The 282,602-nt window shown below is 35.8% G+C and overlaps 1 long non-coding RNA gene and 3 pseudogenes across 2 annotated transcripts; 3 read left to right on the top strand and 1 right to left on the bottom strand.

Moving 5' to 3' along the window:
* Positions 1–43,080: 43,080 nt before the first annotated feature.
* On the top strand, positions 43,081–255,414 carry LOC113623138 (uncharacterized). Of its 2 annotated transcripts, XR_003433793.1 has the most exons (5): positions 43,081–43,151; positions 111,826–111,917; positions 166,539–166,704; positions 240,200–240,451; positions 253,321–255,414. It is a non-coding gene; the product is annotated as an uncharacterized LOC113623138 (long non-coding RNA). The 2 variants fall into 2 exon arrangements; XR_003433792.1 differs by lacking the exon at positions 253,321–255,414 and having other exon boundaries at positions 240,200–241,675.
* On the top strand, positions 46,970–47,093 carry LOC113623689 (uncharacterized; annotated as a pseudogene).
* Positions 109,763–110,020, top strand: LOC113623137 (40S ribosomal protein S27-like; annotated as a pseudogene).
* Positions 230,679–231,515, bottom strand: LOC113623135 (PEST proteolytic signal-containing nuclear protein pseudogene; annotated as a pseudogene).
* Positions 255,415–282,602: the final 27,188 nt, after the last annotated feature.

The raw sequence follows: 282,602 nt of genomic DNA, 5'->3' as shown, positions 1-282,602 counted from the left end.
TCTCCCGTTGCGGAGCACAGGCTCCAGACGCGCAGGCTCAGCGGCCATGGCTCATGGGCCCAGCCGCTCCGTGGCATGTGGGATCTTCCCGGACCGGGGCACGAACCTGTGTCCCCTGCACCGGCAGGCGGACTCTCAACCACTGACCTGCAATAATTCCTATCTCCCTTTCCTGTTTTTGTGGTTATACTATTTATAACCAGGTAACATACTATACATTGTATTTACTTACCTTGTTTATCATCTGTCTTTCCCTGCTACAGCTACAGTGTTAACTCCATGAAGGTTGAGATGTTTTCTGTTTTCTGTATTATGTACTACTAGCACCTAGAATATGTCTGGATCATAGTAGGCAGTCAGTAATCATTTGATGAAAGACTGGATTTTGAGGACTATTTAAGTTCTTATGTAAATTAATTAATCCCACCCCACCCCCAAATGCCTGAGGTCTGTTCAGCTGATAGCCACAGGGATCTGCAAACATGTGATCTTGACTTATTTATTAGCTTTATAAGGGGTTTGCTTTGTGGCCTTGAAGAAACAACACCTTCAAAGTCATTGATAAATAATTTAAATTATGTTTAAATATCTTTTAAATCATTTAATCAATGTGAAATACCAAATTGAATCTGTTAGAATATGACTAAATTATAGCAGGCTTATAAATGGGATAACTATGGTTGTCCTTTTTAATAAGAGACAGCACTGTTGAGCAGAACAACAAGGGACACTAAGGATTCAGTAATATTAGTCTCTTTTGCCACTGACTTTCTGTGTAATCTGAGTTGACGCACTTAACCTCTCTTTGTCCCGCATTTTCTTGTCAGCAAAATGAAGAATAATAAGACTAGCCTACAGTTATTTTAAAAAGGTGATGGTCAAAAACAGTATAAATGTTAAGGGCTAATGCAATAGTATATTTTCCTACTTACAATATCACGTTAATTTAAATTAAGTCAATTTCTTTTCACATGATAAGATAAAAAATAATTTAAAAGGGTGGATGTCCGTCTATTAGTTGTACATAAAGCTCCTAGAAATATTTCAATAATAGACAATGTGGTCTGGTTTATAATTTAGTAATGTCTGTTCTGTAGGAATTTCACACAATGATATCCCAAGCTTTATAACTATAGCATAGTCAGATATATGCAGTATTGTTTCTGATAATAGACTTGCCTTATCATTGAATTAATTGAAGTAAAGAAAGATATTAAAACTCAATTTCCAAAACAGTCTTGCTATTAGCTTTCTTTTTTTTTCCACGATGGGTTGAGGAATCCTATAGAAACCACTAGATTCACTGGGACCAAAGACTAGTCCTCCAGAAAAAAATACCTCTAATTCATAAATTAATAAGGGCTACCATTTACCGTGTATCCCCCCCAAAAAGGTGTATCCGCTAAAGCAGGAACTTGCTGGGAGGAGGACTTGATGTAGAGATTGTGAAAAAGGGTCGAAAGAGAGCAACAATTTTGAGTACAATCTTGTGTGTGTTACTCAGGTTGTCTTCTGGCCCAGTTATAATGACTCGTAACACAGTCCTAGGTGTAAGAAGATAGAGGAAAGAGGTATCAAAGAACTGTGTCTTTAGTTCTCTATAAAATGGTAGAAAAAGGACATGGAGGAACACACATGTTAGGGGAATATACTTCCCTTTTTAACAACATCATGTTTAAAACTGGGGCAAAAGAATTGTTCTTCCAAACTCAGAAACAGCAAAGCCTTATATTGCCCTAATAGTGGAGTCAACATGAGTGATGCCAACATTACATCTATAGAAATTTCTTGCCAGACAATGAGTGAATAATGGTCTGAGTACAGGGAAGAAGTGGTAAACAATGAACAGAGAAAAAATGAGTCAATCTTTATTCCTGTCCTGCCCCTAGGTTCTTCAGAACCTTTTTTTGTTTGTTTTTTTAGATTCCATATATATGTGTTAGCATATGATATTTGTTTTTCTCTTTCTGACTTAGTTCATTCTGTATGACAGACTCTAGGTCCATCCACCTCATTACAAATAACTCAATTTCATTTCTTTTTATGGCTGAGTAATATTCCATTGTATATATGTGGCACATCTTCTTTATCCATTCATCTGTCGATGGACACTTAGGTTGCTTCCATGTCCTGGCTATTGTAAATAGAGCTGCAATGAACATTGTGGTACATGACTCTTTTTGAATTACAGTTTTCTCAGGGTATATGCCCAGTAGTGGGACTGCTGGGTAGTATGGTAGTTCTATTTGTAGTTTTTTAAGGAACCTCCATACTGTTCTCCATAGTGGCTGTATCAATTTACATTCCCACCAACAGTGCAAGAGACTTCTCTTTCCTCCACACCCTCTCCAGCATTTATTGTTTGTAGATTTTTTGATGATGGCCATTCTGACTGGGGCTAGGTGATACCTCATTGTAGTTTTGATTTGCATTTCTCTAATGATTAGTGCTGTAGAGCATACTTTCATGTGTTTGTTGGCAATCTATATCTTCTTTGGAGAAATGTCTGTTGGGGGAAGGGTAAGCTGGGACGAAGTGAGAGAGTGGCATGGACATATATACACTACCAAATGTAAAATAGATAGCTAGTGGGAAGCAGCCACATAGCATAGGGAGATCAGCTCAGTGCTTTGTGACCACGTAGAAGGGTGGGATAGAGAGGGTGGGAGGGAGACGCAAGAGGGAGGGGATATGGGGATATAGGTATATGTGTAGCTGATTCAGTTTGTTATAAAGCATAAACTAACACACCATTGTAAAGCAATTACACTCCAATAAACATGTTAAAAAATTAATTAATTAATTTAAAAAATGAGTCAAAGCCATTTGCAAGTACACATGAGGTACTTCAGTTACTGTCTTGAATTTGGAAGGATGAATGTGATTCTGATATTTCTAGCTGATTTTGTTTGAGAATGGTGAGTTGGGGGCTTACAATATTACAAACTATTATTCTAACCCTCTTGTAAGGAGCATCCAGGGGACAGAAAAATGGCATGGAATCACATGGAAATATGACGATGACCAGGAAAGGGAGCAGGAGAAAAACAAAAGCAAACTTCTCTTAGCTTGTTTGCTGAGTAATTTGTTTATCTTCTAGGTGGCATATCAATTCACACTGTGATTCTGAGGCTCCATAACTTAAAAACAAGGATTTTACAACAAGGTTTTAATAAATCTAGCTGATTTTTTTTTTTTGAGCATCTGCCTTGGCTGCTGAATCTGAAAATAAAATGAACTTAGTTCTAAGTTCTTGTCACAGATCTATTTAGTTATACCCTCCAGTCCTCCAAACTAATTATCATGAACCGTAAAGTTCAGCTTTTATCATGTATGATGATTTAGCATGTATTATGATTAATTTGTTTGCATTTAGTAAATTATCTCATCCTTTGAGAAGAAACAATTTAGTATAAGAGACAGAGACTTTTCTCCAGTGGCTTTTTTTTTTTTTTTTTTTTTTTGCGGTACGCAGGCCTCTCACCGTTGTGGCCTCTCCCGTTGCGGAGCACAGGCTCCGGACGCGCAGGCTCAGCAGCCATGGCTCACGGGCCCAGCCGCTCCACGGCATGTTGGATCTTCCCGGACCAGGGCATGAACCCATGTCCCCTGCATCGGCAGGTGGACTCTCAACCACTGTGCCACCAGGGAAGCCCTCCAGTGGCTCTTTCAATACCTGTGTCTGGATGACCTGTACTTATAATTTCCACTAGAATAGTCAAATATCTGCAGAAATCTGGTTTATTTTATGCATTTTACATGGGTAGAGACTGAAAAATAAATCAGTTTGACATATGTATCTTTACTGAATATTGTGATGGTATCTATTACTATTTAGGAGACACTCTTCAGGAGATAGGTGAAGTAAGCAAAGGATAAATATACAGTAAATTTCAAAGTGCTGGATTTTGAGTAAATGTAAGTTGTGAAGTAGAATGATAGGAGTGAAAAGACAAGAAAATATTTGTGATCTTTTTTTTAAACTTAATGAAAAAAACAAGAATTTAGAAAATTATGGTTATAGATGTTTAAAGTTCTTTTTTTTTTCCTCCCGTACTGTTTTCTGATTTAAATTAAGTGAAATAAGAATGGGTTACCTTATACTTTTATCCTTAAACTCAAAACTAATGGAGAATGATATTTAAAGAGATGATAAAAAATATATGCATTAAGTATAGTTAGGCTTGTAAGGCACTTCAAAGTTCAAAGAAGAAATATGGACAATATATATATGAATAGTCACGGTCCAATACTATGGAGAACATCTTCTATTCCTGGCCGTAGACTTGCCTTACCATTGGATTAGTCAGTAAATGGAAGAAAAGAATCTTCAAATTTGCCCTCTATTTCCCTAGCGCCATTAATTTTTAAAAGTCCCACCTCACATGTTTACATGAGTTGAAACTCCCTGATTTCTACATCATCACCCCTAGCTCCTTCAGTTTAAATTTTATTTTACAACCACTATATTAACTTCCTTAAAATTATGAGACTACACACAACCTTTAAGTCAGATAACCTGAAGAATGTGTACTCTAAATTTATAAAAATCCTCTGTCCATTTGACCTTATAGAACAGTTTTAAAAATCTCTGAAAAGCAAATTTTACATTGATGCTATCACAGACTGACTGTTGAACTTCCTGTTCATTTCTCAGTGTTTAATCCCACTTGGAAAGAGACAATAGATAAATCTGAATAATTACTTAAATATTTATGGAAAATACACATTTTTATTCTTACTTTAGTTTTAACAAGTTTGTGTTTTTAAGTAACCTTCAGTCAATAAATAAGTTAATAATATTTTCAAGTATAAATCATCTCTCCATTATACAGAAACATATATACAACCTCTAAACTAATTTATTTTGGTTTAATTTAAAAAAATAACTATTTGGCAGTGTGGTAAATATACAAGTTAGCAGAAAGCAAGTCTGAATTTCTGACATATCAAGTGTTAACTCATGTGCTAATAATAGACTTCTGGAAAAGAGAAAAATGGAGCAATTGTTAGACTCCTTCACATTTGAATGCTGTCACTTCTTAACAGCCAGTGCACCCTTTCAGAAGCAGAACTTGCATCTATAGGGTTATAGTTGTCATCACAGTCCAAACTCTGATCAAATTCTGATTTTAAATTTCTCTTGCTCTGACCAACAGCTGCTGCTTCCTGGTGGTCTTGGGACCGCTGGATAACTGAGCATTGTCACTTCTGCATCAGGATTTTCTCTTGCAAGCTGATGAGAAATAATCCTTTTAAGTAGAAAAGATTTTGCTTTTAACTAAGCTTTAAACCATCTCTGTCCCTGCTGGGATTTACAAGGTGGCTGTCAGACAGTTCTTATGATTCTCTAGCACACATGAATTTCATTTGTATCCAATATCCCATCATACAGTCTCCTTGAGAACTTGGCCCCATGTTATTTAATTTAATGAACTAATTTTTCTATGTTAATGCATATTTCAAGATTGTAAATCAGTATGCAAAATGGACAATTATTACTGCTATGTCTAGTTCCTTTTCTGTAGCAGGATTTTATTCTATAGTTTTCTAGGAACCTGATATACAGTCAAAGGAAAAAAAAATTCACTCCTTTGAAAGTTGGTAGGCAAACTTTTAGCTTTACTGTCTAAAGTTGCAGAAAGCAGGCCAATTCTCTTTGAGCTAATTGGCTAAAAGCCAATTATTCCAGTGGCTAGATTATCAAGAAGAGAATTTTCTGAGTGAACTCTCCTTAGTTTTTCCTCCAGATGAAAGCTTTCTCTCTCCTTCCTCCAGCTACCACTGGATTTAGCTGTAAGGACATGGTGGAGAAACATGTTGAAAAAATCTTTAAAATCTATTTGTAAGCCAACATGAAAGTTAGACAACTAAAACGTAATAGAAATCTCAAAAGTTGTTAAAACCATATGATCTAATTTGAATTTCTGTAAATCATATGAATAACCGACAAAATAAGCATATTTAGCTAATTTGGCCTTTTGGAAAATTTGTCTAAATAGTGAAGTGGATTTTGTTGGAATGAATTTGGTTAATAAAACTAGATAGAGTCTGAGTCGCAAGGAATAATGAGAGAAAGTCGAGGAGTTGGAAAAGGGAGGTGGTAGTGGGCTGGCAGTGGGGTAAATTGGAAAGTTTCAGGAGTAGTAAAAGTGAAGACAAAGTTAAATTAAGTAGCATTTCAATATAACAGTCAGATATCTCCCAGATTTCCTGATACACAGTCGACAAACTTATAAACTCTTCTTTGCCTCTGGAAAAGGGCTCCTCTAAGATCAAGTGGAATGAGATAGAAGCACAGACTCCTCACATGTGAAGCAGAAAACCTCAGAATCAATTGCACAACTTAGTTCCTTTACCCTGAGCTATGAGCCTCCTCTTAACTGTACCTGACTCTGTTTATTTCCCAATTCCCATCTTCACACTTCATTTCTATTTATCCTACTGTCAGAATATTATCATTGTTGATTGTATATTAATCAACAATATGATTTACAGGGCCCTTACTACTGTGAATCTTACCACCTGTTGCCCTTGATTTTGCATAACTCACCATAGCTTCCCAACCTGAACTCTTCCCATGCTTTCAGTTTGAGTCAACTGGGAGCACATGGCTCTTATTTATATGCCATGGTTCCCAGATTACTAATTCATAATATAAGAGAAAACACGGATAAAAAAAGAGCAATTACTATGATGGATTAGATAGGAGGAGGTGGCAATTTAAATATATATATATATCTTTCTGATTATCTCAAGTGAGCATATGACTCATGGGAATGTGTGGCTTCTGCACCCTCTCATACGGGATTAGGATTGTTACCCTCCCAGCACATCAATGTGTTTATCAACCAGGAAGTTCTACTAAACTTTGATATCCAGAGTTTTTATTGGGATTTCATTACATAGGTGAGATGAATTGATTAAATCATTGGCCACATGATTTAACTCAATCTCCAGCTCCTTATCCTCCGAGGAGGCTGGCCTGGCTCAAAATCCAAGCCCTATAATCATACAGTTGGTCTTTCTGGTCACCAGCCCTCACTGCAAAGCTCTCTAGGGATCTACAGTGAGTCATTCATTAATATAACGTGAAGATTCTCCTATCACTTAAGAAATTCCAAGGATTTTAGAAGCAACATGCCAGGAACCCAGGACAAAAACCAGACAAATTCTTTATTGTACAATAGATTATATTTGTTGTTTTTAGTTAAATATTTTTGCTTTCTCAGTCAGACCACCTATTCACATCCTTTCCCTACTTTTATTCTCCTGGATAAATTGATAGAAATATGGGAACAGTCAGAAGTATTGGGAGATTTACATGTATTAGCTAGCAGTTTTTATTATAGTCTTATGAGATAGGCATTTTTTTAAGTTAATTAATTTTATTTTTGGCTGTGTTGGGTCTTCGTTGCTGCACGTGGGCTTTCTCTAGTTGCGGCGAGTGGGGGCTACTCTTTGTTGTGGTGTGCGGGCTTCTCATTGCTGTGGCTTCTCTTGTTGCACAGCACAGGCTCTAGGTGCATGAGCTTCAGTAGTTGTGGCTTGTGGGCTCTAGAGAGCTGGCTCAGTAGTTGTGGTTTGTGGGCTGTAGAGTGCAGGCTCAGTAGTTGTGGCATAAGGGCTTAGTTGCTCCATGGCATGTGGGATCTTCCGGGACCAAGGCTCGAACCCGTGTCCCCTGCCTCAGCAGACAGATTCTTAACCACTGCGCCACCAGGGAATTTCTGAGATAGGCATTTTATCCTTATTTTTCAGGGACAAAAATTAAAGCATTGGAAGCATGGGTAACTTGCCCAAGTCATACATTGAGTAAGCGGCAGACTTGTTGAAATGAGGACTAGCTGAGCCCAAATCCTAGACAGAGTAAGGGCTAGGATTAGTGTGGTCCATGCCTCCCTGGACTCTTAATGGGAGGCTGCTTTAGTATTTACATAAAAACTGAAAACAAAAAGTTTTCAAAACAAAATTTTCCAATTGGAATATAATTTATTTTTTTTAACAGCCATCCACCTCCAGCTAAAGGTCAGTGGTCCAGTGTATGCTGTTGCCTAGAGACACAGCCAGTGGTCAAAGATGGGTTGCATCCAAGTATTTTAGTTTCCCGGGAAACAAAAGTAATTACCTAATGGCTGCAACTGTGCTTATGATAGGGACACTGTTTTGATGCTCAGAGACTGTCCCTTAGCTCCTTTGTTGCTACAAAACAATAGAACATAATGCGGAGCACAATGGCCCAGAAAGAAAAAGTGCTTATTTGACTTAAATCTATGTCAAGAAGGTGGCAGACTCAGAGATAGTGCATTTAAAGCGTATATTATTTTCTGATATGTTCCCCGGCATGTCTAAAATGGAATTCTATTAAAACTTTCAATTTTTTCCATGTCTATACATTTCAAAATTGCCATGTACTTTCTGAGACAATAATCTGAAATGTTACGGAGGTGCTATATGTTTTGAGCCATTAAAACACATTCAAATCTCAGAGTCTCAGTTTCAGGTTATTACTGAGTGAATTCTGGTCTTTTAATAACCTGTGCTCTTGAAAGGACAATAGTCTATGACCTGTATTATTTCTGCTCTCTTCAAACAGTGATGATGCTAGTTGGAGTCAATAGCTGTTATTTAACAAGTATCAAAATGCTGCCCACATACATTTATACTTACTCTGTCCAACTGGGAACCTGATTATCCTTGTTAGTGGTGTTAAGTGACAGTGAGGTTAGCAAGCCGCGGCATCAGCACTACCCAGAAATCTGCTAGAAATGAGACTACTTGAGGCTCACCCCAGACTAACTGAAACAGAATCTCTAGGGTTGGAGCTCAAAAATCAGTGTTTTCTGCAAATGTTTCTGATGTAAGCTAAAGTTTGAGCACCATTGCCTTAGTTTATTTTTTGAGATCAAACACTGAATACAACTTCTAAGCCACAAACTTACCTGGTTTAAACATCAGTAACATCACCAATCATGAACACAGTCATACCGACAATATCACATCAGCAGGAATACCTTTCTGATAGTCATGGTCATCTTGCAAATACCTACAACAGCAAAGCAAGAAACTGGTAAATTCTTATGCTAAAAGGAAACCAAAAAATGTACAGAGAATAAAGAAAATCTTTACTTGTCAGGTGTGGAAGGTACACAGCTGAATAGAAATACCGAAAGAAAAAGAAGATGGAAAATGTGTGGATAAGAGAGAGAATGATCTTGTTTCAGAATTTTTTTTTAATGGGCTTTTTATATACAGAAGAGTAAAAGAACTGTTCCAGAAGCTTTTTGAGGAAGAGAAGAACTGTCTTACTTGTATTCTTTACAAAGCTGGTTATATCTGTGATAAGACAGCAAACTAAGTTTAATATTAGTAATTAAGAAAAACCTCCTCTTTTATAAATTTATCTTCTCCACCACCTTCTTATCTTAGCTGATAGACTTTACTTAAATGTTTCCATTAAAAAATAAATGCAACTAAACAAATCACTTTTTTCCACTGTGATATCTCTTCCAGTTACTAGCTCTCTGACCCTCCCATCAACTAAGCATCTTGAAAAATACAAGACTTCACTCACATTCCCAGACCCTCACCTCCTGCCCTCCTCCTCCCAGCTACTGCTATCTGCTTCCTTTCCATTATATTCTACTGACCCTGCATTCTCCAAGGAGATTTTATTTGCCAAATCCAGTGACTACTTTTGACCATTATCTTCTTTACCTTCTCCAAAGAGTTTCACATTTTGGAATACTTCTTCCTTCTTTAAACTCTATTCCTTTGGCTTCTCCTTAATTCCACTTTATTATAGATTTGTGATGGGTTTTTTTATGGTTTTCAATAAATATGTTTCCCTCTATTCACTTCTTAATTTTTTAGGTTTCTTGGATTTTTTTCCCCTTGACTTATTATTTTCTCATTGATTGAGTGAACTTATTCATTTTTCAATTACCATTATGTACTCAGAATTTCTCAGTTGCTCTCTCTGGCCCAGACCTGCCTTTCTAGTTATAAACCCTTGTCTTCAGTTGCTTACTGTAGAAATTCTGATTTTCAGGTATAATTCATTGTATTCCAGAATTGTCTTATTGTCTACCCTCTACCCAACAAATCCACTTCTCCCTCATGTATACCTGTCTTGTATTTTCTGCTTTTACAATTAAGAAATCTAAGAGCCTTACTAGATTCTACTCTTTTCATCGTCACTTACTTGCAATGAATCATTGAATCCATCCATCTTCTATGTAATACATACTTCAATTTTTTGTACTTCATTATGCCCCATCTCAACTACCTTCATGTATTTTGGGTCCCCATCACAGACAGCTTATATTATTACTTTACCTTCCTCACTGGCTGTTTCACAAGGGTATTTGACACAACCTTATCATATTTTCCTCTGCTAAAGATACTTCAATAGCTTGCTATTGTTCAAAGTATTATTATTCAGACTTTTAACTAAACATACATATATCTTCATAACTCAACATCAAACTATTTTCTGTCCTAAACTTTGCCATTATCCCTCAGATGCTACTCTTTGCCTTTAAAAAACTGCATTTCCCCATGTATACAATGCCTTCTTTCTGTGCTTTTACCAATGACATCTTTTTTTCAAATTTCTCACCCTTACTTCCTTTTTTTCCTGATTAATTTTAACATTTTTAACACACAGCTCAAAAGTAATTCTATTGCTGAGATTCTTTTAAATCTTCTTAGACAGTGGGAAAATGTTCTTTTATTGGAAATTACAAAACATTTTTTATATACTTTCACTTGAAACACATCCCTGAGTTCAAATTTCTTATTTACATTTCTGCCTCCTTCAGATTCTGAACTGTTCAGGATCTGTGACCATGTCTTATTCATCATTGTGTCTCTATCACAGTACATAATTCCTAACATAAAACAAGCACTCGCAGTGTAGTAGAAGAGGTACACCCGTAAGTAAGAAACCACTACAGAAAGCATAAGTGCTGTAATATAGGTGTATACAAGATTCATTAGTGGCAAAAAGAAGAAAATAATCCACTAGTCTTGAGAAGGTCAAGTTCAGCCCTATAGAGAATAAGAAAGTTGAGACTGTATTGAGGGATACATAGGATTTAAGCTGGCAAAAGAAACATGGAAAAGCTTTCCAAGAAGAAATAGCAGACACAGGGACATGGAGTCATGAAACCATACCATAAATTAGAAACATTTATGCGTTTTGTACGGTTGGAACAAAGGCTACGAGGAAGAGAGGAGCAAGAGAAAAGTCTGGCGAGGTAAATAAGACCAAGATTTCTGACATCGCACTAGGGGGTGAGAGATTCATCCAAGAGGCAGTAAGGAGTTACTGAGGGCCTTTAAGCTGGATGGAATCATGAGCTTGGGTTTGGAGTTTGGAAGGATCATTCTGGTAGCAGTGTGGGGAATGAAGCTAAGATGGGTAAGACTAGAGGTAGAAATATCGGAAGATTATAGCCTGATAAAGTCTTGAACCAAGGCACTAGAAGAGTAAATAATAGTAATGAAAAGAAAAATAGATAAGATTCTAGATGTTTTACATGCATAATCTCAATTAATTAACAGCTACACTAACCCACCAAGGGAGGTGGCAGTGTTATCCTCATTTAACAGGTTGGGAATCAGGGAACATGGAGAAGTTTAAGTAAGTTTTCTAACATCAGACAGTTAATAACTCACGTAATCTGGAGTCATATCTAGTCCAATTCCAGATCGAGATATTGCTAAAATCAAGGAGTGTTAGTACTTAATAAGATTCAGAGAGTAATCAATGGAAAAAGTCCAAGATGCCTCCTAGGTTTCTGATTTGTGTGAATGGTAGTGGCATTAATTCAGATAGGAAACATAGGATAAAGGATAGCTGTGTGTGTGTATGCATGTGTGTGTGCATGTCCATGAACACTTGGTCATAGTGGTGGTAGGGGTCATGTAGTGGTAAAACATGATTAATACCTTTGGTTTTAATTAAATCAAACTTAAAATATTTGTGTGCTATCCTGATGAACATTTCAACGTAGGCAGTTGTATATATGATTCATACTGAAGAGAAAGTAATTGATTAAATAGATATATGTGGGCATTATCAGGATAGAGGTACATAACTGAAAGCTATGCATATGGATGCTATGAATTTAATTTGGGCTCCCACATCTCTGAAATTGCTCTTCTCAAGGAGAGTAATAACTTTATAATTGCCAAATCAAATGATCACTTCTCATACCTTATAATGTTTGACTTATTTGTAAACTGTATTTTCTGATTAATCAAATTCATTCAGATTCAGACAATGTTTTCTAGAGAAGTTGAAATGCAGATTAAAGTAATAATAACCAGTTACAGCCTTATACAAAGCTAGCTATCTTGGAATAATCTGCCATGTCTAGGTACCTTCACAAGTAAAGAGATAGGTAAAGGAATTCAAAACAGGAGTTTGGTGTCTATTCTATGGCAAGCCTGAGGACTAGTCTGTCAGAAGTCATGTAAGGGTTACAGTAGAAAACAAAGAGTTAAGCAATAGCTGGGACTGAGTAGGAAAAAGACTGGAAAAACTGAATGAAGTGTAGCACTGAACCTCCAACAACAATCATCCAAAGAGATGGTAAATACAGATTTGGTGCAAATAAATATAGATATCTGAAGAGACATAGTCCAGGAAATGCAGGGGTCTGGGTGGCAAAACTTAAATTATTTAGTCACTCCTCAGTTTTATTTACTGCCAGGTGTATTGCAGATACAATACTAGCCTTAGCAATAAAATGGTAAGCAAGAAAGACTTTTTCCCAGACTCCATCAAATTTATTATCTTTGAAGGAGATGAAATTAATCAAATAATTATCAAAATTACTTAATAACATCCTGATTCATACTATAAAGGAAAAGAAGAGGGTACTGTGAGACAATATAATAGAATAGCCTAATCTGTGTGTGTGTGTGTGTGTGTGTGTGTAAGAGAGAAAGAGAGAGATTGAAAATCAGTGTGCTTGAGAAGGAGGTGTTGCATAAAAGCTTCACTAAGTAAGAGACGTATAATCTGGAACCTGAAGAATGATATGTTAGATAGCTAAAGGATAGGAAAAGTCAATTCAAGGGAAAATATATAAAAATGGAATACAGCACTAAATTACATGTGGTCTTTGTACTGAAGCTATCTAAGTTCTCTGTACTATCACTTTTTTTTTTATCATGGTTGCTGCTAGGTCAGTTTTCTGACACCACCACCGCAGGTTGGTTGTACTTAGATAAATACAATAAACTATTATGGGAATGAGTGCTGTCAGGAACTAGTATAAGAGCCAAGGATACAGAGCCAGGCTCCAGTACCCAACAGAAAATGCTAAGCTCTGAAATTAAGACAGAAGCTCAGGTTTTTGGACTGGTAATAGTAATCATCCTAAACTAATCCTTGTCTTGATGAGAACCACCTCAATATTTGGTATATCCAAGCTAAAGCTTAGAGGCATCAGTGACTCTCGATAAGAGGTTCTAGAGACCCAGGAATTGACCACTGAGATGTGATCTAAAATTATTTTGAAGAACTAGCTGAGGAAGCAGAAAAAGTTCCTCTCATATGCTTACATAAAGAAGAAAAAAATTAGAGCCAATAAATCTTTTATCTCATTCTAACTATCTTAATAAGAGAATCTAATCTGTTTAAGACTTTGGGATTTATGACTAGACCTTTCCTGATTTCTTTCATTATTTTTAGGCTAAGTTGTTCTGCTCAGCCTTTTTTGTTTTTATTCTATACTCTTCCATAGTAGATCTTTGAAATGAGATTTGAACCCTTAAAAATGTCCTCTCAAACAAAAAATAAAACAAAAAGAACTTCAAATGGCCTGTAAAGTACTCTTTAAAGGAATACATTTGGAAAAATCTCATGTTACTTATTAATTGTTGAAAGTTCTGTTTCCATTGCTTTATGAGATTGGAAGATAGACTTTGTCTTACTGGATTATCTGACATAAACGAGAATGTAGCTTTGAAAGAAGGAATGAAGAATGGGTTCCACAAACCTTCCATGTTAGGAGTGCCCAGGTCCACCTTCCTGTTCAATTAAATTTTTTTAATTGCACATTTATGATTTCATCAACCTAAGTCTTTCCAAATACCTAAATGACTATGTACAATTCCTGCTATATTGCCATGCCTTATTGCTAATGCTCCTTTGATGTGTAAGTTGGGTTCAGGTAAGAGGATTTCGTCTTAAGCAGCTTATATAGAAAAGAACAGAGGGATTCTATTGATTCTGTGTGAGGGAGGAAAACACACCATTTACACAGGTTTTAATTTTAGGTAGACCTGAGTTTTATTCCCTGCATTCCCTCTTTTTGTGTGAGTGACCTGAAAAAGTTGCTTTAAGTTCGTTTTCTTTTCTTTTTTTTTAACTGGTAAAATGGGAATAATTATATACTGCAAGAAGTTGTAGTAAGAATTAATGAAATAATGCACATAGATTCAAGATGGCGGAAGAGTAAGATGTGGAGATCACCTTCCTCCCCACAAATACATCAGGAATACATCTACATGTGGAACAACTCCTACAGAACACCTACTGAATGCTGGCAGAAGACCTCAGACTTCCCAAAAGGCAAGAAACTCCCCATGTACCTGGGTAGGGCAAAAGAAAAAATAAAAAATAGAGACAAAAGAATAGGGACGGGACCTGCACCAGTGGGAGGGAGCTGTGAAGGAGGAAAGGTTTCCACACACTAGGAAGCCCCTTCACAGGCGGAGACTGCGGGTGCCGGAGGGGGGAACATTCGGAACCACGGAGGAGAGCACAGCAACAGGGGTGCAGAGGGCAAAGCAGAGAGATTACCGCACAGAGGATCGGTGCTGACCAGCACTCACCAGCCTGAGAGGCTTGTCTGATCACCCGCCGTGATGGGTGGAGGCTGGGAGCTGAGGCTCGGGCATCGGAGGTCGGATCCCAGGGAGAGGACTGGGGTTGGCTGCGTGAACACAGCCTGAAGGGGGCTAGTGTGCCACCGCTAGCTGGGAGGGGTGAGCAGATAAGCCTTTTCTTGCCTGTTTGTTTCCTGGTGCATGAGTAGAGAGGATTAAGAGCATTGCTTAAAGGAACTTCAGAGACGGGCGCGAGCCACGGCTATCAGCACGGACCCCAGAGACGGGCATGAGATGCTAAGGCTGCTGCTGCAGCCACCAGGAGACCTGTGTGCAAGCACAGGTCACGATCCACACCTCCCATCCCGGAAGCCTGTGCAGCCCGTCACTGCCAAGGTCCAGTGATCCAGGGACAACTTCCCCAGGAGAACACACGGTGCCTCAGGCTGCTGCAATGGTGCCCTCTGCTGCCGCAGGCTCACCCTGCATTCCGTATGCCCTCCTCCCCTCGGCCTGAGTGAGCCAGAGCCCAACAATGAGCTGCTCCTTTAACACTGTCCTGTCTGAGCAAAGAACAGACGCCCTCAGGCGACCTACACTCAGAGGTGGGGCCAAATTCAAAGCTGAACCCCAGGAGCTGTGTGAACAAAGAAGAGAAAGGGAAATCTCTCCCAGCAGCCTCAGGAACAAAGGATTAAATCTCCACAGTCAACTTGATGTACCCTGCATCTGTGGAATACCTGAACAGACAAAGAATCACCGCAAATTGAGAAGGTGGACTTTGGGAGCAACGATATATATATTTCTTTCCCTTTTTCTCTTTTTGTGAGTGTGTATGTGTATGCTTCCATGTGTCATTTTGTCTGTATAGCTTTGCTTTTACCATTTGTCCTAGGGTTCTGTCTGTCCGTTTTTTCTTTTTCTTTTTTTTTTTTTTTTTTGTCTAGTTTTCATTACTTTTTTTTTTTTCTTTTTTTTTTTTTTTTTTTTTTTAGTATAGTTTTCATCACTTATTATCATTGGTTGATTTGTTTTTTGATTTGGTTGTTCTTTCTTTCTTTCCTTTTTTTAAATTACTTTAAAAATTTTTTAACAATTATTTTTTCGTTTTTATTTTAATAACTTTTTAATTTTATTTTATCTTTTTCTTTTTTACTTTCTTTTTTTCTCACGTTTAATCTGAGCCATGTGGATGACAGGCTCTTGGTGCTCCAGCCAGGCTTCAGGGCTGTGCCTCTGAGGTGGAGGAGCCAAGTTCAGGAAATTGGTCCAGCAGAGAAGTCCCAGCTCCACGTAATATCAAACGGCGAAAATCTTCCAGAGATCTCCATCTCAACACCAAGACCCAGTTCCACTCAACAGCCAGCAAGCTACAGTGCTCCACACCCTATGCCAAACAACAAGCAAGACAGGAACACAACCCCACCCATTAGTAGAGAGGCTGCCTACAATCATAATAGGGCCACAGACACCCCAAAACACACGACCAGACGTGAACCTGCCCACGAGAAAGACAAGATCCAGCCTCATCCACCAGAACACAGGCACTAGTCCCCTCCACCAGGAGCCTACACAACCCACTGAACCAACCTTAGCCACTAGGGACAGACACCAAAAACAACGGGAACTACGAACCTGCAGCCTGAAAAAAGGAGACCCCAAACACAGTAAGCTAAGCAAAATGAGAAGACAAAGAAACACACAGCAGATGAAGGAGCAAGGTAAAAACCTACCAGCCCTAAAAAATGAAGAGGAAATAGGTACTCTACCTGAAAAAGAATTCAGAATAATGATAGTGAAGATGATCCAAAATCTTGGAAATACAATGGAGAAAATACAAGAAACGTTTAACAAGGAACTAGAAGAACTAAAGAGCAAACAAACAGTCATGAACAACACAATAAATGAAATTAAAAATTCTCTAGGAGGGATCAAAAGCAGGATAACTGAGGCAGAAGAACAGATAAGTGACCTGGAAGATAAAAGAGTAGAAGTAACTACTGCAGAGCAGAATAAAGAAAAAAGAATGAAAACAATTGAGGACAGTCTCAGAGACCTCTGGGACAATATTAAACACATCAACATTCGAATTATAGGGGTCCCAGAAGAAGAAGAGAAAAAGAAAGGGACTGAGAAATATTTGAAGAGATTATAGTTGAAAACTTCCCTATTATGGGAAAGGAAATAGTTAATCAAGTCCAGGAAGCACAGAGTCCCATACAGGATAAATCCAAGGAAAAACACTCCAAGACACATATTAATCAAACTCTCAATAATTAAACAAAAACAAAAAAATATTGGGGCTTCCCTGGTGGCGCAGTGGTTGGGAGTCCGCCTGCCGATGCGGGGGACACGGGTTCGTGCCCCAATCTGGGAGGATCCCACATGCCACGGAGCAGCTGGGCCCGTTAGCCGTGGCCGCTGAGCCTGCGCATCCGGAGCCTGTGCTCTGCAATGGGAGAGGCCATGGCGGTGGGAGGCCCGCGTACCGCAAAAAAAAAAAAAAAAGATAATTGAAATCTTATCAAGTATCTTTTCTAATCACAATGCTATGAGACTACATATCAATTGCAGGAAAAAATCTGTATAAAATACAAACACATGAAGGCTAAACAATACACTACTTAATAACCAAGAGATCACTGAAGAAATCAAAGAGGACATGAAAAAATAACTAGAAACAAATGACAATGAAAACACGATGACCCAAAACCTATAGGATGCAGCAAAAGCACTTCTAAGAGGGAAGTTTATAGCAATACAATCCTACTTCAAGAAACAGGAAACATCTGAAATAAACAACCTAACCTTACACCTAAAGCAATTAGAGAAAGAAGAACAAAAAAACCCTAAAGTTAGCAGAAGGAAGGAAATCATAAAGATCAGATCAGAAATAAATGGAAAAGAAATGAAGGAAACAATAGCAAAGATCAATAAAACTAAAAGCTAGTTCTTTGCGAAGATAAACAAAATTGATAAACCATTAGCCAGACTCATCAAGAAAAAAAGGGAAAAGACTCAAATCAATAGAATTAGAAATGAAAAAGGAGAAGTAACAACGGACACTGCAGAAATACAAAGGATCATGAGAGATTACTACAAGCAACTATATGCCAATAAAATGGACAACCTGGAAGAAATGGACAAATTCTTAGAAATGCAGAACCTTCCGAGACTGAACCAGGATGAATTAGAAAGTATGAACAGATGAGTCACAAGCCCGGAAATTGCAAGTGTGATTAAAAATCTTCCAACAAACAAAAGCCCAGGACCAGATGGCTTCACAGGCGAATTCTATCAAACATTTAGAGAAGAGCTAACACCTATCCTTCTCAAACTCTTCCAAAATATAGCAGAGGGAGGAACACTCCCAAACTCATTCTACGAGGCCACCATCACCCTGATACCAAAACCAGACAAAGATGTCACAAAGAAAGAAACCTGCAGGCCAATATCACTGATGGACATAGATGCAAAAATCCTCAACAAAATACTTGCAAACAGAATCCAACAGCACATTGGAAGGATAATACACCAGGATCAAGTGGGGTTTATCCCAGGAATGCAAGGATTCTTCAATATATGCAAATCAATCAATGTGATACACCATATTAACAAATTGAAGGAGAAAAACCATAGGATCATCTCAATAGATGCAGAGAAAGCTTTTGACAAAATTCAACACCCATTTATGATAAAAACCCTGCAGAAAGTAGACATAGAGGGAACTTACCTCAACATAATAAAAGCCATATATGACAAACCCACAGCCTACATTGTCCTCAATGGTGAAAAATTGAAACCATTTCCACTAAGATCAGGAACAAGACAAGGTTGCCCACTCTCACCACTATTATTCAACATAGTTTTGGATATTTTAGCCACAGCAATCAGAGAAGAAAAAGAAATAGAAGGAATCCAAATCAGAAAAGAAGAGGTGAAACTGTCACTGTTTCCAGATGACATGATACTATACATAGAGAATCCTAAAGAGGCTACCAGAAAACTACTAGAGCTAATCAATAAATTTGGTAAAATAGCAGGATACAAAAATTAATGCACAGAAATCTCTTGCATTCCTATACACTAATGATGAAAAATGTGAGAGAGAAATTAAGAAAACACTCCCATTTACCACTGCAACCAAAAGAATATAATACCCAGGAATAAACCTACCTAAGGAGACAAAAGACCTCTATGCAGAAAATTATAAGACACTGATGAAAGAAATTAAAGGTGATACAAACAGATGGAGAGATATACCATGTTTTTGGATTGGAAGAAACAAATTGTGAAAATGATTATACTACCCAAAGCAATCTACAGATTCAATGCAATCCCTATAAAACTACCAATGGCATTGACTTGATTATTGTCACTTTATACTAAGTCTTGAAGTTGGGTAGTGTCTGTCCTTGGACTTTGTTCTTCAGTATTGTGTTGTCTGTTCCCTGTCTTTTGCCTTCCATATAAATTTTAGAATGTTTGTCAATAACCATAAAATAAATTGCATTGAATTTATAAAGCTGGAAAGAACTGATATCTTGATGAAAGATAGATCAATAGATCAATGGAACAGAATAAAGGGTTTAGAGATAGATTCATACAACTGTAGTCAGCTGATCTTTGACAAACCAACAAAGGCAGTTGAGTGGAGGAAGGATAGTCTTTTCAACAAGTGGTACTGGAACAAATGGACATCCACATGCAAAAAAAAAAAAAAAAAAAGGAATCTAGACAATTGTCATTACACTGTTGACATTATTTCAAAATTGATTATATACCTAAATGTAAAATGCAAAACTATGAAACTCCCAGAAGATAACACTGAAAAATTTGGTTAACCTTGGGATTCATGATGACTTTTTAGATAAAAATAATAAACCATGATTCATGAAAGAAAAAATGAATAAGTTGGATATCATTAAAATGAAATCTTCTGTTATGCAAAATACATTGTTAAGAGAATGAAAAGTCAAGCACCCAGACTGTGAAAAAGTCTTTGCCAAACATATATCTGATAAAGAACGGTTATCCAAAATGTATGAAAACTCTGAAAAATCAACAATAAGAAAAGAAACAAAAACATTTATAAATGGGCAAAAGACTATACTTTGGTTTAAAAAATAGCATTAAAAAATTGGCAAAAGATATGAACAGGAATGTTCAGGTAGAGTTCAGGAATGTTCAGGTAGAGTTAATCAGAGTGTGGTCTAATAAAAACTATTTTCTGCAGTGATATTAGAGGCAAGATAAGCCTCTTAAAACTTGATACTATAATGATAGCAAGTCGAGTTTGGGTAATTTAATTCTTAGTAGTATTTTACATGCCTTTTCTTTCCATTTTTCAAATTTAGTTTTAAGTTGCATAACCAAAATGATTAAGATTCAACTGAAAAGAATAAAATTATAATCAGAATTTTTTTTAAGCTAAAGCGTTTAGATACTCAAATGTGCTTGAAGAAAGAAACTGTATTCATGAATCTGTTTTTTCTAATGTCTTGAAAAAAGGTTTTCAGAAAAAACTTGAAATTGGTTTCCAACGGCGGTAAAGTAGGTAACATTTATCCAGTGACAAGGAGAATAGTTCTCTGAACGTTTTCAAACCCATTTTTCCAAACAATTTTAGTGTTCTGCTTTGTTCATGGTTATAGTTACATTGTTTTGCTATCTCCAGGTAGAGGAAAGTTATAACATTCTAAACGCCAGAATTGCATCATCTTTGAAGATGAAAGATTCTTATGAAAGAATGTTGTTTAAAGATATCTTTTGGTTATGTGATACTGAAGGGAGAAGCCAACAAAGTATTAAACATAATCTAATTTTTCAACAAAGCTGTTTTAGAAATGAACAGATTATAATATGCTGTATCTTTTAGCTAATCAGATATATTACAAGAAATAACCTTCCCCAATAGAAATTCTACAACTTCTATGTGAACAATAGGAACATTTTATACATATATACTGTATATATATTATATATATATTCATATCTCTTTTAGCAAGTACATTCATTAACTTGGACATGCAGGGTTGAAATTTAAAGATCTTTCTTTGCTACACCAGAGAGTCTGTTCATAAATTTTCATATTTTGGTAGATCTTTGATCAAATTCACTAATGAATGACATCTTTTATCATGTTAGATAATTTCAGAAGGATTATTAACTCATCTAAAAATCTAAATAATGCGCTAAATAATAATGCTCTAAATAATAAAATATCAGAATATGAAAAAAATAGTATTTGAGGGGAACTAGAGAACACCTACTTTAACTTCTAGTTAAACTTCTGGTTGAGCATATCTCTATGAACAGGTCATCTACTGGCTCCATTTAATAACAAGAAATTCATGGCACTGCAATAGCCCCATTCCACATTTAGTTACTTCCAATTATGAGTTTTCTTTTACACTGAGGCAAACTCTGCATCTTGTAGCTTTCACCTATTGTTCCTAATGTTAATTTCAGATTGAACTGAAATAAGTCTCTGGAAAATCCTGGCAAAATGGCTAAAACTTTTCCATAAGGGTGTTTCTGTGTCTTAGAGTCCTAGAAAATGGACCTGCTATCCAGGTCCATTTCTTTGCCTTCCTTAGAGACTGAGTTTTCCAGGATAAAATTGTTTCTTTGTGCATTTTAAACTTAGCTGATGAGCTTTGCAGTAGATAATTGAACAGAAAAATTGTTGAAGTGTATAAATAAATGTATCTACTTGAGCATTGTGCCAACATGGTTGTTTGAGGCTATCTTTTTTTCCATTTAAAAATAATAATTAAAAATAATTTTAATGATGTCTCACAGCAATTTTATTTTGCAAAGCATACATGTACAGTTTAATTCATGATTATGTAACAAATGCTTATGTTACGGACACACAGGTCATAAACTTGAACATTGACAGCATCTGAAAACATTTAGAGCTTTGCTGTTTAAAGCATCTGCTTTGGAGTAAGAGTGGAGTAATTGTTTATCTCCTCTACAATATGTTATAGTGACCATATTTCTAGATTTAGCCTTTCATAGGGCCTAGTATACTCTACCTTGTACATGTAGGCTCTTGATATATATGGCTGAATCAATGTTTTTTGTTTTGCTTTAAATACTCTGAGACCCTATTTGATTTAAATTTTTGTACCCTCAATATCCCTTTCTTTAAAACATCAGTTTTATGATTAAATGCCAGATACGGTACATCTCTAAGAGTGCAGTCTCTAGAATTTTGGCAAATTTAAATCTAAAGACAATTTATCAAACATTTTTTAGTATAAGAATTATCTGCAGAGCTCTTTCAGGATGTGCAAATCTGAATACTATCCTCAGTAGATTTAAAGCTGGTCCTACAAATAGGCATTTTGAAAAAGCACCTCAGGTGATTTGGGTGTTCGTGCCAGCAGAATACAGTTTGAGAAACAATTTCTGAAGGTTTTCTAATGCCTTTCAGGATATAGTAAAAAATTAAAGCTATTTCTTTTAAAATTTCACAATAAACTAATTAGAAAATTAATGATTAATTAAATACAGAGCTGAGTAATTTTTAATCATTAAACATACATATGGTCTATATTTGTTCAGATTCTTTGGAAATGAGTACCTTTTAAATTAATATTTTATTATTATTTAAAATTAGGAATTGTAAATATTTTAAAATGAGAACAACAAATACTCTAAATTGACAACTTAAATGTGCTATTTTACAGAGGTTAAAGAAATAAGTGAAAATCTAAACAATGGCATAGTTCTCACATATTAGACTTTGTCTTTATTTCTCCCTTTAATGACTTTGAAAACGATTGGATGCTTCCTATCCTATCAATCCCAAAAAGAGTTTCTACTGCTAAGTAAGTTTTAGAGAGTTAGTTTCAAAAGGCCTATGTGTGCCATAGACATTTGAGATAAATAAATTTCCTATTGATGCTCTCTTGTTTCTCGTTTGGGTCCTGAAAATGTTGAAGACTGGAGTGCCCCCACACTCCAAGGGTTCAAAAAGTTTTCAAAACCTTGAACCATTCAAATTTTTCTAGCACTCTTGGAATTTGGCATTGGCAGTTTCCTGTCTGAACTCCACGTCAACCACTAATTAGCTATGTCCTCAAGCATATAATTTAACTGACTAATCCTCAGTTTTGTCAAGTGTAGAAAGCTGATGATAATAGCTCCTGTTTCTTGCGGTCACAGTGATAATATACTTAAGTGCCCAATAGAGCATATGGAGCACATGAGACATTTATTATTAAATGTCTTATTGTTACCCACATACTCTCTGGATCTGTTGCTGAATGGGGCATGAGTACAATGGCAAGGGTGAAGTTATGGTATGGAAATTTAATGGAGAAAGTCTGTCATTCTTCCTGTACTAGGTTTTAATAACTTTCTCTTTTCAATCTGTGCCACTAATTTGTATTTTATGGAAGGTTTTTGATCTTCACATTTGTTTTTACAGTTTCCTTGATTTTTTGGAGGTTTAGTTCCCTAGGAATTTTAAATATGAATGGTAGCATACAGAATCTATTTTTTCCTAAATCCTACAGTACACACCAGTATTTTAAAATCGTGTTCTGGTAACCCTTGGGTAAATGCATATGTACTTCATATATTCCTTATTGATTTAACAATATTTCTTGTAGGGACCATAAATTGTTTGGCCTTAAAAACCATTTTCACATGAAAAGTTGGGACTACTAGATGAGCCATAATAATAACTGCTTTTTTCCCCTTAACTCTGTGATATAATATAACCCAGATGGAAGTAGTAACCAGATTTTATGCATGTCTTTTCCCAATCTCATTACCATCATGTTCCTCACAGGATCCCTCTTAGTACAATGACATTCAGATTCTGAAATCAGTTTTTGTGATAGCTTCACTTCTTGCTGTTGTTCTGGCACAGAAACATGCTATAGTGGCCTCCCAACACTCTGTTGTTACATCTTTCTTTCCTGCACTAGGGCTCCAGGAACTTTGTGTTTCAGCCTGTCTGCCTTGATATTTATGAATTCACAGGTACTTGGGATGGGTGATAGTTGACTCATTTGACTGAGAAGTAAACTAGATATAGATTTAAAATCTTCAGAAAAAAAAATAGTACAATAGAAAATGCATGAGAGATTTACATGCTTAGTCTCTTCTACTTTAATTGTGAAAATTAGAAAAAAGTCATTATGTCTTTGGACCTCTGTTTTTTTATTCTTTAAATTAGAAGTTAAAAAGGGTTTCTTCAAGGGTTAATTCAGTTCAGCCTCTTCAGTGGAAACCGCTAAAAATTACTGAGAGTTTGTTATATGCCATGTGCCATTCTAAGTATTCATTGTTCATTTTCTCTTTGAGGCTAACAAATCGCATAATTTGCCCAAAGTCACCCAATTAGTATGTCCTGAAGCTTGGGTTTGAAAGTAGGCTTGTTTAACTCTAAAGCAATTATCTAATGTGTTTATGCCATTATGCCACGCAGTGGAGTTTGGAGAATGATATTTAGAGATGGAACAAAAACTGTCTCTGGTTGCTCAACACTCACAATTGAGTAAAGTACCTTCTGACTTCAAAATCTATTGGCTAGGGCTTCCCTGGTGGCGCAGTGGTTGAGAGTCCGCCTGCCGATGCGGGGAACATGGGTTCGTGCCCCGGTCCGGGAAGATCCCACATGCCGTGGAGCGGCTGGGCCCGTGAGCCATGGCCTCTGAGCCTGCGCGTCCGGAGCCTGTGCTCTGCAACAGGAGAGGCCACAACAGTGAGAGGCCCGCATACCACAAAAAAAAAAAAAAAAAAAAAAAATCTATTGGCTAGACAACTTTTCTCTTATAGTTAAGATGTGATATTTTTAAATCAGAAGAAAAGAAGTAATTTTCAAAATTACAAGAGAAAATGGAAGCTTTAGGAAGTCTTTTGAAAAATTAAAATCAGTTACAAAGAAAACACTTTACAGAAACTTTTAATGGGCTAATTCATTCAGTGTTTACTCTATCACATAATTATACTGCATAACAATACATAATGTATAAAGTACACCATCCGAAAGCTTTCCAAATCTTATTAGTTCACTTAGTTCTTAATATGTGAGCTCACAATTACCTCAGACCCCAAAAAAGTTAAATACTCTTAAAAACCCCAATGTGTAACTATTTAAAAAATCTTCCACCAAATCTATTTAAAATTCAAAATAATTTAAAATAATTTTCCCATACTTAGAGTTGTAGTTTTCTAGAGTTCTGTACTCTAGCCAATAATTCTGCCATACAAACTTTAGTTATGACCACAGAAGAAAAAAAATGTGTACAAATGTTTTCAAAATAATTGCCCAAAGTCACCCAATTAGTATGCCCAAAATAAAAATGTAAAAAAGTTACGTATAATGCATTATAGCATTATTTCTAATAATAAAATAAGAACCACAGCTATAACTACAACATCAACAAAAACAAACAAAAAATCAACCTGTAAGCACTGCAAAAATACAGCAATATAGGAATACTTAAGTAATTATGATACCACAACAATATCCAACAATGGGATATTGTGTAGCCACTAAAAATGGTTTCAGATTGCACTGTCTGATAGAAATTTCTGCAACGATGGAATGTTCTATATCTGCACTGTCCATTACAATGGACACAATAGTCACATACCTACTGAATCTTTGAAATGTCACTAGTGTAACTATTTAATTGTATATAATTCTAATGAATTTAAATTTGAATTTAAGTATATATTTTTCAAAGTTTATATGAAAACATGTATCATGTTTGTACTTACAAAATAAAAAATAAACAAAAAGTGGAGAAAACATTTATTGATGTAGGAAAATTAAACAAAATCAGTGCACCTGTAGTAAAACACATTAGATGTATTAACACACACATACAACACATGCAAACATGTAGGCTCTTTTTTCTTTTAGTACCACATGTTTTTATTTAAAATATTGAGAAAGCAAATGGAAATCATACTATTTTCCATTATTTCAGCAATGGAAAATTATCATTTGAAAAGTATTTAAATTAATTTTAAAAAGTATATTTTTTTGTTATAACAAAATTATACTCATACTGTTTTATTTCTTCTGTTTCAAATAATAGCAAAATTAACTCAGATTAGTATTCATGTACACCTCGTTTGACTCATTAGTTATAATATGATCATACATTAAGTTAATCGTGTCTCCTAGTGATAATGACCATGTATAAAATAATGTTTTCAGAAATATTTGCATGATGGTACAGGACCTTCTAGCAGATCAGCTGTGACAAGAAGTGAAGACATATTTGTGGAAAACCAAAATCCATTTCAGTTCCCCTGATGATGAATTTGTTTATTCTATTATATTGTACTTCCAATCATTTCTAATTTCCAGTCCTTGGTGAAAGATTACTTTTGTAGAGAATAGCCATCTCCTAGTGCAGACAATGAACCAATACAATGAAATATAATAAAACAAATATTCAATTACAAAACAGAATGGGGCTTTTCTCTATATTAAAATCTTTCCAGTGATTGAATAACATCAGAGACTTGCTATGTTTGATAGTCTATGAATAATTTATAGCCTGTTCTGTGATTTGACAACAACATTTTTTTCCTTTGTATAAGACTCCCCTTGATTGCAATGTTTTCCATCTCTGATGCTGCTTTGGGTATAGGTTTTCAGTAATGTCCATATTTGTAGACTTATGAATAAACTTTTTGATAAACAGCTGGGCTATAAAGAGTTGTTGTGAGTTATTTTTGACATTGTTTATTGAGAGTTAAAATTTTAGGCCCAAATCATTATCATGTTTTCCTAAAGCAACAGAGAATAGCCTGTGACCAGGCTGTTTTAAGGAGAAGTTGAATATAAGATAATCCACAGGATTTCCATCTCCTTTTGCACACTTTCAAGGCCACAGAAATGAAAAATTACATTCTTTGGAGAGAGCTAAGTATCTTCAGAATTTCCCAGAACATATATTCTTTTTTTTTTTTTTTTTTTTTGCAGTACGCGGGCCCCTCACCGTTGTGGCCTCTCCCCTTGCGGAGCACAGGCTCTGGACGCGCAGGCTTAGCGGCCATGGCTCATGGGCCCAGCCGCTCCACGGCATGTGGGATCCTCCCGGACCGGGGCATGAACCCGCGTCCCCTGCATCGTCAGGCGGACTCCCAACCACTGCGACACCAGGGAAGCCCCAGAACCTATATTCTTAAAAAATATATACAAAATTCTATCCTTCCATCAACTTTATGTACCTTAACTGGCTAAATAATGTTCACTAGCCAAAAGTATCTTACTTTAAAAAACTGAAGCAAAGGAAAATCATTGCAAGTTATGTGAAAAAAAAATATTTTTAAGTATTACCTGGTGTATTTCAACATGCTCATTCTTTGTACATATGCTTTTCCTCCGGCTCAAGGAGCAAAATCCACCCACCTACCTTCAGTGCCTCAAGAAAAAAGTGACAAAGAAAAACACTAAAAACTTTTGAGATTCAAAACAAAATTTTGAAGAACATGGCAACACTTTTGAGAGAAAACACATTTCAAAGTCTGAGCATCATGGGCTAATTTTCTATCTTAATAACTAGAAGGAGAATAATATATGATCTGATTCTTTTCACCTTCCTCCCTCTAAAGCATAAATATGTGAAATTAAGTAAAAATTCTATAAGCCTGGGAAAGTGAAAAAAAGAGTATAAAGGAAGCAAAGAGATAAATTAGGACCCTGAGGTATGTCTCTGTAGAGGAAATCTTCACCCTGCCCACTGCTCAGATTATGTCCTGGTGAGGGGATATAATACAACTCCCACACAGTTTAAAGATTCTGACATATTAGTTAGAACCCTGCCCTGATTCCCAAGTAGTTTCACAGGCATTCACTGGAGACATTTATGGAATGAACTGTATCTAAACTGAGATTAACAGAGGCAGCCAACAAAGTTTCTCTTGTTTCCAGAAATGCATGAGGGAACAGCTGAATTTTCCTAGGCTTCCAGGATGTTTACAGATATTAGAAAAGACCAAAGTCAGCAGACCTGAACATATTATAGAGCTGTGACAAGAAGGCAGTTGGTTTATATAGATCAATATTTAGATCTTTCAGAGGATAGCAATGTGAAGGGTGGCAAGAGGACCAGACTGGAAGATGTACACATCTCAGGAAATAATGCCACTGACAGACACCAACAGTTGGTCAGACATGCAGCTAATACTATGACAGTATAGATGCCACCCAAGCAACAATGAATGAGGAGGAAAGGAAAAGCCTTTAAGAAGTGCATTTAAACTTAACCTAAAATATTTGACCTGGCATAAACCTAGATTAGTCATATCAGGCAGAAAAGTCGTAAAATACTAAATTTAATACTGAATTTATTTTTGAGGTTACGTTTTTTTAAGGTTACATTTTTTTTTGTATACTTAAATACAAAGTTTGAAAATTTCCTAGAGTAATCATGTGTTAACTTTATTCTTACTAGAAGTGGCCTTAGAAATTAATCCAGCCTTCTCATTTAACCTATCAGGAGACCTGGAGAGGTTGTCTCCCAAAGTACATACCCAAGTAATAAGGGGCAGAGCTAGAGCCAGAATCTTTTGTCCTGCTTTCCTGTTCTTCCTGCTATATCTCACTGCCTCTCCATTACTATTAAAGTATCATTTATGAATGTACTGTGTGTTATGACAGATGACGGTCAATAATATGTCATTCTTGTCTTTAAGGGATATTCAAAAGTTGCAATGTGTTAGGAGTAACTTTTGCCCCTGGGTTTGCTGGAGGCAAATAAAGGCCATTTTTATTATTAACTCAACTCAAAGCAATTATTCCTTTAAAAATCACCTTTGAAGATCTTATTGCCAACCTGTTTATTATATGTTAAAATTAGGTAGGAAAATCACTGCCTTCAACTCAAATTTATGTGGAGCTCATCTGACTTTTAAGTTTATCTTGTGAAGTATGACATTTTTATAAGAGAAATATACTGCAATTAGAAAGAAATTGTATACTACATATTTTTCTTCTTTATTTGTAATGTAAATGATTTATAAAGCATCTACTTCAAAACTTGGCTTTCAAATGATTGCTCCAAGCAAGAGGTAATAAAAGCCGTTTTTTATTTCCTCTGAATTTTTGTAACAATATTGTCTTCTTTGTTATAAAAGCATAGACATAGAAATATACAAAATATCTTTTGAGTTCTGCTTTTTGTTTTGTGTTTGAACTTTATATCATTCTAATTTTGGTAATGCTACTGAAGTTTTCTGTTTATGAAACTTTATATATTTGTAGGTTGAGAGACTACTTCAAGCCATTTTTCCTACCACTTTTAATGTGTATTAAAGGAAAAAAATCATAAAATTGGTTAAAACATACCATGAAATTGACTGTATGCAGTTTATAACAGACATGTTTTAAATATCAAGACCCTAATTTCAACCTAGTTGGTTGAAATTAAAAAGATGCAAAAGTATATACAATGTAAAAACAAAACAAAACAAAGCTGATGTGGTTAAAGTAAATGGATTCCAAAGGCCAGCTCTTTTCTATGTAATGTTGGCAAGAGCTACAGCAAAATATAAAGCAAAATTTCATAAGTGGAGGGAAAAGGTATCAGGACTTCTGTAGTGTTCATAGATATCATTTTTTTGTAGTGGTTAACTGAAATTTAAAATGAGTTTGGAGCATGTGTAGATCATTTAAATTCTTGGTCGTTTTGAAATGTCTTTACAAGTGTAAGATTGGTGCACATGCAGCTGCATGAAAGATAAGGACATAGGGGTTACATTTTTGTGTGTGCCTATGTTAACTACCTGAAAATTTAATTTATATGGATTTTACTTCACATTAAAAGTATGCTACTAAACATTGTTTCTTAGCATTGAAATAAACACTTGTAGCTTATATGATGTTGGAATGGTTTAAAAGTTAGTTTTATAAACTACTTTTAAAATAAAGTATGCTAAAACAAAATAAAACAGGGCAAAACAAAACAAAATTGCCACAGAGAAAACTCCAGAACAAGATGATTTTACTAATGAATACTGCCAATTATTTAAGGAAGAAATAATTCATTACAAAAACAGAGTAGAGAAAGTGGGAGAACATCTCAACTTATTTAATGACACCAACATTACCTTGATGTTATAATCTGAAATGAACATTACAAGAAAGTAAAATCACAAGTCAGTACATTTCATCAGCATAGATGCAAATAAACATGTAAATTAAGCATTAGCAAATCAAAACACAGTATACACAAAGGAAAATACATCATGGTTCTGGAATTCATTCTGTAAATGTAAAATTAGATTAATGTTTGAAAATTATTTTGCATAAGTTACCACATTAATTAAAGGAGAGAAACCCTAGGATCATCTCAACAAATTAATTTGATAAAATTCACCATCATTTCATGATAAAAACTGTCAACAAACTATCAATTGAAAAAAACTTACCTGAACTTCCCTGGTGGAGCAGTGGTTAAGAATCCGCCTGCCAATATGGGGAACATGGGTTCGATCCCTGGTCCAGGAAGATCCCACATGCTGCAGAGCAACTAAGCCCATGTGCTACATCTACTGAGCCTGCACTCTAGAGCCAGCAAGCCACACTACTGAGCCTGTGTGCTGCAACTAGTGAAGCCCACATGCCTAGAACCCGTGTGCCACAATAAGAGAAGCCCCTGCAATGAGAAGCCTGTGCACTGCAACGAAGAGTAGCCCCCACTCACCGCTACTAGAGAAAGCCCGAGCGCAGAAACGAAGACCCAACGCAGTCAAAAATAAATAAATAAATAAATAAATTTATTTAAAAAAAGAAAAAAACTTACCTAATCTTAAAAAGTATATATAAAATAAAAAGTACAGCTAAAATCATTCTGAATGGTGAAATATTGAATACTCTTCCCTTAAGTTACAAGATAAGGGTGTCCAATATCTCCGCTTCTCTTCAACAGTGTCATGGAAGTGTTAACGCTAGAGCAACAAGGCAAAAAAAAGAAATAAAAGATAAAGATTGAAAGGAAAAAATGAAAACTGCCGTTAATTGTAGGTCAACATTATGGCATATGTAAAATATATCAAAGGATGTATAAACCATCTACTGGAATGAATAAGTCAACTTAGCAGTAATGCTGGATGCAAGGTCATCATTAAAAAGAGTGTGTTTCTCTATATTAGCATCGGGAAATTAGAAAATAAAATTTAAAAATAAAATACTTAAACATAGAATGTATATGAACAAATCAATCAAAAGTTATACAGAATCATATCCATTGCTAAAACTCTATTCTTCTGCCTTGAGTAGGGCAATAAGTTTTGAGATGATCAGTAGGCTTTGCTCTCCTTTTTACAGTTTTTGTCTGTGTGGCTCTTTTAAAAAGTTGTATTAGCTTCCAATAGCCGCTGTAACAAATAACTGAAAATTTGGTGGCTTTAAACAGACACATTTATTCTCCTTTGGTTCTGGAGGTAAAAAGTTTAACATCAGTTTCACTGGGTCCAAATTAAAGTATCAGCAGGACTGAACCTTCTCCAGAGGCTCTAGCGGAGAATGTTTCTTTGCTTTTCCCACTTGGAAAGCTGCATTTCTTGCATTCCTTGGCTCAGGGTCTCTTCTTCATCTTTAAAACCAGCCACAGAGCATCTTGCTTTAGTGGTTACATTGACTTATTTTTCTGTGGCAACTCTCCCTCTGTCTCCCTTGTCACAACCGTAGTATTCTCTCTGCCTGGAAGAATTTTCTCATTTGATTCCTTCACTTCATTCAGTTCTCTATTCAAATGTCACATCAATAGGGAATCAGTATAGTAATAGGTTTTACCCCTTTCTATAACCTTATATTGCTAAAATTTCTTTCATAGAATTCATCAGTATACCTGGTATTATATAAGACACACTAATCTGAAATTCCTACAGGATATATACTTTACACCTGGGACATTCAATAAGGTTTAGGATAGCAACCACTAAATCAAACATATTAACACTTCTTAGTGATATATATGAATAGACACACTAAGGTTGACAAAGATTATAAAGAGGTTTGTATCAGCTCAGACAGATACAGTTCAGTTTTGCCAGACAGTAAGTTATGAGAAGATTTTCAGTTTTCAGAGATTTTTTATTTGAGAAATTTGGATATGGGATTTTAGAATTATATCATGTATTTATTTGTTTGTTTATTCTCTGTCTGCCTTCACCAAAATGTAAACCACATGACAGAAGGAGTTTCCTGTTTTGCTTCTGTTATATCCCCAGTCTGGAACAGTACCTGGAGCAGTAGGCATTCAATAGATATGTTGAGAATTAGGTTCTGTGCCCACCTTGGTGCTGGGGTCTGGGTTGGAGCAGCAGCTGAGGGTGAGGCCGCTGGACGGGCATTACTCATGGAAATATTTATGGTTCCCAATTTATATAATTACAAAAACAAACAACAAGAAAAATCTGAGAACTGTTTAATTTCTTTATATATGTATTGGATCATAAATAGCTAAGGTCTTGGTTTACCCAGGCTCAGTGGTATGAATATCTCAAGCAATCACAAGCACCCATATATTTGTAAAGAAAAGATTTTTTAAAATTGCAAATATTCCACGAAGCCTGGAAAATATAATTTCTTCACTTATATGATAACATTCACGTGATAACAAGAAAATAAAACTGCATTCTTGTGAATAGGAATTCCAGAATAGTTATGCATTTAAAATACATTCGGGGAATGATGATTTTTTTTAATTAAATTTTTTTTTTTTAATTTTTGGCTGTGTTAGGTCTTCATGGCTGCACACAGGCTTTCTCTAGTTGCAGAGAGCGGGGTTTACTCTTCACTGCGGTGCGCGGGTTTCTCATTGTGGTGGCTTCTCTTGTTGTGGAGCATGGGCTCTAGGCGCGGGCTTCAGTAATTGTGGCTCGTGGGCTCTAGAGTGCAGGCTCAGTAGTTGTGGCACACGGGCTTAGTTGCTCCACAGCATGTGGGATCTTTCTGGACCAGGACTCAAGCCTGTGTCCCCTGCATTGGCAGGTGGATTCCTAACCACAGTGCCACCAGAGAAGCCCTGGAATGATGATCTTTGAAGAGAAGACTGTGTCCAGTTTATGTGGGGAAAAAAGAGAAAAGGCAACTTAATAAGGGACAACTACAACCTCTCAGTGTAAAAAAATATGAGAAACAGAGATCAAGCTAATATACACATAAACCATAGTGGCCTATTTGGCAATAGAAAATAGTAAAGATATAATAAAAAACATTTGCTTATAGCCCATTTAAAAGATACTTCATAAAAGGGAAAGTCTCTGTTTTCATGATAGTGTTTTGAATGAGGTCTTATTGAAATTCTTCTAGATAGGAATTATAGCTAAATCATCCTGGAATATAAAAGCTATTTGGAAGTCATTTTCTTAAATTGTGGCAATTTATATATAATAAAATTCATCCCTTTTAGGGGTATAATTTGGTGAATTTTAAGAAATTTGTATAGTCATAAATCAAGATTTATAATATTTTTAACACAGCAAAAAATTTCCATGTGTCTCTTTGTAATCCTCTCCCCTGCTCCTATCCTCAGGTCCTGACAATGGTTAATCTGTTTTTATACCTGTAATTTTGCTTTTCAGGAATGCAAAATACAGTATGCTATTTCTATCTTCTTTCACTTAACATAAATGCATCCATATTGGTTCACTTATCCTTTTTATTGCTGAAAAGTGTCCCATTGTATGAATACACCACAATTGTCTATGTATTCAACAGGTGACGGACACTGGGTTTTTTGCCAGATTTTGGCCATTACAAATGAAGATATGAATAGTCATGGCAGGTCTTTGTGCTGACTTAAGTTTTTCATTTCTTTTGAATAATGCTTAGAAATGAAAATTCTGAGTCATATGGTAAATATATATATAACTTTATTTGAAGAAGAAAAGAAAACCTGCCAAACTGATTGCCAGAAAAGCTGTATCATTTTTCATTCCCACCATTAAGTCATAAAATATCCAGTTGGTCCATGTGATCTCAGTACATGGTATTGGCAGTCTTTTTATGGCAATTCTTGAATACTATTCAGCAGTAAAAAGGAACTATTGACACAATGCAAGAAAGTGAGCGGAAAAATCTCTAGAACATTATACTGAGTGAGAGAAGCTAGTATCAAAACGTTACGTACTATGTGATGTAACATACATTTATTTGACATTCCTGAAAGATGAAAAGTGACAGAAATATCAGTGACAGAAGATCAGTGGTTGTAGGGATTGTGAGTAGAAGTGTGACAAAAGCATGGGGGAAGTTTCACAATTATGGAGCTGTTCTGCATCCTCAATGTGGTGGTGGTTACACAACTCTATACATATCAAAATACATGGAACTGAGCATGAAAAGAAAAAAAAGCAATATTACTATATGAAAAAATTAAAAGTAAAAACAATTTAAAAACCCTCTAAATTGTTGCAGTTTCAGTGAGCATGCAGGTATTTCATTGTGGTTTAATTTTCATTTCTCTGACGTTTAATTATATTGAATATTATTCATGTTCTTAATTGACATTGGTACTTTTTTTTCTTTTTTGGTAAGTGCCCATTCAAATCTTTTGCCCAGTTTTTTAAATTGGGTTGTTTGTCTTTTTGTTATTAAGTTAGAAGTGTTATATATTCTGGATAATAGGATTTTATCAGCTATCCATTTTGAGAATATTTCTCCCAGTCTATGGCTGTGTTTACATTCTGTTAAAAATGTCCTACAAAGAGCACAATTTTGTAATTTTGATAAACTCCATTTTTTTTTCATTTTTAGTTCATACTATTTTGGCCTATTAAAATTTTTAGCCCAAAGCCCCAAATATAGTCTCAATTTTTCTTTTAAAAGTATTATCATTTTAGTTCTTATATTGAGGTCTATGACTTTTTTGAGTTTTTTGTTTTGTTTTGTTTTTGTATACAGTGTTAGATTTTCTATATGGTGTTAGGTTTCATTTTTTATAGAGATGTTCAGTTTTTGCATCATCTTTTTTTGGTAAGGCTATTCTTGCCTATTTAATTATCTTGATACCTCTTTTGAAAACTCAGGTGAACACACAGAGATATTTTTCTGATGACTTTAATCTATTGATTTAATGTGGATTCTTAAGCCATTTCCACATTCTCTGATCACTGTAGTTTTTACAGTAAGTCCTAAAATGGGATAACGTAAGTTGACCAGCTTTATACTTTTATTTCAAAATGTTTAGATTCTCAACATATATTAGACCATTAGCTTCCTGAATTTCTTTGAGTCTATAAAGCAATTTAAGGGGAATTGCTATGTTAACAATACTGAGTCTTCTAGTCCATGAACATTTTATATCTCTAAATTGATTTAGATACTGTTTTTTAAAAATTCTCTCAGAAATATTTATTTTTTTGCATAGGGTTTACAAATAGTTTTTATACATCTATCCCTACATGTTTTACAGTTCTAAAAGGTAATATAGCTTTCTTGAAGTATGATATATTCACAATAAATTTCACCTATTTTAAGTGAGTATATAATCTGATGATATTTGATAAATATTTGCAAATGTGCAACCATCAACACAATTAAGTTTTAGAATATATATGCATACTCCAAAAATGTTCCCAAGTATCCCTTTGCAGTCAGTTCCTGCCCTGACCCATGTCCCTTGACAACAACTGATTTTCTTTCTGTTGCTATAATTTTTCATTTGATTAAATGTTAAATGAATATTAAATTGTTTGGGTTTTCTGTCTAGTTTTTTTTAATTTAGCATACTATCTTGAGATTTAATCACATTGTTTCATGTATCACTAGTTTCTTTCATTTTATTTCTACATAATATACCAGTATGTGGAATATTCTGCCTTTTATCCATTCAGTTCTTGATATTATACATTTACCTCTTGATATCAACTTTCCTCATATTGCTTGTTACAAATGTTGCTGCTACGAACATTTGTGTGTAAGTCTTTGTGGGCACAAACTTTCATTTTCCTTCAGAATAGAATAACTTAGTCATGTTGGAATGAAACGTTAATCTTAATAAATACAACCGAATACAGCTAACGTTGCTCTATCATTTTTCTTTCCCATTAGCCATATCTTAGTGTTCAACTTCCTCCATATCCTTGCCTACTCTTAGCATTTGCAGTCTTTTTATTTCTAACTATTCTTGTGCATGCATATTGGTATCTCATTTTGTTTTTAATTTGCTTTTACCTCATACCAAATGGTTGATGTTGAGCATGTTTTTTGTGAAATTACTGTACAAATAATTTCCCCTTTAAAAAACAATTAGATGTTTGTCTTCTTAATTTTTTCTTTGCAATATTTTGTAGGTATTAGAGTACAGCATTCCTATATCTTTCAGTAAATGTACTATTAATAGATTAATTTAATTATAATATAAAATATTTAATATTTTAATATTCATTGTTATGTAGAAATAGAATTTTTTTATGTTGACCTTGTGTTCTATAAACTTGCTAAATGTGCATATAGTTCTGATTGCTCTTTTTAAAGATTTCTTATGACTTACTACTTACAAGTTTTGTTTGTCTGCCTATAAAGACAGTACTTTTTCCCTTCCAATAATTAATGTCTTTTTTGTTGTTGTTGTTACTTTACTTCACTTGATAGGACAGTACAATTTTGGTTAGAGTGGTGTGGGTGGAAATTTTTGTTTTGTTTCCAATCATAGGATGAAAGAATTTCATCTTTCTATGTTAAATGTTAGCTAATTGATGGGTTTTTGTAAAGGTACTTTATTAAGTTGAGGAAGTTATTTTTTTGTAAAGGTACTTTATTAAGTTGAGGAAGTTATTTTTTTGTAAAGGTACTTTATTAAGTTTAGGAAGTTATTTTTTTGTAAAGGTACTTTATTAAGTTGAGGAAGTTCTATTTTTAGTTCACTGCTAAATTTAACTTGGATGGATATTTAATTTTCTTAAATGTTTTTCCTGTACCTATTGACATGATTATATATTTTCTTATCTAGTCTGTTGATGTGGACAATTATAATGTTTGCTTTTTAAAGATTGAACAATTCTTGGTTTCTTTAAATAAGCCTACTTGGCAATGACGTACTACTATTTTTATACATTATTTTTAGATATTGCTGGATTCAAGTTGTTACTATTATGTAAGAATTTTTGAGTCTATATTTGTAAACATTATAGTTTTGTAATTTTATTTAGTTATTGTACTGTCTTTCCTGAATTTGGTGTCAGCTTAAAATTGTTTTTATGAAATGTGTTGATATATAGTTCCTCCTTTTCCACTTGTGGAGGAGTCTGTATAAAATTGGTATTTTTTATTTCTTTAAATTTGGTGGAATTCACTAATGTAGAATTAATTTAGGCTTGGAATATATATATATATGGGCTATAACTGATGTGAATTTCATTTAATTTCAGCGTATCTAATTCTTCTTTAGTTATTGTCTTTCAGGAAATTTACTCATGTTATCACGTTTGTAGGATGCATGACATTGAATATTCATATTATTACCTTTTTTCTTTTTAATGTTTGTTGGTTTTGTAGGATGTTTCTTCTTTCATTTCTCTAATTATTTTAGTCTGGTATTGTTTTTAATTGATCAACTGGACTAGATTATTAATTTTAATAATTTTTCAACAAACCAGCTTTTACTTACATTCATTTTCTATAATGTTTTCTGTTTCCTAATTCATTGATTCCTTTTGTCATTGTTATTTCCTTCCTCCTACTTACTTTGGGTTAAATTTTAGACTTTTTTTCTTTTCTAATAAAAGAATGTAGTGTTATGAATTTCCCTCTAAAATTAGCTTTAGCTACTTTTAGAATCCAAGAGTCCACATATTTACAAGGATGATGAATAAATAAGGAGACTGGTTTTGAATTCTAATCCTTCACAATGAAGAAACTGGTAAAATCTCAAACCACGTGTGGAAAATAATATTTTCTCTGTTCCATCTGATGTGGATATCTCTTCTCTTTTACTTGAATAAGGTTTTCTGATTGCTTTTGTGTTTCACCCTTTTCCTGGCCTACTGCAGTCACCAGTGGAAAGAAGCTTCTTTAAGAAAGGGTCTTAATTATGAATTACAGTCTCTATCTGCTGCTCAAAACTCAGGTGTTAAATACATATCCTGAACCACTATTTTACTTTCAGGGTCCCAATCTCCCAGTAGCATCTCTGAAATTTCTGTCACAAGTGTATATGTGACAGGGTCCTTGTGCTATGTTGATAAGCTTTCTGCTAACTAGCATCTCTGCTATAGATACTGCTATCTCAGGTTTTCTGATTTTCTGCTGCATGCCATAAAAATGAGAAAAAAAAATTTAATAATGGGGAATAGTGATTTATAGATTGTGTCAGAGGGTGAAGAGCTTCCTCCCTGGGCAGAACGTGTATACTATTTTATTTTCTCTATAAGAGGAAAAATATTCCTCTGTATATGCTGTTGATCTATTATATAAACACTCTCATGTGAGCTATGTGATTTTTTATTAAGACTAAATGTGGTCTACTGTTAGGGCTCAAAATGAATTGTCAATTGTATTAGGTTCCTATTGATGCTATAAAAAGTTGCCTCAAATGCAGTGGCTTAAAGCAGGACAAATTTATTGTTTTTTATCATTCTGAAGGTCAAGTGTGAAATGAGTATTATGGGGCTAAAATCAACATGCTGGCTCGACTACGTTTTTTCTGGAGGCTGTGGAGGAGAAACCATTCCTTGCCTGTTCAGCTTCCAGAAGTTGCCCCCATTCCTTGGCTCCTGGCCCTCTTCCAGCAATCATATCGATCCAACCAACCTCTGTTTTGTTGTCACATCTTCTCTAACACTCCTGTCACTCTCTTTTCCTTATAAGGACTTTTGTGATTATATATTGGATTATCTCTGGATAATCGAGAATAATCTCCCCAGCACAAGGTCTTTAATCATATCTGCAAAGCCTTTTTTGCCATAACTTATTCATTTTATGGATTAGAATATTTGAGAGCTATTATTTTTGCCTACCTCATCAATAAAACCCAAATCAAAAGATTTCCTCAAAATAGAGTAAAAGGAAACATAAAAAACATCATTGGAATAGATGCTATGCATGTCACTTTAAAAAATTCTGCAAAATGATTATTTTTTTGTTTAGTGCTTTCAGTTTAGCAAACACTGAATTTTGTGAAGAATAAGAAGAAAGAAGAAGGAGGAGGTGGGGGATGAGGAGGGGGAGGGGAGGAGGGGGAGGGGAGGAGGAGACAACGACAATGAGGAGGAGTAGGAAAAACGAACAAAAATGACAACAACAAAAACAAGAAAGTATATGAACTGTAGATAAGCAAACATAAATAAACCTTTTACCTTTACTTTGGAATGATTTTAAAGTTCGCCCATACACAATGTTCTTTCACTTTTAAATTGCACACGTTCCTATATCAGCATGTCCCTGAAGGATCTGAAATGGATTTACTAGTATTGTAACCTATTTGATCCAATTAAAATATGTCTCTGTCTAAACTTCTGAAATTCAACTACAGAAATTTCTGACTTATATCCTCCTTCTGACCTTTAGCAGAATGTTCTATACTCACAACATCATTCTCAGTTGTTAAGAAGCGAGTTCATATATTTCACCACTGGAGAAACTGAAGCACATTTAAGGGGGGAAAATAGCTTATTTTGGTTACTGGCAGAGTCAGAAATATACCAGTGTAACATTTTATTGAGTTTATTGAAGTGAATGTTGCCTACAACATACAGATGGTAGGTGCAAAACATCCTCATCTAAAGTGACAGGAATAAAGTTAAGAAATGCAAAAATAAACTCTCAAAATACATCACTGTATTGAGGCAGGCAGCCCCAGCAGTCATTTTTTCCTGTGCCTCCTGTAAAAGATCAGATGTTCTGGAGTCAAACAGCTATGCATTTTTAGCTTTCTTATATATGAAGTAAATAAATTTGGTATTGTGTTATTTCTCTCTCCTGTAACTAAAGTGATTATTTTCTAAAATAAATAAGGCAGGATGGGAAGGGAGTGCAGGATCTAAGCTGTCACTGACATCCTGACCACAAAGCCACCTGCCTGTCTGTTTCCTGTTCACAATGTCCAGCATGAAAATATATACTACCTATTGATGTCAGGATATAATTCAGAGTAGTAGATAGACCATTGTAAGAGAGATTGGCTATTTTCTCTTCAGTATTAAGATTAAGAAGCAGTTTTCTCTGCCTTGCATGCTGTGGAAGTTTCTGAGTTTTCCAAGTGATTTTTTTTCATTTCAACACTTCTGTTTTCTCTTTCCTTCTCGGCTATCTCCCATTCTACATTAAAAAAACAATGATGCTTTACTGCTTTCTAATTACTTAATTTACATCTTCTCGCCTGATAGTCAGATTTTCTAGACACTCCATGATATTTCCCTGCCTAATTTACATGAGATACGAATAAACCAGACTGAAATCTGCGTGTTTGCTTTTCTTACGTTAATCGTTCTTAGTTGTTAGCAGTATTAACACCTTGATCATTTACAATTAAATTTACTTACTAAATTTATTGCTTCAAATAACAATGTCTCTTTTTAATATTTAATTGGATTGAATTTTAAAGATGTTGATTTAAATGCTATCATGCCCAAGACATCATGCTTTTAACCTGAGATGCTACCTTTCGTGCAACTTAATTGAATACTTCCTATCTGCTATGAAATATGAGAGGATGAAGAATATAGAAGAAAAATAAATTAGCCTTTGACTTCAAATATAAATGCAAATTTATAATATATTTACATGAGAAACTTGAAATTCTTTTAACAGTTCTGGACATCCATAATCTATGGAATTTGGGGCATTTCAAGCATTTTTTACTCAGATCTCAAGAAGCAGTGAGGGTCCTGGATGATACCTGGGTTATTTTAATAATTACTAATATTTAGCATTTACTTTGAACTGATTTCTATACTATCCATATGTTTGATACTAACTCATTTATTTATGAAATGAAAATTTATATTTTGATTGCTTTTCCTGCGCTTGGTCATCTACTTTCTTCTATGTCCATCCTTCCTCCATGAATAGGAAAGTAATATAGAAAGTATGGTGCTAGTTCCTAATCTCAGTAGTTGCTATGAAAATGAATAATCTTTGATGAAAAGCAAGTTGAATGTGTCACAATCGAGTGTGTGCACCATCAGATTTTAATGGAAAAATGGAAAAGGAGTGTAGTTATCAAGGAACATAATACAAAGACACTTTTCTCTCAAGTTTCCAATTTCACAACGATATTTGTGAATATACTTATGTTTAGGAATGCTGAAATATTCAGTCATTTCTCTCAATTCTACAGTTCAAATTTACATTTACATCCCGCTTGATGGGAAAATTTTAAAAGCAGTCAAATGTATCATGCCTAAAGAAAGCCTATTTCCTTCATTTATAGAAACCTTTTCTCCAACCTAGACAGCTTCTTTTCAAAACCATTTTTCTGTATATGTTTGCATGTGTGTGTGTTTATCTGAATTCAAGTGCAGCATAAGTTTTGCTGCTCAGTTCTGTGCCAAATACAGATGCCAGAATTTCCCCAAGCCAATAATTACTGGGATTTCCCTCTACTGAATCTATCAAAACAATATCTCATGAGTTTTCAAATAGTTTGCACCTGTCTTTTGTTAAGTTTTGTTGTATGTTGATTCGAGAAACAAACAAACAAAAATAGCCTAATGAGAAGGAACTGAGAAGCCTGTAAAACTGGCCAAGCCAGACAAGGTAGAGAAATATTTTGCAGGAAAAAAAATTACTTAGGAATAATCTATAATTTACATATTTATAGCACTAGAACTGGAAGAGAGTGTTCAGTAAATTTACCTTGTTATTCAGGGGTGTGTCACTTGGCTCATCACTATCCCCACGGATAAAATGTACTGAGAAAGAGGTACATCCTGTTCTCCCTCTCTATAACACCTTACCCAAGGAAGTTTGTGATATTTTGGTCTAACCCAAATAATGCTTTAATTATTAAATCTAATGCAGTAAGGTAACAGGGCCGGCCAAGATTTTTGTATATCAAACACTTTGCACACATCTTGAGTTCAGTAAGTGCTCAGTGTCTGTATAATATGACAAATAATGAAAGAGGCCAGTGCTGGAGAATTTCAAGGCTACAAATGTAGTCAAAAGAGAGATATTTGAGATATCAAATATGGTTTATAAACTCATTATTAAAATGGCTTTTTAAAAACCACTATATTCTGGCCTATTAAAAGCCAGCATATGCTGGCAACAGTGCTTTACCTACATTATCTCATTAATTCCTCCAAACTACCCCATGCACACATACTTTCATGGATGTTTCAGAGATATGAAAACAGAGTCATAACACAGTTATGAATTTGTTGCCAACACACATGCTGTAATCACAAGGGCATACTGAATCAGGATGGGAACAAAAGCTAAGTGAATAACAAGGTAGACTTAAAATTACAACAAAACTTGCCATCTCATTATTCAGTTATAGTTTGTGTAAATAACTGAGAAAATTGCCTGAGGTCTATTTTTAAAATTATTTACATTTGGCTGAATTTCATTTGGAGTAGACTATAATCCTGGGATAATATATATGAAAACAATAAATAAATAAATATTTAATATAGATTTTTATTTGCATTGGTTGAAATATAAATAAAATTATTTCCATTCAAAGATATTTTCAAGAAATCCAAATATAATAAGAGTAAAAATGTAGAGCATCATCTTTTAAAATAAGTATCAGAGGACATTTTATAACATAACTTAATATTTTCCTAGGACAATAATAGTTACTCAATAAGTAATTATTACATGACTTAGTGACAAGAAGTATTGTATTATATTTTTAGTTTTTTACGTGGTTATCATGTTTGAGAGAAATATGTCAATCTGTGGTATACTCACAGTCAGTGTAACATAGTGGTTAAGATCACTGGCTCTGTAAGGTTCAGATATGTTCCATATAAAGTTATAACCTAAAACTCTCAGGACACCAGGTTCTATAAAGTGAAGATAATAATAGTATTTATTACATGGCTGGTATGAGAGAATTATGAGTTTCAATAGGTAAGGTTCTTAGAAGAGCATCTGGCATTTAGTAAGTATTGAATAAGTATTAGCTATTATATAATTTGTGCCCCTTTTCAAGTAAAAGTAAGATACACTATGATGGAGTTCTATGCCATCATTCAATGCTAAACAGTAAAGATTTCAAATGGTTGAGGTTTGATATATCCACAAAATACTTTCTCAATAAATAAGTGCTGATATCTTTTTTCTTTAGATTTTAAACTAATGAAGATGAAGAAGGACGAGGAGGAGGAAGAAGAGAAACTATTACAGATTGGTCTTAGTAAGTAGTTCCAGGAATTCAGAGTATAATCTATATTTTGTGTTCTTTTCTTTCCCCCATTTTATTAATGTGTTTCTTTTAATTCTTTGCTATTTTTTTGCACCAACTTCAAACCCTTTTAAGAATAAGGGAGGTATACTTCAAGTAATTATTTATTAAAATATGCTTGATATATGACAGCAAATATATTGATTATAATATCAATATGCTTATGCTTTTGATATTATATATCAAAATATGCTTGATATATAATATCAACTATTTGAACAAATTTATCAGGCAGATTCGGAGTATACCTTCCCTATATTCCCCATAGAGCGTCTGAACGGTTTTTAGCACATATCTTCATCTGATCCATTTAGTTTATGACAGCACTTTTTAACAATTAAAATATGCTCACTGGTTTACCAAAACATCATAGGGAAGCCCTGCTAGTGAGTCAAACCAAATATTTTGTGATAGACATAGCTATATATTGACTATATATATGTTTATGAATGCATATATGTATGTACTTCATAGATCTGTTATAGTATATGTAAGTGACATTTTTAAAACTTTTCAGTTTTCCATGGATTTTAGTTAGTTGACCTCTCTTCACCTTGGAGATATTCAAGTTAACAATTGTTATTAATTGTTGTAATTGTTCAGTTAATAACTAGTTATGACTTCTTCAGCCATTACATTAGCCATGAAGTAGAGATGCAAGTGAGCCGGGGGTGGGGAGTGGGAAAAGCAGAAGTCAGTACTTTACAAAGAATGTGGGTACCAGTCGTACATGTCCATAAACACCAGAAAGTACCACAGCATCACATTTGCAGTTATGAGTATCCACATTTCCAATGCCTTCTTCCACTAACGCTGTTCTCGCTACGCTCTATGTGATGCTACTTCAAAATTTCTAACATAGGCCATGCTAAAATTGAAATAAAATCTCAAATCAAGTGTTATTCAAACTTTTTTTAATTTTCAGATATGACAAAGGCCACTGCTCTTGTTTAGACAGATAGTTTTGATTTCATGTTAATCACCTTGCAAACTTTAATTTTGAGAAAATTTCATGTGCTTATGGAATCATTCTATCTGTTGTTCTTTGATTGATAACATCAATATTTATTTTATCCAGTAGTCTGTTAACTTTCCAAGCTATTTTTAGTCTCTACTATTCTAGATTTACTTGCAATCTTCTCAGTAACTGAGGAAAATGTTTCTATCATATCATGTGCAGGCTCAATTATTTTGCATAAGGTCACTTCTATTCCCCTCTCATTTACTTTTCTCCCCTCCCCCTTTTTCATATTCCTCTGTACACATTTTTGTTTTTTTGGTAACAATTTTGTATCAAATTTTTTCCCATTTTTGTTCTTTATTTCCTATTTTTTAAATTTACTGAGATATAATTGACATATTGTGTAAGTTTAAGATGTCGAGGGTATTGATTTGATCCATTTATATATTGCAATATGATTACCACCATAGCATTAGTTAACACCTGAATCATGTCACATAATTATCATTTCTTTTTTGTGTGAGAACATTTAAGGTCTACTCTATTAGCCACTTTCAAATATATAACACAATATTGTTAACTATAATCACTATGTCATGTTTTAGATTTGGAAACTCTATTCCTCTTCTAACAAAGTAAAAGCTTTGTAGATGCAGACAGTAAAATGGTGGTTACCAGGGGCTGGGGGGTAGGAGAATTGGGTGATATTGGTCAAAGGGTAAAAACTTTGTGCTTTTTGATTGGATAATTCAATAAATTTGTGTTTAGAGTGATTATTGCTATGTAAGGACTTATTAATGCCATTGTATTAATTGCTTTCTGGTTCTTTTATAATTCCATTGCTGTTTTTCCCTCTCTTTATGCCTTTCTTTGTGAATTGATTATTTTTTTGTGGGGGTATGCTCTGATTTCCTTCTCTTTATCTTTTGCGAATCTAATATAGGTTTTTGCTCTGTGGTCACCATGTGAGGCTGACATCTTACAGATTTAAAATGTCTATTTTATGGTGATAGCAACTTAACTTTGATTAAATACAAAAAAATCTACCCTTTTACTCCTTCCCATTTACTTTTTTAATGTCACAATTTATCTCTTTTTATATTGTATGTTTTCTAGACTATATATTATCAAATTATAGTTATTTTTAATGCTATTTTCCTTTAACCTTTATACTATAGTTCAGTGGTAACTTGCCATCATATTACAGAATGAGATTTCTGAATTTGACTATACATTTAACTTTCCCAATGTGTTCTATATTTTTGTATATTTTCACTTAACTAATTAGCTTCTTTTCATTTCACTTGAAGAAATCCTTTCATCATTTTTTATAAGGCAGACCCAGTGGAGACAAACTCCCTCAGCTTTTGTGTTTCAGGGAAAGTCTTTATTTTTCCTTCATACCTGAAGGATAATTTTGCCATGCAGAGTATTCTTGGTTGGCGATTTTTTTCTTTCAGAACTTTGAATATATAATCCCACTCTCTACTGGCCTGTAAGTGTCTGCTGAGAAACTTGCTGATAGCTTAATGAAGATTCTTTTGTAGGTTACAGTCTTTTCTTCTTGCTGCTTTTAGGATTCTTTGTCTTTGATTTTTGACAATTTCATTATAGTGTGTCTTGCAGAAGATCTTTTTGTAATGAAATAATGGGGTAATTTGTTAGCTTCATGAACTAGAAGTCCAGTCTCCCCCGCAAGGTTGGGAAATTCTCAGTCATTGTTTCTTTAAATAATCTTTCTGCCTCCTTCTCTCCTCCTTATGGAGCTCCAATGATCCTGATTTTGGCTCTTTCAATGGTATTCCATAGCTCATGTAGATTTTCTTTGGTCTTTTTCATTCTTTTTTCTTTGTTTTCCTCTTACTGGGTTATTTCAAAGTTTGTATCCTCTAATTCACTGACTGTTTCTTCTCCTTGATCTATTCTAATGTTGATGTTCTCTATTGCATTTTTCATTTCATTCACTGCATTTTCAATTTTAGAATTTCTGTTGTTGTTTTTTTAACGATTCCTAGCTCTTTGTTGAATTTCTCATTTTATTTGTGTTTTGTTTTCCTGATTTCATTGAATTGTTACAGTGTTTTTTTTGTAGCTCATTGAGTTTCCTCAAAATAGCTATTTTGAATTCTCTATCAGGTAAACTGCAGGTCTCTGTGTACTTTAGGTTTGGTTACAGGATGATTATTGTGATCTTTTGTTGATATGTTTTCTTGATTCCTCACTTTTTTTTTGGAGTTTGCATTGTTGTTTTTGAAGTAACAGTCGCCTCTCCAATCTTTATTAGCTGCCTTCACATGAGGGATACTTTTTTTATATACATCTTTATTGGAGTATAATTGCTTCACAATGCTATGTTAGTTTCTGTTGTACAACAAAGTGAATCAGCCATATGCATACATATATCCCCATATCCCCTCCCTCTTGAGCCTCCCTCCCACCCTCCCTAGCCCACCCCTGTAGGTCATCACAAAGCACTGAGCTGATCTCCCTGTGCTATGCTGCTGCTTCCCACTAGCTATCTATTTTACATGTGGTAGTATATATATGTCAATGCTTCTCTCACTTTGCCCCAGCTTCCCCTTCCCACCCCATGTCCTCAAGTCCATCTCTACATCTGCATCTTAATTCCTGCCCTGCCACTAGGTTCATCAGTCCCTTTTTTTTAGATCCCACATATATGTGTTAGCATATGGTATTTGTTTCTCTTTCTGACTTACTTCACTCTGTATGACAGACTCTAGGTCCATCCACCTCACTACAAATAACTCAATTTCGTTCCTTTTTATGGCTGAGTAATATTCCATTGTATATCACTTCTCAGCCTTTTGGCTAAGATCAAGTGTAGTATCTGTCCTTATCAGTGAGGGATAGTTTTCACTGGTCTTGTTGCAATATTCTGAGACTTTCTCTGACCTTGTATGGATATACCTACTCCACACTTCTTGCTCCCTCTTGTGGCAGAATTCTTGTATGTCTTCTCTCAATCTTAAAATGCACCAGGCTGGCAGCTGCTAACCTCTCTTTTGTTTTCCCAAAGGTGGTGGTACTACAGCTCAAGATTGTGGTTTCTCCCTTGCCCACAGACACTGGCCTGTTTTCTGCACATGCTCCCTCTCTATCCAAGCTCACTCTTGCCACCGCCCACAGAACATGTACTAGGAGCCAGCTGCAGAGTTGGGGGAGGTGTGAGTTTGGAATTCAGGTCATTGTGGGTGTTCAAAGGCTACTTGGGGGATCTTGGGGTGAGATTTTCCCTGCAGCTCATGGGTGGGCTCTCTGCTGGAGTCCAGGATACAGTCAGCTGAAACTGTGTCCCGTTAATGCCCTTGGATATTCCTATCTACCTCTTTCCTTAACTTCCCCTCCACTCCCCAATCTTGGAGTTCTTGATTAATACTCTGGCTGCTGTGAGTGAGAAATGGGTTTCTGTAACAGCTTCTTTCACTGCTTGGGAAGCCAGATGCTCACTCACTGCTCTCCCTTTCCCCTGCAGAAGAGATGGTTTTTTGCTCCAAAGGAGTCCTGAAACTTCTTCTCTGGAAGCCTGGACTTCTACAAAGGCTCTCTCCTCTGTGTGTGTCCACATAAGTCAGTGTTTTTCAGGTGCTCCCATTCTGTGGCTGAGCAGGGCTGGAGCCAGTGCTCATGCCCATGCTGGTTCCACAGCTTGTACTAAAGTCTGTCTTCCTATTACCTGATGCATATGGGGGCAGAACCTCTCTGGGGTCCCTTGGTGTATGTTGCTGGATTCCACAACTCCCACAGAGACACTTTAGTTCATGGATGAATGCCAAATTTTAATTGTGAAGGAGGGTCAAAACCAAGGTCATCTTATGCTGCCATGAAGCTGTTATCATTCTTTTATCAAAGCTTTTATCTAAGAAGGAAGAGAAAATGTCATTTTTGAATAGTTTTGAGTGGGATTCTGAAAATAACTTATCTAAGAAGGCTTCCATTTTTAGAAAGATAAAAACAATGGATAGTGGAGAAAACAATGAAGTAGCAGCAAGTGTCCCTGGTACCTTAAACACAAACACTATATCAAAGTCAATAGAGAATTAAACTTTTATGCACATCTGTACATTGTAAAACTTACATATTTTTGCTCATTTAGATGTTTTAGCTTCTAATTGTCCTTTATTCAGGAAAATTTATTTGACTTTTTTCTTTTTTTTTTTTTGTTTGGCTCTGTTGGGTCTTCGTTGCTGCACTCAGGTTTTCTCTAGTTGCCACGAGCGGGGGCTACTCTTTGTTGCGGTGCATGGGCTTCTCATTGCAGTGGCTTCTCTTGTTGTGGAACATGGGCTGTAAGTGCGTGGGCTTCAGTAGTTGTGGCACACAGGCTTCAGTAGTTGTAGCTTGCAGGCTCTAGAGCGCAGGCTCAGCAGTTGTGGCACACAGGCTTAGTTGTTCCGCAGCATGTGGGATCTTCACAGACCAGGGCTCGAATTCATGTCCCCTATATTGGCAGGCAGACTCTTAACCAATGCGTCACCAGGGAAGTCCCTAACTTATTTTTTAAAATAAGTTTATATATTTTATATATACTTCCATTTTCTCGTACTATCTTAAATATGTACTGATGTATGCATATTATCTGTGTATGTGTCCTTTTCACAAATGAACTGAACTTGCCAATGGTTTTTATCATTTGCCTATCATGGAGGCAAATATATATTTTAAAAATTTCAGCTCTTATTATTACCTCCACTCTCCAGTTTCCCAGTGATCTTCCAGTATCTGTCTTAGCTGCCCACCACAAATACCCTTCTTAGAAAATGACAACAACCCCTTGTATAGAATTTATTTTATGCTAAACACTATTCTAAGTGCCTGAGTATCATATGAAACTGATGTTGTTATTGCCCCCATTTTACGGATGGCACAATGAAACAAAGAGAAATTAAATAACTCACCCACAGTCATACAACTTATGGTGGCAGAACCAATATCCAAATCAAGGCAGCCTGTCTCCAGAGCCCATTTTTTTTAACTTCTATAAACCCCTGAAACTTGGCCATTCATTTCAGTTATTAACCCAGCAGTTATCAGTTTAGTTCATAATATTTATTTCCATTAAAATTGTATTTCTTTCCTATCCACAGTCTATTCACTCTGAAAAGTTTTTCTTCAGTTAGATAAATGCATGGAGTACAAACTTTAATATTATGAGTTTTTTTCTGATATTAATATGTCTTCTTTCCTTGCAAATGAAAAATTAATCACATTATAAATCACCTGAAAATTTCTTTAAAGAGATACCATCCTTAGATGCAACTCATATAATGCAAATACATCATATTTAGTACTTTGTGTGGTTGTAGCTTTCCTGATATTTGTCTTTGTGATTAAGTAGATAATCAAAAAACTTTTTCTAAAAAAAGTACTAAAAATCTTATAATGTTCCTGACAAGAAAATGATTAAGAAATTAAGATCACAGAGAAACATGGCACATGAATTTAATCCATATTAATGTTATATATTAGCTTTGATTTATTTTCCTGATGCAAACTCTGAGATATTTAGAATATTTTTCTTTCTGTGAAGTCTCAACAATATATCCCTTTAAAAGAATCCCTTAGGAAGTCACTTCTTGTATAGTTTGTGCCTTAGGGCACAGCAATTTCTTAACAAGTGTTAAAGAGCAAAAGATAACCCCTTTCTCCATTACCACCAAACACTCCCTTTTTTACTTACTATGCCATATTCACTTGAGTCCCCATAAAACCAACAGCAGAAAAAATTTTGTCCATAGTTCTTGTATTGTATTTTAAGCTTTTAGTCCTTTTTGCTTCCTTCACTGTCCTGCCCTTGACCCACCTCAGTAAGGTTTTTAAGAAACTTTTAATGTTAATAACTGTTAACTGTTGTTTAAGGGTTTCATAGTTCCCATATTATTTTATGAACACTACTAAGTCTGGAAAGTACATAAAGACTATTAGCAGAACACATTCACTTATGACACCTTTATTGCCAATAGTTGACTTCCTCAGTCACTGTTGTTATAGACAGGCAGATCCTTTTGAATTGACAGGCAAACGTCCATTGAACATCTTTTATATGAACAAATTATGAAAGTGGGCTTAGGCAAGTAAACATATAACAAGAAAATATCAGAACATGCTCTATCGTTTACTTGGTATATGCTTTTAAGAAAGTTTCATGACTTCTTTAAAAATTAATTTATTTATTTATGGCTGCATTGGGTCTTTGTTGCTGCACACGGGTTTTCTCTAGTTGCAGCGAGCAGGGGCTACTCCTCATTGTATTGCGCGGGCTTCTCGTCGCGGTGGCTTCTCTTGTTGCAGAGCACGGGCTCTAGGCGTGTGAGCTTCAGTAGTTGTGGCGCACAGGCTTAGTTGCTCTGAAGCTTGTGGGATCTTCACAGACCAGGGCTTGAACCCGTGTCCCCTGCATTGGCAGATGGATTCTTAACCACTGCGCTACCAGGGAAGTCCAGTTTCATGACTTTATAAACTCTTCTTTTATACAAGATTATATAATACCTGGCTCATAGACTGTGAGTATATTTTACCTCACTTTCTTTCCTCTAGCAGGCACCCAGTAAAAGTTTATGAAATTAATAAATATAAATAGTTAGCATAATTACTGAGAAATCTGTCATCCAGATTCTCTCTGTCACATTTTCCAAAGCAAAGATTTAGGGTAACATCAAGGAGAGAACTGTATTTGTGAACACTTAGGGAGACTTGTCTTATAAATGAGTGAAACTATCTTCAAAGAGCCATTTTTACATCTTTCCTATATACTTCTCTATTCCTCTGCCTTTTCTTTTTACTTGGTTTTTCCTTTCTCTCACTATAAGAGTTCATATAGTGGTTTTACTGCAGTAATGATTGTGGGAATGAGTGGAAAACTTTTCTTAATGTCTGGTCTTAATTGTGAAGGAATCTGATATCCAAAAGAATTATTTGCAAATATATCCAGACTTTACAAGTATTTTACTCTTAAGTAGAAACTATTTCTAGAAAGTAAAGGTCTCAAACCCTCCAAATTATCTCAGATAGTGGGCACAGTTATCATGGATGTATTAAACCTAGGATGACATTTGAAACTGTTTTCCACTCTGAAAAACAGTGGCTTTGCTCTATATCTTTGATAAAATAAATATCTTCAAGGTACAATGAGGTTTGGAGCAAAACAAATCCCAAACGCGGGTCATGTTGAAGATCCTTTCTTGAAAACTCTAAAATTTGTGTTGAAAATTAAAACAATAAATCATAGTATGACAGGAAAAATGTGAAACAGGCAGTTTTAGCTCTGGAAATGACTTGAGCACTTGGAACTGTTTGTTCTAAATCTAAATCTAAATCTTTGTTCTAAATTGAGAAATTTAACAAAACAATACTGGAGGTAAACTATCAGAGACAAAAATCTGAAAATATTTCTATTTTAATCCCATGGTTGATTAGTTTTGTTTTTGTTTTTGTTTTCTCTCCAGTGCCACAGTCCTAGCCTAATTAAATGAACATGTAATTCTAATTTTAATTGTATCAAAAATAGAAATCAAAAACAAGTCAGAAAACCCTCTAAACTAAATAACTCCAAAATGATGTTTCAGGAAACTACTCTTTTCATCTTTGCATGATTTCTTCTGAAACCTTTTTAGTTCATATGCAAAAATCATCAGTTAAGTCTGTGACAGCTTTTTGAGTAAGAGCAAACTTTGCCTTGACTCCTAGGCAAGTTCAGAATTGATCCCTTAATCTCTCCCTCCCCCTGCTCTGTCTTTCCTTCCATCTCTCTCTCCGTCTCCCTCCCCTTCCCTTCTTCAGAGGCAGCATAAAATTTTGGATGACCATTGGATTTTTCAGAGGAAATAGACACAATTTCAAGTCCAGGTTCTACTATTTTCCACCTGTGAAAACTTAAGCACCTTATTTATCCTATTCAAACCTCAATGGTCTTACCTATAAAATGGAGCTAATAAAACTCACACAGAATGATTAATATGATGAAATTAGAAAATAAAGTACTTGACATATAAAAAGCATTCAATAAATGTAAGACATTATTTTAAAATACTATTTCTCTTTTGCTTTCTATGATCTTCCCTTCCTTCTTTTGTCCTGACTTAAATATAGCATGCTAGGCACTTGCTAAGTTCTGTGGTATCATAGTGAAAGAAACCTCATTTTTCCATTCCAGGAGCTCACAGTCTATTAGAGAAGTCTATTAGAGAAGCTCACAGTCTATTAGGGAGAGGGGTAAATGAGGCCAAAAGTGGCCAGTTCTTTAAAAGAGTTTTAGACAAATATTTGTTTGAGACAAAGGACTATGCTGGCTATATACAGTTTAGGACAAAGGTATGCCGCTGCTAAAGAATGACTATTTCTATATCTGTTCTCTTCCCTAATACCAGTAATAGCTAACATTTTGGGGGTACTTGCTCTATATTTTACTTTTGTGGAGCTGCTTCATGTGCAAACTGATTAGTCAAAGTTCTTCCTTGGAATTTCTTGAGTCTCAAGATGCTCTTTACATAACTCCTCCACCTTGTGATAAAATATTTCAGTTTCTTGGACATTCTGGATAAATTGGATAAGCAGTTGTTAATTCCAGTTGAGTCCAATTCAAAATGTTGATCTCTTGCATTGCAGAACTGCAGGAAAATATAATGGTCCCAAAAGCAACTTTCAATCACAGTGGAGTAGGAGTCAGTGGATAAATGTCCCAGCCTCTAAATCCTGGATGGGTGCTGGGAACACTTTTAGATGTTCTAAGCTTCACAGAGGGTCCTGAGAAGGACTAAGATTAGAATGGTAACCACTCATTAACACATGCTGTTGGCCCTTTTCCCTTCTTTGTATCACTTTCTCTTATCCATCACTTGTGCTTCCTTGATCAACTCCCAAATAAAATACTTGCACCCAAGTCCTTTTCTTTGCTTCTGATGATGGGAAAATTCAATGTCAGATATGTTCCAACAGTATCTGATAATAGAAGTTGTTGAGTAAATGTACTGTCATCATCATCATTATCACTAATAAATTAATCATTATCATTAATCATAATTAATCACCATCATTATCATTAATAAATTAATGATAAAGCTTGAAGTTCAGCCAGTACAACACAACAGTTATTAAATAATTTGATATCACTCCTCATAATTGTTAATTATTTAGTACTTAATATGTAACAAGTACAGTTCCTAAAGACCTTAAGGTTTTAACTTATTTAATCCTCACTACTGTGACAAGAAGCAATTTTCATGCCACATTTTACAGATAAGAAAACTGAGGCATGTAGCTTTAATTAACTTGATTGTAGCCACAGAGCTAGTCAGAGGTTAGTAGAATTAGGTTTCAAAACCAGACAGCCTGTCTCTGGAGCCATCACACTTAACCACTGCAGATAAACTGACTTAGTCATAGTCATCATCATGAAGACCAAAATTAGAGGGTTTTTTTGGTTGGTTTGTTTTTAGTACTTTGCCTTTATTTGGAAGAGTATAGCCTTCAACTTAGGAGAAGATTATCCAAGTCATTTTAGCCAGTCTTTTGCGTAAAGGTTTTGATATGCATTCTGGTCGATTCTTTTCCTGAATCTTAACTACAGGGCTATGATTCTGCTGTATCATGGCACCATTTGATATCAGGAAGGGATTCAGTAGAATATTAGAAAGATTTTTTTAACTGAAACTGACATGATCACTGGAGCAAATCGCGAAAACAGCTTTGCTATCTCCAGACTTAGTAACTTTAAAACTTGAACACACAATATTTGTTTTCATTATTTAGAATGCCTTCTTTTTGGCCAGTTTTTACTTATCTTTAATTATAATAGGGGTTATCTTCTCTAGAAATCTGTCCTTTGCCTCTGCAATTGAGATTATTTGCTTTCCTCTCAGTTTCCATGGTATATTATTTTTACCTCTTTTCTGACTTATGGAATTATGGTGTGTGTGTGTGCGCGCACGCACGTGTGTTTTACCTACTTCATGAGTGCCTTAAGGCAGGGATTGAACTTGTTCAGAATTGGATCCCCAATCATTGGCAAAATTAAATGACAAACTTTTTTTTTTTTTTTACGGTACGCGGGCCTCTCACTGTTGTGGCCTCTCCCGTTGCGGAGCACAGGCTCCGGACGCGCAGGCTCAGCGGCCATGGCTCACGGGCCCAGAGGCTCCGCGGCATGTGGGATCTTCGTGGACAGGGGCATGAACCCGTGTCCCCTGTATTGGCAGGGGGACTCTCAACCACTGCGCCACCAGGGAAGCCCATCCGGAAGACATTCTAAATGAAGAAATATGTGTGTGTGTGTATGCGTGTGAGGGGTAAAAGAGCAACACATTAGATATGGTATGGGTTATTCATTAGACAAGGTGATTTTTCCAGGGTTCTGAATCTTTCACTCAAAGTAAAAAATCAAATGAATAAATTGCCTAATGTTGTACAATGTATGGGTAGGTTCTAAAACACGCTGGTCCTGCTCTGTGGGAAAAGTCATGATTACGTACCTAAATTGTATTAGCCCAGGGTGCCATAACAAAATACCATAGACTGAGTGGCTTAAATGACAGACTTTTTTTTTTCCTTAACTGTTCTGGAGGTTGAAGTCTAAGATCAGAGTGCCAACAAGGGTAGGTTCTGGTAAAGGCTCTCTTCCTGGTTTGCAGAAGGCCACTTCTCACTGGGTCCTCACATGGAGGAAAAAAAACAAACTCCCTAGTTTCTCTTACAAAGCCACTAATCCCATCATAGGCCAGACTCTCATGATGTCATCAAAACCTAATTACCTCCCAAAGGCCCCGTCTCCAAATGGCATCACATTGAAGGTTAAGGCTTCAACATATGAATTTGGGGTGGACAATTCAGTTCATAGCATAAGATAACCAAAGGTGAAAATTGGCCTTGACACTGGGAAAAGTATGATTGGTTCTCATCTTTGTCCCATGTAGGAGGACATCTCACTTTCCATCCATTTGTCCAATTATTAATCATTTCTTGAAACTTATATGAGAACCCAGCTTCTAATTTAATCCTCTTTTAATTACCACATTCTACAACATATTTCTCCCATCTATGAGGCTTTTTGTTTTAGTTAAAATCAATCTCACACATAACTGGCCTCTAACTGGCTCATTAACAGGGTTATAAATGAATTTACACTTAAAGGAATAATTACAGATGCACTTTATATAGTATAATTATTTTCTTGTTAATATTATATAAATAACACATGTGCAGAATGTAAAGTAAATCTGCTGCAACAGTGTGTTCTTCTTCATATTGCCAGCACTTAGACTGGGGATTATTTATACTGGAATCTCTGTTAAAGTGATAGCATAGTAAAATATCTATTAATTATAGACTGTCTATTAACGGGTTGGATAGAATAATTGATAGATGTAATTTATTGTTCATTTTGTGGTAATTGACTGCTCTCCAAACAAGTGTCCTATTGTTTTTGAAAATAGTTTAAGTCACAATTTATTTACTTGATATTATTATAGAATCTCTGACTCCCTAGAAACCTGGATCCCTGATTTTAGAGTTTACCTCTTTACTCAAAAGAAAATATAGGGCTTCCCTGGTGGCGCAGTGGTTGAGAGTCCGCCTGCCGATGCAGGGGATGCGGGTTCGTGCCCCGGTCCGGGAAGATCCCACATGCCGCGGAGTGGCTGGGTCTGTGAGCCATGGCCATTGAGCCTGCGTGTCCAGAGCCTGTGCTCCACAACGGGAGAGGCCACAACAGTGAGAGGCCCGCGTACTGCAAAAAAGAAAAAAAAAAAGAAAAAAAAAATATTCAGAAGAAAATGTAGCAACTCTACACAAATATTAATTTTTCTTAGAATGAGGAAAAAGAAATAAGAAAAAAAAATTGGATAATGCTAACCTTGGAAAAAGAGGAAGAAAAAGGTACTGTTGAGAAAGAAATTTTGGCCTTTGATAAAAGAATACAAAATAGACTAATTTAAGGTAATTATTTGGTTGAGAGAGTGGAGGGAAATAAAAGGATCAACTTAATTGGGGCTGTTTGTGGGACAAGATGGCACCAGTTTGTTGGTTGGCTTTGGGTGAACTAACTTTCTAATATTTTACCTTTAATTGGTCTATCAAAAGTTAACCAAATGTACAACATTTCTATGACTCTGTACAGGACCCAGTGTAGTTGCTGGGAAGTTTACTGCCAATCCTAGCGACAACAATCATATTCCAAGGAGAGTGACTATACTGTCTTTTTCTTTTATATAAGAGGACTCAATAAGAAAGTGTTGATTAATGAATACCTGTAGATATATCTGCTCCTCTGGATCTCTGTGATCTTCCTTGAGGTTAATAGAGCAATAGGTGCATGTTGAACAACAGAGGAAATTCCTTTGCTCCCTTGCTGCCATTCATAGAGACAAGCATATAAAGTCAATCCACAGAGATGTGGGGGAAAGGTAGGGCCCACCTTACGCTAGAACTTGTACACTAGATTTTGTGTTTTACACTAGACACAAAAGGGAAATAACCTAATTTGTTTGGGGATCATGAGATCCCCCAAATAAAACATAAGGTATAACATATACAGAATAATAGATAATCCTCACTGTGGCCTAGACAACACCACGTGACCTGTCTCTGCCCCAGTCTCATCTCCTGCTCTCCCCATTTCTCTCTGCTTCAGTTCCTGGTGGTTTGTCAGTTTTTGTTAGTTATAGTTCCCATGGGGTTTGGCTGTACTGTGACTCCTATCTTTTGGTGTCTAAAATAGTCACATAAGTGAAAAAGCCTGAGTGACTATCTGTTCCTTACAACTAAAAGAGAGAACTAAAATGGCCTCAAACACTCTCTACTAGATTAATTATTGCAGTTAAAAAATAGAAGCTTTTGTGCTTGTGTTCTTTACCATAAGCTTCTGGAAAATAGTGTTTATTTCTTATTTACTTTTTATCACTATAGTAACTACCAATGTTTCATGTATATTAAATGCTGAATAAGTGAACGATGGCAGGAAACTAAGCAGCTTATCAAGTCAGCAGGTATCTTCTTCTGCCCTTTCCCCACCAAAATTTCAAGAGATCACAAAAGTCACTAGAAATTTTTCTGGTCGCAGGATTTAACTTCTGGCCATATTTCTCTGGGGGCCTCTCTTTTAACAATGAATTTGTCCTAAATCTCTGTGGTGCATCATTTGTTGACCTTTTATTAAATGTTGTCTGAGGTTCACTGGGAAGTTAGAAAGATTTGGAAAAGCTCCTTTTTATACCATGGACAAAACAGAGGCCCTCTTGAAGACTTTGACCTCTGTAAACAGGCGAGTAGAGTCTGGGATCATACCATTCAATGTAGGTTCAGAAAAGAGAACTGCAGTGGACACTCAGACAAAAAAGAAATCGTAAACAGAACCCTGAAGGTGAAGTTCAGAAACTGCTTAGAGAGTGTATCAGAGACCATGTAGAGTTCTAAATGGAAACCTAGAATAGTGAAGTGAGAAACTAGCAGTTTTAGGTGTTGTAACTGTCACTAAATATATCAGTGAACCAAAATCCCCTGGGAACTATTTTCAGATTCAAATGTCTGGTTATCCCTACTAAGGGCAGATCAGAACCTGCCTGCTAACTGTAACAACTAGGATAATCAGGTTCTGTTTCTATTTCCTGCTTATTCACATATGGGCCATATCTATTTTCTTGCATGCTCAGTGTATTTTATGTTGAACATTATGGAGGATACATTGTAGAAGTTCTAGTTAATCTTTCTCTGAATGGTGTTGACTTTTATCCTTGGAGGCAATGAAATTAATTAATTAACTTATTAAATACTGGAGGCTTAGATTTATACATTGTTAGGATAGACCTATTTCAATTTAGTTTTTCCCTTAGTTCAAGGCTTATACATACATAATGTGCATCTCTTCTGGACTTGGGGTGGAAAACCTAAAGTGTTTACTGTGTCCCTATTAATTGCACTTAAATTCCATACTCCTATCTCCATTAAAATAGCACGGAAATGAGACATCCTTTTAGGTCATTCAATCTTCCGACACCATTTTCCATTAAAGAAAGGCAAATAAAAACTACATTGAGATACAACTTCATATACATTAGGATGGAAACATTAATTAATTAAAATATTTTAAATTGGAAAATAACAAGTGTTTGTGAGGATGTGCAGAAACTGGTACCTTTATACATTGCTAATGGTAAAATTATTGAACTACTATGGAAAATATGTTCAAGGTTCCTGTCTTAGTCCATTTGGGCTGCTATAACAAAACTACCATAGACTGGGTGGCTTATAAACAACAAACATTTATTTCTTACAGTTCATGAGGCTGAGAAGTCCAAGATCAAAGCATTGGCAGATTCGGTGTCTGGTGAGAGCCAGATCTCACGTGGCAGAAGAGCTAAGAGAGCTCTCTCAGTCCTCCTTTATAAGAGCACTAATTCCATTTTTCAGGGCTCAGTCCTTATAACCTAACCACCTCCCAATGGATCTAATTTCTAATACCTGGTGGGTAGGTTTCAACATATGAATTTTGGGGGGGACACAAACATGCATACCATAACAGTTCCTCACAAATTAAACATAGATGGCATATGGCTCATCAATTCAACTCCTACATATATACTATAAAGAAAAACAGGCACTCAAACAAATTCTTGTACACAAATGTTCATAGCAGCATTATTCACCATAACCAAAAGGTGGAAACAACCCAAACGTCCATTATCAGACCAATGGATAAATAAACTGTGGTATATAAATAAAGTGGAATATTACACAGCCATAAAAAGAGATTAAGTGCTATTGCATACTATAGCATGTATTATCCTTGTAAACATTAGGCAAAAAGTGAAATAAGTCAGACAAAAAAGTTTGCATTTTGTGAGATTTTATTTATATGATATATCCAGAATAGATAAATTCATAGCCACAGAAGGGAGATTGGTGATTGCCAGGGGCTGGAAGAAGAGGGAAGTGGTTAGTAACTGCTTATGTACTAGTTTTTTTTAAAGTGGTGAAAATGTTTTGGATCTATACTGTATAGAAGTGTTGGTTACACTACACTATGAATGTACTAAATGTCACTGAATTGCTTAGTTTAAAATGGTTAATTTTATATTGTGTGAATTGTACCCAATTTTAAAAATTACAAAAACAATCAAACAAAAAAAGAAAGAAGGCATAGAGAATACCACCGTATACAGACAAATTCCTTCTCCATGACTTCCACATTTTTCTATGCAGCAAAAAAACCCCAAATCATTTAAAAAATATTTTTCTGGTAAGAAAAATTATAATTTCAAGATCAAACAAATAATAATGCCAAATGAATGAATAAGGTGATATTTTATTGTGTTCCTAGATTTTATTTCTTCTGTTTTCATCATATACTCATATGCCATCAAATATTAAATAAGATACATATTTCAAGAATTTTTTTCAGCATTCACTAATTGAATAATACAGTCTCAGGCACCAGCAGGGTAGGGTTAATGAGGTACAAAGATAAGTAAGGTAAATTTCCTGTTTTTAAGATGCACACTATATAGTAAGCAAGTTGTAAATAAACTCTTTCCATCATTGTACAAAGTAGAAAAAGTAAAGTGTCAAAAGAGAGGTGTATATATTTGCCCTATTTGAGAGCATATTTGCAGCTAAGGAAACCAAAAGCGAATTCTGAAAGCAGGCTGATCTTTACCCTTGAGGACAGGTAAGACTTTGGCATGCAAGGATTGGGAAAGATGTTCTGTTTTTTGTTTTTTTTTTTTTCTTGGCTGCGCTGCGCGGCTTGTGGATCTTAGTTCCCCAATCAGGGATCAGCCGGCAGTGAAAGCAGAGTCCTAACCACTGGACCCCCGGGGAATTCCCGGGAAAGATATTCTAAACAGAAAATATTAACAGGAAAATCAGACAGGGAAGAAAGTACGAAACACATTTTAAAAAGTAGTTGATTCGGGAGTTGTATAGTGTGGGGAAAGTAAAGGTTAATTAAGCAAGTGAAAATCTGAGCTCAGTGAAGAGAGGGACTGTATGGGCCTCATTTGTAATTTATCTCAATGAACAAGCAAAGTTTCCCAGAGATCCCAAGCAGTCAATACATGAATATAATTGAAAGAACAAATAAGTAAACTGAGGTATGATAAAGAATGTGAAAAAGTTCTATAACCTGCAAAGTACTCTATAATTAAAGACAACTTAGAGCTGGGGCACAAATACTTTGAAGATTACTGCAGTGGAGTCTACTGGAGATTATTCCTAATAGGAACATCATGTGAAGAGATTTACTCAGTTAACTTCAAAGACTGCACAGAAGAAGCAAATGGATTAGATGCTTTATGTTCTCAAACTTCACACTAGAGACTGTCTAATTAATCTGTAATTACAAAACTAGAATGATTCTTCCTTAAATGTTCCAGGAAGGAGATTATGCTTCTTGCAAGTTTTGCTGCTAATATCTTGGCAATTAGGAGATACTTCTTAGTAAACAGTCAAACTTAACCATAGGCACAGGAGGACCTTGAAATTTGCTTATGAGATCTCCATCCTTCCTCATCTTAACATCACTCCTGTCTTCAGTAAAGCCCACTGGAGGTGGAGAAAGCTAAATCTTCACTGTGGCTTAACTTTTCTTACTCTCCATGAGATAATGAGTTTGAAATTAGGTGACAGTGCTCTGCCTAAAAACAATTTTTGTAATAATCCAGGGTGGAATTAGGAAAACCACTTAGAAATCTACCACCTAATGGATGTGAGGAATATGACATTTCCTTGTACCAAAGATAGAAAAGTGAAGATAGTAAGAAGATGTCAAATCCTAGGTATATTTTGAAAATAAAACAAAGAATTCACTAATGAATTGGCTATGAGGGTGAGAAAGGGAGAAGTTAAGGGTGTTACCAAGGTTTCTTTGGTTTGAACTACTAGAAGATTAGAATTGCTGTTTATTAGATGGTATGAGTTCCCATATGACCAGGTTTGAGAGTGGGAATCAAGAATTCTGTTTTAGTATGTTCAGTTAGAGAGTCCATTTAGATATCAAAGGAGAGAGTCCAATTCGTGGTATTTGTCAATCTAGAGTTCAGTGGACATATCAGGTCTGGAGACATTAATTTGGGAGAAATCATTCTACAAATGACGTTTAAGGGCAAGAAACTGAATGACATTACCTAAAGAATGAATTTAGATCAAGGAGAGAAGTGACATAAGAACTTGAAGCCAGAATTGACTCAATATTTACTCCAAAATTTATAGGCTAGGAAGAAATGGATAAAATGATCTGAAATGGAAAACCTGATGAGGTTGAAGAAAAACTAAAGGAAGAGTGTTCTAGAAGCCAAGTATAAAAATTACATAATAAAAAAATGTCCTGTACTGAATTAAGCAAAACCAAAGTGACAAAGTTTGCATGATATAAAACTATCTATATAATAACTGGTATTATATAGACATAAAAGTGTGTATGAGTGAATATTTCTGTATATGTTTACATGTACATAATTTTTTTAGAAAACTTCACAGAAGTGAATAACTCTGGTTACCTCCAGAGAGTAGCAGAGAAAAGGATGGAGGAATGGGAAGTAAATCCTGTTTCTTTTTCACTCTTGATTAAAATTTTCACATCTATCACTTTTTAATAAATATTCTTAAAATCAATTTTAATAAAGATGTAATATGAAATATATTTGCAAAATATACATTAATCAATGTTCTGTTTTTACTCAGGTTTTTTTTTAGGTTATAGTTCCCAATTTAAAAAATGTTTGAAATGTCATGAAATGCCATATTTACTTTTGATTAATAAAAATGTTTCTAAACAATAGGGTCAAAAGCAAGAGAATTTTGAAACTAATTTCTTTTACCTGACTCAAACAACATGTCAATCTCATTAGATTTTCTTAAACAAATGAGCAAAGAGCAGCATGATATAGCAGCAAAAGAGCACAGCTAAAAGGCAGATTTAGGATTGTGACGTGAACTGTACCATTTTTGTGACTTCAGGTAAATCACATAATCTTTCTGTGCTTAAATTTTTTAGTCTAGGTAATTAAGATGATGATGATGCCAGCAAATTCATCCTGGATGGATACACAAAGTTTCAGTGATTATTAGATGAGATAATGCAAGTCAAATTGGTTTGGAAAAAGGAAAGCCTATTAGATCCCATTAAATGCATAAAGTATTAAGATCATTGCCTTGCACATAAATTAAATCTCTGATCATTTGATTCCAAAACTTTGATTACAGAAGTTGTGATCCCACAGGTACTTTTTAGAACTTAATATTTATCAAGACTTTTTATATCCCTAATATTTGGAAAGACAATTATGTTACATATGGTGCATTTACTCCATCAGCACTGCAGACCCTAAGGCTATTTCATATGCAGCATCATTTCAAAGTCTCATTCTCTTTCACTGCCTCAAGTGAAAAACTGATTATGATTTTAATCAATTCATTCAAAAATAAAGGCTAACTTCCTTAATAGCTCTCATGGTTCAGACAATATTTCCATCTGAGTCAGCTTACATTTTGTTCTTTATTCATTTCATCCCATTTACTTTTAGTTCTTTGTCCATGTAACTATTATTTTTTCAGTGTTTATGTCTCAAAATAAATAATTGCTCTAATAGGAACTTCTTTATATCAACAAAAAAATAAATAGTGAAGCTTTAAAATATGGTTACCATATTCCCCCCAGAATTCTATTTGGTTACATAAAGTTTATTGCCTGTAAGATATGTTCTAACTAGCCTATGAACAGTGAACACTGCAGGTTAACTCTTTTTTATCTTTTCTGGCCAACTGACATATTAATATTCAGTAACAAATGGAATCTAAAATATTAAGGAGTTAGGAGAAAATAATTTGCCCCCAGTGAGTTATCATACACTCCTATTTAGGTTTGGTGTAGGAAAAAAATGGTGGGTTTATATGCCTGTTAGATTTCTTTAAGGTGGTTATCATTGTCACAAATGACCCTGGATAAACAGTATAGGTTCAAGAACCATAATGGATTCACCAATTCATCTATAGAAGAGACCACCCTTAGGACAACTCAGTATCACCAGACATCCCATCAATAACAGCTTCAAGGAAGAAGGAACATAAGCTTGTTCCACAGTGGAAAAACAATGCTATGAATATTGTTTTTGTAAAATATAGACATTGAGGAAAATATATCAGGACAGGTGTTGAAGAGGCTTCTTTAGAACACATTTCTCTGCTACCATCCTTGACTCAGTTCCAGTTTTTGGCTTCTCAGTGTGAGGAGGCAAGCTGACAGGAAAATGTTTCTTTTAACTCCAGTCCTCTCCCATGTTAACCTCTACTTTTTCAGTGTTCTTGTAGTTTATACCTTGCTTTGAAAGCTCAGAGATAATTGTAAGTGCTTCATGAATTCTTCCTGCAGAGGTGCTGATTGATTTATATTTAATTTTTTTCTAGTATATTGTCCCCCAAATTTTCTGTTTTTGAGTTACTGTATAAGATCTTACTTTGCTGATTTGAATTCTAACTTTAAAATGAGATAGAAATTTCTAACTATTAAGGAGCTTCATATTTTTTTTCAAGATTATTTTTCTCTTTAAATATATTTGGGCACTCTTTTATCCATTTTGTTAGCTTTAATCAGTGTCTTTGGAGCTGACTTTATACTGTCCTTATCAATCTAATGCCATGCGGTCCTAAGAGTATCCAGTAATTCAAAACTGCCATGGACTACTAAAGCCACAGGGAAGTTCATTCATTCATCTTCCTACTACTATTTCTCCTGAAATGGAGTTCATCAATTTCTGTCCTGAGGGGTGTGAAAATTAGCTGTGTGTAGAAACAGTGGACTCTGCAAAATACTTGTAGTACAGTTGCATGTAAGTTATTGACTCTAGATTTAGTTCCTTCTTTTTTGCCACCCTTTGAGAATAAGAATTTTATGCTTCATGCACCATTATATGGATATCCAGATATAGGTCTAGCTATACATAGACCTAGTATATGGATATGTATATCTATATCATTCTATCTACCCATCCATTATCTATAATTTTCCTACAGGCAAAATTTTAATAGATGTTTTCTTGAACATTTTATGTGTTCAATATTTTTGTAAATTTATGCCTAAATTTAACTCCATATTGAAACTGATTAGCTGAACATACATTTAAACATTATTAGCATTCTTTCAACAAGAAAAATTTTGTTAGCAACATATAAAACACAAATGAAAACAAAAAATGAGTAAATAAAACATATGATATACATTAACATCTTGTTTAGGACACATTTTTATTCAGGTGTGAAAGCACATTTATCAAGATTGCTTTCTGTTGCAGTATCTAGGAATATATACTATTATTATATATTATTAAATATTATATACATGTAAAATGTTTTACAAGCAGATGCAAATCAAAATATTCAGAATCCAACTGTGGTAGAATTTCAGTTCCCTTCATAATAAAATAAGTAAAGAACTAATAGAACTAGAGAGAATCTTAGAGAGTTTCCAGTTAGATCTACTTTCTTTATGTGGTTGGTACACAAGAAATATATTAAGAAAAGTATTTGTGATATTTGCTCATACCCTTGAAAATTCTCCAAAAGAGAGGAATGTATTCTTAATATAAGAAAATTCATTTCTCAGTTATTTTTCTCAATATTCTCTGTATAAATGATGATTGAAGACCAAAAACAATGTTTTTTAATTTTGTCCTCCAACCAAAAATTGTTTCTAAATCACAGTATTACTGTTAAAATTTCTCCTAACTTCCTACCTTTCCTTCTTCCTCTGTTCATCTTTTACTTAAATTTATATTTTTCTGACATATGTAAATTCCTCATCTTCACTTATTCAGTTCTGCATTTTTATTGTTAAAGCAATTTTATTTTATTTTGAAACAATCTAAAACTCACAGAAACATTGGAAGTTCAATACAGAGAACTTTTATTTTCCTTCATAGAACCATTTCAGATTAAGTGGTCAGCATCATGCCACATCAGTCAATCTAAAATGTTTGTTAATTTGGTTTTATTTGAGGTTTTCCTGTGATCATATTCAGGTTACACATCTTTAGTAAAAATGTCATTGAAAGGATGATGTATTCTTCACCTTGGATCCCATCAACACCCAATTTTAATTTGTCTCATAACTGATGATATTCACATTGATAATTTAATTAAGATAAATAGTATTTTATTCTACTTTGCTTCACTGTAGATAAGTATTTTGTAATGAAGTGCTTGGTATTGTGGAAATATAACGCATCAAACTTGCTATTTATTTATTTATTTCAATTAGGACTCATAGTGTCACACTTTATTCAATATCACTTATGTATTTTTGCATTTGGCTAAAGCCAGTGAAAGTTCCTTCAAACAAGATCCTGTGTCCATATCCTTATCATCCTTTGAGGACTTCTTTTATGGTTCAAAAAGATATTCTAAGCTTGTCTGCCTCAACCCTGGACTCAGCCATTTCCCCCAAGAGCCCTAAAGCACTCATTCCTTTGAGTGGAGAATAATATTTAGAAACAAAGACACCAAGATAGGAGTGTTCATTTATTTTGAGGTATTGAGCTGTCAGTGCTCTGAGTCCTTCTGAGGACATGGAACTATGAAGTGTATCTATCTATCTATCTATCTATGTGTGTGTGTGTGTGTGTGTGTGTGTGTTTGTATGTATATACACACACACACTAACATTTATAAATATATATATACTAACATTTAATCTCAATATCTATGTATCTATGTTTCTATCTAATCTATTGAAAATCATGAGTTAATCCTAACATTTCCAATTTTAATATAAAAATCATTGGTTTCATTATAGTTTTCTTTCTTTCTGTATATGTACATCCCTTCTCTGACAGTGAGAAATGGGGCTTCCACTATCTTTATTATATTTACTTATTTCATCACATCTCCTGTATGTAGGCAATCTCCCATGGGTGCTGCCACATCCTCTTTCATGGATATATCCTCTTTACTATCACTGGGCTGGGTTGTTACCACTGCTCTCACTTCCTACATGGATATTCCTTCATCCTGCATGTGCTTTGAACCTCTGTCCTAGGCCGTCCTCACCTCTGCATCAGCACCCTCCATGCTCTGCTTGAGATTCAATGCTCTGAGCCAGACAGCTCTTCTACATGATGGCTGCTTTTCCCTCCTTGAACTTTAAAACAACGCTCGAGGCTCTGTCTCTGCATGGGTGCCATCCTTACTTGTTCAGGCTCTAACTTTCCTCTCCGATCCCTGCGCTCACCTATCTTGGTTGGCCCTACCCAGGGGCTTAAGAGGTATTGTTCAGGGAGAGAAGAAAATGGAAGGGCATGAAAGGAGAAAGAGAAAATAAAAATGAAGAGAAAGAGGAGGGGAAAGAATTTTCTTTTTCACCCTTTGTGTTAATATAATCGCACACCCTTCAAGTTAGAATTATTTGCATATGGTAGGGAAGAAAGGGAAGTTCAGAAGGCAATGAATAAATTACTTTAGCTAATAGGAAAGAAGGAGGACTGAGAACACTCACACATTAATAATTTCCCTTTGCTGCTTCCCAAACACAGTGGGACACTCAACACTCTGGTCTGTTTTTAATGCGTGTAAGATTGAGGTGAACTACCTTCAGGGTATGTCTCATTCAACATCTCTCCTTTCAAGCTGACTAAAACTTCTTTGAATCTTCTTGGATTTATTGCAACATGTAGGAACGCCTCCCACAGGATATAGATTAAGGTTATTAGGACCTGTTTTCTTCTTCCCTTACAAGCTTTGTAAACATGACTGTCCCCCATCTAGAAATTTCCCAGACTAAAGGCAGTTCTATTGCAGAGATAATTCATCATGCTTCTTCATAAAATCACCACAGAGGATCTCAATACTATCTTCCAATGATTTTCATTACAGAAGTAAAACGTTGTATTCCCTGGCTTTTTTACTTTAAATATTTATGTAATTGCCATTACCAATTCTTTCAGTAAGCATTTTCAATGGCCTCAGCTTCAAAATGCACAGGGTAGCTAAGTACCCTTACACTGCTACTACAAACACTAATAGTAATAAAATCACATGCTATCAAAATCTGCGAACCTAGGGGAATCTGTCAAATGATGCTGTAGAGTTCTAACTGCCTTTTTAATCTTCTTCTTGAAAAATGTAGAAAGTCTGGGATATAAAAACTGGTATTCAATCCCTTTGAAAATGTATTTTTATTATTGCTCAACAATTGAAATACAAAATACTGAGTGCATAGTCAAAAAGTAGCAGACAGGTATTGATATTGGCCTTGGCTCTATAATTGACTAATTGGGTGACAAACCAGCCATGTACCATCTCTCAGCCTCAGTCTCTGTATCTGTAAAATAGAGACCAATGTGAAGGGAGAATAAAGCAGGATTCTGTATGTTTTCTAAGGGTTCATTCAGTTATGAAATTCTTTTTTTTAATTATTTTTAATTTTTTTTATTGGGGTATAGTTGCTTTACAATGTTGTGTTAGTTTCTACTGTACAACGAAGTGAATCAGCTATATGTATACATATATTCCCTCCCTCTTGGACCTCGCTCCCATCCCACCCATCTAGGTCACCCCAGAGCACCAAGCTGAGCTTCCTGTGCTATACAGCAGGTTCCCACTATCTATCTGTTTTACACATGGTAGTGTATATATGTCAATCCCAATCTCCCAATTCATTCCACTCCCCCTTCCCCCACTCCGTGTCCACACATCTGTTTTCTACGTCTGCGTCTCTATTCCTGCCCTGCAAATAGGTTCATCTGTACCATTTTTCTAGATTCCACGTATATGCATTAATATATGATATTTGTTTTTCTCTTTCTGACTTACTTCACTCTGTATGACAGACTCTAGGTCCATCCACATCTCTACAAATGACCCAATTTTGTTCCTTTTTATGGCTGAGTAATATTCCTTTGTATGTATGTACCACATCTTCTTTATCCATTCATCTGTCAGTAGGCATTTAGGTTGCTTCCATGTCCTGGCTATTGTAAATAGTCTGATTTTATCATCTGAATCTTTTTCTCACTTTATTTTATTCTTAAGGGTTAAAAGAAATTCTCAGAAAAGGAGGCAAGTAAGTCTTAAATATGAAGACTATGTAAAACATTAACATATATGATAATTGATTTCTTTATAGGCTTAATGGTCTTCTTATCTGGACCTCATATCCTTGGTCCTAATACAGGCTTCACTGGCTCTGGTATGTTTATGTCTGAATTCCATCATTCTTTAATTGACTCTCATCTACTATAGCCTATCTAACGCAGCCAAAAATTCTAGGCAAGAAGGTCCAATGCAGTGAGCAGCAAATAGCCAGAATGATTTCTGGAATCTAGATGGATTTTCAGAATCTCACACACAGTGTACAAACACTCCCCATCACCACTTCTTTGGGTTCCCCTGCCTTTTGCAGAGCTTCAAAGTAATTACCCTTCCTCCCTGAATCTAACCAGCCAGCTATGGTTTACACCGATAGCGTTCTCAATCATTATGACCACAAAACTGCATTTAGGAGTTTTGTTAGCAGAAAGCACCCAGGTTTTAAGCTTCCTCTTATCTCATGTCACTGTCTGATGTCGTAAGCTTGTGTAGTTAACTCTTGCCTTGTGCTGTGCCTCCCAGATTACCTCTTAAGGTACATCCTAGGATAATTCTCTGCTGCTATGAGTTATGTTTCTTCTTTCCTTTTAGCCTGCCTAGCTTCCTTTCTTCCTTTTTTAAATTCCATCTTAGTGTCTTCTGGAGAAGATCAAAAGATCCGTATTTCTTGGAACATCTACAGCAATTCCATGTTAGCAATACTGAATAGACAGATCCAGTGTCACTCAGCATAATAAATAATAATTGGTTAATCAAAATACTTGGTTCATGACACTTGATATTATTCATAAAATAATAATAGCCAATTTTATTGAATGTCCTTTATGTGTCAGTCATTGTGATTAGAACTGCACATATATTATCTAATTTTCATAAAAATTCTTTGGGGGGAGGTTTTTGTTTTGGGGTTTTTTTTCCCCCACATTTACCAGAGGGGGAAACTGAGTTTTCAAGAGGTTGTCATTAAACAAATTCAACACAGCTGATAAGTGGCAGATCCCACTTCCACATTCTTGTTGTGTGATCCCGGAACTCAAGCTTTTAACTATTTGATGTTGCCTCCTAAATTCTCTTACGGCGTTCACAATTATGTGCTTTTACGAATAGGCATTCTGATTTTTGGAAACTATGTTTTTCTGTTTGTTTGGCTGCTTTAACACACTCCAGATAATGGTGGCTTAAACAAGATAAAAGTTATATCTCCTCATGCCCTCGCCCATACCTGCTCTCATATAGACACACAAAAATTGGTAGGTCTTTTGCTCTGGGAGGCCCACCAGGAACAGAGGCCCTTCAGTCTTGTGCCACAGTCTTCTAGGTGTGTTTTTCTTGTCTACATGTTCAGAGCTGGCTCCCCACCTCCACACTCACATTCCAGGCCATAATAAGGTAAAAAGGGAAACTGGAAAGCAGGCTTTTGTTTGTTTTTTAAGGACATCAAACTAAAGTTATACATATTGCTTCAGTTCACATTCAACTGGACAGAATTTAATCACAGGGAAACACCTTTTAGCAAGGGAGTCCAGAAATCTAAAGACTATGTGTGTTGCAATTTGCCCAGTTAAAACATGATGTTTCCATTTTCAAAAGGAGGAATGAATGTTGGGGGATAATTAGTAGTGTCTGCTATACTTACTAAGATGTTGAAATAATATTTATATCAAACCCCACATTCATCTGCCATATACATTCTTAAAAACTATTGATTTAAGAATTCAGTTAGCTGTCTATTTTTGGCAGATATGTTTTATAATTGAGATACAGTTAATCACCTACGATCCCCCAAATTTTCCTGCAGCGTAGTAGAGAACATTAAACACATTTATTTCCCTACCTCTTGCCTGCTGGTTTGCTGTTGTCAGTGGTTTCTTTACTTTGCTTCCAGCCACAACTCCAGTTTTTGTGGCCCTTTTCTGTAACTCTAGTACTCACCAGGAAGAGAAGATCTTCCTTCCCTTGAATTCTCAAGCCAAGTTTTTTAGCAATAGTTGCTCCTGTTGATAGCCCTCCAGAGCACCTATCTCTTGTTGCTCATTTTAAGTCATGAGTTTCCAGCTGGGATCCTGACTGACAAATATGCTTATTACACAAATAAATAAATAAATAAATAAATAAATAAATAAATAAATAAAAACGATAACCTTCTCTGTACTGTTGAAACTGCTTGTAATCAGAGCAAAGAAAGTGTAATTTATATCAATAATTCTCAAAGTGTTAATCCACAAACTTTGTGGATAACACTAATTAATGTAGTCCTGAGAAAGCCTTCACTAAGCTTAATCGTGGTTAATGATGTAGTTGATTTACATTCTTGAGAAACTTTGTTATATTATTGTGGGCCAGCAGCAGACAGTTCTTAGACAATCAGGAGAACTGATTGAGTCTATCAGTATTTCCTATTCTTCACGGTGTTGCACCAGCTACAGCTGTGATCCACTTGACTCTGTAGATTATGTCACATTTCATCTTCCTTGTAAAGGCCACAATTATAAGAAGTTTCTTCCTAAAGTAAGGAAAGAGAAAGAGATATGAATTTAAAACTAGAAGATGAAAGACCTTTAATTATAAAGAACTGTCTTTCGAATTGGCTGAAAAGACACTTCTTGTACTTAATATGAAGTTTGCCACTGAGGATCCTTTTGTTTTAATTACACTGGCTATCATTTTAAGGTATAAAAGGTTTTTTTGCGGTACGCGGGCCTCTCACTGCTGTGGCCTCTCCTGTTGCGGAGCACAGGCTCCGGACGCGCAGGCTCCGGACACGCAGGCTCAGTGGCCGTGGCTCACGGGCCCAGCCGCTCTGCGGCATGTGGGATCTTCCCAGACCAGGGCACGAACCCGTGTCCCCTGCATCGGCAGGCGGACTCTCAACCACTGTGCCACCAGGGAAGCCCCATGAAAGTTTTTTATATCTAAATGATCAGGTGTAGTAATAGATGTGATTAAGATTCTAATTTTAATACTTCATTTTAGGTAAGGAAGACAGTTAAAAAGAGAAGTAGGATATAATAGTTATAATACAAAGATATGAAGAATTTGTTCCACAAAATATAATACTGAAGATTTCTTTCAGAGGAAAAATCAATTTTGGAAGGTACTATCCTAATTCTACTGAAGGAAAATAGAAAACAATAGCACATTCTTCTAAATAAAACATAGGAAATGAAGAGATGGGAATTAAAAGTTTCTCAAAAATAATTATAGAATTTAATTTCATTGTATTATTGCTGAACATGAGAAAACATTTAATTTTGTTAAGATTTTATGTGGATTGCAAACCTTATTTAAACCTTAACATATTCTTAATGTGGAATTCTGATTCAATTTTCTTTTATAATTTTATTTGTTAAAGGTACATTTTTTAAAGAAATGGAGAATTTTACTTGTTTTTAATATTATCAAGAATACCTAAGATAATCCATACAGAAAAGCTAGTAATATAGGAAATATTTATTATGTATTTATTATAAACCAGGCACTTGGCTAGATGTTCCATATATACTATCTTGTTTTATTCTCTCAAATAGTTAGTAATAGATTGCATTTATGCATATTTAATACAGGCCGCATAGAGTTTAGAATGCTTTATGCACATTAATTCATTTAATTATCACATCAACCCTAAGAGCTAAGTACTTTTATTATCCCCTTTTACAGATGAAGAAATAGAGCACACAGAAGTTAAGCAACTTGTTCATTGATAGAACAACTAGTAAGTGCCATATTTGGGATATGAACCCAAAACTCACTTTCACAGACAAGTTGTTTCTATCACCCACATTTAACAAAAGAAGAAACTGAGTCTTAACATTTAAGTAATTTTTCTAAGGTTATATGCAAGTAATTAATAGAGCTAGGATACAAATCAAGATCTATTTCTAATGTTCTAATAATACAGTTAGAAATGACAGCCACTAGATCACCTACTCTGAAAATCCCAGAACTACGGATGTTCCATGACCTGGTAGCCAGTAATAGAGAGAGGTCTAGAGAATTGACTTCCAGAATCCACTAACTGAAGACACCAAGTTTTGGGGGGGACACCACGCCTTATTTGTTTGAGTCTAAAATACTTGAAATGGGGATAAAGGAGTCAACTGATTTGTTTATGTTACTTTACAGGCCACTTTTTTTTTTTTTTTTCTTTTTGCGGTACGCGGGCCTCTCACTGTTGGGGCCTCTCCCGTTGCGGAGCACAGGCTCCGGACGCGCAGGCTCAGCGGCCATGGCTCACGGGCTTAGCCGCTCCGCGGCATGTGGGATCTTCCTGGACCGGGGCACGAACCCGTGTCCCCCGCATCAGCAGGCGGACTCTCAACCACTGCACCACCAGGGAAGCCCTCTTAGCAACTTTTAAGTATACAGAACAGTACTGTTAACGATAGTCACCAAGTTGTATACTATATCCCCCGAACTCATTCCTCTTATAACTGGAAGGTTTTACCCTTTGACCAACAGATGAATGTGTTCTAAAAGCCAAGTACACATCTTGTTCTTTATGTGAGGCCATGTCAATACCTGAGGCCTATAGTTAATCAGTGTAAGTTGTCATCATTTCCAAAACTATGTCTAGCTGCCTACATTCTTTACATATTTACAGTGTAAATGACTCCTGGCTTGCTTAAGTATGGGACCAAGTGGTAAATATTAACTCACATAATTACCTGAAAGAAATGAGCAGAATTAGTGAATTATTTTGGGAGCCAAAAGAATGAATTAAAATTTTCTTTGATCTTCTCAGGTATGTGGTTCTATAGTAAGATTCTAGGAGATTTTTAAGAAATAAAACATCTAGTTTAAAAAAGTAGTAGGGAAGCCAATTCTAAATAACCAGAATTATAGAATTATAAGCATTCTTAAGTAAAATAATTTTTGGATGGTTGTGGTATGTATTTTTTAAGCTCTTTCCCTCTCACTCACTTTGTGTGTGCGTGTGTGTGGGGTGTGTACAGAGACAGAGGAAAAGAAAAAGACAGGAGGAGAGGAGATAGAAGCAGGAGTTTGAAGTTGAAATATATACCCTACCTTAATTTGTTATAAAGATTTATAATAGTTTATTATCCTGAAAAAAATCCCTAGCTAGTAAACAAGTAATTTCTGTATCTATTGCCACAGAATGTTGCCTACACCTGTTTTACTCTTTCTCACTGTTTCTTTTACAACAATGGAATTATGAAGAGGTAAAGGAAAACCATGTAGAATAACTCCTGCATCATTCAGAATTTCAAGCGAGTCACTCAGCTGAATGATGCTCTTTTCAAACAGCCAGAAAAAGATTAATTGTTGATGCAGTGCTTAATTCCAGAGGTAATCCTGGATCTTTCCTTCTGATCATGCTGGTATGACAGATTCATGCATTTACCATTACCTTACAGTAATATATGTGAGGTTGAATAGAGCAAAATGGACAGTTTTTCTCTAAATAGCTAAAATAGTTAGGGAGGGTTGTTTAGAAGAGGTAGGGAAAAAAAAAAAACACAGAAGGTAAAAACAGATTATTCAAAATATGAGTTAGCATAGTCAAAATAGAGTTATTATAAAGTAGTATTGGAGAAATGAAAGCAAGTTGATAATGTTGTTATTGTTCTAATTAAAATTCATTTTGCTGCAAATATCCCAGATCAGTGCTATTCAACTCCAATGTGGTAGCGCTCATAAATATCATACTCCCCCAAAAGAAGAAATTTCGTATTGCTGGGCCTCAGGTGAAATTCATCTGCGGAATGGAGTGCTACCATGGACTCCATCTCTTTGTCTCCAGTTCTTTCTGTAGATCTAATCCATTCTTCCCTCAGCTGAAAAATTTCTCAATCCCATTTGTGTTTGTTTCCTCACACTCAATGCCTGTAATTTCATCCTACACATGGTTTAACCTTGCTATGATACCACTTTTTGTCCTAAATTTACATGAACTTTTTTCTCAGCCTTTTAGTACCTCAATTCTAAGTGCTAGGGAAAGAATATGTTTGCTCTTTCTGGGACAGGTGTCCAGGCAAATCAGCTTTGTGTGGACATGGTATCATATGGTATAAACCTGACTACTTCACTGCTGCTATGAATATTTTATTTCAGGCCAGAAAAAAATGATTTGTACTTCAGAGTATGCTTTCTCTTTGAGAAGTCGCTTCATATTTCTTAGGTTGACAACGTCAACATAAAAAAGGAGGCAGTATCTGCCATTTTCACAATATTGTAGGGTAATTTTCTGCCTGGATTCTCTTTTATTCCTCACAGCCCAACAGCACCTATAATGACTATTTTTTAGGAGAAAACAACAGCGCAATTAAGGAAACTTTGGCTCTGTTTCTAAGCCAGCTATATCGATTGTGTGACCTTGAAAGAATCATAGAAACTAACTGGACAGTAGTGAATTTTTTTCTTAAAAACATGAGAAAATTTAATTGTATTATTTTTGTCTCACCTCTAACATAATATGAGATATTTTCCTCTCAGTTGTTTTGAGAGATTTGATATTAAGTTCCTATGGAAAAATAACAGAAAAATAAGTACTCCTTCCCTCTTTAAAAGAGGTTGGTTTATCTCATGTTTGAATTTTCTCACATCACTATATCTGATCATACACTTAGCACTAGCCAAATTGGAATATACCAAATTTCCTGAGCAACCCTGAACATTCCTCTGTGTCCTTGTTCATGCTGTTATTTTAGTCAAGAATGCCCTTCCCTGCTTATAGATTATTACTTACCCTTAAATACCCAGATCAAATATCACTTCCTCTCTGTAGCCTTTTTGCGATTCCTCTTTCCTCTGAGGTGATACAAAAATCACTCACATTATACCATCTAGAAGAGTTCCTGAAATACAGGACACCTTGAAAAGTAAATGAACAATAATAATAAAATAATTATTATTAATAAATATTAATTATAAATATATAAATATTTATATATAAATTAAAATATAAATATTTATAAATATTATAAATAAATATTAATAATAAAATAATTTATTATTTGAATAATAAAATAATAAAATTCAGGGGCCATAGGTCTAGTAGTACAGGAAGCACCAAAATATATATGTATCAACAGTTTGGAACTTTCTCCATATAAAACATCCTGCATAATCAGTTTTAAGATATGAAAATGTTACTGTTCAAATTTATCAACGTAATACCTAAACCACATAACAGGGTCAATAGAACATTGATTTTGTTAAAATTCTGATTGTTTTGTACATTTTGACAAATTAGTTTTTTATACAAACATCTGATTATTAGTAATACATTTTCTTTGTTTGTACATGATGTACTTAAATCAAAATGATAAAAGTTTCTAAAATCTTGCACTCAAATACACTCTAAAAGGTGATTAATATATCCTGTCCCTTATGCCCGTCTCATAACATGAGTAGTTGGGCCTTCCATGTTTCTGAGTTTATCCTCTGTACAATTATAATTCGTGCTCAAGTTTCCTCTTGTGAAAATGTAGAGTTTGGCATGTGTAAATATATCATGGCCATTCTTTTAACTTGGACTCCACTTCTGTATGGGGAGCTGAGCAAAGAAAATATATCCTTCTTTTTGGTGTTACTCAATTGCATTATTATGTATCCATAGAACTTGGGCTAAAGGAAAGAGTCTTATTCAATGAATGTTTATTACACATCAGTACTTCCATACATAATTTCACAGTTTTACTCTATCACACCCCATGGCTATTTGCCTTTAAAATGGATGATTAAAATGATTAGAAATAGTAGAAACCTGTGTGAGATGTTTCTTCAGATTAAATGAAAACTCTAAATTCACCCAATGAGAACACTAATTTGATTACTCTTACTTTGCAGTCACTGTTATTGCTTTTTTTTCCTCCATGCTATCTTGTAGAACTGGCCAAAAAAGTAAGCTGGGTTTTGTTATCATCAGTAGAGATATTTGAAAGAATGATACATTTTTATCTGGATGAACTGATTTATATTAATATAAAAAATAAATTAAGGAGAAATATATCATGGTCCCATCATATTTCTTGCAGTGTTTTAATTCTATATTATAAAGAAACAAAAACCAGTTAGTGAGCTACTTGAATAATATGAGTTATATGAGTGAGAAAGTATGATAGCCTGAAAGAAGTTGGGATTGAAATGGCACTATGAACAAAATTTCACACAAAATGTAAGACTAATCCTTTGTAATGAATATGTGATTAAAATGCTATGAAGATCTCAGCCCATCAATCAAGATGACATGGTTGTTATCTCAGTTAAGCAGATTGAGATGCACTTGTAATTATCTGCAAACTTATTATTTATATTGTACTCTACATCAAGACATGTTGCCTAAACAGGAGGGAAATTGTCATTATGAAATGTAGAAAAAGGAAGCTCAGTAGTTTAAATGGCATCCTCCAAAATGAGAGACATTAATACTGGATGAATCATCACAAGAATAAGAAAGAAGAATTATTTTGTAGGATGAGAATGAATCATTAGATCTCACCATAGTCTAGATGAAAAAAGTCACTTGATAATTTATTCATTTCCTCTGCTTTTATTCTACACTTATTAAAGCCACCATAACTCCAAGGATTTTGTCCAAAAAACTGAAATAATGTATACACTGAAGGAATAAGAAGTGTGGAAAGGGCAGTTTAGGATTCTTGGTTTGGAACAGCTTAAGTATAAAATGCCTTCATAATATTTAAATCATAAAACTGGTTAAGATCCCAAAAAGAATAAGTACAGGTAGAAAAGAGGAGATCCATGGACCAAAGCTCAGGATTAAAATGTCATATGAGGAGGACTCAGTCCAGAAACCTCAGGAGGAGAAGCCAGTGTGGTTAAAGGAGAAATAGGAGAGCTTGGTGGACTGGAAGACAAGTAATGAAAGTTTTCCAGGAGGATAAGGAGGGATCGACTATCAAATGGTGATGATAGACAAGGAAGATGAAGACTAAGAACAGACAACTGTATTTAGCAAAAAAAGAGGTTTTTGTTTACTTAAAAAGTTCCAGCGAATTTCTTGAGAAGAAAACATGATTAAAATCATTTAAGATAAATTGGGAGGTAGAAAGCTATGTTTACCCATAGGGCTGGTATCAAACCAAGGCCAAGTAAGAGGTAAGATGAAATGCTACATAAAACAAGTGCTTGTAAGGTCAATAAAAATTTAAGAGAAAGGACTCTGAAAATCTTCTCTTCAAAAAAAGCAAAGAGAGAGAAGGGAGATCAAGGTGGTAGAGTAGGAGGACACAGAATTCAACTCCACCCACCAACACACCAAAAATACATAATACACGTGAAACAGCTGTCACTGAAAATAACTGGAAACTGGCGGAAAGATTCCTGTACATTGAAAGCTGTAAGAAAGATCCACATGGAATTGTGTAGGAAGGTAAGAGAAGTGATCAGATCTCTGGGAGGGGACTCAGAGGAAAAGGGAGATTACATGGATGGATACTCTCCTGGAGAGTCAGTGGTTTGAGCCACATATTGGGTGCCCCAGCCTTGAAGTCTGACATAGTGAAGGTAAGCCCCCTTGGCTGGTTGGCGGGCCTGTGGGACTAACAGGAGGACTGTGGGAAGATTCAACTCCACTTGTGAGGAGCACACAAACGTTTGCTTGTTCCTGAAACAGGGCAGATTGAAAACTGTATCAGTGGCTGGCCTATTTTCCATGACCACCATGATGTATGCCCCACCATGAGTCCAGCGAATGCTCCAGAATAGGTGAACACAGAATTTTAACAAGGAACTAGAAAATTCTAAAGAAACTAGAATTCTAAAGGCAGCAAAAGGAAAACACAAAGTCATATATGGTTTATTTGTGGGAAATATGCATCCCACATATTATGCTGCAATTTGACAGTTACCTATTTATCCAACATTTTATCTCATTTAATTCACCACTTGGGCCATCTTCCAAGGGAAAGGCACAAATTCCCTCTCTGAAATCTTGAAGCTAAGAATGCTGGGTTTTATTTTTCATTAGGCATTTATTTTTCATTACTCAGATATGTATAGAATTACTACCAAATATTATAATTTAATTCTCATCTTATTTGTGAGTATATGTATCCGATGTCACAAATAGATTAAAATTTCCTTGGAGGCAAAGTTTGTATATTGTTTATCTTCACAGACTACATAAAGTACTCAGCATAGACACAATAAATATTTTAATATCAAACCACCTAATTATAATTTTAAAATTCTATGAAATCATATGTCCATTTTATTAAATTTTCCCCAAAATGAAATAAAATTTTATTATATGAGTTATCAAATTCACTGAAGGTACTGACTTCTTTCTGTATTTTATCCATATGCTATATTTTACTAAATTATATTTAAAAATAAGAGTATGACTATTACAAATATATTATTTCCTGTCACTATATTTCAAGATGCCAAGTTATTAGTAATATTTTATACTATGAATAATGATAACCTAAAATAAGTTAATTTTTAGCCACTGAATCTAGGGCAAATAATCTATTTTTATTTTGTTTCTATTTTCTGTTTATCATAATTTACAGAATAATTTAAGATTGTTACTAGTCTGCAACAATACTCTGATATAAAATAAAAATTAAAAAAAAATTTTTTTTAACGCAAAGAAAATTGTTACTGGTCTGAAAAATGACTAGTTGAAGTGAGATACCTTTTTGCTAAGTCTATAAAAGCAGTGTTCAAAACACAGTTGGATAGTATTCTAAACACAATAGGCATCAATGTATGAACCCAGATGATTCTAGAACCAGATTCCTCATGTGATGCTTTATGTAGTTTTGGAATTTTGAAAAAGTGACTCAGTCATGTGCTTGACAACAAGTCTTTACAGCACCATAGGTTTTTGTGAGTTGAAAAATCATTAGACCGGCAAAGAGCATTTTATATTTGTCAACTGTCTGCCTTCAGGAAAATAAACTTGCCCTTCTGTCGCTCACTGTTTACTTTCAGAGGTGTCATTAGGCTTTAACTGTTGAAGTAGAAATGACATTTATGCTTCCACGTCACCAACACCCAGTTCAAAGTCTTATTTACTGGTGAAAGTTATGCAGAAAGTTTTTATAACTGAACTGTGGGTGCATTAACTGCTTTAGGAAAGTGACATTCTCCTTACATGCCTGGAAATGAGAACAGATATCTGTGAAGAGTCATTAAGGAGTTTCAGCTGGTACCCTTGGAAATTTTATTGGATCAAAAAATAAATCGGAGTTAGAACACCACACCTGATACCCACAGAAACAAGGCAGCCAAGTCCCTATTCTTCTAACCAGCTGAAGGTGGGAATTAAAATAAAGGTTAAATGTGTAAACGTTATGTATAATTATTTAAACAGCCAATAAAAAATGTAGGCAGTAATCATAATAGCTACCATTTGTTGAAAGTGTCTTATGCAATAAACTCTGTATTATTTTGTTTAATATGCACAACACCCATGTGAGATAAGCATTATCAGTATTCCCAATTTCCAGATGAGAAGATAAGAATCAGAAAGATTAATAACTTTCTATTAATACCACATATTTAAGTAGTGTGAGAAATGGAGCCAGGATTTAAAATCATGTATATTTGATTTTAGATTCATAGTTTTATCTGCTATGATATGCAGTGATTGTTTCAATACTCTTCTTCCCTTCATCTGCGGGAAGCTCTTGCTTGGAGAATGTGATTTTAATCCTCAGTGATGCATTATGGGAGGTCTTGAGATTCATGCTATTTCCTCCATTTCCTATCACCTGACTGGTGGGGATTCTCTGTTTACTGTTAGTTAGACTAGGGAAAAACAGATGGATGTGGAAGCTGGTTTTAGGGAATCATTTGATTGATCAAATGATTAAATTATATTGAAAATTTGGATGCATTGAGATAATGGTGGTTTTGAAAAAGTGAACAATTTTCAAAAGGAGGGTGTGTTTTAGTAAAATAAGATGTGTTTAGTGTAAAGTTCTTATTGGATGTGCAGAAGGAAATTTTCCCATATGGATTTGGAAATGTTTATAGTACTTAGGACAGGGATCAAGACTAGAGATTCGGATGATGTATAATAAATATTAAAACCTAGGAAATAGATGGTGTTTTTGAGGTGAAAAAGGTTGAAGAATTATAGGAAATTATTACATAAGAGATGAAAGGAGGAAGATGAGTCAGAAAGGAAGGAAAAATAAACTGGGAGTTGAACCAAGCATAAGTGATTTTCAAAAACGTAGGTCACTGATATTGACTGAAATGGGCCATTTGATTTGGTTATTGGGAGGTCCCATACAAGAAAATCTTTAAGTAAAATGGTGCAAGGAGCCAGACTGCCAAGGAGGAGAAATGACGATGACGATTATGATGATGTTGATAGCACCTGCCATGATGATTTGATGCCTGCCATATACTTTGCTCAGTGCTTAACATACAGTATCTTAGTTAATACTACGGCAACTTTATAAAAAGATGGTAATAGCTATACTACATATGCAATGAATTAGTTTCAGGGAGACTAAGTATCATGACCCTAGTATATCTAGGGTCTACCTGATAAGAGTTTGATTTCTACAACTGATTATGAATTATATACAAGGCACAGGATTAATTATTTGATTTATCTAGACACCTTTAACAGGTATGGCTCCTAAAAGATAGGTTAAGAGATAGCTAAAAAGTAATAATATCTTAATTTTTGAGTGTTTACTTTGTACATTACTCTGTTAAGCTCTTTTAAAAGATTAATTTATTTAAACTTTACAGAAACTCAGCATAATTATCATTACAAGAACAGAATCTCAGGTGGAATGCCTAAGTATCTTGCCAATTTCACATGACTCATACATGATGGAAACAGGATTTGTTGGCAGGAGGCCCATGTTCTTTGAAGAGATTCTGTAATTGTCTGGAGATGTTTGCCACAAACACAGAGCAGAGAAAGAGGAGCTAACGGCGATACTACCACTAATACTGATGAAATAATCTGAACGTAAGAAAAAGGGAATAAATCTTGGTAGTGAAGACATAGAAGCAACAGATAAAATTTATAACCCCTATCCTAAACTCATGACACATTTCAAAGTATATGTGGAGAATATCCAACTGACCAAAAGTTTGATAATGAGAGTAAGGAAGCTGTGGAATAAAAGATAGAGGCCAAGATCTTGTGAAAATATTTGTAGATTGGAGCTAGCATCTGTGTATGGATAAAAGCTTGGAAGTGAATAGAGAACAATCAATGATACTTCCAAACAGGGAGAGAGAAAACTAAAGGAGTTTTGGAGGAGACAGGTGGGGAGGCTAGCCCTGAAAAGGAAGGTTACCTTTTGCCTCTAGAACCAGAGGAAAATAGAAGCAAATAGGTAAAAAATGAAGAAATATTTAAAGGAAGCTAAGATGATAAGGTAGATGTTGAGAAAGAAGGATAGCTTCAATCTGCTCAGTAAAATAGGAAACAAGGTCATATGTTGAAGGTGAAAAGATTTGAGGTTGACAGGTTTGGGGTGGACAGTGAGGTAATGCAGTGAAGAGTGAATGAAATAAATAAAAGAGTTTCTGAGTAGCAGAGAAAGCAGAAATATCAGGAATAGAGATTATCAAGGTAATTCCAGACAAGGGACAAGCAAAGGATTCTAGAATGTGGGAGAGAGAGAAGCACTCTTGCAATGTGCTCCTGACCACAGCATTCAGATAGAACAGAGAGCTGTAATATGGGGGCCACTGCTGTGCTCCAGAAACGTTCTGTTCTTCTCCCATCATGACTTTGCACACACTCTGTTGTAATTAGTTAATGAGGATCTTTTCCCAATTGACTGTAGTCTTCATGGGAACAAGAATTTGGACTCTTTTGTTAAGTATTGTATTCCTAACACACAGCACAGTACCTGGCATAGAATATGTGATTAGCAAATAGGTTTGTTTTTTTCTTTCCCTTTTTCCCATGAACTCAGAAGTAGACTTCTAATGGAGAAGGATTGCAGGACAAAAACTCTCTTATAAGCTTTACAACATATTCCAAATTAGACACTCATTTATCTAGAAAGTTTCACTTACTAGAATTTGTCTGTCATAAATACCTTAGCCCAGTGGTTCTCATAGAAATCATCTAGGGATCTTGTTAAAATATCTGTTGTGATTAAGTTCCAGAATGAGGTCCAAGCATCTGCATTTTTTATAAGCTACCAAGTAATGCTGATACTACTCATTTATATATAATACATGGAAGATTGAGGACTTAGTCAATAGATTATCTACCTTTTTCAGGTAAAACCAAATACTTGCAGGCACCAAACCAACCACCTTGTAGGCCTTCTGGCATTTATGCTCTTCTGATTCTTGTGGCTATTCTTGCTGGCTTTTCACCTGCTTATGGATCTCACTGTAATATTTCTTGTATATTCTGAGTCTGGCCTGCCTACTTGACTCCAGTAGTACCTTTGTTCTAATCGCATGTGTCTTGAGACATAATTTTGCCTCATCTACCTATTTCTAGGTTATTCTATCCTTGCTCATTGCATATGTTTACTATGCTTGCTGCTACTTATATGCCCGGTACTGAGTACCATGCAGTAAATATTCTTGAAATGAATTTTTAAAGCTGTACCATTCAACACAATATGAATAATTCAATAAAACAAATTATGCTGGAGTGTGGCAACATCAGGATAGTCGGAATGAGAGAGAGAGATTCCAACACCTGGCAGATTTAGGCAATAGAAAGTGAAGTCAAAAATAAGTCAAGGGACTGGAGCCAGAAGATCACAAAAAGAATAAGGGAAAAAATAAACAGAAATTGCAGATGCTAAGAGGGCAATAAATTAAAATGAAGAAACCAGGTCTTCTGAGTCATAGAAGATAAAGCTCATAGCCATGTAGTCCTAGGTTGGCCAAATAACTTGGATCTGGCACCTTTGCCCTTATGACATAAAACAAGTGAGCCGGGGCTTCCCTGGTGGCGCAGTGGTTGGGAGTCCGCCTGCCGATGCAGGGGACGTGGGTTCGTGCCCCGGTCCGGGAGGATCCCACATGCCGCGGAGCGGCTGGGTCCGTGAGCCATGGCCGCTGAGCCTGCGCGTCCGGAGTCTGTGCTCCGCAACGGGAGAGGCCGCAGCAGTGAGAGGCCCGCATACAGCAAAAAAAAAAAAAAAAAAAAAAAAAGAAGTGAGCCCTACTCTAGATAATAGACCACTTGTCTTAAGTTGTACTTATTCCTATAAGCATGGCAGATGAAAATTATTACCAGAGGAACTGCAGCTTCAATTCTAATATTCTGAGTCAGTGATAGGAGACCATTTGTTGAACAATTATTTGTTGAACGTGCATCATGTGTCAGGCTATAGGGGTATCTGGAGAAAAAAGCAAAGTATGGTCTTTGCCTTAAAGAAGTTCACAGTCTAAGAAAGGACTCAGACATATACACAAAGTCATGTGTGTTACCAGAGATATACCCATGGGGCTAAGAGAGGAGGCCTTTCCCCCTCCTGGAGGCATCAGAGAAGGTTTCACGGAGCAGTTGTTCCTTTTATGAACCTTGATGGAAGAATTATTCAATAGAGAAATTTTTTTTTTAAGCATAGGCAAAAGTATGACTCAGATATATTGGTGTAAGGGAGCATGATGCATTGGCAGACTGTAGGTAATTTAACAATGCTGAAACAGTGGTTGTCAGGAAATGCAATTAAGAAGGTAAGGGGGAAGAGATGCTTGAAGTCCTTGCCATGGTAAGAAATTTGGATTCTTGTTCTGTATAAAGGGCTTTCATTCTAACAAAGTAGTTAACTAGGGGTTTTGCCTTCCCAAATGTCACTCTAATATTGATTACTTACTATTGTGCAATATACATCCTTAGGATTGTGGTCTGACTTCTCTTGGGAGAATAGATGAGAAGGGCACAGCACAAGGGCTGAAGCCCTTCTCCCTCTCAGTGCTGCTTTCATAGTTGTAGAAATAGTGATGGATCTGGAAAAGATGTTACTAAAAGGAGAAGTTAAAGGACCTGGAAATTTATCCTCAAGGGAAGCGATAATACCATGCAAATGATCCTCCTTCTGATACTTAATGGTGCAAACCCAGAAGATAGTAGGTTTCTGCAGAATGCCATAAAACAAAACCAGAATCAAATTCTGAAAAGTGTAAGAAGGAAAATATGGGTTTACAAAAATATTTGTATTATTAATTAGAGATCACTAACAATAAAGTATGCTGTGAAGTAGTGAGTTTCCTATTAGTGGAGATACTGAAATAAGGCTACAGTAGGTTTACATGATCTGGGAGTCCATGGAAGTGGATTAAACAACCGCTAATTGCTCCTTCAACTCAGATTGTATAGTTTCCTATTCCTTTTGTGGTTTTCTATGCCTGTGCTAGGCACATGTTATATGCTCAACAAATATTGAGTAATTGATTGCTAATTGCTAAAAGATAGCATTATCTCTGACCTAATCCTTTAACAAACTGTCCCAAGACTGTGTCATCCTATGGAATAGTTTAATAAACCAAATTACACTGTTCAAAAAACATTGAGACTTTAGCAACTGAGATTACAAAGTTAAATGTGTAAAAGGGAGAGTTTTCTAAATTATAGATCAGTTAGAGTGGCCTTCTGAAAGACCTATTTTTTTATCTTAAGAACATTTTGACCTTACAGAGTCAATTATATTCAGGGATTTTGTATTAATTTCCTATTGCTATTGTAACAAATTGCTATATATTTGGTGACTTAAAGCCACACAAATATATTCTCTTGCCTCTCTGGAACCCAGAAGTCAGAAATCAATTTTGCTGGGCCAAAAGCAAGGTGTCAACAGGGCTGAACTCCCTCCGGAGGTTCCAGGTCAGAAGTGCTTCCTTGTCTTTTCCAGCTGTTAGGGCAGCTTCTAGGTTCTTGCCTCATGGCCCCTTCCTCCATCTTCAAAGGTAGCAGAGTAACATCTTCAGATTTCTCTCCTAAAAGTTCTGGCATTGCCTCCTGCCTTTTAGTCAGCTCTTCCTTTGCCTCCCTCTTATTAGGACACTTATGATTATTTGTAGGGTCCACTAGATAATTCAGGGTGATCATCCACCTCAACGTCATTTCTGAAAAGTCTCCCTTTACCATGTAAAGTAATAGTCACTGGTTCCAAGGATTAGAATCTGGATAATTTAGGAAGTTATTATTTGGCGTAACACAGATTTTAAGCTTAACTTCACCCAATTAGGGTTTATAATACAGTAACTTTCTTCAATGGAATCTTTGTTTTTTAAATATATTTTACCCATTTTATTTTATTTTAATTTTCTTTTATTATTTTTCAACTCAAATGTGACAAGCTACTTTTAGTTACAATAATTTATCAATATTTTCAAAAAATTGGTTCTCACTAAATTTTGAGTAAGAGTATTCAAACGAGTGAGAAACTAAATGTGCTATTTAATAATATTGAAAAGCTCATCTTTTTCCTGTAAAAGACTATTTGAAAACTAGTGTTTGTATTTTAATGACATCAAGTCTGAAAACTAGATCCTTAATGCCTACTTGTTAACATTATACAGAATTGCTCAATTCTGACTACTTTAGTTGAAACCGAAATTGCAACTACACAATCTATCTGTCAACTTAATCTGGAGAAATTCCCTAGCCAACACTGCAGTGACCTGATTATGCCAATCATGAAGAATGTATAGTCAAGAAGAATTTTTTTTTCTGTTTGCACTTTTAATGTCTCCATAATCAGTGACTGACAGATTAACCAATGAAAGTCACTGCCAAGATAATTTTAGCTTATCTGACCACAATCTCCCCATTCTCTCTCCACCTGCAATTTGCTATCTAAAATTACTAAATACAGATTTTTCTGTATTTATGAGTTGTATATGAAGTGTTCCTCAAGGCTGGCTAAGCATCAGAATTAACTGAGGAACATTTTATGAATAGAGTTCCAGGATTTACTTCAGATGTGGAATCGTTAGAACATTAGAAGTAGGCTTTGACATTTTTATTTCTTAAAATAGTCCCTGTGTTATTCTGATTTATTAATAGATCCACTGACTGCTGTTTGGTCTAGGTCTGATCTGAAAAACAGCTCTTTTGTGGACTTCCAAACATTCTATAAATAGTCTCTACATTATTCTGGAAGTTACAGGTTTTTTAGAAGCATCTTACAGAGTCTCTAGCCCATTGTAATACACTTAGATTTTTCCAGTGCTTTGTCAACAATTCCACGTGCTCAGAATTTGAAAGTCAAACCTATAGTTGTTCTCTAAGTCCTGAAAATTCCTCCAAGTACTGTCCATCTCCATAATGTCCCACAAAACTTTCCTCCATATCTCTCTACCTATGAATGCCTGTATCTACCTCTCTTGACCATTTGTAAAAATGTCCTTAGATCTCTATATCCTGTACTTATAGCCTGCATTTTTTACTCTAGTTCTCAATTATTCTTCAATTATATTTAGTTAGTTTTTATTAGATTTTCTTTGATCTTATATAAGAGAAATATAATGTATGTGAAAGACATAGGCAGAGATACAAAGTCCTGTCTTCTGATCTTACAAAATTATATTTCATTCTTGAATATGGCTAAATCTTCCAGTAGTTTAGTTGTTTTGAAATATGTATTATGAACTGCATAGTTTCTCTACATGTTAAATTACTATCAAATATCCCTTTAACTTCTACTTATTCAAGCTGAATCTCTGCATTATAATAGTATTGCCTCTTTCTGTAATCTTTCACAACTCAGTCTTCTACATGCTTAAACATTTGAGTTCCTTTAATCCTAGCCTACCTTCTGTCAATGCAAAATTTCTTAATGTGAAAGACAGCATCTGAGGCCTGACCTTGCTAGAGCTTGGATGCAGGATAATGACCTTCATGACACGTACAAATGCCACTGCACATCCTGACAGCCGTCTCTGATGGTCGGAGCAATCTAATTTCTGTACTGCTCTAATCTGAAGTTTACTTCTGTCTAATTGATTCATAACATATATTTCTTGAAGGGAATCTGTGGCATTTATTCAGAAACTACCCTTCTGTACATTCATTATATTGTACAGCATTTTCTTAAAGTAAATGTTTGAAAGTTTTGCATCCATCTCAATTTTTCAAAATAAAATTAAGGCTAAAAAAAGCATGGTCAACTTGGTATGCTATGTTTGAGTGGTGTATGCCTACTTCTAAGGGATCATGGGAGCCATAGGAGTTGTAAATTATTAGCAAAGCTAGAGGATGAGTGAGGACTGCTGTTCAGAAACAAACAGGAGTGAAGTAGGATCAAAGGAGTAGAGTGTTTACCGGGGTTCACCTGCACGTCTAACACCCAAAACATTATTACTTCTTAATTCTACAGCCTTTTCCATTAGCTATTATTGTTAGTACATTCTTCCAATTGCACCTGACACTAAAAGTGTATGTCAAAACATCCACCCACCTCAGTGGATAGCTGCATAGTTCACCAGAGCCATTTCATTTCATAACTCTACCAGGCCTTACCTTAATTTCCATATCTTTAAAAATATTGAGAAAGATAGAAAATACTAATTTTCTTTCTAAAGGCTATTTCAATCTCATAATACCAGAAGAAATATACAGTACAGTATCACACAGGTTACCAAAACTCTCAGAGGTTCTGAATGTACACTAACTAGACAACAGCATTGACTGAGGCACTGCCTATGCAGGAGCACTTTGGTAAATGCTGAGAAGAGCTACCATGAAATCAAAGTGGCCTATATTGTTCCCTGTGATCTGACAACCTAGACAGAGGTTGAATCAAGTTTGTCCCTATAGCCTGTACTAATAACTGAAATCCATGCATTTCAGAATCATCCCCACCAAAACAACTATATACTTGCTTGACAACATCTAGGATTTTAGTACCAAAATGAATATGTAGGGCTTCCCTGGTGGAGCAGTGGTTGAGAGTCCGCCTGCCGATGCGGGGGACACGGGTTGGTGCCCCGGTCCGGGAAGACCCCACATGCCGCGCACGGGCTGCTGGGCCTACGCGTCTGGAGCCTGTGCTCCGCAACGGAAGAGGCCGCAGCGGTGAGAGGCCCGTGTACCGCAAAAAAAAAAAAAAAAAAGAATATGTAAAATCATTGTTTGAGAACCAAGGTAAAGTGCTTTTCCAAAGCCAGAAATCTAGCTCATAAAATGAATAGGTCATAGAAGCTGATACGTCCTTGTGGGGAGTATAGCATGCTATTTAAGAATGCAAACTTTTAAAATGGACAAACATGGGTTCAAATTCTAGTTCTGCTACTCAGTGTGTGGCCTTTGACATTGTGCTTAATTCTATAAGTCTAGTTTTTGTCTCCTGTAAAACAGGTTAATAACACAACCACCTGATAAAAAATAATTTGTAAGATATCAGTGAGATGATTCATGTAGTGTAGAACCCTCAGGTAAGCTCTTGGTACATCATTATCATTAAATAGATGTCAACTATCACAATGGCCTCCTAGTAATGTTTTGACTTCCAGGTCAAAGTTTTTTCCACTTAATCACAACTACCTTTTACAGGCTTGAACTTTTCCAAGCAGCAATAGTTGATAAATACAAGAAAACACTGCAACTTTCCTACTAGACTGCACCACATTTTATATACTAAATTGACTTTATAACTTGGTGCTCCTTGCTTCAAACATTATATCTCAAGGTCTCCCCAAATATTATAATCAATTCAGTCAATTCAGTCAATTCAGTCAATTATTAAGTTGGGAATGCTTCAGTTAAATGTAATTCAGTTAAATGTAATTCAAAGAACTATATGGGTAGATATTTTCAATATTGACCCAGATAACCTGTTTTCATTACTCAATATTTCATGATTTGAATATATTTAGTTACTTTTATTTATGGACTTCAATATCCATCAATTACATATCTCACCAAGATACTGACATTCTTACATGAAATTCAATATCAATGATGGAAAAGAGAATTCTAGCAAATGAGTTTGGTTTGGTTTTCCTAACTGTTAACTTCAGACTATGGAAAATCTGAAATGGTTCCTCTGCTCCACAGGAATGGTTTTGGTGTAAACGTTGAAAGTAAGAGTGTATTTAGTCAAAAGGGGGAAGGCAGAAAGAAGAGACATTTTTCACAAAATGATATTAAGTTTTTGTAGCTGCTGTGCTCTACAACTCTTCAAGAGTAATCTATCCTTAAACACCCCTCACCTCCTTTTAATGATATTGCCACAAGTTTGGGAAAGAATTTTCATGGATAAAAAATGAATGTTACTTTTTTTTTAATTGAAGTATAGCTGCAGCACAATATTATATGTTACAGGTGTACAGTATAGTGATTCACTATTTTTAAAGGTCGGACTCCATTTACAGCTATTATAAAATATTGGCTATATTCCCCATGTTGTACAGTATATCCTTGTAGCTTATTTTATACTTAATAGTTTGTACCTCTTACTCCCCTACTTCTGCCCCCTTCCCTCTCCCCACTGGTAACCACTAGTTTGTTCTCTGTATCTGTGAGTCTGCTTCTTTTTTGTTTTATTCACTAGCTTGTCATATTTTTTCAATTCCACATATGCCATATCATATAGTATTTGTCTTTCTCTGTGTGACCTACTTCACTTAGCATAATGCCCTCCAAGTCCATCTATGTTGCTGCAAATGGCAAAATTTTGTTCTTTCTTATGGTTGAGTAGTATTCCATTGTGTATATATATACCACATTTTCTTTATCCATTCATCTGTTGATGGACACTTACATTGCTTCCATGCTTAGCAATTGTAAATAATGCTGCTATGAACATTGGGGTGCATGTATATTTTCAAATTAGTGTTTTTGTCTTTTTGGATATATAACTTTTCATTCATTACAGATTGGATGAACTTTGAGAGAGCTACTGTAGTAGATTTCTTTAGTGAAAGAAAAAGCAATACAATTAATGATTTTGAGAATTGCATGTAAACACCTAATGCTGACTATAATTAGAAAGATGACTTTTCTAGAACTGGAATGAAGATTTGTAATAGTTTGCAACTAACCAATACATACGTGTATACATACACAGATAAATAATTATTTTCTCAATTATATGAGCATTTATGGATGAAATTATTTTCATTTACAGAAATTCTCAAATAATTACTTCTGCTTTTCATTCCACTCTACAACAATTTTGCTTGAAAAATATGGGAGAACAACTTCTTTGAAAAAACTTACATAAGTAAAATATATTAATGAAGATTTTAAAAGACTCAAGAATTACATTTCTGCTCTGTCCACTAACAAATAATAAAATGCATGGGACTATCATTTATCAGTATATTCTTTGAAAAATTACTGTTGCACTGCTAATAATAAACTTGATTTTGCCCATATGTGTTTTTATTTTTTATCCTCAATAAAAGAGAAAAAAAATAACTCCTTACATCTCTTCCTTTGCCATGCTGTCCCAGCTGATATAGAAAATATTTTCTTGTTTAGCCTCCAAAATAAATAGTTCTCCATATTAAATAATGAAACCTAGAATGCAAAGTAGAAAGTATTATAAATGTGTCAAGGTCTTACAAGCAAAGGTATTGTGGCATAACATAGTCCCAATCATAACAGCACATAAAGTTGATGTATAAACACTATCATATTTTGAGGGAGAAACATTTCAAGGCATTTGTGTAGTACGTATTCTGCACCTAAAAATGAAAGCTGTGTGATTGTTTTCATTAACCTTTCATTCTTATAGAAGGGCAAAATCGATAAGTTTATTCAGCCAACTGAAAGGCAATATTAAGCAATTTCAGTTTGGATTTCATTTCCATACCTTCTTTTTTTGTCTCCCACAAATTCTAATAAAAATATGATCTGCCTAAATAGAAAACCTCGGATTGTAACTTTTCAAAGACATCGAGTGAATTCCTATTTACAGCTGGATAATTATCTGCCTAAATATTTTGATTCCTTCAAATTATAAGGCTGTGTTTAGGACAGCAGGTTACTAAAACGTCCTTAAGCTAGAAATGTGTGTTCTGTTTTTAAACACTACAGTGTTGACCTGAATGTTATAACCATTTTCAGTCCAATTTTATGCCTATTAGAAGTCACTGACATAGAAACAATTTTTCTCCTCTTGGTTTACTGGTTTTATTACTGGCCTTGTCCAAAGATATGGAGTGAAATCATTCTATCAATTATCATCCAGTAGGTAGTAATTCAGTTCAGGTGAGTTTTTTATGAACATGTCAAAGTTCTTTTTATAAAGAGTAACATATTTCCTCCTGGCATTTCTACATTTAAACAAAATTTTGTTATGATCTTTGTCTATTTTCCAAGTGGGAAAACCAAACTGAGTGTGTTCAAGTTATTCCATACCAAAAAGTCATCTTGATATAAATAATATTTTTTAAGCAGTTCAAACAATCAAGCAGTACAGGTTTTAAAACAAGAAATACCACTTGTCAGCCCTTCCTTCCATATTTATAGCTCCATCTCAGAGACAAGTACTTGCAACTATTGATATTTTCTTTTCTCATGGTTACTTTTCAAACATTAAATAATGTGATTATTCTTCTCTTTCTTTTAACAATCTTAGTTGACTCCTATTATGAAATATGAGGATTTAGCTCATTATACTTCACTTTATTTCCTTTTTGCTAACTTGAATTTCCTAACCTGAGAGATATAGATATTTTTAGTTCCACTATTGAAAACATTGGTAAAGTGGGATAATAAACTTAAAAGTTGGTTTATTTTGCTAAGACCTTTAAACATTATGTCTCTGATATTTTTATGCAACATAAAAGTATCTCTGTTCTTTCCTGTCAAGGCTCCTTCCCACTTTGACCTCCTCACTTGTCAATTATACCTTTCTTATCATGCTGTCAATAATGATATACATTTTCTTTTGTACACATGACTGTCATGTTAATGTACCTTCTGTTTGTTGGTTTTCAACTTTTAGAATTAATCAACCAGTCATGCGACTGTGTACTTTTTCTTCTTTCTTCATTAGCTTGCCTGGAGTATATTCTCAAGTTACTTCCTCAGAAAGTATATATGGATGATTATTTTTCTGATTCCTTGTATGTCCTTAATTGTATATTTACATTTGATTGATAATTTGTCTGTATATATAAATTTAGTTTTAAGATTAAGTTTCCTTCAATTAAATATTGCAGATATAATACTCATTGCAGTCTAAATATCCTATGTTGGTAATTCCAATCTTTTTGAGTGTCATTTCTTTCTAGATTTTGTTTTAGGATTTTTTTTTTCCTTTGGTATTTGAAAATCTTAATCATAGTGAGTGTAGGTGTGATTTTTATATTATCTAAATCTAAAAATGTATGACTCTTTTTTAGGTTTTGTAAATATCCTTGGTTATTTCTCTGGCTTTTCTTACCTCCCTTTTTTCTCCTGTTTTTTCTTCCTGGAAATGTTATTAGTATAATTGTAATTATTCGTATTTTAAACTATTTGTTATTTTGATCTGTGTTCTCAGAAATGTCTTGTCTTTATCTTAATTCATCTAATTTAAAAACTTAAAATTATGTTTAAATAAATTTTCACACCCATTTTTCTTTTTTGCGGTGTGTGGGCCTCTCACTGTTGTGACCTCTCCCGTTGCGGAGCACAGGCTCCGGACGCGCAGGCTCAGCGGCCATGGCTCATGGGCCCAACCGCTCTGTGGCATGTGGGATCTTCCCGGACCGGGGCACGAACCCATGTCCCCTGCATCAGCAGGCGGACTCTCAACCACCGCGCCACCAGAGAAGCCCTTCACACCCATTTTGTGTTTTATTTTTTATTTCATAACTTACTATCCTCTATTACAGATATAACAGCTCAAATTCCTCTAATCCTAAAAATTATGCTTTTGTTTTGTTTATTTCTCCTGTGCCTTATAACTTATGTTTCTTCCAGAGCAGTTTGTTTACTTTAACTTTCTTTTTTATGTGGTTGAGTTTCTTTTTACCTGAGTGTATTAAATTGCTTTCATGTTCAAAAGGTAGATTTACCCAGCAAACTTGCATGTGATTCCTTCACTGTGGTATATACAGTTCCTTTTTTCAGGTCTTTCCCCTGAATGCAAAACTAAATGGCTCCTCTATCCACATGAGATAACTTTGTTGTAAAGGAGGCTTACTTTATTGTTGGGGGCAGGGAACCAATGGGAAGGATGTACCTTATTTTCTCTGACACAACATAAAAAGTACTTTATTTTGTGATGGCAACACTCACCATTCTTTAGTTCTCCCAAGGCAGTTATTTTCATTTCTTTATACATTGTTTTATTTTGAGGTAAATTCCAGTATGCAAGCAGAAAGGGAGAATTGGAATAAAGGGCTGACTAGCACAGCTGTTCTGGAGACAGACCTTCGACTACCTCTGTTTTAAACTACATCTCTTTTCTTCCACCCTTTAAAACAGCTGCTCTAAGAATGAACTATCTATATCTTTCCCTGGGAAAACAGTCTCTCATGAAACATCCTTATGCATGCTTTCAGCTGTTCCATCCATCAACATGCTTTCATAAGCTTTCTGTTTTCCAGGATTCTCACTGACATATTTTTCCACTCTTGACTCCCTTCTATTTTTCCATACTGATATATGTTTTATCATTTATTTCCATTTTTTAAACATTTTGTTTAGACCTTAAGTGCATATGCTTATTTTACAACCTAAAGCAAAAACATAAATATATATTATACCCAATTTTTATGAGCTAGTGTGGGCCCATTTCTCTGTGTAAATGAGACAGATACCCGACTCTAACGAGGGTAAGGCTACTCTTGATATATATAGATAGCCAATGAATACCGTGTTTCAGGTAGCACTACAAACTAAACTGATCATCATAGTTTACTTATTTGTTCATTCATTCAATAAATATTATTGCCAGACACTACTGTATATATATATATATATATATATATAGTGTTGGGCACTGTTCAAAGTATCAAAGCTAAAGCAATGAAGAAAACAGACAAATTAAAAGGTACTTTAATATTTTTATTCAGGTGACTTCAAGTTAACATACTTTAAGTATCAGAATACTTTGATATTGTTGAAATGGAGTGTAGCAAAATTAGAAAGAGATTATTTGACATTGTTTTCATCTATATAAAACATGTATTTGGAGGAGTGAACTATAGGGCAGGTTTTATCTATATATCTACATCTATATCTAAACCTATATCTAAAGCAATATTATTATATAATGGATATAAATTATATAAGACTGCTCATGAAATACAGCATTTAATGATGGGCTTCCTCTTTGTCACTCTAGATGGAGTCAATTTTTTTTTTTTAACACCTATGCAGCAGAAAAGGACCTTCTAAAAATGCAAGGCTTACATTAACCATAATAAACTTTTCTCCTTAAGGCTACTTTGATAAACTAATCCAGACTCTGATCCTCCTTAAGAAATCTATTAATTCTCAGACTAACTTAACTGTTCTACGTTAGAGAGACGGTAAATATAGCAAGTAAATAAAGGAGATCTTGACTTTGAAGTGAGATAGCCTTGGGTGCATATCTTCTGTCTTCTATTTGCCAGTTATGTAAACTTAGACAACTTCCATAACTTTTCTAAACTTGAATTCATCTACAAAATTAGATTTTAAAGTATTTACTTCCTATGCTTGAAGAGAGAATTGAATGATATCATGAAAAGCAAAACCAGGCCATTCTAAATGCTCAATAAATGCTATTTATTAGTACTTTTCTTTTGTTATTACATCTCTTCCACCTAATTTTTCCACAGAATATTCTGGTTTCATCTGTAAGTTGCAACTGTATTTGTTACGTTAAAAATTGTATTTTAGTTTCCAACATTCTTTAGTTTACTGTAAGTATTTAATTTCAAAACCTCATTCTGCTGAAGTCTGCCACACATTGAGAGATTTCCCATACTAGTCTGAATGTTCATAAACAGGATTTGCCTAGCTTGTCTCCTCCTCAGCTAGAGGGAAATACCCACAGTTCTTAATTTGCAAATGATTAAGCTGATTCCACCTGGGAATATTTCATAGATACAATGTGTTTAGTGCTCATCATGTTCTTAAGTCAGCCAAAGAAGGTCTTCCTAATCCCGTATTGTATTTGAAATTTTCAGAGGCCACTTTAGGTAAGGGCACTCTACTTCCTTCTTTTGTGGCAGATGTAGAATAACAAAAATTCTGTGTCACTCATCATACAATTGTAAGAAGTTGTCGAGAGGAAGAGAAAGTGTATCACTAAGAATAGACTAGATTATGTTGTAATAATATACAAGTTCCAGAATCTCTTTAACTTGTAAAACAAATGTTTTCCTCTTGCACATATGACAAGTCTATTGTAGGTTAGGAATGACCCAACTTCACATAATATTTACTCTAGGACCTAGGCTTCCCCACACTATTGGTCATGATGGCAGAAAGAAACAGGAAATAGGACCTCATGCTGGCTCTTAAAGCTTTTGTCCAGAATAGACACATGCCAATTCCATCCATATTTCATTGGTCAAAGCAAGGCACATGGTCAAGCCTAATATCAAAGGGAAAATGAATACTTGTGAGTAATAATACTGTCTACTACAATGAATATAATAGGAATGATATCATAGAGATATATATTTCTTCATTGCATACTTTCTATGTACTATATGCATTACTTCATTTCATCCTTATATTAATCCTGGGAGGACAAGCATTTGTCATTATCCCCACTTTATATACTTAAGAATTTAATTGAAAAGAACTTGGAGTCTGACAAGATGGTGGAATAGGAAGCACCAACAATCCATCTTCCCACCTAGACAACAACTACACTGGCAGAACTGTCTGAAGTAACTATTTTGGGACTCTGGGGTCTTTTGAAGACTTGCAACTTCCAGGGGAAATCTTGGGTGGTGAATTTCAGTTAATTTCAGTCAATTTCAGCTCTTAGTTTATTAATGGATAACATTCCCACCACCTAGCCTAATAGCAGGCAGCTGTGCATGTATTCCTGGAGAAGCTTGCATGAAGCTTGCAGGAAGCAGGGTGGGAAATAAGGACCCTGTCCTACAAATACTGGGGATCTGTGTTCTGAACACTGATTGCTCCTTCTCACCGTGGAGTTGCAGTCACAGAAGTGGGCAGCCTTTATTGCACTACCCACCCTTCATTGTTTCGAACACTTCCCTTTGACTGAAGTGATTTCTGGGGGATTTAGGGGCTGGTGTGCTTCCCTTCTTACTTTATTTTTCCTTTTTTCCTCTTTTGGAAGTATTAGGACATTCAAAAGCAACTGAATATATGGGGTAAATTACAGAGTCACTATAAATGCTGAGGGAAAGGCACAGGCTCAGAAAGGACCTAAGAAAACCTTAGGTTTACACCTCAGCACAGAGACAACCTGCATCAATCAAAAATAAAACAAAATAAATAAAACCCAACAAACTCTCGGAAAGGAGGATAATCTGACGTCCAGGGTTATTACATTATTCAATTCACATGTCCAGTTTTCAAGAAAAATCACAAAGCATGCAAAAAACCCCAAGGAAATATGAACCAATCATAGTAAAAAATAAACCAATAGAAACTGTCCCTGAGGAAGACTAGACAACAAATCTGCTAGACAAAGACTTTAAAACAGCATCCTAAAGATATTCAAATAACTAAGGAAGAAGTGGGAAAGTCATGAAAATGATGTATGAACAAAATGGAAATATCAATAAAGAGACTGAAAACCTAAAAAAACAAACAAACAAACAATTATAGGGCTGAAAAAGTACAATAACAGAAATAAAAAATACACTATAGGGATTCAAAGGCAGTTTTGAGCAGACAGAAGAAAGAATCAATAAATTTAATAAAGCAAAACTGAAATTATCTTCTGAGAAACAGAAAGAAAAATGACTGAAGGAAAGTGAATAAAACCTGAGGTACCTATGGAATACCATCAACCAGACCAACATATGTATTGTGGGACTCCCACAAGGACAAGAGAAAGAGAAAGAGGCAGAGAGATTATTTGAAGAGACAATGGCCAAAATCTTTCCAAATTTGATGAAAGATGTGACTATAAATATCCAAGTAGCTCAATGAACAACAAGTAGATGAACTCAAAGGGACCCACATTAAGAAACCATAAAATGGAAGCATTTTAAAACAAAGACAAAGAGAATCCTGAAAGCAGAAAGAGAATAGTGACTCATCATGTACAAGGATCACCAGTAGCTTTCTCATCAGAAACTATGGAGGCCAGAAGTCAGTGAGGTTATATTCAAGGTGCTAAAAGAAAAAAAAAAAAAAAAGTCAACTAAGACTCCTATATCCAACAAAACTGTCTTTCAAATATAAGGAAGAAATTAAAACAGTCCCAGTTAAACAATAACTGAGGGAGTTTATTATCATTAGACATGCCTTGCAAGAAGCCCTAAATGAAGTTTTACAGTTTAAAATGAAAGGACACTAGACAGTAACTCAAAGCTGTATGAAGGAATAAAGATCTTGTGAAGGTAAATACATATGCAGTTATAAAAGCTAGTATTAAAACAATGGTCTGTGGCACCACTTTTTGTTTTTACACAATTTAACATACTAATACTTTAAAAAAAATTATTAGACTAAAATCTAGTATTAGTGTAACTTTGGTTTGTAACTCTACATATTGTTTTCTATAGAATTTAAAAGATTAGTGCACTAAAATTTTTCTGGTTTATGTTTTTGGACATACAATGTAATTTTTCGACATCAGTAACTGAAAGGAGTGAAGATTGGTTCAAGATGGCAGAGTAGAAGGACATGTGCTCACTCCCTCTTGCGAGAACACCAGAATCACAACTAACTGCTGAACAGTCATTGACAGGGAGACACTGGAACTTGCCAAAAAATATACCCCACATCCAAAGACAAAGGAGAAGCCACAGTGAGATGGTAGGAGGGGCACAATCACAATAAAATCAAATCACATAACTGCTGGGTAGGTGACTCACAAACTGGAGAACAATTATACCACAGAAGTCCACCACTGGAGTGAAGGTTCTGAGCCCCATATCAGCCTTCCCAATCCACTGGCAATGGGAGGAGGAATTCCCAGAGAATCAGGCTTTGAAGGCAAAACTTGATTTGATTGCAGGACTTCAACAGGACTGGGGGAAACATAGACTCCACTCTTGGAGGGCACACACAAAGTAGTGTGTGCATCAGGACCCAGGGGCAAGGAGCACTGACCCCATAGGAGACTGAACCAGACCTATCTGCTTGACTTGGAGGGTCTCCCGCAGAAGCAGAGGGGGCAGCTGTGCATCACCATGGGGAAAAGGACACTGGCAGCAGAAGTTCTGGGAAATACTCCTTGGCGTGAGCCCTCATGGAGTCCACCATTAGCCCCAGCAAAGAGCCTCTAAGCTCCAGTGCTGGATTGCCTCAGGCCAAACAACCACAGGGAGGGAACTCACCCCCACTCATCAGCAGATAAGTGGATTAAAGCTCTGCCCACCAAGGCAACACCCAGCTTTACACACCACCAGTCCCACCCCTCAGGAAGCTTGCACAAGCATCTTAGATAGCCTCATCCACCAGAGGGCAGACAGCAGAAGCAAGAAGAACTACAATACTGCAGCCTGTGGAAAGAAAACCATATTCACATTCTTTCAAATACTTGAAAGACAGACAAAATGAAAAGGCAGGGGACTATATACCAGATGAAAGAACAAGATAAAAGCCCAGAAAAAAAACTAAATGAAGTGGAGATAGGCAACCTTTGAGAAAAAGAATTCAGAATAATGATAGTGAAGATGATCCAGGACCTTGGAAAAAGAATGGAGGCAAAGACGAGAAGATGCAAGAAATGTTTAACAAAGACCTAGAAGAATTAAAGAACAAACAGAGATGAACAATGCAATAACTGAAATGAAAAATACACTAGAAGGAATCAATAACAGAATAACTGAGACAGAAGAACAGATAAGGGACCTGGAAGAAAGAATGGTGGAAATCACTGCCACGGAACAGAATAAAGAAAAAAGAATGAAAAGAAATGAAGAGAGCCTAAGAGACCTATGGGACAATATTAAATGCACCAACATTTGCAATATAGGGGTCCCAGAAGGAGAAGAGAGAGAGAAAGGACCCGAGAAAATATTTGAAGAGATTATAGTTGAAAACCTCCCTAACATGGTAAAGGAAATAGCCACCCAGGTCCAGGAAGCGCAGAGAGTCCCAGGCAGGATAAACCCAAGGAGAAACACGCCGAGACACATAGTAATCAAATTGACAAGAATTAAAGACAAAGAAAAATTATTAAAAGCAACAAGGGAAAAATGGCAAATAACATACAAGGGAACTCCCATAAGGTTAACTGCCAATTTCTCAGCAGAAACTCTACAAGCCAGAAGGGAGTGGCATGATATATTTAAAATGATAAAAAGGAAGAACCTACAACCAAGATTACGCTACCCAGCAAGGTTCTCATTCAGATTTGATGGAGAAATCAAAAGCTTTACAAAAAAGCAAAAGCTAAGAGAATTCAGCACCACCAAACCAGCTCTACAACAAATGCTAAAGAAACTTCTCTAAGTGGGAAATACAAGAGAAGAAAAAGACCTACAAAAACAAACCCATAACAATTAAGAAAATGGTAATAGGAATATACATATCGATAATTACCTTAAATGTAAATGGATTAAATGCTCCAACCAAAAGACATAGACTGACTGAATGGATACAAAAACAAGACCCATATATATGCTGTCTACAAGAGACCCACTTCAGACCTAGGGACACATACAGACTGAAAGTGAGGTGATGGAAAAAGATATTCCATGCAAATGGAAATCAAAAGAAAGCTGGAGTAGCAATACTCATATCAGATAAAACAGACTTTAAAGAATGTTACAAGAGACAAGGAAGGACACTACATAATGATCAAGGGATCAATCCAAGAAGAAGATATAACAATTGTAAATATTTATGCACCAAACTTAGGAGCACCTCAATACATAAGGCTACTGCTAACAGCTATAAAAGAGGAAATCGACAGTAACACAATAATAGTGGGGGATTATACACCTCACTTACACCAATGGACAGATCATCTGGGCAGAAAACTAATAAGGAAACACAAACTTTAAATAACACAATAGACCAGAAAGATTTAATTGATATTTATAGGACATTCCATCCCAAAACAGCAGATTACACTTTCTTCTCAAGTGCACATGGAACAGTCTCCAGGACAGATCACATTGTGGGTCACAAATCAAGCCTCAGTAAATTTAAGAAAACATATCAAGCATCTTTTCTGACCACAACACTATGAGATTAGAAATAAATTACAGGGAAAAAAAGTAAAAAACAAACACATGGAGGCTAAACAATACATTAATAAATAACCAAGAGATCACTGAAGAAATCAAAGAGGAAATAAAAAAATACCTAGAGACAAATGACAACAAAAACATTATGATCCAAAACCTATGGGATACAGCAAAAGCAGTTCTAAGAGGGAATTTTATGGCTATACAATCCTACCTCAAGAAACAAGAAAAATCTCAAATAATCTAAGCTTACACCTAAAGGAAATAGAGAAAGAAGAGCAAACAAAACCCAAATTTAGTAGAAGGAAAGAAAGCATAAAGATCAGAGCAGAAATAAATGAAATAGAAACAAAGAAAACAATAGCAAAGATCAATAAAACTAAAAGCTGGTTCTCTGAGAAAAACAAAATTGATAAACTTTTAGCCAGTCTCATCAAGAAAGAGAGGGAGAGGACTCAAATCAATAAAATTAGAAATGAAAATGGAGAAGTTACAATGGATACCACAGAAATACAAAGCATCCTAAGAGACTACTACAAGCAACTCTATGCCAATGAAATGGACAACCTGGAAGAAATGGAAAAATTATTAGTAAGGTATAGCTTTCCAAGACTGAACCAGGAAGATATAGAAAATATGAACAGACAAATCACAAGTAATGAATTTGAAACAGTGATTAAAAAGTTTCCAGCAAACAAGTCCAGGGCAAGATAGTTTCACAGGTGAATTCTATCAAACATTTAGAGAAGAGCTAATACCCATCCTTCTCAAACTCTTCCAGAAAATTGCAGAGGAAGGAATACTCCCAAACTCAATCTATGAGGCCACCATCACCCTGATACCAAAACCAGACAAAGATACTACAAAAAAATAAAATTAGAGACCAATATCACTGATGAATTTAGATGCAAAAATCCTCAACAAAATACTAGAAAACAGAATCCAACAACACATTAAAAGGATCATACACCATGATCAAGTGGGATTTATCTCAGGGATGCAAGGATTCTTCAGTATATGCAAATCAATCAGTGTGATATACCATATTAACAAATTGAAGAAGAAAAATCATATGATCATCTCAACAGATGCAGTAAAAGCTTTTGACAAAATTCAACATCCATTTGTGATAAACACTCTCCAGAAAGTGGGCATAGTGGGAACCTACCTCTAATAATAAAGGCCCTATACAACAAACCCACAGAAAACATCATTCTCAATGGTGAAAAACTGAAAGCGTTTCCTCTAAGATCAGGAACAAGACAAGGATGTTCACTCTCACCACTGTTATTTAACATAGTTTTAGAAGTCCTAGCCAAGGCAATCAGAGAAGAAAAAGAAATACAAATTGGAAAAGAAGAAGTAACACTGTCACTCTTTATGGATGACATGATATTATACGTAGAGAATCCTTAAGATGCTACCAGAAAACTACTAGAGCTAATCAACGAATTTCATAAAGTTTCAGGATACAAAATTAGTACACAGATATCTCTTGCATTCCTATACCCTAACAACAAGAAAGAGAAATTAAGGAAACAATCCCATTCACCATTGCAACAAAAAGAATAAAATACCTAAGAATAAACCTACCTCAGGATGTAAAAGACCTTTACTCATTAAAGTATAAGACACTGATGAAAGAAATCAAAGATGACACAAAGATATGGAGAGATATACCATATTCTTGGATTGGAAGAGTCAATATTGTGAAAATGAATATACTACCCAAAACAATCTACAGATTCAATGCAATGCCTATCAAATTACCAGTGGCATTTTTTTTACTGAACTAGAATAAAAAATATTAAAATTTGTATGGAAACACAAAAGATCCCGAATAGCCAAAGCAATCTTGAGGGAAAAAAATGTAGCTGGAGGAATCAGTCTCCCTGACTTCAGACTATACTACAAAGCTACAGTAATCAAGACAATATGGTACTGACACAAAAACAGAAATATAGATCAATGGAACAGGATAGAAAGCCCAGAGATAAACCCATGCACCTATGGTCAACTAATCTATGACAAAGGAGGCCAGGATATACAATGGAGAAAAGACAGACTTTTCAATAAGTGGTGCTGGGAAAACTGGACAGCTACATGTAACAGAATGAAATTAAAACACTCCCTAACACGATACAAAAAAATAAACTCAAAATGGATTAAAAACCTAAATGTAAGACTGGACACTATAAAACTCTTAGAGGAAAACATAGGAAGAACACTCTTTGATATAAATTACAGCAAGATCTTTTTTGACCCACCTCCTAGAGTAATGGAAATAAAAACAAAAATAAACGAATGGGACCTAGTGAAACTTAAAAGCTTTTGCACAACAAAGATACTATAAACAAGATGAAAAGACAACGCTCAGAATGGCAGAAAATATTTGCAAACAAATCAATGGGCAAAGGATTAATCTCCAAAGTATATAAACAGCTCATGCAGCTCAATATCAAAAAAAAACAAATAACACAATCCAAAAATGGGCAGAAGACATAAATAGACATTTCTCCAAAGAAGACATACAAATGGCCAAGATGATGTTGAAAAGCTGCTCAACGTCACTAATTATTAAAGAAATGCAAATCAAAACTACAATGAGGTATCACCTCACACCAGTTAGAATGGGCATCATCAGAAAATCTACAAACAACAAATGCTGGAGAGCATGTGGAGAAAAGGAAACACTTTTGCACTGTTGGTGGGAACATAAATTGATACAGCTATGTTCTCACTATGGAGAACAGTATGGAGGTTCCTTATAAAACTAAAAATAGAATTACCATATGACCCAGCAATCCCACTACTGGGCATATACCCAGAGAAAACTATAATTCAAAAAGACACATGCACCCCACTCTTCATTGCAGCACTGTTTACAATAGCCAGATCATGAAAGCAACCTGAATGCCCATCGTCAGACAAATGGATAAAGAAGATGTATATACAATGGAATATTAGTCACCCATAAAAAGGAACAAAATTGGGTGATTTGTAGAGATGAGGATGGACCTAGGACTGTCGTACAGAGTGAAGTAAGTCAGAAAGAGAAAAACAAATATTTTATATTAGCACATATATGTGGAATCTAGAAAAATCATACAGATGGACTGGTTTGCAATGCAGAAATAGAGACACAGATGTAGAAAACAAACATATGGACCCCAAGGGGCAAAGTGGGGGATGGGGGTGGTGGTGGTCGTGGGATGAATTGGGAGATTGGGATTGACATATATACTCTAATATGTATAAAATAAATAACTAATGAGAACCTGCTATATAACAAAAATTCAAAAAAAATATATAAAGTACATTCACAGCAAAAAAAAGAAAAGAAAACTGAAAGGAGTGGGTTCATATCTGTAAATGAGCAGAGGTTTTGTATGTTACCGAGGTTAAGTTATAATAAATTCAAATTAGTGTGTTAGCTTTAGTATATTAAATGTACTCTCCATGGCAACCATAAAGAAAATAGCTACAGAATATGCACATAAGGAAATGAGAAATGAACTAAAATATTTCACGATAAAAATTAACTAGGGACTTCCCTGGTGGCGCAGTGGTTAAGAATCCGCTTACCAATGCAGGGGACATGGGTTTGATCCCTGGTCCAGGAAGATTCCACATGCCGAGGAGCAAGTAAGCCCGTACGCCACAACTACTGAGCCTGCGCTTTAGAGCCTGCGAGCCACAACTACTGAGCTCACGCGCCACAACTACTGAAGCCCACATGCCCCAGGGCCTGAGTGCTGCAACTACTGAAGCCCGCACGCCTGGAGCCTGTGCTCCACAATAAGAGAAGCCACCACAATGAGAACCCCGCACATTGCAACGAATAGTAGACCCTGCTTGGCACAACTAGAAAAAGCCTGCGCAGCAAGTAAGACCCATGCAGCCAAAAAAAATGTCAACTAAATACAAAGAGACAGAAATTAGGGATAAGAAAGCTGGAAGACATATAGAAAACAAACAGCAAGATAGCAGAAGTAAGTCCTGTAAGAGGCTCACTTTAGATCCAAAGACATAGCTTGGATATGACACCAAAGACACAGGTAGGTAACAAAAGGACAAATAGACAAATTGATCTTTATGAAAATTAAAACTGGTGTACCAACAGAGTGAAAAGTCAGCCTACTGAATGGGAGAGACTATTTATAAATTGTATATATGGTAAGGGATTAATATCCAGGATATATAGAGAACTCCTAAAACTCAACAACAACAAAAACAACCTGATTCATAAATGGGCAAAAAAACTTGAATAGACATTTCTCCAAATAAGATATATTAATAGCCAATAAACACATGAAAAGATGTTCAGCATCAATAATCATTAAGGAAGTGCAAATCAGAACCACAATGAAAAACCACTCACACTCATTAGGATGGCTGTTGCAAAGAATAAATAAAAACAAGTGTTGGTGAGGATGTGGAGGGATTGAGGCAATTGTGCACTGTTGGTGGGAATATAAAATGGTACAGGTGTTGTAAAATACAGTATGGCAGTTATTCAAAAAATTAAAAATAGAATTAAGATATGATCCAGCAATCTCACTTCTGGATGAGTACCCTAAAGGATTGAAAGCAGGGTCTTAAACATCAAACATGATCACTACATCAAGAGATATTTGTGTACCCACGTTCATAGCAGCATTCATAGCTAAAACATGGAAAGCAACCCAGTGTCCACTGACATGAATGAATAAGCAAAATGTGGTATAAACATACAATAGAATATAATTCAACCTTAAAAAGAAGGAAAGTCTGACATGCTACAATATGCTCAAACCTTGAGGACATCATGCTAAGGGAAATAAGCCAATCAAAAAGACAAAATCTGTATTATTCCACTTATATGAAGTACCAAGAGTAGTCAAAGTCATAGAGATAGAAAATGGAATGGTGGTTGGCAGGTCTTGGGGCAGAGTGAATGGGGAGTTATTGTTCCTGGGTACAGAGTTTCAGTTTTGCAAGATGAAGAGTTCTGCAGATGGATGGTGGTTTTAATTATTACAGCTTTTATTTTTACTTTTAATAATCCCAGCCATTTAACTTAATTAATCTCCATTTAACATAACTAAGTAGGCACAAAATTTAAAGAGTGATATGAACTTGCTTTTTGTAACTTTATTCATTTGTTTCTTTTTGTTTATTTTGGGAGCTAGATACCAAAGATTCTGGTTAATAGTTAAAGAAAAAAACTCTAAATTATCAGCCATACCTTCTTGAACAGAAATTCAGCATTTCAGAAACTCAGAATCCGAGAGGTGCTATCTGGTCATATCTGAGTGTAATTCATGATATAATTAGCATCAGAGTGTTCAAAAGAAATCCTTTTCAAAATAGTCATTAGCCAGGGCCCTCATAAATCACTTACTTCTAAGACAGTTTTAAATGAATCCAAACTTTTGAAAGGGTTTTAGATTTTAGATCTCTAGAAGTTAGATGCCACAAATGGTATTAGAAATCTATGCCAGCATTTCTCACAAATTACCCTCCAATGACGTGAACTTTAATGTAATTGGGGATATGGCCCTATCATATTCCTCTCAGGGAAATTCAAGCCCCATTGTAAAAATATAACTCATTAGGAACCATAAGTATTTAACATTATCATTATCCTATGTTCATTTTGATCCCAGACACCAGTTCTGAATTCCAAAATGGTGCTTATCTCAATCTAATAACTGCTAAGGGGCACAAAGCCAGTGAGATGCCTCTATTTTCAAAGAGTAGTCTGACAAAATTACCTCTATTAGTAAAATTGATGTTGCTTATGCAGAATCCACAAATTATTACTTGATGAGGCTTAAAAGTTGATTTCACCATATTTGAGAGAAACAGGTTGAAAGCAGGAAGAACTTTTTTCCCATTTAATGAGTTTTAGATTTTTAAAAAATACTTCTATTTTTAAATCTTTAGGAATAGAGTTCAGCCAATTAAATAAATATACTTATTGCATATTTGAAGAATTAGAACTATCTAGTGATATTTACCAAGTAGACTGCTAAATATGTGGAACTCTCTATAATAAATGTAGTTCTTCTAGCCTGATACAACACAATAGTCTCAGATACATGCAATGAATATAGATTACTATCCTTTGAAAATTTATATTTCTTATTTTGAAAGCTTATTTTTAAAGAACCTATAAGAGAGCTTAGTTTAAATATTCTGTAAATGTTATTTTATTTTTTTAAGTATTTATATGTTATTTTAATTAAATTTAATTTTAATATTTTATATATTTATTTTTAGTATTGATTTTATTTACAAACTTTTTTTAAGTTTATGCAATTGCAAACAACTATCCAGTCCCTGCCCTTAAGATGAACTCTAAGTACAATAGAATTGAAGAAACTAAGCTTAGAGGGTCAAGGGTGACTTCCTGGAAGCGTTCATGTCAAAAACAAGGGAACAGCAAATGCGAAGTTCTGGAAGCCAGAGAATTGATACATAAACAAAGAAGAAAAACCTGGCAGCAGTTTAGTACTTCCAGGTACTGAAAAAAGAGGAGAAATTAATGAGGGTTTGCCTGTGATATCCACCCTATGTACCTAATATGTAACATGCAAGCAGAACAACATTGCAAAATCACCAAGAACACTCAGTGCAGAGCTTGTAGAAGGGCCTCAACATAAATTAGTTTCCACCTCCCACCAAATACAACAAAGATAGGCTAAAATAAAACTAACTGCATTTTTAGTGGTGAGGAAGAAGGGAGGTGGCATTTAGTGGTGTGGTAGTGAGTAGGAAACATGGCATAGCATAATAATAATAATAATAATAATAATAATAGTTCATGCAGCTTACTATGTGCCTGGTACTGTTCTAAGGACTTTAAAAGAACCATTTAAAATTCATGAAAAAGCCCTATGAGGTAATGTTATCATTCTCAGTTTCCAGATGAAGAAACAGGTGAGAAATTTTAAATAACTTGCCTACGGTTGCATAGCTGAGCCAGAATTTGAAAGCTTAAATTTAAACAGCCCATTTTTTGCATCTGAACTCTACCATTCACCCACTGTGTGGTCCTGGGTAAGTAACTAACTTCACTAACATCTCTCACATTAAAAATGGGGACATAATGAGGCAATTGTGAATATTGAATTTTAAAAAATCATAAAGTTCATGAAATATTATATATCCCCAATAAAATGTTAGTTTTCCTTCCTCTTCCTACAGCCCTCATGGCTCTTATCCATTTATTCAATGGTCATGTACTGACTGCCTATGAAAATATAATACTTAGCCAAAGACTTGGAAAAACACCTCAGACTGTTAACAGTCATTATCACTGAGATGAAGAATGAAAGTAGGCTGGTGTGAGATTTAACTCCTGTATACCAGTGCCAAGCCCATTAATTGGGCCTTATCCCTTTGGGAAAAAGCAGGAAGTATTAGGGAAAGTTCCCAAAACCACCACCCAGTAAGAATGAGCTCTATCATCTCCAGGACCTGAAATTATCACCAAATAGAATAGATGAGGCAGTTTGCAGGTACCAAGCATCCAGTTTACCCTAGTTCCTTTAGGTGACCTAGCCAAGTCATACAACAGGTACCAAAGACATGCAACAGGTCTGAGGTACCTTAAAAATTCTCCATTCCTCAGGCTCAATAAACTGGCTTTTATTATAACCTAAAAGCCATCTTTGTACTTTACTTTTGTTCTTTTTCTCAAACCCTTACTGTACTCCCTCTAGATATTCCACCCAGCTGGGGTCATTCTGACTTTGTCCTATTTACTGTTTATTTCCATTTCCTCTAGTATTTTTCATTTCAACTTCAATAATATGTGGTAAGGCTCTATAAAATTGATAAACAGGAGCATCTCAAAAATTTTAATAGTTTATAACCTGCTGTCATCTTGATGATCACAGCAATTTCAGTACACAACTTTAAATGCTACCTTTCATCCACCAGTCATTTCTCCACTATTTACAAAGCTACCAAACAGAATGTAATGTATATGAGAATATATATTTCACCACCTACCTTTGTTACATGTATTTTAACATGATACTCTGTTTTTTTTTTTTTTTTCTTTTTTCTTTTTTTTTTTGCGTTACGCGGGCCTCTCACTGTTGTGGCCTCTCCCGTTGCGGAGCACAGGCTCCGGACGCACAGGCTCCGGACGCACAGGCTCAGTGGCCATGGCTCACGGGCCCAGCCACTCCGCGGCATGTGGGATCTTCCCAGACCGGGGCACGAACCCGTGTCCCCTGCATCGGCAGGCGGACTCTCAACCACTGCGCCACCAGGGAAGCCCTGATACTCTGTTTTTAATTCTGGATGTTATTTTTAAATTTTCTATTTCTTTTTTGTTGTTAAAGAAGAAAGTCCAAGAGAGAATTTTGATATGTACCCATTTGAAAACCATAGATTTATATAAAAAGCTTGACATAAATGAAGAAAGATGGGCAAAAGGAGTATGTAATTTAGGAGAGAGAAGGTAGTTCCCAAATTTTACACTCTTTGGAGGACTTCATATCAAACATCAAACAATCTCTCATTGGTTTATGGTTATTATGTATAAAGAATTCTGGTAAGCCTTTAACTTAAATATTCTCACCTAATCCTACATTATAATGTAAAAACTGTTATAACTTCAATTTTATAGATAGAAAAAAAAAGGCAAAGATTAAGAAATGTTCCCAAGTCCACACAGCTAGTAAGTATTGGAATCATTGTAAATGCAGGTTTCTCTGACTCTAGGTACTGAACTTTCAAATATTCTGTAAAATCACCATATTTGACAACATGGCAAATGACAAAATAGTAATAATAATAATAATTTGGAGTGAGAAAATCTTTGTTTAAGTCTAAGATTTCACACTTATTAGCTGAATATTCATCGAGTCCAAGCAGAGTCTCAGGATACTTCCATCCTGTGGTCACACCAACACCTGGCTCTCAAGTTCACTCTAGTATTTGTTTCCATTCCACCCAGACAAATGAACATAGAATCATGGAAAGAAATTTTTAACTGTGTGCATAACTCACTGACTAGAACTCAGTCACATGACCATTCCTAATTTCACTGGAGTCTTAAAAATGTAGTGGAGCTATGTTTCCAGGAAGAAAAGTTAGCAGGTTTGACATCAGCTAGTAGTCTCCTCCATAAAGTGTATATGTAAAGCCCCATTATTTGATTAATTAGTAGTAATTGCAACTGCTAATTTAAGCCTTTGATGCCCTTGAAAATTAATAAAATAAAAGTATACTTCAAAGGAAAAAAAATAAAGTAATATGTGTGATTCAGAATATTAACATTTGTGGAGCCAACCAACGTTGAAACAAAGAGGCATTTCAACCTTTCACTTGGTGATGACCTACCTAGGAGAACATGCCTCTTGAAAAGAATTTTCTTCATCCCTCTCCAGAAGAGAAGAGGAAACACAAGAAGAAGTACCTGGTGCAGAACCCCAATCCCTACTTCATGGATGTGAAATGCCCAGGATGCTATAAAATCACCACCATCTTTAGCCATGCACAAACAGTAGTTTTGTGTGTTGGCTGCTCTACTGTCCTGTGCTAGCCCACAGGAGGAAAAGCAAGGCTTACAGAAGGATGCTCCTTCCAAGGGAAGCAGCACTAAAAGCACTTTGAATCAAGATGAACGGGAAACCATCCCAATAAACACATTTTGGATTAAAAAATAAAACAGGCATTTCAATATACAAAAATGAAGAGTGAACTACCTTGAGTAGACAGCAACAAGGCATCTCTCCAAAGAAAAATGTCTTTATTTGACTAAGCTAAGGTTAAATAACCTTCACTAGAGAGAATCCCAAAGCAGGAGAGTGTGCTACATAAAAATGTTTGTTTGTTCTTTTCTTACACAATATCACTTTGCATTCCAAATACTCCAGCTAATCTCATTAAAGGTTGGTGAGGGGAAGAGAGTAAAGAGAGAATTTAATTCAGCATGTAATTATTGTTGAGTGGAAGACCATTTTTTTTCAATAAATGAGTAAACTATGAATAATGTTTCACATACTAATTGAAAAACTTCAAGTGAATCAATATTAAAAAATACCCAATTGCTATGTATACCCATATGCCTACTGCAGACACAAATTGAATGAGCATTTTCTGACTTCCTGAGAAATTATCTATCTATATCAAAATATGTATCTATAGATTCATATCCATAAAATATGTGTGCATATCTACAAATTCTCAAAATATTCTGAAAATATTTATGAAACTCAATATCAACAAAAAAAGAATCACATTTAATAGATGAAAGACAAATATGGGCTGAACTGAGGTACCCTCAAAAGCCAGAATTAGATTTTACTCTAAAATCTAAACTAATAAAATGTGTATCGAAAATACAGGATTAGCCATAAATGAGAGTAAAACAAGATATTGTGAATAAGTGAGTAATGGACTAGTTTGGTAAAGTTCAGCACTTTAATTCCTATGATATAAGGATTCACTGCTTGCTATGCAGAAAACTGGTTTATGTTCTTCACGTGAGAAAAATTAAAATGGTAGAAAAGTGACCAATCATGAGAGTGGGGGGTGGGAAGAGTGTGTTGATTCTGCTCATTTAGCATGGTTCAAGATTCAAAGTGGATGGAGTTCTGGCCAATCCAACATTAGCAATCTGGTTGCACAGGTTAGGCTTTACCTGAAAGATATTTAAATCAGCTAATTGATTCCTTGTTCTCCACTTAAACTTCTTAAGAAGGTTTCTTCCAATGTATTTTCCCTACAGAAAGAGAATATGCTAGAGAAGCTGAATTAAACATTCTGATTCACTTGACAGATTAATTTCTCTGTGTAAATGAACAATGACATTTTCATTCATACATATCAGTGGTTTATACCCATCAGTTGCTGTGAATATGAGTCTGTGCACAGAGACAGCTTTCCTCTTAAATTGCAAACAAACTGATCCTGGGAGACTGTTATCCATTCCTTGAACTGTGATGAATCCACCAAAGCAAATGCTACTGGGTTTCTGAGCAGCCAGTCCCTCTTCCCCATGTGACATAACCTTGTTCTGGTGTACTTGTTTCTTGGAAAAGTTTTAATTGCTAATTTTTGTTTTGCTAATTGTCTAATTTACTTTAACCTCAACATTTAATTCTAGAATATTGTGAGATTGTTTAATTTATGGGTCATTAAGTTCTAGATGTTTTTTCCCTTTTTTTCTTGCTTCTTATTTAAGGACACGAACATATAAAAGAAGATGAAGTACACATGAATGATTACTAAGTGAAATCTGTATATTTTTTATCTTACTGAAAGATTAGAGAGGTTGACTAATACTATTATATATGTACTTTAAGGGCTATTATTAATTTTCAATTATAGTACTTTTATATTTGCTCCCAATGTTATTTGCAATTTTTTGATCGTCAGAGTTGTTAATTAGCATATGTTTTATAGCCTCATGGATCCTGATTCCAGAAGTATCAGGAGCTCTTTCAAGAAATTAGATGATCCATCACCACTGCCTTCATCCAAACAGACTATTTAAGGTAAATCACCTTTTCCATTTATTAGCTGTGAAACTTCTGGTAATCATTTTAAGTTTTCTGTCTTCAGTATGAGTAAGCAAGGCATTTGTAGGACTAAATATAGTACATAAGGTAAAACTATGCCAAAAATTTTTTGAAAGTGATTTTTGTATGCAAATGATAAATTTATTGCTAATGAGAGACATCAGATTTTTATAACCTTCCTAAACTAAATAACTGTCATGAGGTGATTATAATTATATGCATAAACCATAATTATTCATTGTATGATGTTGAGTCAACAGCAAATTTTCACATGTTTATGAAACATATTAATATTATGTGTATATTATCAATCAAATCAGTCTTAAATTTTAACATCTTCAATTTTTCCAAGATTAAATAAAAACTGTTTACAGGATAAATGTGACATGAAAATTTTGCTTTTTATATTCTCATGCTAAAACTTAAAATAATGTTAGTTCTTTAACACATTTCCAGAATGGCATTAACCTGATATTTTTCAAGATTAAATTTTATTAAAGAAACTTATGCATGTCCTAGTTTAGGATAAGCTTAAATGCTAAAATAAATCTCCCTAAGTTTAATGTTCTAAAAATAATTTAAGTTACTATCCTAGAGGACTACTAATAATTTTATGGTACTCATAAAAAAGAAAACACACTCTAAGTAAGTACAAAAAATGCCTGGAATTGTAGAACTAGTGCAAAATTCTTAACTTCAACTAATTATATTTTACTCTTGAAACTCAATAATACTCCATACAGGCTGAAGTCATTGATTTTCTGAGTTTACTTGCATAATATTTAGTTCTAAACTTAAATGTTAGACTTCATAAAATACAAGAAAATGGGCATTTATAGATGAAACGTATTTTTAAAAGATAGAGCTTATAAATTCATAAAATCTCAAGGATAGGAGAAACATTATCACATTTTATATAGCATTTTTCAAAAGTTGAGCATAAAAGCTACAACACAAAAGTCCCCAAAGAGAAAATCATACAGGTCATAGTAGCAAATAACAAATGAATAAATCTAGAAATTTATAGCAAATAGTTAAGGAAAAAAATCACTTTAGTCTGAAAATATATTCGCAGGTAAACATTATGTCAAAAATTGTTTTGCAAAGCTACAAACCTCATATTTACACAGTTACAAACTGTGAAAATCTTTTGTCAAAACTTATGACAAAAGCTACTAGAGCTGTAATTAAAGATAAAGCCTTGGGCTTCCCTGGTGGCGCAGTGGTTGAGAGTCCGCCTGCCGATGCCGGGGACACGGGTTGGTGCCCCGGTCCGGGAAGATCCCACATGCCGCGGAGCGGCTGGGCCCGTGAGCCATGGCCGCTGAGCCTGCGCGTCCGGAGCCTGTGCTCCGCAACGGGAGAGGCCACAGCAGTGAGAGGCCCGCGTACCGTAAAAAAAATAAATAAATAAATAAAAATAAATAAAAAAAAAAAAAAAAAAAAAAAAAAAGATAAAGCCTTAAATGTCAACTTTATTAAAAAAGAACATTTTAACAAAAAATAGGCATTTGAACTCAGATAATTAAAACATGATGAATCCTAAGAAAAGTATGAGAAAGGAAATATAGTAATAAAGGAAAAAGTAGGAATAATTGAAAATTTAAAATAGCAAAACATTTACATTTTCTGAATAAAAAGTAAACTGTGCATTCCTATATTTATCTGTTTTGTACATGTATTTCTTCTGCCTGGGACTTATTCCTTTATCTTACCTCTGGAAACTTTGTACTCCTTTTCTATGAATCAACTGAATTACCATCTTCATTCTGAGAACTCCCTGATTCTTCGCTCATATACCTTGCATGTTCCTCATTAGAGGTATTGAAACATTGAATCTTTTGAATAAATGATTTTCTATATGATATCACCACACATTTCAAAGGAAAAATGTAGGATGTAACATATTAAGCAAGCAGTTGATTTTGTTGAAAAAATTACACATGTGTTAGTTTGAATTGGAATTTTAAAAATTGCGTTTAGTGACTGGCTATTGCTGATATATAGAAATACTATACCAAATTATTTGCTTTAATATTAACTGGCTTCTGAATTTTATTGGATTTTCTAGTTATACAATTATATTCAAAAAGACATCTCATTCTGCATATTCTAATTTCTTCATCTTTATATTAAAACGTCTTGATTATTAAGACAAATCAAAGGAAAATATTTGGATATAATCAATAATTAAGAGCATGCACACTGGTGTAATTTTGCCCAGATGTGAAACCTGGGTCTGCAACCTATCTACCACGTGACCTTGGGAAAGTTACTTATCTCCTTTTTGCCTCAGTTTCTTCCCAGTAACTATCTTTTAAGGTGGGTTTGAGGTTTAAATGAATTAAAACTTGTTATATGCTTAGAATAGTGTCTGGTATTGTTTAACCTTTAAGGCAAATGTCTAAAAGACATAGGATAAAAAACATTTCAAGTATTTTTAAGAATTTTATGTGTTTATTTAAACTATACTCAATAAATACTGTTTAATTAACATTTCCACCACTTTTATTTGTGCAAACTTTGCTTTCTCTGTCACATTCTATCTGCAGGACATTAGGCAGCTTTACTTAACATGTGTACACTTCAGGATCTTTATCTGTAAAATGTGGATTTTAATAGTACCATCCATATAGATTTGTGTATAAAAAATAGGATAATGGTAAAATAAGAAAGATTTTAGAACATTTTAAGCTTTCACCAAATGCTAAATAATGTTATTGACATAAGTGAGGCATTGAATATTTTATAAAGGTATTTCATATTGAAAACACAGATTAACCATTAATTTGTGTTGGGGCAACTGACCATTCATTACAGCTAAATAAAAAAGTTGCTTTTCTATATTACACATTACACAAAAACAATTTTATATGTAAAATAGAAATCATTACAGTACTAGAAAAAATATAGGTGGGCATTAGTATAATTTCATAAAGAAAATTTTCAAAGAAAATTTGAAAATTAGTATAATTTTTCAAAGAAAAAAAGTCTATTTCATCCTAGTGATATAATCAAAACTTATATAACATCAGAGTAGAAATTATGTTATTAGAGAAAACTTGCTGAATTTTCTTGAATACAGACTCTGCAGAAAATTATGGGATTTTTATAACCTTCCTAAACTAAATAACTGTCATGAGGTGATTATAATTATATGCATAAACCATAATTATCCATTGTATGATGTTGAGTCAACAGCAAATTTTCACATGTTTATGAAACATATTAATATTATGTGTATATTATCAATCAAATCAGTGCTCTCTTCTGTGCTCTCAAGGGCTATGAAATCTGGTCAGATATCCTTGAATAAAATAACTTGTGAAACGTATGAAGCAGAACATAAGATGCATGGTAAATCACACATGATCTGTAATCCAAGTCAAATTATAGCCAACCTTGAGGACAATTATATAAAATGCAACTGTGCTATTTTTCAGAATGTTATCAATCCTTGTCACATTTTTATAGGCTCCAGCTCAGATTTTGTTTTTAATATGGAAAGTTAAAATTCTAGTGTCTTTCCAGAAAAGAAGAAATTATTCATTCTCAATGAATTATTTCATATTTCATGGAAAATTTAGCCAAATTTAATCTATATTGCTTCTTAATTTTTATTTTTAAGAAACACAGACATTAAAATGCTCTCTCTGGGTTTTCTTTGTGAGTATCTGGAAAATACAGAGTATCATCATAGCCCTATGTGTCACTGTTTTTCTTTTCAATTCTATAAGCAGACACTGTATTTAATTTAGGGAGTATGCTTTGCTTTAGTAAATTGGATGAAAAATAGATTTTCTAAAAAATTAAGCCTGATTTATCCCTCATTAACTTCTCAAATTATTGAAAATCTCAATAGTGTGATCTGGGAATATTTTCCTAAGGAATAGCTAAATTTTATAAACATTACACTATCTGTTCATTCTGACAAAACTAATATTTCTATTTAGGCAATACACTTTGGGTTTTTTCTATTTATTTTCAGTCTAATTAATTTGAGAATCTAGAGTTTCACCTGGAGACACAAAGGAGGCTCCATGGTGCTCATTTGAGATATTGCAATATTCTGATGCTTCCAAAAATCAGTTAAATTGGCTCTATAATCATTCCTTTTGGTCTTGCTGTTGAAGGTGCAGTTTAGTGGTTTCTCTGATTGCTATACAGAGCTTTATGTTCCTAGAGGACAGGAAGATACAGAACTTACTTCTTTTCAAGCATAGTCACCGTGTTCTAGCCACACTTGCCTTCCTCTTGCTCTGAATCATCAACCTCATGCTGGCCATGATATCTTTGCACCTGCTGGGTTTTGGTTTTGTTTTGGTTTTTGTCTGAAAAATTTTACCCAGAATCTTCCTGTATCTGAGTCTTCTGTATTGTTCATGTGTTAGAATATTTATATTACTTACTCTAGTTAGCTTTCCCAGATTATTCCATCTAAAACAGCAGAAACCACACCCCTTCCAACACACACACACACACACACACACACACACACACACACACGCACACACAAACACCTGGCCAGCCACTACCACAGAACCTCATTTCCTTTTCTTTATTATTCTGTGTCATGATTGTGTTCGGTTATTTATTTGTCTTATATGTCTCCCCTACTATAATATAAGATCCATGAGAGCAGGGACAGAGGTTCTTTCTTGTACCTCCAGCTTGGAGGACAGGGTCTGATCTACTGAGTGGCCCTCGAGGGTAAGATAATAGAAAGAAATAAGAGAGGAAAGAAGGAAGGAAGAGCAAAGGAGCGAGAATGGAAGATAAGACAGAAGACAAATAGCAGTCCAAGTTATAGGCATGTTAAAGGAGCCACTTGGCCTCTCAAATTCCATTATTACTCTATCAACTCTCATAGTATAAACACCCACTTGAGATTTAAATTCAAGGGTGCTTCACTTGGGAAAGACTACTGTGCTGTGCAAAGTCAAGATCAACATGTCAGTGCTGCTATTTTCTTTTATCTAGAGTTCACATCATGCTTATAATTTTATGTTTTAGTTTCCCTCATTCTATTTAAAAACTACTTGAGATTATACCAATGTTTTCTCAGTCCTCTTTCTTATCAATTTCTTTCTCTTTTTTAAACTCTATTTCCTTTCCCTATGATGGATGACCCTGAATGACATAAGATTCAATGCAGCAAACTCTAGTAAATATTTTTCTACAATTTGGAATAAAACAATTAATTTCCTAAATAAATTTTAATATATTTACTCATATTTTGGAATTTTGGAACCAGAGTTTCTTTATTTAAACTTTACACACATTTTTAATAATTTGAGATAGAAACCTTTCACAGTATTTTCACCATGCTTCAGTCTACTTTTGACCAGGTTATCCTGTTCCTCATGAGTCCTTTGAATTGGTTATAATTGCATAGATTGAATTCAGGGTTACTGACATCTGTAATAGAGGAAAAAAAGTAAGTGACATATATACCTAATAGTAGTGCTAATACTGATGTAAGTATTAAATAAAGTATGGTGCATCTTTTAAATAAACTATTTTTCAAAATTATACATGATAATTGAAAAGAATATATACAATATAAAATTATATCACAGTGAAAATGTAAGACAAAAATTAGATACACATTATTAAAAAATTACGTAAAATGAAATGTGATTCAATTGGTGAGAACTAGAACAATCAGAAAAAAAAGGAAAGAAGTTTTGGAGTAAAGAAAATACAAAACCATTGCTTTCTTTAATTTTAATTTTCCCATAACTTATAGTTAGTAATGTAGGAAGAGGAGGAGGAAGATGGGGAGGATATAATTATATTGCCAAAAAGAAAGTAAAGGCATATTAAAATAATTTTGTTACATATGTATCCCTTTTCATTCATGAACAAATCAATGAACATCTACGGTCTCAGGTGTTGTGAAGACAATTTGTTAGGTGTGAACAAGGTTTCTGATCTTCAGGAACCTATAATCTGTGGAGGAGTTTAAAACATATGCATGAATTAATCCATTACCAGGCAGCAAACAGTAGTTACTATATGTGAATTGCAAAACAGAATTGTTTTGAGAATCTAAGGTGAGTGACAGAAGGCTTCAGACTCGAGGAAGAAAGAAATATTTTTGTTTTTTATTTTCTTTCAGAGATGAACCTTCAAATTGGTTCATTAGCAATGAAAATACTCTCACCATGTAATGGTGGGAAATTTCCAACTGAGTAAGGGGCAATTTTATCCTGATTTCAGTAACTTTTCATTGATAGTTTGCCATAAGCAACTGATTAGATTTAAAACTTTTTTTTTTCCCTATCAGAGGGCATATTTGTAGTCTGTATATAAAACTCTTTTCTATCAAGAATATATACAAATTTTGGCTACACTAATAAGTTGTAGCAGCTTTTCTTGAAGTTTACACCGTGGAATGTGGTCCCATGTGGTACCCCAGGAAACAATTTTGGGAAACACTATGTATATATACCCCTCTCCTGCCAGAGATTCACCATGCCCTTTGCAAATTAAATGTCCTGAGATCTGCTTAATAATATCAGTTATACTGAACTTTAACCAGTATCCTCAATCTTATTTCACCACAAAATCCTTTGGATTAATAGGTATCATGTGTTAATGTCCCAAGTCTCATGTTTGAGCAGCAGTATAGTGTAGCTGTTAAAATCAGAAGCACTGGCTAGAGATTGTGATCTTAGGAGAGTTGTTCCACAGAATTAGAATGATAATAGGATGGTAAATAGATTTTCTTTTTGAGTGTGAGTGAGGAATAATCAAGATTATAAACTTTGATCAAGTCCTGATACTTGGTAAGTGATATAAAAGTGTTATCACTATTAGAGCAGGCTTCTCTGTATCCATAGTGCTGATATTCCATCATGGCTGCACCAACTTACATTCCCAACAACAGAGTAGGAGGGTTCCCTTTTCTCCACACCCTCTCCAGCATTTATTTGTAGACTTTTTAATGATGGCCATTCTGACTAGTGTGAGGTGGTACCTCATTGTAGTTTTAATTTGCATTTCTCTAATAATTAGTGATGTTGAGCATCTTTTCATGTGCCTTCTGGCCATCTGTATGTCTTCTTTGGAGGAGAGGAGGGAGAGGGATGGACTGGGAGTTTGGGGCTAATAGATGCAAACTATTACATTAATGAATGGATAAACAACAAAGTCCTAACTGTATAGCACAGGGAACAATATCCAGTATCCTGAGATAAACCTTAATGGAAAAGAATATTAAAAAAGAATGTATATATATGTGTGTGTGTGTGTGTGTGTGTGTGTGTGTGTATAACTGAGTCACTTTGCTGTACAGCAGAAATTAGCACAATATCGTAAATCAACTATACTTAAATAAAAAAAAAAAAAAAATGGGGGCTTCCCTGGTGGCACAGTGGTTGAGAGTCCGCCTGCCGATGCAGGGGACACGGGTTCGTGCCCTAGTCCGGGAAGACCCCACATGCCGCAGAGCGGCTGGGCCCGTGAGCCATGGCCGCTGAGCCTGCACTTTCGGAGCCTGTGCTCCGCAATGGGAGAGGCCACAACAGTATGAGGCCCAAGTACCGCAAAAAAAAAAAAAAAAAAAGAAAAAGTGGATTTCTGCCATTTCCTGTCGTGGACATACCTCTGGTAGTCTAGTGGCTTTGGGACTTGGAACTTTGCCTTTCCCCTGCCATTTTTTCCCTGAAGGACTGTAAGATCTTAATGCAGTATTTCTAATCATGGACCTCCCGTTTTATGTACTTCACCTATGTGCTGTTATATCCTTAATTTAACATTCAATAGGATAATGTATGTCCCTGATCTTCGTCATTTATTGTGCCCTGTCACTGGCTTGTCATGACACGCTCGCAGTGGTGAGAGTAGTTCACCAAGTAAAAGATTCCGCCATACCACAGACATAGTCTTGAAGCATGAGTGTGTTGGAAAATATGCCCAGGGAAATCTGATACAGCTCGTAATGTAATCTTTGAGAACCCCTATTGTATAGACTGAGTCTAACAAATACTATGTGATTATTAAAGATAAATTGGTGGTTAAATACATAGACATTTTGGGACAATTTGTATAGTAGGTAGTGCCTTGATTTTTTATCTGTCTCAATTAATTTGACCTGATGTAATAGAGTTTTTGCCTTTTTAGAGGTCAGGAATGGGCAGATTGGGATATAGCCTTCAAAAGTTCATGTAATTGGTCTAAATATTATTCCCAATTTTATGGCCAGAGCACTTTGTAATATCTCACTGGACTTCAGTTTAATCATCCGTAAAATAGGGATAGTGGTACTTTATCCTATATCATAGAGTTACCATAAAGATCATATGGGGGATAAGAATGCAAAGTAACCTGAAAATGTTCTACATATGTAAAGTGGAATTCCTTTACTATAATCATTATCATTTTTGCTAAAAATAGTAACATTTAAGTTTTAAAGTTTACTGTTTGAGTAATATCTCTGCTGACACAAACCAAGTGAACTAAAAAGGCCAAGAGACCAGGAGTCACCGCTCTTTCAAGTTATTTATCAATAGTCATTAAATTGATAATGGTCCAAATAATTTGATAAAAATATTTAGTGATGCTTTATTTATGACCATAGAACAAATAACCAAGCTATCCAAATTTATTTTCACTATCTTATCTAGACTATTGCCACCAAATCACTTGTGTGATGCACATATCAATCATTACTCCGGCCACTCTTACAAATATGGCTGGAACTCAATGATTTAGGCTCTCTGTTCATTTCCAAGATAACATTAATGTTTTGACAGAGTTTTGTCCCTTGGGTTAGTTTTTCCAATACAGCAGAGAATTGCCAAAACAACTCTTGGAAGAACAAACAGTATTTCTGTGATTTTTCAGTCGGCTAACTCCTGACAGTCTCTTAGAAGGATGAAAAAAGTCAGCTTTTGGAGATCTGCAATATAAACTGAAGCATATCATTTCCCCAAGAGATAAGAAACCTTACACGGCTGAAATGGAATCAAGTCACTGGCAATATCAGCAAGAAACACACTGTAACTCTTTTGTTGTAATTTTTCATGACAACCTCTAAGGACATTCAGTTTATATCATATTTCAAGACTGAAAATAATTTGTTAAACTTTAATCAAAAAAGTTGTATAGTTTTTCATCTACCCAGTGCCTTATTCCACACAAAAGAAAAAAGTCATTGCTTGCAGCTTTGTTTGAAAATCAAATTACTCATTCTGAAATAATATTGAAATTTATAGCATAATAAGAGTAGTCCCTGTAGAATTATTCTCATCATAGTACAGACAAAGCGAAGTTACTGGTGACACTGGAAATAAGTAATTCACTAGCAAGTTACAGTATCTTTTTCCTAATTTAGTTGTTGATCTTCTGTCTAAAAGAGATGGTACATATTGTTAGGCAAAACTCATCCTCAGAAGCCATCATAAAAAAGTTCATTATCATGAAAACGTTGATACTAAGAGCAAGTGTAAACAGAGTTAAAGTTTACAAGTCACTAACAATGTAGCTAGTACATGATAATTTACTTTTTTAGTGCAGTAGCTACCAGGTTATGATAATTTGTCTGTCTTTTAAAAAAATACATGTATATAATCAGCATGTTTTTTTATTTGATTAATACCATAAATGTTATTTTATGTTAACAAATACACCCCCAAACATCATTAAATGGTTATATAGTGTGCCCTCATTTAAAAAAAAATTTTTATTGAAATATAGTTGATTTACAATATTGTGTTAGTTTCAGGTGTATAACAAAGTGATTTAGTTGCATATATGTATGTATATATATATTCTTTTTAAGATTCTTTTCCATTATAGGTTATTACAAGATATTGAGTATAATTCCCTGTGCTATACAGTAGGTTACTGTTGGTAATATATTTCGTATATAGTAGTGTATATATTTTATTTTTTAATTTTATTTATTTATTTATTTTAACATCTTTATTGTAGTATAATTGCTTTACAATGGTGTGTTAGTTTCTGCTTTATAGCAAAATGAATCAGCTATACATATGCATATATCCCCATATCTCCTCCCTCTTGTGTATCCCTTCTGCCCTACCTATCCCACCCTCTCTATCCCACCCCGTTAGGTGGACACAAAGCACCGAGCTGATCTCCCTGTGCTATGCGGCTGCTTCCCACTAGCTATCTATTTTACATTTGGTAGTATAGATAAGTCCATGCCACTTTCTCACTTCGTCCCAGCTTACCCTTCCCCCTCCCTGTGTCCTCAAGTCCATTATCTATGTCTGCATCTTTATTCCTGTCCTGCACCTAGCTGCACTTAGGTTCTTCAGAACCATTTTTTTTTTTTTTTAGATTCCATATATATGTGTTAGCACACGGTATTTGTTTTTCTCTTTCTGACTTACTTCACTCGTGTGACAGACTCCACCTCACTACAAATAACTCAATTTCGTTTCTTTTTATGGCTGAGTAATATTCCATTGTATATATGTGCCACATCTTCTTTATCCATTCATCTGTCAGTGGACACTTAGATTGCTTCCATGTCATGGCTATTGTAAATAGAGCTGCAATGAACATTGTGGTACATGACTCTTTTTGAATTATGGTTTTCTCAGGGTATATGCCCAGTAGTGGGATTGCTGGGTTGTATGGTAGTACTAATTTTAGTTTTTTAAGGAACCTCCATATTGTTCTCCATAGTGGCTGTATCAATTTATTCTCACCAACAGTGCAAGAGGGTTCCCTTTTCTCCACACCTTCTCCAGCATTTATTGTTTGTAAATTTTTTGATGATGGCCTTTCTGACTGGTGTGAGGTGATACCTCATTGTAGTTTTGATTTGCATTTCTCTAATGATTAGTGATGTTGAGCATTCTTTCATGTGTTTGTTGGCAATTGTATATCTTCTTTGGAGAAATGTCTGTTTAGGTCTTCTGCCCATTTTTGGATTGGGTTGTTTGTTTTTTTGATATTGAGTTGTATGAGCTGCTTATAAATTTTGGAGGTTAATCCTTTGTCAGTTGCTTCATTTGCAAATATTTTCTCCCATTCTTTTTAATGGCTGAGTACTATTCCATTGTATATATGTGCCACATCTTCTTTATCCATTCATCTGTCAATGGACACTTGACAGAAGGTTGAAAAGATGAAAAAAAATGAAAAGAAGGTTGTCTTTTCATCTTATTTATGGTTTCCTTTCCTGTGCAAAAGATTTTAAGTTTCATTAGGTCCCATTTGTTTATTTTTATTTCCATTTGTCTAGGAGGTGGGTCAAAAAGGATCTTGCTGTGATTTATGTCATAGAGTGTTCTGCCTATGTTTTCCTCTAAGAGTTTTATAGTGTCTGCCCTTACATTTAGGTCTTTAATCCATTTTGAGTTTATTTTTGTGTATGGTGTTAGGGAGTGTTCTAATTTCATTCTCATACATGTAGCTGTCCAGTTTTCCCAGCACCACTTATTAGTGTATATATTTTAATCCCAAATTCCTAATTTATTCCCCCCTTTCCCCTTTGGTAACCATAGGTTTGTTTTCTATGTCTGTGAGTCTATTTCCATTTTGTAAATAATATTTACAAAACAGAAATAGTCTGTTGTTTTTAAATAAAGAAAACACAGGGCAAGACAATACTTGATTGCAGCACCAAAACTGAATTTCAGAGCACACCTGACTTCCCAATTATTCTATATTATCAGTATATACTATTTTTATAACAATATAAATACAATAAATATTATAATTAAAAACCATGTCTCTTTGTAAATAAACTTCATTATTTTAATACTCTGAGGATTTTCTTCTAGTCGTAGTTTAGTCAGTGAATAGTTTGCATCTCAATAAATATGCATTCCTCTTGGTCAAAAATCCCATAAATTAATGTACAATGGTCAAAGGGAAACATTTGTCTATTCCAACAAAGTATCTTTAGGGAAGAGCTGACTCATATTTATACCTTGCCTTTAAATATAGTTGTCCTTCTATATAGTATGGAAGATATATCCATACAGGGAGCAATATGCATTCTGGTTAGCATAAGCAGAAAGGGGATTAATTCAAGGTTCTAAATGGATTATAGAATTACTGGGAGGACTGAAGTAATAGACTCTAGGCTGAGCTTCCTAAATGGACTAACAAAGCCATGCCACACGACCAGCCACTAAAGAAACTGCTGTGCCCTATTGAATTAAGATGCCCCCATCACAGCTGCTGAGTGCGAAATATAGACCTCTGTTGTGAGCAGGAAATCATCACTAGCTAAATTGGGAATCATACCTAAGGAAGGAGGCGTGCACTATGAATGATACTTTGTTTGGCAACATCCTTTCTGTGAAAAAATAGCTCTGCACAACAAAAATTACGTATTTGATTCTGCCATTTTTCAAGAGCACCATATTCTGACACGGAGCAGTATCAGTAAGAATAACACCACAATATTTTTGTGGTTGTAACTTTGTGTGACAATCTCTAAGGACATTCATATTGCATCATATTTTAATATTCAATAGTTCATTAATCTTCAATCAAGAAAACTGGAATGGTCTCTCAAGCTAATGTCTTTTTCCATTAAAAAGAAAAAAGCTTTGCTTGAAAGTTTGTTTTATTTGGAAATCAAATTACTCATTCTAACATAATATCTAAATCTATAGCATATTAAAAGTATTCTAGATGTAAAAAAAATGTTCTTTCTTAATATTAGTCACAAGTCACATCCCTATGATAACAATTTTTGTGTGTTAGATTCATTGTGGTTGCATGGAATAAGTATAATCTTTCTTCCACAAAGCAGCTTTCCTAATATTTGAAAATATCTCCTATGTTTTCTATAATATTTCTATCAAGTCTGTTTTACTTCTTTCTTCTACATAAAATAATTTTTAGATTTTCTTCATTTCTGATCACCTTTTTCCAAGCTTGCTCTAATTTTTAATAGTTGTCTTAAAAAGGAGCCATTTGGTATGGAATACAATTATTAGAAGTAAGAAAAATACAGTGGGGGCATTACATCTTTTTCAATCTAATCCTCTATGCCTGTTAACAAAATGCTCATAATCATCCTGGCACTACTTGTATAATCTCATGAATGTCTTTATATCCATTCTTAAAGTATTTTTCCTTTTATTTTATTTATTTTTTGTTTGTTTGTTTTTGTTTTTGTTTTTGTGGTACGCGGGCCTCTCACTGTTGTGGCCTCTCCCGTTGCGGAACACAGGCTCCGGACGCGCAGGCTCAGCAGCCACGGCTCACGGGCCCAGCCGCTCCGCGGCATGTGGGATCTTCCCGGACCGGGGCACGAACCCGCGTCCCCTGCATCGGCAGGTGGACTCTCAACCACTGCGCCATCAGGGAAGCCCTTTCCTTTTATTTTAAACTAAAACAAAGTAATTTGTAAAGTTTCCTTAAATGCTTCCACCACTTCTATCCTATCTATGTCCAGCTGCCCTTCCTGAACTGTATCCAAAATTTTGTAGTTCCTCAGATCTTTTCCTATTTCCTTTTTTCTGTTCACTCTGGACTCTCTCACAAGGTAAATAATCTCACATAGTCACTTCAATAACTTGTTTACTATGTAGTCCACATTTCTACAATTTTCAAAGCTATATTTCAAGCCAGGCCTCACTTCTGGGGCAGCTAAACATAACCTGGCCAAACATGAAATTATTAACTTCCACCTGAACACTTGCTATTCTAGTTGTTCTTTTTTTTAGTAAATAGCACCTTGCATCTTCTTAACCGGAAACCCAGTAATTGTTCTTGATTCCTCTCACTCACTTACCTATCCATATCAAAGGTATCATTGAATTTTGTCAATTCTAATTCCTAAATAGTTGTGTAATTTACAGACTCTTTTTTTTTCTTTCTATTTTTATGCAACTGCCCTCATCCTCTTTCTAGTCTAGTCAACTGTGATATCCTCTCAATAGGTCTTACCTGGCTCCAACCCTTTCTCAAAGGATCTGTCATAGGTTTTTTTTTTCCTAATAAAATATTCCATAGCTTCTAATTGTTCCAGAGAAAAGGGATAAATTTATTCTTCTGGCCTATTAGTTCTTGCAGTGGTTCATGCATCCAGTATCAGCTTAATATACCAGCTATGCTAGACTTCCTTCAATGCCCCCAATATTCAGAAGGCCTCTAGGACTTAGAACATGCTGCATTGAAGCCCACTCCCCACCAGCCAATATATGTTTCCAAAGATAGACTCAAACTACCCCATCCTATCCTTTATATTTCCTTCAAGATGTGGAGTCTGTGAGTGCTTTGAGCAATAGAATGTAGAGAAAGAGACATTCTGGGTCTTCCGAGCCTAAACATTAAGGAAGTCTGGCAGCTTCTCCTTCCTCCCATGGAAGCCAGAGCCTTACTGTGAAGAAGCCTCAGCAACCATGTGGAGAAGTCTGCATGGAGTAGAATCAAGCCCCTCACTGACAGCTTCAGTTCTGCTTCCATCTAACAGCCAGTATCATCCTGCCAGCCAAGTGAATGAACCATTCTGAAAGTGTATCCTCCAGCCCAGGGTGAGATGCTCCAGCTGATTCCTTGCCTTTGCCTAGCCCTGCTCAAATTAAAAACTTGTGAACAGCTACTGAATGTTTATCTTTTAAGCTATAAGCTTAATAATAAATGCAAATGATAACTGAAATAGATATTTCATCATCTACTAACCCATAACTATTTAATATTTTATACTGTAAGCTCCATTTATAAAGATAATATACATTTGACCACTACTCTTATCTTCAGTATGTAGGACAATATCTGATATATAGTAGACAATAAATATTGAGTAAAGGACAGGAGTATCAGTTTGTATTGAAAAATAAAATTTGTTTAGACCTCCTTATTGCTCACAAATGTATTTGTTTTCCGAATGTCTGAACATAGGATTGCACTTGTCTTTCTCTGGGTTTTTTTGTAAGTTAACAATATATTTATTGTGATTCTAAATGCATTGGTTTCCTTGATATGTATTATTTTTAGAGCACAGTCTCAATGAAAAGCAGCATCTTCACTGGAACTTTTAAAGTACTACTCTACCATGTTTATATTGTATGAGAAGGATATTATATGGAGCCCTAAGTTGAAATGTTTCCTGTATTGCTCACTACAATGTGTAGTACTAAAACATTATAAGAGCAAGGTGATAGATACATTAGATAGATAATAGGAGAGCTCAGCAATTTGGAATTGATAAGAATCCCACATTATTTCTATCAGACTCATGAAAATCTCACTGAAATAATGTAAAAAGATCTCATATTCAAATGTTTAACACAAAGGATCAAAATGCTCTTATCTTATTTGAGAATAATATAATAAATATAAGGGAATATGTGATTGGATGACTACATGAATGTAATCTGTTGAGATTATATGCAAGGCCAAAAACATATGGAAAAATTATAGTACTAAAGTGTTGAGGGAAAGGAGTGAGGTGTACATTACAGCATAAAGAACGACAGACCAAGTAAATAGCCAAAATGATAGAATGAATACATATATTCATTACATATAATTTGTATGTATAGTATTATTCAATATTTTATAAATATATAAATATATTATTTATTATTATTTATATGTAATATTATTCAAAAGTAAACATAAGCAAATTTTTTTAAGAAAAAAGCAGAAAAACTCATTATCAAGCCAAAGAATTCTGAACATATACACTTTATTGTTTTTCATGCAATCTTTAAAATAGACTAGTTAAAAACTACCTTGTAGAAACAACTACACTCTAAGGATTTAGAAACTTACGCTTGAAATTTTCCTAAATAGCAAAGCCATACATATACTGTGATTGTAATATTTTTTTTTTTTAACTTCATCCTAGGAATTCATTTCTAGAGGGAATGTGAATTCATTTCAGGTATATGTGTACTTGTGTTTTCTGAGTTCCCATAACTTTACATTGAAGTTTGAGAGAATTGCTTGTTGATATTAAGTGAGGGAGGAATTCCTTTAGACAAGCCATATGGAAGTAATCCCCATGATAAGTTAAAAATGACAATGTAAAATGAACTTTTCCAGGAAATAATTTTTAAGACTCAGGTTTGGAATTTTTCACCTGTAAAAGGAAACTATTGAGCAAGCTCAAGTTGGTCTTTTTAAATTCTTTTATAGAATTCCTCCAGATGTTTCTGTCACTTCTTAAAGATATTTCATAATTAAATGAATTTGTAGGTCAGTTTGGGGGCAACCTCAATGACCCATTTTCATGAGTCAATATATAGCAACAGATTAAGATTTATAGACCATAAATAATTCTGGTTCTTGAATGCTGCAGCTGCTCCACAAACCACACTTGGAGGAGGAATTCTTTTGTTTAGCTGTCCTGAAACAAAGTGGTGAGGCACCTTAGGAAGCTACAGAATTTCTATGGCACTTGTGGAAAGCAGAGAGGATACAACACACCCCACACAGACTGGCTATTGCCTGAGCTGGGGCACTAAATGCCAGTATGAAGCCCTGAAAAAGATCATTAATTTTTTTTTTCAATTTTTGAGCCAGGGTAGAGAATAACTGTGGAACAAGCAGGAGCAGGCAGCCAAGGTGGCAGGGTAGAAAGACCCTGAGCTCACCTCTTCCCATGGGCACACCAAAATTACAACTATTTACAGAGCAACTATCAATGAGAAAGACCTAAAGACTAGTAGAAAAGGTCTTCTACAACTAAAGATATAAAGAAAGAACCACAACAAAATGGGTAGGAGGGGCAGAGACACCTTAAAGTCAAGATCCATAGCCCTAGGTAGGCAAACCACAAACAAGAGGATAATCACAATTGCAGAGATTCTCCTCAGGGAGTGAGGGGTCTGAGCCCCACATTAGACTCCCCAGCCTGAGGGTTTTTCACTGGGAAGTTGAGCCAGCAGAACATCTGGTTTGGAAGGCTTTCAGGGCTTGAGTATGAGAAAGCCAGAGGTTTGTAAGAAACAGAGACTCTACTGTTAAAGGACACACACAAAAATCTCACACACTCCAAGACTCAGCACAGAGGCAGTAATTTGAAAGGAGCCTGAGTCAGAGTCAGTTGCTGATCTTGGAGAGCCTCTGGAGAAGCTGGAGACAACTGGAACTCTCCCTGGGTACCTAGATGCTGGCGGCAACCATTTGGGGGAGTTTGTTCTACCAAGAGGACAATGGTGCTGGCAAGTGACATTTTGGAGCCCTCTCTCTAGACTTAGTGCTGGAATCCAGCCCCACCCACGAGCCAGTTGGCACCAGTCCTGGGCCCACCCAGGCAAAGCAGCCAGGCACCCAGGGACCTAGTCCCACCTAACAGCAAGCCTGCACTAACCCTAGGACTTTCAAGGCCCAGGCCCTGACCACTAGTCTTATCTATCCTTTTAAACTAAAAACTAAACTACACATCTGTTGCATGTTTTAGATTACACAATCAATTATTATTGTTCATGATTAATAGAAAAAATTATAAAATATGCAATTAAACTCAATATTTAGCTTGAGTTAGAGAAAAGACCCAGGCCTAGGATTCAATTCTATCTTACCAGTTGTAGGATTTGGGGCATCATTTGAATTTCTAACTAATAAATCAGTTCATTATGGTATTCCTTTCTATCTGCCTCAAATGGAAAATATGAGAATGCAATGAGAAAGTAGATTTGAAGTTGGAAATGTACAACACAACTGAGTGGCAATGTCAGTAGCTCTGCCTGCTTTGTTATAGCACCCAGTCTGCCTCAGGTCTTGTGTTCCACCCACACCAGCTTCCATCATCTAAGTCATCCTGCCCCAGCAACAAGCTCTTGGTACATCGTCTTCTTCACTGAAAATGCTCTTTTGACCTCTGTGTACTATACATGCCTCCTGCACCCTTCTCTACTTAGTTTTGTTCCATTTATCTTCAGATCTCAACTCAGGCACCTCTTCTTCAGAGGAGATTTCCCCAAATTACAGCACCATCTCTCCCCCTTCCTTCAGTCCGCATTGCCACAAGCTTAATCAAGGTCTCTGCCGCAAATCTTCATGATCATCACGCTTGTCAGAGTTTTAATTTTACACTTATTTACAACTATTTGGTTTGTTTTGGTAACATCTATGAGGGTAGGAATCATTGGTGTTTGCTGATTATGTTATCCTAAGAGCTTAATATAGCAACAGGCACATATTAAATATTTAATAAATGATGGCTAGATGAATCAGATGGATAAGAATACAGATTTTAGAATATCTTTTTGGCCTTTACTTTGCTTTCTTAACCATCCCATTTTAAATTGTATCATACCCACTCCCAACCTTTCTTATCTTCCTCCTTTTCTTTATTTTTCTCCATAGTATTTAATTTCTTCTGACATACTATGGTACAATACCAAATACAGAGTGAGAATAGAGTATAAATGATTGATCAAAACATGATAAAGCTCTGACATTTATATTTAAAGACAAGTCAGATTACTTAGTCAATGCTATTTCTTCTTAATGTATATAAAGTCTGACTTAAAATTTGTTGTTAAATGAATTGCAAGAGGGTCTCAAAGAGGACAAAGAAGTGGTAAAGTTGTATCATTAAATAGTGGTTATGAATCTGGACTCTGGATTGAGAATGCCTAGATTCAAATTCTGGCTTCAACACTTAGAGGCTATCTGGCCTTAAATAATTTAATCTCTTTAAGCCACAATTTCTTCAACTGTAAAATTGGGGGAAGATTTTAGTAGTAATTTCTACACAAATAGGAATGCTCTGAAGATTATGAGATAATACATATAAACACAGTGTTTGGTAAATAGCAAGTACTCAATAAATATTAATGTTGCTGTTACCAAAATGATGATTCCTGAGCCAGAGATCACTTCATTAGAAGTGAGAAATATGAGAAAATACAGGCATTCATACAGTTGCTCTGGGGGTTCTTGATGAGTCTTGCTGCCCACCCCTTGATAATTAACACTGGCATAACTACAGTGAACATATATTATTTTGCAGTATGTGAAAAACCCTTGCTGATACACTGGGTGGAGTGAGGATACTAAACCATTTAAGAGATAGTGTCTTCTTCTAAAGATTTTATATGCAGAACTGTAATCAAGGACAGTACATGAATCATGCTCTGAAAATTAAAATAATTGTTATAGTATAGTGGACAAAGAACTTAATTGCTGCTGTGTTAATTTCTAGAAATTTCAGGAAATTTCTATAAGAAGGGTTGAATTTTTACTTGGACCTTGACAAAGGGTTAAGAAAAACCCACAAAGGAAAACTCCTATCAGTTTCTAAAAATTAATGGCATTCTTGCCCTTCCCACAAAATAAAACATCAGAGAAATTAAACATTACTGGAAAATATAAGCAACCCCACTCACAATAAATTTTGATTTTACAACACTCTGTATATAAGTGAAACATTCTCATTCAAGTCAAAGTTTACTTGTCACAATCTGATACTTAAAATTTTGTTAATTAGAATTACTTGATGGAAATTTATTTTCACATAGCAAATATTTGTACTTTTAGAGACCTTTTTTCAACTTTAAGTCATTTATATAAACTACAAAAAATGACTACTATTTTTTTTTTTAGTATCTTTTAAAATATATAAAAGTAGGATTTTTTTCATTAGTAATCAAATAATTTGTACAAAATGAGGTTTTGGAATACATGAAAATTATTTGTTTTGCTAGTCTTAAATATTCTCTACAACCTTTATATTAGTCATATGTTCAACCAATTTTTCTCCAAAATAATATTGACAAAAATTCAATGTAGTCTCTGAAATAAAATAAATTCTGAATTGATAATAGTTGATGTAATATTTTACATTAGTTACAGTTTATTCAAATAGACATGATCTCATTTTTATTATTTGAAAATAAATAGGAGAACAGTATTTTAATGTAATAAATTAATAATCAGAGTTGGTCATTTTTGTCTAAAATAACTTGTTCTCAGTTCATGTAGAAAGATTGCAAATGCAGCAACCATAATGACATATACCTTGGGAGATCTTTGTCACTTGGTATATGTCAGAAATAGAAGCTCATTTTAAGAGATAAACCAGACTGGTTTTAGAGAAGCCTGTTCAGTCAACAGTGCCTGGAATCTGTGAACTCAAGCATTCCCAAGATAACTTTGACACTATACATTTTGAGAGGCAGCATTTATCAAATTCCAAGGAAGCAGTTATTTCATCTGATTTCATGAGCATGTTTTAATTACCATACTGATGTTTTCAGGCAGCTATGACCGCTGGTTATGGCTCCTGAGGATTCATACCAGACACCTAAATGACCCCATGCATGGAGTTAGTTTTATTTGCGAGGATTTATCTCCTCTTCTCCAAGTCTGAATGATGGTGCTTTTAATCTCAACTTTCCTAGTTTGCAATACACAAAGTTTTTAGATTTATTATTCTATTCATGTGCTTTCCTTTTCATTTTATTAATTTTATAATTATTTTCTGTACAAAAGAAGGATGGACTAAATTACCTCTTTCTTCAAGGATCTGATGAATTAAAATATTTATATCAGTGTGTATATATACATATACATAAACATGCACATGCATATACATATATATTTACTGATATCCATATGACAAATAAATAATTTCTTCAGTATTTGTCGCAATAAATATAAGTTATTGCCCTCTTTAATTCAGTGGAGTAATATTCTATCAAAATTTAAAAATATAAATAAGATTTAACAAAGTGTTAGCATTCTAGGAATGTTATCCCAAAGAGAAAAACATTGTTACAAAAGCTAGATGCAAAGACATGCTATTTGGGGCTATGTCTGTAAGGGGGGACTGGAAAAAAGTAAATGCCTATTACTCTGTGAATGATCAAATACATTTTCTACCACAAAATATTAAGTAGCTATTGAAAAGGGTGAGGGACTTCTATTTCTAACAAAATTATGAACTAGGCTAGCATCAAACGCTTTCACTATAAATATCAAGAGATACTAGATAAAGTATAATTGCTTCCCATGGATAAATATTTTTGAATCTATAGCTTAATATACAAGAAAGAAACAAATCTCAGGTGTCAGATGCAAAGCTAAAGCTGAAAGCCAAAGCAGTAAGCAGGTGAGCTGATATTACAGCAGCCCTGGAAGGTTAGTTGAACTGTATAATGACTAAAGGTTCAAGTTAGGTTTTAACACCACACAGGGTAGGAGTCAAGGTCCTCCAACAACTACAAGCCTAGTGAAAAGAAGACACAATCACTCTATCCACTGACCCAGAGAGATGACAAGAATGGTTTTTCAGATGTTACTGATGAATGATTCATATCTTCTTGGTGCTGGTCTGTACACATGAGACTGCTTATAACTAGCACCTGTCACAGTTTGCCTAAGAACATTTTTTTTCTTCGATCTGGGACATGCACAATCTCAGCTGTAAGTCCTGGAGGGGCTGCAAGGGCCCCCAGAAGAGCCCTCAGCCAGCGATAGATGGGGAGTTGGTAGATAAATATACCTGCTTCCTCATTCATAGCTAAGTACTCTACACCTCCTCCTAGAATTTCCCAGCTAGACTGAGTTTTATTTGCCCACAGTGGCAACTTGGTTGATGATGCAACTTTTGCTTTCTTCTCCTCCGTACTGTACTTGGCCACACCCCTACTGATTTTCCTGGTGTCATCTCTCAAACTATTTACTAGAACTTGAGTTCTAACTTCAGGGTCTAGAGGTATCTAAACTAAGATGAAGATTTACTTTTATTTTGAAGCTGAGTAGGATAAAAAAATTCTCCTGAGAAAAAATAAAACTTCATCTCTCACTGACCTGCAATCTACATTTACTTCACCTAGGTGCTACAGAGAAATCCTAAACCAAGAAAATATTTTTAAAATATTCAAACTGACTTTCCTTTTAAGTTGTCACTGGAAAGTGATGCACATAGAACACCTGCAACAAAAAAATTGAAAACTTCTGTGGGGAGAAACTTCAACAAATCCCTATGAGAATCCCACAGGGTTAAAAAATAATTTATACTTAAAATGAGGTTATAATTAAAATCATTAAACACACAAAGAAACAAACCATCATAAGTGAGAAAAAGATGTAACAAACAGAAGATTTGGCACACTCAATAACTTAGGTTCATAAAAAGAAGCAACATGATGAAACTATAAAATAAATATATTTAAACAATTAAAGAGGGAATTTTTAAAAGTTGTCAAAGGAAAGGATGTGATAAAGAAAAACAACAAGTTTTGAAAAAGAACTAAGGAACACTTTTATAAAAGAAAAAGATAAAGTACAAGTAAAAACACAAATTAATGAGCCTGAAGATATATGTGAGAAAATTATGTAAAATGCAGCACAAAGTGGTAAATTGGTTGAATATAAGAAAGACTCATGGTGAGACTTCAGATATCTAGGTAATAGTTTCAATATATATTAAAATGTGAGCTAAATCTCTGTCTTGGCACGTTTTTCAGGATGTCTTTTAAGTGAGAAAAGCAAGAAGCAAGTAATTAAATATAATACAAACCAATTTTTGTAAAACAAATAGCACCAAATATAAAAGGAAACTGTGTGTGTGTGTATGTGTATCATAGTATATGATCAAGGCAGAGGTTTTTAAACAGGAATGTGGAGAAAAGGGAACCCTCATGCACTGTTGGTGGGAATGTAAATTGGTGCACCCACTATGGAAAATAGTGTGGAGATTCCTCAAATTTTAAAAATAGACCTACCATACCATCCAATAATTTCACTTCTGGGTATTTATCCAAAGAAAATGAACACACTAACTTGAAAAGATACCTGCACCTCCCTGTTCATTGCAGCATCATTTACAATGGCCAAGATTTGGAAATAACCTAAGTGTCTGTCCATGAATGAATAGATAAAGAAGATTTTATATATATATGTATATATATATAATGGAATATTATTCAGCCATAAAAAATAACAGAATCTTGCCATTTGTGACAACATGGATTGACCTTGAGGACATTATGCTAAGTGAAATAAGTCAGACAGAGAAAGACAAATATTGTATGATCTCACTTATATGCAGGAACTTTAAAAATAAAAGCAATCTCATACAGAACAGATTGGTGGTTGCCAGACTCAGGGCATGGGTGTGGGTTAACTAGGTGGAGGGAGTCAAAAGGTACAAACTTCCAATTACCAATTATTATAAAAGGTGTAAAATTCCAATTATACAGAGGTACAAACTGCCAAATATACATTATGATATAATGTATAACATGGCAACTATACCTAATAATACTGTATTGCATATTTGAAGGTTGGTAAGAGAATAAATCTTAAAAAGTCTCATCACAAGAAAAAAAAAGTTTTGCAACGCTGTCTGGTGATGAATGTTAACTAGACTTATTGCGGTGATTATTTTGCAATATATACAAATATCAAATCATTATGTTGTACACCCAAGACTAATATAATGTTGTATGTCAGTTATTCCTCAATAAAAATAATTTTTGAGAAAGAAAGAACATCCAAGAGAATCAGTATTTTGAAAGCCTACTAACCTATCTTAAAGATATTTCTGTGCTTATTCAAGCTAGAAACAAACAGTCAGTCTTCAGGCAACAATCAAATCTAGTTCAGCTGGATGTGTGCTTTTATTGACCATACCTTTTTTATTGACTTTGACATTATCATAATTGTTATACAATGATGAAATGACATCTAAATACCTAAATAAGATGTACATATCATCTTAGTTTCCATAGAACTGCCAATCCCAAAACCCATACAAACACACACATACGCACACACGTCTAAGTTTCTTCATACTTAACAATAGATAATTGATGCAAAAAGCACTGCTTTTTAAAGGCATCAATATCCCTTTAAAGGGGGTCAGCATCAGAATTTAAAAGTCAAGGTCTTGCTCTGTGTATTGTGTGTGTGTATGTGTGTGTGTGTGTGTGTGCTTTGGGAAATATTATTTTTTTTCCCTTGGATTTTTCACAAGGATCATACAGACACACACACACACACACACACACACAAGTATTGTGCCTGAAATTGTCTAGGAAAAACAAGAAAACATGTAACTCATTCTCTTGTGTGTATAATTAGCTCTTTTGCTCCTTCACTGTGAGAACGAGTATCATGACCCTTAGGCAGTTGTGGGTGTTATTATTTGGATTATAACGCCGAAGTTAGACCTTTAGTGTTATTGTAAATCAAGCTGCATTCAATATTTTAATATGATTGTGGAAAATAATTAGTCACAGCTGAATAAAAAAGATACCAGTTGGAGTTCTACTTCATTAACAGAATGCCAGCTGAACATGTAAGGTTCTCTAGAATCTCACTGTCCTGATGTTCATATTAATGTCTATTTAATCAATGCTTTTATTTTAGTGTATGAGTTTGACTCAACTCTCTCAGAGCATGAACCAAATTCATCTTTGCTTCAGAAGGTTGAGGAGCTAGTTTGAGCAAAAGAAACTTGGAATTACAAATTTTCTAAATTTACTTTTTTTTTAATGATAAATCATTTCATTGAATGAGCAATTTTGCTAAAGTGTAGCTCCACAAGTTATATGGATTAAAGAGATTGAATGCAAAATAGACAATATTCCAGAAAATTTATAATCCTTTGCAGCTTTGAATAATTATTTGCTTCTATTATTCTGATTATTTTCTTCCATTAATATTATTTTCATATAGATGCCAACTTTAATTTTCTTCCCTGTACTTCAAGTCTTTCAAATAACTCCAGTTCTCAAAAGAGATTCCATCACTATGTCAATTCTCTGTTGTGCCTTTTAGAAACAATTTAGCACACTGTACAACCAAGTAGAGGTGACTAGAAGTAAAGGTGACTAAAGTATCTGGGTAAGGTATTAATAGCTATTATCAGGAGCCCAGCACAACAAGTAACTTCTTTGGAGAAGAAAAGATAACATGATACTAAAAGCAGAAAGAAGAAAGAAATATAAATATTGGAACATTAAAAGCCAGTGTTTGGCTATTCGGGGTCTTTTGTGGTTCCATGCAAATTTTAGGATTGTTTGTTCTATTTCTGTGAAAAATGCTATTGGAATTTTGATAGGTATTGTATTGAATCTGTAGATTGCTTTAGGCAGTATGAATATTTTGACGATATTAATTCTTCCAGTCTATGAACACAGAATATCTTTCCATTTATTAATGTTTTTTCAGTTTCTTTCATCAATGTCTTATAGTTTCCAGTGTACAGGTTTTTCACTTCTTGGTTAAATTTATTTTTGGCATTTTATTCTTTTTGGTGCAATTGTAAAAGGGATTGTTTTCTTAATTTCTCTTTCTGATAGGTCATTATTAGTATGTAGAAACACAATAGATTTCGTATATTGATTTTGTATCCTGCAACTTTACTGAATTTATTAGTTCTAACACTTTCTTGGTTGAATCTTTAGGATTTTCTATATATAATATAATTTGCAAATAGTGACAGTTTTACTTCTTCCTCTCCACTTTGGAGAGGACTTCCAATACTATATTGAATAAAAGTTGCAAGAGAGTGGGCATCCATGTGTTTTTCCTGATCATAGAAGAAAAGCTTTCTGCTTTTCACCACTGAGTATGATGTTAGCTGTGGACTTGTCATATACAGCCTTTATTATGTTGAGGTACATTCCCTCTGTACCCACTTTGTTGAGAGTTTTTATCATTTCTACATTTATTATAAACAATGTATGGCATTCAAACCAAAAAAAAAGTCATTAAAAACACACAATTTGTTCAGAAACTAGGAAGAAATAATTTAGAAATAAATACAGCATGTGGACTGTGGTTGTACAGCCCTTGAGATAAGAATGCTTTTTAACATTTTTAAACAGTTAAAAGAGTATATATGATAGAAACATTATGAGATTTGCAAAGCCTAAATTACTTGTTACTTGGCCTTTTACATACAAAAGCTTTCTCACCGTGATGTATGGAATTGCAGTCCCAAAAGGAGGTAAGAGGAGCAATATTTAAAGAAATGGTTCTATGTTCAAAAACTAATGAAAACTATCAAACAGATTACAGAAGCAATACAAAAAACAGCAAGATAAAATTTTTTAAAGTATACTTCTGCATATCATACTAAATTAATAAATATCAAGAAAACTAACTGAATCTAAAGCAAAACATAGTTATATTACATTTAAAAATGCAAGAAAAATGCTGAGAGCTAATTTCTCAAGAGAAATAATAAGAGCTAAACACCTTTGGTTATATATTCAAAATTCTAAAAGAAAAAAATGTCAACCAGGAATTCTGTATCTATCCTAAATATCTTTCAAAATTAATGGTGAAATTTAATAACAAAACTGAATAAACCAAAACTAGGAAAATGTGACACAAGTAGACCCACACAATACATGAAATATAAAGAGAATTATTAAAAGGAAGAAAAATAATCCCAATGGAAACACAGAGATGCAGGAAAACAGAAAATGTAAATTGTTGATTGATCTGATTAACAATTACTTGAGAAACATAATATTTGTGAGTTTTAAATATAGAGAGAATTTATACCAAAATTTAAAAAATAGCTCTAAGATAGGCAGGATAAGATTCCAAAGAGTTTGAATTTTCTGAGAAGTGATAAAATTTTCTGAGAAGTGATAGAAGAAAAAAATATATACACATATATGTACATATATATGTACAATCACACATATACACACATATGTGTGTGTATATATATAATGTGTATATATGTAAGATGCACATCATCTCAAAATGTAGTATGCAAAATATATGCATACACACATATATATACACACATATATACACACATATATGTTTATGTATATAATGTGTATATATGTATGATACATAACTCAAACTTATGCAAAAATTGACAAGTAGAAAAGAAAAAGAGTCAAATCCTTAATTATGTTGGAAAATTATAATGCAGCTTTTAGAAATTCATAGAAAAGTCAGGAAATAAGTATTAGCAACACTATAGAAGGCTCGAATAACACAACTTTTGCGCTAATGACATATACTAGAAACAATCCATAAAATCATCTGGATAAATATTATTTTCCACTGCATATATAATAGTCATCCATATTGGTCATGTGTGGGCTCTGAAAGTTAGTCTGTCAAATTTTAAATTCAGAAATCATAGAAATTATCTTTTCTGACCATAATGAAATTATGCTAAGAAACAATTTTCAAAAGATAACTAAAAATATTCTATATGTTTAGAATTAACTACATATTACTAAATTACCCAGAAGAAATAAAATAAAAATCAGGAAACTGTTTATGTTGAAAATAGAATGTGTAATAAAATCTGTACGATACAGCTAATATTGTGCTTAAAGAGAATGTTATAATGTTAATATATATTACAAAAAAAGGTGAAAATAAATGCTTACATCTCAAGAAGTTATGGGAAAAAATTAAATGAAGCTCAAAGAAAATAGAAGAAAGAAAAAGTAAGAAAAATCTCCACTTTATAAGGCCAGCATAACCTTGATAATAAAACCTAACAAGGACATTAGAGAAAAGGAAAATTGCAAGTCGATCTCTTCAAAGAAAATAAATATAAAAATCCCAAACAAATATTAACAAACCAAATCTCACGATAAATTTTATATACATATATACATATACACAGAGATGTATAAACCAATCAAATAGAATAAAATAGAAAAGCATGATTTTCTAGGGAAACTCCTGAGGTTTAGGTTAGGTTGTGCACTATCTCAACTTCTATTTAACATTTTACTGGATATTCTAGACAGCATGATAAGGCAAAGATAATAAAATTGTAAGGACTGATAAGGATGTGGTAAGAAATGTGATAAGTAATATAGAGGTGATAAGGAAGTTATATGAAGTATGATAAGTGATAAGAAATGAATGTTATTATATGCAAGTGATACGACTATGTATGCAGAAATCCATATATATTATAAAGAAAACTGTTAATATCAATGGGGAAATTTAAAAGGTTTGTGGGTCACAAGGTCAATATACATAGAATTGTAAATTGTTTATCAGTTACACTGTCTTGGTCAAAAATCTCACTTCTCACTTCCTTCACCAGCTTAAACTCAAGATCCCCACACCTTCTCCTTGCATTTTATCTAAAAGCCTCTAGATCTGATAGCTTTGGAGAATCTGTCCCCAGCCATTCAACTAAGTCTCTTACAAATGCCAACCTCAACTTGAACTGTATATAGAAAAATCAATTAAATGTTGATACCTATTATAAAATTTTAAAAGCAACCCTTCAGTTGTCAAATTTGATACTGGATAAGCATTCTTTTATTTATCTTTATATAGTCATTCTGGACCTGACAAAACGTCTCTTCAGTAAATATTTATTGAATGAATGAATAAATAGGGATCGGTTAATATCAATCTACTCTCTTGGTCATATGAAGTTAATCTACATTTTTAAAAATATAGTGTTTATTTAGATACTTTAGTTCTAAGCCTGGTAAAGCAACTAATAATTTCCAGATTAATTAAAATTTACATATTTAACAAACAGTGGAAATATTTTTATTATTTAGAAACTAAATAGGTAATAAGTTAATTTGCTCATGATTAATCAATATTACCAGTAGATGGTAATTAACCTATCATATATACCTTATCCTTGTTTAGAGGATTTAAACATTTGTAGTTCCCAAGCTTTAATTTTCTGCCTCAGGTCAGGAAGTTACTAAATATTCTACAGTTAGGCAGTATAGCTTTAATGATGTTAAGGTTTTTGACACTTTGTAAATGTTTTTACTCTAGGTAAAATTTTAAAGAATCTAGATATAAAATATGTTGCTGTTTATGACTGTTCAGTAATTCTTAATATGTGCTATTTATAGTGGCTTTGGAAAATAAGAAGATAATTTTCTAACGTATTTTGAGCACAAACTGGGAGACACATCTAGGTGGTTTGGATTCAGTAGTAGACAAGAAGTTTTTTTTGCCATTGTGGAACTTGTATTATTTAAGCAGAACAAATAATTTACCTAGCTCTCTTCACTTATATGCCTTATTTTGTACTCTTTAATCTTGCATGTTTCTTTTGTCCATGATTTCCAAAATGAAATGCTGCTGCGTTTCAAAAAACACATGACTTGCAATAACTGTAATAGATTTTAATTAAATTGTCTCTTAAGAGCTAATGGCTCGGGCTTCCCTGGTGGCACAGTGGTTAAGAATCCGCTTGACAATGCGGGGGACATGGGTTTGAGCCCTGGTCCGGGAAGATCCCACATGCCGCAGAGCAACAAAACCCATGTGCCACAACTACTGAGCCTGCGCTCTAGAACCTGTGAACCACAACTACTGAGCCCACGTGCCACAACTACTGGAGCCCGTGCTCTGCAACCGCAACAAGAGAAGCCCGCACACCGCAACGAAGAGTAGCCCCTGCGGGGTTTCCCTGGTGGCACAGTGGTTAAGAATACACCTGGCAATTCAGGAGACACGGGTTTGAGCCCTGGTCTGGGAAGATCCCACATACCGCGGAGCGACTAAGCCCGTGTGCCACAACTACTGAGCCTGCGCTCTAGAGCTCGCGTGCCACAACTACTGAAGCCCGTGTGCCCTAGAGCCCATGTTCTGCAACAAGAGAAGCCTGTGCACCACAACGAAGAGTAGACCCCGCTCGCCGAAACTAGAGAAAGCCCGCGTGCAGCAACGAAGACCCAACGCAGCCAAAAATAAATAAACAAAATAAAATAAATAAAAAATTTTAAAAAAAGAGCTAATGGCTCTTATGCTTAGTTTATGAGACCTGTGATTAATAAGAATTAGCAAATGTAATTGATTTCTAATTCTCAAGTACATTAATTCTCTAATTCCACCAGTATAGTATTTACACATATGAATTTTACAGATATGCATGGAAGGAAAAAAGATTACTTTAGCATAAACCTGTTCGCATAAGGACTAACATCATATGTAAAGTCAGTTCATCGTGACTTCAAAAATTTTCTGATTCATTAGAGTCGAGAGGATTTTGTCCTTGGAATAGTTTGGTTTATCTTAGCCCTCTTTTTTTGAAATATTATCATTTCTTTCATTGTTTCAGGATTTATGTATATCACATAAATGGAGTCTTTATTAACTGTCATGATCCCCATATTCTCATACCTCAGGTCCTTTTATTTTCCACCCTTCCTCAGTGAATTTAGCTCAGCTAGAGTAAGGAACTGATTTGTTATATGGGGAAATATCTGCTCAAGTTGAGTATAGCATAGTAGTATATACCAGGACTCCTGCACTAAGAAAATATTAGTAACTGGTTTACTCTTGTTTACTCTATTACACTAGAGTATATTATGGACAGTCTTGTTTTCTTAGAGTTTCCCCTATTTTTATTTCATTCATTTTATCTCAATAACAGCAAGCAATACCAATTCAAAGTTAAAGTAGCAATGCCTTTCTCCCAGTGCACTATTTGTACAAAATATTTTGTGAACAGCAAACACAATCATATGAATTATATTAATTTGCCACCATTCTCTGCCAGTCCCAAATCCTCCTCTTTCTTCTCTTCCTGCAGACCTGAGTACCGTTCCCTTCACACACGATTTGTCTCTTCGTGGATCATATTAATGCAGCACGATTTACGATAGTCTAAAAATGACTCTGAGTGTACTTTTTGGATTTGTTTTCTGACAGCAACAGATTCAAAATATCAAGAGTAACAAAAACAAGATATAAACATGGAATCATTAGGGACCAATACAGATGGCATAAAATATTGTTACTCAGATCATTCATCATTTGATGCAGTGAACATATAGTTTCTCAAATTGTTAGCCATTTCTCACAAGAAGAAACAGCTGAAAAATATCAAAATCAATTTCATTTGAATCTTCAAATTTCATGCCAACATCTGCTTTCTAGAGAAGAGATGCCAGGATCATGTCTTTAAAATAAAAGAAAAAAAAAAAGTAAAACTCAGCTTGATTTAGTTGGGAATATTTTATGTTAATTTCAAATTATAATTTTGATATGACCGAAGTTATATGCCAAATACATTTCTCAATTAACTTACAAAAAGTATAAATATTAAAATCTTTAAAACAAGTTTTTAAATCACTTCTTTTAGAAATTCCAGCTTACTGAGAAATATAACACAGAATCTGAAAGATAAAGAATGGTCATCTGACCTGAGAAGGAGTCTGAAAAACATGGTTTGCTGCCCATTAGTTGTTTGCAGCATGTGGTTTCAGGATGAACTTACATGTGTGCTAGAAAAAGCAATGAAAGGGGGAAAAGGTCATTATCTTTATGTACCTAGTGTTTTTTTTTTTTCTTTCCCTAAAATACTAGTCACTTAGTATTGATATTTTATTCCTAGTCCCCTAGGTTCCTGGTTCAAGGTAAAATATCTTTTCCAGTATGTAGAATTTGACTGACAATATCTCATCCTTTCACTTAAAAGCATTTAGATTGAAGTTTGGGCTTTGGGGAAAGTCTGTTTTAATTCAATTTTAAGTAAGGTACTCTGTGGGAGACATATTTACATATACAACCACTGTTATCAAAACTCATGGGAAACATGTCCATTTTCTCTCACCCAATTACAACAATAATAGACTTTAAAATGTTCTAACAATTCTATGTGTTTATTTGTAGATTTGGCCATTTGCTTCATTAAAATCTTCTATTGCTAAAGGTCATAAATTTGAGTTTAAAAGGCCTACTTCTTAATTAAGAAAAAACAAACAATAATACAATTTTTACAGAATGTCAATTTGTTTTCTTACGTAAGATATGAGTGGGCTAATAACTCATGATCAAGAGGTTTTACTTTACCCATGTAAGGAATGCCCACATCATTAATTATACAGACTGATAGCAAGTTATGTATATAATTTTGAGACATGTTATTTCACATAATTGAGCCTTAAATGGAAAATGGGCTAACTAAATGATTTTTTCACTTTTTTTGGGGGGGGTGTATTACATTGACAATTCAACCATTGGAGCCCATAAAAATGTACTCACTAACTTGATATTCTGGGGAAACAATTTACTCTGCAAGGAGAAATAAGAATTTAGATTTGCTGAGCTGTAAAAAGGGCAAAGCTTATAAAACTTTATTCTATATAGATATGTCTGTATATCACAAAGTCAGAGAGCAGCTTCCTCTTGATTTACAACTACAATATACTTGTAGCTGTATTTTGTAAAAGATATTGGTTTCCAAATATACTTAGAACATATTCTTTCCATCTAGATAGATTTCTTTTCAATGGTGCCAGCTACAGTCAGCAAAATAAGACAGGCTCTTCCCCTGGCTAAAGAGAAAGCCATCGTTCTGTCTCAGTGGCATATAGCTAAGCAAATGGCTAAAATCTTCTCGCTTCAGCATTTTGTTCAGCCAGATTAACATAGAACCATTTTTCCCTCCCATATAATAATCCTATTACATTGAAACCCTGAGGGCATAGAAGACATGATCTAACTGGAGCATATTATTCATGTACAAAGCAATAGATGTTTTGTACTGCAGATAGTTACAATTTAATTCTATAGTTTAGTAAATATACAATAGGAACTATTAATAGAACGATTTTGTTTTCAAATGGCATGCATACATTAGAACTGACTTAAGCAAATATATGTCAATTATAAGGAAGCTCTTATTTCTCAGATGACCCAAGGGAAATAAAGAAGCTGTGCCTTAGCAAGTGGGCTATCACCCTCCCTTTTATCTCCTCCTCTCTATAACCCTGCTCTGCTTTTCTCCCCTTTCCTCACTTGCTTTGTAAGCCAGCTACATCTGTTCCAATAATATGAACCCCCATATCCTAGTAAACAGTCTTGTATTATTCGAAGTTCTAGATCTGAGTTAGACCAATCAGTCCCTTCTCCAGACTTTGAGAAATTAGACTCAGAAACAGACAATTTTAGGGAGTGGTGGCTGAATCTGTTACATGTACAATTGATATGTTGTCAGGTGCTAATATCCTTGTTCAAAAGATGCTTTTGATCCTCATCTTACATGATGTACCTCTCTGAAATATATAACACTTATTAACTACTACTTTGTCACTTAAAAATCTCCATCCTTAAAAAAATTGTTTAACATAAATAGCATTTTCTTGAATTACTGTATATGCATCTTAGCATTCATGAACCTACAAATCAAGATTTTCAATAAAGGAGAAGAAGTAGGATGTATTTGTGTATGTCCTAATAGTTATATGTATTTTCACTTCTCGACTGTATAAGGAAGCCCAAAAACCACTGAAGTCGCATTGTAAAATAACGAACATATTTTTAAAAATGTATTTGCTGTTACCTATTCCTTACTATTCTTAGATTCTTCTATCCCAGTTGCTACAAGGGACCTGAGGTTTAAAACTTCATCTCTGGGCTTCCCTGGTGGCGCAGTTGTTGAGAGTCCACCTGCCGATGCAGGGGACACGGGTTCGTGCCCCGGTCCAGGAAGATCCCGCATGCCACGGAATGGCTAGGCCCGTGAGCCATGGCCACTGAGCCTGCGCGTCCGGAGCCTGTGCTCCGCAACGGGAGAGGCCACAACAGTGAGAGGGCCGCACACCGCAAAAAAAAAAAAAAAAAAACTTCATCTCTTATCAACACTGGCCTATAGAGGACTCTTCTCTAAGCTTTAGCTAACAAGAAAGTAACCCCTTCACAACTTTTTGTTTCAGTAAAAGAAGTGTCTTCCAGTCACTCCCAAGGAACTTATTTGACTGGTAGTTCTTCTAAATATATCCGTTCTAACATGCCCACTTATCTAAGCCTTTTGATTTCTTCTCGATGCAAGTCTGATATCTGCCATAGGATTGTGTTCTGATATTACCCTAGTTATTAGTCTGGTGGCAGAGGGGAAGGGATGCTGCCAAGAAATGTATACACTGTCTTGTAATGCCAATGCCTCCTTTGAGTCCTCTTTACAGTCTTTAGTCAAGGGAGGTAGGGGCTGCTATTCTCTGTAACAGTAAATGGATCACTTCTGCAGGGCAAGAGGATACAGGGGATATGGTAGTTTAATATTTTTAACTACACATACCTAGTTATCTCCTCTCAAGTCACCTCTCCTTTATAAGTGCCCTAAGACCACAGTGTAATTTTCCTAGACTCTAATGCCTTCTTAAAGTTATGTTCCTCTTAAAATTAAGATCAGGGCCTGGTCTTCAGCACAATCAACCCTCTGAGATTTGGGGGAGAAGGTTATATCAGAGTTTTCCAATTAAATAGTATCACTGACTCTAGGATATGATAAGCAAGAGACTGTGAGTCAGTATCCAAATTGCACTACCATTAAGGGTAAAATAGCCACAAGCACATACTCAGCTGATGTTATGTTAATAATTATATTGTCATATCCTGATATTTCTTTTTTTTAATTTTTATTTATTTATTTATTTGGCTGTGCCGGGTCTTAGTTGCAGCACATGGGATCTTCATTGCAGCGTGCAGCATCTTTTAGTTGCGGCATGTGAACTCTTAGTTGCAGCATGTAGTATCTACTTTGCTGACCAGGGATCAAACCCTGGCCCCTTGCATTTGGAGCGCAGAGTCTTAGCCACTGGACCACCAGGAAGGTACAGATATTTCTTATTATAATATGATGTAATCTGCTGTATTGAGTAATCACTAACATTTATTGATCACATAACATGGGCCAGGTACTAGTCAAGCACATTCCATGTATGATAAAACTTAATCCTATGAAGCAGACACAAATATTCCTATTTTACCAGTAGAGAGATTGAGGTTCAGAAAGTTTACTTAGCCTATCTATGCGGTTCATATGGTACAAAAAAGGATTTGAATCACATCCATCTGAAGTTGCAACTTATGTTCTTAGCCACCTCATCAAACTGTAACATAAAGAAGAGAAGAAGAGATGGAATGACATTTAGGGCACCAGGAATCTGACACCCAGTCGCTAATACTAACAATAACAGGTTGCTCATGGGCGAAGTACTTCATCTTGCTAGGTCTTAGATATCCAAGGCTCCTTCCAGTGGTATTATTTTGTAGTTTCAAATCACAAGTAGGATGTTTATAATTACAGAGACACAATCGCTGTCTAAATCCTGGTTGCTTAATCTTTTTTTCACCTCTATATGTAGAGGATATTTCTTAAAATTCTAACCTTTGGAGTTTGGGATGAAAAAGTAAAGCAAATATCCACTTGTGTATGGGGTTTTCTTTTAGAGAATATAAAGTTTCCCCCCACCCCGCCAGCTCCCTGGAAAAAATAAAAGAAAACAAGTCATGCTGTTATGTTTAGGGTTTAGGTATTGAGCATCCTTAGGTTTAAAACATATAGTGAGTCAAAGATAGCTTTTCCAATAAATGTGAGACCTAAATAGAGAAATTTATTGTGTAGGCCTATTTTTCTAAGTCAAATAAAGTAGGTGAACCCCTCTGATAGAGACTTCAGAGAAAATAACCCATTGAAAAGATAAGCCCATTTTTAATCTAGCAACCTTACTGAAGAGACATTAAGGAAAAAATGCATATCTCTGCTGGAGTAGGGCATCACAAGTAAGAGAATTTTGTGTGTACATCTTGCTTTTCAGAAGATTCTTTGAGATCCAGCTCAAATTTGAGAACTTCTATGAGAACATGTCAAACAGGTTCCCAGAAGCAATCAAGAGAAGTTCTTTGTACACATCTATTGCAAGTCACTAAAATCTTGAGATAAATTTCTCTTCCTGAGCAAAGATAAAATAATAGTTGTATGAGCAATAGATGCTACACTATTTATGCCATTTTCCCCATAACACTCCCCAAGTTAGCTTCCTTTCTTTTTTAGGTGCATGATGCTTAATTATTACTATTATTTTTTTAGTTTAATATGGGTGGGGAAAGAGAAAGTGAAATAGGCTGTTTGTAATGTACTTAAGATAATTCACTATAATAATTGCACATACTTGAAAATAGACTCTGTTCATACACAGATTGTTTTAGAAAATTTATTACTATAATTTTAAAACTATAATATTCCTCATGATCATAATAATCTTCCATACAAATATAAATATATTTACAAAGGCTTATCTACATACTTGTACACTGACATTTACTTATAGGACAATGTAACCAAACTAAACTGAAATCTTATGTTTCCTTTCCATATAATGTTTGTATTTAACAGTCTAGTTTGACCTCAAATAGGCTTTGTTTTAGTACCTGTAAGAAGTATTGAATGACCTTTTACAATATTTTGGGTTTTCTACTTTGAATAATAAAAGTGCTTTAAACCATAGCTTTGTCAATAGATCTTTAAATTAGGATTTTTAAAAGGTTTGTTTATCATAACATTTAAAATGTTAAACATTTTTGTTTATTTTTTTACCGTTACCTTTCATCACTAATGCTACTTCTGAGTGAAAATTCTCAAGGAAATAAGCTTGCCATCTCTGGACAATAGCTATAGTGCTGAGAAAAAAGAAAAGCACACACACACATACATGCATGCACGCTCCTATCAACTGCAAAACTAACTTCTTTTGATAAAAACAAAATGCATGCAGAGATTTTTAGAGGAGTCTAGTGCTTTATAGAGAAACTCCATACAGACCTATGTAGCTCTCCAAATACATTTAAACCATGAATGAAAGTATCCGATCTTAGCCTGGAATTGCCACATATTTCACTTGCAGTACAGTTGAGGTCTCTTCCAATAACATTACTACCAGGAAAATGAGATAAAGATCCCAGCCAAAAATAATGCCAAATCTTCCTTGAATCAAGTTGAATAAAAGTTACTTCTTATCATGTGGGAAAAGATGGGAACACGCTTTAACTTCTATAACTGGATTAAATCCAGAGGGGAAAGAATTCATCTTGTCCACCTTGCTAGTCTAAGCTATTTGAGGTGTGGCTATCATGAGCCTCACACAAACAACAGTTGTTTCCTACTCACTTATATTTGTTGACTTCCTACTTAGACATATTTTGGGGAAACTCATAGCAGTGCCAGAGATTCTGACACTCATCAGCCTGTATTTAAAAGTTTTTAATCTGTACACATTTATTTCTAGGTCTTTTTCCCACCATACCTCCATTAGATGATATCCATTGCTAGCAGCCTTGACAGGTCTGTGTTTACTCAAGATTATACCAGATTGCCACACAACCTGCTATTTGATGGTGACCTATTTACATATTTAGCTTTGATAACTACCTCTTCACCTAACTTGACAACCACTTTACCCACCCAGTTTGAGCAACTTTATGATTTCCCTTTTTACCTTTTGTAACTAGGCACCTCTCTAGTTTTAAACTTTGCAGAGATGCTGGTTCATCTTCAGTATCTCCTGTAATCTAGGATGAGTCTCCCCTTGCTCTTATTATGACCTTCAAAGCCCCTATCTTCACAACCCTGATGTCCTAGCTAGAGGAACCTCTGCCCTATTCCTCTTGAATAAGCAAGGGAGAGGTAGTACCGGACAGCTCACTCCTGATTCCTAACTGTGGTCCTTTCCTAAGTATCTATCACTGGGCTACAGGATAGTCAGCATTCACCATTAACCATAGTTGACTAACTGACCACATATAGAAGTGGCTTTTATTCTTCCTTTGGTAAAAATAACATGTTTTCTACAAGAAAGTAATATCTGCTTGTCTTGCTGAGATACTTAAAGAAATAGTAAGAAAAGTCACTATCAGATAAAAAGAAATTCATAAATCCATTCAAATCCCCTCTGTATGCAAGATGATGAAATTAATATGATTCCGCCAGATAAACCAGTTTAGGCATGTTTAAAGTGAAGAGCAAATGAGCATTCATTTCCTCTGTATCTATAAGAAAAAAAAAAAGCAAAGATCAGTAACTTCCATAAATCAGTTTTACATATTTTATCTCTTTGTCTTCCAAGTGATACAGCCCAAAATTACATGAGAAACAAATTGAAAATAATAATAGAAATTCTTGAGCAGATTTTTGTCTGTGCTGTGTTTTATGGATGAAGGACAGGCCATAGTCTATTTTCTGCATGTATACATATTTGATATTGGCCATATATATTCTTGTCTTAAACAATTTTGTTTTTAATTGTGTGCCCACATTCAAATTTGGAGAAAAATATCATATAAACTGACGTGTATTTCCTTCTTCCTTTAAATAATTGGAGTATCTGGTAGCACTCGGCCTTGTCCCTGCATGTTAGTCACCATATTGCCATAGTTCTCACTAATCTCTATTTTTTTCTCCTACACCGAGGCCAATTATTGGTTGAATTGTTAGATGTGATATTTACTGAACTTGGTTATATTGCAATTTACTAAGTTTGTTGTATATTTGTAGTAATTGAAATAAATATTCATTTTTTCCCATTTCTCTATCACAAATACAGAAATGAAACAGAGATATATTCACAAAAAACTGGGAGAACACGTATTTCTTTGTGTCAATCCTACCTGTTTAATATGGCTGTGCCAGAGGAATTCTCTGGCTTACTACAGTCATGGTACCTATATAAGTACTGTAAGGATTGGTATAACAGCCCTTTCTTAGAGCAATACACAGGAAAAGATGACAAACCCTGCTCTCATGGATCTTACAACAACTAAGAAATATATGCTGCTATACATAATCATGTACCAAATTACATTGGAACTACTTATAAATATGGGGAAAAATGGGAAAAGAGAGAAGTCAGAATTGGCTAAATAATTGTGAAGAGCAGATGTGTTTAGCTGCCCTGAGGTAGTTTTTGAGTTCAATCTCATAAAAAAATTATGTTTTCAAGATGTATTTTTTATATAAGTTCTTGAAGAAAATCACTCACTGAAAACAAAGAAAAGTAATACTAGTAATGATAATTTTATTACACTGGCAACTTCTGTGGAAGAAAATAAGTTAGTGAAAATTTTAAAAAACAGATGTTAGTAAAAGTTTGCCTTCAGTTACAAGACAACATGTATTTTTCCATGTAAGATTTTTCAATTATCCTTCTCTCTGAGGAATAGAAATTACTAATTTTATCACCTAAACACCTTTTGACCGAAAATAAGATTCTGTCAGAATGTTATAAATAATTATCAAAGATATTTAAAAAATTCCAAGTAGACCAAGACATCATTGTGGCAACTCAGTTATTTGTATACTTTTTGCTAATTATTTCTGAATGCTATATGATCAAGCAAGAAAGTTTCATGAAAGAGAAAAGATATCATTTTGGAAAAAGCATTTATGTATGCAGCCATCATACAGCATACTATACATTCTATTAGAATTATATAGAGTAATCAAAACTATGCCAGGTAAAGAAACAATTTTCATTTTCTAACAATAAAACTATAATCTAACAGGAATAATGGAGAATGTATTCCTCCTTTTCTGTAAAATAACAAAACAAAACAGGTTTTTAAAGAGAGAACTATGATAATTATGATTCAGTTTTTAAGTGTTGTTTGGTTTACAGCAAAAAAACTTCAAAAATCTACACTAAGGTCTATTCCCACAAAAGGCCATCAATTCTAAAACTTAGCGCTTTATGTTACTGAAAACACTTTTAAATGCAGTAATCACAGCAGTAATTGTATTTCTCTGAATCAACTTCATGGCAAATGATGCATGAATCAATACATGATGAAGCTGTGCTCCATTTATCTCTTTGTATGATCCACAATAAATTCAGATGCAAAATTATGTTATCCAAGTCTGTCAAGAGAATAGAATAACTAGAGCTTGCTGCCTTAAAGAAAGATGAGGGAAAATGGAATGAGTACAGCTCCGTATGGCAAGGTGCTGAGTTGGAGCTTGAAATAGATGAGATGGTTCTAGGGAAAAAAGTTTCTTCAGAGAGGACTGATGAGCTTATACACGGAAAATGTATTCAGGTCTTCTTAAATTTGCAATTTTTCTGTTGAGATTTGCAGTTGGCTTCTTTCAAAGGTATTATATTGGAGACATTTTTACCCTGTCTGTGTTTAGGAGGCAGGAGAGTAGCTGAAAAATGCATCTCACCTGTTAGAGATGAGTCATAAAGCCTTGCTGAAGGAAATGGAACCTATGCTGACACTTGAAGGAAGAGTTTAAAGTTATTCAGGTGATATGATGGGTGTAAAGATTCAGAAAAAAAAGCAAGAAATGTGGTTAATAAATGACCATACTATGTACTTTGTCGTCAAGCCAGGAACTGGGATCTTCGGATCCAACTACTACCAAGCATTCCTAAATCGCAAAATAAGTTCATCTTGTTTTTGTTTTTACTGTTGGAACATAAGTTCTGGGCTTCAGATCATTTCTATATCAAGCATACTGCCTGAAACAGAGTGGATGACCAATAAATATTTATTAAGTATTGTAGAAATGAATGGATGTCAAGGACTGCTCAATTGTGTATATTCACATCATTTCCTGCATTGTCTAATGTAATCAATTCCTAACTATATATACTGTCTCCAGTCTCATTTTTCGTTCCCAAATTATAAGTGAGGCTATGTTATTGTTCTATTTATAACCTTTCAGTGATTAAGATTCAATTACTTCGAAATGTGCTAGGACAATGTAACTTTGAATAACTATTTTGAAAAGCAATTTGGCTTCAAAGAGTGAAAAATTTGTTTCCAGTAATTCCATGCCTTGAAATCTGTGCTAAGAATACCATTAGAAAAAATATATATGTATTTATACTCAAAAAATGTGAGGTACAATATGATTTATAATAGCCAAAACTTAGACAACCTAAATATATGTATATTATTCTTTATTTACTTGATGGGATTTTGGTGTATTCATTAAAAATAATATATAACTACTATGTAATAACTTAGGAATTTTATATCAGCTTAAGAAAAAATATAGATTGAAAATATTAGATAATTTTGATAACAGCTAGATATTCAAACATCCATATAACATATAAAAAACTTATAGATTATAGATATGTTGTTCCAGCACCAACTATTTAGAATATAGTCCTTTTTCCATTGAATTGCTTTCGTGTTTTTTTAAAAAAATCATTTCACCTTGAAACTATGAGTCAATATCTGAATTCATTATTTAGATTCATCGACCTATCTTTCTATATAATGCAAATATCAAAATGTCTTGATTATCTAGCTTTGTGATAAATCTTTATTTCAGGCAATACAAAAAAAACCTTTTTTTTCTAATTATTTTACCAATTTTATGTCCTTTGCATATCTTTATGAACTTTAGAATGTTTCTCAATTAAACAAAAAAAGTCTGCTGAAACTATGACTGGAATTGCATTAAATGTATATATTAAATTGGGAGAATTGGAGTCTTAAAATTTGAAAACAGTATCATGCATAACATAACATAGCAATGACCATAGTATATCTTTCCATTTTAATGTAGAGTTTTTTTCCCTTAATTGCTGAATATTTTGATATTTAAATATAATGGTTATTTTTCATTTCATATTTAAATTGTTTGTTTCTGGTATATAAAAGTAGAATAAATTCTTATATATGGACCTTGTACCTGGGAGTATGTTGGACTCATTACTAGCTATAGTATTTGTTAATACTTAGGATAGTCTATATAAATAATGTCATTTTTGGATATTTTAATTTTTCTTTCAAATCTTTTGCCTCTATTTCTTTTACTTGCCTTATTGCACTAGTAAGGACCTCCTCTCACATGTGTTGAATAAAAGTGGTCAGAATGACATCTTTGCCTTATTTTTAACCTTATGTAGGAAGCATTCATTGTTTTACTTTTATGTATGATTTATCTCAGGATCTTATGTAGAAGCTCTTTATCAGACTGAGGAAGTTTCCTTGAATTCCTAGTTTTCTGAGAAATTTTATCATGAAAGGGTGTTGAATTTTGCTAAATGCTTTTGTTGAATCAATTAAAGCCTTTCTCTTAAAATGTAAAAGTTTCAGGTCCTCTAAAGCATGTATCCATTTCTGTGATCCTTTCAGCATTTGCTCAGAAGACATTATTCCAATATTCCATCACCATCTCAATCAGTGTATTCTGGAGCCATTTCAGTTTATCAATATCTTATTTGTCTTCTTATTTGATTTCCTCTTTGATATCTTCATTGACTCATTGTTTTTTTAGTAGCATGTTATTTAGACTCCACGTGTTTGTGCTTTTCCAATTTTTCTGTAATTGATTCTTATTATCAGTATCTCAGAACTGATCCATAGTTATGGTAGTTTTGTACTATGTCAACGTGGATAAGATGGAACTGTGTTTCCCAGAATCCCCTTTCCTGTGTCATATCAGGTATGATTTATCAAAAAGAAAACTTTGCTCAAGATTTGGATAGGATAATTTAAACAACAATCACTATTTTAAGGTCATAATGTTAGATACAGGATGCCCAGAGAGTAGCAGCAAGGTGTTGTTCTTGCCCATTCTGTTTCTAGATGTTTCCCCACCTTTTGGTCTTGCTGGCCAAAACTGACCCCTGGGCAACATCAAATGCAAAGGCAATATGCTTCCATAAATTTTCCCACCAGCCCTCTTTTATAGTCACCCTCTGACAGCTGGATGTACCTGGTTTTAGGAAGTTTGGTTAGTGATTTTCTCAATCTCCAACTTGCCAGTCTCAACCTTTATTTCCACAATTGTGTGAGTTCTTATTCCTCTAATAAATTTCTATTCCATAATATTTTTAGTAGCTCTCTTTGGTCGAACCCTAACTGATTTGGTAATTGGTATCTGGGAATGGAATGTTGTCATACTAAAAACATAAACTGTGGCATTGGCTTTGGAGTCAGGTGACTCAACTATCTCCAACTTGCATTGGACTGTGATATGAGCAAGAAATGAAACTTTGTTGCATTAAGACACTGATATTTGGGGTTATTTTCAACAGGAATTAAACTATACTGATTAATACACCTCTGCAAACAAGTCTTTCCTCACCACCCAATCTGAACTAGCACCTAGTCTTCCCTATCTTAGCACCTCATTTTAACTTCTGTATAGCATGTGTATAATATTTATCATTTTAAAAATTCATTCATTCCTATATACCAGAGCTAGAATGTAAATTCCATGAGAGCAGAGGTCTTATCTGCTTTTTTCTAACACAATTACAACAATAAATATTTATTGAATATATTAATGATGGAGTAATTGAATGAATAAAATAAGTGAATTAAAACATAACAGTAAACGGGAATATTATGTGCCTCCAATTCAATGTTTCTGTTCTGTTTCCCTCTTAGTGTCTAGGGATTCTTGCTGTCTGTTATTCTATCCATGTAAAGAAATCACTAAAAACGATTACAGAATCTCCTATATTTTATATTCTCTTGTTCATACATTCTCTTAGTTAGCTGGTTCAAGAAAGATTCACTGATGCAAATATGCCCAAGTTTATCTCAAACCTGACTATGAGAAAATTCTTCTTCAAAGTTTTTTTTAAAAGAAAATTATCTCCTGAAATAGATCTGTGAAATAATACCTATGAGACTAGTCAAAAGTCAGGAATTAGGAAATCAGTTTTGGGTTTATCTTTCTTGAGGAATAGCTGAGAGGTATTGATTTTCCATTTGTACAGAATTTGCACGCTGCAAATCCCCAAGGCAAGAAACCTTCTCTACGTTCTGCTAGTACTAGATGTAATCAGGTAGTATACCTGGGACTGAGATGAAAGGCAGATAATTGGAACACGTACATTTACTGTATACCAACTACGTACAAGCACTGTAATAAACATTTCATATAAAGTCTTCATTTGTCATTCAAACTAAAAGTGCAAGATTGGTATTCTGATCAATTAGATACACCTATTGAAGTTGAAGAAACTACAATTACAGAGGCTATTTTGCACCATGACTCACAGCTAGGAAATGCTGGAAATTAAAAACAAAACCTGGGGCTTCCCTGGTGGCGCAGTGGTTGAGAGTTTGCCTGCCGATGCAAGGGACACGGGTTTGTGCCCCGGTCCGGGAAAATCCCACATGCCGCTGAGCGGCTCGGCCCATGAGCCATGACCGCTGAGCCTGCGCGTCCGGAGCCTGTGCTCCGCAACGGGAAAAGCCACATCGGTGAGAGACCTGCGTACCGCAAAAAAACCCCAAAAAACAAAAAAAAAAAACCGTGTTCTCACACTAAATTTAGTACTTTTAGTAATGCCAATCAGTTTCCCAATTTATTTTAAAACAAAATATTTCTGATCAAAGGAAATTTAAGAGAATAGAGTAAAAATTACTTTGGACTTGGAGTCAGAAACCTGGGTTCCATTTTTCAGTTCTGCAGCCAATGACTCTGTGATCTGGGGCAGGCCAAGATCAGAAGAGGCATTCATACTGTAGCCTAATCCTTTCTTCACAAAGTAAGAAACAATCAGTTGTATCCTAAAAGTAGAAACTAAACAATTAAACTTTTATCTAGGTTCTCCTTGAGTAATGGACACCAGATTTAGGAAAATCTCATGTACCTGAACACCTGGTAGCCCTCTACATCCTCCTCCTACTCTGCCTCCTCTCTAGAGTCCAAAAACCAGGAACTGAAATTTTGTGATGGTCAATCCTAGCAGAGATTTATCCATTCTGACACACTTTATTCCGTTTTTTGGTCTTTCATTACTAACTCATCTGTCTCCAGAATTTTCCACAGATGAACTTGCATCTTTTTTAATCCTCTTCCTCTATTCTATGAACATTATCTAATTTCTTCAAGAAAATATATCTCCACCTCTTAATTCTCTCCTTCTTTCCCCCATGCCATCCTGGCTTTCTCAACCTGTTCAATTTATTTCTCTCTGTATTCAGTTCATGACTCTAATCTCAGCTGTTTAGAGCAGAGCTAGTCTAGGTGCAACTCCACTCAGGCGAAGGAAATCTGAACATTTTGAAGTGACGAGAGAGCTAGTGCTTTCTGCCTCGAAGGCCTCTTTAAATTTCCACAAACTTCTGAAGAACTGCATAGAAGTTCTGAAGAACTTCTATTTCCATCATCCTGATTAAACTTATTTCTCCTTAAGTTCTAACACTCAGGAAAATTAAATTATTTAACTTTGTGAGGTTTTTTTTTTCTCCTATTTTGCACTACAGCAGTAATTTAAGAGTGTTCTTTCCTAATGTGAATAGCATTTCAACTGTACTGAATGATAAGGAAGCATTTGTTAGAAGCCAAGAAACTAATCACTTTATGTAACAACTCTTTTTGAATGTATTCCAGATTCCTAATAACTGTCTGAAAAAAACAAAATTCAGTAATGCAGTCCATCTGTTGAGGAAATACTCAGTGACTTAAACATCACATCCCCCAATTTTTCCACATTCCTAATCCTAGTTTAAGCAACTCACTCAAATTCTGCACCTCTTAAGTTCTTCATCGTAAATCAAAGTAATAGACTAGTGCCTATTGTTTAGCTTCCTGCTATTGAAAAAGCATATCACGTATGTGTCTTCCCTATCAACATTAAAACTTTAATTTAAAAAAATATGTAAATTTTGGAAATGATAAAATTCATGAATATTGCATCTTCCTTAAAACATAAACTCTCTGAGGACAATTATAAACACTGCTTCTAACCAAAATACATGATTACAGACATTACATGGGAATAATTTCTAAAAGAGCAATATTAGAAGACATTTTTCCAGAAATCATAACCTAATTTTGATACATAATATGTAAGCTGCTAGAAAATAAATTTAATGTTTCTTCATTTTAATTAATAACAGCACCCAGGTTAAGCGATTCTTCATAGAACTATTGAAAAGTAAATTTCATTCTATGAATCACATAACCACCATGTAACTTGGTGATAATGCCCCACATGTCAGAAATGACAGCCCGTTTGTTACCCACTATTGTAAAAAGGTATGGGTGATATAAAGTCATTGCCTTTTCCAAGTTAATGTCACATGCTAAAGCCACACCTATCTCCTGCTATGTCATTTTTACCAATGGAAAAAATAAGACTCCCACAGTCTTATGCAAATAACAGCTTCCATTCTGGTCAATACATTTTATCACTGATACATTATTCATCTCACTTACGCAACATCAAAAAGATAGATTTATGACTGTCACTGCTCATTAGACTCCCCTGTTTACCACAGAAGTTGTCACTCTTCCAAAACAATAGTCTGTGTTTACCTCATATCATTACTGAAAGTTTTAAATTAAATAAAACATATAAGGCCCTGGTGAATGTTCACTAAACATTAGCTTTATGATAATTATTGTTGTTAATTAAACTGAGGGAAAAGTACAAAGAGGCAAGGCCAAAGCACAGGGTAGGTGCAGCGAAGAGAACCCAGGGTGCTGGACTTCCTCTGCTGCGAATAATGATTTCTCAAGGCACTTGAGAAATGTATTTACATGTATTTACAACAAACCATAAATGTAAATGTATTTACAACAAACCATACTCTATTGTCCCTTGTAGAATTTGGAGTCTGAAAGACAAGAAAGTCTCATAAACAACACTCATTTTAGTCAATCCTCTTACCTAGTAGATAAGTACCCACTTGTTGAAAAGTAGTTACTCAACTTTCAGAGGTTTTACTGTGCCAGATTCACTTCAGTGATTCTGTAGTGCCTGCTGGAAGACTTGGTTTATCTCTTTGCAAAGGGATAAGTTTTCACCAGCTAGGCTTAGCATAGCAAGGACTAGGGAAGTTTTGAGATTTGGTTTTTCGTTTAATGAAGGACTCTTTCGTATTCATTAAACAAGTATGTTTGAATCTTTGCCATATGTCAGACAATGTAATAGGTGATTCACGCTGAGGTGCCATGTTAAAGAATCCAGTGGTTTTCTCTTTGGTGGTATTCCTGACCCTGAGCCTGTCTTGCCAAGAAAACACTATGAGCATTGTCTTGGATCAAGTTCCCTAGAGGCAGAGCCTGATGAGGGATTTATTGAAGGGATGTCCTCAGGAGAAACCTGCAATAGGGCAAGGGAAACAGGACAGGTCAGGGAAAGCAATACAGCGAATATGTTATTTTGGAAGTTTTAATCTCAGACTGATTCCAAGTATAGCTCTGGAGCATGAGTTGTGTCTTGCCCAGAGACAAGAAAGCTGATGTTATACCCGGCATCAGCCATGAAGAGAGGGAGAAGAGGGTGTAACTTACTAGACAACTCCAAGAAAGGTGGCTCATTCAGCCAAAGGCTATTCTCCAGGAAAGGTGAAGGTGGGAACTATTGGCAGCTAAAACAGACAGCTGAGACATGGTGTGCCAGCTCAATAGAGGTATCTGGGTAGGGCACCAACATCATCGGCTGTAAATGCTAATAGATAGAGCCACTGATGGAACCTCAAGAGAAGAACCATATGATATGATACAAAAAAACACAAATATATTTATGGCAGTTTTCTCCCATAATTTATTGAATTTATTTTTTGTGTGAGATCTGGCCAAGAGGCCCAGAAAGATGAGAACAAAGGAAAAAATGTCAAAGACAATAAAAACAATCAATATTGATTCTTAATATGTGCCAAGAAATGTGCTAAGTACTTTACGTATATGTACTCACTTAAATATTTCGACTGCCCTGTAAGATCTTCCTACTTTCACAGATGAGGAAACTGGAGGTCAGCAAGGTGAGGAAACTAGAGGTCAGTAACTCACCCATGACTCACCCATGATCACACAATTGTTATGTCATAGCTAGGATTTGCCTCTGCTGTACTCTAAGATCTTGATTTCTGTATTTTGCTGCATGTACTTTAGTTTCTTCATTCACAACAAGAAACACACAATAGTTAGATTACATCCTTGGGGTAATATATCTAGATGAAAGGCAGTGGTGTCATGAGAGTATCTTGAATAACTTTGTTAAAAATAGTTCCTAGGATCCTACTTAAAACATATTCAAACATATTCTCTAGGACTAGGAGCCCAGAAAAAATGTTCAAATATCATAGAAAATGTTGTTTGCAAATTGATGAACTAGATAAATAGTATTATACATCAATAGCATTAGCTTTGGAACAAATGGAGCTTACCCACAAGAGTAATTGAACCATTATACAAAAAAAGACCTAAAATGTTTGTATTCAGGCAAGGTATTTTATAATGCAACCTACCTATTGTCCCAGAGTGGGATTTTCAAGCAATGAAAGGCAGTGTTTCTGAGGTCATGTTCACAACATGAAAACTGATCTCTTCCACACAAAAAAAAATGTCAAGAACTGTAGAGGAGACACAGTGGAAGTAATTGAGGTGATCGAGAGAAATACAGAGGAAAGCAAATCAAACAGAGAGAAGGCACCAGCAGGCATTTCTCAGAGTGTATTGGACAAAAGAAAACTTTAAATTCTTTTCAGTGAGCAGAAGTATGCAAGTCATAAAGTGGTGTTGCTTAGGTCTCTAGTCAAGTCTGACGCAGCTGGAGATATTAGGAATTTTCAGAATTAACACTGAAAGCCTTGATAACATGCAAACAATACAATATGTATAGCTAAAACTGCATAAAGGAAGAGATAGCCTGAAAGTAAAATTAGGATAATGAAGAGATTGAGGGGCTCTAGCCATTCCTCATCAAGGTTTTGGCTAGGATTTGAAATGGAAACAGGAGGAGACGGCTCATCAGTTTTAGCTTGATGCACATATCTATTAATATTAACTGTTCAGTAAACTGTTCAAGATTCTCTTTATAGGCTCTGTGTTCAACAATTAACAGTGAATACTTTCGTATCATTAAAATCCCAAATTAAATAATCCCTCCAAACATTTTAAAAATAGATATCAAAACCAGAATAACTCAAAGGGCAACTATAATGAAGATTTTGGTGTCTAAAATGGGCATTTCTAGTAATCAGCAGAGGTTCCAGATTCTGTTTTAACAAAGCTTATTATAGTGTGCACTTATACTGCCTTGGATAAATCCTGCCTTGGATAAATCCTGAGTAATCCTTCCATAAAATTAAGGCATGTAAATTTCTACCCACAGTCACTAATCCTCAGAAAAAACATTCCTAAATAGTACACTAATATGCACATAACTCTAGTAGTCATTGCAAAATATTTATGAACAAATATTTTCATTGCCCTCATTCAAGGCAAATATGGCCATATAATTTTATTTGGCCAGTACAATGTAAGCAGAGTCTTATGTCACTCCTGGATGGGAGTTTTAAGAGCCAGGACACAAGTTCATGTTTTCTTTTTCTCTATCTTGGCAACTGTCAACTGAAAAAAATGCACAGCCAAAAAGTTGAGAGTTAGGTTTTATTTGGCTGACAAAACTGAGGACTTAAGCCTGGGACTCAGCATGTCAGATAATTCCAAGAGGCTGATCCGAAGAGGCAAAGGTGGAGCCAGGATACATAGGAGTTTTTGCAACAAAAGACCAAGTAGCTGGAACATCAAAAGATTACTGTTAATTAAACAAAACCAGATATCTCAAGTTAAGGAATTTAGTGCTTTTCTCTGTATGAGAAGATGCAAGAGTCTGGGCTCACTGAAATCATTCCTTTGATATGCACCTCAGATATCTGGGGCCAGTGTCCTCTGTTTTCTCATCATGAGTCTCCTCAGGCTGCACTGTACAGGGTAGGGGGTGGGGGTGACTGGAGCAGTGGCCATTTGTTTCCATCCTGAGTTCCCTCAGGGCTCACTGGCCACTGGGAGGCTGTAATGTGATGGCTTGATGGCTGCAACAGATGTTGATTATTTCATTAGCCTTCTTCTCAAAATGAAGAAAACAGAGAGGATGCCCTCCAGCCAGCCAGTGATGGACATGCAGTGTGAGCAAGAAATTAACACTTGTTTTTACTTAGCCCTCAAGACCGTAAGGATTATTTACAACTGCAGCATAACCTAGTCTTCTTGACTGATACAATTGCACACTAGCATCTCTCTAAAGGCACTAGCATGCCTTTGCTTAAAATATATGGTATTGATACTACAAATGGCCCTTTTCATATATCAGGTTAAATTTAACAGTAATTGCAATTAATTAAATACACCTTATGCAGTAACAATCTTCAAAAAGAACTGAAGTTTCTCTGTATGGTATGATTCCCTGGTGATTACATAGTGCAGGTCAGGGAACCCAAGGGAGTTTCATGAAGGAAACGGCTTTCAATCATCCACATCAGTGAGAGCTGTGCATGGGTCACAGAATGGAACTCAGCCTCATTAACAACAGAAAGCAATGGTTGTAAGACCTTAAAAAAGCAAAGAGTGAACCCTTCAGGCTGCAATCAATAGCTCTCAGCAGCAGCAGAAGCTCTTATGTGATTATGGCTTAAAATACAAATTACTGTTTTATTGACAACAGTCTTTTTTCAGTGATCAATAAACTCTCTCCCAAATCTTAAATTTTGAAATTCAGAACAAAAATCTTGCAAAAAAATTCTTACCTTAGCATCGTATTTTGAGTTCATGGAGAACATTGCAGAGAAATGTGGAATTACAATGACTTAGTATGCAAAGATTTATTACCCTAAATTCAGAAATACATTTTTAAGGAGGTGTGAAACAAATATTTTTCTTTCTCAATATACCTATGTATCAGATGATAAATTATTTTAAGGACCCAATAAAAAGCTTATTCTCTCCACATGTACCTGTATTTGTGACTTTCTTTTAAAATCACAACTACCTTTAATGATTTCAGAGCATATAAAACATGTTTTCATTTGGCTAGTAATTATGCCATTTTACTTTATTAAATTCAGCTATCTCGAGGTTAATTTAAAATCATCACTGCTTTCCTGGATTCTTCTAGGGAATTCCATAGTTCAGGAATTCAGCAATAAACTGTTTTACGTCACCTAGGTCAGTACTTATCTTACCAGAGCAGGAGGAATCAGACCAAGGGATTGAATTAAATAACTTAAAATTCTTAATATTCTAGCAGTCAGCTCCTAAGGACCTCTGAGTATTAGAAAAACACATTTAGCTCTGCTGACATATTAATTCCAAGACAACAGTTATGAGTCTACTGGGGATTGGCCAAAAAGTTCGTTCGGGTTTTTCTGTAAGTTGTTATGGAAAAACCCGAACTTTTTGGCCAACCCAGTAAAAGCTGTGTCTGGATGAATCATATTTAAAATCCACTTATTCCAGATTAAAGTCAAAGGGAGTTTTAATAAACAATTGGCTGTTTATTAGCAATAAGATGAAGAATGCTACTCTCCCCTCATTGTTTTCTTCATCTTCTTTCATGATTCCTCCATATCAATACAGCGTTGTTGGCTTAAAAAAATGCGTAAGAAAAGCAAACTCTTTGATATGAACTTCAGCTTTGTATGTGATTTGAAAGAGGCACTTTTGGTCTTCTATATTAGTACTATAAATTTTATAGTATAAAGAAATGTTGGTCATATCAATGCAAGAAAATACAGTGTATAAATGTCTAATGTTCTTCAATATATACTATGCGATTTTCCAAAAGCTTAACTTTTCTGTGAAAAACTTACTTTCTCTTGTGTGGACCAAGTATTTTAAATGGTCATTAAAAGGCAAAAAATTCTGTAGTCAACTTTCACTGACAGATCTAAGTATAATTTTCAATAGATTGGTTCAGCATGCGAAATGGTGGGTTTCATAGACTGTGACGACTATATAGACCTCAAACTATCACTTACTTCAAACTTTCTTTTTTTTTTTTTTTTTTTTTGCGGTTTGCGGGCCTCCCACTGCCTCTCCTGTTGCAGAGCACAGGCACCAGACGCTCAGGCTCAGCGGCCATGGCTCACGGGCCTCGCCGCTCTGCTGCATGTGGGATCTTCCCAGACCAGGGCACGAACCCGTTTGGCCTGCATCGGCAGGCGGACTCTCAACCACTGTGCCACCAGGGAAGCCCAAACTTTTATTTTTTTGATAGTTAAAGAACTTAGGCCAGGAAAGGAGAAATGGGCAGCACATGGTGATACAGGAAGGCAATGGCAGAGATGGGACTCAAAACCAAGTTTCATTTCCATTGCACCATACTTCCCCAACATGTATTTGTAGTAGCAAAATGTGTACTAGAATAATATAGCAGAATTTCTAGTGAAAATATTATTGGATCAGTATTATTGTGAACACAGTATGTGATTTATTCATATTGACTACTTGGCCTCTTCAACTATGTGTTTGGCCAGAATTACCTATCCCTTAGTCTACTTCTCACCTTATTTTTTGTCCTATTTTAATAAAGCTAGAACTGAACTCTCACAAACAGAAAGGCAAATAAGTGAAAGAGCTTGCTGGTAGCCATGGCAACATATACTGTAGCATATCTCCAACCTCTCAATGGTGGACTCAGTTAAAACCATAGAACACACTACTATATATAAAATAGATAACTAATAAGGACCTACTGTATAGCACAGGGAACTCTACTCAATACTCTGTTATGGTCTATATGGGAAAAGAATCTAAAAAGGACTGGATATGTGTATATCTATGGCTGATTCACTTTGCTGTGCACCTGAAACTAACACAACATTGTTAATCAACTATACTCCAATAAAAATTTAAAAAAAAATAGCAAATGTTTGCACACTTGGCATCCCACTTGAGCTAATCCTGCATCCATTGGATTAAGAAATCTCTAGAGCATTTGTCAGACTGGTATGTGGCATGAAGACTAAAGAGTCTTGTGAGTTTGTACTAAGTCTCAGGGAAGAACTCATGTTATCTGACTAAGAAAGTCTTAGTCTTCAGAGAAAAGGGTCAATTTTGAGCACATCTTTGTCTTTGCCACTAATATTTGTCTCCCAGAATAGATCAGCCCCTCATTGATTCATATCTTAGGCCTACAAACCACAATAAACCTGTTGATGGAAATTTAAAAACCTTGTTCACTAAAAATTCTGTACAGCAGCTTTAGGGTAAATAAGCATAAAATGATGATGAGGAGGAGGATGAGGATGGTTATGAACTAACACTAAGTAAAACTAAAGGAGTGCTAGGATTCACTTTGCAGCAGAACACCAAAGAGTTTACCATCCTAAGGAACGTGGTTCCTCATCTCCATAAGATGATATTGTTGTCCAATGAACAAAGCAGCAATCTGTGAATGTTGAGCAGGAGACAATGGCACAGCACTATTGCTTAGCAGGAAGAGAGGATGTCAGACCCCTCAAGAAATACTTGAGTATACTTCCCAGAAATACCTGGAGGTGACCCTAAGGTGGACTAAAATATTGCATTAAAAGTACAGGTGAGGGCTTCCCTGGTGGCGCAGTGGTTGAGAGTCCGCCTGCCGATGCAGGGAACACGGGTTCGTGCCCTGGTCCGGGAAGATCCCATATGCTGCGGAACGGCTGGGCCCGTGAGCCATGGCCGCTGAGCCTGCGCGTCCAGAGCCTGTGCTCCGCAACGGGAGAGGCCACAACAGTGAGAGTCCCGCATACTGCAAAAAAAAAAAAAAGTACAGGTGAGTGTTAGATGAATTTAATTATTACTAAAACTGTGAATCCTTACTATTCATAAGTTGGAGTGGTCAAGAGAAACTCAGGTTGTATATGCAAGCTTCACATATACATTTTTTTTAATGTATATTTTAGTAGCTACTGAAAGGACTCTTGATGAATCTGATATCTGATGTAGGATAACTCTATCCAAATCACTTGGTATCTTATTCAAGCAAGTTTTGTTGTGTTTGCTTTTTTTTGTTTGTTTGTTTTTGAAGGTACCCAGAAGTGTACATACTAATTGAATAGCAGAAAGGTGGAGGTAAAAATAAAGAATCTTCTTTGGGATCTAAAAAAAAATTGACTCCAATCTTGGGACTGAAAGTCCATTACATATTGCCATTTGGGAGACAACCATCCAACCATGCATTCACAAATATAAATTATTCTAGCATGCTAAACTTTGTAATGGCAATTATCATAGCTTGTAAGATTGAGAGATGTGTAATACAGAGTCCCCCATTGCCCCAGAAAAAAACTTTCCATAAATTTGTACCTTAGTTGATACCTTGATTTTTCTACCCTACACTTTGATTTGAAGCTTCGGTACAGTAACCTGGTAAATAACAAATTATATTAATTACATGAATATGTCTTTCTCAAATTCTATAAGCACTGTTGTGGGAAAGAAAAAATGTATAAAAAATGATATCCCATTTAAATATATATTACCTTCACATAAAGTGTTTAAAAAGTAAACTATATATTTTTGAAGGCATACGTAGTTACTAAAACTACGAGGAAAGCAAATTTAAGATAGTAGTTACCCTATGTGGGGAAAGTGTACTTACTGTGGTCTTATGGAATGTTGGAAATGTTATATTTCTTGGCTATTATGTCTATTTGTTAAAATGTAAATTTGTTTTATGTACTTTCCTGTATATGTTCTCTATTTCATAGTTAAAATATTTTTAAAATATTCTCCATCTTCTGTAAGCAAAATAAAACACTTATGGGCTTGATAGGAATGGCACCCTACAATTTTGAGACAATAGATCTCACAAGCTGTCAAAACAGCATAGTGTCCTTGGCAAAGTTTCTTCATTTTCTTGTTTGGGCCTCTTATGTTAGTAGAATAATATTGATAATCAGTGTTGGTTTTTTAAAAATTATTACATGATGGCTGTTTATACCCAGATATCTTATAGAGAGTTTTATAAAATACCCCTTTGGTTTTTTAATCACAATCCTCCCACTGTGATCTCTGTAAAAGGCAACTGAACTGGGCTTAACTGAGACAAATCTTAGAGATGGACTCCAGGGTGCATTTTCTATGCATCATCCTCACCTCAGTGAAAACCTCTGTGTCCTTGTTAAATATCTAAACTAGTAAAGCATTCCTCAGAGATGTGCTGATAGGATTTCCCCAGGGTCTAAACGCCGGGTGTCTCAAATCAGCCACGTTGATATTTATTTCTTCTTTCTCAGGCTTTGACTGCCATCTGTCAATCAGATGCAGATCCAGTTCTCTGGGCAGCCCCGTTTGGTGTTGGACTCATCTCTGCGGGCTGGCTCTTCCTTTCTGACACACTCTGCTGCAGCCGCTCTGGCAACATCTCTTTCCCTGGAGACAGGAATCCTTCCAAGGTTTAAGGTAAGCCTACCTGGATTATTTACTACCATGATAAGGGACACTTATCTAGGATAGTGTGATGAATAACACCTCCTCCCTTCTCAAGGGTCAGTCACTCTTTTTGGCTCTCCAATTATATGATAGAAAGTAGCTTTTCTAGCTCTAAAGCTACATGCTCTCCCTGCACCAGTGCCACCAACCATCAATTTCACATTCTCAGGCATCCAACTAAGGTTCAAACTGCTGTGTCTGGATGAGTAGAGTTCAGAAAGGCTACAGGGTACATCATCATAAATGTGTAAAGTACTTATAGAAAGGGCATGAGAGAATGAGGAAACATTTCTTGTTCACAGACCTAGGATTGACTCCTGGCCCTGCTGCTTACTAGCTGTTTTGCTCAGAGCAACTACTTCATGGGTAGGTATATATTGCAAATGCTGAGCACAGGGCATTGCATATAGTAAATGCTCAATGACTGTGAGCTAGTATGTTATTGTCACTGTTAACACTGAAAACTTCAAATCTTATGCAAAGTATGAGCAACTATTTCCATTTTTATAAAAATCCACTCAGAACATCGTAAATAAGACCTAAAGCCATATAAAATTGTAAACTCAACTAGGCAAACTGGCAAAACATTGAAGGAAATTATCTACCTATTCATGTTGCCCAGATGAACCTGAACCCTTGCCCTCCCCCTTTTTATCATCTTTCTTTTAGCATTCAGTAACTTTCTAACAAATCCCAGCTCTATGAAATTCCCTTTAATCCCGCAGCTGCACTCTAAGAGGAGAGAAATTTATTAAAGCTCTTAATCCAAACTCTCCCATTCTGTGTCTAATTTCTCTAAAATTATTACTTCAGCTATGTTTTACTTAGGTAATTTAACCAACTAGTCCACAGACATGGGATCCTGAATGTCAGTAGATTCTTTCATTAACCTAATGAAACCTGCATTTTAACAGCAATAATGGATAAGAAGTACCATAACATATGACCAAAAAAAAATTAAATAAAAATTTAAAACTCAAGAAAATCTTAAACTATTAACAAACATTTAAATATTAGGGCATTAGTGAACTGGGGGGGAGGGAAAGAGAAATAGAACAAGTTTGCCACAAAAGAAGAAACAAATAAATGAAGCAAATGATGATTCTAGCCACACTATGATGTAGACTCTGGAGAAGAAACAAAATAAAAGATAATTGCTCAGAATAATTGGCCATTATGCTCACACTTAGAAAATTTCAGTTCAATCATTCTGGAAGAAAAAAGTTATAATTTGATAACTCTTTTACATAAAAAAGATTTTTATTTCCCTTTTCAAAGACTTTAGGGAATATGCAATTCATAAGAATAATATAACCTATGCTAATTAAAGAAACTTCAACTAAAATAAGAGAATTGATAGCTCTGATTTCTACCTGTCAAAGGACTCCTGCCATTCAAGGGGCCAGAATTACAGAATCAACAAATTCTTTCTGTTCACTAAAACCAAGAAGAATGTGTTGGCTTTAAGAGGCTAATTTGAGGGCCACAAAGTGTATCTGTGGTGTTACAAACCAAGGCCCAGGAGATAATAAAGTAGCCAAGATCTAAAAAGAACAGAGAAACTCAAGAGATAAGGTCAGTATAACTAGCAATTATAATGGTGGGTTATTATAATATGAAAATGGCATAGCTGGATCCAAAGAAAGACAGAAATTAAACATATATAAAAATGACAAGAAATAATTAGAGGTGAAACCATTGATCTTGTGGGCTCAGGGTCTGGAGGCAGCCAGTGGCAGCTGGGAATTGGGCTTCTACCAGGTAACAATAGTTAAGAGTTTTCCCTTGGATGACGAGGCAAGCCTGGCTCACTAGGTAAATCCAGAAAGTGAAGTGAAGCATTGTAATTCCCAGAAGGATCCTGAAACCAAATCTCTGTTTTAAACTATAACCAGGCATCTCTGGAATATAAAGATATAGCGTTGTAAACAGAACTAAGCCAAGTTACCAACTAGACTTGTGAATGAATCTACAGTATCTTCACATCATCCAAGGGCATCATTTTTTAAAATGCCTTTAAGAGACTGGGTTCTGAACTCAGGTCTGTTAGAGAGAATGGAAGAAACTTAACAAAGGGGAGGGAGGGGGAAGAGGAAAGATTAGAGGAAAGGAAAGAAGCAATAGAGCAAAAGAAAAAAAATGTAGTTAAAGTGAAGCTTGAACACTAAAATTCCAAGAAACATGAACATATTCAGTGTTAAGAAACTTCTTTTAAGTTAAAACTAATGATGTATTAAAACAATAGAAGATAGAAGTGAGCATAAAAGTTTTTCCCTGATAGTTAAAGCTTGATAACATCTAGGTTGTGTTTCTGAAGATGACAAAAGTAGTGAATTGTTTTTCACATCATAATAAGTATTTATGGCTATGTATGTAGGATTTTAAAGAATAACCACACAGTAACATATTTTACAGTTTATAATGAGAAGTGTAGAAAGTAGAAGGGAAGAATATATGGAAAAGAAAATTGAAGAAAAGTCAGGAGAGAAGAAAAAGATAAAAGAGGTGGGTAAACAGAAAGCAAAAATTATAAATATGGTAAGAATTCTAAAGATATAAGGAATCCCAACTTGTGTAATTTTTCAATCACTAGTTGGACAAAAAAAATTTGCCTTATCGTTCGTTTGCAAGAGAGAAGTATAAAATGAAATTTTCAAAATGAAGAAAATATCTAAAATGGACACAATAGGAAATCGATCATTTCATCAAAAAAATCAATAAGTATTAATTAATCAATAATTGATTCATAAAATCTGATGTAGCAAAAATATTTTAGGATAAAAATAGAGCTCAAGGAAAAATTGAAAATAGTGAGAAATAATATTACATAATAATAAAAAAGCAATAGGCTAAGAAGAAAAAATAATATTACGTCTTACATGATCTTAAAATGTCACTCTACAGATCACTAATAAGTTGCAAGGGGAAAAAAAATAGTAGCTACAAAGTTGAGAAATCAAACAGGCAATCAATAATTAAATCATCAATGAAGCATAGATGGACACTTCCAGGTATGATATTCTAACAAAGACAAGATAATTCTTATAAGGTATTCAGGCAAGAAATGCATCTGATTCTAGTACTGAGAAAGCTTTAGACTGACCCAAAATAGAATGTATTCTTTAACTGTATCAATATTGTAGGAGCAAAAAAGGCTGTGTGAAACTTTAAAAATTAAAATAGATGAAGACATGACACTTACATGCAGGGCCTTGCGTGTTGGTCTCCTGACCCCTAACACAAACAGCAAGAAGAGACTGAAGAAAGAGGCAGACCCCTCAATATTGATAGGTGTCAGGTTTAACAAGCAAGAGAACTTATATATGAGGCTTGTCTTGGGTGGCCATAAGGCGAGTAGATCTCTACACCTGCCTGCCAGAATCTTAAAAGTTATACAGAGGCCTTAACTGGGTTCAGTCACATATACCATCCAGATGGTCTCAACAACACAGTGCTCTCTCAAGGCTGCATCCTTGAAACGGCTCCCACTATGGGTAGAACATACACTCCAAAGAGAGGGGAGGTTGATTGCCCAGGTCCAGCTCATGGGACAACTGATGGTCACATCCTTTCAATGACCTATTCCAACATCACATACTGGAGGAAAACAAATACAATGAAACACATTGAGCCAAGTGACAAAATTGAAACATGAATGGTATATTAGATAAAAATTTGTGAAGACACATGCACCCCAATGTTCATTGCAGCACTATTTACAATAGCCAGGACATGGACATTTCATAAGTGTCCATCAACAGATGAATGGATAAAGAAGATGTGGTACATATATACAATAGAATATTACTCAGCCATGAAAAGGAACAAAATTAGATCATTTGTAGAGATGTAGATGGACCTAGAGTCTGTCATACAGAGTGAAGTAAGTCAGAAAAAGAACAACAAATATCATATATTAACGAATATATGTGGAATCTAGGAAAATGGTACAGATGAACCTATTTGCAGGGCAGGAATAGAGACCCAGACATAGCGAATGGACATGTGGACGTGGGGTGCAGAAGTGGGGGGTGCGATGAATTGGGAGATTGGGATTGACATATATACACTACCATGTGTAAAACAGCTAATGGGAACCTGCTGTATAGCACAGGGAGCTCAGCTCAGTGTTCTGTGGTGACCTAGATGGATGGGATGGGAGAGGGAGTGGGAGGGAGGCCCAAGAGGGAGAGGATATATGTATACCTATAGCTGATTCACTTAGCTGTACAGAAGAAACTAACACAACATTGTAAAGCAACTCTACCCCACCCACCAAAAAATTGTGTATCACTTTTAAATTTAGTGAAGTTGTAAACTCTGGTTATATAAGCAAACTCAAGTGAGCTGTAGACTCCTGAGCCATGTTTATTATTGTTGTTTCAGGCTATTAAGTTTTGAGTTGTTTGTTATGTGGCAATATTTAATTTGTGCACTTAATTCTCGTTATATCAGTTATTAGATCACCACTTCACTTCCTGAAAAGGACTGATCTTGCTGCTAAACTTATAGAAGTTTTATGCTTACTAATGATGAGAAGCTTCATTTATTCTTCAATTTATGTAGTTATTCAACAAACATTCATTAAGCACCTACTACTTGTAGGGCATTCTCAAAGGCCTTGGGACGTTGTGAAAAAAAATGCTTGTGTTCTCCTGGGCAATGAGCAAGGCGGTTTATTACTAAAATATTGCATATGACTACCCCTGCAGGAATACCTCCTACAAAACTTAGGTTGTGGTAAGCGTTATGTGGCTTATCTAAGGTTATGTGGCTTACTGAAAGTCAGACAATGCTCAGTCGATAAAGAATTGATTATAAATATGCCTCTGTTGGGGGAAAAACAAGGTAATTAAGGGTTAGAATGATTGTAGTCAGAAAGAAAAAAATAGTTTCCAATGTTTTCTTCCTTTTGTGTTTTCCCCACAGAGATGAGAATAGCATGTGAATTGATTAAACAATATTTACATATTTTATTTGACTGATGTGTCTCTACTCAACCACCACCTTTTGTTTATTACGTTGTTTTTGAAAAATACTACTGCATCAATTGTACTCTAAAGTTCCTTCATTGTGGGTTTTATTGACTGCATACTCAGGGTGTTATTTAACATGTTCCCCTGCCCCTTGCATTTTCTGTAAGCTAGATATTAGATGGGGAGGTTTAGATTTATTTAATTTCAACTTTCTGGCAACACATTAAAATTGCCAGAGGAGTTATTTATTTTAATAATAAAGAAACTTGCCCATTTCCAAAATCGTTATTCATGAAGCCCAGAAGGGGGGTGTGTGTGTGTGTGTGTGTGTATATATATATATATATATATATATGACGGTTATACAGCTAGGCTCCTAATAAGCTTTTTCCCCCTGAAGATAATGCTGACAGTCATAGTTCTAATATTATGTTTGTCCTCTGGTGGAAAAACTTAAAACATAAACAAAACTAGAGCAAATATGACAATGAACCCCCATGTAGTCATTACCAAGCTATCAAAAAATCCACAATCCTGTTTTATGCTTCTAAACTGGATTGTTTTGAAGTTAATTCTACAAATTACAGTTTTTCTTTATGTATGTGCTTACATTTAAAGGAAATGACTTTTTAAGATAACATAACTTCAATAATACTTGAAAAACAGTAGTAAAATATAATTAATACAATTAAATATGCTACCAGCGTTCAAATTTTTCCATTTTTGTCCAAAGAAAGTTCTTGCACCAGCATTTAGCTAAGTCTCAGCTTAACATACATGGTTTTTCCCTCTTTTTTCTGTTTTAATTAATTTATTAAAGATATTGGATCACTTTTCCTATAGTGTTCCCACATTCTGAATTTTGCTAATTACGTGCTATGAGGTATCATTTTATACACCCCTGCACTTTCTCTAAACTGTTAGGTAGTTAGATTTATATATAGACTCAGTCTATTTGTTTCAGGTCCTTTTTTTCTTTCTTTTCTTTTTGGTACACTATGTCATACCAGTGTTATGTGCATCGATCAAGAGGTAGATATTACCTAGTTGTTTCACTTTTTTGTAACATCAGTGCCCATTGATGATCATTGTTTAGTTTCATTATTTGATTATATGTTAAAAAGAGGTTCTATTCTAATTCTATTTATGCCAGTTTTATCAATTGCAGAGAAAAGCAATGATACATTGCATGTGCATCTTCTACAGGGTAGTGCTCAGATTACACTCCCACAATTCATCTAGAAAACTAGAACCTGCCTACTCATAGCTTCCAAAGACTTTAGTTTATTCCTGCATTGACATTGTCAGAATGTCAATCAATCATTAACATTAACATTCATTAAGTATAGGCTATGGTGTATAACTATAGGCTATGGTGTATAACATAAGTATAACTATGGTGATAAGACCATGATTAGGAACATTCTCTACAATAAAGAGTTTGCACATGTGTACCTGGACTGTTTTTCCTTTTTGTCCAGCAAACATCTCTGAATGTTTCCTAATGAGAAATATAAAGAATAAATCTTTTTTCTGTCTTCAAAAAAGTCAATGAACTTGGCGACCTGCCTCCTAGGAAAGACTCATTGTCAGGGCGGGGGTATACAAAGCATTGTAGTGAACGGTGATCATTGATAAATCACAATAAAGAGAATGCCCTGAAGTTATCTTAAAAGAAAAAGTCAATGAAAGAAGTACAGTATTTGGTCTTTATTGTTAAAAACAAGACAACAGGCCCCAAATAGAGTCACTTAACACTAAGCACCACGTCACCAAAATTTGACTTAGTTACAGTTTTGGCTCTCCCAGAAAAGGAATCTTAAACCAGGAGTCACCTGATCAGCATTAGTTAAGTAATCTGCCTGTTAGACCCCTGACATCCCCTGTAAGGCATGTGACCTTGCAATAACCAATCTATATTTTTGCATAGTATAACTTCCTTGTTCCTGCTCCCTCTGCCTATAAAAGTCTTTCATTTTGTACAGCTCTTTGGAGCTCCTTTCTGTCTGCTAGATTGGATTGCCCCCAATTCATGAATCATTGAATAAAACCAATAAGGTCTTTAAAATTTACTTAGTTGAATTTTGTTTTTAACAGTATCTGTTTCACATAATAAGCACTTGCTGTGAACTGAACTGTGTTCCCCCAAAAGTTCATCTGTTGAAGTTGTAACCCCAATGTGATGGTAACTGGAGATGAGGTCTTTGGGAGGTGTTAAGTTTAGCTCACCTACTCCATATTGTTGATGCCTCAGCATCTATTTTGTGTGGCTTTGAATTGACACCAGCCTCTCCTGCGGGCTCATGCCCTAGATAACAGTCTGCAGAGTCACAAGTAAATGTAAGTTTCTGGTATGACTCTACCAACCACCATTTTGACAAGCATTCTCCTCCACCTCCCAGGGCCTTCCTGTTGTGCACCCCAAGAATCTTACTAAAATCCTACTCTTTTTGGTTTGCATTGACCAATCTGGCCTTAGCATGGGAACCCCAAAGCATTCTACCTGTGGTCACTAATAAAAGCATGTACCTTATTAGTCATGCTGTGCTCTCTTTCTGCCTGCACCCTGCCTTTGTTGTAGGAGAGGGAAAAGTCACGTCCCTGGACCTGCAGGAAGCATGAATGGTTTTCTGGATAACAAAAGTAGCCATCATTAACAGAAAAGTTATAAGTCCCATTTTTAAAAAGAGTTAAACTTGAGCAAGGAATTGTGTCTGACAGGGGTATTGTCTATCGAGCTCATATCGCTGCGGTGGAGGGGTGGTTTTTCCATGTGTTTGAATTGGTAAAGCTCTTGTTATATATATCTATTTGTACCTATAATGGTTGTTGTAAGCCAAAGTTTTTATGGCAGACCCAACAATTAACTAGTCTTTCTCCCTGGGCGACTATTTTAGATATGTTTACGAAAACATTATTTTCCCATTCTCCCTGCACCACAACCACCATCAGAAGTCATATTAAGGGAATTCCCTGGCGGTCCAGTGGTTAAGACTAGGCACTTTCACTGCCATGGCCTGGGTTCAATCCCTGGTCAGGGAACTAAGATCCCTAAAGAAAAGCAAAAGCAGGTTTATTAGAGAGATACACACTCCGTAGGAGAATGCAGACCATCTCAGAAAGTGAGAGTGACCCCAAGGCATGGGGTTGTTGGTTTATAGAGACTGAGTAATTTCATACGCTAATGAGTAGGAGGGAATAATCCCTCTTATGGTCCATCTCGGAACTGTCATGGCATAAGGTGGGGGATGATTTTTAGTATAATAATGAACGTATAATGAGCTAAAAGTCAATGACTGAACTATTCTCAAAGCCACCCACTTGGTGTCAGCCAGTTCCAGGCATTTTTTTATCCCATCATAGCAACTGAACCCTTTCTTCATTTATCTAGTGGTGTATCCTGGCCCTTTGCCTCTTGTCTCACCTTGACCTCCCCACATGGCCCCTCCACGTGTGCCATGTACCTCCTCCAGGACCTGTGAGTAATAAACTTATCTATTTCAATTCCCTTGTAGTCTTTTTGTTGAAACATGACTCACCATCTAACACCCCAGGGCTCTACTTAACAAATGTTAATTAAACAAAGTCACAGCTAGAGATAATTAGGTCATGAGGTAGACCCCCATGATGGGATTTGTATCCCTATAAGAAGAAACCAGAGAATTTGTTCTCTCTTTCCTCTCTCTCTCTTTCTCTCTCCCCCCAACCCGTCTCTCCCCTATGTGAAGGTATAACAAACAAGAAGGATGCAGCCATCATCTGCAAGCCAAGAAGAGAGCTCTTGTTACCAAATTAAGTCCTACTGGCTCAGGCCCTAGCCCGGTTGAGGCTCCCTGCTTCAGTGGGTAAAGGTTCTTTTTCCATTCGGGTTCAAAGTAGCCAAATAACTAAATCGAAGCTGAGATAGATGCAGCACAAGCTTTATTCAGTGGCCAAAGAATGGAGAAGCAGGAGCTTAGTTCATAGATCAACTTATTGCCATGTGGTGAGACAGATTTGATTTTAAAGAGTAAAGACAAAGGAAGGAGGGATAAGGAAGCATATGCGTTAGTCTACCAGGGAAGGGGCAGGGCTTTTTGAAGGCTTGGGGTGCCACCTTCTTTTTATCCTTTTTTGGTCCTTAATATCTGGTCATGGCCACCAGTAGGTATGTCATTTAATATGCTAAAGTAGTAAAATCAGCATGTATTGAGACTCAGGGTCTGTGGAGATCAGATTCATGGCCATCTTGGTCCCAGCTTGTTCCATCTAGTTTATTTGTTTATCTCTCCCTATAGCTTCCTTTCTTATTTCTGGACTGTCTGACTTAAAGACTTATGTTAACTCCTACTAAAAGTGGGGCTTGATGGGGTTTGAGTAAGGACCTGGTGCAGCTCTGGCAACAAAATCCTCCCTTCCCTTGTGACTGCTCCTCATTATTGAGGGATGCTGAAGGGTGAAGTTCTGTCTTCTAAAGCTGTTTCCTGCTGAACATGGGCATAGTTTTCCCCTAGATTTGAGGAGCAGAACTCTTCCCTGACTCACCTAAAATAAGTCTGATTGTCTCCAGGCCGCAGTCTCAGTTGCTTGTTCTCTTGTGTTAGTATCATCTGAAGTTTGGTGGCTTCAAGCCACTTACTAATGAAGTTGACAAGGCAGTTAAGGAGGCAAGGCCCAAAGATAAGCAGGAGGGTAATAGCAGTTGGTGGGCCAAGAAATGGAAGAAACCAGGTTAAGCTGGGGAAGCTCTGTTTTATCATATTCCACATGTAGCTTGGATCTGGACCTTGTGTGTTATATCTATGTAACCACTGAACTTGCTTATGTACCTTTTTTATATTTACTTCAATCCGACCAGAGTTATTGACATCCATGCAACAGGTTTTATTAATAACTGTGCAAACTTCCCCTTACTTAGCCAGGAGATACTCAATGACTAGACTGTTGTTGAGGACAACATTTGCTAGGGAATCTGTAGAAGTACGGAGTCCTTGTAAGTCCTTATAAGGCATCCCCTGTATTTTTGGATAACTCCTCAAGGGCTCATGTGAGGTTTTGTAAAGTAGTTTCATGGTATGTGAAACCTCCTTAGGAGGCCGCCTGTCTGAAAGCAATCCGTACTTCTGCTAGAATGGGTCTTATTTCCCTTGTAGCTCAGGGCTGAGTGACATTATGAATGCTTACACCTAGGTTCTGAGAACTTAGCTGACCTAGCGTGTTTTGTTCCCCAAATTAGGCATTATCTAAACAAGGATAGGCTAGAGCTCATCCCAGAGAAGGAAAGGAGTTGGGGTTGTTCTGATGGGACAGAGTCCAGAGAAGCCCTAGGGTGTTATTGGAAGTTCCTCCCTTTGGTAGGGGCTGTTGATAGGGGTGGTGGCAGCAAGTCTGGTTAGAGTGATGGCACTTTAGAGTGAGTGTCTTGTATTCGTTAGAGATGTTAATGTGAGGGGTGAGGTCCAAGCAGGGAAGCTGTGTTAAGTATGGGATGTGAACTTCAAGAGAGATAGGTTTTAGTAGACCTAGTTAGCCAAGGTGAGAGTGAGGTTGTCATTTTGGGGAGTAAAATGTAATACCTTGAATCTATAGGTGTCACTTTAAGGGTGGTTGTGACAGATCCAGCACTGGGCTCGATTTTATCCACAGGCTGTAATTCTCAAGAAATTTACTACTGACTTCCCATTCTGCGTTGATGGTTGTAAGAGATAGGGCAGAAAGAGTTAAGAAGTATAGACAATGGTAGACATTCATCTCGCTTTCAGTATTAATATTCCCTATATCTAGCATGAACAGAGGAGATGTTTTCCAGGAGGAGGGGGTTTGGTAGAACAGCAGAAGCCAAGTAAGGCAATAGCAATGACAAGGCCAAATACTAAGCCTATCCACCACATTACTTTTCTATCAGTAAATTTGTCCTTTTGAAAAGTAACCTAATGTCTGTAACAGGTTCACAGATGTATTGAATGGGTGGCTCAGTAACTTTTCCTCAGGCGTTGGTGCTGTCTTCACTCTGGAATGGTGGACCCATGGAATTATGTCCTGTAATTTTAAGACAGAATGAGTAGTCAAGATTTCTAGATAAGGTTCTGTCCACTTGGGATCTAACTGGTCTTATGTCTTTCCAGCCTTCCAGGTTCTCAAATAACCCAATCCCCAGGAGAGAAAGGATGTAAACCCATGTATGAAGGGGAAGGTGATTCCTGATTCCCATAAGCATGTAAAATTTTGGCTATTTCCCCTATCTGTAAGGCATATTTTAGTCAGTACATTTCCCTAAGGTTGGCTTTATAACCAGGTTCTTTAGGAATGGGTCTCCCGTATACAAGCTCATATAGACTTAACCTGAGCTTTCCCTTAGGGGCTATCTGCATTCTCAAAAGTACATTAGGAAGAAGGGAGATCAGGGTTGATGAGTCTCCTGACACAGTTTGGCTAAGTTTCTTATGAGGATTGGATTTGTTCTTTCTACTTTTCCTGAAGATTGTGGTCTCTAAGTGGAGTGCAAATGAAACAGGAGGGAAGCAGAGCAGGGCACAACCTTTGAAAGTATAACATAGCCCAAGGACATGACATAAACTGATTAGAACCAAATGGATCCAAGATGGCGGACAAGTCAACTTCCACTAGACCTTGAGCCTCAGTATACGCTCATTGTAAACATCAGCAAGCTAAATGACACACTCACAGGAGCCATGACAGTTCCAAGACATTGGTGTGGGGTGGTGAGTGTTGGGGTTATTCTGGAGGCAAGCTTCAAACACCTCTTTAAGGAGACTACAGAAATTGGGAATAGTAATGGACTTGTTGAGCCATCGATATAGAGCCTCATGCCTGTAATGTGTACTCTGATGAGCTTCCTGGATGGCTTGGAATGCAATGGCTGATGGGAAGAACTGCTGCTCATGACCATTAACCATCCACCCCGGGTATTCTGGGCTTTCAAAGTAACCCCATTTCAAAGCCTTTTTCCTTTCTTCTGGTGTATATATGGAAGTGTAGGAGTTAGGGTCTGGGAGAGCCAGTAGGAGTGGCTTTTGAAGTCTGTTCCCATCCTCTGTTGCTTGTTTAGCTGCCATATCCACTGTTATTTCCTCTTATTATTTCTGCTTCTCTCTTTTGATGGCCTCTAGTGAGTAACCACCACCTCCTTTGGAGTATAGCCTCCAGCAGTAACATAATTTCCTCCCCATTCTTAATCTGTTTATTACCTGAGGTCAGCATTCCTCTCTTCTTCCAGATAGCCCCATGGGCATGTAGGATTGAATAGGCATATAGAGTCAGTGTAGATATTGACAACTTTTCTTTTCCCTAGTTCTAATGCTCTGATTAAGGCAATTAATTTGGCACTCTGTGATGGAAACCTCTGGCATAAACTGCCTTTCCTTTTCCCTCTTTCACAAAACTGCTCCTATCAATGAACCATTCCAATTCTTCATTCTCTATAGGGCAGATCTTTAAGTCAGGCCTGCTGGAGTACACTTGTTCCATAACTTCCTCACAATTATGAATTAATTTTGGACCTGTCTTGAGGTAGCAAGTAGGCAGGGTTAAGGACATTACAGGGCCTCAGAATCACAGATGTGTTGTCTAGAAGCATGGCTTGGACTTGGGGGATTCGACCAGGAAGTAACTAATCTTCCCCCCTTTCCTTTATGAGGGGTTGGAGGTGGTGGTGATGCCGAAAACTCTGTGCACTGGTGCCAAATTGAATCTCGGAGACAGAGTTTGGGGTGAAGTAGAAAAGAATAGCTTTATTGCTTTGCCAGGCAAAGGGGGACACAGTAGGCTCGTGCCCTGGAAAAACTGTGTGTCCCATCCTGGGAGGATTTGACGAGGAGTTTTATAGCAATGGTTCAAGGACAGAGTTGCTGATAAGGATCAGGGTGTGTGCAAGGCCTGCATTCCCTTAATCTGGTCTTAGATAGTCTCCTGATGAGCTTTGAGGTTATCAAACTGTGACCTTCTCTCTGGAACATCTTCCATTTGGTGGGGTTTTTATTTCTTCAGAAGAGCTTAAAGATATTGTTATGTGTATCCCTTGAGGTGGAACCAGAACCCTGCCCCAAGGCTGCACTATGGTTTCTTGGCTGCTCCTCCCTCGTCTCTGCATCCCCTCTCTTACCTGAATAGCAACTGTTTCAAAGGCTTCCATGCAGGAGTCCCACAGGGTCCTGCTCGGATGCAGTGGGGGGTCCAGATTGTCAGAGGCTGTCCAAAGGTTAATTTGTTAGCCTCTTTGAGGAACTGAGAAGTAGCAGCTACAGCCCACAAGTGGGGGGACCATCCTCTACCAGTTTGGTCCACTGATTAGAAAAGTAAGCTACAACCTGAGTTAGAGGTCCCAATTTTTGTGGAAGCACCCCCAGGGCAGTTCCTCCTGTCTCATATACATATTGATGGTAGGGGCAGCTCAAGTCGGGTAAAGCTAATGCAGGGACTCTCATGAGATGGTTTTTCAGTTCCAGGAACTCCTGGTTACAATCAAGGGTCCACTTAAAAGGGTCAAGTTCCTTCTCTTTTAATCGCTTATACACGGGCTTAGCAATTAAGACAAAGTTGGGGATCTATATATGGCAGACCCGACCATCCCCAGGAAACCTTGGAGCCATTTTCTCATACTAGGGGATGCCATCTGGCAATTTTTTCCTCTCCTTAGACAGTGCCCTGTGCCCCTTTTCTATTTTAAATCCTAAGTATTCTATCTGCTGGAGGGAGATCTGGGCTTTTTGTTTGAAACTTTATATCCTCTCTCTCAGCCAGATGATTTAAGGTATTAATTATATTATGGTTGGAAAGCTCTTTGGTGGGGCTGGCGATTAGAATGTCTTCCTCATACTGAAATATAGTTTCTTGTTCTAACTCAAGGTCACCAAGATCCTTAGCTAAAACCTTTCCAGAAAGGGTGGGGGAGTTTTTAAATCCCTGGGGCAGAACTGTCCAGCACAACTGTTGTTTTCTCCTGCTATCTGGATCCTGCCATTCAAATGCAAAAACGTATTGAGATTCCAGGACTAAGAGTGCATAAAAGAAGGTATCTTTTAAATCTAACACTGAATACCAGATCCTCCCAGGGTTTAGGGTAGAAAGCAAGGTGTAAGTGTTGGGCACCACTGGGTGAATCTCCTCACTCAGGAGTTTTATTTACAGCTCCGGAAAGCTAAACTAGCTGGTATTTCCTTTTTTTTTTTTTTTTTTTTAGGGGAAAAATAGGAGAGTTGCAAGCGGACTGACAGGGTCTAAGAAGCCCTTGTTTGGGCTTCCCTGGTGGCGCAGTGGTTGAGTTCGCCTGCCGATGCAGGGGACGCGGGTTCGTGCCCCGGTCCGGGAAGATCCCACATGCCGCGGAGTGGCTGGGCCCGTGAGCCATGGCCGCTGAGCCTGCGCATCCGGAGCCTGTGCTCTGCGATGGGAGAGGCCACAACAGTGAGAGGCCCACGTACTGCAAAAAAAAAAAAAAAAAAAAAAGAAGAAGAAGCCCTTCTTTGAGTAAGCTTTCTATTATCAGCTCAATGCCTGCTAGAGCTTCCTTGCTTAAAGGGTTGTCGACTGCAAAAAAAATGCACACCCTAAAAAAGTTGAGAGTTACGTTTTATTCAGCAGACATTCTTAGGACTTCAAGCCCAGGAGCCAGCCTCTCAGATAGCACTGAGAAAACTGCTCTGAGGAGGCAAGTGGGGGAGCCAGGATATAGAGGAGTTTTTGCAATGAAGGGCAGGTAGTCAGAAAGTCAAAAGATTATTGTTAATTAAAGAAATCAGATATCTCAAGTTAAGGAATCTAGTGCCTTTCTATGTATGGGAAGATACAAGAGTCTGGGCTCACTGTAAGTATTCCTTTGATATGCACCTCAGCTATCTGGGGCCAGTATCCTGTGTTTTCTCATCCTGAGTTTCCTCAAGCTGCACCATGGTGGGTGGCTGCAGTCTGATGACTGATAGATGGCTGGCATTTCTCGTTTCCATCCTGAGTTCCCTTAGGACTCACTGTTGGGTGTGGCTGCAATCTCTGATGGCTGCAACATCCTTTGGTTATTGATATGACAGACAGCATTCTTAGTCCACAGGGTACTGCTTTTTATTTGGGTAATTGTAGCCAGGTTACAGCTTGACTGGTGGGGACCTCATGGCTCTGCCCATGGTGTCACTTGCCCATATTGAGGGATTCAATCCCCTCAAGGTTAATCAGGCCATTATTCTCAGTAGAGTGGTAGCACTAGGGCTACAGAACAGAAGGGAGTCTTAGGTATTTTGACGGTAAGGTTTTTGTCCCTGAGATAAATTGTAGATCCCAATTTATATAGTAAGTCTCCTTTTATTAGAGGAATTGGGCATTCTGGGACATAAAAGAAAGAGTGAGATAACATTTTCCCTTCCAAATTGCACTCAAATGCTCTATAAAATTGCACTTCTGTGGTTTTTTTCCTTCCACTCCCACTATCTTACATTTAACCTTGGTCATTCTGCTTTGTCGGGTATTCGAGACCCAATAGGTGGCCCCTATGTCCATAAAAAGTAAATCTTTTTACCTCCTATGGTCAGGGTGAGCCTAGGCTCCTGGGGGTAATTTCCAGGGTACTCCTAGGAGCCCCAGGCCCCTTCAGCCCTCTTCTTTCATGTGTGCAACCAACGAGGATGGGCCAGGACACGACATTCCACTTAGTCTCTTTTTGAGACTTGGGATATTCCCCCTTCCAATGGCCTTCGTTCATGCGGTATGTACACTGATTAGCTTTAATCCCTTCTCTCCGCTGTGCGTGTGGTCTTTGAAACCCCAGGCAGCTCATCAATGTTACAGGATACCTCGGGCACGGAAGTTGTCCCTGGGAGGTCAATTGCCCCCGAATCACTAAAGCCAGAATACTGGCAGTTCCTTCTGCTCATCTATCTTCCTTTGCATCAGCCTCCAGATACTGGTTGTTGAACACCCGAAATGTTTACTACACCAGCTGGGAAGTGGGCGTGGTGGGCCCTATCTCCGACTTCTGTAATTTTGTCTGGGGTGCTCTGGGAAGTGAAATGGGACTTAAGACTGGCCTGCCCTCCCCCTGACTCCAGGTTCACGTTCGTGTATACCTGGAGACCCTCCTTAGGCACTCAAGGAAGGCCCAGGGATTTTCCTTTGGTCTCTGGATGACATCCTGAACCCTACTACAGTTCATGGATTTCTTCCCAGCTCGTTGAATGTCCTTAAGAATCAAATCCCTGAAGTGTGTGAGGTGCTGCTGATAACTGTTTTCCTCTCAGTGGTCCCACTCAGGGACCATTTCGGGAATGGCCTGGACTCCAGGCTGATAATACAACCTTCCCTGATTATTTTGATTGGTCTTATTTGCTTCCTCCCTTGCATTAGTTATAATCAGTGCCTTTTCTTCCCCAGAGAGTAAGATGTTTAGGAGGGTTTGGATATCCACCCAAGTGGGGAAATGAGTGTTGAATATTCCCTGAACTAAATTAAGGACTCCCTTGGGGTGGGGTCTTCCCTCAAACCCTTGCATCGATCCTTCCAGTTATATAGATCTGAGGAAGAGAAGGTCCACCCTCTCCATTGGGGACATCCTGAAGGGAGAATAGCTTATTGATTCCAGAAGGCTGGTACTAAATGCCGCTACTGGTGTGCATTGGACTAGTCTTTGTAGGGAGGCATAGTGAGAAATGGAGGTGGGAGTCCAGGGAGGGGTCCACCCTGTTGGGAGGAGGAGGGGGCACCAGGTAGGGAGCTGGAGAATTTGAGGGAGTAGAGGGTGCTGGGGACTCAGGAGAGGTAGCTACTCTTGGCAAAGGAATTCAAGAGGATCCTCAGGCTGAGATGTTAATAGCGGGAGAGCAAGATTTGAACTGGTCTCATATTTTTTATGAAAGGCTTTGTTTTGGTGAAGCACCATGAAAAATTGGACATAGGGGATCTCATCCAATTTTTTAAAAGCTGGCAATAAAGGTCCAATTGAAAAATAGCATTATAATTTTTTCCTCCCTGCTCTGTGAGGAAACCTACAAATGATTTACCTATGGGAATCCTGATAGGATAAAATTTTCTGAAATACCAAGAGATGTATGAATTTTCATTTTTTCTTTTTCCCAACTTGTTTTTTTTCCCTGCATGCCTGTATACTATGAGATCTAATAATGACTGGGCAAGTGTTTAACCATGTATCCGTAGATCAATGGTAGAGCATTTTGATAATCACCATCATTCCCTTCCTTTCTTTCTAAGGAAGGCTCTGGCACAAAAGAACAGAATACAATAGAGTACATCCCTAGGACCCAATAAAAGTGATATTAAAGCCTTATCTACCTCCTTGATGATACTTCTGAGCCATGGGAAGAATAGGAAATAAACTTTCAGTGAGGACACAATGGTTTCAAAGACAAAGAAGGTATCTTATTAAGGGAGTAAATTTGGTCATTATGAGCTAATGTTTCACTGTCTCTTAAAAACTGATGTTTGTCCTTGCCAGAAAAGTTACTATTTAAATCAGCTATTATTTTAATACATCAATAGTAAAGAATTAGTAGGCCTATAGCTCTCACTGGTGGGAGTATTGGAAGGAATACTTGAATAAAAAGAAATGTATTTCTCTGGCTGTGGGATAGGCACAGGAATTCATTTTTCTTACCCCATTTCCACTCTCACCTCACCCCAATAACTGTGAAGCTCAGGATCAGACATCATAAGTGTTGGATGTTTCTTGATTTTGTATAGCCCAAACTGGGGCCATTGCACAGATCCTACAAGGATCTTCCAGAGAGGGGATTTCTAATTATAGAGAAGGGATTGGGGTTTCAGACCAAGGGCCTCAAAGAGGTATTCTGCAAATGGAAGACAGAAATGTCAGATTAGGACAAAGGAAAATTCTCCTGAGAACTCGATCTCTGAGATCAAAGAAAGGCCGTGTTAGCAAAAACCTTAACCTTTAACTTCCTACATTGTAATTCCTTTCTAAAATTGCTCTAATCCTTCAGCAAAGAAATGTTTTTAAGTGCAATGAAACCACATTGTCCAAACACTGGATGGATAAGGGTTAAAATCTCTATTCAGCCAAAGCCAAGACTGAAGCAAAATATCATCAGCATCGAATGAACATTTGAGATGCAGGAATAAGTCTAAAATGTATTCAAGTACATGGAGCACTAGTACAATTTTATAATTTTTAAAGTACTGAGGTGACATTTTAAAAGTTTGGTATTAAAGTAAAAGAAAATATTTCAGCATTTTCACTCACTAATTCCTTCTGCAGAGGCTATGCTGAATACTTACAATACTAAATAGATGCCCACTTTCAGCTGAGGTTAGTGGAAGCACAGAGTAAATTTGGCCAGCACAATCTCTCTAGGTTGCTTGACTATGATGATGTTGCCACCAAGTTCTTGGGCTTTCTTTCCACTTTAATGTAGGTGACCAAGTTAAAGATCAAAATACAGTGATCCTCTCTTTAAATCCTGGACTTTAAAATTGTATCAATAGTGATGTTGCAATTTCATTGAGGCAATCTCACACGGTGGCTCTGTACATTTTAAGAAAACGCTTTCTGAGTATTTTCAGAAACTGTCCAGTCCTATTTTGTATTTCTCACATTTTGCACGCACTTGATGTTTCACACAATCACTTGAAGAAATTTTGTTGTTAAGCCTCAGATCAAAAACTATGACTAGGTAGGTGTGTGAATTTCCAGCTGCATCTCAGTTTTCCTTATATGAATACCAATTTCTGTAAGAGTTGTTCCACATGTAGATGTATTTCTGATGTATCTGTGGGGAGGAAGGTGATCTCCATGTCTTACCCCTCCGCCATCTTGAAGATCTCCAAGAGAGTAGATCTTAAATGTTCTCACCATAAAAAAGAAATGGTAATTATGTGATGTGAGGTAGGTTTTAGCTAATATATGGTGGTAATAATTTTGCAATGAATGTGTATCAACACTTTTTACACTTAAACTTACAATATTATATTTCAACTATATCTCACTGAAGTTTGACAAATAACTCATAAATATATTTTAGTATTTGGTAGAATTGTTCTCCCCTGCCCTCTTTCAAGTTAGATATAGTCATGTGATGTTTTTTCCCCCCAAGTGAAAGTTTAGCAGTAGTGTCAATTTTGGACAGTAGCCTTAAGAGCCAGAACAAGACTTACCAGCTTTCTTCCTACCGCTAATATGATTTTGGAAGCATGTTTTAAAATGAAGTCTGAGTGACAGATTAGCAGAACCTCGTTGGTGACCCTTTTTGTGTTTACATAGCCCTACTAAGAAATAAACTTATTTTAAGAATTTAGAGTCATTAAAGTATGGAATAAACCTACCCCATGTTGATGAATGTAATAATCTGAATCATAAAATTAGACAGGCTTATATGTCTGAGAGGAACAATATAACTAGTCAGTCATTGTGAATCCTATATTATGAAGCAGTGAATCAAAAATTAAAGTCATTCATTTAAATTTAAATAGGAATTAAAGGACAATTTATACTCATTTTAGCTGGAAAAAAAGATATTTTATACTCCAGATTTCCATATTTTCTAAAATAATGGCACAGAAATCAAGACCAGTTTATTTTTCATTCCATGCAGCTCTAAAAGGACATAACTAATTTCAGAAACATCACTCAATTTACTATCCTATGCACACTTATCATATTATCTATTAACCATCTATAAATGAGTTTATCTCTGAATAACAATATATTAATTTAAAATTAATCATCTACATTATTAATTAATTATAAGTGTATTTCATTGAATTAAGGCACTCTTTCTATTTATTCTAAAAGTAATGTGATATTCTAAATTACCCTGGTTGTTATTAATAAATTGTCAACAAATATTTAATATTCAAACTCTTATTGCAATCTACATTATATCTGAGCAACATGATACCCTTGAAACAGAGTCTAAATTTGTTTGACTTGTTAATGGTCAGTGAAAAAACTAATTATAGGAAAACATCACCTGTTAAATATAAAGAATATATTTGACCAGATAAAATGAGAGGTACTCACTGTGTAAGAAACACATTCAAATCCTTTGCTGTGCTTATAGCTGTAACTCAGTTTTCCTATATTGGTGTCTTGCACTTTCATTGCCATTTTTTGATGAATATATATATCTATAAAGTTTTGCTCTTCTAGTTTGTTTTCTACTTCATTTTCTTTGTCTTAGCTTTCAGAGAATTTCACTTGGTTTTCATAGAGTCTAATACATTCTCTAATGTCCCATTAGTATTTCTTATAGTTTCTCTGGGTTCCTACTCACTTTTTAAATCCTTAAAATTTTAATATTTGAATTAAGGAACTGAATAGTCGGAAGTACATAATACCCTTATACACGTATGTTTGGTTTATGCAGGTTTTAAAAAGTGACACATGTCTGACTTTATATATGGTAATCCTAACTTTCATCCAAAATGAGCAATCACTAAGAAATCGTGTAGTTTTTATATTCAGTCACTATCTTCATCTCTCAAGATTAACTGCTGTGGTTTTCTTGTGTGTCCTGGATGCATACATTAATTTTTTAATGTATCAAGTTTTCACATTTGAAATTACCTGGGTTTACATGTATCATCCCAAATAGTCTGTGAGATTTTCAAAGAAAAGGCAAATCCCATATTCATTCCTGCATCCTTTGTACCAGGAACACGTTGGGAAAATATAGAGATTTGTTAAATGTCTTTTGAATGAATGTTTGCTTCAATATCTTTCATTGTACTTCAGTATAATCAAGCACAACATTTGAATTTAAAGGACATATATTTTGACTCTTCATTTCCTGATTATTGATGAGATATTTCTTTTTATTAAGAAATTTATGTGGGTTTTTTTGCATATAAAAATAATATTTATTAACTTAGGTTGTACTATATATTGATTTAGTCAAACCAAGAGATTAACACAAAAACTTAAGTAAAATCTTTAGACTCCATTCAGCTTGAATTTCATATTCTGGATAGGACAGGAGACTGTCTTTTGCTTAAAACAAAACAACAAAGCAAAATAGCTTCAATTACATTTTGTAGGAGAGTGCAGACCTGTGGGGAGCCAAGGCTGAGCCAACCAGGCACTGTGGCTAATCTAATGAATTTGCTGCCCTTGTCAGAGCCAGCCTGCTCAGCCCCAATGCTGGTTTCTTTGCTATTAAGGATAGGATCCTTGTTATAAAAGTTCAAACCAATTTCCAAAGCCCTCACATCTTCCTTGAGGTGGCGGATGCACTGCTGGTTTGCAGTACAAGGTAGTCGGAAGCTGAAATCACTCTGTTGTAGCCTTTTGTGCTTTGGCAGCATTTTCCAAAATTTTCCTTTTCCACTGTTCATAATGCTGTGTCAGAGCTTCATCTTTTTGCGGTTTATGTGGGATCTCTACTACATTCTCTATTTTGTCCATCTGCTGCCCAATCTTCTCTGTTTACAGAGTCGATCAAACACGGCTTTTTTTACACTGGATGTGGCTGCCATTTTATTTTTGTCCACCTTTAGCTTTAGAATCCCTGTCCAAGGGGCACTTCACACAGGAAACTGCAAGGTCCAGGCACATGACTGTACTGCTGGTTTCTGTGGTTCGTGCAGACAGGCCAATACACTTCACATGGGACAGTCCCAAGTACTCTCAGCGCCTCCGGTTTGGCGATACCCAGGCACTGGGCTAAACGCCGGATCAGACCAGGCTTCATGGCGCAGACAAAGACTACACCAGCAAACAGCTGCAACGCAACGAAACCTGCGCGCGGACGTCACGCCCGCCAGTCTATGTGTTTTAATACCAGTTCTTACATATTGTCCAAACTCATTAATGTAGCCCCTTCTCTCCTACTTGTATATTAGGCTGCAGTACATCTTTTTTCAGGCTACTTTGACTCTGCCCAGTCAAGAAGAAAGTGTAAATCAATCACCTTACATATGAAAATAATGTGCTGAAAAGGATGCAGAGCATCAGCTCACGTGGCAGGATGTCTATTTCTCCCCTTTTGAGAACTTCCCAGTTACTATACAATTCTAAAAGCAGGTCATGAACTATTCCTCTAGATTTTTTTTTTTTTTTACGGTACACGGGCCTCTCACTATTGTGGCCTCTCCCGTTGCGGAGCACAGGCTCTGGACGCGCAGGCTCAGTGGCCATGGCTCACGGGCCCAGCCGCTCCACGGCATGTGGGATCTTCCCGGACCGGGGCACGAACCCGTGTCCCCTGCATCGGCAGGCAGACTCTCAAGCAGTGCGCCACCTGAGAAGACCTTACCCTAGATTTTTAAATATCTAGAATGTACAGCTAGATGAGAGTCACATATTCATTTATTTAGTCAGTCAGTCATCAAATATGTATTGAGCTTTTAAAATAAATAATTAAATATGTTCCTTAGAATGATTAAGGCATGGACCCTGTCAGGGTACATTTTAATTATGTCAGTTCATAATTTAGGAGACAAAGACAAGTGAATACATAAAGTAAAATTAAATGCTGTTAAAAATTTACCAATAAGTCTAGGACAGAACAAAGGAGGAAAACATGGAATCCAGCTGAGGAAGAGCAATTAGGAAATAATAGATGTGGCATTTGAAACTGGCCCTGAAGTTGGGTATCACTTTCACAGGTAGAGATGAGTAAAGAGAACAGAGAAGTACATTCCAGGAAGAAAATTGTGAAATCAAAGAAGCAGAAAATTTTGGAGAGATACTCTAGAATGTGAATGGAAGCATGGATGTAGATACTGAGCCCAGAAAAGACTATCACTTAAATTTTTCTGAAATTTATTTAGAAAGAATTGAGAAGTCACTGAAAGAGATTTGATCAAAAGAGTAACATAATCAAAGACGTGTTTATTTTTTTTTTATTATAAATCTGTCTGACAACGGTAAGGGTTGGTGGGGAGAGATTGAGAGAAAGAAGCTGTATGTTGGAGAGAATGAGCATTTATAATTTTCTGAGTGATGATAAATTACCTAGATAAATAAATAATGAAGACTTGACATAAAGTAGTGGTAGTTTTGTTACAAAACTTTCAATAGAGTTTCTTATACTAGACTTTTATCTACACTGTTGTTTTATAGCCCAACTTACCTTTTCCTTCTGACAAAAACAATTCCTGAGTTGCTCATGTAAAGGACTGATTCAAAGATTTTAATCAATAATCTTGATGCAGGCCGCTTTTCAGACTCCATATTCCAGCATTCCATCCCCCTCACCTCTTCCCCAGTGGACTCAATACTTATCACCATTTCCAAGACAATCCAGCCCCTCTTATACCTTCTTTTTTCAATGCATGCTATTCTCTCTTCTCCACCTGACAAGCTCCTACTTTAGAACATCAGTTTTGATGTTTTAAGTAGTAAAGAAAAATAAATTTCAAACTAGCTTAAACACTATTGGGAATTTATTGATTCATAACTGATAGGTAGGTTTCATGGCTGAGTTAATTTACTAGCTCTATGTTGACACTAAAGATTGAGTTTTTAACTTTTTTGTGTCCATTTGAGCAGGAGATGTAGCTATCAACATTATTCCAAAATCATCTGGAAATCACTCCCACCTTCTAAAATATCTCTTTTGGTTATCTATCCAGTGTCTCCAGTGTCTCCCAAACTTATCTCATTTTCAACATGTCACCACTTCACTTAATAATAATTTTAATATTAGGTGCTATAGAATAACATTAACAGTAATGAAAAGACACATTAATTAGAGGGAGGTGTAATAACTTAGAAAACTTTCAAATCTTCCAATGTCCCCTTTTCTTCTAAGCCCTCTAAGAATGAATAGCTGTGAATGAATAAACGTTTGAATAACACTTTTTTTCTTCTGTTCTTTTTAATGCCCTGAAAAATTGTTTTAGATTGTCCTGATGAATTCTCACATCTCAAGTAGTCCTACTGATAGCTTTAAGTACTGTCGTTTGCAAAGCAAAATGCTTTGGTGGAAATAGGAGTCTTTCAATATCTCAGGATGAGGCAGGGTCTCTGGATAATTTAGGATCAGAAACTCCTTCTCCCCATGATATTAGTTATTTACATAGCCATAATGATGGAAATAGACTGGAAGGATTCTAAGGGAAGTGTTTTACTATTTTAACTTTTTAAAAATATCTCTCTGAATCCGTTTTGGAGTAGGATGTTGCCTATTTCCCATGATATGGGGAAGAGCATTTCCTCATATAATCCTAAGGTTTGACTGGCCAACAGTTCCTTTCATGTGTGAAGCTAGCTCAGAAACTCCAAGAGCCATACATAATAAAAAGGAACTATCTAGGACATGGGTACTAGTAGTCAAATCACTGTTGCGATTTGTTGAGAAATTTTTCTCTTCAAGGCAGTGGGTTCAGCAGTTTATATTTACTGTATTTTTTTCATAGACCCCTATAAGATAGGAATTGTTATTCTCTCTACTCTTCTAGTGACAAAACTGCAGTTTAGTAAGGGTGAGCAACTAGCCGAATATCATATAGCTTGTAAAATGGAGAGTTGGGGATTTAATTCTGATCTTTCTGATACCAGAGCTAATACTGATAGGCTTTACCTTTTCATTCATTCATTCATTCAATATTTATGAAGCATTTACTATGTGACTGACACTTTTCTAGAAGATGAGAAGTAAGTCATGAACAAAAGAAATTTGAATCTGATGCCAAGGATCATACCTGAGAAGTGGATTATAAATAAATAAGTATATACATACTTGGAAATAAGGAAAATACAATAAAGCAATAAGTTTTGTGTGGAGAATAAGGTAGTGTAACGTAATAAGAAGGAGGGAGATGATTGTAATCAGTGAGTCAGGGAAGTCCTCTCTGTAAAATGAGTATTGTGCAGAGCTGGGACGGACAAGGAGCCTATCATCTGAAAAACAGGGGTAAAGAATTCCAATGTAAAGTATGACATTGGTATGAACAAGAGACTGAAAGTAGGACAGTGTGGCTGGAGCATAGTAAGGAAGGAGGGAGAAGAAGACAGGGACCAGAGCAAGAAGTTAATAACTTTCAGGGAAAAGAGGATGAAGGTAGAACACTCAGGAAGCAGTTAAAATAGTCCAGGGGAGAGATAATAGTAGCTGGATGAAGGTATAAAGGGAAAGAGATGGAATAAAGTAGGTAAATTTGAAATACATTGGTAGGATCAAAGGGGTTTACTTTATCGGTTCCCTGTTGAATGAATATCCTACAAATCGTTATATGATACCAATAAAACAATTGTCACCCATGAAACGCTTACATTTTAGTGACTTTGCAAATAGATGTTGTCCTATTGTACTTATGTTTAATGTTGTACAAATTCCTCCTGTATGTGTTATCATTATTAGACCATTTACTGAGACTGTCAATAATGCTAAGTCATTATGGTATAAATAAATTTTTAAAACCTTTAAAATACTTATTATGGCTGGAGAAAGAGAATTTAACAAATTTATAAACCATCCATCTTATTAAATATGCTTCGTAATGCCCAACCCACATTTTGTCATATTATTTTAATTTTAAGCATAGGATTAAAATAATCAAATGATTCTTCTTTAAAATTGAATGCAGATGTTTATTCTGTAATATATGAGTGCTCTGTAAATTCCATTAAATGATTCAAGTGAAGGACTATTACAGAATACTTGCTCCTTATTCTTAAATGTTTAAAATTGAGTCTCAAACAAAGGGATACATTTTCAGTACTATGTATCATTTACATTAGGGAATCACATAGTCTCACAACTCTCAGAAAAAATATATCTCAGGGTCTGGAATTCCATTTTACCTTACTTACAAGGTAATAAACTAGTTTATCACAGTTTTATGGATGCTGGCATATGACATAGATTCCTGGGTTAGAGACCAACGCCTTTACTATGTGTAGCACAGCAACAAGTACAAGCATAAAATTTGCATTGATTCCCATTGATCCTTAAGTCCTATGGGAGTGATGCAAAGCAGATAGTGCACGTGCAGTGGGTTGCTTGTATCATAGTTCATTCTGTTTTATTGCTGAGTACTGTTCATGGTACAGGTATACCAAACCTGGTAAACACAAATTGAGAGACTCATCACCTTTGTAGTAAGTGTTTAGAAAGTCTGCTGTTTGTATCAGAGAAGATGTCGTCTCATTCCTCAAGGTTGCTTGCTGCAAATACAATCCTGAGAAATGACTTGGGTAAAAAGTGGTGAGGACCCTGCGTTCTTGGTGTGGTCAGCAAGAGCAAGTCTCAGGGCCTACGCTGGATTGCTTCTATGAACAGTACATCCATAAAGTTGCTAGGATTCAATCTAACAGGAATATAAATAAACTATTTTAAATGAATATAGTTAGTGAGGGCCAGTAAAATCACAATTTAAGTTATAAGATTCCTAGATTATTTTTGTCACCACCAAGATGGATGAAATAATGATAATGATTTTTCTCACCACAGCCTAGTTCCCCTTGAAGTTTCTACCTTAAATTTCTATGCTTAAGTTTCTATGCTCTTAAATTTACTTTCACTATGTTCTTCAAACTTTTCCCATTTATTTTGCTGAACTCGTGAGGTCTAAAGTAATTAATCTTATAGAATATCTATGTTATAGTATCCCCACTTGCATCCCTGGATTACAAAGGCATGAAAGTATCCTTAACCTTGTTATCCAGGTGTTCAGTTTATAAAGACATATGCAATATAGATTTGATATTAATTGATGTTTCTATTTTTCACTTTACTTATGAAGTTTTGGAATATAGCCATAGAACTTAAGAAACTTGAACTTTAAAATATTTTAATGTTGTTTTGTTTTGGTTTTGGTTTCAATTGTTTCATATGGCTGTGGGAAACCAAACTGTAAAATGATCCAAATGACTTATAAGAAATAGAACTGTGCTATTGGGATTTGACACTAAACGACAGGGAGAATATACAAGAAGACTGAGGAATGAAACCTTGCCCCTTATTTCGCAACTGTGGTCATGAGGCTATGAAACTATGAAATTTTTCACAACTATGAAAAGGGATGTGAAGTTTGTTAGTCTGTATTAGGATATAATCTGTCTTTTTTTTCTTGTATCCTTCTTCAACACAGCTATTTCAAGACATCTTCACAGTCTAATATTTCCTATTGCATAATTCCTCCCCTTGACGTAGAAGCCATTGTAAGGCCTAAGTCATTGTAAAGGCCAAAATTTCCCTTGTGTAACATTTTACCCATTTCATGGCTCCCTTCCATCTTATCATTAAGAGTTGATCACCCATCCTTTTTGTAAGCACCACCAGTAAGAGATCACAATTATATATTAGGCTGTCATTCATTTTTCACATAAATTTGGGTAGAAAATTAAGACAAATCTGCCTCTCCAAAATTTTATTTTTAATAAATTAAATTTTAAAATAATTGTATATATGCATGTAGTTTTAAGAAATAATATGGTGTGATCTTGTATATCATTTACCTGGGTTCCCTCTATGCTAATTTCTTGCAAAACCATCTCACAATATGATAAACAGGATATTAACATTGGTACAGAAAATATACTGGACATATTCACCACAGAAGACTTCCTCAGATTGCCTTTTTATACCGTATCTACTTCTCTCGAACACTCAGTCTCTTCTTACCCTTGGCAAGCAATCGTCCTTTTTCCATTTCTATAATTTTGTCATTTCAAGAATGTTATATAAATGGAATCTTACAGTATGTAACCTTTGGGAACTGGCTGTATTCTCTCAGCATAGATCTCTGGAGATTCATCCAACCGGTTGTGTGTATTACAGTTTTTTCCTGTGTATTACTGAGTACTTTTCCATGGTATAGGTACACAAAGTTTGTTTAACCATTTACCCATTGAAGGTTTTCTGGGTTGTTTCCAGTTTGGGGGCTATTACAAATAAAGCTACTATGAATATCCTTGTATATGATCTAGAGTGAACATAAATTTTCATTTCTCTGGAATAAATGCCCAAGTGTACAATTGCTGAATCATATGGTAGTTACATGTTTAGATACTTAAGACACAGCAAGCTGTTTTCTAGAGTAGCTGTACCATTTACATTTCTACCAGGAAAACAAGTGACCCAGTTTTACTCATCCTAATCAGCATTTAGTACCGTCACTAGATTTTACTTTAATCATTGTGATAGGAGCATAGTAATAGTTAATTTTGGTTTAAATTTGCATTTCCCTAATGGCTAATGATGTTTAATATGTTTTTAAGTGTTTATTTTCCAAGTGTATGTCCTCTTGAGTAAAATGTCTATTCATGTATTTTACCCATTTTCTAATTTGATTTTTTATTATTTTATAGTTGAGTTTTGAGTGTCCTTTATATAGTCTAGGTATGAGTCTTTAATATGTAATTTGCAAATAGTTTTCACCCAGTCTTCTAATCTTTTTCTTAGTTCTTAACAATCTTCTTCAGAGAAAACATTTTTAATTTTGATAAATTCCAATCTATAAATATTTCCTTTATGGATCTAGCTATTGGCTAAAAGTTTTTTACCTAGACCTAGAAACTGAAGATATTTTTCCAATTTTTTGTTTCATAATTTTATGTTTTACTTTTAGGGCAATATTGCATTTTGAATCAATTTTTGTATGGGGTTTGAGACTTAGGTTGAGGTTTAATTTTCTGCTTCTGGATGTCCAATTGTTCCAGCACCTTTTGTTGGAAAGATTACAATTCCTCCCTTGAATTGTTTTTTTTTTTTTTTTAACCATTGTCAAAAATCAGTTGGGCATATTTTGTGAGTTTATTTCTGGGCTCTCTATTCTGTTCTATTGATTGATATATTTTTTTCTCTGCCAATATCACACAGTCTTGATCACTGTAGCTATAAAATGTAAGTCCAGAAATCAGGTGGACTTATTCCCCCACCTTAGTCTCCTTTTTAAAAATTGTTTAGCTATTGTATCTCACTAGCTTTTCTGTATTAATTTTAGAACAACATTGTTTAGATCTACAAAGTCTTTCTGGGATTTTGATAAAAATAGCATTAAACCTGTACACCCAACATTATATTGAATCACTTTGATTCTGATCTGGCAGATTGATTTTAGCTTGGAGGGTCAACACACACACAGACACACGCACATGTACACACACACAGAATAGTCATCCTACCTGCAGGTATTACCACAGTCCGTTAGTATAAGAAACTTAGGTCATTAACTTCTATTGTTACTCAGTCCAAGCTCATAGTGCTTGATGCACAACGGGCCAATAAATCGAGAGACATGGTGTTGGGGCAAGAAATGACGACTTTATTCAGAAAACCAGCAGACAGAGAAGATGATGCACTGTGTCCCAGAGAACCATCTTACCCGAGTTAGAATTCAGGCTTCTTTTAAAAGGAGAGGGTAGGTGGCTGGTTATTGCAAACTTCCTGGTGCAGGAATCCTTTGTTCTTGCAGCTGTCCATGTAGGTCTGGTCACAATGTTCCTGTAAACCTCCAAGGAGACAAATATTATTTTCTGTTCTGCAACTTTTTATCTCTATATGAATGGGAAAGTGTATATCTTTAAAGGTCAGAGCCTTGAGAATGGGCTATTGTGTATATTTCAGGCTATAGGCAACATTCTTTTACAAAAGTGCAGAGCCAGCATGACTAAGCACAGGCAAAAGAACACAAAGGTTAGAGTTAAAGGAATAGAGCCAATATGGAGTCAGGTTTATTCTTCTCTGTTACACTATTAACATTGACATAAGAGAACTGAGAAGTGGGCATCTTTCTGTTTTTCTGAGCAAATACTTATGCTCAGGAACTCATAGCTAGCAGTTAGTATCAACAATTGTTAGTCATCTGCTCAGAGGAATAAAAGCTCATTTGTCTTTTATACACACTTATTCTCTGATTGAAAGGTATGTTGGGAGAATCTGAGGGGGCATCTTTTCTGGAAAATTTGTTGTTAAACTAGTATATCTGGGGGAGTTCATGCCTCTTCCCTCACACTGAGAAACAGCAGCACTGATCAAGGCTAAAGCCAAAGACACAATCAAGACACAATGATAACAGGTAAAGTTTTTAGCTTGTGGACAAATGGTTTAAAATCCTGAGCATGCCATGGTTTCTCTGGACTCCATTTCTTGTGCATCTTCCTTCTCTTTGGAGCCTTCTTTAATCTGCTTTAGACCTCACTTTTTAGTTTCTACTTTAAAGACACAAATAATGGTATTCAAAATCTTTGTCGTATCTCTTTTTTTTTTTAATTATTTATTTTTGGCTGCATTGGGTCTTCGTTGCTGCACGCGGGCTTTTCTCTAGTTGCGGCGAGTGGGGGCTATGCTTCATTGTGGTGCGCAGGCTTCTCATTGCGGTGGCTTCTCTTGTTGCGGAGCACGGGCTCAGTAGTTGTGGCTCTAGAGCTCAGGCTCAGTAGTTGGGCACATGGGCTGAGTTGCTCTGCAGCACATGGGATCTTCCCGGACCAGGGCTCAAATCCGTGTCCCCTGCATTGGCAGGCAGATTCTTAACCACTGCGCCACCAGGAAGCCCCTGTCATATCTCTTTATTAACTCTCTTAACCTTGAAGAGACAACTAGAAAACACTCAGAGGACTAGGCCTAAAAAGTGACAGTGAAGTATTTTTGCCTTTAGGGCAAGGCCATGACAAGTCCTTCACTTGTCACGAGAACTCTCACCCTTTCCTGTTTTCTTTCTGTCTGGCCTCCCTAACCCTATTTAATAACCTTTAGTAGTGACTTTATATTGAACATACCAGGCAGAATCTAAGGACAAACTCTGGGTCATAACTGAGGGCTTGTGACTTTTAGAAGACTTCCTTCATTGTCTTGACCTACATGAAAATAAACTTCCTACTGAAAACTTTTATTTATTAATCAGTTAATGCTTCTATTGTTACATTTCAGAAATATAAGCAGTTCTCAAACCCAAGCCTCTTTTAAGAGATAGTAAATACCCTGCCTTTTTCCTTTATTCAATCAAAAATTTATTAGATGCTTGCGTTGAGTAAGAAACAAAGTTGTAAAATGCTAAACATGATATATATATATCTAATGATCACAACAACACGGCAAAACAGGTTTTCCTCCTTTTGGATTTTTTAATTTAAATTAAGGATCAGACAATTTAAGCAATCTGCCCAACAACACACTACATAGAAGGCTAAACAGAGAGTTGGAATCTATTTCAGTGTAGCAGTCATTCAATCCCAAAGGATATACTGCTAGTCCACTTTGTGTCAGAAATTGTACAAGGATGAATGAAGGAGATGCAGTCTCTGCTAACGAAGAATGCATTTTCCAGTAGAGCAGGTAAAATACAAGTATTCTGTATATGTAAATGTCATGCTAAAGGCATAAAGGCCGTACGGTGGAGCTTAAAGAAACAAGGACAAAATGGAGACTGAAATTCAGATAAGGTCTCCACATCGAGGTGTTTTACTTTCCCAGGTACAAGTTCAGCACCAAAATTAAGTGACAAGGAGTCAACATATCTGCCATTTCTCACACTCTGGTTCCATTTCTTTCCTCTTTCTCCTCCTAGAGAGACATATAAAAATTGCAGATGATTGCATCAACTGAATGCCCTTGCAGCAAGTATGAACCTGCATTCCTCTCTTTGCTAGTGTTTCAGAGGGAAAAACATTTATTCAAGATTTTGAAAAGTATTTTAAAATGAAATGAAGTTCCATATGTCAAAAAAAGGTCCTATGAAAAAGCCCAAGTATAATAAAATAATAAAGCAGATTTAAATATATAGTGATGCCCTGTCCCAATAACTCAAATGTGAAGGTGTGTTGATAAAGTGGGAAGATAAGTCTTAAGGAATAGCTTGGTATGAATGAGAATCAGCACACACTTCACATAATGTTTACCTTGGGGATCTTGATAAAGGATGAATGTATTCTGATGTATATAGCTTTGGTTTATAGCAATTTTTGAAAACCTTAGTTACCAAGTTACTGCATTTTCATGAAGTTTTTTCCAGTGCTAATCTAGGATGTTACAAAAAAGATTTGAGGCATCAAATCAATCATTTGCCTCTTACATTCAAGACAGATTTTTTTTTTTTTTTTGCGGTACGCGGGCCTCTCACTGTTGTGGCCTCACCCGTTGCGGAGCACAGGCTCCGGATGCGCAGGCTCAGCAGCCATGGCTCACGGGACCAGCCGCTCCGCGGCACATGGTATCCTCCCGGACCGGGGCACGAACCCGTGTCCCCTGCATCGGCAGGCGGACTCTCAACCACTGTGCCACCTGGGAAGCCCCAAGACAGATTTTTTTTAAAAGCACTATTTGTTTTTGGCTATCACCAAAATGAATAAACTGTTAATTGGTCATGTAAATGATAACTGAACACTTACATGAGTGAAATCTTGGTGCACTAAAGCCATGTTGCCTGGGACTTGGTCTGTTGATGAGCTATCACATCACCAAGGGGAGGGGAGATATTACTTGGCATGTTTAGTTTTACAATAGAGAAAGGAATATGAATCGGGGATATCTTGATGTGTACAGTTCATGGTTCATTGTTCAATGACTCAATATGTTTCTGTGCATATAATGTGGCTTCAAAGATAAGGGTGCATAAGGGCTACAAAGGTCTTATGACCACCCAGAGTCTGAACTTTTTGGCAGCTCCTGACTATAACAATATGACAAGTTTGTTTGTTTGTTTACTTGTTTTGCCTGGTAGCCTATCCATACAATTCCTGCTACCTGTAAGTTCCTTTTTATCCTGGAACTTTTCTTCACACACACTCTAACCCCTCCCACTTAGTTGACCCACTCATCCTTCTTTTTTCATTTTAGATGCTACTACTGCTGTAAAGTCTTCCCTGACCTGCCCAATATGGGCCCAGTGTCCTCCTATGTCCTCCCTTAGCAGGCAGTGCACCCCTTCTATCAACACATTTAACTGGTTATCCAGCTGTTGGTCTCCCCATCTGGAAGTGTGTTCCATTAGGGCATGGAAAGGGTTTCCTTCTCTTTTGCTCACTGCTGTATCTCAGTCTGGCATAGCACCTGACGTTTGGTAGGTTCTTCAATAAAAATTCATTGAATGAAAATGTAATACCCTCCACCTAGAATGAATTTATATTCAGTTATAGGTTTTCATCTTCACCAACTATCAATTCCAGTGTTTTTAACAAATTATTCTATTAGGCTAATAATCACATATTTGTTTTATTTGGTTTCCAGGTTGCTGAGTTTATCTTACTTACCTATAGTACAAAGCATGGAACCAATTATGAATGAGGGCCTAGTCCTCATCTCTTAGGTTAATCTGTTTTTTATACCTCTCTCCAATATACCCTATCTTATAAGAGGAAGAATTACTTTTAAGGTCTAAAAATTCTATTCTCACTTTATTTTTCTTTATGCAAATTTTAGTATTTGCCAAAGTGATTGATAGTGCCATAAATTACTTTTTGAAAGTCTTTCCGTATTATATTATCATGGTTTGTTACTAAGATTATTAAATCATTTAAATAAATTTATCTAATCTGCATTTGAAAAGAAAAATTGATCTCAAAAAGATAATGAAAATTAGAATACATCTCTTCTCTGTAAATTTTAAGTTCCAGCATCAGAATCTCCACAAATTAGAAACATCACCTTTCTCCCGGGTAGGCAATAACATAAGGAAAAAAGCTGTAGGATATTGGGGAAGAGTAGGTAATCATCTGGGTTAAAATTCCAGCTGTCACTTAGAATTTATATATCCTAGGACAAATTGCTTAAACATAGTTACCTCATCTGTAAAGGAGAAATAATAATACTTACTTTGGAAGACTTGGTATGGATTACAAGTATCATGTATCAGTCACCTAGAGCAAATGTTTGCAATCTTGTTGAGAACTCAGTAAGAGATAAAACATGTAATTGATGCAGATTTTGAGTTATGTTTCACATTATACTAATGATATGTGCCTGACCTAGAACAAATGTTTGAGATCTTGTTGAGAACTCAGTAAGAGATAAAATATGTAATTTATGCAGATTTTGAGTTATGTTTCACATTATACTAATGATATGTGCCTGAAAATATTTATTAAATAACAATATTATTTATTGAAAATTCTTTAATACTGGCCATCATTATACTTGGAAACTTTTATCTCTAGGGGAAAATGCCTTAGACATTTTTAAAATGAGAAAACTTTTCAAAAATCAAATGTTTTAAGGAGAAAAAAAGATGACAGTTTTCAAATACAGTAAAAAGTGTTCAAAGTCATAAATGATCAATATAAAGAGGCTGATATTACTTTTATTCCTAGCACAGTAGCTTAAGGGTACAAAGTAACATACTCACAATTTAGCTTTAGAGAATTCACTGAACTGAAATATCAACCATCCCATGACCTGAATAGACTTTACTACATGATTAGACACAGATTTAAGTCACAAGTATTTCCTATATGGTCAATGCACTTTAAATGAAGCTATGATAAGCTAGTTTGATTTTTAAAAAATAAACCATTATATTCATTCAGAATGCCTTGCTTTACTTTCAAGGTCCTAGTTTCTTCTTTTACATCATAACTTTGGTCAGGGTAATGTCAGTGGCTCCTTCCAACTGTAATACTCCCTGATTCTTTTCTCTGACACCAAAGAATGTGACAGGGTTGGTAATCATGAAGTTGGCCATCACACTTTGCCACAAAGATAAAATTTTTATGCAAACTAAAATAAAGCTCATATCCAAAAGCAATTGTTCTTAGTCTTTGGGGAAGTTCTAGAACCATTTACAAAGCTAAGGAAGTTATGGCACCTTTTACCAAACCCATATGACATCTCAGGAGATCTATCTGTGAGCCCCGGAGGTAAGAACCTCTGCATTAGAACGTTATACCTAGTAATGCTATGTGAGTTCCTGGTGCTTACCCTTGTTTTCTTGAGATGAAAACACATCCCTCAAACAGTTAGCCCTGGTAAGTTACAAATCCAAATATGGCCACAAAATTTTGAGATTTGCCTCAGGATATTCACTTCCTTTATTTTACTCAAAACGTTATCTGGTAGTTGTTTCTATTCTCAGATTTAAAGTATCTCTTCTTAGTTGAGGAGAAACAAGTCATAAGTCTAAATTCTATCAAAATGGCTACCCATGAAGAATAATTTTTTAGTATTTTTTGAATCTCAGTTTCTCCCATCTCTAAATTAAGATGATAACACATGACATGTCTAATCATGGGTTGACTATGAAAACCCACTGAGATCATAAATATAATAATAATACTAATAATGATTATTATTAAAAGTTATTATTTTCCAATTATTATGTGCCAGACTCTTTGCTAAGGAGCATATATGCATAAATTCATTTAATTCTTACACACACCCGATGAAGTAGGTACTATTGTTATTCTCAATGCATATGAGGAAATGGAGGCACAGAGAGAGAAGCAACTTGAACAAGATCAAAGAGCTGGTAAGGCATGCAGCCAGGATTCAAACCAAGGCAGTCTGATGACAGAGTAAACACTCAAGTGCTACAAGAAATTCCCTGCTTTAAGAGCCATACTCAAAAGACCTTGTAAATAATACCTAAGAAGTTATTCCTATATACACACTCATGAGATATCTGGAAGTTACCCTTCCTATCCATATGGAAGGGTAAAGGTTGAGAAGTTTTTTTAAATCCCCACACATGTAAAAAGCTGTCATTTCTATGCTTATGGTGTGATAAGATGTAATGAATGTAGCAAATCTGTTTCACTTGGTCCTAGCTTATCTCTGCAGCCGTGATGATAACTCGTGGTTAGACTTTGAGAAACAATCTATTGGAATGTTTTCTCAGTTACTGAGTATTGATGTTATTCTATACACTTAAAGCAGTGGATAAAGTTGAACCAAGTTTTCAATGTTTAAAGTAGACCTAAAGATTCATGATGGGCACATGGTACCTCGTTTGGATTGCACCATGGCTGGTCAGGTGGTAAATATGTAACCAGCTCCCTTTAAGAAAGTTGGACTCCAAGTCTCAAGCAGGATTTTTGGGGCAATGACATCTCATACACATCCCTGCAGTTCATAGCTGTAGAGAAAAATGTATCCTATAGAGAAAGGACAAGAAAGGTTTTGTTCAACTTCTCTAGCCTTCACCTTTCTGTTTCTTTTTTCTGCTGTTGCTGGACTATATCCATTACTGCACAAACCTTAACCTTAACTATAGCTTTATGTTGAGTCATATGAATCCTGCCAATGAATCACCAAACCGATAGGTGGTTATGGGACTGCTGATGCTTATGGTAACAAGTAAACACTAGAAATGGTTTTAAAACTGTTTACTCAATCTATTGCAGTTCTATAGCCATGGTGCCTGTAAAGATCAAAACGTTTTAAGCCTGACTGATCAGTGACAAATAGCCTCCGTAAACACAGCTTGACACTTTGAAACTCAGTGGGTGGGCTGTGGACTCTCTTCAGTGATCACTCCTCTAAGGCTGATGTCAATCCATTCCCTTCTCTGAAATCAACACAAAACATGTTTCAACCACTGGTGTCTATGCCCTCTTGTCTCTGTAACCAACAAAATTCCAAAATCAACACTTCCCAAAAATCTTATATAATTTTAGCAAATTGCTTTGCTACAACAGACTATCCCAGTAGCATGACTTCCTTACTTACATAAACAGTGAATTCAGCTTTTTGCTTTCTTATATTGAGTGCTTACTTTGTCTTTCAGTGAGGTCATTATTCTCTATATTTGGGAAACTTTATGGTGATATGGAAGTAATAAGAGCAGAGACTTGGGTTTGTATCCCAGCTCTGCCACTTACCAGTTATGTCTTTGGTTCAGTTAACCTCCCTGACCCTCTGTTTCTTCAGTTAAAAATTGTGAACAATAATACCTATATTTTGGGGTCTAAGATTGAAAAAATCCACATTAGTTGTCTGGAAATCAAGCAACCTTTATGATCTTATCTATTTTATACCTATAAAGCCAATGTTGTTTAGGCAATTATTATATACCTTTTTAGTTTTCCTAATTATGTAGGGTATGGAAACAGACACCTATATTATGTGGATAATATGTCAATGAAGAATTTGACATATGAACAAGGTTTTATTTCTTTGAAAGATTATTTTATTTCCTTTCATATTCTTAAAGACAATCTAAATTCATTAGAAAATAAATATTCTTATTTAATGCATAAGTGCTAAACTCTACACACTCTTTGCATTGTTCAGTTAAAGGAGACCTCAAAAACTCTGGGGTCATACATTTGTTATTTGGATGAGAAACAGGAGTCTCAGACAGATTAGGTGACTTGTCCAAAGTCACAAAGTACTAAACTCTTGGAAGAACAGGGGTGACTATTGATTTAGTGCCATTTCCCCCCTACTATGCAGCCTTCAGTGGTTTTCCCAGGATTATAGACTTACTAGTTTTCTGGAGTAATTATTTACTTTAGAAATAACAGTTACTTCATGTTTTTATAGGTTTACAAAAAAACTGCCTCCATAATTGGCTTCTTTTTTCAGCCTAAACTGCAATTTAAGCTAAAATTGATTTTTTTTCAAAATCAGTGAGCTTGATTTGCAAAATAAAATTTAAGATATCTTTATCAATGCCTAGCAACAAAAATCAAAGCCTGCAAATAATATGCATTTTTAAAATTAAAACGTACATATTAAACATACATATTAAAATGTATATTTACGAAGTAAATGAGAATTTATTAGTACTCAACAAGCAAGGAACAGATGCACATGCTTTCCACTAATATGTGTTTATTGAATATAGTTTGAACAAGTGCAGGTCTCTAATAACTTTCCAAAATACTTTATAAGGTCAGCATTATTTACATGTTTAATAGCATTAAATAAAAGGAAAAACAATCTAATTATAATTCCTTTGGGGTGCCCTTAAGGCTATCATGACGTAAAGAACATATTTTCAAAGAGCTGTACCCTCTAATGCCCTTCATCCAACGTGCTTTCAAGGTGGGATTAGCTCAGAATTAATAGCATACTTCAAGAGGGGTTACTGATAGGATATATTCAAGCATCTTCCCTGAAAGGCAGTCAGGACTTGAAAGAACAATGTAGGTGGGAAATTTTTATCTAACTTGACTTGAAGGAAGAAAGTGCAGCAGAAACAGCATAGTCTTTGTAGTTATACAAGGTGTCAAATTTTTTTTAAAAAAATTAGCTATTGACAGAAAATATGTGACCTTTGATCAGTTGCTTAACTTCTCTATACATCAATGTCCTCATGTGTATGAATATAGTAAGACCTACCAGTTGAGACCTACCATGTATATAGTGAGACCTACTAGTTGAGTAATTAGTATTAAATGAGGTAATAAGTAAAACCATGTATCATTACTTAAAATGGAACAACATTTTATTATGGAAGTAGTTATTGCTGATGATAATGATTACAGCAGTGATGATGATGGTAGTGATGAAAATATGACAGTGATGATGTAGATGGGAATGGTGGTGATTCATTGCTTTACCACAGAGGCACAGAACCATTTAATTACCTAAAAGCGGACAATACACATGGTAGAATCAAAAATAAAAGGATATTACTCATAGACTCATTACTTATAGACCCTTGGACTTACCCTTCTATTGGCACACAGTCCATAAAGTGGAAGACCCATCATCATGTTAGGGATGATGGTAGAAGTTAGAAGATATTAATTGAAATTTGAGATATCCAAGAGAGTATTTTTATCTCTGAATCTAGGCAAACAATAACTTAAGCTCCCACCTTCTGCACTCAAAATAACCTTTCTTCAAGAATGCTATTGCACATAATTCCCACAGTCTACATTTCTGCCAAGCTCTCGCATTTGCATCTGGAACTGGCCAAAGAGCCTTCCAAAAAGTCTGAGGTGATTTTCTGGAGGCAGAAAGTACTCTGTTCAAAGTGCTCAACAAGAGCCAGAAATCTACTTCTGTTAAATAAGAGTTAAAAAATAAATCTGTTGATGAGATTGAGTAGGTGGGGAGGAAGATACCTCACAATAAATGGTGAAAAAATACACTCTTTTCTCCTCCTCTTTACCATTTCCGATTTTGTCTTAAAGGAGGGTAGAATTGAATTGCTGGATTATGTACCCCCCCTTTTCCCTCTCCCTCTTGCTTTTTTTTTTTTTTTTTTTTTTTGCGGTACACGGGCCTCTCACTGCTGTGGCCTCTCCCGTTGCGGAGCACAGGCTCCGGGCCCAGCCGATCGCGGCATGTGGGATCTTCCCGGACCGGGGCACGAACCCATGTCCCCTGCATCGGCAGGCGGACTCTCAACCACTGCGCCACCAGGGAAGCCCCTCCCTCTTGCTTTTAGGAGTTCCTCATCTTATAGGCAAAAGTCCCCAGAATAAGAGTTTAAATCTGGTCAAGTATATAATCAGAACTTTGAGCTTCAGAACCTCAGTTTTCTTGCGAACAACAAAAAAAGATAATATGAAAAATGCCTAGTTTCACAGCAACTAGCACACAATATGCTTAATAACTGCCTATTATTAGTACAACCCATCAATAACATTATTGTGATAATTAAATAAGGTAATCTCTTTTAAAGTATCTAGCAGTACTGGTCATAGTGAACACAAAATTACTTAGCTGCTTGCTAAGTGAAGAAAGGTTGAAGAAAATATTTCTCGGATCAGTGTCATGAGCAATCTGACTGACTACAATCTTTAAGAACTTTGCAAGAAAAAAGTGGAAATCACGTATGTGTTGCTTGAGTGAGGTCTTAAAAACTGATTTGACATTTGGCCAACTTACTATGGGGTTTGTGTGTAATGAATAGATGTAAATAGGTTTTATATAAATAGATGGGAAGCCCTTTAATGTAAAAACTGAGATTCATAAATATGAATTTTATTGCAGTTGAAAGCGAGTGCTTTTCCTTTGCTCTCCCAGTCATAGAATTTCATAAACCATGATTTTATCATCCCGGTCAATGGAGAAATAATTCAATATCCCCCACATTTTAATAAAGTTATCTGGTTTAGAATAAGTTTTCCTTTAAAATCACTATGGAAGAAAGATTCTTATATATATGAGGAATTTTATTATATTTTTTTTTCCTTCTAAAAAGAAACAACCCACAACTGAAAGCTACAAAAATAAAGGACTTATTCTTCTTTGGATTTTTCTGTCTTCCTAAAATGCATCTTGTAGGGTTGTGCTTGGTTTGAGAAGCAGGATAGATGCAGGATGACCCCATGAAGGAAAAGAATTATATCACTGTGGTCAGAACTGGTCACACTGGCTGTTGATAGGCAGTCTCTTACACTGTTACATTGTCAGGTGGTTTCCATAACCCTCCTGCTGATTACTCCAGAAATGGGGATGCCCATCTTCCTTTGTTTCATTTGTAAACTAAATGGATAGTTTTCAGCTGTTGATAAGGTTGTGAAAAGTCTATAGAAAAGTGCTTTGAGCTTTTCACAGCAATTGAGAGTGGTAATTGCTACAGGCCCAGATTTGCCCACTTCATTTCACACTGTGAAAAGCTGAGGTGGCTGCCCTGTGTCAGCCCTTTGAAAAGTTTCTGAGGGCATAAAGCAGAGACAGAAACACTCCAGTGGCTCTCTCCATTTCAGCAGAAGCATTCTCAGTTATGATCCTTTGCTGTGGGATATATCACCCATCAGGTCAATAATTCTCAAACGATAGTTGCTTGCAGAAATTTTACTTGGAGGACTGGGATGGGGTATGTGAGCATCCAAAACAGAAGGGGAGGATCTAGTTCCCTTTTCTGATATAGGATGATGGGATCTTAAACAAGGCAGTTACCCTCTTTGTCTGTGTTCACAAATTACTATTTTTTCAATATTGCATCTACATATACTTTGGGATATAAAGAGAAATGGTGAGTTCTTGCCGGTAATGCAGGTGATTTTCTTTAATTTGCAAACTTAAATTAAGATTAAAATAATGTTATATTCATAAAATGCAATAGAGAACATATTTTAGCACTAAAAATGATGTTTGCAAAGGATTTTTAATGAACAAATTAATAGTTATAATATAAATTAAGTAATAAAAAGCCACAAATAGCACTGCTTTTTGGGAGGAAGGGTTGGTTTCGGTTTTGTTTGTTTTTTCTTTATCCTCTACAAACTTAGAAGGAAATGCACTGAAGTGATAGATTAGCAATAATTAGTAATAATATTTGCATCTGATCCTTTCCATTTTCCTTTTGCTCTTCTCTGAATTTTCTAATTTTTTTCACAGTTTATAATAAATTGTTAGTATGGAAAGTCAACAAAGAAAAACCTAGGCATTTCTACATGTACAATTCTTAAGATCTACACCCTTATTATGTAATGATTTCCTTACATTTTTGTCCCATATCTTTACATAAATTATGTTCAAAACATTTGTCCCCCACAAAGCAACTTCCTTGAGCATTTTTTGTATGAAAGATCTGAACTTTATCATTTCTAGAAATACTATAAAAAGAAAAGATGCACTTTCTCCTTCAAAGAAACAGAGAAAAAACATTGGCCACAACAATGCTTATTTGGAAAATATCATATCCCTTGCTGAATATTCAAGTTTCTTTGAGCTCTATGTTCAACCTAGGCAAGGGCATCTCGTTGAGTAGATCTAACTTAAAATGTTACTTGAAAAAGGATTTTTCTCTCTCTACTAATTTCTAATTTTGAAAGTTTTACAAATGAGGTGAACCCGTCCCACTTAAATTTCCCTCTTCAGTCAAGGTACCCCAGTACCTATTCTGGATATTAGTTGACTACCAAAATAATGGATATTCAATTAATATTAGTGACAATATGCTGAAACAATATTCCATAGCATGTGATTCCTCAAATGTCCCACTAGAAGTGATCCAAGAGCCAAGAGGCAAAATTCCGGAAGTAAGGATTCCATATCCAATTAGTTGCAGAAACAAGAAAGCTAAATAGACTGTTTTACTGCCAGGCATCCTGGGGTTGTTAATATGCTAATGCACATTGCTAATCTAAAAACGGAGTGAATACATTATGCAGCATTCCCTCAAATTATTTAATAAAATATTTACCCAAGGAACCTTTTCTTTTTAATCCCTACTCATTGGTCTTCAGTGTTTCTAGGAGCGTGGTTTGGGAAGTGTTCTAAGGAGCAGGACTGGATCAGTTTGTGAGATTTGAGAGATGAGGTTTATCTGGATCATCTTGTGCCATGCATTTCAGCATGTTGTTCGTTTCTGAAATGAATCAAGGAGCCTGGCCAGGAGAATTCACGGAGTGGAAAGTTGCCAGAAGTAAAATGTGAGGCAAAAATATCAAGGATAAATAAAGACCTCTACCTGTCCCACTGTCTTACGTATTCACAGTAATTGTTAAAGAGGGAATCCAATGGCTCTGATCTTGCCTGGAAGGTCCTAAAGAAATCCTCCCATAGTATATCACCAGACTCTCTACTCTAACATATCTTCATGCTCAACCTGGGTTTGCCAGCTATATGAGCCTAAGATTTAGGATTATGAGGACATCCAGCAATCATACAGATTGGGCTTTAAATTCTGGTCTCTCACTGTGGTAAGCAGAACCACGACCTCTCAGAGATGTCCGCGTCCTAATCCCAGAAACCTGTGAGTATGCTGTTACGTGGCAAAGAAGTTGCAGATGGAATTAATGTTGCTTATCAGCTGATCACAAAACAGGTAGATTATCCTGGGTTCTCCAAGTGGGTTGAATGTAAACACAAAGGTTTATAAAAATGGAAGGACAAATCAGAAGAGAGATGGCAGCATGAGAAAGAATTAATCTGTTGTTGTTGGCTTTAAAGATGGAAGAAGGGAGCCATGAACCAAGGAATATACATGGCTCTAGAGGCTGAAAAAGGCAAGGGAATGGATTAACCCCAGGAGCCTCCACAGGGAATACAGCCCTGCTTATACCTTGATTTTATCTCAGGAGGTATTGTGGGGACTAAACTGAAATCATGCCTACAAAGTGTTGAACACAGTATATAGGACATAGTAAGAAAATCCTTTTATTAACTTAAAACTTTGGGCATATTTAGTCTTCTTAAACCTCAAATTTAATGTGGTTAAATTAGGATAATTGTCCTTAGCTTCCCAGGTTTGTTGTGAGAATTAAGAAACAACGTTGTAAAGCAGGTATTAAGTTCTTGAAATGTAATAGGCCCTCAGCAGTTATTAGTAGAAGAGGTAAATGGCAAAAATTAAAGGCAGACCACACCAAGAGACAATGAGGATGAGGAGTTACAGAGAATGTTATAAACTGTTGGTGAGAATATAAATCAGTGCAAATACTGTGGTAAACGATTTCTCTTATAAAGCCAAGTTGTAACTTATAAACTTAGTAATTCAGCTTCTAACTATATACTCTGGAGAGTCTCTGGCATATGTGTTCCAGGGGATGTATGCAAAAATGTTTACAGTAGCAATTTTGTGTTAGAGGGAAAGCAGAAAAAATTGTCCACTGACAAGAAAACTGATAAATTGTGGCATAGTCTTAGAATTGAATACTATATAACCCCATAAAAAGTAATAAACTAGGGGCTTCCCTGGTGGCGCAGTGGTTGAGAGTCCACCTGCCGATGCAGGCGACACAGGTTCTTGCCCCGGTCCAGGAAGATCCCACGTGCCGTGGAGTGGCTGGGCCCGTGAGCCATGGCCACTGAGCCTGTGCGTCCGGAGCCTGTGATCTGCAATGGGAGAGGCCACAACAGTGAGAGGCCCGCGTACTGGAAAAAAAAAAAAAAAAAAAAAAAGTAATAAATGAATGCTTTGCATATGAACATAAATGAAGCCTAAAAATGTAGTGTTGAAAGTTATAAAAGTTTATGTGCAGTGAGATATGATTTACTTAAGACCACAAGTAATCAGAATAGCAAAATTGTATTTGTATATATATATATAATAAAAAAAATTATGAAAATCAAGAGAATGATTAAGACAAAATTCAAAATAGTATTTTAACTTTGGGGGCAAGAAGAAGGAAAGTATGGGTATTTGGAGACAATACAGCATTCATCAAAGCTTTGTTAACTTCTGATTCTAGCTAATTGGTAGGCGATTTCTTATACAAGACACAGAAAATACAAACCATACGAGACATAAAATCAGAAGCTGGATTTCACTGAAATTAAAAATTTCTGCTCATCAAAAGACACTATTAAAGTGAATAAGCAGGGCTTCCCTGGTGGCACAGTGGTTAAGAATCCACCTGCCAATGCAGGGGACATGGGTTTGAGCCCTGGTCTGGGAAGATCCCACATGCCATGGAGCAACTAAGCCCGTGGGCCACAACTACTGAAGCCCGTGCACCTAGAGCCCGTGCTCCACAACAAGAGAGGCCACCGCAATGAGAAACCCATGCACCGTAGCGAAGAGTGGCCCCCGCTCACCGCAACTGGAGAAAGCCCGTGCGCAGCAACGAAGACCCAACGCAGCCAAAAATAAATAAATAAAATAAATCTAAAAAAAAAATTGAAAAAAAAAAGTGAATAGGCAATTCACAGAATGGGAGAATATATTTTATATAACTGTATATCTTTATATCAATATTGTCATTGATATATATATAGATATATGATAAATAACTCATCATATATCTATAAAGGTAGAGGTACAAAGAATGACCTGTATTCAGAATACATAAAGAAATCTTAAGCATTAATAACAAAAATACAAACAATCCTATCAAAAAATGGGCAAAAGTGTTCAATAGACAATTCAACAAGAAGAGAAATAGGTGAAAATAAATACATGAAAAAGTATTATATATCATTAATCAAGTGGGGAAATAAAATTACAATTATAATGTAATATTGAAACACACCTCTTAGATTGGCTAAGATTTGAAAATCTAATACTAAACATTGATTAGAAAGTGTAGTAATTGGAACTGCCACGTATTGTTAGTGGGGATGTAAAATGGTATAACTGAAATATAGCTTGACCTCTTCTTAAAATGTTAAACATTTAGAAATTTCACTTCAATGCATTTACCCAAAGAAAATGAAAACATATGTTCATAAAATGACATACTAGAATGTTTATAACCACCCATAAAAGTCCCCAACTGGAGACAACCATGAGCAACTTGTGGTATAACTATGCAATGCTGTTCTTTTCATCAATTAAAAGAAACCAAGGACTAGTACACAGTGAACTGGATGAATCTCAAAATATGCTTAATAAAAGAAGCCAGACACAAAAGACTGCATTGTGTATAAGTCCATTTATACCAAGTTTCTAGAACAGGCAAAACTAATTATGGTGAAAGACATTTTTAAAGAGTGTCTTCCTGGAGATATTGAGAGGAGTGTCTGCGAAGGGCCACAGGGAATCTTCTGTGGTGATGGAACATTCTATATTTTAATAGAGCTAAGTGTTACAGTAGTGTATGCATTTGTCAAAACCCATCAATCTGTAACACTGAAAATAATGAGCATTTGTTTATTTCTAAATTATACCTCTAAAAGAAATTGTGAAAGAAAAAATCTTGCACTGGCCACCACTGTTTGTTCCCTGGTGCTTCTCTTCTGAATCTCATGTGACCGCATTGAATCTGAAAACTCAAAATGTATCTACGACCTAATTGATAACGGAGTCTCAAAAATGCGATCACAGGCATCAAAGGGAAGGTAAATTATACCAACTAACTGACAACTCACACCAGTGTATCCATTAACTTCTATGGACTAGGCAGGTTCTCAAAATCAAATGCTTACACTGCTGATATATTATGCTGAGGAAGTAGACAGCATGAGAGAAAGAACATAGGCTACATCTCAATAGGGTAGCAACTCAGACAGCTGCTGACATGCAAAGTTCAGGTCCAGAATAGCCAGATTCCTAGATTTTTCAATAAAAGCTAGAAATCTGGATATTTTTTTAAGTGCAATCTCCAAGTTCAAAAGTGAGCTCAAATATTTTTCAGTCATTTTCAAATCAAATAAAGTCCATCTATAACAAACTTAGATAAATGGAGCATTGCATTATAAGCAGGAAAATATATGGGAGTCATCTAATTTTATAAGTCATCTGAACTTTTACGTTCTCCTGCTACTGCAGATCAAGAAATGTCTGTTGAAGTTACGTCTTGGAGTTCTCACCCAAGAACCCACCCTCCTTTCTAAATTTAAAGTTTTGGTAACAAGACACATTAATTTTAGAACTTGGCACTGCAAGTGTTGGGAACTGCATGATAATGCATAGAGAGTAATAGAGAACTAAAAGTTTAAATTTGGTTTTCTATCCACTTCCTATCTACTCCTCTGAAACATTTTGTAGCATTTGTTCTTGCTCTGACCATCTAGCTTCAACCTCTGTGTAATTCCTCCTTAACCATCATCATATCTGAGGTGAAACCCTAAGTACATGCAAATTGCCCACTTTGTTCCCTCAGGTTTCCATTATAGAGCAGGAATTTAAAAAATATAAACACAGCTCTATTCAGTTAGTTTCCACTCCCGACATCTACTTATTTTATAGATTATTATTTGAGAAGAGAGTCAAAGATAAGCTATAATTCTCTCCTTTATTTGTCCAGGTCTTATTAGTGGAGGGATCTCCTTCATGGTATTCAATTGGACTATTAAGCTCTATGAGGGCAGAGACCAAGCCTATCTTGTTCACTGCTGTATCTTCAGCACCTAGAATAGTATCTGACCCTTAATAGACTCTCAAAAATATTTGTGAAAAGTTTGAGTCAATGAAAGAATGAGGACACAGAAACTGAAATTGGGCAAATGCTCATTTAATATGGTCTAAACAAGAAGTAGCATTAAAAACTTAACTATTCCTAGGAGAGTAAAGGAATTTTCACCTCTCATATTCTCATTTGCTGAGGATCTACTAAGTGCCAGACTCAGGGTTAGTTTCTTTAAAGTCATTGGCTCACAACAACATTAAACAAAGTAGGCGCTTTTACTCCCAATTTACAGATGAGGAATCTAATGTCCAGAAAAGTTACATAATAAGTTCCATTTCACATAGTTCATGGTGAGCCAGAATTCTAACCCTAGTCTGCCCAGCTCCAAAGCATATTGTGAGCTTAATGCCATCTTTATGTTAAAATAAACTCAATTTTCTTTAGATAAAGATGTCTTGGGGATGGGGCACATGTTTTCCCTAGTCATATATTCTGGCTGTATTTCATTTCCTTTATAAGGTTTAAACTCAGCTCTTTCACCAGGTTGTTCTTAATTCTGCCTTCCCTTTATAGAGTAACTGCCACCCCAGACTATCAGCTCAGTTTATCACCCAAGCAATAAACCTAAGAGGCTTCATTAACTCATCCTTCTCACACACACCTCATCAACTCCTGTCGAATCTATCTCCCTAATTAATCTGAAAATTACTCCATCTCTATTGCAGTGTTTCTGATGTGGATCTTAATTCTGTCTTAAATTCTTTCAGGAAGCATTTTTTGGTCTCCATAAATATAGCATCTTTTTCCTTCAATTAATTCTCCACTCTGACACAGAGTGTCCAAAGATGTAGATTACCATGAAGGAAGGTGCTTTAAAACCTTCATAGATCCTTATTGCCAAAAGGATAATGCTAAACTCCTTAGCAAGGAATAAAATGTTCTTCACCAAGTATAGGGGGCCTTTGTTTATAGTGTCACTGCAGCCACTCCTCATTTTACATGCTATCTACTCTGGCAAGCCTGAAATTCTTGATTAAATGAATGTGCCAAACTCTTATATACATTCCTGCCTTTGCTGCTACATTTATCTACCTAGAATGTCCTCCTCTTCCCCACCTTGTACTTCTCTCCCTTGCCTTGTTGGTTAAATTCTTCTCAAATTTCAAAGCTCAGATGTAATACTGCTTCTCCTTTGCAGCTCTCTTTGATTTCAACAGTCCAGTCAGAATCATGTACACTACCTGTTTTCCCACAGACTGTTTGAGTAATTCCATTAGAGATCCTGCCACATGGCATTATGAACTCTGTAACCGTTGTGAAAATCTCAAGGATGGAACTAGTACCTGGAACAGTGTCTGGCACAGAGGAGAAATTAGTCAATGTTAATATAATGAACTGAAGAGTTTCTGGGCTATGGAATAACATGAAACATGGTGTAAAATGTAATTTTCAGGAAGATTTTAAAAGGCTCTCATAAAAGTCCAAAATAAACACATGAAAAGATTTAATTTAACTTATCAATGAGGGTACACATGAGATGTTAAAATTGATTAAAAGGGCATTTGAAGAGCAAGATATTTCTAGGCGATTTAATAATAGAATGTTAGGATTGCTGGGTTACATACAAAAATGGAATGATCTATTCCACTGGACAGATATGATTTGCTTCCTACTGAGTAAAATTCTACAAGTTTACATGTAACTTCACTAGGTCTGAGAACATTAATCAACAGACTTAACAGTGGAATGGTTTTTACTTTCACTAAAGACTACCTATTATAAGATATTTTGGCACTAGATGGAAGTTATAACAGAAAAGTTAGATTCTGTGATTCTGATCTCTGTGAAATCTCACTAGCACATTTTTAGGCTATTCTCAAAAATATGGAAAACTTCCTCACTTTTGGCTACTTTCTCTTACCTTTCATTTAAATGCCATTAAATCTTCTAGTTAATAACTATTCACTATTTATCTACAGGATATAGAATAGTATACTAATCTTTCATAGTAGCACATTTAAAAAATAAATTGAATGACACTACAATTGCTAAGTGTCTAAGTAGGCCATCACATTGGGCCAACTATGGCCCAGGTTGGTACAAACCATTTTTTTTCTGGCTTATCACAACCATAAGAGTACAGCCAGGCCACAGGTCAGACCCAGTTCAAAAACATGGAATTTGGGGGTGGGGACCAAGCCATGGAATGGATATCCACTATATATCATGTCCAGGGTGAATTTGTGCAGAAAGACTATGGCATCTTCAGGTTAATAACTTTAACAAGTCCCTTGATCCTACAACCAAATGGATGTACACCTCAAGGCCATCCAGTGAGCAAATCTTTCTGACCTGCTCCACATCAGAGATAGAAAAATTTGGTGAGAAAGGAAAGAAAAATGATAAGAAACTAATGTTTTCATTCTAAGCATTCAACCATCTAAGTCCAACAATAAATTAATGACAAAAAATATTAATCTCCAATTTGAACACCAATGAATTGAAGCACCTAAGGATTTTTCATATCATAGAAGAAACTTGTATACTTTGCAATATTTCAAGAGCTCGAATGCCTCTTTTACTCACTGACATTAAAATTTCTTCTGGACTATGAACATTAACCAAAAATCAGCAAATAAATCAAGGAACAAATGAGAAGATAACAAGTTTAGCTATTCTTGGATATAATAAAATCAAATACTTAATTATCTGATTTAATAGAGAAGATCAATTACCAAATAAAGATTTGCATCACACAATTGTGCTTTGCCAAAGAGTTTACTACAGGCTACCTTTATTGTTTTTGCTCTTGTTAAGCAGCTTTACTGAGGCTTAGTTACATACAATAAGTTTGATAAATTTAATTATATAATTCTATAACAGATTCAATTATGTACCTACCATCACTGTCCTGACTTCAGTTACTAAAAAGTTCCCTCATGCTCCTTTGCAGTCATTTTCTGCCCCCTCTCCCTGACTTCTGGCAATAATGTACCAGTTTCTGCCTCCAAAACTTTTTTTTTCAGAATCATACAGTATAAAACATTTTGTGTTCTCTCACTTAGCATAATATCTCTGGCCTACAAAGTTTCTGATGGGAAATTTGCAATCATTTTTGTTGTTCTGTATGAAACACTTTTTCCTCAAGCACTTTTAATATTTTCTCTTTATCACCAGTATTCATCAATTTGATTATGACTTGAGATGATTTTCTTTGTATTTGTTTGCACGTGGTCTGTTGACCCTCTTGGATCTATGGGTTTACAGTTCTCATCAAATCTGAAAATCTTTTCAGCTATTATTTCTTCAAATATTTTTCCTCTTCCTCTTCTTCTAGGACTCCAGTTACATGAAAGCCTGACTGCTTAACACTATCCTCCTTAATATTATCCCACAGGTCACCCATGGTCTTTTAATTTATTTTTTCTGTCTTTTCTCTCTGTACCTGATTTTGGATAGTTTCTGTTACTATGCCTTCCAGTTCACTGATCCTTTTTTCTGTGATGTCTAATCTCATGTTTATTTTATCAGAGTTTAATTTTTTTTCTTTCAGTTAAATCTAGACATTCTATTTCAGTCTTTTTGTTGTCTTTATTTTTTCTCCTCATCAACACAAACTTTTCCTCTTTCTTCTTGAACATAGGGAGCATATTTTAAAAAGCTGTTTTTAATTAATGTCTTTGTCTATTAATGCCACAACCCATGTCACTTCTGGGTCTGTTTCTACTGATCAGTTATCCTCCTTGTCATGAGTTAAGTATCCCTGCTTATTTGAATGTTGGGCAATTTTTATTAGATGCCTGACATTGTGAATTTTATGTGGTTATGTGCTGGATTTTAATGTATTTCTTTAAATAGTGTTAGACTTTGCTCTGTCATGTGTTAAATTGAAATTGGTTGGATCCTTCTGTGGCTTGCTTTATTAGGACAGATTCTGACTAGCCTTTCAGTAGCTAATACAGCCATAATATTAAGGTAGCATATTTCTGAGGACTCTACCTGATGTCAAGTGTACACTGGAGTCTTTCTACTCTGGCTCGTGAGAATGCACACACATTCCACCCCTGAATGAGCTCCAGGAATTGCTTAGCCTATTGCTTTCTGCTGCTTCTTTCTCCAGATTGGAGTCATATGACTCCAGGGGACCCCTGCAGGTGTACAGAACATTCTCTCTATGCAGCCCCTTCCTCTCATGTACTCTGCCTCAGTCATTGTGGCTTCCCTTTTCAACCTACATCTGTCTCTTCAATTTATTGCTCTTACAAGGCTCTGCTCATGTTCTCCTCTCCATTTTGTGGCCTGAAAATTGCCTTCATGCCTTAAGCCAAAGTGAGCATAAACCTCACCTAGTTTTGTTTCATTTCACTCAAGGATCATGGTCCTGCACTTCCCATTGTTCAATGTCTGAAAACCAATGCTTTATGTATGTCTTCCCAATTTTCTATGTGTATAAGGTGGGACTATAAATATGGTCCCTGTGCTCCAAATGGCCAAAAAACATTTAAAAAATAAAATTTTATAGACAGAAATTTGAGTTATTTGTAAGCTTTCAACTTTTTTCCCAGATGTTTCTCCACATAAACACCATTACTATGGTCAACTTAATCTAGGGAGATCAAGTTGCCAGTACCTGGGGGAAAAGGGAACTGAGAGTTACTAATCAAGGGGCATAAAGTTTCAGTTAGGAAGGATGAATAAGCTGTTGAGATCTGCTGTACGACAGTGTACCTATAGTCAACAAGACTATCGTACACTTAAAAATTTGTTAAGAGAATAAATCTAATGTTAAATGTTCCTATGACAACAAAATACTTTTTTAAACAGTAAATTAAAGAGATTGAGTCATCCCACTGCTTTTCTTTTAAATCATCTATGCACCATTCCTTGCAGCCCCTGCTCTAACAGTTTCCCTCCTAATAAAACATCAGGTTCCTAACATAGCATCTGACATGATTATTTCTGCCATCCTATTTGGTATTTTGTAAGGAGTTTCACTCTTTCCGTACATTGCCACCTTCCACTTTGTGAGTGTGAATCATAATTACCCCCTTGACAACCTGTGAAACAGACAGTTATTACAAGTTTAATTTCAACTTACCTCCTGTGCACTTTTCTTTTCCGTGACACACTGACAGTTTCACAAAAATAGTTTCTGTGAAAAGTTATTTCTACTTAGAATAAAAAGTATTCTTAGTTCTTAACTAAAATTTCAGTTAAGTGCTCTGATCTCTGCCCCAAAAAATTCTCTGAGATCTCTGATTTTATTCCTTAGTCATTTTCAAGTATATTTGCAGAGATGACATTAATATATGAATTTATGTTATCAATGGGTACTGTATTTCTTACTTCTTAGTTTATGTCACTTATTTTTATTTTATTTTCTTCCAAATGACTTGGACCATATACATGTATGAATATAGGACTATTGCTATTTAAACCCACTCAGTTGATATCTTGATCCAATAGAGAAGCCAAAAGTCTGTGACCTTTATCCTTTCATATATGTACTTCTAGGACTTATGACTAATATTTGCTTACTTTTAAAGGCAAGGATATGATTACAAAGAAATGATAGATGACTTACTGTCTCCTTGAAGACAAAGGCTATTTTATCCAACTCTCTATATAGATTCAATGCCTGGAACACAGTTGGCCCTCAGTAAAAGTCTATGGAATTGCTTTTGTTAAACGATGCTTTAAATCAGGATTTCACAATACTGGCACTATTAATGTTTGCGCCTAGATAATGTATTGTTGTATGGAGCTGCCCTATCTGTGTGTTGTAGGATGATGAGTAACATCAGTGGCCTGTATTTATTTGAAACCAGTGGCATAGTACCTTCATTCACTCCCAATCTTAACCAAAAATGTCTCCAGACATGTCTCTTGTGGGGGAAAAAATTGCTGCAGTTTGAGAACTGCTATTCTAAATACCTTGATTAAGTCATGCTCTTGTATCCTATTCACTTCAGAATGTTCTAATGTATAAGTTTTCAGTATTTAAAGTTAGTAAGACACATTTAACAAGTGGATTTGCAATCAATATGATGGCTTTTATAGAATCATATATATATATATATATTCATGTAGACGACTTTTACAACTATTTTTTTTTAAAGAGCGTTTAGGAGAAAGAGAGACAATGAGAGAGAGATCCATTAGCCTACTTCTCTATAACATAGGCAAAAACAAAACAATGCAAGAGAAAACAAAACAGGAATGCAGGAAAACAAACAAAATAATGCAGGAAAGAAACAAAACAAAGAAACAAAAAAATTACCTTCAGCTCAAAGAAGTTAAGTGGTTTGCTAACAGCTATTCAGGTTTTTAGTCATCAAAAAAGGTTTAGAATACAGGCTTGCTGATTTGCAGTCTGGTACTATTCCTATCACCGCATTGCTTGCATACTCTCTGTCCTGTATAATTTGTAACAACAATAATAACAGCAATAAAGGCTAATGTTTATCAAGCTCTTACTATCTTCCAGGCAGTTTGTTACATAATTTAAACATATTTTCTCATTTAATTTCGACAGCAACTGTAGGAGATAGGTGAAATTATCACCTGCATTTTATAAATTAATAGATTAAATAAATGGTCGGTCCAATGTGACCAACCAGGTAAATGTTATTTAATTTACATTTAGAGGTCTTTAGAAGTACCCCCTACACCTGTATTTGTAGTATAATCACTGTCATACTTTTCCTAGTACATTTATTTATATCCTAATCAACTTTAGCCTGAAATATACATGTCCATCATCAGAACAAACCTTATTTCTTTTCAGAAAATTCTGCCTTCACCAGTAAATAACACAGTGTTGTGCATATTGATTCTTTTTAGGCCCTCCCAAATGTGAAGAACAGAGAATGGAAATTAATGGAAACTATCTCTGCTAAATGATTTTTAATGAACCCATTGATCCATATTCCCAGACACAGAGATTCACTTCAGTGTCACACAAGGTCTTTGTGATTCTAGCAGACAGCCATGACCTGTTTCAAAAAGTACTGATTCACATTTTATTTTACTTCACTCTAAAACACAAATAAGTTCTGCAAAAGTCATAATAAGTACAGCTAATATCCAGTAATGCTGGATTCATTTTGTGTGTTTTTTGTGTTTTTTTTTAATTTTTTTTATCTTTTGGCCTCACCGTGTGGCATGTGGGATCTTACTTCCCTGATCAGGGATCCAACCTGCGCCCCCTGCAGTGGAATCACGGAGTCTTAACCACTGGACCGCCTTGGAAGTCCCTGGATTCATTTCCTTTGGAATGTCTTTTCACATTCATTTGAAAGTCAAAGAAAACAGGCCATAGAAGCATCAGATTAGGAAGGATGCAATAACTCTTCTGTGTTAGTGGGGGTCATGATGCTGAATCATAGCTGCCATGCTGAAGGTGGTTCACAAGGCATCTCCTCTGAATATTAAGAAACATGGTCTCGTGGCCTAGACCTAACAATTAGAAAAAGATAATCCCTGGTGTTGGTATTGACTCCCTTCCCTTAATAAAAGCTGTTTATCATTTTCTACATGATAATCTCATGAATAATTCATTTACACACTACCCTTTCATATATCAAGCCATGGTCACGTTTGTTGCCTTTGTAATTTGTATTTTCACTGATGCCAAAAGAGCAAGCTAAAATGTTTGCCATACGCAATGTTTTCGAATTTCACATAAAATTTAATTTTCATGAATTACATTAAAAATGCTATTATGGCATTAGTAACGGCCCACAGTAGAGTATAACTAGGAAGGGAGCTGGAAAAAATTAGGCAGAAGAAACCATAGACTCATAGCAAGTGTATAGACCTTGGAAGTCAGTCTCCTCCACAGTACCAGAATCCCCTACATAATTCCTGTTTTAGTATTTCCAGCCGCCTGAAAGCTTCCAGTTCATTTACTTGTTGAAAGACCCTAATTGTTAGAGAAATCTTTCTTTAAGAAGTTTTTATCTTAAACAAGACACAAAATTCCATGTGCCTGTTTCCAGAGGATAGATTGCATCTGGGCAACTAAGAAGAGGAACAGGAACGTCTGCAAATTCCTACTTAATGCCCTTTTGTTTACAAATCTTATATGCACTACTTTTATGTTCCTGTATAAGGATAGGAAGGAACTTACATTTCAATGACACAAACAGACTAAATCTTAGAGCCCCTTGCAACTCTTGGATTGTATGAAACTGAATTTTGCTATCTATTTTCTTCCAAAACATAAGAATATTTTCATGAATAGAACTGTAGTTATTCACTAAAGATAAAGAAACTGAATTATAAAGAGATTGTGGCATACAGTCAACTTATTACACATAGTAATTGTGGAGTCAAGAAGTTAACTCCAAGTGAGGCAAGAAAGAGACCATGCTCAAGGCTGGGAAGGAAAACTACCCTCATTTCCTTTTTTTTTTTTTTTTTTCCTCTTTTCTTTTTCCTTTCCTTGAAATTCTTGCAGAAATGCCACCCAAAGAAAAGTTCCTGCCCCTTTGTATAGAATCTCATTGTAAAAAGTTGGCACACCCTATCCAAATGCAATGACAAGCATTGTAATGACTTCCAACTGCTATAATGTAGTAAAAGGAAAAAAGAAAAGAAAACTCTAGTTTTTCTCTTCATGTTTCTCTTGTTACAAGAGACTCTTATTTCTGTGCACATTTTGAATGGCAAATACATGCTGGAAGCTTTCGATTTCTCGTCATTCTCTCAGTGCTAAATAAGGCACAGATTTCTATTCTGCAAAGGTACAGTTTGACGTCTCTTTATTTAGAAACCAGGACAGCATTAAGACCAACATTTACTTCCTTGATATTAATGACAACTGCATGAAATTGTTTGTGCAAAAATTAAACTTACTCTCTCCTGCTGCTATTGCTTATATGACAAAACAGTGTTAGTTTAATAGAGTGAGATATGTTCTTTTTAAAAATTTTTATTGAAATATAGTTGATTTCCAATGTTGTGTTAGTTTCGGGTGTACAGCAAACTGATTCAGTTCTGTTCTTAACAAAAAGAACATCTCAGAAAACTGAATAATAAATATTTCTGTCTAATAAAACTATACTGATACCTAAAAGGCCTCCCATCTCTTACCACCCTGGAGATGATTAGATACTTGGCATTTGGGGTTCCCATTACCCAAAGAGGGTAATTGGAAAAACTGGATTTTTTATTATTGGAAAATATATCAAATATAAAGATAATAAAGCATTTTAACATGTCCAAACTATGAAAATCAACTCTGGTAAGTGCATTTCTTAATCCAAATTCTTAAATGTTTTTCATCTGTAATGTGTTTGATATGGTGGATTACAATGATTTATTTTTTAATGTTCAACAAGCCTTGCATAACTGGAATAAATACCACTTGATTATGAAGTATGTTTCTTTTTATACATTGTTGGATTCAAAATACTAATTTTTTTGAGGATTAGTATATCTTTGGTCATGAGAGATATAGGTTTGCAATTTTACTTTCTTTTAATAGTTTTTTGGTTCGTTTTGCTGTTAAGGAATGCTGGCCTCATAGAATGATTTAGGAAATAGTCCCTCTGCTCCTATTTCACTGAGAGATTGTGGAGAATTGGTAGCATTGTTTCCTTAAATGTTTGGTAAAACTCCTCATTGAAATCATCTGGACCTGGTGCTTTCTGTTTTGTTCTGGACCTGGTGCTTTCTGTTTTGTAAGATTATTAATTATTGGTTAAATTTCTTTAATAGATATATGCATATTCAAATCATCAATTCCTCTTTGTGTGAGGTTTTTTAAGTCTGTGTCTTTCAAGGAGTCGGTCTTTTGCATCTAATTTATAAAATATGTGTGCATAGAGTTGAAATATCTTTATTATCTTTTTAATGCCCATGAGATAAATAATGATAAACATTTTTCAAATTTCAATAGTATTGCCTGTAGCTTGACCTCTGGTAATGGGCTTTATGTGCTGGACTTTAATATCCTTGAGCTGGGCAAGTACACAAGTCTTTTTAAAAGAAACAGTTTACTTGCACAAAAATGATCAGTTTTAAAAGATGGTAAATGCTCTTAAGTGGGTTTTTTTTTGTGGAAGTTATACAAATGGTGAGAATTTGAATTGTTCCCTCTTATTATAGTATTAAAATTGTCTACTTAATTTTGCAAGTTATGTTCCTGCCCTGATTTTATATACTTGGATCTATCAATGAACATTATGATACTTTAAAAAAATATGTAATCTGTGTCTTCTCTCTCTCTTTAAATTTTTGTTTAGCCTTATTAGAGGCTAATTAATTTTACTTATCTTTTCAGAGATGCAGCTATTGGTTTGGTTGATTTTCTGTTTTTCTGTTTTCAATTTCATTGATTTCTGCTCTAATTTATATTATTTTTTTCTTATGCTAACTTTATGCTTAAATTGCTCTTCTTTCTCTGGTTTTCGAAGGGAAAAATGCATTTTGATGTTCTATTGTTAGTTGTATACATGTTAAGGACAGTTACGTCTTGACCCTTTTATCACTATGTAGCGTCTTCTTCATTTTCAATAATTTTCCTGTTGTAAAGTCTGATTGTCTGAAATTAATATAGCTATTCCTTCTTTCTTTTGAGTACTGTTAACATAGTATACTTTTCTCCATTCAGTACTTTTAAGCTACCATATCTATATATTTAAGTTGGGTTTCTTGTAGACAACACATAGTTAGGTCTTATTTTTTGTTTTGCTCTAACAATTTCTATCTTTTAACTGATGTTTAGATCATTCACATTTTAGGTGATTATTGGTATAATTGAATTAATATCTACTTTGTTTGTAACATTTTTTTATTCATGGCACATTATTTTTCCTTTCTCTGTTTCTGCCTTCTCTGCTTTCAAATGAACGTTTTATATGATTCCCATTTTTTCTGTGATCATATCAATTATACTTCTTTGGAATTTTGTTTAGTGTTTGCCATAAAGTTGCCATACATTTATAACTAATCTCAGTTCACATTAAATGATACTATATTACTTTGCTTGCAGTGTACATACCTTATAACAGAGTATTTCCTATTCCTCTCTCCTTTCTCTTATATCATTGATATCATTTATTTCACTTATCCATAAGCTACAATCATCCAATATATTGTTACTGTTATTACTTTAAACAGTTATCTTTTATATCAATTACAAAATATAAAAGATGATACTTTACTTTTATTTATTCCTTCTCTGATGTTCTCCCTTTCTTTACAGAGATCTAATTTTCTGACTTATATCATTTTACTTCTTTCTGAAGAACTTCTTTTAACATTTCTTGCAGGACAGGTTTCCTGACAGCGAATCCTCTCAGTTGTTCATCTGAGAACATTTTTATTTCCCTGGCTTTTCTCCAGTTTTCGGAGTGTTCTTGTGTATGGGTTATGTAAAGTTGCTCGGGATTTTTTTTTTATTTCAATGACTTATTTTTATTTCTAGAATTCCAAAAGAATTTACTTTAATTTCCCTTTTCCTCATTTCTTTCTCTTCTTTTTTTTTTCTTTCTTGTTCTTTTTTCTTCATCTTTTTTATAGTGTCTTGTTCTTTCTTTATATTTGTCTGTTCATTTTTATTCCTTAAAACATTTTAAATTTATGTATTCCTTGGTATTTTTCTGCAGATTATTTCCTCTAGTTTTTGTGATTGTTAACCTCATGATTATTGTGACAAGACCAACTACTGTGGGCACACTGGTAATTGGGGCTGGTTCCACCCCAGCTGGCTGCATGGCCCTGCCTTGTGAGATTGCTGCAGGTGCACTGGTGGGCAGGGCAGGCTCTTGGTGCAACTGGTTATGATGCCTGGCAGTGTGCAAGTGTTATGAGCCAGCTGGTGGGTAAGGCAGTCTCCCCAAATGACTGGCTATGTGGCCCAGCAGAGTGCTTCTGCTGCAGGCTTACTAGTGGGCAGGATAAGCCCCTGGTGCTAATAGGACAGAGGAAGGATTCCAAGATGGTGCTGTCCAGTGCCAGTATTATGGTGGTAGAACAAGATCCTAAAAATGGCTACCACCAGGGTCTCTGTCCCCATGGGGAGTTCTATCTGACACTTGCCTCTCTGGGAATCTATCTCTGAGATCAGAAAGTGACCCAGGAGCCTTTCAAACTGCTGCCTCTGTGCTAGGACTCAGAGTATGTGAGATTTGGGGCACATTCTTAAAAAGCAGAGTCCCTATTTCTTATAGCTCTCTGGCTGTCTCCGAAGGTAAGGCCCAGTGGTTTACAAAGCCAGACATTCTGGTCCTTCCTGGTGCAGGACCCCCAGGCTTGGGAGCTCGGTATGGAGCTTGGATGTCTCACTCTTTGGGGAGAACCTCTGTGGTTGTGTGATCCCTCTCTTTAATGGGTCACAAACCTGGTGGTGTGAGTCATGACTAGAACATATCTCCACCCCTCCTATCATCTCACTGTGGCTCCTTCTTTATCTTTAGTTGTAGAAAATCTTTTATGTCTTCAGGTTGTTCTCATAGATAGTTGCTTTGCAAGTAGTTGTAATTTTGTTCTGCCTGTGGGAGGAGGTGAGCTCAGAGTCTTCCTACTCCACCATCTTGATCCTGCCCACTCCTGTTTCTAGTTTATTTAAGTGAAGGATTATCTCTTTCTGGGGAGCTGCTCTATTCAGAGTCCCCAGCAAGGAATAAGTATTACCATTTAATTGGTGCTTTGATATGCTAATTAATGACTATTCTTTTATACTTTTAGAACAAAGACTCTATTCAATATGTTGTTAGCAGAGCTCCAGATAATGCCTGAATTCAAAAGTTACAAATGTATACTTCTTTTAAAATAATCCATACATTGTTCTTTTTTTTATTAATTCAGTTTAAACATTCCCATTAATCTGAATTAGTGAAATTTTGCCATGCACTATTGCTCTACTTACTCAGAGGTATGGCTTTGGGTAGCATATTAACCAGGAGAGAAGAAGTGTAATACTTATACAAATAGCTACCTACTACTTCTTTATATCGTACACTGAGTTTGGCACTTTAAATGTACTAACTATATAGCTTAATCCTCTTATGAACCCTATGACTCCACTTCTAATATATCCTCACTTTACAAAGACTCAGGTTAAGTGACGTGCCTAATGTCACTACCTTATAAAGGGCAGAGCTAGTATTCAAATGTAGCTCTGACTCCTGAGTGAAGATATTAAACACTGCATTCTGCGGATGTGAGACTTGAATGTGAAGAATAAGGAAAGATTTATAAGTGTTTCCAGGCTTCCAGTGTTTCCACTCCTTCCAGGCTCAGTAAACATGAGTATATGAAAAATATCTGGCATTTAATCAGTGTCTAGTAAATATGGGTAGGAGGGAGGAATTGAAAATGGGTGCCATGAAGAAAGTCTTAGAAGTCATGAATATGTTCATTATCCTGAACCTGGTGATGGCTTCACATGTTGAACTAATCAAATTGTACACTTTAAATACGTGCAGTTTGTTGTATGTAATTTCTACTTCCATAAAGCTGTTTTCTTAAAACTGTTTTTTTCAAAGAGGTGAACATCCCCATTATAAGATTCTTCATAATGAAATAATCTGAAGAATACATGGTCCTGACAATGTTGAACTTTACCTGAGCCTTGTGCTCCCAGAAAACAGTGATAGTTATGAAATCCTCTCACCCTTTTGTCTTCCAAAATGCCTCCACCTTTTGTGTTCTGTGAAGCAGCCAACCTCAAAGGGCCACCCCGTCTTGCATGTTCCAAGAAAATATCATCCCCTCCATTCCTCAGGACTCCCATAAGCCTCATGGATGAATCCCTTGTTTACCTGCCTCTATAAAACCTTCCTTTCCTTTTCTTTGAGGTGTTCCTCATTAATGAGCATTCTCCACATTGCAATAGCCTGAATAACATCATCTTAATTGTCTAGTGCATTTTGTCTTTCTCAGTGTCCAGATAAGTTCACAGTGGCTTAAATACACCATATGTAATTCTGATATAATACTGTGACTGGGTGGAGGCAGATACTGACTTAGCTTCAGGACAGAGTAGTATCAGGGCTCTGGGCAATTGTTAATTGTTTATATGTCCCTCTGAGGTCCTTCTCTCTGTATTTTCAGACATTGATAGAAATAATTTTTTAATTTATAGAGGTCAATGTCCTCTCGTCATTTTTCTTTTTATCATTCATCTTTTCTCACAGCGCCTGTGCACTATGTTGAGAGGAGAAATGAAAACAGGAGTAGAAAATCCAGTCTGCCTAATGTTCTCTCTTTTATGTGGGTGAGTTTGAGGAAAAAGCTAAATGGCTGAGCATTAGTTGTGCTAGTTTTGTTGCACTCATGTCTGTAAGTCATTTAGTCCAACTACCAAAGAGACAGACTGAGATATGTTACTTTGTAGGAGGAGAACTAAAATAGCAAGTTTGAGATGGGAGTAATAACTGCTTGCTTGTAGCTTGGTCTGTTAAGCTGAGCTGAGATCCTCTTGTACAAGAGACATCATTTCAGGTCAGAGTAGTCCCCAATGTCCTTTTAGGAGAAGAATACAATGTACCTCTTTTTTCAAAAAGTTATCTCTGGTCCTTCCTCTGTGGCAAGAGTAAATTCCCTGGGACAGCCCATGTATAGTCTGTCATTAATTTGGTTTGAAACTTCTACTCACAAATAGGCTTAAAGACATTTTATTTACTGCCCTGAAACAAGAATATTAGTGTTATAAAATGTTACCTCTAATAAAACCACATCATTTTCTCTTAATAATTATAGCTTTGGGCACCAAAGACAACCAGCAGTAATTATTGCAACTCTCTTAGCTGTAAGCAGCAATTTCAATTTTGTGCTGTGGTTGACCCTGATTTAGAATTGACATATAACTATGAACAAACCATGCTCAGCAGGGTGAATCCAAAATCAGACTTCTTCCTAAGACAACTTCTTCTAGTGAAGTACAGACTAATGTAAGAAATTATAGATGATTTACAGTCCCAACTGTAAACAATGAGAAGTGAAAGGTGAGAGTCACTGAAGTCCATCACTCCAAATCAATAATCTTTTTAATGTGCTCTTGGAATAAACAATCAAATCAGAAATAACTAAATGTATATATTAAAATAAGGTGATTTGGCATGAGCACAAATACCATGAATACAGAATAGAAATGCTGAATATTTACAAACCATATAAGTTGTTTTTTAAAATAATGAGCAATTGCGTAAATAATTACAAAACTACTGCAGAGCTATATGACATACTGGGTGCTGAGAATTTAAAAATTAAATTTAAAACCACACTAAATCGCCTTGCTTTCACATACTTTCTAATTCCAAGGCACTATAGAATCTGTAGAAAAAGAAAAACCTAATAATTTGGCCCACTTTGAATATCACAAAGTATGACATCTACCAGTGATACATAAATAAATATTTTTTATTATTTAATTTTTATTATTTTATCATTTTATTTTTAATAAATTAAAAATAAATAGAAGAAAAATGTATTTTCATCTTGATATAAAACAAATAGCAAGAGAGTAATAAAAAAAAAAAAGCAATTAGAGGGCTTCCCTGGTGGTGCAGTGGTTGAGAGTACGCCTGCCGATGCAGGGGACACGGATTCGTGCTCCGGTCCAGGAAGATCCCACATGCCGCGGAGCGGCTAGGCCCATGAGCCATGGCTGGTGAGCCTGCGTGTCCGGAGCCTGTGCTCCGCAACGGGAGAGGCCCCAACAGTGAGAGGCCCGCGTACTGAAAAAGAAAAAGAAAAAAAAAAGCAATTACAATGTCAAAAAAACCCAACAAATACAGGGTGGCTCTATTTTTGGTTCTAAGTAACAGAACCTTAAATATGTCCCATATACCGGGACTTCCACAAAAACAAGCCCTGATTCTGGTTTTGCTGATGTATACACAGATTTGATATGACCTTTGTGAATGTGATTCTCATGTGGTTGTCACTGTTTTCTATTATAAACAGATTAATTGGTGACATTAGCAACTTTTGAATTTTTTTCTCTAAATTATAATATATTCAACTGGGCCGACCAGTCTATCTGAAGGCTGACTCACATTCTTTACAAGTAAACTTTTAAGCATATTTTTAATGTTTGTTTTATTTTATTTTATTTTATTTAGAATTTGACAAATTTATTGGTATTTTAGTAAAGACATTCATCTCAGTCGTTTCTCCCATCTTGACCTTAAGTTAATATTTCATTTGAGTCAAGAAAAGAAAATGTAGAAGAGGGAAGTTTTTTCAACATAAACCCTAAAATAAACAAAAATGGAAAGTTTGCCTATGTTAAAGCAAGTTAAATTCATGTATCTTGATATAATTAAATCATGTAAGTAAGAACTAATAGTTCTATATGCATTTCCATTGTTTTACTTGGGGCTTACTCCAAACTCAAATGCAAGTGAACAAAGTATTAGGAATATATACAGGCTGCTTCTCTGGAATTATTACCTATTAAAAGAGTTCAGCGAGTAGGTACCACCAATCAGTCTGAAGCTGCCCCCAAACCTAACATTGTAGGAGTTTTCAAGGTAATCATTATACTATATGTTTCTTTTATGTGTGACTATGCTTTTAAAGATGTCTTTAACTGTCACGTTAAAAAAGAATTCATATACGAGACAAAAATACAAAATAAACACAATCCTACAACACGTAGATTAACAAACTATATGTGGTCAAAGATTCCATAAAATATGTTTAAAGATGCATTTTCTTTCCTTTTATTTTCAGTATCTAAAATGTGCTTTTGAGAGTTCACTGGTTAATATGTATACAGTTAAAATAAACCATATTACTGTGCTAAATAAGAATTCCTATAATAAGTGCAAATCAAATTGGATTTCACAAGTTAGTAACATAAATACTTTTATAAAGTTACAGAAAGTGCATCTTTCTTATTTTCCATCCTCATACAGTGTTGCCTTTGTGTGTGTGTGTGTGTTTATACCCTTTAAAAAATAAGAGCAGCCAAATATTTAACTATCATGTCCATTTAAACTTTTGGTGGTGGTTTGTTATTTTAAAAAAAACAGCTTCCTTATGATTTGCCTCCAGATCTGGTGGAAATGCTTACAGGAACTAGCTAATAACAAAAATCAAGAGAAGCACATTCAAAATATTGGTTTACTTTGGCAGCAAATGGTTGTTCTTTGAAGAGTAATGAAGGTAGCCAAGACCCTCTCAAGTGAAGTGGGCTATTTTAAATACTCAACAGTTTACATAAAAATTTTAAATGTTGTTTTTAAAGAGCTAAGCATCTGTATCCACTGATAGCAATGCAATAATTAGCTTATGATGATTTGAAACAAAAAATGCCCATTAGGGGGGAAAAAAAAGCTGTATTTTAATTTTATCTAACTTACTTTCTCAGTTAATAGTCCAGTAACATTTTTCTCCCAATACAATACTCCCTTCTCTATAAGGCTGTTCCTGGGAGCCAGACAGTTTAGGTAAATAAGGGAGTTAAGCTAGAGAGTAATTGCCTACAGTTTATATAGACAACTTTTTGCTTCCCTCTTAATGTGTTAACAGTTGCATGTAGTAAAATATGCAATTCTTAGAAAGGTACCATTCATTTCTGATTTTTTTATTATCTATAAGCTTTGGAAAGTAATCACATGAAACTACAAAATTAGTAAATGTCTTGAAATCTGTATATAAAACATAAATTACCTCTAATTTCAAATTCTCATTTATTAGTGTACCACTCAATCTTTAAAAAAAAGAAAAGAAAAGAAAAAACGGTGGCTTCAAAAATAGTCTTATACCATTCTTTAAAAAAGAGGAAGCTGTTCCTTTTAACTTTACACCCACTCCACACCCCAGTTTCCAAACACATCATTTAATTGTCTTGGTCATGAACATTTCCAAGATGAGATTTTATATTTCACTTCCATAGCTTCTGGTTATCAGAAAACCCATGTTTTCCTTTATTGAAGGAATTTGGTCCTGCTGATGTTGGTGTATCCCTTCCAGTAGTCTTCATCCTCATCTTTGCTTCTGGAGGCATTTACTCTGGTTCACTATCCTCATCTTCCTTAAAAGCTGCTACTGCTGAAAGGGCTTTTGGAGCAAGAGTTGGAACGGTTTCTTTAGGCTTACTTGAGACAAGTTTGATGGATATGGCTGAGGCTTTCTTTGTTGTCTGACTACCTGTGGCAAATCCAAACTTGGAGATCTTTGGAGGCTTTGTTGGGAGGTCTGCAGCTTCTTCAGCGGATCGCTTCTCAGCGCTGCGACTGGAATTTCCCCCTCCATTACTGGAAGAAACAGTCTTAGTTTTCACGGGTTTTTCTGCTCCTTCTTCAGGTCCTCCGGCGGTTCCAGTCTGCTGCAGCTTCTCAGGCTTCTCCTCTCCAGCCTTCCCGTCCACCATTTTCCCCCTGCGGCTTCCAAATTTTTAGCGTTTTAATAGAAATTTTACGAAGCTAAATGTTTCTGTCTCTAAGATGATCTTTGATACTTCAATGAGCAAAAGCATCTTCCTCTTTCATCTTGGCCATTCTCCTTCTCCAAACGTTCCTCATGTCTTATATAGAGAATAATGCAGTGGTTATGAGACCAAGCTATCAAGCCAGACTACCTGATTTTGAATCTTACCTCCAAAACAATAACGGGTATTGACCCAAACTATTAATAATAATGATAACTAACATTTATTTAAAACTTACTGTTTTATTTAATTCTTACAACTCTATGAGATTAGTACTCTCATTACTCCCATCTATACATGGAAATGGAATTCCCATCTGCAAATGAGGCCCAAAATAGCTAAGTAGATGGCCTGAAATCACTCAACTAACAAGTAGCCAACTAAGGATTTGACTCAGATTTATTGGATTTCAAACCTATTTCCTTAGCCAGCCTTTTTGTATGAATAAAGGAGAAGTGGATCTCATAAATCTGCCTGAATGACAAGACAGTGTATATGTTGTCCCAAGTGCATGCAGAGAAAGGTAGTTGTGTACAATCAAATTTGTTTTTTTGAGAAATAGAGCTTTCTACATTTCCTTTTTTAATACAAATCAACTCTGAAAGTAGGGTGTTAAATATTGAATTTAGGCCTTTGGTAACAAGGATAGAATATACCCTTGAAGAAAAACACATTTTCCTTAATTGTGACTTTCTGAAATTCTCCTGAGTATTTTATAAAACATCTAAATATCAGGACAGCTGTTAATTAATTTCCTGGAGGTAAATTATTGACTGCAAAACGTTGCTCTGTAGAACCTGGCCTATTAACGAGATTCTTACTGGAACATCCTTTCAATTGTCTTATTACTATGGCAAGGTCAGCAACTGCAGCCCCTTCTAGCTTCTGATATTTTCCCTTACTCCAAACCATGTATGTTGTTCTAGGAGAGATGTTCCTTGAGACTAGTTGATAGGTAGTGGCTGAATGTTAGAGACAGGTCCTCCCAAGGGTGTTAAGCAAGGAGCATCAGGAGATGCGGCCTTTTCCGCCCTCATCATTATTCTTCTGTGAAAATTCTTGTTTCTGGCCAGTGTTTCTCTCCTCCCTCTTCTCTCTTCCACTCTGTGGAACAGAAGAAAGTCTCATAGTTTTTCCCCAACCAAGTCATCTCTGAACTAAACACCCACAGTGTATTGTACATTTTATGTACAAAAATATAAAAATGAGGAAATAAAGCTTCTCTCTCTATGTCTTCCCACATTTATGATTGGCCTTTTATATTCTGTACATCTTGGCAATCATAAATCTGTGGGTTTCTAAAGACCCAAAGATCAGTTAGCACGTAAAAAGAAAAACAGACTTCACATTTACTGATTTTTTTATCACAAAGATGAACCCAAGTTCTAAGTTAAAGCAGCAGAGCTGGGTCTTGCAGAAAGAAGGGGGGAAGGAAATGAAAGTCAAGCTGGGGGACCTCTGACTGAGGAGGCCAGTGCTGGGGGGTGAGTAATCTGCAGGAGTGATTGGAGAAAAGGGGAGAAATAACCTCCTTTCTTCCTCCCCACCATACTTTCAAACTACATTTCACTGAAAATTAGGAACAGATACACAGTGCTGTGTTTGTGGGCACTATTTGATCCCCTGAGTTACCACTAGCCTGATCTTTGCCCTGAAGTCTGTTCACACTTAAAGGACACACATACATAAAGAACTGTGGCATAATCTGAATTTTTTTCATTCCATGTCAAGACTAGGTTCAGGACACTACCTGGTAGATTCAACAGTAACCACCTCAGGTGAACAAGCCTTTTTTGATTTCCTTTTACTTTTAAATGGACAATTTTTTTTTTAAGTTAGATTCCTAGTGTTTGACGTAGTGCCTGCTGTTTCAATCCCAAATATGAGAGAGTTGGTTGCTGGTTCAAAAGACAGAAAAGTCCAATTCTGAACTATAGAGACCACCGCATGAGAGAACACAGGTCAGCCCCATAAGACCAGCAAGGTTTTCTATATGTCATACTCCCTAAGATCTTGTCCAGGTCCAGTAATTCTGATGCAATAATATCATTGACCTGATTCATAAGGACATTTCTTTATTATTCCTTGCTCATAATAGGTTTGCCATAAAGTTTGCTATTTTGAATTGACTTTATCAAATTGCAATCATCAAGTAGATAATTGTTCCCAAGCTTAAGCAGAATGATTTGAAAATTTAATAAGAAACATAAATTTCAAAATTAGAAATGCCAATATTCATAGGACGTTTGAGTTTAAGGAGGCCAAGAGACCATTTAGTCCAATACCTACACACAAAATGAAGGTCTCAGATCTATTGAACCTCTGTCTCTTAAATCTGAATTCTCACAATTTCTTTATGTAAATAATCTAACACATTTGAAAATTGTTATTATAGCACTATTTTCATGTACTCTCAAAAATACTTCAATCTTATTTGCAATGAAGATTTGCCCTTGTGGTAGAAAATGTATTTTAATACAGTAATAAGCAGCTGGGTACCCGGTCTAGCTTATTAATAAATAAGTTATTTCAATAAATCTTTGCCCACACTGTCTGATTTATCAACTTCTTTATTTTGCTAGCAGTACAGAACAGTGAAAACAAAGAAGAGAAAAGAAGGAACACAGTAACCTTGTCATTTAGCCCTTCTAAAATATCTTTCCCATATGATGGCATTAGAAGAACAGGTTCTACAATGTAGAAAATAATGAAGTGATATAATAAAGATTCTAAATAGTTGGAGAAATTTTGCAGATAATTTTCCCTAAATGCAAAATATGGGAAAGGTTTATTAGTAAAAAGTGGGGAAGTCAGTGGTGAAATAGAGACGATAAGTGACATGGTTTAGCAAGCTACTTCACTTCTGGAATCCTGCAGAACTCAATTAAAATGCAACTGCAGTTATAAATGACATGCTTTACTAATGTGCTTCCAATAAATGATATTTCTAATGCACCTAGTATAATCATTGAAAGAGAAACCTTAAATTAGAAGGAATTGTTTTGTCTGTCAGTGTATCATTATTACCACCTCCCTTTGCCTGGGTAGAACATATATGGTATTACTTGTTAAGTGGGGAAGTCTTTGAAAATAAACATTTATAAAGTAGTTACTAGAACAATTATAGTAAATGACTCACTAGAAACCCTTACAGTACCAGCACCGTCATTCTTGAGAAATTGCCAAGAAAATTAATTTTATGTATATGCCAAGATATAATGAAATAGTTACATTATAATACAAAATAATCCATAATAATAAAAACTTATTACAAAATATTTGCCTCATCAGCTTCTGCCTTGACATAACAAGTTGTTTCTTATAAGCATTAAAATTACAAACGTACATCAGGCAAAATTAGATTATATTGATTTTTGTCAATAAATTCAGTATTGGAATCCTAATGTCTGCTCAGTTAGAAACAATTTTATATTGATTATTAACTCATTTGGAAAGGGAAACAAGGTTATAAAGGGATTGATCCAAATAGATGCTATTTTTTAAGAAAATTATCAGCTGATAATCACTGTGATGTATTGCAATTTATTATTAGAAAACTTTAATGATTGAAAACTTTTGTGTGGAAAAAATCACTTCCTACAGAATGAATCTCTCCCCCCTCCCCCGACTACCGTCAAGAAAAAGTGGAAAGAGAAAATAAAAGCTGAAATTTATTGTTATACAATTTTCCTGCTAACACTTCGTAACAGTGAGAAAATTAGTTCTGTAAGAGCTTTGTTACATGGAGTTATCCACTGGTTACACACAAAAAATTTGCTGTCAATGAATGAATGAATGGGTATTAAGCTTCTCAGGCATATGTTGCTTATTGATTGGCATTCTACACTAAAGATATTTCCTTTTCCCATATTTGTTTACTTATTATTTTATTATATTTACAATGGACTTGTGTATTCCTATTTTATTCAGTGTTGTGTATTGTGATAATGTCATTATTTGTTTTGATGCTCTAATTATACTATATTTGGCCAATGTGAACCATTTCAAGATGGCATCTTTCTGATATGTCTCCATCATATTTTTAGTATGTTCTTAATATCTACCACAAGATATTCCAAGTTCACCTTGTACTTGTAAAGTTTGAACATTTCTCCAAGGAGACCTGATTTCATTTGGTAGAGCGTGGTATTTGGAAACTAAGATCTTGGAACTAATTATGCTTCTTACTCAACTCTAAAATGAAAATGACAACACTTACTCTACCATACCCTTTCTAACCACTACAGCATCCTCCAACTTGTTTTCCTGCTTGCTTTCTCTCTTTCACTCTATACCAATCCAGTTATTCTTATAAGCCTGAGGCAGCTTTTAAAAAAGTATATCAGATCATTTCATTCATCTTCTTACACTCTCTAAGGTCTTCATTTTGCATTTTTAATTAAAAAAGAAGAGAGGAAGAAAGCAAGTAAGCTAGCTAGCTATCTTGCAAGACCCAACTTGAGTTGTCCTGTTCCTGCCTCTTTGACTTTTATATTGTATCATCCCCCCCTCCACCCCATAACTGTATTCCAATCACAATGACCTTCCCTCTTTTCTTCAAAGACTCCAGATTCATTCCTGTCCCCACACCCTTTGCCCTTGCTGCTCCCTCTGTCTAGATTGATCTTCCTCAAATTTTCTCCAAGTCAGCCTTTTTCATTATTGGGGTCTTAGCTTCAAACTCAGTTCTTCAGAGAAGCCCTCCCCATTCCACTTATTTAACGCCGAGAAGCTAATATGAAACAAACACACACACACCACTATTTCTCATGAATATAGACACAAAATTTCTAAATAAAATATTAGCAAATTTAATCCAATAATATAGAAAAAGGAGTTATGCACCATGACCAAGTGGGATTTATTTCATGTACATGAAGCTGATTAAACCTTTCAAAACCAATCAATGTACTTCATCAAATCAACAGATTAAAAGAGAAAAACCATATCATCATATCAATTGATGCAGAAAAATAAATCTTAACAAAATTCAATACCCATTCACAATAAAAACTTTCAGCAAATGAGAAATAATAGAGGACTTCCTCAACTTGATAAAAAGCATCTGAAAAAAAACTACAGTTAACAAAAATAACTGTAAGAGACAATATTTTCTCTGTAAGACTGAGAATATGGCAAGGACTTCTATCACCACTCTTATTCAACATAATATTGGATGTGCTAGCCACTACAACAAGGCAAAAAAAAAATAAAAGGCATACAGATAAGAAGGGGAAAAATAAAATTGTCTCTACTTGCAGATGAAATGAATACCTATGTAGAAAAATCCCAAGGAATCTATAAAAAAGTTCATAGAATTAATAAGTGAGTTCAGCAAATTGACAGGTACAAAATCAACACACAAAAATTAATTGCATTTCTGTATTAACAATGAACATGTGGACTGAATTACAATCACTATAATATATAATGAAGGATGTAAAGGAAGATTGAATAAATGGAAATATTTTTTTTTAATGGAAATATTTTTGAATGTAAAGACAGTATTAGAAACATGGCAGTTCTTCCCAAATTTATCTGAAAATTCAATTCCAATCAAATTCTCAACACTTCTCATAGAAGTGTACATGTACAAAAATAGCCAAGATAACTTTCAAATTATGATATGATAAATTATAATAATGCAAATAAAATATTTGAATAAAGTTAAATAGAGCTATTGAACAGGCTAGACAGTTTAGATGAATGTGGAAATGTACAGCTACTTTTATTATTTTAGTATACAATTGAACTTCAATTCAGTGGAGAAAAGATGAACAGCTCAGGAAGTGTTGAAAATTTTGATTATCCATTCATAAACAAAAATTTGAAATTGATTAAGGACTCTACGTGTGTGTGTGTGCATGTGTGTTTTACACACATTTACCCCTAGAGGTATTTATGCATGTGCACAAGGAGGTGCATAGATGAAAAATCATCTCATGATTATTTATAATAATAAAAACTCTGAAACAAATTGTCCATCAAAACTAGAATCATGAAACAAATTATGGCATTTTCAAATATGAAATGCTATTTAATATATAAAAAAATAAGGTACTGACATGAAAAAAAATCTCAGAGGCTTATTGTTGGGAGTACAAAGCAAGTTATAGAAGATAATCAATAAAAAGTAATTATTTTTTTTATTTCTTTAAAAGAGCCAAACACCACACCTTGCTATAAAAAACAGAATAAATTTTATGAAGATTACAGAGCCTCTGTCTCCTGATCCCTGAGTTCAACTGTGACCTCTCAGAGGCCCTCCATTCAGGATTCTCTTCCTTAAAAAAACATATCTCAGAGCAACCTAGAAAATGTCAGTTCTTCCACATTTGAATCACTCCTTCTGAGGGAGCTCCTTTGAAAGATATCAGGGTAGACATTCAATCCTCACGGTCCTCTTCAATGATAGAAAAGAGGCTTAGGAACATAGTTTCTACAATGTTAGCAACTCTTTTGAAATACTGTATAGGTATTTCCTCCCTTGTAAGATGACAATTAAATAATAAATGTCCTCTAACATATTTAAGAGAAAAAAAAATAGAGAGAGAGAAAGAGATGATAGCCACAGCCTCAGGTCAGGATGAGTAGCAAGTCATTCTGAGCAATGAATTAAGATTCTGACTGAATTTATCATATCTGTTTACCTGCTAGGCAGAAGACAAGCTAGTAAAATATAAATACTGGATCATTAAAGATTGTTCTCTTATTTACCAGATTGGATAGATAAATGTTCACCTTATTTCAGATCCTAAACTCTGGAGAGAACAGTGATTATTCTTATTTTATCGTATTTGTTTTGCAGGCTGTAATCTCTGCTTTATAGCTTACTAAATAACATCTCACTGCAAAACTCATTATCTTTCTTGACCTCAAACCAAACCAGGAGTTACAGAGGGACATGTATTGCTATGCCCATTTTCAAAATAGAAAACGTGTAAGCTATTACAAGGCACGTGGCTGAGGAGAAAAAAATGGTGTCATCATTACTGGTTGTTTTGCCACAGAATAACTACTTTTCTTTCAGTAATAAAACTCAAATTTTGCTAGAGTAAGGGGTATACCCTTCTCCCTTGCATACTGTCTGGAGAAGCACTAACCAAGCTCTCTGTCTTCCCCCTGCAGTGGATGGGCATAGGATCTAAACTAGGCCAAAGTCACACTCTTGCTAGACTTTGAATCTTGAATAGATACACCAAGATGGCAAAACAAAATGATCAAATTCATCCCAGAGGCATGTCTCTGTTGAGATTATCAACTAGTTTTCACCATCTTGGGGATCATACTGGCCCCTGACCTCTCTGATGCTGAACCCTCTTCTTCAGTTTTTCCTTCACTTCTATGAGTCTCTTTCATTCCCAGCAAGTCTCCCTTTATTCCCTTTAATTAACGGAATCAAATCTATTGCTTGCCACCATTAAACAACCACAATAAACAGTTGGCCACGTGCAGAGTTAGACAGGGCTTGTTTGAGTTTTGAGGTAGCTTGATGTCCACCCCACAACTCCTCCCCACTCCCCGCACAGCCTATTCCATCCTCAGTCACATGTCTTTCCTTTGCAGTTTCTTCCCATTCTCACCTTCCATAATGGGCACATATACTCAAAGTAGACTTCAATTTCCTTCCAACCTTCCTCCATCAAAATCTGCTTTCTGGAAGAAACTTGATGAACTCATTTGCACAAATATGTAGAAGAGTAGTTTGTTTTTTCTTTTATCCAAAAATTTTATTCAAATCCTCCTACATACATGTTACTGTGCTAAGAAAGATAATAGTGAAAATAAGAAAGATTTTTCCCCTGTCTTGTAGGCTGATAAATCTATCAAACCCTGCAAACTGCAGAGGATCTCGAATTATAGGATTCAGAGATCTGGAGGGAGAGAAGCTCTGGGGAGATGAAAGGGCTTCATTCCAACTCTGAAGTCAGATCAGATCTGAAGTTAGTAGCTGCTTACTAGTGTTTCCTGTTTAGGAATAAAGCCACATCTCTTCAACAGTGAATAGAATATCATCAATAGTATACAATGGGTTCACTGTCTTTTCCCTCCCTCTGTATTTTTATTACCTGTTGACATAGTTAGTGTCTCATCGTGGAATTCTCTTCAGTGCTCAGGGTAACAGAAAACACTGACCAGATTTAGAACCCTTGATTGGGAAAATTGCTCTCTGAAACTCTCTACCTACAAAATTAAATAATTAAAAATAAAGAAAAATATCATTTACCTTATTACTGAAATTATTTTAATAGCTAACTTTAGAAAAATTAGAAAATTTAAATCAGTCAAGATGAGGTAAATAAGAACACCTGTAGCTCTACAACAGAGAGATTGCCACTATTGACAGGTTGGCTTCTATATTTTCATTCTTTACACTCATACGTACATGAATGATGCACCTTATTCATATGTATTTGCTTTTGAAAAACAGGGATTGTGTTTTAAGTAGTACTTAAATTACGAGTGGATATCTTTGAAACAGAACAGAGTTAAACTTAATCACAGTCATAATCGTAATCTTTATAATTTACCATGCCAGGCACTGGTTTAGTATATTGAGTATTTGATCTCATTTAATCCTTGCAACAACCTTGTGATATTGGTATATTGTTATCATAAATTTTACAGATTAAGAAACTGCGGCTATAACCAGGCAACAGTTCAAGATCCTGCCACTGGTTACTGGTGGATCTAGAAGTCAATCTCACATGAAATATGGATAAAGGGAGAGACCCAGAGGAAACTTTTTGAGCGATGCTGGCCCCCACAAGAGAAAGTAATGAAGACCAAAGAGGTATGTCTGGAAGACTTGGGTTTCCTTGGTGAGGATACAACCAAAGCATTGTGACTACCATCCAAGTTGTGTGCTGTGTTGCTGTGGTAAGTGACTATTACTCAACCTACCAAATTTAAAAGCTCCTTAAAAGGTGCCACAACCAGACACTTAGAGGAAATGGTTTTCACTTGTAACTGAATTATTCTAGCATGAATTATAGATTGTCACTGCCTCACTAACCCAGAGAGGGGACGATGAAAGCAGGGTTGCACTGAAAGACTGGAGGTCAGCATCTGTGACAGGCATCTTTTCTATACAGTGCAGCAAGTAGGCTTCCCACCTAGTCCTGCCTCTTCCATGGAGAAGGAGTCAGCGTACAAAACTCCCACATTCCCTTGGCAAAAAGTCCCCACAAGGCAGATGTATGAACAAAACACCACTGGGCTCAAAGACAAAAGCTCTGGGGCAGGAGAGCCAGGTTCCTAATGTCTCTGTGAAGTGGATTCAAGGCCCAGGAAAGGCCTGACAGGTGCTTGAGGTCCTCAGGGCGGTTCTGACCTTAGAACATGACAGAGCAGCATCTCCCATTTGACTATGTGTTTTATAGTTCTTCCTGAGGAAGGGGTGCTGCAAAGGTAAAAAGGCCTCCACTGGGCCTACTGGCTTCTCAGAGATAACTCCACAGAGGCTTCAGCTCTTTCCAGCTGGACCTGAACTCCATCTGCCTCTATCAGTTCCTGCCACTCCAAAGGCTGTGAGGGAAACCACTACACATAATAATAAAAAAGTATAATAAAAACAATAATAAAACACGTAGCTCCACAAAACAGTCTCAAGATGGCAAACTGATTGCTTACCCTCAATAACCACTATCCAGTATCAAAATTAGTAGAGAATAAAAACTTTTCTTAGCCTCAAAATATAAGATATCTTATAAATGCACAGGATTGGGATTAATTTTTGAGACCTTAGCATCTTTTCCCAAATGTCAAAACCTTTACTGAGACACCCTTCAGCTGCACACACAGGCCTCCAAAGAGACTCCTGGCCCACACAGCTCCAGGTCTTCTCAAACCCCCACTTTGACCCCCTACAGCAGGCCTGAGAAGAAGGCTCCATATTGAAAGAAAAAAAAAGTTCAAAGTATGACTGTAATGCAAGCATGAACATTTTGTTTACTGACTGAAGAATCTCCTCTTCTTTTCAAGTAACTATAACTTAATGAACCAGAGGAAGATACATTTCAACAGAGAGAATTTTTTTAAAGTCTCCAGGAGATAAGAGAAATGGAAATAAAAACAAAAATAAACAAATGGGACCTAATGAAACTTAAAAGCCTTTGCACGGTAAAGAAAGCCATAACCAAGATGAAAAGAAAACCCTCAGAGTGGGACAAAATATATGCAAATGAAGCAACTGACAAAGGATTAATATCCAAAATTTACAAGCAGCTCATGAAGCTCAATATTAAAAAAACAAACAACCCAATCCAAAAATGGGCAGAAGATCTAAATAGACATTTCTCCAAAGAAGATATACAGATTGCCAACAAACACAAGAAAGAATGCTCAACATCACTAATCATTAGAGAAATGAAAATCAAAATGCAATGAGGTATCACCTCACACCAGTCAGAATAGCCATCATCAAAAAATCTACAAACAATAAATGCTGGAGAGGGTGTGGAGAAAAGGGAAGCCTCTTGCACTGTTGGTGGGAATGTAAATTGATAGAGCCACTATGGAGAACAGTATGGAGGGTCCTTAAAAAACTACAAATAGAACTACCATATGACCCAGCAATCCCACTACTGGGCATATACCCTGACAAAACCATAATTCAAAAAGAGTCATGTGCCACAATGTTCATTGCAGCTCTATTTACAATAGCCAGGACATGTAAGCAACCTAAGTGTCCATCAACTGATGAATGGATAAAGAAGATGTGGCACATATATACAATGGAATATTACTCAGGCATAAAAAGAAATGGAATTGAGTTATTTGTAGTGAGGTGGATGGACCTAGAGTCTGTCATACAGAGTGAAGTAAGTCAGCAAGAGAAAAACAAATACCGTATGCTAACACATATATATGGAATCTAAAAAAGAAAAAAAAAAATGCTTATGAAGAACCTAGGGGCAGGATAGGAATAAAGATGCACACGTAGAGAATGGACTCGAGGACATGGGGAGGGGGTAGGGTAAGCTAGGATGAAGTGAGAGAGTGCCATGCACTTATATATACTACCAAATGTAAAATAGGTAGCTAGTGGGAAGCAGCTGCATAGCACAGGGAGATCAGCTCGGTGCTTTGTGACCACCTAGAGCGGTGGGATACGGAGGGTGGGAGGGAGATGCAAGAGGGAGGAGATATGGGGATATATGTATATGTATAGCTGATTCACTTTGTTATAAAGCAGAAACTAACACACTATTGTAAAGCAATTACACCCCAATAAAGATGTTAAAATTAATTAATTAATTATTTTTAAAAAAAGTCTCCAGGAGATAAAAATAAATTGCTGTGTTAAGTATATCCCTTGATGTGTCATGCTTGTCCAAAGATGCAGTTATATATGCACTAAAGAAGTACTGGCTATTTCTACAACATTTTCCCCCATGTTAGTACCTTGTACGTGAGAGGAGATCATTCATTCACTTGTTCAAACATTTCTTGAGCAACTCCTTTGTGCTAGTTTGTACCATCCCTGGGGATACAGAGATGACGATAATATCACTCCTGTCCAAAAAAGACACAAAAGTTTAATAGATTAGGTGACAAAAAAAATGAGAATAATTTAAGCATGAAGTGATTCACAGAGTGTGATGTCTACAAAGTACCACGGGACCTACAGGAAGCGTGGGGGAACCTCAGAGTGAAGAGTCAATAGAATTGGTCAAGAAATAATTTTTTCAGGAGACTGGTTCAAGATGGCGGAGTAGAAGGACGTGCTCTCACTCCCTCTTGCGAGAACACCAGAATCACAACTAACTGCGGAACAGTCACTGACAGGAAGACACTGGAACTCACCAAAAAAGATACCCCACATCCAAAGACAAAGGAGAAGCCACAGTGAGACGGTAGGAGAGGCACAATCACAATAAAATCAAATCCCATAACTGCTGGGTGGGTGACTCACAAACTGGAGAACACTTATACCACAGAAGTCCACCCACTGGAATGAAGGTTCTGAGCCCCACGTCAAGCTTCTGAACCTGGGGGTCTGGCAATGGGAGGAGGAATTCCTAGAGAATCAGACTCTGAAGCCTAGTGGGATTTGATTGCAGGATTTCGACAGGACTGCGGGAAACAGAGACTCCACTCTTGGAGGGCACACACAAAGTAGTGTGCACATCGGGACCCAGGAGAAAGAGCAGTGACCCCATAGGAGACTGAACCAGACCTACCTGCTAGTGTTGGAGGGTCTCCTGCAGAGGCAGGGGGTGGCTCTCTCTCACCGTGAGGATGAGGACACTGGCAGCAGAAGTTCTGGGAAGTACTCCTTGGCATGAGCCCTCGTAGAGTCTGCCATTAGCCCCACCAAAGAGCCAGGGTAGGCTCCAGTGTTCGGTCACCTCAGGCCAAACAACCAACAGGAGGCAACCCAGGCCACCCATCACCAGTCAAGCAGATTAAAGTTTTACTGAGCTCTGCCCGCCAGAGCAACAGCAAGATCTACCTACCACCAGTCCCTCCCATCAGGAAACTTGCACAAGCCTCTTAGATAGCCTCATCCACCAGAGGGCAGGCAGCAGAAGCAAGAAGAAGTACAATCCTGCAATCTGTAGAACAAAAACCACATTCACAGGAAAACAAGAAGTAAAGTCAGAGGGCTATGTACCAGATGAAGGAACAAGATTAAACCTCAGATAAAAAACTAAATGAAGTGGAGATAGGCAATCTGCCAGAAAAACAATTCAAAATAATGATAGTGAAGATGATCCAGGACCTCGGAAAAAGAATGGAGGCAAAGATCGAGAAGACGCAAGAAATGTTTAACAAAGACCTAGAAGAATTAAAGAACAAACAAACAGAGATGAACAATACAATAACTGAAATGAAAACTACACTAGAAGGAATCAATAGCAGAATAACTGAGGCAGAAGAACGGATAAGTGACCTGGAAGAGAGAATGGTGGAATTCATTGCTGCAGAACAGAATAAAGAAAAAAGAATGAAAAGAAATGAAGACAGCCTAAGAGACCTCTAGGACAACATTAAACGCAGCATCATTTGCATTATACGGGTCCCAGAAGGAGAAGAGAGAGAGAAAGGACCTGAGAAAATATTTGAAGAGATTATAGTGAAAAACTTCCCTAACATGGGAAAGGAAATAGCCACCAAAGTCCAGGAAGCACAGAGAGTGCCATACAGGATAAACCCAAGGAGAAACACGCTGAGACACATAGTAATCAAATTGGCAAAAATTAAAGAAAAATTATTGAAAGCAGCAAGGGAAAAATGACAAATAACATACAAGGGAACTCCCGTAAGGTTAACAGCTGATTTCTCAGCAGAAACTCTACAAGCCAGAAGGGAGTGGCATGGTATACTTAAAGTGATGAAAGGGAAGAACTTACAAACAAGATTACTCTACCTGGCAAGGAACTCATTCAGATTCAGTGGAGAAATAAAAAGCTTTACAGACAAGGAAAAGCTAAGTAAATTCAGCACAACCAAACCCCTCTACAGCAAATGCTAAAGGAACTTCTCTATGTGGGAAACACAAGAGAAGAAAAGGACCTACAAAAACAAACCCAAAACAATTAAGAAAATGGTAATAGGAACATACATATCAATAATTACCTTAAATGTGAATGGATTAAATGCTCCAACCAAAAGACACAGGCTTGCTGAATGGATACAAAAAATAAGACCCATATATATGCTGTCTACAAGAGACCCACTTCAGACCGAGGGACATATAGAGACTGAAAGTGAGGGGATGGAAAAAGGTATTCCATGCAAATGGAAATCAAAAGAAAACTGAAGTAGAAATACTCATATCAGTTAAAGTAGACCTTAAAATAAAGAATGTTACAAGAGACAAGGAAGGACACTACATAATGATCAGAGGATCAATCCAAGAAGAAGATATAACAATTATAAATATATATGCACCCAACATAGGAGCCCCTCAATACATAGGGCAACTGCCAACAGCTATAAAAGAGGAAATCGACAGTAACACAATAATAGTGGGGAACTTTAACACCTAACTTACACCAATAGACAGATCATCCAAGCAGAAAATTAATAAGGACACACAAGTTTTAAATCACACAATAGACCAGATAGATTTAATTGATGTTTATAGGACATTCCATCCAGAAACAGCAGATTACACTTTCTTCTCAAGTGGGCATGGAACATTCTCCCGGGTAGATCACATCTTGGGTCACAAATCAAGCCTCAGTAAATTTAAGAAAATTGAAATCATATCAAGCATCTTTTCTGACCACAATGCTATGAGATTAGAAATGAATTACAGGGAAAAAACCATAAAAAACACAAACACATGGAGGCTATACAATACGTTACTAAATATCCAAGAGATCACTGAAGAAATCAAAAAGGAAATCAAAAAATACCTAGAGACAAATGACAATGAAAACACGATAATCCAAAACCTCTGGGATGCAGCAAAAGCAGTTCTAAGAGGGAATTTTATAGCTATAAAAGCCTACCTCAAGAAGCAAGAAAAATCTCAAATAAACAATCTGACTTTACACCTAGAGGAACTAGAGAAAGAACAAACAGAAGCCAAAGTTAGCAGAAGGAAAGATATCATAAAGATCAGAGCAGAAATAAATGAAAAATAAATGAAAGAAACAATAGCAAAGATCAATAAAACTAAAAGCTGGTTCTTTGAGAAGGTAAACAAAACTGATAAACCATTAGCCAGACTCATCAAGAAAAAGAGGGAGAGGACTCAAATCAATCAAATTAGAAATGAAAAAGGAGAAGGTACAACAGACACCACAGAAATACAAAGCATCCTAAGAGACTACTACAAGCAACACTATGCCAATAAAATGGACAACCTGGAAGAAATGGACAAATTCTTAGAAAGGTATAACCTTCTAAGACTGAACCAGGAAGAAATAGAAAATATGAACAGACCAATCACAAGTAATGAAATTGACACTGTGATTAAAAATTTTCCAACAAACAAAAGTCCAGGACCAGATGGCTTCACAGGTGAATTCTATCAAACATTTAGAGAAGAGCTAACACCCATCCTTCTCAAGGTCTTCCAAAAATTTGCAGAGGAAGGAACACTACCAACCCATTCTATGAGACCACCATCACCCTGGTGCCAAAACCAGACAAAGATACTATAAAAAAAGAAAATTACAGATCAATATCACTGATGAATATAAATGCAAAACTCCTCAACAAAATACTAGCAAACAGAATCCAACAACATATTAAAAAGATCATGCACCATGATAAAGTGGGATGTATCCCAGGGATGCAAGGATTCTTCAGTATATGCAAATCAATCAATGTGATACACCATATCAACAAATTGAAGAATAAAAACCATATGATCATCTCAGTAGATGCATAAAAAGCTTTTGACAAAATTCAACACCCATTTATGATAAAAACTCTCCAGAAAGTGGGCATAGAGGGAACCTACCTCAACATATATAAAGGCCATATACGACAAACCCACAGCAAACATCATTCTCAATGGTGAAAAACTGAAAGCATTTCCTCTAAGATCAGGAACAAGACAAGGATGTCCACTCTCACCACTGTTATTCAACATAGTTTTGGAAGTCCTAGCCATGGTAATCAGAGAAGAAAAAGAAATAAAAGGAATACAAATTGGAAAAGAAGAAGTAAAGCTGTCACTGTTTGCAGATGACATGATACTATACATAGAGACTCCTAAAGATGCCACCAGAAATCTACTAGAGCTAATCAATGAATTTGGTAAAGTTGCAGGATACAAAATCAGTGCACAGAAATCTCTTGCATTCCTACATACTAATGATGAAAAATCTGAAAGAGACATTAAGGAAACACTCCCATTTACCACTGCAACAAAAGAAAAACATACCTAGGAATAAACCTACCTAGGGAGACCGAAGACCTGTATGCAGAAAACTATAAGACACTGATGAAAGAAATTAAAGATGATACCGAGAGATATACCATGTTCTTGATTTGGATGAATCAATAGTGTGAAAATGACTATACTAACCAAAGCAATCTAGAGATTCAATGCAATCCCTATCAAATTACCAATGGCATTTTTTTACAGAACTAGAACAAAAAATCTTAAAATTTGTATGGAGACACAAAAGATGCTGAATAGCCAAAGCAGTCTTGCGGACAAAAAGCAGAGCTGGAGGAGTCAGACTCCTGGACTTCAGACTATACTACAAAGCTACAGTAATCAAGACAATATGGTACTGGCAAAAAAAAAAGAAAAAACAGAAATATAGATCAATGGAGCAGGGTAGGAAGCCCAGAGATAAACCCACATACCTATGGTCAACTAATCTACAACAAGGGAGGCAAGGATATACAATGGAGAAAAGACAATCTCTTCAATAAGTGGTGCTGGGAAAACTGGACAGCTACATGTAAAATAATGAAATTAGAACACTCCCTAACACCATACATAAGAATAAACTCAAAATGGATTAGAGACCTAAATGTAAGACCGGACACTATGAAACTCTTAGAGGAAAACATAGGAAGAACACTCTTTGACAGAAATCACAACAAGATCTTTTTTGATCCACCTCCTAGAGTAATGGAAAAAAAAACAAAAGTAAACAAATGGGACCTACTGAAACTTAAAAGCTTTTTCACAGCAAAGGAAACCATAAACAAGACAAAAAGACAACCCTTAGAATGGGAGAAAATATTTGCAAACGAATCAACGGGCAAAAGATTAATCTCCAAAATATATAAACAGCTCATGCAGCTCAGTATTAAAAAAACAAACAACCCAATCCAAAAATGGGCAGAAGACATAAATAGACATTTCTCCAAAGAAGACATACAGATGGCCAAGAAGCACACGGAAAGCTGCTCAACTTCACTAATTATTAGAGGAATGCAAATCAAAACTACAGTGAGGTATCACCTCACACCAGTTACAATGGGCATCATCAGAAAATCTACAAACAACAAATGCTGGAGAGGGTGTGGAGAAAAGGGAACCCTCTTGCACTGTTGGTGGGAATGTAAATTGATGCAGCCACTATGGAGAACAGTATGGAGGTTCCTTAAAAAACTAAAAATAGAATTACCATATGACCCAGCAATCCCACTACTGGGCATATTCCCAGAGAAAACCATAATTCAAAAAGACACATGCACCCCAATGTTCATTACAGCACAATGTTCATTGAAGCAACCTAAATGCCCATATACAGATGAATGGATATAGAAGATGTGGTACATATATACAATGGAATATTACTCAGCCATAAAAAGGAACTAAATTGGGTCATTTGTAGAGACATGCATGGATTTAGAGTGTGTCATACAGAGTGAAGTAAGTCAGAAAGAGAAAAACAAATATCGTATATTAACATGTATATGTGTAACCCAGAAAAATGGTACATATGAACCGGTTTGCAGGGCAGAAATTGAGACAGAGATGTAGAGAACAAACATATGGACACCAAGGGGGGAAAGCGACAGGGGGTGTGGGTGGCAGTGTGATGAATTGGGAGATTGGGATTGACATGTATACACTGATGTGTATAAAATGGATGACTAATAAGAACCTGCCGTATAAAAATATAAATAAAATAAAATTGAAAAGAAAAGGAAATAATTTTTTCAAGTTTATACTATAAAAATTATTAAACTTTTGCTACGTTATGGAAGTATCTGAATTCAGAGAAAGCAACTATTTTGGACAGTCTTCACAGTGCAGATTAGGGAAAATCCCATGAACAAATTTGAATTGCTTCCAACTCTTAGGAGTCAAGGGCAATTCTGGAAGGCAGCTGTTGGTTTCTAAGGGGGGAGCAACATTACTGCTAGAGTTGTCTATGGTACATCATTTCAGGAGGGCCTGGGTAAGTCTCTTTTCATGTACCTTAAAATATCTCCTCCACCTACTTCACTGTTGTCTAAAACCATATGGAGCAATTTATTCCTTGTTTAATCCAAAGTTTCTCTCCCATTAACATGAAAGTATTTTTGGAGAGGAAGTAGATTATCATTACTCTAACATAGAGCTATTTTGCTGTTCCCAAGAGCAAGATTTAATAGAAAAATAGAGGGAAAATTAGTTCCCTGGATACCAAGGGAACTAAAAGGGCACCATTGCATCTGATAGGAAACAAAAAGAGAAGCTCTGGAACATGGGCTGAACACAATTTCTCTTGTTTCATTATTTTGCCCTGTTCTACTAATTTCTTCCTTAAACTCCTTTGAACTTTCAACACTAACCATCTGCCCTTCTTTCCTCCACATTTCTGAATTCCCAAGCCTACCCTTAAGAAAACAAATAAAAAATTCTATTTAAGGTCTATGACGTTCCTTTAAAGATCTGTTTCTCTGTTGAGATCAATCATTGAGAGGTCAAAACAAAATGATTCACTGACACCACAGATCAAAGTAAACACAGTGTACATTGTCTGCCTCTGCTCAGAAGTACACTTCTGGGCACTGTTCCATGATATAGTAGTGAGCATTTGGGACTCAAATAAGATACTTTATGTGCAACACATGTACATCACCAGCATGCCTTGGAAGCAATTTTATCTAGTCCTATAAATCCCTGGGCTTTGTTAAGGAGCCAGAAATTCTTTTTACATCATAGAATTCTCTAGTGCCAGGGAATTTGCAGCAATCCTCGTAGACTCATCTCCAAGAGATTGATATCCAAAGCCCCCTTTACAGACAGACAATGCATGAACACATTCATTTACTCAAAATACATTTCCTTGGTGCCAGGAAAGGCACTTAGCAAGGGGAATAAAGTGATGACTGAAACATAATTCCAGCCTTTGGGGATCTCAAAACATTCTTATTTAAAAGGGATGGATGAGACTTTTATGTTTTCATACAAGGCACTATTGATTTACTGGAGAGGAAATTATTCACCTGACCAGATGATCTGTGCTTCCAAAAAATGTGAAATATTCCTTGCCAAAAATCACAACAGAAAAAAATTATCAGCAATGTGTTTTCCCTTAAGTAGGCCTCTATGTAAAATTCCTCTGGTAGCAGGTGTGTCTCTGAATTCTAAAATGGGCTCTTCAGTGATGGTTTCCATTCTCCACACTACAGAGTAAACTATCTTCAAATCAGACCCTAGCACCCAAGGCCACACCGGACTATTACACATTTTAAACTTGAACACCAAGAGTTGATCAGCCTGACGAGGAATACAGTCATGGTACAGCTCTGGCTCCCAGGAAAAGTCTAATCAGAATGTGTGCTTGCTTATATTCCCAATCCTCAAGCAGTAATTCATCAATATCTCCTAATTAAAAAATGAATGTAGATGCGAGAAAACTTTGTTTTACACTATCCAAATTATCCAAACCGAAAGATTGAATTTCATCATTCCACATCCTAAAGAGAATTGTTTTAGTATTTTTTAGCTGTGTGATAAGGAAATTTTTAAGTAACCTTTATTAATTAAGCCAAAGTAGGTGCATTATGGGAAATAAAGTTGCTAGTTAAGATGTAGGCAAATCAAGACCTTGGGAGTCAGGATAAGTGGTTTGTAAATATCTCAGCAGAGGGGAGTTAGGTCTTCTGAGCAAACAAGAGACTTCATAACATTGGAGTTTTGGAATGTACAAACTATTGACAATGTAAAATGAATTGGAGACTGGACAAGGAGTCTAGATTGGGGTTATTTCCTCCGTCAAAAGTAGGTGGTATTCCAAGATGCACATGAAAATCTGCTCAGCATCAACAATTATTAGAAAAATGCAAATCAAAACTACAATGAGGTACCACCTCACACCAGTTAGAATGGGCATCATCAGAAAATCTACAAACAACAAATGCTGGAGAGGGTGTGGAGAAAAGGGAACCCTCTTGCACTGTTGGTGGGAATGTATATTGATACAGCCACTATGGAGAACAGTATGGAGGTTCCTTAAAAAACTAAAAATAGAACTACCATATGACCCAGCAGTCCCACTACTGGGCATATACCCTGAGAAAACCATAAATCAAAAAGACACTTGCACCCCAATATTCATTGCAGCACTATTTACAATAGCCAGGACATGGAAGCAACCTAAATGCCCCTCAACAGACAAATGGATAAAGAAGATGTGGTACATGTATACAATGGAATATTACTCAGCCATAAAAAGGAACTAAATTGGGTCATTTGTAGAGACATGGATGGACCTAGAGACTCATACAGAGTGAAGTAAGTCAGAAAGAGAAGAACAAGTATCATATATAAACGCATATATATGGAATCTAGAAAAATGGTACAGATGAACTGGTTTGCAAGGCAGAAATAGAGATGCAGATACTGAGAACAAACATATGGACACCAAGGGAGGAAAGTGGGCAAGGGGGTGGTGGTGGGATGAACTGGGAGATTGGGATTGACATATATACACTAATATGTATAAAATAGATAACTAATAAAAAAACAAAACAAACAAACAAAAACTCAGAAGAAAACACAGGAGTAAATCCTCATGATTTTGGATTAGGCAATAATTTCTTAGATTTGGCACCAAAAGCACAAGAAAAATTAGATAAACTTGATAAAAAAAAAAGTGGGTGGTATTTAAAAGGGAATAGAAAACAAAGGTAGACTATAAGATTCCTTTCAAAGAAACACAATGTATTTGGATTTCTCTACTCTCTGGCAACTTAAACAACTTAAATTTTAAAAGCATAATGTTTAATCCCAGTTGGCTATGCTTAAGATATTATCTATAAAATTGAGTTAATAATAGCACCTATCTCACAAAATTGTGATTACTGAATGACATAATGCATTAAGCACAGTAGTAGCAGAATGCCTGCTACATAACAAGTACCCTATCAAAAACAGTTTTTTTTCAAGATTACTCTATTATTATTACTATCATTATAAACAACAAAAATGAGATAAAAATGTATTTCCTTTTGAATAACATCCTTCATTTTGTGTTCACCATGTTCTTTTAATGCTTCAAATGAAAGCTTAAATAAATAGATGTTAGCATAAAACATCACTGGTTGAAATAGCAATTGGGGCACTGTGAGGACAAGAAACTTACTTTTCACTATATATCCTTTAGCATTTTACCTTTTTAAAATGTATTACCTATTTAAGAAAAATATATGTTAAAAATAAAACAGAAACAGCAATTTGTGGTCACATAGGAAAGCAATTACCAAATGATAGATACATATTTATTCAAAAGTGAGTATAATAATTATAATGAGTTAACACTCACTAAGTGCCTACTATATGCTTACTACTGCTTTAAGGTATTTTATACATATATTAATTAATTAAATGACTTTAGTATCATTAGTCTCCTGAAGTACAAGGGTGATATTATTAGTACCCCAGGTTATTGATGAAGTACAGAGAGGTTTATCTACCTCCCTCAAGTTTACCCCACTTATTAGTAGCAGAACTAAGAAATAAACCCAGACAATGTTGGGCATATTGGGGCAGAGGTTTCTGCAAGCAAATACTCCCTGTTTCCATGTTTCGTAAATCTAAATCTACAGTCCAATGACTGGGCAGATCTGAACAACCTATTGATATCCAAGGCATTAAATAGACAACAGGGATGAAGTTTTTTTTTAAAAGAAGAATAAAAATTAAGTAATAAAAATCTCTGTAGTATAAACACTTTGAGACTAGTAAATCCTCCTCAATATCCAAATTAAATGTCAGAATCAAGAAACAAATAATCAGTGAGTCTTTTTCTGATTCTCCTAAAATCTTGAGTTTTCTTAAAGATTTGTCTACTTTGCACCTGCCAAATGAATTATTGAATATATAGGGTGAAGCTAACCAGGAACTACTGATCAGTGAAATTGGTTGCAACTGGGTGGAAGAGCTGCCCTGCTGGGAACTCCAACAAACGGCAACATCACTCAAAGAATGCAAGATCCTGCTGTGAAACAATACAAAGTGGCCTGCACTTGAATGCCTGGCTCAGGTGAGAAGTCATTTTAGGAGACTTGTGAAACTTCTGAATTATACTGGGTCCATCCATGGCTTTGCAGTTTAACAAGACTCAAGTTTGGAAGGTGTGTGGTCTGAACTGGCCTTTGCCAAAATGTTCCATGAAAATCCACTTTATAAAAAACAACCATCCCATTTTTTTTAGTTCTCCTTTGACAATTTCCCAATTTTACACATATCTCGTATCATAAGCAAACTCTAAGACAAAGTAAATATCATATTTGTGTGCAACTGCCTAACCCTAAAATCACAAATTAACTCTGTGATCTTTGGTAGAAATTGGTAAAGCATAAAGGAGTTTATCCCCAGCTGGTTGTAACTTATGGTGCACTGTAGCAATTCTAAGTCCCTAGGAAGCCTTTACGATTCATTTTTACACACTGCATTTTCAAATCAAGGGAGCTAAAGACACATTTTGGTGAAGAGGGTCAGGTGATCTGTGAGTTCACTTACTGCAAACCATGAATTTTCACTTATAAGAACTGAAAGCTTCTTACTTGTGACTGCTGAGTTATGAATTGTTACAAAAAGTTTCACGTTGCAAGAGTTTACTGAAGAACCTATTTCATTAATCTACTGCTAAATCTTGGCAACATTTAACAACATATCAAAGTTCCCACTAACCACATGAACTTTGGGAATTCCAAAATTTTTAGGAAGACAGTACATTTTGAGGCTTTCATGGTTTTAACTGCTGTTGTTTTTTAGTTATAAATTGCTATTAGTTTAGCACCATCATTCTCAATGTAGTTTCTAGCAGTTGTTTTGGTTAATTCTACAATATATAGTGATATATATTTATGTCAACATATCCACTCTTTGGTCTCTTTCCAGTCAAAGGGAATGTGTATATTTGATGCTTTCTTTTCATCTTTAGATTGGGAAACTGAGGATCTCAGGAGTTGTAACTTGCCAAAACATAATTTTTTTTTTTCATTTCTAAGCCTTTTTCATGAAAACATTACTACGTAATTACAACCAAAATAAAGCAAACTATTCTGACTGGCCAAAGTCATAATTTGGACTTTGGAAAAGTCATGTACAAGATTGAACAACTCAGCACTAATATCATGATTTTCTTCTTTTTTTGCCGTAAGTGAAAGCTATTGTACAATAGCTAGAATATTAAAAAAAAAAACTTTATTATCAACTCCTTACCAGTTATTTCAAATATATATTTTATCAAATAAGCAGTTTCCAGTACAATTTTCTAATCAACTTATTGCACCTGTTAAAACATAAATCACTGCTATTTTATTTACATTTGCTGTTATTTCATATGGTCTCCCTGTAATTCTTCCTTGGCATTAAAAAAAGAAAGAAAGAAAGAAAGAAACAAGAGAAATTGATAGAACAATAAATGGAAGGGAAATGTTTAGTGCACCTAACCTAAAAATTCTATTTGAAAATTTCAGAATTTAAGTTGTTCTACTTATTTATTTATTTTGGGGATGTGGGTGGGTTTTCTTTCTTGCTTGCTTGCTTTATATGTCTTTTCCTGAGGAAATACTAGTTGTAGAGTTTCTGATGTATTCCAAGTCATGACAATTTATTCAGGCAACTTTGGTACATTTGCTACATATGTAGTCTTTTGATTGATCTTAAGTGCCTACCAGCTCAATCGCAGACCTCAAAACTGACTAATCACTGAGCCACAGCATCTAATCCCACCATTCACAAAATGGGTACTTTGAAAAGGTGATATTAAATTTTGTGCTTCTGTGAACACCCCTTATTGCAGAAGATAAGATTTTAAAGTGAAAGAGCCAATGACTGTCTTGAAATCAGACATGTCTTAGTTTAAACCTCAGATCTGCCCATGGAGCTGCCATGCAATCTATTTTAACCTCAGTTATTTCTTAGGTACAAGGGGATAAGATCTACACAGAAATATTCCTTTAAAAGTATGTTATTATATATATATATATATACAATATATTTTAAGAAATATATATTTCTTAAAATTTTTATTGGAGTATTGTTGATTTACAATGTTGTGTTACTTTGCTGTACAGCAAAGTAAATCAATTATACATACAAATATATCAACCCTCTTTTAGATTCTTTTCCCATATAGGTCATTGTGGAGTATTAAGTAGTCCCTGTGCTATAGAGTAGGTCCTTATTAGTTATCTGTTTTATATGTAGTAGTGTGTATATGTCAATCTAAGAAATATATTTTTAAAACTTACAAATGTGTATATGCCCACATGAATATAAAATACATACATATGCAGGCACATATATGCATAAGGAAACTATCTCTGAATGGTGGAATTATAGCTCTTTACTTACTATTTTTCTTAAATTTCTCCATCACTTTTAAAAAACATTATTTTTTCAATCAGAGAAATAAAAATATTTCCATTTTGAAAGAAGGCATATTTAGGAGCCCCTGGATTACTGTTTTTACATGCTCATGAATCAGAGATGACCACAGGGAAAATCACTGAATTAATAAATGTAGAGTCAGAATATTATTTTTATTTCTTAAAGCTCTGAAGAAACCAAATGATATTATCTATCAACACATGTATTGTCACTGCTTGCTAGGTATTAGCTGCACACAGATGGTACTGCTTCATGCAGGGAAGTCTAGCCCTGGCCAGCCATCTCATGACAGATGTCTAATATTATTTAATTTTCTCCTCCTAGTTCTGCTCCTAGTCTTATGTGTACCCCCAAAAGGCCCACTTTCACTTTCTTCTTTCTCTACCATGTTCTATATTCCAAGAGGCTGACATGAATGGATATCAACAAGCTTCCTTGCCCTCTGGCTTCTCCTTGCATTTAGCCAATAAAAGATTGAAGAAAGGGAGAAGAGTAAGAATAGGTTATGTAATCTCTTTGTTTCCTGTCAGCAGCATCAACACGGGCTGGCTGCATTCCCTAACTGAAAACCATAGCTCTTATAATGAAGCCTTCTCCAAGCATCTTCCTATTCCCTGAATTTAACTGTTTCCACCTCTCCTACATCAGCCTAGAGAGTCATGTCTTGCTCCTCCCTTATTAATCACCATTATTCTTTCCCTTACGTTTTTTTTCACATCTTTACACAGAATAACTTTTATTTTTTCCTTTATGTTTTTTATTCTTTCCTTTATTTTAACCTTTATTCTTTCCCTCATTTTCCCCACCTCTTTATACAGAGTCCATTTATTAAACTCTCACCCAATCTGAATGTGCACTCTGTGTCTTGCCAGCTCCCTGAATGATATAGATACTTTTTTACTTCTTTCTCAAAAATTTTTCATGTGTGGAAAATCACTTATGATATTTCATGATTTTTTAACCTAATCAGTTTTGAAAACCTTTATTGAGGGTCCACTATGTTTGATGCTGAGCTAAATCCTGAGGATGCAAAAATGGCCTTTGCCATAAAGGAACTCCATTAAGTGGCAGAAAAACATACATAAATGGTGTGACCATATAATTTACCATCTAAATTGGGACACTTTTGAGTAAGAAGGGAATCATTGTTAATAATTGTACTAGAGGGACTTCCCTGGTGATACAGTGATTAAGAATCCCCCTGCCAATTCAGGGGACACAGGCTCTATGCCTGGTCCGGGAAGATCCCACATGCCAACAGAACAAGTAAGCTCGTGCACCACAATTACTGAGCCTGCACTCTAGAGCCCACGAGCCACAACTACTGAGCCTGCATACCACAACTACTGATGCCCGCACACCTAAAGCCTGTGTTCCGCAACAAGAGAAGCCACGACAATGAGAAGCCCGCACACCACAATGAAGAGTAGCCCCCGCTCACCACAACTAGAGAAAGCCCGTGTGCAGCAACAAAGATCCAATACAGTAAAAAATAAATAAATTAAATAAATAAATTTATTTAAAAAAAATAATAGTTGTACTAGAACACTGGCCTAAACTGTAACTATCTGGTGCAAACCAAAAATTAAAAAGCATTGTTTTACACTGTAATGCGCACTTCAAGGTATGTGAGGTATGAAGAGAATTACTGAATGCTATCTATATGATTGGAATTGGAGATACAAAGATGAACATGAAGAAGTGCTTGCTCTTTAAAAGTTGAGAGTCCGTTATAGCTTGTGGAACCAAACAAATAACTTCAGCTAATGTGATATGTGTTCGCAGATAAATAACCATTCCAAAAGGCTGGAAAACTAAGGAGAAAAAGTAGTATTTATGGCCACTTGGACGTTGATTCTGTTTTCTCCCAATGAGAAATGAGAAAGTAACCACACTGATGTAATGTACCATAATCAAGAATGCTATAAACATTCTTAAGCAAATGGATTGCCAGAATAAGTTATTTGGGAATAGAGGTATAAACTCTAAGGAAAAACAGACAATGGCATGGCAATAATCAAGGTTTACAGATTTGGCAATACCCTACCTTGCTTGGTGTCACCAGCAGTTACTGTTTAACTGGCCTAGAATACGCACATCTTAGGTGAGATCTTGCACAGGCAATTGACCTGACAGTGCTCTCTACTGAGAAGCAAGGGTATATACACAGTTCTTTCAATACACTCAGCTGTTCATTTACAAAGTAATATACTTTGGAAGACAAACTGATAACTCTGGTGAGTTAATTAGTCATCAGTCTGGTAATTATATGGAACATAGTTCCTAAGTTGATACCAGAGGTAGAGGTTGTAGAGATTTTATTAACTTGTAACAGAGTCCAGGCTATTCCATTTCCTTTAAGTGTCATTTTATACCTTCTATAAAAAGAAAAAGTGGTTAATGAGTGATTATTTCCTCTTTTCCTAAAAAAAATTTCAATAAGGATCAAAGTTTTGCAACACATCTAGAACGTTTCATCCCATATCACAGTAAGTCCCCTACATACGAACCTTCAAGTTGTGCTTTTGTGTACTTTACAGTACAGTACGGTATAGAGTACAGTAGTACAGTATCTTTATTTCAAGCCCAGGATGTCATCTATGACTAAAAAAAAAAAAGCTACTACCCAGACATCACTGGATCAATTTTTTAAGAGAGTAGATATAACTGAATCCAGCAAGGAAACAGAACCTGTGCCATCAGCATCAGGTGTGAGCGAAATTGCAGCTTACCCTCCATCTCCTATTGCTGCCAATCCTACAGCTCTGCTATCTCCCACCTCCTCTCCCTCCTCCAGTCAGTAACTCTTCTCGCCTGTTTACTCGATGCCAACCCATGTATGCCAGCTGTTGTACTATACTACCGTACTTTTCAAGGTACTGTAGTGTAAGATTAAAAATGTTTCATTTTTTGTATTTTTTATGTATTATTTGTGTGAAAAGTATTATAAACCTATTACAGTACAGTACTATATAGCCGATTGTGTTAGTTGGGTACCTAGGCTATCTGTGTTGGACTTACAAACTGGAATTACAAATGTGCTCTTGGAACGGAACTCGTTCGTATGTAGGGGACTTACTGTATACCATATTTATCAATTTTACATGACACTTAGGAATTATGCCAATGAAGATTTGACCATATTTTTAGACAGATATTTTCTACCACCCAGGCAATTTTTAAGACTTAATGCCCATGGTCACTAATTTATATACATGGATAGAACCTGCTCTCAAGTAAAAATGACTGGGAGATTATCAGCCACGTGATAACACTGGAGCAGTAAACCAGTCAGGAAATAGGAGTCTGAGAAGGTTCTGTTTTTCACACCAAAATATTTGGACCTGAACTCTGAGGAGGAAGGACCTAAGACTGAACTAGTGATTTGATTTAAATTTAATTGTTTCTCTCTTCCTTTTGCAGGGGTGGAATGAAAAATAAAATCCACTTCCGGCTTTTTGTTTGTTTTCTGTTTTGTTTTTCCAATGAACTTCCACAGTCATCTGGCTCTTTAAGAAAGTTTGGTGATAGAGATAGGGTTTCTAATGAGGAAGCAGCCACAAAGAAGCTGATATTGATTCTGCCCTCAACAAGCAAAATTCAGAAAAGGATGCCCATGTCTTGGAATACCTGCTATTAATATACAGCCCCAGCAATGCAGCAGCTGAGAGACATTTATAACTATGGCAAAAGAAAATAGAAGTAATTGGCTGCTTCCTTTACTCTAGCTCACTTTCCATTGCCTGATAATGTCTTAACCAAAATGGTCTTTTGAATATTCAAAGATCTCAGCTCAATTTTATTAAATTATCATGAATTTGAAATTAATAGGGCATTACTAGCTTAACTTAAAATTCTGACTTTTAAATTGGTCTCTCTAGCAAACAATATTATGAGCCAGAACTTGTAGGGGGTACATGCGTTTTACTCACACATATAGATTTACAAACATAAAACACTAAATTGTATCAACTTTAAAGAAGAACTAATCTGTGCCCATAAACTCATTGAGATATCACTTTTTAGAAAGCAAAAAACATTAAACTGCCATATGCAACTGGAAATATTTTTGGAAAATTAACCAGAGGGTAATATAAAGGCCAGATATGAAAATAATTAATAGATAGAAAAAGCTACATCTTAATCTTTGAGGAAAAAAGTCAAAGAATATAGGATATTTTATTCACATGAAATTCTGGTGCAATAAATTCAACATTAATTATTGATAATAAAACTCTCAAGTAAATATAAACAGAGAGGGAATTTTTAACCTGCTAAAAGGTGTATCAGAAAACCGACCTTAAACAACACACTGAATAGTAAAATGTTGAAGGCATTTCCTTTAGAGTCAGTAGGAAGACATTATCAATGACTCTACCCAACTTTGGACTGGAGATCTTAGCTAAAGAATCAAGAAATACAAAGAATGAAAGAAAAATTTGAAGAATTAGGGGGAAAAGGCATAGATTTTGAAGATGATATGATTATCCATGTAGAAAAGCCAAAAAGTGTACAAAAAAATTAAAAATGAAGAGAGTTCTGCAAGGTTGCTGGACCCAAAATCTACGTTCAGTCAATAGCATTTCTGTAAACAGACTAAATACCCCATTTAAAATAGAACAGGTAAAAAAAAAAGGAAAGGCAAAGTACCTAGAAATTAATTTAGTGAAAGATTTGCTAGATATTTATGAAGAAAAACATAAAACGTTACTGAAGGACTTAAAATCTATATAAATGGAGAGAGATACACATGTTCATGCACCATGAGACTTAGTATCTTAACGTATAATTTATCCCCAGTAAATCTATGAAGTCAATGCAATTCTAGCTGAAATCTCATCATGATCTTTTACGGAACTTGACAAATTGCCTCTAAAATTTATACATTAGTGAAGAGCTAATTATAGGCAAAAAGACAATATTGAAGAAGTCGGCCCACCTGCCACACACAAGGACTTATTAAGAAGTAACAGTAATAATAATAGTACAAAACATGCCCAATAGAACAGTGGAATAAAAATATGGAATGAATACCCTAATTAAACTTAAAAGCTTTTACACAGGAAAGGAAACCACTGGAAAAATGAAAAAGTAACTGACTGAATGGGAGAAAATATTTGCAGACGATGCTACCAATAAGAGATTAATTTCAAAAATATACAAACAGCTCATACATACCAATATCAAGAAATAAACTAGTCTTGACATTGAAATCTGGGCAATAATTTGTTACCATTGCAGATAAGGGATTAATATCCAACACATATAAACAGCTCATACAACTCAGCATCAAAAAATAAACAACACGGGCTTCCCTGGTGGCACAGTGGCTGAGAGTCTGCCTGCCGATGCAGGGGACACGGGTTCATGCCCCGGTCCACGAAGATCCCACATGCCGCGGAGCGGCTGGGCTGAGCCTGCGCGTCCGGAGCCTGTGCTCCGCAACGGGAGAGGCCACAACAGTGAGAGGCCCGCGTAATGCAAAAAATAAATAAATAAATAAATAAATAAACAACACAATTAAAAAATAAGCAAAGGAACTGAATAGACATTTTTCCAAATTTTTCCATACGGATGGCCGACAGGCACTTGAAAAGATGCTCAACATCACTAATCATCAGGGAAATGTAAAACCACAATGAGACATCACCTCACACCTCTCAGAATGGTTATCATCAAAAAGAACACAAACAACAAATGTTGATGAGGATGTGGAGAAAAGACAACCCTTGTACATTGATGATGGGAATGTAAATTGGTGCAGCCACTGTGGAAAACAGTATGGAGGTTTCTCAAAAAAATAAAAATACCATATGACCCAGCAATTCCACTCCTGGGTATATATCCCCAAAAAACAAAAACACTAATTTGAAAAAATATATGCACCCCAATGTTCATAGCATTATTCATAATTGCCAAGTTGTGGAAAAAACCTAAGTGTTCATCAACAAATGAATGGATAAAGAAGATGTGGTATCCATATACGCTGCACTACTATTCAGCCTGAAAAAGAACAAAGTTTTGCCATTGACAGCAACATGGATGGACTTGGAGAACATTATGCTAAGTGAAATAAGTCAGATAGAGAAAGACAAATACCATATGATATCACATATGTGGAATTGAAAAAATACAACAAACTAGTGAATATAACAAAAAAGAAGCAATCTCACAAATATAGAGAACAAACTAGTGGTTACCAGTGGGGAGGGGGGACGGGCAATATAGAGGGGGGGAGTGGGAAGCACAAACTATTAGGTGTAAGATAGCCTGCAAAGATGTATTGTATTACATCACGGGGAATTTAGCTAATATTTTGTAATAATTTTACGTAACCTTGAAAAACTGTATAGAAAATTTTAAAAATTTAAATATAAAAAAATGTTTTTATTTAAAAAACTGTTACCATTGCAAAAGTAGTTCATCCTGATGGATACAATCATTCAAATAAAAAAAGAATCGACCCTATCTCAAACCACATAGAAAATACTTCTAAGTAGAATCAAGTCCTAAATATAGAAAAGCAAAACTTAAAAAAAAAGAAAAAAAGATAAACAAGAATAACTTTATGAACTCAGCACCTAGAAGGATCTGATAAATAATACATACAAAAAAAGGAAAGTTGATAAATTTGGAAACATCAATATTGAGCACTTCTACTTTGGGTTCTTGGACCCAATTCCAATTTGTGTTGGTGGAGAGGGGAGAAGTTGGGCTTCCCCAAACACCATGAAGCAATTCCTGGGACACCAGCAGGGTGTCTAAGAATTCAACTTAGTTCTGACATCTATCCATCCTGAGATAGTGTCAGATTCTACAGGTTAAGACTGCACCACCACTCCCCCACTTCAGATGCCAGTCCCAAGCCCAGGTTGTTGTTTGTACTTCTGACCTACTGGCTATAAATCAGAGATTCCCACAACCCCCTCCTTGGGTTTGATTAATTTTCTAGAGCGGCGAACTCAGGGAAACATTTTACTTACTAGATTATCAGTTTATTATAAAAGGATATAGCTCAGGAACAGCCAGATAGAAGAGATGCACAAAATATATCACAAATTAAGTACACACGCACACACACTCTCCATTAATTAATAATAATAAAAAGCAATCCAGTAAAAAAAATTAACCTAAGATATGAACCAGGAAGACAGAGAAGATGAAAGGTAAATAAATCTAAAACATACTCATTAATAGGGAAATTCAAATTAAGCCAGTAATAAAATATTCTTTCACATCCATCAGATTGGCAAAAATTAAGATGTCCAACACTTCAAAATATTGGTGAAGAATTGGAGCAACAGAAATTCTTATTACTATAGACAAAGTTTGTGTCCCCCCCAAAATTCATATATTGAAATATAATCTCCAGTGTAATGGTATTTGGAGGTGGGGACTTTGTGAGGTGATTCAGGAGCCTTCCTCAGGAGCCTTCCTCATCCCTGCCATATGAGGACACAGGAGAATATAGCCATCTATGAACTGGGAAGCAGGCCCTTACCAGTTACCAGATCTGTTGGTGCCTTGATTTTGGACTTCTCAGCCTCTGGAACTGTGAAAAATAAACATCTGTTGTTTATAAGCCACTCAGTCTATTCTGTACTGTTATAGCAGCCTGAATGGACTGAGACACCCATAAACAGTTGGATATCAATTTTTATAACCACTTTGAATGCAATATTGAAATATTAAATAATTAAAACATACATAAAATTATTCAAAAATTATACTCCTAGATATACACCATAGAGACCTTCCATCTTTAAATAAAGAGACATGTACAAGAAATATTTACAACAGCATTATTTGTGATACAGAAAAACATAACATACCTTAAAGTTCTCCTTTACTCTTTCTCTCATATCTTCATCCAATCCACCCACAAATCTGGTCAGTTCTACCTTTAAAACTTGACATTTTATCCCAACCTCCACTTCCACAATTCCCATCCAGTACCCATTAACCCTCACTTAAATGTTTGTAAGACCCTCTACTCTGCCTCCTCTACAGGCTCTTCTCCCAGCAACCAGTGTCCTTCTTTAAAAAATATGTCAGATAATGTTGCTCTTGTGTTCAAAACACTCCAGTGGCTTCCCAGTCACTAAGAGTAAATTTGGTACTCCAAACTCTAGTCTATAAGATTCAAATTGAATTCACTCCTCCAATATCTCACTGACCTCAGCTCCTGTCCTTTTTGCTGCCACTGTGCTCCAGCTACACATACATAGCTTTCCCTCATCCTATATATCTGCACACCCTATTAACAACAGTCACCCAACTTCTCAAAAAGGACTTTTTCATAAATATTCTATATAAAATGGCCGCTCAACACATCTTCTTAAGCAGCTTTATTTTTCTTCCTAGCACTAATCACCACCGGACATATTACCTACTTGTTGGTTTCTTGTCTGTGAGCCCCCACTAGATTGTAGACCTCATGTGCAAGAGGAAACTGTATGGTTTATTGGCTAGTATATCCCCAAGGCCCCAGATAGTAAGTGCTTCATCACTTTGTTTTCTTTGTTTTTTTTTTTTTTGTTTCTTTTTTGCATTAGAGAATTTTATTTCCAACCTACATTTTTTTTAACATCTTTATTGGAGTATAATTGCTTTACATTGTTGTGTTAGTTTCTTCTATACAACAAAGTGAATCAGCTGTATGTATACATATATCCCCATATCCCCTCCCTCTTGGGTCTCCCTCCCACCCTCCCTATCCCACCCCTCTAGGTGGTCACAAAGCACCGAGCTGATCTCCCTGTGCTATGCAGCTGCTTCCCACCAGCTATTGATTTTACATTTGGTAGCGTATATATGTCCATGCCACTCTCTCACTTCATCCCAGCTTACCCTTACCCCTCCCCATGTCCTCAAGTCCATTATCTAATTCTGCATCTTTATTCCTGTGCTGCCTCTACGTTCCTCAGAACTGTTTGTTTTTTCTTAGATTCCATATATATGTTTTAGCACACCATATTTGTTTTTCTCTTTCTGACCTCACTCTGTATGACAGACTCTAGGTTCATCCACCTCACTGCAAATAACTCAGTTTCGTTTCTTTTTCTGGCTGAGTAATATTCCATTGTATACATGTGCCACATCTTCTTTATCCATTCATCAGTTGATGGACACTTAGGTTGCTTCCATGTCCTGTCTATTGTAAATAGTACTGCAATGAACATTGTGGTACATGACTCTTTTTGAATTATGGTTTTGTCAGGGTATATGCCCAGTAGTGAGATTGCTGGGTCATATGGTAGTTCTATTTTTAGTTTTTTAAGGAACCTCCATACTGTTCTCCATAGTGGCTCTATCAATTTACATTCCCACCAACAGTGCAAGAGAGTTCCCTTTTCTCCACACGCTCTCCAGAATTAGTGTTTTTTTGATGATGGCCATTCTGACTAGTGTGAGGTGATAGCTCATTGTAGTTTTGATTTACATTTCTCTAATGATTAGTGATGTTGAGCATCCTTTCATGTGTTTGTTGGCAATCTATATATTTTCTTTGGAGAAATGTCTGTATAGACCGTCTGCCCATGTTTGGATTGGGTTGTTTGTTTTTTTGATATTGAGCTGCATGAGCTGCTTGTATATTTTGGAGATTAATCCTTTGTCAGTTGCTTCATTGGCAAATATTTTCTCCCATTCGGAGGGTTGTCTTTTCGTCTTGTTTATGGTTTCCTTTGCTGTGCAAAAGCTTTGAAGTTTCATTAGGTCCCATTTGTTTATTTTTGTTTCCATTTCTCTAGGAGGTGGGTCAAAAAGGGTCTTGCTGTGATTTATGTCATATAGTGTTCTGCCTATGTTTTCCTCTAAGAGTTTTATATTTCAGGCCTTACATTTAGGTCTTTAATCCATTTTGAGTTTATTTTTGTATATGGCATTAGGGAGTGTTCTAATTTCATTCTTTTACATATAGCTGTCCAGTTTTCCCAGCACCACTTATTGAAGAGGCTGTCTTTTCTACATCGTATACTTTTGCCTCCTTTATCAAAGATAAGGTGACCATATGTGCGTGGGTTTATCTCTGAGCTTTCTATCCTTTCCGTTGATCTATATTTCTGTTTTTGTGCCAGTACTATACTGTCTTGATTACTGTAGCTCTGTAGTGTAGTCTGAAGTCAGGGAGCCTGATTCCTCCAGCTCCGTTTTTCTTTCTCAAGATTGCTTTGGCTATTCGGGGTCTTTTGTGTCTCCATACAAATTTTAAGATTTTTTGTTCTAGTTCTGTGAAAAATGCCATTGGTAGTTTGATAGGGATTGCATTGAATCTGTAGATTGCTTTGGGTAGTATAGTCATTTTCACAATATTCATTCTTCCAATCCAAGGACGTGGTATATCTCTCCATCTGTTTGTATCATCTTTAATTTCTTTCATCAGTGTCTTATAGTTTTCTGCATACAGGTCTTTTGTCTCCCTAGGTAGGTTTATTCCTAGGTATTTTATTACTTTTTTTGCAATGGTAAATGGGAGTGTTTCCTTAATTTCTCTTTCAGATTTTTCATCCTTAGTATATAGGAATGCCAGAGATTTCTGTGCATTAATTTTATATCCTGCTACTTTACCAAATTCATTCATTAGCTCTAGTAGTTTTCTGGTAGCATCTTTAGGATTCTCTGTATATAGTATCATGTCATCTACAAACAGTGACAGTTTTACTTCTTCTTTTTCGGTTTGGATTCATTTAATTTCTATTTCTTCTCTGATTCCCTTTTAGAACTGCATTCGCTGCATCCTATAGGTTTTGGGCCATCGTGTTTCCATTGTCATTTGTTTCTAGGTATTTTTTGATTTCCTCTTTGATTTCGTCAGTGATCTCTTGGTTATTTAGTGGCATATTGTTTAGCCTCCATGTGTTTGTATTTTTTACAGATTTTTTTTCCTATAATTGGTATCTAGTCTCATAGTGTTGTAGTAGGAAAAGATACTTCATATGATTTCAGTTTTCTTAAATTTACCAAGGCTTGATTTGTGACCCAAGATATGATCTATCCTGTAGAATGTTCCATGAGCACTTGAGAAGAAAGTGTGTTTTGTTGTTTTGGATGGAATGTCCTATAAATATCCATTAAGTCCATCTTGTTTAATGTGTCACTTAAAGCTTGTTTCCTTATTTGTTTTCATTTTGTTTGATCTGTCCATCGTTGAAAGTGAGGTGTTAAATTCCCTTACTATTATTGTGTTACTGTTGATTTCCCCTTTTATGGCTGTTAGCATTTGCCTTATGTATTGAGGTGCTCCTATGTTGGGTGCATAAATATTTACAATTGCTATATCTTCTTCTTGGATTGATCCCTTGATCATTATGTAGTGTCTTCAGTGTCTCTTGTAATAGTTTTATTTTAAAGTCCATTTTGTCTGATATGAGTATTGCTGCTCCATCTTTCTTTTGATTTCCATTTGCATGGAATATCTTTTTCCATCCCCTCACTTTCAGTCTGTAAGTGTCCCTAGGTCTGACGTGGGTCTCTTGTAGAGAGCATATATATGGGTCTTGTTTTTGTATCCATTCAGCAAGCCTGTGTCTTTTGGATGGAGCATTTAATCCATTCACGGTTAAGGTAATTATCGATATGTATGTTCCTATGACCATTTCCTTAATTGTTTTGGGTTTGTTTTTGCAGGTCCTTTTCTTCTCTTGTGTTTCCCACTTAGAGAAGTTCCTTTAGCATTTGTTGTAGAGCTGTTTTGGTGGTTCTGAATTCTCTTTGCTTTTGCTTGTCTGTAAAGTTTCTAAGTTTTCTGTCAAATCTGAATGAGATCCCTGCTGGGTAGAGTAATCTTGGTTGTAGGTTTTTCCCTTCCATCACTTTAAATATTTCCTGCCACCCCCTTCTGGCTTGCAGAATTTCTACTGAAAGATCAGCTGTTAACCTTATGGGGATTCCTTTGTATGTTATTTGTTGCTTTTCCCTTGCTGCTTTTAATATTTTTTCTTTGTATTTAATTTTTGATAGTTTGATTAATATGTGTCTTCGCATGTTTCTCCTTGGGTTTATTCTGTATGGGACTCTCTGTGCTTCCTGGACTTGATTGACTATTTCCTTTCCCATATTAGGGAAGTTTTCAACTATAATCTCTTCAAATATTTTCTCAGTCCCTTTTTTTTTTCTTCTTCTTCTTCTGGGACCCCTGTAATTCGAATGTTGGTGCATTTAATGTTGTCCCAGAGGTCTCTGAGACTGTCCTCAATTCTCTTCATTCTTTTTTCTTTATTCTGCTCTGTGGTAGTTATTTCCACTATTATATCTTCCAGGTCACTTATCCGTTCTTCTGTGTCTGTTATTCTGCTATTGATTCCTTCTAGAGAATTTTTTATTTCATTTATTGTGCTGTTCATCATTGTTTGTTTCCTCTTTAGTTCTTCTAGGTCCTTGTTAAACGTTTCTTGTATTTTCTCCATTCTGTTTCCAAGATTTTGGATCATCTTTACTATCATTATTCTGAATTCTTTTTCAGGTAGACTGCCTATTTCTTCTTCATTTTTTTGGTCTGGTGGGTTTTTACCTTGCTCCTTCATCTGCTGTGTATTTCTCTGTCTTCTCATTTTGCTTAACTCTTGTGTTTGGGGTCTCCTTTCCATAGGCTGCAGGTTCATAGTTCCTGTTGTTTTTGGTGTCTGCCCCCAGTGGATAAGGTTGGTTCAGTGGGTTGTGTAGGCTTCCTGGTGGAGGGGACTGGTGCCTGTGTTCTGGTGGATGAGGCTGGATCTTGTCTTTCTGGTGGGCAGGACTGCGTTTGGTCCTGTTTTGGTGGTTTTGGGGTGTCTGTGAACTTATGATTTTAGGCAGCCTCTCTGCTAATGTTTGGGGTTGTGCTCCTGTCTTGCTAGTTGTTTTGCATTGGGTGTCTAGCACTGGAGCTTGCTGGTCATTGAGTGGAGCTCGGTCTTAACATTGAGATGGAGATCTCTGGGAGAGCTCTTGCCGTTTGATATTCCATGGAGCTGGGAGGTCTCTGGTGGTCCAGTGTCCTGAACTCGTCTCTCCCACCTCAAGGCTCAGGTCTGACACCTGGCTGGAGCAGCAAGACCCTGTCAGCCACACGGCCAGGTACTTGGGGAGTTTCTTGCCTTTGGGGAAGTCTGAGGTCTTCTGCCAGCGTTCAGTAGGTGTTCTGTAGTAGTTGTTCCACATATAGATGTATTTTTGATGTCTCTGTGGGGAGGAAGGTGATCTCCACGTCTTACTCCTCCACCATCTTGAAGCGATCTCCCAACCTACATTTTATTATTGCTGGCTTACTGGTGGAAAACCTCGGAATTCCATATAGGATTTGGCCTCTGATTTTGCCATGTGTCCTTCCCCTTTCAGTGTAGCCTCTGGAGATCGCTTTGTTTAAGGAATGAATAAAGGGGTACACTTCAGTGAATACAAACCTATGCATAGAGTCTTGAAGAAGAATGAAAGAGGCCCTCCAAAGAGGATCTCCAATAGGGCACTTTTATTTAACTCTTCTTTATGGCTTAGAATCTGAGTTCCAAGGAACCTCATGTGCAAGAGTGTTGGCCTTTGAATAGCCCAAGGTGGTTAGCCTAGCTAGTTCCACCAGGCCAGGGCAGGAAGGAGGAATTTCTAAGAGGAAGAAAACAAAAAGCCTAAACCAAAACCAGAGACATACTATAGACCCTCTTCCTAATCTGCAGAAAAAAAAAAAAAAGATGAGTTATAACTGTTTCCAAAGAAAAAAATAATACAAAAGGGATGCTGAATCCAGGACTTGGAGTCAGGAGTTTGAAAACTAGGAAATGAATATACCAGACAGCACGTCACCAGTTAATGGAGAGGTTTGAGGCCATAGCCAGAAAACAGACATCTGATGCTTAAAGCTTTTGGTCAGGAGCTAGTCAAAGGTAGATGGAACAGTCTCAAGATGATTAAGGCTGGAGTTCTTCTGACACAAAGCAGCAGGAGTTCTCCACTGCTGATTTAAGGCTTTAAGCAATATAAGGACATTCTGCAATTGAGAAAAAGAAATCACATATCCAGTTTATGCACTCACATTTCTTTTGATGCAATATCTTTTCATTTTACTTATCACCATTTAAAAAATCATTCTTAGTATGTAATCCAGTTATTTTCACCCATGACTGTGCACCAGAATCACCTATGCAGCTTTCTGAAAACACAGACAACAAGGACAGTCACCTGGAAAATGTGACTTAGTAAGTTTGTAGGTTTGGTTGCTGTTTGTGTTTTAGTTCCAGGGTTGACCCAATAGTCAATCAAGTTTGAGAAGTGCTGACTTAATTTATGCAAGGCACAAGACCACTGTATGGTCCCTGCTCTCAAGTTACATTTCAGAAAAGTTGTTATCTCTGCATGCTGGGATTACAGTTGGCACTTGTTTTTCTTACTACCTGTCTGCATTTTGTAAGTGTTCCCCAATAATCTATGTGAATTTCATAATAAAGTAAAACAAATGTTATTTTAAAAAATACATGAGTTCGAAATATTTTTGTCTTACTCTCTTTGGTTTGTATCCAAACCAGAGAAATTATTAACCAATATCCCTGACTAACTGCACATAGGTATTACTATTCTACCTAAGGACTGATGGCAATTCTGAGTCTTCTTTTTGTTTTGCTTTTGTTTTTTTAAGTGGACATTTAGTTTACAGGAGCTCTTAAAATATTTTAAAGGATTAATCAGAGATAACCCTCTTTAAAAAGAAGATTGTAAAAATATCCCCCTTAATAACCTGTCTTTCCCCAAGTCAAAAATCACTAAGGAGTTAACCCTGTAGTAGTTATTAGCTATAGAAGTCCACTGCTGAAATGGAAAAGTCTTTCCTTGCTGGGCTACAGACAACCCTTACCATGGTCTGTTTACAGTCATTAGATGTTGAGTCATTTTCCATCTGCTAACAGAGATGTCTACAAAGTCTTGGTGATGCCTGTTGAGTGTTCTAATTTCGGTTTTCGTTGCCTGGATATTGAAATTCTTTCAGAATCAGAGCCAAGCAACAAAAAAAAAAAAAAAAAAAATTGCAGGCCCCCAGTGTAATCTACAAGGCTGCCTGTAGCAAGTAAAAATCAAAACCCCATGCACAGTCTCTGCTGCAGTGTTATTGTCTGGCTCAGACCTGCAGCTCCATGAACATCCGAGGACAGGTGAGAAACGAAGCCTCCTAAGAGTGACAATACGAGTCCTGCCATGCTCACAGTGAGAAAACAGCAGCACGTAATTACCAATGTTAGGAGGACTCGGTGTTCCCTGGATCCCGCAGGCTCTGCTGCAGGATCACGTGCAGTAACCTTGGTGAGGCAGCTCCCCTAGTCTGAAAGGTCTCCCATTTGGGTCAGACTGGCTCAGGATTCCTGGGATGGTTCCTTTTCCAATCCCTTTGATTTCCTATTCATCTCAAATGGGTTCATTTGGCTGGCTCTGTGTTTGGCTCATTCCAGAAACAGTTGCCACAGGGGGAAATTATCTGTGTTTGGGAGTGAAGTGTTAAGAGGAGCAGGTGCAGAGAGAGAACAACATGCTGGGAAGACAAACATTCCTACTTCGATCTATTCATCACACACAGTGCGAATGCAGTAAAGGCTATGGATGCAATGCTAGGGAGAGAGGGCATACACTTCTCAGTGCATAAATTTGGTGCGAAGGAAACCGAACACAGGAAGCAAAGGCATGATAATAAAAAAGAATTACTATAAGGTTGTATGGATCTAATTCCAATATTAGTTTCAAATAGAGATAAAATTTCACAAAGGCCTAGATGGCTATTCTAAAATGTCATATTTGCCATATTTGTGTGTGTGTATATATATATATATATATATATATATATATATATATATATATATATACATATATACATATATATATAAAATCTATCCTTAATTAGATTCTAAGCTCCTTAAAAGGTAGAACCTCATACATTTTATGTATTCCCTCATAGTTTTTTTGCATGTAGTAGTATTCAATAAATTAGAGGAGAGAAGGAAATTAATATTTGTTGAGTACCTTGTGTATGGCCCCCTTTCATGAATTATTATGTTTAATTTATTTCTGGTAGAACTCTTTGTGCAGATATTCTGTTTTGTACTTTGCAGATGAGGAAACATGCTCAGAGTATTTTAGCAACAAGCCCAAGGTCTCAGAGCTAGTAACTGGCTAGTAACTGTCTGCATTCAAATGCATGCTCTCTCAGCTGTACCACCTGGAGTCCTAAAGTCTTATCTCCTTCCTTTCTTTTCTACTTTTAAGAATTCATGTGATTACAGTAGATCCACCTAAGTAGTACAGAAGAATCTCTATCTTAAATTCAATTAATTAGTAACCATAATTACATCACGAGTTCCTTTTATGACATGAGGCAACCTATTGTCGATGGTAGTGTTTCATCATATTCACATTCACAGGATTAGGGTGTGTAATCATCTTGGGTGTCATAATTCTGCCTGCCACACCACTGCAGAGAGATCTTAGTCCCCTAGTCACCACAGTATTCTCAAACTGGCTGCTACACTTGTCCACATATCATCAAAATTGTGCAAGAAAAGTACCAACAATAAGTCCCCTGTGTGACAAACATGTTTTCCCTGTCCTTACTGTGTACAGCACACAATATGAACAGGGTCAGTAACTCCTGGCTGGATGGTGACCCATTTCCTTGCTTGCTAGTCTCTTGGCACAAATAGTTTGAAGTGACAACAAGACACTTCAAGTTTAATGAAATACTTGCTATTACCCTTGTGGAAGAAATCCCACTCTGGGAATTAGGGATTGACAAACTTATTTGGAAATTGCAAGATAGTAAATATTTTAGGCTTTATTCTCCATATACAGTTTCTGTTGCATATTCTTTTTCTTCTTTGTTGCAACCCTTAGAAATATGTTAAAATCATTCTTTGCTGGCTGACCCCAAGAAAACAGGCCACTGCCAGATATGGCCCCCAGATTGTAGTTTGCTAATCCCTTACAAACCAGCCAGCAATAAGTCATTTTCTTTCACTTCTTTATATGGCATCCTCCTTTAATAATAAAATAAATATCAACTAAAACTTATTGTGGCTTTTATAGGCCAAAACAAAATTTTAAATGTATTAACTCATTTAACTTTTACAACTCTGTAAGGTAAACAGTATTATTGTCCCCATTTATACATGAGAAAACAGGCACAGAAAGCAGTAACCAGCTCAAGGTTGCATAGCTACTAGGTAGTGAGGGCAGAATTTCAATTTAGACAGTCATAACAATTATGTGTGTTCTACATCTTTCTGTTTATTAAAAAATAAAGGCCAAGCTCCTCAGCATGGTATATGAGACTTTTTATAATTTAGAGCCACTGGATTTTGGGAGAACTCTCGTTCAGTTTTCAAGATGCTGCTCAAATATCATCTTCTCTCTACAGACATTCCTTCCTCTTTCTTCATCTACCCACATTCTCATCCCTGCCATTGTTGATTCTTATTTATATATTAAGAATCAGCACGTCACCTTTTACAGCAGATCTTCTTGACATTTCCACCCTAAATAAAAATACTTCCCTCTCTTTCTAGTTGCAGCTGGTACATTCTCTGTTAGCACATACATACAATATTACTTTGTAAGTATTCAGCACACATCTACCTTCTTTTCTAGTCTAGCTCTTTTCAGACTGAAGGTTGCATCCACATCTATTAATGTGTTGTTAAATTAACAACACATTATTTAAATTATTAATTTAGTGTGTTATAAAAAGCATTATTTAATGAAATACGAAAGAAAACACTGCATAGGATTTATAGGTAAATATATCTCCATGAATCTTTTGTTTCAGTTCCATGTATGTGTGTACACGTGTGTGTGTGTATGTGTGTGTTAAACATGAAGTTAGTTTCCAACTATTAGATCCCCATGATTTTTTTTATTAATTAATTAATTTATTTATTAATTTTTGGCTGCATTGGGTCATCATTGCTGTGTGCGGGCTTTCCCTAGCTGCAGTGAGCGGGGGCTACTCTTCATTGTGGTGCGCAGGCTTCTCATTGAAGTGGCTTCTCTTGTGGAGCACGGGCTCTAGGCATGCGGGCTTCAGTAGTTGTGGCATGCAGGTTCAGTAGTTGTGACTCGTGGCCTCTAGAGCTTAGGCTCAGTAGTTGTGGCTCACGGGCTTAGTTGCTCTCGGCATGTGGGATCTTCCCAGACCAGGGATGGAACCTGTGTCCCCTACATTGGCAGACAGATTCTTAACCATGCACTACCAGGAAAGTCCCATGACTTTTAAGTATATATTAACCCAAGCCAACACAGATTGAAAATGTGATTATTGCATCTAACATGATGATTCCTAATAACTTTTTTAAGTTCCAGTTTTTTGTTTTCAGTTATTTAACTCCAATTAATTTGTTGCAAAAATAAATACTGGCATGCATTGAACTTTGGTGAACATTTTAATAGAAAGCAATGAAAAATTAGGTGATTTTTCTAAATCACCTAATACTGTGGAGTACTGGGGCAAACCAGAACTGAAAATTGTGGATTGTACACCATGATTTATTTTGTGATTAAAATGTAGCCAACTGTTCTCCATGTCCTCTGATCACAAAAAGAAAAAAAATTAATTTAACCTACTACAAGAGATTACATTCATTGTAAATATAAAATATTATTTATGGAAAGTGAGAATTCCTTTTCTGGAAAGCTTTAAGAAAGAGTGATGCCAAAACTTTGTAATCATTTGTGTTGTTATCACCCAAATACTTTTATGAGAAATGGATTTCAAAGGACTCCAAAATGATCACATTTATGTTCAGTGTGGATAATGTCCCTAACCATGTAGGAGGTTTTACTAATTTCAAAAATTCTCACACTGGCTAATCTAAGTTTCTTGAGAACCCCGTATTCACTGATTTTTTTAATGGCACTTAAATTTCACTACTCACATGGCTGGGGCCTTTGTGAGAAGAGAAGAAAAGCACCTAAACTCAAACAAAATCTGCCGACTTTATGCATTCTTTTTCTACCTAGATATGGTGTCAAATTTAACCTGCAGTTTTAAGAGTTTAATGACTGCTTGTTTTGCAGTTTTAAAGGGGTAATTTCTGACATTTTAGTTTAAAAAAATAGACTTTTCAGTTATTTAATAAAAAATAGTGTTTTTACCCAATTCATTGTGGGGAAAGGGCAAGTTATTAAAATCTACCATTGTGATAGTGTTTGTTAGAACCACCTAGAATATGAGGTAACTATCATGGTTATAGCTTTGTTTTGACCATATTTTTAAAATTCATGTTCATTTTATACAATAATAATCAGCTTTTTCTAATGAGAATAAGTACACTTATAGCTAGAGATCTGGAAAACAATAATACCTGTTTTGGGTTCACCAGTATGACAGAAAAAAATTGGATGTATTGATAATATAATGGTGCTGGATTTTTGAATGAGAACATAATAATTGATTAATGAATGACATTTTAGAAACAATCTAACTTATATAAATGAGAAATTTATATATGAGAGATTTTTATCCCATCAAGGTCAAATAGCCAATAAGAAAACATCAGATAAGGGGCCAAAACAAAACAAGAAATTCTCAATTTTTCATGTTAATTAATTAATTAATCAACTTACTCTTTCATCTTTCTATGAGAAGATCTTCCCACTCACCCAAGCAAAGCATAGGACTGGATTATAGACTGATTTTTCTTTACATATTTACATGTGCTTTAAAATTTTCACCAGGGCTTAAAACATTTTGCTGTTTATTTGTTTTTAGTAGCCCCTTAAGTTGAGACTGTGAAGGTTATCAAGATAGGGAAAGATTATAGGTGTCTTCTTAGAAAGGTAGCATTTCAGTGCTGGAGAGGATCAGCACTTTCACCTTTTCTCTAAGACACTTAAGATGGATGCATAACTTAACTGCAAGGAGAAGGGTACACACAGGCAGACAATTTCTGGCTCATTAATTCTAACCCAAATCTTACTTCCTCTCTTACTCCAAAAAAAGCATATCTCAATGTAACAAGGAAAAAAAATTAAAGGGAGAGAGCTTCCCTGGTGGCGCAGTGGTTGAGAGTCCGCCTGCCGATGCAGGGGACGCGGCTTCGTGCCCCGGTCCGGGAAGATCCCACATGCCGCGGAGCGGCTGGGCCCGTGAGCCATGGCCGCTAAGCCTGCGCGTCCGGAGCCTGTGCTCCGCAACGGGAGAGGCCGCAGCGGTGAGAAGAAAAAAAAAAAAAAAAAAAAAAAAATTCAAGGGAGAGAATAGTCTAGATGAAAAATACTTTAAGAAACTCTTTGGGATTGGTGTAGGAGTATGAAGCTTCTAAACCTGCTTATCAATTGATGCTAAAGTAAAAAATGGAACATTTAGTTGTTTTTGTGATCAATCTGAGATGTAGGGAATAAGAAACAAATGGAAAGAGTTTATGAAGAGATAGCAAATCGAGATTTGGAACTCTGTAAGCTTTACCATATGACTCCTTCCTGTAGCCCCCAAATAATAATTAAATTTATTAAGAGCCACTCCTTCCCTTCCCAGAGGCAATTTAGACATCTAAAAATAGCCCCTTATTTTGTTCTAAGGGCTTTAAAACTTAAATGTTTCCATGGTGTTTTACAATTTCCTCACAGCCCATATAGATGGTGCAGGTGATTAAAATCTTAACATGCAGGGCTTCCCTGGTGGCGCAGTGGTTGAGGGTCCGCCTGGCGATGCGGGCGACATGGGTTTGGGCCCCGGTCCGGGATGGATCCCACGTGCCGCAGAGCAGCTGGGCCCGTGGGCCGTGGCCGCTGGGCTTACGCGTCCAGAGCCTGTGCTTCGCAACGGGAGAGGCCACGGCAGTGAGAGGCCCGCGTACCGCAAAAAAAATAATAATAATAAAATAAATAAAAATCTTAACATGCAGCTATCACAAAATAAAACAAACAAAACCCTTAATTCACCAGCATCCTCTTTTTAAAAAAAATTTGTTGTGTTTTATTTTGTTTGATTTTTTTAAAAGGCACTAATAATTTGTTGCCAGATCCATAAGGAAGTAACATTTCATGGACAGGACTTTATGACTTTGAGTCTATCGTCATTCAGATCTTTCTGAGAGTTTTCTCAGGTTTGAAGTTTAGAGACACAAGAATACTGTCGAGGAAAATGTTAATATTGTGTATTATATAACATTAACATTGTAATGTGAATTTGTAATGAACTCAGTAACTCTAACAGTGGTTGCCAACATACTGACCTGAGACACAGAATTATTCATAAAATAACTTGTAGTGTGATTGTGAGCTTGACTTTATATTTTAAGCCCATAGGTTGTGATCTTATGAGATAATTAGCTAAACATCCCTGGCCTTGAGCTTTAATAAAAACAAAAGCTAGGATAAAATATTTCTAGTCTTATTCTAGGAAACGTTCATATATAGTTACATTGGCTAGAATTAAATGAAGAGCTCACAATGTCAACAATCCCAATCTCTAGGGTTTTGTGAGCTTTTATGAGCACAGTTCAAAGATACAAGATTTTAATTTTATGAAAAACAATAATTACACTTGTTGCCTACAGATTAAGCTTCCTCATAATTAACCTTCCAGTTACCCTCCCATCACTCTCTTTTTAAGGACCACAAAGACAAATGCTACCACTTTCTTTTTTTAACCAAAGAGTGAGCTTTATAAATAACTATAAAAAGTCATCTTCAGAGAACTAGATTAGCATGCTCAAGAATCAGAAGCTCTCCAAGTTCCTATGATAAAATACAGTAACTGGTTAAAAGAGAATGAAAACTGTCAAAATCATTTTAGAATCTGTAGTTTTTATGTTTTCAGAAAAATTAAATGTGAAGACTCAAGAAATGTTTAGAAGTTATAATTGGTTTAGTTATTAGTTAGTCTCTAATGAAAGTATAAAAGAAACTTTGACAAATGGTTATGGTTAGGCCCAATTTTGCCTTTTGCTCATCATAAACATTGATAACTTAATAGTATAAAATATCAAATAGAATATCAAATTTGTTATATTTAAAAATAAACAGTATGTCTAGTTGAAATATTATCTTTTAAAAATGCAATTAGTTTTAATATTTGAGATTGTTATTTTTTCATAGATTTGAATATCCTTTGTTCACAACAGGCAAAGCCATACTTGTTTGTCTAAGCTCCTGTTAGGTGTCTGATCTATGATCTATGATTATAATGACTAGGTATAATTACCAAAAATAATTTAACTTGTATATTTTTACATTCAAGTAATCTTAAAGTGGATCATAAATTAATTAACTGTAATATGACATTTTAAAAATAATATAACTTCAATTGAAATATTATAGAAATAATTATAGATCCACATGCAGATGTAAGAAATAATACAGATAAAGCCTGTATACCCTTTCCTCAGTTTTTCCCAATAGCAACGGTTTATAAAATGACAGCACAATTAGGATATTGAGATTGATTCAATCCACTGATCTTATTCGGATTTCCCCAGTTTTACTTGTACTTATTTATGTGTGTGTCTTTACTTTGATAAAATTGTATTAAATATGTAGGTTCATGTAACCACCACTGCCATCACAATACAGAATCAAGGTAACAGAATTCCATCACCACATGTATCCCTTAGGTGGACATTTTAAAACACCATCCCTTCCCCTCTACTCTACTACCACTTCACTCCACCCTTATCCTTAATCTGTTTTTCATTTGTAAAACTTTGTCTAGATACTCTAATTTTGAGGAAAAATTTTTATTTTTAAGATTTTTTAAATTGAAGTCTAGTTGATTTACAATATTGTGTTATTTTCAGGTGTACAGTACAGTGATTCAGTTTTATATATATAAATATATATAGTTATGTTTTTATATATATATATATATTCCTTTTCAGATTATTTTCTCTTACAGATTATTAAAAATATTGAGTATAGTTCACTGTGCTACACAGTAGGTCCTTGTTAGTTATTTATTTTATATATAGAGTGTGTATATGTTAATCCCAACTTCCTAATTTATCCCTCCCCCCACCCTCTTTCCCCTTTGGTGACCGTAAGTTTGTTTTCTATGTCTGTGAGTCTCTTTCTGTTTTGTAAATAAGTTCATTTGTATCATTTTTTAGATTCCATGTATAAGTGACACCATATGGTATTTGTCTTTCTCTGTCTCGCTTACTTCACTTAGTATGATAATCACTAGGTCTATCCATGTTGCTGCAAATGGCTTCACTAATACTGCTCAATATTTTTATTTATTTATTTTTTCTTTGCGGTACGCCTCTCACTGTTGTGACCTCTCCCGTTGCAGAGCACAGGCTCCGGACGCGCAGGCTCAGCGGCCATGGCTCACGGGCCTAGCCGCTCCGCGGCATGTGGGATCTTCCCGGACCGGGGCACGAACCCGTGTCCCCTGCATCGGCAGGTGGATTCTCAACCACTGCCCCACCAGGGAAGCCCCTGATCAATATTATTAAGTGAAGAAAATAATCATGCCTACCTTTAAGGTCATTACCCACTCCCCGTGGAAAAAAAATTAAAAACCATAGTAAATCATAATTATGGTTTTGAATATTATTACCCATGCTATATCCATCCTTTAGTAGCCATGGCTCTCTAGGTGTTACCAAACCAAACTTGGGTCTGTTTGCCCGAGCGCAGTGAAGCCAATCTACTGACACAGGGTTGTGGGGAAGGAAAGTGCAGCATTTATTGCAGGGCACCAAGCAAGGAGTCCAGGGCAGCCAGTGCTTTAAAGACCCGAACTCCCCGAAGGCTTTCAGGGAAAGGTTTTTAAAGACAGGTTGAGGGAGGGGAGTGTGGGGTATGTGATCAGTTCATGGACATTCTTCTGATTTGTTGGTGGTGAGGTAATCAGGAATCAACATCATCAAGCTTCTGGTTCCAGCCAGTCTGGGGTCTCCGTGCTTATGGGCAAACTCATTTGGAGGAAGTTAACTTCTTCCACCTGGTGGGGGTTTCCGTACCTGCAAAACAGCTTAAAGGACATGACTCAGAATATTACCTATAGTCCTCGAGGAGGAACTAAATGTCCTTGACTTTGTTTAAAGGCTAAACTATTACTCATTTGTCTTGCTTGACTGTTTTCCTTTCTGCATTTTCTCACTTCTCTGATTAAATTGATTCCTTGACTACATTTTTCTACAGACAAAAGGCAGTGGAGGATATGGTGGGGTGGGGGGGAGGGCGCGGAGAGGAGTCCTGCTCTGGGCAGGCCCCATAGGGTCCTGCTCCGTTACATAGAGGTGTCTGCGTTATCCTAACACAGTAAGAATACAAATGGCCTGTAGAATACTGGTGACTTGTTTTTCTTTCTTTCTCTCTCTCCTTCTTTCTTCTTTTTTTTTTCCCTCTGGAACAGGGAAACCGTTTCAGCCAGACCACTTAAGGCCCTGTTCTGGGAAGATAAACAGGCCCTCTGTGTGGGTAGATGTCCCACGTGTCTCTCATCAGTGGACTCCCCGTACTACCTGTGATGGCCAGGCAAAGGAGTTTACGGGAGATTTAGGAATTCGCAGCTCTGTTTAGGAGCGGGATGGATCCTGGCAGCCCGGCGTGTCTCGGAGAAGCCCCCACCTGTGGCCAGTTTATTCTGACGTGGCTAGAGCACGGGGATCTCTCCGCAGAAGCCTTGATGCTGAGTCAGCATCGTTTGCGCAGGCGCAGCGTCTTTGGCGTCGACGCACCTGCTTTTCATTAGCACCTCTCCGCCTGTTATATACTGCCTGGTAGCACCCACCAGTCAGTCTTTCTGGGCGAGCAGTTCTCTGTAGTGCGTCGTAGCAGCCGTTAGACCGCATGTGGCCCTGCTGTCCTTATGGAACTTGGGGCCTGTCTGACAGTCTTGATTCGCAGCTGTCTCCCACCTCTTGCAGCCCTGGTCAGGCCTCTAATAGCTTCGGAAATCCTGCGAATTCTGGCTTCAGGGGAATTAGCAACTCTGTCCTGGGTTGGACGCGGACAGCCGGTGTGTCGTCCTGAAGTCCTCACCTGTGGCCCCAGCCTGCCCCTACACGCCTGGACCTGGGACTGTTCCCGAGGAGCCTGGAAGCAGAGTGACACAGCACGCGCCGGTGGAGTTCACTCTGCTCACCGAACCTCAGGCACCAGGACCTTTAGCTCTGCATGGACATGGGCTGCCCACGCCCAGCAGGCCATCTTCCTGGGCCAGCGGTTCCCCGGACAGCACGCCTGATACAGGACAGTGAAGGTAGTTTGAGCCAGACCAATTTGGCCCTGTTCTGGGAAGATATACAGGCCGTCTGCGGGACCCACGTCTCCCAGGTGTCTCTCATCAGCGGACTCCCCTGCACGGCCCAGTACGAGGGTAAGGAATTCCGGTGAGAGCTGGCTTCAGGGGAATTAGCAACTCTGTTTAGGAGCGAGAAGGACCCTGGTAGCCCGTTCTGCCCCCCAGAAATCTCCGCTTGTGCCCTATCTCTACATGGTTCAGGCCCAGAGATGGATCCCGGGAGCCTGGATGCTGAGTCAGCAAGGTACGTGCATGCGCATTTCGCTCCTGTGCACCTGGGCCTGTAGTTGTGCTCTCCAGGCTTGTTGGGTAATCTGCCCGCCTTTGCCCAGCAGGCCGTCTTTCTGAGGCTAACGCTCTGCTCCGCCCCCACCCCCCACCCCGCAATGCGACATTGATGAGGTTTGAACGGTGGTAATCCTCAGCCCTCGTATGGTGCGTCTGTCCTTATGGGACTTGGGCTGGTTTAACAAAAAAAAAAAAAAAAGAAACTTTATTTCTTAGAGCAGTTTTAGCTTCACAGTGAAATTGAGTGGAAAATAGAGTTCTATATGCCCTTTACCTCCGCAGAAGCACAACCTCTCCCACTGTTGTTTTTTTTTACAATTATAAAAAGGTGGAAATTTGCATAGAAATCCTGAGAAATGCAAAAATTATTGCATCATTAGAAGAAATATCAGACTATAAAAATCCAATGAAATTCTGTGATGACTAAGTTGAACAGAGGAAAATGAAATAGAAAAGAAATAAGAGCAAGACACTAAAGTACTATTTATTTTTTAAGTTTATTTTTTATTGAAGTATAGTTGATTTACAATGTTGTGTTAGTTTCTGATGTACAGCAAAGTGATTCAGTTATACACATATATGTATTCTTTTTCATATTCTTTTCCATTATGGTTTATCACAGAATACTGAATATAGTTCCCTGTGCTATACAGTAGGATGTAGGTGTTCATCCAGACTATATAAAATAGTTTGCATCTGCTAATCCCAAACTCCCAATCCATCCCTCCCCCACCTACACCCCGCCTTGGCAGCCATGAGTCTGTTCTCTATGTCTGAAGACACTAAAGGACTATAAATAGAAGTACTGGATGCAAACAATTTAAAACAAAGTGGAAAAATATAAAATAGGAAAAATATGTTCCCATTATGAGCACTAATGAATTTGGTTAAGCTATTCCAGCAGCAAGTACCTTTCTTTTCATTTGCTTAATCATGTCCCACATAGTCAAAAGGCGATAGTTCCAAAACTGATCTTTTTTAACACCTAACAAGCTATGGGTACACGTTTTGACTAAATATCCTTTGGTAGATATTTTCAGGTTGCGGTATTTAGTCAAAGATAACATGTTGCTCTAAAGAGTTTGATCATTGGGTGGTTTGATCATGAGATTTTTCATTGTTTAATGCAAATGAATAATATATTTTAGCATTTTATTAATAAGAACATTGAGAATAGTTTTAGTATTCAGAGACAGATTTCCAATAATTCCATAAAATGTATCATTATAATCTGTAAATCTGTAGATAATGAATCTGCAGATAAATTTATAGCTAGTTTA

This window comes from Aethalodelphis obliquidens, unplaced genomic scaffold (assembly GCF_003676395.1).
Source record: "Aethalodelphis obliquidens isolate GAN/ISIS:26980383/991018 unplaced genomic scaffold, ASM367639v1 scaffold11, whole genome shotgun sequence".
In the NCBI taxonomy this organism is placed as follows: domain Eukaryota; kingdom Metazoa; phylum Chordata; class Mammalia; order Artiodactyla; family Delphinidae; genus Aethalodelphis; species Aethalodelphis obliquidens.
The sequence above is the reverse complement of the archived record's forward strand: the minus strand, read 5'-3'. Positions and strand labels throughout refer to the sequence as shown.